Here is a 272,305-nt window from a genome sequence, read left to right as displayed (position 1 = left end):
CTGGTCCAACCTCCCTGCTCAAGCAGGGTCATCCCAGAGCACATGACACAGGATTGTGTCCAGACGGTTGTTGAATTTCTTGAATACCAGCACGTGTGGAGGGAGACTCAACAACCTCCCTGGGCAATCTGTTCCAGATCTGTCGTTATTATTTATAGTATTTATGTTATTTATATTCCACTCATCTTTTGCCGTGTGCAGCTTTTATAAGCTCCGATGCGATTACTTTCATATTCCTGATGGAAGGCTGCTTTGGTGGAAGCGGATGGCCTCTGGTGCGGGGCTCGGGGCAGGAGCCCCCAGCCCCGAGCTGTGCCTGTGGGCTCTCAGGAGCGGAGCTCAGCCGGGCAGAGCCCACGGATGGTGGGGCGCTCCGAGCAGCACACGACCCCCGGGCCCGGCTCTGCGGGGCTTTGCGGCCGGTGTTTGTGGAGCGGGACCTGGGCTCGCTGAGGGGCGGCCCGACCCAGCGGGCGCTGCCCTGTTCTCTCACTCCACGCTCCGGCCCGGCCCGGCCCCGCTCCGCCCCAGCCCGTCCCGCGGGGGGCGGGCGCTGCCGCCGCCCCTCCCGTGAGCTCATCCCGCCGACGCGCCTGCCCAGCCCGGAGGAGCCCGGAGCAGCCCGGGCTGGGCCGCGCCGCGGAGCCCGAGGCGAGGGGTTGGGCCCGCCGCTGGGTGAGACCTCCCTGTCTCTCCCTCTCCTTCCCTCCTCTGCCCCGCGCCCGGCCGGGCCGGGGGCTGCGCGGGGTCGGCGAGCGCGGAACCGCCGGTAAAACTTTCTGACGGAGGAGCGTGTGCGGGCATGTCGGGCAGGCCGGGGCCGGGGCCGGGGCCCGGGCCCGGGGGCGCGGGGCAGGGCAGGGCGCGGAGGGGCGCGGCCCGGGGCCAGCGGGGGCGGCCCACGGCCCGTGAGTGGCCCGGGGTGGCCGGGGCTGGTCCGGTTCGGGGGAGGCGCTGCCGGGGCGAGGCCCGGCCGGGATTTCCGCCTCCCCGCCCTGCACTGTCACATTTCGTTGACTGGTGCGGTTTTCGATCCTTTAACAGTAAAGATTTGGGGGAAAAGAAAAAAAAAATGCTGCTTTCTGGAAAACTTGGTTTCTTGGTGGTGTTTGGTTTTGGTATTAGAAAGTGAGGAAGAGCCGCTGGGAACAGGCACACGCCCGGGCAGAGCCGGGGTGCGGGTTCGGCCGTGCGCGGGCTGAGGCGGGAATGGTGCGCGACACGTGCGTGTCTGTAGCAACGACCTCGTTTTGACGGCTGGAACTGAAAGTCCTGCCCTAGAGGTCATCGGTGTTCCTGCTGTGGTCTCAAGCATAAAAGCATAAAACGATAACTTATTTCGTTTTTAATATGTGAGTTACTAATAGTATATAGTAACAGTATATTTTAAGTCATGCTTTCTAAAGCTTTCAGATTTCTCAGTACTTGTTTGCCATAGCCTCATAATGTCTATTTGTTGGATAGGGGACTGGGTCCTGAATTACTGTTTTCAGAAATAGAGTGTGACTGGAGACATCTTTCTGTGAGGGTGAGCCTCCGGGGGAAGAAGGAGGTTTCGATCCGCTTCAGTGTGATGCAGAATGTGTCCCCTGCCCGTGTTCCCTGTTCTGTAGCCCCGCGGGGCAGGGTGGCAGTGATACTCGCCTGCTCTGCCTCACATGATGATTTCTGACGAAGCCAGTGCTGCTGCACCATTTGGAAAGCCAGCAGCTGAGGATGTGGGAGGTTTACTTTGGGCTTCTGTGACTGCTGGGTGTAAAAACAGTTGGCAAGAGGTTCATTCACTGGTGTGGAGTATTTTAAGTGTTTTACTCACCCAGCCTACTTCAGAGTTTTGCAGGATTATTCAGTACACGCAGAAGTCCTATGTTACCTTGTATTTTTGATAGATGTTGCTTAAAAATAACCTGATACTTACAAAATTGAAAATATCAGGGAATAAGGGAAATAAATGTGATACCTGAGATCCTAGAAAATTTTCTCCCACTGTTGTTTAATATACAGTGGCCAAAAATGAACCTTTCCCATTTGTTCTGATCTGCTGTTTAAGTGCTGTTTAAGTGAAAAATAGTAATACACTATTAAATAATGCCAGTGAGCAAGGTAAACAAAAATACTGTTTCTTTTTGCCACTGCTCACGTAGTGTGTTTAGAGCTTCATTTACATGGATGCTCTAAAGTGCTGGTTGCCTTGCTTTCTCAGTGTAGCTAACCATTGGAATGTCCAAATGGTGATGAATTATTTCTGCTTTAGAGCCAAAACATATTTGGTTCATGGCCAAAGTTGCTCAGCTTCCCGTAAGAGTCTGTAGGAAAAAGACATTTTGTGTGTCTGACCACAGTCCTGAAGTTGATGCCATGGCAACTTCGTGATCTGAATTATATGTTGGAAGGAAGCTGAGCAGTCTTAGCAGAGGTGTTTGTTTTTCTTTAGCTGAACTTCTTCGTCTTATCAAGATTAAACCTTTCTTTGAAGGTGAAAGATTATTTATCAAGACTTCAAACTCTTGTGCGTATGAGAACATCAGCCTGATCTGTTAGTGATTTGTAATGACACCCATAAATATGTAAATTGTAGTTTATATCCATGATTTTAAAAGTAAGGTTTATCTGTAGAGATGCTGTTTTGACTAAAAAGTGGTATTTCAAGCTCTGTCAGGAGCTAGATCTTCATGTGTTCCAGAAAAATAGAGAAAGGTCAGCTTTAGGTTTTGTGTGTAGGAAAGTTTGAGAAAACTGGGTTAGTTCGTGTCTTTTGATTGCTTTCAGCTCCAAAGACTTGATGTGGAGGTTGGTGAGTTTTTTTATCACAAAGCTGTGGTAATGGAAAAAAAATCTCAGCATATGGCCTAACAAATGTGTAAGGCCTTATTTCTTAACAATACATTCGTGTATAGGAAGCACCACTGTTAGAAAAGTGTTTTCTGAATGTATTGAAGGCATAGTGTAACACCAGACTGAAGAAACCCCAGAAGCAACCTCTGAAACATTACGTGCTCCTCACTGCATTTGGTTTTGTGTTTAACTTTAGTTTGATAAGTGCCTCTTTTTTTTTTTTTTTTTTTTTAATAAGTTTGTTTCTGTGGAGCCTTAACCTCTCTGATCTTATCCTGAAGGGAAGTAAATAAAGGGATCAGTTGCTCATTAATGCAGAATATCTACTGTGTGGTCTAATGTTAATGTGTCTGCTTGCTCTACTGTCTCCTACTATCCTTTCCTCTTAAAATTCATTGTTTAGTATGACTGAATTAATCCTTCAGTATTCATTGTACTTGAGAAGTTCTGTAAAGCTATTTCAGCATGCTTAATGGACTAGATTATTTATCTAAGTATAAAACTCTAGAGCTCGTGGGATGATCCCTGTGCTGTATTTGGGCTCTCCACAGACATGTCAGAGTCTCCTGTTGTGTCCGTCTGCTGCTCACAGGGATGCAGGAGAGTCTGAACTGGAGCACAGGTTTTCTTTCACTCAGTTTTGTGCTTCGGTCAGACAGGGTGCTTTTGGTCTCCTTTCATAGCTAAAATGTCCTCTTGCTCCCCCTCGCTGTCTTTCAGCTTCATAAACCTTCAGAGGTTTATCCAGTGTAGTGATTTCAGATTTCTGTGCTGTGTAGGTGATACATCACCGTGTAGGCTTTTTTCGTCCATCACTGTCACTCCTGCTTCTTGAAGTATATGCATTCTAGTTCATGTTCATGGAATTACCTTAACTTTTGAAAGTCCTGTTTCTCTTGCTGTGCTTCAGGAATTCTGTTTTTGCTCTCCCCCTCACCGAGAGGATGCCTGCTAAGCTGTAGGCTTAATCTGTGAAGGTACTTTGTTACTAGAATGTTCAACTGTGCAATATCTTGGCTTCAGTGCTTGGCTTCCTTGTGTAAAGTATGGAGATACTCCTATACCTGAGGGTCATTCATTAGAGTGTGGAAGCAAAGGGCCAGGCAACTGTGCCTGCAGGAGTTATTTTTACACTGTGTGACTGGGAGCATTGCTGGGACATGGACTGAAGTAGTATCACCAATTTAGTATTTCGCACCTTTTCTCCTCTTGATCTGGAATTCTAATTTCTAATGAGGGTGCCGATTTAAAAGCAGAAGTTCCTCTGGCTTTCAGAATGAATAGCTGTGCAGATCAGCCAGCTTGGCAGATGTGAGGTGTTTCATTGGTGTCCTGCCCCACGGGATGTCAGTCCTTGGGTGTTGGCAGAGAACGGGTTGTTCTCAGCCTCACAGACGGTGTAATGCCTCAGCTTGGGATTCTTGCTGGGCTGCAAAAGTGATGTTCAGTGATGGCAGTGGCGAGTTCTGCCACAGCCCTTAGCAGAAATTTAAATGTTTGCAGTCAAATCAAGAGCTGCCTTTACAGTCTTGATGCTGTTGCAGTTGGTGGCAATGCTCACTGAATTATGCCTATCTGACCTTTTTCTGTAAATACTCTGTGTCAACAGGTGCAGGGCTTATGGTTTGCAGTGTTTGTGAGGTGACTGACTTGGTGAGGCACTCTTTGTGAAGCACTTCTCAGGTGCTTTTGCAGTCTAAATGGCCAAAATAATTTTGGGAATGCAGCTGATCGTGAAGTCATCTAGTTCTTCCTCATGTGCGTTAGGGAGTTCAGCTGTATCTAGATGTGTATGAAATTGGAAAACTATATGCAGTTTAGAGGTCTAAAGATCTTAAATCGAGGTCTATTTAGATCTTAAATATTATAACTATGTAATAAATATATACATTATATAAAATATATACAAAGTTACAGATCAGTATTTTGAATATCTGAGGTTTTTTTATCAACTGCCTTTAATTCATGGTGATGTTTTAAAGTTAGAACTTGTGAATTATCATTACATACAGATTACCTCCATGTTTTAGATTTCTATAATATAAGGTGGTGTTAAAAGAGAAAAAAACTCCACAGCCTACAGTAGAATTGTTTGCAGTGTCATTTTGCTCTGCAGCAGAATTTCCCCCTGATTAGTGATCCAAGTGTTACTCGAATTTATCACCTTTTTATTTTTAAGAAAAGATGCCTGGTGGCCCAGCTCTGTCAGAATTAACCCGTGTAGAGGGTGTGCCAGGTGACAGTGGCACGTATCTGGCCTGGCACACAGGGGTCACAGCTGTGCGGAGGCCCAGGGATGTTCCTGAGCGTGACTCAGGACAAGCTGTTGGCACACAGAACGTAGGGCAGTGGTGGAGTGTGGACATGGGAGCTTGTGGCCTTGCAGGCAGGAGCCTGAATGCTGAAGCTCCTTGTCTCTGGGTTGTTTCTTACCCTTCTACCTACATACGCCCCTATCTAGCTCAAACAAATCTGTAATTAAAATATTCAAGAATTAGCATGTTTGCAGCAGAGCCTGAAGACTTTGTAAGGAACGTTTTTGGCTTGATGCAGGCTGTGGTGCGTCCTCTCATTCCGATGGCCAGGCACCCTTGGCCACCGTGAAACCTCTGCCTGCCCTGTGGAGGTCACCTACCGACCAGTGGGAGCTGGTGTCACCTGTGCCTCGGAGCCCTTCAGGTGCAGTTTCTGAAGTGTGTAGGATGAGAGGGTGAGGGGCTGCTGCTTGTTTGCTGCCTATTTCATATATTTGATAGTTAACCGCTTTAAGACCAAAGGGTTCTGTAGAATGTTTGCTGCATTATGCTGAAGTTGTGTAAATGGGTTGGGTTTTTTTTGTGTTGTTTTTGTTTGTTAGTGGGGTTTTTTTGGCTGGCTTGTTTTTTTTAAGACTCGATCTTAGTCTTGGTTAAATTTAGCTCCAGCAGGAGAGAAGCTGGAACTTGTTAGTGCACAGGAAATGCCCTGACCGGAGGTTTTTGATGTGTGTGTTTGTGTGTAAATGTGAACTCCATGATGGAGTTAGGCCTGGGGGCCTTTGGGTAGGTCACAATGGTTTTACATCTTTAAATGTTGTCTTAGTTTCTGGTGGAACTTCGCTACCTTAAGTATTAAATATCTCTTAACTTGTCAAAAGCTGGTAGTTTTAAGTTAAGTCCAAAGCTGTTGCTCTTAAAACAGCAGAGGTGTTTAATTGCTGAAAAGACAGTTCAGATTGAACTGCTTCAGCTCTATGTGGAAAAATACTAGAATTTGTGCAGTCTAAAGATTGTGCTTTTTTCTTCTCAGTCATCTACAATTAAACTAATCCATTTCTATCTTAGCAGACATCTCTTCTTTAGAATCTATATTTCTGACCATACTTTAACAATTAAGTATTTGAACAATATCCAAGTAAGAGTAAACAGAAGCACAATATGACCTTTGCTTTTTGAAGTTTAAATCAGGTGGAAGTTGGTAGACACTTTAATGTGTAGGCTGGGTTTGATTCTTTTTCTGTGTTGTGTGGGGTTTTTTGTTGCTTGTTTGTTTTTGTTGTTGCTTTTGAACAGGAATGACAAAACACAAAATATTCTTAGTGTGAGTTTTAGAGGGAGACTGGTTTTGTGTTTTACACCAGAAATGCCTTTGAGTTCAGTTGATTACTTAGTTAATATGCTTCAAGATCTGTTTTACACTGGGCTGAATACCAATGATGTCACAAAGGGATTTTTTTTTGTGTTAGTAAGGACTGAATTCCTGGATTTTTTTTTACAAAATTTGCCAGCAATTGAAAGTTTGAAGAAGCATATTACTGCCACAAAGTGTGGGCATGGTAAAGTAAAATTTTCAGCGCTTCCCAACTACTGATACAGAATGTTTGTGTTCATGCAAGAATTGCTTTGAAAAGTCAGGAGACAATGTGACAAGACATAAGGGGGGAAAACTTTGCTTTACCCTCAGATAAATTATACTTGGCAAAGGTAGACTGGAGTATAGGAGCATTGTGCCTTCTAGCATCATGTACTAACCTGTTGTGCAGTTTCAGAATTCATTGGTATATTCAAAATTCTACGAATACAGAGCTAGTGTGTATGTTTTTATTTATTCTCTTTCTAGGCCGTTCTTTGTGCCACTGTGGTATGTCACCAGATATTTTCTGCGAGTTTGCAATAAGTCACACAGTGATTGATGGGAGCAGCTTATATAGTGTTTTACGCTCATTTTGAGGTACTGGGTGTAGTTTGAAAGTCTGAGGGAAAAAAGACCTAATTAATATTGGGTGTTTTCCCTGACCAAAAATGCTGCACTTTGTCCTTAAAAGACAATAAGGAAAGGAGAACAAAAGTGACATTAAATTATTTTGTTCTGCTGGAGTTCAAAGCTTTCTAAAAGTCAGCACCAGAGGAGTATGCTGAATGGTTTGTCAGAGAGGACTTTTTTCTCTTTTTGCTTCCCCCATGCCCGTGCAGAAGGTTGCCCCAAGGCTCTCGCACCCTCCATGCAGTGTGTGCCACCAGAACTGCCTTGGGTCACATTGGGGATCTGGGCTTCTCGAGAAAGTTCCTTTTGTGCGTCCCAGGCATCTGCCTAGCTGGCATCTGAGGAATCTCACACTGTCCCTCAATCTGGTAGAAACAAGTTTATTTTCTACCTCTTTTCATCATCTGCTAATAGGAAAAACAAGTGCTTTTCTTCTTACTAAGTCTTGCTTGAGCCTCCTTTCTTCAGTTCTCAGCCTTCCCCAGGAGAAAATCGGAATTTTGTTTCTCTGCAGTTTTTATTCTGTTGGCAGGATTTTGAGCTGAGTGAGTTCTTGTTGGTGTTGCATCTCTTATCTTTGTGTATCAGTGAACTTGACTCATGTGATGTACAGTGGGCTTGTGAGCATCTCAGGAGCAGGTTAAGGGGAGGCAGTATATGCTGCTTTGGCAAACTTGTAAAGATTTGCACAGACTTAAGATTTTAATGAATAATTACTTTTTTTTTTTGAAGTACAAAAGTTTGTATTCCACTAGTAGTCAAATTCTGGTTGTGAGGATTTAAATTTATTTATTTTGGACACTTGCCTGTGGAACGAATGCTTTCTGGCATCTGAGTTAGAAGCTTTAGTGGTGCTTGGCTGTTTAATTACTGAAAACAACAGGACAACTGTAAAATTTTAATAAATATGGGCTTGCTGGGTATTTCATATTTTTGGTAAGAGCATGTAGGATCTTGTCTGCACCAGGGAGTTATTGCAGGATGGGGGAGGGTGTGAATGTGAAGCACTTTCCCCCTTGTATAGACAAACCTTTAGTTTTTCTTGAGTGAACTCTGGGATGTTCTAGGTATTCCATGTTCTTGTACCTGATTTGAGCTCTGCAGTGGCTGACAAGGAATTATACCTAAAGCATGTGTCTAGTTCATGTGAATAATCTCCCTGGTTTGGGGTCTGTGTGTGCAAAGTGTCCACACATGCCAGGTTGGGGCTAGGGGGAGTCCTAGGTGGAGGTGTGTGACCCCACTGGGGCAGGTGCTGCCTGTCAGGAATGTGCAGACAGCTGATACTAATGCTGTAACAAGGTCTCTTGATGGGACTGCATTGTGCGTTAAAATTAAAAGTGCTTCAAGGGAAAACGAATTGGGAGAACATGGGTGTTAGAGTGTTCCCTTGTAGTTTACACTACCAGAAGAATGCCTGAGTCTGGTCCATAAAATAACACAAGCAGGTAATTAAAAATGGAAGGTTTACATTTCACAAGAGACAGAAAAAGGCAGCATCCTAGGATCTGAAGTGGAAAGCAGGGAGAGTAGTGTTTTTGTTTTGCCACATTCCGATGAGTGAGATTTCAGGACATAGCCAAGCTAATCTAACAGTTTGTTGTGATTCAGGGGAGTGGTTTTCCTTCCTTCTGTACCTGCTGTGAGATCCTTCTTTTTTCCTATGTCATCTCCTCTGTAAGCACAGAGGAGATGAATCGCAGCTGGCACAATGCAGCAGGACCACAGGGCTGACCCCACTGGCCATCTTGTAAAGGCTCCACCAGTATGACCTTGAGAAAACTGGGCTTTGCTCTTCCTAAGTGAAGTGGAAATAAGATTGCTCCCCTTCCTGCAGGCTGCTGTGAGCTGGCATATGTTCTGAGATGTGCTGGGGTTGAAGAGGCCATATATATAGATACCCAACATACCTTCTGGAGTATGTGACTTAAATGATTGTTCTCCAGGCGTCCTCAAAAATGTTAATGTTTAATTCCAAAGTTTGCTAATTTATTTTGTCCACAAAGATAATTCTTTTTGTGTGTGTCTGTGTGTGTGCATGTAGTTGTGCAATTGTGCTGATGTGTCCTGGACAGTCCAGTATGTTTGAGCTTTGTGTTCCTTGTGTTCCTGCTCATTCCCACATTTTAGGGTCACTCATCACTTGCATCTTTTATTTTTTTGAGGAGGTTACAGGAAGTTGTCATGTTATATTAACTATCTCATCCAAAACCAGCACATGGATCCATTTAGATAGCTACATTCTCTGAAGGAAATAAATTTGGTTTGTATTTTTAATGGAGGTTTCCAAGATTTTCTTGAGTGACTTGCCCTGACCAGGGGGCTGGACCAGATGACCTCCAGAGGTCCTTTCCAACCTCAGCCGTTCTGTGACTCTGCCCTAATCAAAGATGTCCTAATGAGTGTGTTTCCTTTTAGTCACTTTGGATATCTCAAGTTGTTGTTGCACACATACCACTCTACCTCTAGTAACTAAAGCTAATTATAGTTACTCCAAGGAAGAAAACATCAACATCAGTTTGACATCAGACTAGTATATTTTAAAAGCCACATTAAAGCCTTCAAAAGTGTTTACTTAGTAATAAATACGTTCATCTCTGCCTGTGAAGCAGGAAGTAAGTAACGTGTTCTTTGTACTGATTTTGGATGGAGCTCTGCATTTGATTTCTAGCAAAAGTGAGTGGCTGTGGTTCCCAGCCATTTCAAGATCAGGTATTTTATGATTAGGGTTTATAGAAAACATACCGTGCCAGAGTTTCTAAGGGTAGCTGACATGGGGGAGAAAAGATAGACCAGAACACGCACCTGTATTTGGTGTCAATGTTTAAATAGAGACCTGTAGTTATAGGAGAAAACTGTTAGTAAAATAGGAGGAAAATTCCATGAAAAAGCAGAGAATAAAATCCTGAAAATACCTGATAAGAAGGGTGAAGAATACAGGAGATTTGGAACTAAATATTATAAGGAACTGTAATAGAAATAAGCTTTGAGTTTTATCAGCACCATCTTATATTATCATTCAAGGAAATACAGCTGTCTGTGTTAGTGTGATGTTTCTTTAAAAAAAATAAAAATCTCGGGCATACTAGATTTGTTGGGGTCCCTCCCCTGCCGTGTAGCCCTGGGAGAGGGGCCCTGAGGGCACAGACACGGGGTTTCCCTGCCCCTGCTCAGCCTCGTTCCCATTGGTTGGTTTGTGTTCCCCTGCGCGGGCAGAAGGACCCTTGGTCCCGTGACTGGAACAGTTCCTGAGCAGAGCTCCGGCCATGCGGCTGGAGAAATAAACATCTCTGAAACAGCTATCAAGAATCTGTCTGTCCATATATATTTCCTTTCCACGGGACTCCTGGTTTGATATATGCGTGTTGCAGGATCCCCACTGCAACAAATGGTGGAGAATTGAGAGCAGAACGATCCCCGATCCCTAAGCGACTGATTTGTGTGAGTAAACCCTGGAAACTTGGGATTCCTCTTCTTGGTTTTGCTTTGCTATTCCATATCTAAACTATGGAGGAACCGTGGGAAGACTCTTGGCTCTCAGAGCCGCATATGGACATTTATCTTAAACTTAAAATGATTCTTGAACAACGATTTGTAAATTTTAGCTTGATTCAAGCTCAGAAAGAACTGAAACACTTCCTGGCATGGTTGTTTAAGAACTTTTTCTATGTTTCTTGGGATTTAATTCTTACCAAGGGCTTTTGGAAAACCGTTTGGACACAGTTAATACTGGAGTCAAAATATATGCCGATGGAAGAATATTTTCGTGAATATTATTTAGTTACCGAGACTGTTGAGCAATGTCAGCTGTGTCCTGGCGAAGGGAAGCCTGGCGCAGGGACCGTGCGGCCCAGGCCACGTGCACTGAGTGCTCTGCGAGCAGCAGTGAGGCAGTTCCCGCGCGCGGGCGGAGCCACCCGAGCCGCAGTGTCGGCGGCGGAGCGAGGCGCGGCGGGACCCGGCGGTGCCCGCCCGGCCCCGCACAGCGCGTGGTGGAGCGAGCCCCGTGAACGCCCGGCCGAGAGGGGCGGCGCGCGGGCGGCGGCTGGCGGCGATGGCGGTGGAATGGAGCCGCGCCCAGCCGAAAGGCGCGCTGGAGCAGGACACGGGGGAGTCGTCGCTCGGGGGCCCGGCCGAGATGTGGGTGCAGTGCCCGGCAGCGGCAGCGAAGCTGCGACCAGAGGAGGCGACGCACGGAGAACTGAGCGGCGCGGCCCGGCCCGGCCCGCGCAGCCCCGAACGCGACCCCGGGAAGAGCGCGCAGGCACCAGCAGCCCCGACAATTCCAACACGGGAGCGACCGAAGGAGAGAGCAAAGACGCAGCGAGACAGAAAACAGCAGCCACTCGGAAAAAGGAAAAGATCATAGTAACTAAGACCTTAGGGATAGTAAAATGGCATAATGTTAAGCAAAATTATGGTTTTATAACAAGGTGTGACAACCAGCAAGACATATTCGTGCATAGAACTGCTATTAAAAAGAATAACCCTGAAAAATGCATCCCAAGCTTGGGAGATGGAGAGGTGGTGGAATTCAAAATTGTGCTAGGGAGAAAAGGGTTACAAGCATCGCAGGTCACTGGGCCTGATGGTGTTCCTGTAAAAGGCAGTATATATGCAAAAAATCGTAGTCATGTTAGACAATATCTCCATTGTAAGCCCCCCCTACAGTTTCCCTTTCCTAATCCCACTTTTCCCTTTTACCCTATGTCCTATTACCCCCAGTGTATTCCCAATCCGTTTTCTCATCCATGGTTTCCCTCACAAAACCATGCTTTTGCCAATTGTTTCCCCAAAAATCCCTTTCCAATGCCGAGTGGGGGATGAAAAGGGGGAGGGAAGAAGTTAAACCCTCTCCTGCCTCAGTTTCCCCACAAAGCATGCTCAGAGAGTCCTGTCTCCCTTCTGTCAGCCCTAAGATGTTCCACAGAATCTGACTGGACATTTATAGACTCAGGAGGGCGGCTTGTTTTGTTTTGAAACTGTTCTTGTTATGTTTATCCAGTTGTTTTCATTCTCCTTTTATTAAAATAAAACGGGTGAGGTGTTGGGGTCCCTCCCCCGCCATGTAGCCCTGGGAGAGGGGCCCTGAGGGCACAGACACGGGGCTTCCCTGCCCCTGCTCAGCCTCGTTCCCATTGGTTGGTTTGTGTTCCCTGCGCGGGCAGAAGGACCCTTGGTCCCGTGACTGGAACAGTTCCTGAGCAGAGCTCCGGCCATGCGGCTGGAGAAATAAACATCTCTGAAACAGCTATCAAGAATCTGTCTGTCCATATATATTTCCTTTCCACGGGACTCCTGGTTTGATATATGCGTGTTGCAGGATCCCCACTGCAACAAGATTAATTGAAGACCTGGAAAGTAGCTGTGATGATGAAAAAAGTCACCTCTTCCGTATTCTGGACATAATACTGACCTGGTCTGGGGTTTTGTTTGGTTTAGTTTGTTTTCATTTTGTTTTCTAAGTCATAACTGAAGAAAGGGAAAACTCTGTAGAAAAGGGTAGATGGCTGTGGTCTTGGCATTTTCTCTGGAGGGTCTCAGCAGAATGGGAATAAGAAGGCTAAAACACCTCCGCTGTGGTCAGATATTTTCCATACAAGAAAAAGTCATGAACGGTTATGATTTTCAGGTTGTGTTGACAGCTGCTGCTCTTCTTCCCCAGTGTAGACAGACAGCTGATTCCACTTGTGATTCTCCATCTGCATGATTGCCGAATCCTTTCGGTTGGTTCAAACAGGTGCTTAGGACCCTTGAAGTGAATAGTTCTGGCTTCTGAGTCTTCTCTGTCTGCTTCTGTGAGGATCAGTATCCTCAGTGCTTCAGGGTAGTAACAAGTAGCTGGGGGACAGTAATCTCTGAAATAGTGATAAAGAGTCATTTTTGCAGTGTCTGGCACCTGCCCAAGACTTTTGGACAGCAGTCAAGTGAAGAGAACAGTTTTTCCCCTGTGTTGGCAGTCCTCAGGAACACTGGCTATAATAATCAGCAATTTGGTAAAAGTGTAAAGTAGCAGAAAACTGGGTGATTGCAGGGCAGAATAGTTACATCTGTGGCATCTGGGAAATGAAATCTAGATCCAGACTGGTGGGAAAAAAACTACTGCAAAAGCACATTCTAACAGCTGACATGATAATGAGGTTATTCTCACACTTCCTCATCTTTCGCCTCTTATTGTATTTTAATAGTGCATCAGGGCATAATTCTACTTCAGAAGTTAACAGCAAACTGGGAACCTTGCTGTTCTTTTGCAGTTTCCTGTTAAACTGCTGCATAGCTTTCACGGGGTCAGATAAGAGGGAGAAAATGTGCAGTATCTCATAGGTAATTTTAATAATAATTAGATGATTGAGGAGCAAATGACACAGATGCAATATAGCTTGTCAGTTTTGTATCTGTGTTGATCTTTCTGCATGAGAAACACCTACAAAGGGTAAAGACCATAGTTGCTCAGGGTATTGTATAAAAATATTTCAATGATAACTATATAACTTTAGTGGGTCTGGCTAAATATAGCCTCTTGGAAATATATATGCCACTTGGTTGTAGGGACAAAGGGTCAGGGACAGACCTCTCCAGTGTATGCTTTACCATTTTCTTTCATGCATTTGAATCAGAATAACACAAATATATCTCACTGGAAGTTGTATCTTAAAAAAAAAAGTAAAAACACTGTTCTCTTCAAATGTCTGTTCATTTATGAATTGGTAGTCTCGTATCTGGGGATATGCCCTCTGTTTACTACAAAATGCTGCATACTGATGGCCCAAAGTGTAGTGATTTGAAAGGATTTTTTACTTACTGTCTTGATTTGTTACATCAGTAATACCTTGCTCCTTTAAGTATTGTTTTTTGCTGTATATTCCTCTTGTTTGAAATCTACAGTTCAGCTAAAGGAGTTTGAATTTGCCAGAAAGGGGAAATGTTGAAACATTTCTGTGTGACACATAGAATGACACTCTGAATGCGTTTGAAGAGAGTGAAAGCAGTTCTGACTAAATGAAGTTTTCTTTTGAAGCTTAGGATTTTGAGATTCAAATGTTTGAATCTTTGGATTCAAAAATGCAAAATACACTTTAAAAAATACAGATTATTTGAAGTATGTGTTTAATAAATCCCACACTGAAAGGTGGCAAATCCTTAAGTACTTCTGTGCAGACAGTAGACTAAGATGTTCTACCCTTTATTTCTTTGTGAATAAATGCTAAAGTGGTTTTCAGGATCTAAATATGGAAGCTTGAACACAACTGTGGGTAGTATATAAATGTCAGGAGTTCATGGGCATTAGCTCAGGTGCTTATGTACCATGTGGGATTAGTTTATTTGACCTTTGCAGTAGTGATAAACTCCTGTGGGTAGATCTTTGAAAATAACCCTCTCTGAAAGGTAAGGGAGGTGGAACAAGAGTTGTGAATCATCTTGTTCCTGATGTTGGTGTCTTCAATAGTAGCTTTACGTGGAAAACATGCCCTTGCAAGGAAGTTGCTGGGTTTTAAGGAGAGGCTTGCAGGCTGAGTGGAAAATGTGGAGAGATTTTTCCACCTCTGCTTTTCAGAGGGGATTCCTCAGGTAATGAAGTACTTAACTTGTAAAGGTTGAGAACTTAACTGTTGTGTATGCCTGTGCTCCCAACTCTTTCCATGACCTAAGATTTGTGTTTTATAAAACTGACAATGTTTTGGAGTCACTAATAAAGAAGCTGATCATTATAAATTCTTGATCAAGGGACTTTCTGCCCTTTCCCTTCATGCTCTGAGCAGGAAGCAGTTGTATGGAATGTCTTTTGCATCTGAAGACAAAACAGTTGAACTGATGGGAGAACAGCATCCAGTTGAAAATGCTTTTGGTGTTGTCAGCAGCTGACAGGGTCTTCAACAAGCAGAAGAGTTCTGTTGGGACATTATTATTAGCACTCTGGGATAACAAGTCTGCATCTAATATCCATTTTGAAATGGAAATGATAGTTTTTAAATCTTTAAAAAATGCAACAAACAAGTAAAACCAAACCAAACAACAAACAGTGGTTTCATGGCAGTATTTAAAAGTTGGAATTAAGAAAATGTAAACGGGAGTTATTTGCCAAAGTGAAGCAATTGCAGTAGCTGAAAAGGTTTCTGAAGTCTGAGTCAGGGAGTGATTCTACTTAAGCTTGGCTGTGAGGAGAGAGAAAGTACAATCTGCTTAGAAGGACAATGTGCCAGCATTACTGGAAAATATCCTATTAATATAGATATCATTAAAACAAAACAAGATCTAATATCCTGTGCCTGGTTCAAGGGGTGCGGAGCTATAAATGCACACTCTTGCTGTTCACTTTAATCGGTGTTCCTGAGGTGTGAACAATGTGTATGAAGAAATACATTACCTGAAGTGCTTTTGTCAATAAGTGTCACAGTAGGTGTAAATAACTTTGGTATATCTTTTGGGTTTGTTTTTTTATTTTTTAAATAACACTGTCTGTAGTATTTCTAAGCTGTAGTATTTGGTTTGTTTCTTCAGTGTTCACCTGCACACTCTGGAATGTGAATGATGTTATACTGGATCCAAGGTGGTGGTTTTAGCATTACTTCAGAAGACAGTTTATTTTTTGTACCTTTCAGCTTGCAAACAGAGAGCACTGCTATCGCTTTGCTGTTGCAGCCCCTAGGGTTAGATCTGTCCACTTAACTCCAGAACTCACATAGCAAAGGTGAGTTGCTTTGGAAGTGCTTCTCTTTCATTTTTGCATTTCATTTTATAGGGGAAAAGGAAGGAAGTGGACTTTATTTCCAGGTAGTAGGCACTTTTTATATCTACACTGAATGTGGTCTGAGTAAGAAACCATCTTGCATGCCGGTTCTGTTCTTTGTTGGATTAGATCCTTGAAGAACTGTTTGCACAGTAAGGAAATTGGCCTCAATTCCAAGAAGAGAAAATCTAGGATGGAATTGTCCTTGATTCCTTTTATTTGATCTCTCATTAACCCTTATCTATATTCTAAGAATAGGAATGACATATACTGTAAAGTTTCAGTTCTATATCAAGCCTGTCTGTTCTGGTTAATATAAAATTCATACTTGTCGTATTCACGAAATAAAGAAGTTAAATATAATATGTGGCTTTTCAGGTCTTCCTTTTTTTTTTTTTCTTCCCCCTGCCACTCTATTCTAGCTATGTATGTAAAGTACCTTTCTTAGATTCTGAAATTCATTAACAGCTTCAGATCCTACCATTGCATAATGCAGGCTTTCTAACATGGCAGATGGTTTTTGTATGGAAAAAGAAAAATTATTTATTTAAAAAGCAGTGCATAACAAATACATTGAGACTTCTATTTTGTTTGATGTCTTAGCTTAGGAGGTTATCTGGGGAGGGTGTTTGTACATCTTTAGAAGAGATGCTTGGAGTTGGTTTTCTTTCCTTTTGGAATCTGATAATTAGGATTTTTAGGTCTTGTACTAGGAGGCATATGCTACATAAAGTAAGATGCAGTGAGTTAGAATGCGCTTTCTACTGCAGTACAGTAGGCTTTTGGAATGTCTTTATTCTGGTGTGTGCCAGGATGTTTGCTTCAGAGCAGAAGGTGCCCTGAGCTGGTTGTTGACAGCCCCTGCTTGGGGTTTAGTCCAAGATGGGTTGTACTGGGGAAAGGGAATGTATCTGAACCAACCAAAGAGAGCCACAGTTTAGTTTCCTGCTGTTCCATCGCCTTCTCTCAGGATGTTAGATACATTTCAAGACACTTCTCTGGGTGTGGGTGGGGGTTATCTCTTGAAAGCTGTGCATCCCTACCTGCTGTGCATTGACCTCCCAGATGGACAGACTGCAAGGGAACAGTGTACCTACGTGGTGCCACATGAAACCAGGTGCAAGACATGTGGTCAGTGGCACAAAGGCCAGTGGAAAGTCAGGAACTTGTGGTGTACCCCAGGGACCCATACGAGGGCAGTCCTGCTCAGCCTCTTCCTGAATCACAGAGCGGTTGAGGTTGGAAGGGTCCATGGAAAGTTGCTTTGTCCAGCCCTGCTCAGGAAGGGTTTTCTACAGCCAGTTGGCCAGGACTGTCCAGGTGGCTCTTGAGTACTTCCAAGGAGGGAGGCTCCGGAGCCTGTCTGGGCACCCCATGCCCATGGTAGTCACCCTCACAGTGAGGAAATGTTCCTGATGTTCAGAGGGAACCTCCTGTGTTTGTTGGTGCCTGTGGCCTCTTTGTCCATTGGATTCCTATCTGCACCCATTTTTAACACTGGCTTTTTTAAAGCTCACATTTCTTCTCTCTCTGAGCTGCTGCAGCGGGTTTCTTTTAGCACTGCACCTGTTTGAGGTCCTGTAAATGTTCTTTTATTATTACCATATTTGTCTTAAGAGCCAGTTCTCCTTGCAACAATGTCATTGTCATCACTTGCAGTAAGGCTCCCTGTGAAGATCTGCTCTGCAAAACTAAATTATTTCCTAATTACCCTCTTGTATTTTTTGTTCTGGTTGCACCATTAAGCTGTATCACTTGTGGAGAAAAAAAAAAATTTAAAAATGCATCTGGTGGTCAGATCTCAGGGCAGAGCTTGATGGGACCCACTCTGTGAACATTAACAAGAGTTCAGATAGACTATTTCTTCCATGTTCATGTGGTGATACAAACAGAATTTTAATGAAGTCAATATTGTTCTGCATGACTTAAGAGATTTTTAAAAGGCCTGTAAGTAAAATTTATCATGCAGAATACCAACAATATACAATACTAAGTGTTTTTAGGGGAAACAATGTTCTGAAGCTAGGCAGAAGTTAGGGAATATCACATTAAGAATGTTTCTGCAGCTGTAATTAGACTTCCCATTTTTCTACATATGCATTATGTTTCAGCCTTGAATTATATGATTGAGCACTGTTTTCTTCACTAAATGTGTCTGATTGTCAGGGCTGTTTCTTGATCTCAGAAAATTCTTTGCTGCTGTGGATTATGTCTGTATCTAGCTCGTGCAGACAAGAGAGGAGGGGAGCCTAGCCGGTGAAAGAGGGGAGAGTGTTTCCTCGTGTTGCATTTAGTTGTTTCTTCTCATGATCTTGTGTTTGAATTTTAGGAGACATTTCCTTATTTAAAAAAGCCTTGAGCAGTGTTCAGGGGGCTGTCATTAACCATGTTATTTCAGTCCAGCCTTTTGGACATTGCTGGACGTGTTGAGAACTAGCACGTAGCCTTTGCCTGTCGGACATGGCTGGTACCCAGTCGCTGATATTGTAAACACATAGAGTATATGGGGGTTTTTTTTAAAAAAAAAAGCTTCACCTTCCCCAGCTGGCATTCAACATTCTAGTGTAGTATAGTGATGCTTATTTTGATAAATTTATTTGTGCTTTAATAATCATAATTTGCTTCCTTTCAGTGCATTTCTTTTTTCGGTTAGATGATCCAATTTTGGGGGTGTGTTTGTGAGCTTTTTCAATTTTCTTGATGCTGAAATTGGAGAGGGCTGAGTAATTTATATCCTTTGGGAACCACCTGAAAGTGTTGCAGAACCTGTTTGCTCTGGCAGCGAGCAGGGACAGCAGTAGTGGTGTCTCTCCTGTGTGTGCCGGCAGGAGCCCCAGCGTGCGCTGCCTTGTGCCCGTGTGTGGCACCAGGGAGTGCCACTCCTCAGCGCAGCTTCTGGCCATGTTCCCTGGCTGGGTGGGAGCCAGCCCTTGGTGTGCCTGGCTGTTACCTGCGTGAAGCTGTCAGAGAGCTGCATGTGGAGTATGATCCAGGCTCTGGAAACCTTCCAGTCTTCTGATTAGTGTTAGTTGTATGTGCTTCTCGTTATTCATAGGAGCTGAAGAATTCTGTTGTACTGATTTCTCTTTCTCTGCTTTATTTCATCAAATGAAGACAACTTTCTGAGGAATCCGTAGTTTTTGGATGGAGGACTTTTGCTTTTCCTGTTGATTTCATGTGGGGTTTATAGCAGTCTGTTACGTAAGACAGCATAGTCAAATTGCTTTTTCCCCCCCTTCTTGTTGCATATTCTGTACTGCAAAATTTCCAATGTTAGATACCTTTCGAATTTTTCAGTAGAGAAAGCAAATGAAATTACAATTCATAGATGCTCCCAGAAAGCTTTTTGAAAAAGAAGTGCTCTTCATAATACCTTTCATTCTGTTTTCCTTGCTCTGTAACTGAAGTTACTTACGTGAAACAACTTAACTGTCTTTCAGGTTTATTTGCCCAAATACATTTTTCTTATACTTAATACTGCTCTGAAATCTGCAGCTGGTGCTCACTTGAGGTTGATTGTTAAGTGTGCCATGTGGCAGGCAGAAAACGTTGCAGGGACGCAGGAGTTTGTTCCTCTGTCGCTCTATGTGCTGTGTGCAGGGACAGAACAGGGGTGGTACCATGTCCTGCTGCTATCCGTTTTACAGTCTTGCAGTTGGCATTCCCAACTGACACCAGGCTGCTCCCATTGCTCCCAGTCAGGCTGCTGAACTCCTGTCAGGAGTTAGAGCTTGATTTTAGCTTATTTTTTCTGGAGTGTCTTACAGCAACTTACTCAGGTTTAGCCCTGTAACTGTAATTGGATGTGGAATGTGGAGAATGCTGCCTTATTCTTCTGTACCAGAAGACAGCAAACTCTTAGTTGCTTAGTTCAAGTATTAAAACATTCCTTGCACATCAGTACTTTGCTTAACCAAGTGATATTGTAAGAAATAAATGTGGCTGCCAGAAAGTTTCTGCTAATTACCTCACTGTTTTATTTGTATTGATCCTGTCTGTATTTTGTTTCGACTTGTGGGCATGGACATTGCATTTATTTTTGTTTCTCTCCATTACTCTAGGAGCAACATTTAAAATGTTAAAGGCCGTTCTAAAAAAGAGCCGAGAGGGTGGAAAAGGGACCAAGAAAGACCCAGGTATGAATATTAATGCAATGTTTTATACCCCAGATGAGTTGTGCACAGCAAACCCAGGACTGTCCGTTCTGTGGTGCAGCGATGCCCATCCCCGGGGCAGCTCTCTGCCCACCTCCCCCAGCTGCTGCCTGCGGAGCAGGCGCTGCAGGTCTCAGCCTGCCTGCAAGGCGGATCCAGTGCACTTATTCCTCCATCACCGCCGGGCAGGACGGGTGAGAGCAGTTGTTCCTGGTTGTTGCCCTAGAAATACTGAGAGCAGTCTGTGTGTACTATGCTGCCAGCTCCTACACGGCCCGGGGCCAGGCCTTCCGAACCCTCAGCTACAGAAATGCAGTTTAAACTGCTTATTCATTACAATATGAAAAACCTCAAAACTGGTTATGTATTATGGGCAATAGAATTTTTATTATGTATGTCTTTTGAAAAAAAATAATTGAATTAGTGAGAAGTTATTAAGCTGGTTATCAGGTTTCTACTATGTTCTAGTTTTTGCTTTAACTACAGAGATTTTTTTGAAGGTCAAGTTAATCATTATCAACAAATCTTACTTAAAATAAAACTTATATTACTATTAACCATAAATTTAGTAGGCCACTACTTACCTGCATTACTTTCCAGGAAGAAGGGTAACTAAGAGCTCCCATTGCTATTTTCAAGGGCAGAGCAGGCCCAGCAATGCTTGTTGAGGAGGAGCAGTAGTTGTAGATGTTCCAGGCGTTGGTGAGTGGTGTGAACCTGCCTGCTCTGTGCCAGGCATGCTGAAGTCTTTCCTGCAGTGGATGCAAAGCTCATGGACCTGAGTGAAAGTTACTTGTTTTTCAGAGTTTTATTTTTAACTTCAAACTATTAATGTAGACTAACATTCCTGATTTTCTGATGAGTTTGATCCTGAATTATCCCTAAGAGTAAATTTATGCTCTTTGGCAACGTGAACTTCTTACTCCCAGAGTAAAATATAAGTAAATCCAAATATTTCTTAAATGTATAAAGAACAGAGCATAATAATAAAGCTGCCACATCCTTATTTATTGGAACTTGTAAAACAACACAGTCTTATTTTTTTGGAAAGCAAGTTATATATGTGTCTGGCATTTCAGCTTCTAGAACTACACAGTTACACTGAGCCCTACAAGGGGAGGGTATTTTCACTGTTCTTTTGCAAAAACTGGTTCTGAGTTCATCTGGCAGGTAATGTGTTGTTCTTCGGGAAATTTTTGTGGTATTGTGAAGTTTGCACTCTGCCACAGTTCCTTTCGAAGTGACTGAATGATGGGAGCTATGCTGACTAGAAAAAACATTGACACGCGATCAGAGATGCACAGAAATGATCACAGAGCAAGACGAAAGGCATCCTGTTAATTTTGTGTGTGCTGCTGACTTGAAGTTACCAGCTGGGGTTGTTTAAACAGAGTGGGCTAAAGATTCCTGTGGTGAGGCTTTCACTGGTACATTTTTTCTTAAAATACTAGATGGGAGTTGGTTTAAGCTCAGAAGGAATGGAGCTCTGACCAGGCTTTGATTAAAATCTGAAGCTTGGAAAAGCCTTTTTCCTGTAGGTCAGAAAGCATGTTTTTTTATTTTAGGATCTCATGACATCTGTCTGGATTAATGTGTGCAAAAGAGGATTTTTCTCTCTGTTTTTGCAAATATATTGTTGCTGTATTTCTGAGCAGTGAGGGAAGAGTTAGAGAGTGGGAAGTTTTTTGGTTTAATTTTTGGTTTGGTGCGTTTGTTTGCTTGGGGTTTTTTGTTGTTGTTTTTTAAGCAGAACTCTGGAGTTTCGTGTATTAATTAGATGTTATGGAAACCAAGTATTGAGAAAAATTGGTGGTGAATAATGCCTGACTGGTGAGAGCTAGAGCAAGGAGGAGTTCAGGAGCAGCTTTTTAAAAGAAAGTAAATAATTTTTACTTAGGGTTTCAGAAATTTTGGCTTATTTTGCATTTGAAGATGATGTGAAAAGTTTGGAAAGAGATGAGTGCATTTTGTTCTGTTCTGTGTTACATCCAGGACTTCCTGTGAAGTTATGTCCAGTTTATTAGCTTTCTCTGTTGTTCCAGAGGACATTCCAGTTCTTTCAGCTGTAACACATTTGTCCGCTTTTAGAAAAGATGTGAAGCAAGGCAAAGAACATTGGTCTTTGTAGAGCTTATTTTTGCTCACTTGTCTCCCTGGTCTTTAAACTGAAAACAGTGAGAAATTGAAGGGGTTTTTTGATTGTAGAGTTGTCCCACTTCAGGGCCCTTTGGATATGGAATAGGAACAACAGCTTAAAATTTCCTGCTCTCTAAAGAGAGTTGAAATGCACCCCAGCAATGGGAGCTGACTAGAGAGATAGGACAGATGCAGGTACGGCCATTCTTCAAAGTGCTGTTGGAGAGAGGAACGTGATAGTACATTTAGATGCTTCTCTCAGCTCTGTGGGCACATGGACTTGATTTTTTGCTTATGAAGTTCTGAAAAAGTTTTCAGGTTTTTCAGAGCTTCCGAACGTGGAAGGAAGGGGACAGCGCATCTCAGTAGGGCCACCCTGAACACAACTGGAAAGACTGCCATGGTCTTTTTTCAGTATAGTCATGGTTTAGGAGTGATGCTGAGGAGCTAGAAGGTAGTAAAATCCATGTGGGTCATAGTGGGCAGCCCAGCCAGCATAGGAGGGACACCAGGGTGATGGGTTGCAGCTGTGCCTTGACCACACGTGACAGTTTGGAGTCAAATTGGAAGGGGTTTAGGCTAAACTGCAGCAGCTTACTCTTAAACTGAAGTAACCCCAGTTGTCCCATGGGTTACATGAAAGGAACGCCTGGAAGTGTGCATAATTCAGATCTGAGCGGGATGATTCCTGTTTGACTGAATAGAACTTCCTGTTTGTGTGTTAGCTCTATTTTATGGGTTTTACAGCTGGATAGGCTTGTGGAACTAGTGCAAGTAGGAATGGTGGTGCTTTTTTCTAGATTGAAGGCAGGCGCAGCTGTAATATTTAAAAATGTAAAAGGGTTAAAGGACAAAAAGAAATTAGGACTTTTCTTAACAGTAGCTCGTGTGGATTTTAATGTTAGAATTTCTCATTTGCCCTGACTTAAGAGCTTAAGAGCTGAAGCTGTGCATAACATTTTTGAAATAGCTGCTGGGAATGTTGATTGCAGTTTTTAATAGATTTTTAAATTCAGGGTTATCTTGAAAAAGAGGGTTGCAAGAATTTGTATTGATGCTTTGAGAGAGAGACTGAAGTGCTCTGCTGAAGGGTTGTAGAACATCTTTGTAGAAATAACTTCTGCCTTGATCAGGTGGAAGGCTGTCATGTGGGAACGTCACTTTTGGGAAAATGATGCCTCAGGAAGCACCAAAAGCAGTAATTAGGGGTACATAGTTGGGCTCAGACCCTGCAGGTGCTTCAGTAGAAATTCTTCTACAGTCATTTTGTTGAAAAGGGGTTTATTTAGATGTGGCTGGGAGACGTTGATAGCTAGGTAGTGGCTATTGTAGAATTAGGTAAAATCTAAATGAAGCCAAATTAGTGTGTTTAAACATGCACATATGTAATTATCAGTTTGTGCAAACATACGTGAACACAGGTGAAAAGAGCTGTGTTGGCAGCAAGTTATGTGTAGAATAGCTTTAGAAAGCAAAACTTACGGAATGTATTTCTAAATGTGGATTTGAAGACAAGGTGGTATCCTACTTAGGTAAACAGATGTGCCAAACAAACAAAATTTCAACCAACCCAGACATACAACTTTTTCTGCATACAGATTTTTTCTGGTTTTCTGCAGCATGAAGCAACCTGTCTTTACAGCCCTTCAGACATAGTTATTTCCATACAACAGAGATAACTGTCTGTGAGTTGATTTTTCTTTGCTTTGTCCTTCCTTGCATTAGTGATGTACGTACTTCGTAAAGGACAGAACCTGAGGGGGAAAAACCCACAGTCTGCACCTATAACCTTAAAGAAACAGAAAACTATTTTGGGAATGTTTGAAACCAAGCAGGAAGAGGGTAAACAGGAAGATTAATTTTTGTGTCCCAGAAAGTAATAGGTAGGTTTATGTGTCTCACATACATTGAGCTGGAAATGTACAGCAGTTACTCACACAGTTTCCCCTTGTTTCTCAAGTTTTTTAGTCAGTCCCAGAAACAAAGTAAAAAGTGGTACTTTCTCCTCTTTGTCAGTTTATTGTCGTCAAATAAATATTTTCTCTTTAAACTCTTGCAAAGTTTCCAAGTCCTCTAGAGATTCCCTGGGAGGTGTCTCTCCAGTGGGATTGTGACAGAGATGTCTCATCTTGTGACCTCTGCTGAGGGTGCGTGTTCTCTTTCCTTGCTCTTTGCCTTTTGCTTTGCTTTGTTAATGGACTTTATTTTCTAGATTTAAGGTAATCTCAGCTCTTTGTCTTTTTCTGCTGTGTGTTTCTTTCTACCTACTGTAGAACTGTGTCTTTCTGTGCTCTCTCCTGTGTTTTCATTGTTGAGGTTTACTTGTTGTCTAGTTTATTTCCTTGAGGTTTTTAACTTGGCCTCTGTAACCACAAAGAGATTTTGTGCCTTTGGCCTCAGCTGAAAGGAGCTGGCTGTTTTTATTTTAGTATAGCACAGAAATTGTGTGTGTTAGTGACACAGTTCAAGCAATCACATCCAGAAGACCGTTGTTCAAATTAAAGTTCTACCAGATTACCTGTAAGTCCTATCTATGCCTGCAGTGAGGTGAAAAAGAATATACATAAGAAGCTTCAGAATATAAACAAAAAATACTTCTTAATTATGATATGGTTTAGGAATTCTACAGAGCTACTCATTCTTAAGTGCTTAAAAATACTTCAGAGAGAAATTTGTATTAGTAATTCCTGTTGGGTTTCTGTACTGCCAGCTGCTTTCCAGTATATAATTACAGTTGTTTTCTTTAACTGTCCCAAAGTCAGCAACTTGCTTGCCTTTGAGAATCTGCCTTTTTTTTTTTTTTACTTACTAAGCAAAAGCTCATTCAGTATAAAGTACATGTAATGTATTTTAATTTAAAAAGAAAAGAAAATCCTGTATTTTAAATTTCTGTGGAACATACTCAGTTATTTCAGATGGCTTTCTAGTAGTATGAGCATTGTCATTCTGTTGACCCAATATCAGGCCTGAAGGAACACGAATAATGGCAGTATTGTGCTTAGTTTGCAGTGTCCTTCCTGCGCTAAATCTCATCAGAAGTTGAACTTCAAATGTAGTACATGGTATGCATGAAAACTTCATTGATGTCAGTAGAAATTCAATGTGGTAAGTAGTTGGGACTTTTAGGTTTTCCAGTTTCAAGGCTTATTAGACATTAATAGTAGTGCTCAAATAACAAGGGACAGATTATTATGCCAACAAAAAGGTAATGTTTAGAATGTAGCAACATAGTGCTTTAAAGGCAGAGAATCCGGAGAAACAAGATGGGTGGTTTTGATTTCTGAAATAAAAATTACTGAAGTGCTTATGGATTTGTATGCATCAGACTTTCAGTGATTGCCTGCATATTTGGATTTTTTAAATTTGGTCTGCAAAAAGGGTCCATATTAATAAATCTTTCTTGTGTCTTGTTTGATTGAGATCTGGTAGATCAATACTCTTTAAGACCTAGTTTATATTTGCATTAGTTTTCTTCTTCTTGTATTCAGGTGTCTTTGTGTAAGTATCTTTGACTTAAATACGCGTGTACAGAGTGTTGAATGTTTGTAGAGTGGATGCTTTACTTCTGCATTATATTCCATTGTAGACTGGCATATCGTTAGTTACTTTTGTTTGTCTGCCGTTCCCTTTAGGAATATTGTATACTGATCAAGTTGGACGAAATCTGTGAATTTGGAATTTCCTCTCTTTTATTCACGTCAGATACAATTAAGAAATTGAGATTATACTTAGTATTCTTTTTCATAAGTAAAATGTCTTTCAAAGGCATGAGCTGTGATCCCTCATATGAGGTTCCACCATCCCTGTTTTACTTTCTCTCTTTCATTTCAGCCAAGGCCCCTGTTAAAAGCCTGATGTGCAGCACCGGGGCAGCACTTGGAATGATAAACAGAAATGTGCTGAAATTCACTGTCACTGGGTTTTGAGTTTTGGTTTTTTTGGGTTTTGGTTTTTTGATTTTTGTGGTTTGGGGTTTTTTATTATTTGGTTGTTGTTTTTATTGCTAGTGGCCACTAAATTGCTGCTCTCAAAGAAAAGTGAAGTTGTTATGCAGAAAAGCCTAACCTTTTCTTAAGACCCAGACCCACTATTTAATCCTTATTTTAAAACTGACTGTTTTAAGAATTACTTCCCTGTAGCAGTAAAGGTTTGATTCTCAGCTGACCATGGTCAGCTAAATGCGTGTTTGAACCCCCCTGTCTTGCATAACATCTCACTCAGCATTTCTGACTAATACACTCTGAACCCAGCTGAGAGCATCTAGGTTTCAGGTACCATTCTGGAAAATTGAAAGGCCATTAAATAAAATAAGTTTGCTGTTTAGATTTTAAACATGCAAATTCTGTTGGTTTTTTCTGTCCAAATTAGGCTTTGAATTTTAAGAGCAAAGGGCATTTGTGGTGCATAAAGTACACATCCACTGTCTGGAAAATTGAACTTGGAACGGAATACTTTTAAGTTTCAGTTTGACTTTTTGTTGTTACTCTAAAAATACCTTGCAACAGAAGAAGCATTGTTTCATGCTTAAAATATGGAGCTGTTTTTGATTATCCTGTGTTGCTTTGCCGACTTTCAGCTGCTCTTGTCAGTTATTTAAGAGCTTAAGCTTTTTTGCTGAGCATTGAATATTTAATGTGGTGAATGTCTTTTCAGAAGCTAATTCCAGTGATGTATCCCACGTGCATATAAACACCTCCCCTCAAAAAAAGATCCTGCCCTTGAAACACGTATGCAAATTACTTCAGTGGTCTGAATAGCCTCTATTTTTCACTGTTTTCTTTAAAAATTGATTGGTTTTTTTAAGAGATACAGGAGAACATTAATATTTTGTGGACTGCTGAAGTAATCCAGGGTGCAGAAATAAATGCCAGAAAGTGAGCAAATAATGTCAAGTATGAGCAGAGTTGGCAAAGGTTCACCATTTAAACCATTTATTCTAATTTTACCTGGGTTGTTTCTCACTCAGTGCACTTCACTGCTTCTTTTTACTCAGGCTGTAATGTGTTTTCTTCCCATTCCATGCTAGTTTCTCTCTTTTTCTGGTCTTTCCAGAGTCTCAAGAGCAAAAGAATTAAATGTTGCTCTTCCCTCATGCATGTATTTTCCATGCCAGCAGCCTGTGTCCTGTCCCAGAAGGCTGGCTATGGATGGCTCCACTTGGCAGGAATGGTTCTGCAGCTCCTGGTAGGTGTTGGTAGTGGTGTGACTGGATTGCCTTGTCCTAACTGGACAGACTGGGACACTGGGCTCCCCAGGCCCTCCTGGATTGCCCTCTCCCGAAGCTGGACTGGCTGTGTATGTACAAGCACACACACACACGTAAGCCTTTCAATTTTGAAAGACACAGAATCTTTAAAGGGCAATGGTCAGTGTTTTACAATAAAAATGAAGCACCTTATACTCAGTCACTGAGCCCTGTTACAGAGTTCTGTGTACACTTGCCTGTCAGTTCTGTTGAAAGAGCATTAAACCTACTGGGTTTGGTAATCCTTAAACAGTTTCTTACTACGTAGACATAGAGAAGATGCCTTTTTCTGGAAGGGGCTTTCCAGTTTGGATGTCTTTCCTTGTTCTTACTGTTTTCTTTTTCCCACATATAGTTTCCTTCTGAACTTATCTGTAAGGTCGTATCTTTTCTTAATATTTGTTAGGGTGAAGCACATCTTATGAAGCAGAATGGAGTTTAAGACTGTCAGTAGTAACGTGTGAGCACATTGAAGTGTTGGATTTGGTGGTGCTCTTCACTCTAGGGGACTCACAGGGAGCCTTGGTCAGCAACAGCATCCTGCAGTGTTAGCACTTTTTTTTTCTTTTTAAAACATCTTAAGCAGAACTGCAGAATTTAAGATTTCTGTTGTAGCACAATTTTATATCAGATATTTTTCTTAAGTGGGTTGAGAGTCTTGTTTCACTTCCGTCAAAAGGTTAATGGAGAGAAAGACGAAACAGGCTATCCCGGAAGGGCCTGTTGAGGGAATCCATGGAACAGAGTTTGTTCTGTGGCTGCTCTCAGTATCCAGGATCAAGGAGGCTGCACGTTCATTGTTTCAGCTCTCGTTGTTGCAAAAGTTGTGGTCCTATTCCCTTATGTTAAAATGATCTGAATTCCCACATCCACATCAAACTCAGTTTACACGTTTTTTGGTAACGTAGTTGCCATTCTTCTGGTTTCTAAGCAACTTACATTGAGTGAAGAATTAGATGCATTTTATTATGTTTAATATTGATACAGACACTGTGAAGGTTTCCATTTTAGTTATCCTCCCTATTTGGTAGGACTTTAATCTTAAAAGTTCAAGTTCTCTTTTGGAATATTAAGCTCTGCAAAATCATTGCTGTAGTCAGCCATCCTTGTATCTTTTCATATCTAAAGGAAAAAAAAGTAGTTTGTTAATCAGATTATGCCATTCAGTTGCATCCTTAGGTGCAGCTAAATTGGGATTTGATTTTCGTTCTCCAAGCTTTTCGTGTGTGGTTTTTAAAGCTTTTAAGTTGTTTCTGTGGTTACTTTAACTACTGAGTAAGAACTCCAGCGCTGATTGATGCTTATGAAAGGTTTTTGTCCAGAGGCTGCTTGGCAGTGGAAAATGTACAGCTCGGAGGTTTTAAAAAAATGAAAGTGAGGTTTCACGGCACCTTGCCTTATGTGTTTGTTTGACACTAATGAACTTGTGAGAGGTCATCTTCCACTCCAGAACTGACATAGCCAGCTTTATACTCTGGTAGACACCAGGCAATGTCATGTAATTTTAAAGTATTGTTCTGGTAGCTAAAATATTTTAAATTACTAACCTTTAAGTTAGTAACAAGTAATTTTGGGGTTTTGTGTTTATCAGTGTGTGGCATCTGCTAGTATCTCAGCATTGTAACAAATTGTATTTTGACAGGTATTTCTCATGTATTTTTCTAGTATTGTTTCCCTAATGTTAAATTGCTGTGTGGGAAGCATAATCTATTATCAGGTGGATCCCACAAGCTCGGTAACTTTGGGTCTGTCTTGTCATGTGTAGATCCAGGTATGTTGTGGGAATTTTCTGTTATTTGGATGAAATGTGGAGATTCATGATCAGTCCAATTTACACAAAACAGAAAGTGCAGGATTAGGGTAAATAAAATCTACAGGATAGATTTAGAGACTTAGGAAAGGATGATCTAAGCATGTAAAAAGCTTGCCACTCCTCATTATCCCACATGTAATTGAACTGGAGGCAGCCATAAATGAGGTTCCTCTTGCCGATATGGACGCTGCGCTGCAGGGGCCACACGTTTGTGGGTGCACCCGAGATGCTGCAGGCTTGGTCTGTGCTGCGGAGCCGGGAGCCCTCGCTGAGGCCGCGCTGCCCTGGGCAGGGCCACCGCACTGGGAGCCCCTGGCAGCCTGGCCCGGGCATGGAGCCGGCCCTGCTCCGTGCCCCTGTGTGCTGAGCAAAGGGGAGCCTGGGACAGGGGCTGCACCAGCCTTCCACTGGAGCTGCTCTTGGGCCCCGAGGGGAGTTCTAGTGGAAGAGCTGGTTTGTGCCTATGGCTGGGGCAGCATTCCAGGGACTATGGTGTACATGCTCTGCTGGTTCTCTGCTATTCCTGGTCTGCATGGTTTCTGAGCTCCCAAGTGTGGGGTTGGTCTGTTACCTTGAGTTAACAGCTTTTTAAAAAGGGCCTGGAGAAGCAGGGTTCTGTTCCTCCTTTTTTGGAATGATATTGTCTAGTAGGTGTCTGCTATTCCCTAGTTTCGTAACTGTTTTACATTTATAACAGGAGTTTTCCTGCTTCAGCAGAACACAGTACTGTTCAAACACATTCACCATCACTGAGGATACAACACCCTTAGGCTGAAGCCAGTATGGTTGGGTTTTCTCAAGGTATGGGTTTTGCTCCAAAGAGCTGTTCTGTCTGAACACCATGGGGATATGAGTGGTAATGTGCAAAGGCTCATTGTAAAATTAGGAAATTAAGTGATTGAAAAGGGGAATTTCTGTGGTACACATTTTAGATTTTTGTCTTTTAAGTCATACTGCTCTCAGAATCTTGAGTCATGGGAGCCTGCTCTCCACAGCATCAGAAAAAAGAAAAACCAGAGTACTGCTGGAACAAAAATTGCTAAGATGCAGTAGTGTCTCTGTATATTGACTGTATAATATCTTTGCAGTTGCTGTCATGATCAAATACTCTAAACTTACTGATTAGAACTATTTAGCTCCATCCAGCTCTCTTCCATGTTGTAATGTTTCATATACAATAGAGAAGGATAAATTAATTCAAATTGCAAAAATGTACTAAGAAGGCAATGAATTACACAGATTGTGCCATCATAAAAGGGAAAATAGAAATGAAGGAATTGCAGGTGGATGAGTCAGCAGTCCTCCTGAAATATGTACAAATTCCAAACTACAGCCTGGATATGTATCTAGTAAAAAGACAAGAATTCCAGTATTTTCTAGTTATATTTAGCTGCATTACCATTCTACTCTGTTTTCAACACCTTTTGAAGCTAACTCACATATTCTGTATTGAAAAATAAAGAATAATATCCCCAATGTTAAATCTGTGTTTAAACTGGTTGTTGTTAAAGTTTAATTTTCAGAAGAACAGAGAAAGAAAATCCTTAGCCTCTTTATTCCCACTGAAACTGGAAAAACAAATCTTAAGACTGCCCACCTCTGAGTGTGTCTGTTAGTAATCTACCTTTTCATTGCATGTAAGGGGTAGCCCAACCCTCCTTTAACTAGTTCAGTAAACAATATTTCAGGTGGTCCTGACTTTCAGGCTATTTCAGTGGTGCTAAAACACCTTTTTAGCTTGAAAAATACTTTTATCTTCATAGGAAACTTGATGTTAACCCTAAGGACGAAATCTGAAAAGTACTGACTCTGTTGAAAGTGAGGTTTTTCTTCCCCCTTTTTGTCTTCATTACATTAAATTAAACCGTTGCTTAGTTGTGTATTTACATTTTCCCAGTGGTTATCTGGATTCTGCAGTGGAGGGAGCACAGTAGGGCGAGTCATGCTCAACTGTTACTGTCAAATGTTTTCCTGTGTTAAATACTTCAATTTCAATGCAACTCTAGGCTGTTTATTTTGGCACATCACCTAATGATGACAAAATTTTATTTTTAGCAGGTGACTGCTGCCCAGAGAATGCCTTGCAGGTTACATCAACATCTGGCCACAATGCAGATTTCCCCACTGGTGACCAGCCAGGCTCCCAGGACACTTACAGAACGAACTTGGCCAAAGGAGTCTCAATGTCACTGCCGTCCTCGCCTCTGCTGCCACGCCAGTCCTATCTGATGCAGGCAAGAGCAAACAAGAAGTCTCCAGGTAAGATGAAACAATGAGCACCTAAAATCTTCATAACATGTTAACTCAGTTATTGATAAATGTTGCATAAAATAACATAATAAAATCCTATTAAACTTTTGCAGCAAGAGCAGTGCAGTTTCCAGGCTAAAAAAGTAATTGGTTATTAAATAGAATGTATTATTTCATGTGGCAAAAATTTATTCTAATTGGTGTTGTAAATACTTACACTGAAGTGTCTGAATATGATTACAACTGGTTATTTATGGTTAGTGTATCAGGTAGAGGACTGCTGCAGAAACCTTTGTTTGTGCATGTGTTAGTGACTGTGTAAGAGTGAGTGTTGTTTGCGGCTTTTACAGTTCATTTATTTTACTTGTATCTCCATACACAAATGTATTAATAGATAAATTGCTGTGGAAGTGACAAGAAAGTTGTTCATTTTCAGCAGTTGTGTCCTCAGTGGTGCCTACACACTGGTGTGTGACCCAGGCTAAATATGGGGCTCCATCGGGCTCCTTTTATCAGCATTCTGTGCATAGAAATCATTCCAGCACACTGGCATCACTTGGGTTCCACTTGAGTCAGAGTGGGAGAGGCAAGTGAAACTGTCCATATTCCTATTGCCTGTGGAGACACTCAACAGGTTTGAGTTTTTAAGGTCTGGGAACTGAGTTCAAAAGCTGGGATTTGTCAGTACAGAAAATGCTGAACAGTTGATAAGTCATGACCGAAGAACCATATTCCTGATGACTGCAAAGTCATTCCACTGTGATCCACAGCCAAGGGAAAAGACTTTCCTGAGATGCTACAGTGCTGGGAATGCACTGGCATTTATGTGTCATTATTTTGTACAAAGACCTAACCAGGTGGTAGGAGGTTGACAGAAACATTGTGCTATTCCTTTGACTTTCACCAAACTCTAGCTAATGGAAGATGATTTAATATAAATTAGCTGTCTGGTATCTGGGACAAGGGTAGTAACAAGGATTATACCAATGTCCTGGTTTCAAAGCTCTCTGTTTCAGTAGCATGACAGCAAGTTACAGATCTTTCAGGATATGGTGAGTGAAAGAAGAAAGGATTGCACAGGAAGCTGAAGTAGTGTTCTGAAGTCGAGTTGTAGTGATGAAGTTGTCTAACAATAGTAGAACAAAATTCTAATTTCAGTCCTCTCAGTTTACAGATGAAGACAAAGCAACTACTTAGAGATGTGGTTTTTGGTGTAGATTAATATCGTTAATATTTTTTTGACGTCTTTGAAACTGTAATAGGGCAGAAGAAAAGATTGTCCCTTGCCACATGGTTATTGATTCTGCCTTTGTTCTGTTCATACAACCCTGGCATGTTGATGGTCAGGTATATATCAGGTGATATCCTTGCATAATTTATTTCCCTGAAATAAAATTCTGTTTAGTGGCTGTTAGACTGAAACAATACACTGTATGTATTCTCAATGGTAATGATTAAAGAGTATGCTCACTATGAGATACTCGGATTTTAGTGAAGAGTTCTTCATAGTTTTTTTCTTGAGTCTGAGTTGTTCTAGTTAAAATTTTTGATTAGTAGATTAAAAATGGATTTTTCTGATACTGTTTCACAGTTACAAATTAAAAACTAGAAGTTGTAGTTAATTAATACTAACTTGCACTAATGTTCATGAAAACATTTGTGTTTGAGGGCTTCGTTCTCAGTGCATTCCTGATTTTCCAGGAAATTTGTCTGCTCTGGCTGATGTTTATCTGCTCCTGCATCTCTGTTTGCTGATCTTATGTTTGTATGATGCGTGGATAAAAATTGGTTTTCATGGTTAAATACTGCATGGAAGAACATTCTGCAGTAAAAAATGCACTATTTAGTATTTTATGGTTTTGGGTAACTGGTGTTGACATTCAGACTGTTTCACAGACTTAGACTCAAGTTGGTGATGTCTAGAGCAGAAAAATGCTACATGTAAGGTAATTTAGTTACAAGTTGTTCTTACTGCTCTTCCTTTCATTGCCCTTTCTGCATTTTTCCAAGTGTGTGTTGCTCTGTAGCTTCAGAGGTGTAATTTTGGGTTTGCTTTTTTGTTCTGATGGCACTTCTGCTTGGCTTTGCTCCTGTGTGAGCCACAAGTATTGCTGTCCTTTGTCATTTCTTTAAAATGTGTTAGTATTTTTCTTGGGAGTGGAGTAAATTTATTCCTTCTATTAATGCTTCATTCACTCGCCATCTGGTTATCCATCACATCAAACTGTTGGAAAACCAGCAATCCACCAAAAGTGATCTATCTAATGATGAAAGTATGTTTTAGACTTAATTTTCTTACCTTTTTAGAAAGTTGCACACTCATCGATAGATGGGGCTTAAAATAATCTTAGACTGTGTCTTGTTAAGCAGAAGGTATTGCAAACATTTTGAACAACATAGTAAATTCCAGTAATTTGCCATTTAGCAGTAGGACCATATGAAAAACAGCAACAACAGCAATAGACAAATTGTAAGGCCAGTTTGTAAATTTACATTCAAGCAGTATATAAGTCCAAACAGAAACTGTTCAATTTAAAATAATGGAAAAGTACTTCCCCCCCCTTCCAGTCAGACACATTTTTACTCATATGACCATTTGCTAATTTAGAAGGTTGTTTTACATTCTAGGTTGCTTCAGTTTTTTTTTTAGTTTCTCTTCTTTAATTAAAATTTCAGTGATGGGAAAAGAATGTTATGCTTGGAATGATTTCTTCTGTGAGAGTTGTATACTTGTGTAGTTTTCCACTCCAGATGACTCAGGAGGATGCTTTTGCGGGTGTCGATTAGCTGCAGAAGTGCTGTGGGGAGAGCAGTGTTTTCATTCTGTCCCTTTGGATTAAGAGGATTTTGTTCAATCATAGGCATATTTGTTCTGTGCATAATTATCAGTTCTCAGGTGGCCCATGAGAAAAGCACTCAGGTACCTTAACGCTTAGCAAGTTCTCGGGATCTGTTGGGAACACACAGATTGATTGGGAAGTGCCTGGTCCAGGACAGCACTCTGGGTTTGGTGTCTCTTGAAACTGCTGCTCAGAGCTCTGGTGTCCCATCCTGATCCTCTCGCTCTGGCTTGCTGGCCCCGGGTCATCTCCAGGCTGAAGCCTGAGCTTCTCAGTCCCTCCATGCTGGGAGCACAGCCTGTCCCCACTGGTACCAGCGAGTGTCCCTGGCCTGGTGTGTGGGCTCACCAGGACTGCAGCGTGAGAGCAGGTGTGTGCACAGCTCGTGGGGACAGGGAGAGCTGCACAGTCCTTGGGTCAGGGACAGACAGACAGACATACACTGTGCTTTATCTGTTTGCATAGGAGGTGGGAGCTCTGCTCTGTGAGGAGAGCTCAGCATTTACGAGTGTTTCTGGCCCCAGTTCAGTGCTCAACTCTAGCTATAAAAAAAGCAAGGAGAGAAATTACATCTGAAATTACTAGGGAGCTTGAAATCACTGGCATACTAAACCTGTCAGTTCATTTGGAATCAGAAACTTCCTAAACAAAATAGTTAGTTGAGGAAAAGGTGGATAGAAGAGCAGAAACAAACAGAACTAAGAAAAAGTTGTCAGCAGGACAATCCTGGGCAGGGGAGCGGTACATGAAAAACTGTCACAGTAAGTTGAGTTATCTTCTACTACAAAGCTAGAATGGAACACTGTTTGGATTGGCAATCTTACAGGTGTGCAGCTAAATTGGTATTTGTTGTCTTAAAGGGGTAATAATTGATTATAGTCTGATTTAGGAGGCTGAACGAAAAGAATGAAAATACTGATTTATAAGGGATGTTCCAAAAAAAAACGATTGTGGAGTTTAAGATATGAGTGAAAGATGTTGCTCCTGCACTTGAAAAAAATGTTTGCTGCCTTAGGTTAATGATACAATAATGCTTGAACAGAGAAAGATTTCCTTTGAAATCAGTGAATTTCCATCAGTGAATGCCAGAGGTGACTGCTGGGAGAGTCTTGCATAAACGTACAACAGAACTTTAGTACGTTTTGAAATTAAACTTCAATTAAAACTTCTAATTAATAAGCAAATTAATCCTCATACCTGATTCTTGAGGCTAGACTAGGTCAGAGAACTGGTTTCATCTCAGGCTGCAGTTCTGTGCCCTACCCTTGGGAGCTGTGGGGGGCTGTTCCCCCTGTGTGCACTAAGCTGTCTGAGCTCCAAGGTCCTGCGCCTGCATTGGGCAATCCCCAGGATCAGTACAGCTACAGATCCACTTAGTGCTGATGGGAGGGAAAGGATGGAGGTGCACAAGTTACAACGATCTTCTGAGGAATCAGCTCTTCTGCAGTCAAAAAAGCATTAAGAATTACTAGCAAAGCAATAGATGACTTTAAAAATATATAGTTATGGAGTTGTATAAATTGTAGTTTGTCCTCTTTGGGAGGACACTGGTGTAACTCTGGTGATACCAACTTTAAAAATCTGCAGTAGATTTAGGACAGAGCTAGAACAGGCTGCAGGAGTGACGGTCAGTGTGGAATGGCACTGAAGGAGAAGTCATGGTAATAGACTGGACTGGTATTTGTCCCCCTGGAGAAAAGGCAATTGCATTGAAATGAAGACAATGTAGTTACTGTGTCCAGCAGTGTTGTGTTCACCTGCAGATATTGCAGGTTGTGAAAGAAAGGCTGGGGTTAGCTCTTGGAAGAAAAATCCATCTAGAGCTCTTAAAGAGCAAGTGACCACTTCTGCCTCCGGAAATGATAAGGCACTTAGCAGTAGTGACGAGAGCACAGCAGGGAGTGTGTTTTCCCTTACTTAGATTCCTCTGCAGTTTGCTGCTGATAAAGCCCTGTCCTGGATGAACCTTCCGTCAGACCTGATTCAGCCATCTTACATTTCTGGAAAAGAGCTGCTGTTCTGCAGATGCAGTTCACATTTAAATGGGTCCTTTTCATCCAAGGATTAATTCATGTGTCCTGTTTTAGATTAGTGCATGAAAATAAATTTACCACGAATTCTCCTACTTGTTCCAATGTTGTATATCAGGTTTGTAGGCACTGTAAGTCATTTCCACAGCAGTTTGTGAGGATCAAAATTCAGTAAAGTGCCTCCTCCATAGCTTAAAGCACAAGTGTTAAACATAGATCCTGAAGATATTTCCATGCTGATCTAATTTTACATGTGCTACACGTTTTGGGGTTTTTTTGTTCTTTTAGAATGAGTGCTTTTGTTGTCCAACTTGGATATGTTTGATTATACTTATGCTTACAGATGACAGGTATGGACTATTGTCTCCTTAAGGAACGTGATTTTGTTTCAAGAGAATGTGTTTTTAGCTGCTTTTGCCAGGACCAATGCCCCTTATTTTTGTTAAGACAGTAGCATTGGAAGAGCCCCCTCTGGTGTTGGTGCCGAGCTGTTGGTGTAAAAAGTGAAATCCACTCAAGAATCTCTACTAGAGACGCAAATACGTGTTCGTGTAGGACTGACACTTCCTGCCCAGTATTTCTTAGCTTAGAAATTAGGTTGTCACCATGTTCCCATATTGCACTTCTAGGTGGAAATCTGAAAGAGCAGATGGGTCCACCCAGATTGTTCTGGGCAAATGATGCATGTTACCTGTGATGGGGTGGCCAGGCCTTCCCAGCTCTGTGGCACTGTGACCCTGGGAGCCTGAGATCACAGAGGAGAGATGCAACTTGTCCTTAAAAGCAGTCATGAGTCTTAAAGTGCTCAGGAAAATGAGCAAGAAATCAATGTAGTTTTCAGAGACATAATGTAGCATCCGAGGCTGCTGCCAAAAGGAAAGATAGGATGCTTAATGTGCCACAGCCTACATATAGGGTGAGGTTTTAATAAACAAACTGTGAGAGAGCTTTGGTGTGCCCTTGAATTCTGAGCCAAGGAGAAGGATGCTTTTTGAAGACCCTAACTGCAGAAGGGGAAAGCCCCTTTATCAAGGGCAATGTGGGACAGTTGGAATCAGGCCCACAGTCCCTCTGCTCCCTGAAGGGGTTTTGCTCTGTTAGTGTGGGAAGTGCAGAGCAGGTGGAGAACAGTTGAGAGCCTGAGGTGTAGTCCTGAGTTACACATCAGCACTGAGGAGGGAGACCAGCTACTGGGGTAACATGCAGTATGCAGTTTAGACACCACATACATTGGGTTTGTTTTCTAGCAGACTTTGTGTTCTGAAAAGCCCAGAGCCTGTGTTTCTCACAAGAGTGGAAGTGCAGCAGCTCGCTGATCTTTGTGATACCAGCTGTGTGTGTGAGAAATAATTTCTCTGGTTTTTTTACATCATAGAGGATACAGGACATAGGAAGCTTGTGGTCCATCTGGAAAGGGTTAGATACGCTCAGCTCATTCCCATTGCAGGTCCGGTCAGGAAGCCCAAGTATGTGGAAAGTCCCAGAGTGCCAGGTGAGGCAGCCCTGCCGCTGCGGAAGGGGTCGGAGCCAGGAGAGGCCGGCGGCGAACGGTGAGTGTCTGCTCGGCTGTCCTGCCACGTCAGCGTCGCTGCCGCTTCACACAGTGTGCGCTAATGAGCTATAGGATGAGAAATTCCATTCTGTGTTGGGAGCAGTGTTTTGCAAGGAGGAGGTGCTTGCCGTTACACCTACCTTATCTTTAGAGCTGTCTGAGTTCTTGGGGCTGGTCATGCACTGCAGGCAAAGTGATGTCCTGGTGTTGGTGACTGCCACAGAGCAAAGGCCTTCTGGCATTTTTCTGAACTTGTTTTTAATTATAATTTGACTCAAGTGTGTAGCATTGCATTCCTTGCAGTGCTTCATTTTAGAAGTTTTGTAAAAATTTGCTGACAAAGGCGGTAACAGTTAACTCCTGTGTTGGCAAAGCTGGGAGAAGCCACCTCCCTAGAGTTAACTGGCATTCTTGGAAAGTTTCATGTTGGTTTAATCTGACTAGTGTGTGACAGAGCATGGCTTTTACAGTGAATGTCATGACACGTATGTCAGTATGTGTCACGTATTTTTAGATTAATGTTTCAGTTTAACTAACCACATTAAGGTCAGTGGATATAACTGATGATGTTCCGGGTGAAAATTCTTTCGTTTTCCTTTTGTTTCAGTTTTAAAGGAAACTACGGTTTAAAAAGCCAGTGTTTTCTTTCTAAAATACAGGCACTTTGTAGCAAAAATAGAACTATTTCAAATTTCACCATCCATTTGATATGGTATAGTTACCCTGGTCCCTCTTGTGCCTTCGTCTTCACAGCCATCTTGTGGTGCTGGCATTAAAGTTGTAGGTCCAGCTGGGAAAGCATGTAGTCTTTGTCCCCCTAGTCTGAAGGTGACCATGTTGTGATTTTCCTCCTCTCACGGAGCTGTGCTCTCAGATGGTGAGGCTGCTGGAGATCAGCACCAGGTTCTGGTGTTTAAGGATCAAACAGTGGATGCTGGGTTGAACACCTTAGGCTCTTAGCTTTGATCTTTGTTACTGACTGAATTTGGTACTCTGCCTAACATTTACTCAGACTTGTCAAATATTATAATTTAATAATGATAATAATAACAGTAATAAGGTTTGTAATTTTGAGAGAAGAATGAAGATGTTGATTTCACAAACTGTAGTTTCCACGATTGTGACTTAAAGATTAATTGTAATCTTTAAAATGGCTATTTTTAAGAGGAAATATATTTTCCAGGCAAATATTTGAAGGCCTGTTGATTTGTAAAAATTCTGAGATAAAAAAACTTTTGCTATCTACTTTCATAGACTTCTTTCTTTTGGGATTAAGTGAGAATCTGTCTTGAAGAGTAAAAAACCTCAAGCTGTCCGCAAAATTAAGAAATACATGCATTCAAGTAGGCATTGAGCTGGAGCGAAATAAAGACAGAGGATTGACTAGTAAACTGCTCATGTTTGCAAACATTGGGGTTTATGTCACTCATAAAATTAGGCCATTGTTGAAGTGGTGCTATGGTCAGGCTGTTCAGTTACAGTTGTTACAGTTGTTATTTTCTGTATTTCTTTTCCAGTCTGCAGCTTGGGGAAAGATGTGCTGTTTGCAGGTACCACTGAGTGTCAGCTGTGTCTTACATGGTTAGAGACCCACATGCTCCTCACAGAGAGTAAAGATTGTCCTGACACTGTCTGGCTCAGTGACACTGTGAAGGGAAGGCCAAGGGACAGTTCAGCTGGGATTTTTTGTGGGTTCTCCCCTCACCCCAGCTCCTCTCGGTGGTGGTGCGGAAGGTGCTGCAGCTGAGGGTCTTGTTTCTCCTCTCCTAAAATTCATCTGTAAGTCTGGGCACCTACTTCTCTTGCCCGCTGAGGCGCTCTACAGCAGTTGGGAATCGTTTGTTGCACAACATCTCCAAAAGTTGAAGTGCTAGAGCTGTTTGGGTGTCCTTGCTGACTCCCAGCAGTGTGGGGTGGCACCAGCAGCCCTGGTGTGCTGGCTGGGAAGTGGCCGTGCAGCTGCTCCTCAGTGTCCCCCTTGGCAGTTCTGGGGTAACAGCTCCTGCTGGGAGCTGGTTCTCCAAGTGGTACAATGATGCTCCTTATTTAATTAGCTGTTTATACCTGAGGATGGGACAGGCTATATATTTTCTTTTATAATAACGGACAAAAGAAATAAATGCCCTGTAAATGTTCCTGTCAGAGCAGATGGTCACAGGTTGGTGGATGATGCCAGACATCTGTCATCAAAGAAGGAAAATGGCTGGAAATGCTTGTTTGTGAGATTCCATTAGCAAGAGTATGTGCCAGGGCAGAGCTGTGCTTGGCTGCTTTTTTTTGCAAGTTGCTTCATTTTGAATTGTTTGTTGTTCTGTCTGTTGGATGCCAGAAGACATTTCAAAGCACTGTACTGATAAAATTAAATATCTTTGCACCAGAAGAGCTGGGATGTTCAGAACTGGTGTCACATCTTTTGCATAGCAAGCAAAACAAAAATGTATGGTACTAGTTCTAGTGTTAACTGTGAGATTACAAAACATCTGTGTTATTAACTTCTCTCCAGGTTTTTTATATGACAGAAGTAGAATTTCAGCTTGCCACTAAGCTTTTAGAGCATTGAGCTTAATACTGCTATTAGAAGAATTGTTGTGTTATGTCACTCATCAGTCCAATGATGAACTGATTGCACTTAAACATTTCTGGTTTGACTGGCAGGTGGGTTTTTCCTCCCCTAGATTTGTGCAGTTATGCAGAGGATCCATGACCCACCAGCAATTAAAAGTCAGACGGACAATTTGGTTGTACTTTACTACCTCTTTTAACAGTTTCCAAATATAAGACACTAACCTTCAACTTTTTTCCTCCCAATCCAAAGCAAAGCCTGACAAAGATTCAAGCTGTTCTCCTGCAGCACAAGAATTGATGACAAGACTGGGGTTTTTACTGGGAGAAGGGATCTCGACTTCTGCTCACATGGAAGAGAAAAGCGAAGTTATGGTAGGATAATGGAATATAATATACTTAATGTTCATCCTGTTTCAGAGAAGACTAGTTATTTCCTCTATTTGGTAGTTGCAGTCACCTGATACCTCGATACTAAATACCATCTCTTTTAATAGAGATATAGCTATAGAACTGGACTTTAATTTTAACAAGTGTTTGTTTTCAAGAATGCAAGATAAATTTGCAGTTTCAAAAAACACAAACTGGATAGACTTACCATTTCTGGAGGTTAACTCTAATCTGCTGTGACTGTGAATAGCTTCTAGAATTCTCTCTGCTTTTAGTATCTAGGAGGAAATTTTTGCCTTCTGTTTTCAGTGATTTCCAAGAATGGAGAAGGCCAGTGTTTTGTTAAAATGGGAGCATGCCTGGGGAGAGGGGTGTGTTTGTTTCTTCCTGAGAAGTTCTGTCAGACAGTCCTTCTCTGTCATTTCGGACTGGAGAGAAGCAAGCAGCTACTATCCACATGAAACTCACCTGCTAACTAAAACTTCACAGTAACTACCAACCTCTGCTCCTTCCCCTTACTCTCTCCACTTTTAGTCCCAGCCCTCCTAAACCTTAGTGCATCAGTTTGGGTCTTCACATTGATAGTGAAAAATTAATAAGACTGCAGTTCCAGATTTTTTCAACTCAAAGAGTAAATACAAGAGGTGGAGGGGAGGAGTATCCAGTAAAGTTTTAAATAGAAATCTGCCTGACTGCAGCTCTTTCACTGAACTGTGAAATTCCCTTTTTTCTTCAGCAGTTACTTTTTAAGAGTAATGTGAAAGATTAAGATTCCCAGTCTAGACAGGGCTTTACTTCTTGACATTTTTACTTGAAAAATGGGTTCTTCACTTTGCTCTTATTCTACCTCACCTCAAGGTCTCTAGTTTTCAGCCCAAGTGTCCAGCCTGGTGTGCAGTAAGTGTTTCTTGTTCTTCCTATGGCAGTGTGCAGTTGCCAGCCAAGGAGTGAGTCCCTGTTCCACCCTCACCAGCAGCACGACATCGCCCAGCACCGACAGTCCCTGCTCAACCCTCAACAGCTGCGCTGGCAAAGCAGCAGCCAACAAGGGCAGTCCCTGCGGCACCATCAGCACCCCCAGCTCCACCCTGGAGAGCAAGGACAGTGGGATTATAGGTGAGCATTTTCATTAGCAGTACAGGTAGGAGAAATTACTTTCCTCTTAATTGTACAAGTCTGAACAGCTGCTTTATGTCACTGTGTTCTGTTTACACTGTCTGTGGATCCCATTTTGAAAGATCGAAATCCTGTTCTTGGCTATAACAGCTGCTGTTGTTAGGTGTGCATTTCGCTTCTTTTGTTTTCCTGGTGCAGTTCTAATTTCTCCACTTTTTCCTTTGAAATAATTAATTTCCTCTGGTTTTCTCCATTCCTTGTTTTCTCATTCCTTTTTTCTTTTCCATTCTAGAGGTCTTAACAGTGCTTTTCATAATGGTGAAGCACAGCAGAGCTTGAAGTTGGTTTAATTTCCAGCTTAGGAAACGATAATTGATGTGATTTCTTATGAGAATAGCCTAAATGAAACTGTTTCAAAACACTGCAGACTTTTGAGTAACTGGCATGAAAATGAAGCTAATATGGAACATTGTGGAAGAGATGAAATTGTGTGATCCTCTGTTAAAAGATGGCTGAGTTGAAGGTATATGTGCATCTTGTGTGGGGAGTCACTGACCATTGGAGGCAGCCACCCTCTCAGCCCAACTGTTACAAGCTCCTTGTACCAACCAGCTCAGTATAAATAATTTTTACTGATCAGTTACCCTAAGAGACATTGTTTGTCGTGGGTCAAAAGACTCCTGTATAAAACTTCAGTGTTTCAGTTGAAGAAAATGATTCTGTGTACTCCTTCCATGTCAGATTGGTATGTGGTCAGCTTCGTGTAGGATCTAGTTTTGAGATAGCATGAACACCTTGATGCAAAGGAAAGGATATCGCAGAATTGTTATTTTTGGGAAAAGAGCACAAATGTAGATACTGATATGAACATACTGGCCATGGTTGACAAGCTTGAAATAGTCCAAGAGTATGTCCATGTTCTCAATAAGGTCAGAATGGCCTCATGTTTGTTTAAAATAGTGTACTGGCATGACAACATCATTATTGTATAATCTTGTAAGTACCAGTATTTTAAAGAAGGTATTTTAGAACAGTGATAAAAGTTGCTTATTGACCTACTGAAAAGGAAGGATGAGTGTATGAGTGCAAGAGCAGGGGAAACTCCCTTGTGTTCCTTCAGTCAAGTACGTGCAGTTCATGGCTGTGGGACTGCATGAAAATCATCTGCTGCTCTTCTGCAGAGCTCCTGTTCATGTCTCAAATCCCAGGAAAATTTGAACACCCTCTGTCTCTTGGCTACCCAGGGCAGCATACCTTATATCTCTAAAGGCATGAAACCAAGAAGGGAAGGAAGAAGCACCTTTCTGCTAAGTGACCTGTGCTTTTGGTTTTTATATGCAAGTATGTTTGTGCATTCAAATCTCTTATTAGCACATGCGCATTTTAAATTACACTTAGCAAGTATATGTTTTCTAATGTCTTTGGCAGGGTTCATCCACCCATGAAAATATCTTGCGCTTTCATGCTAGTTATGTGGGCCTCCTTTGTATTTCTACTCCCACTATTTTTTCCAGACCAGCAGACTGATGGGAAATCAGTCTTTTCTCCATTTTCCTCTTTTTTACTTACAGTTCAGGTTTCCTTTAGTTTTCCAGTCTTTTACTGCTGTAACTGAATTCTTCTTTGCTTCTATTGAGTTTGACATAATAGTAGTAAAGGCAGGTTTTAATCCTCAGCAAGGAGCTAAGTAGGAGAAAAGATTGGGCTGCTGGCCAAAATTAATGCTTTGCTGGATCCTTGCTGCTGTGTCAGTATGGAAATCTTGAGCACCCAGGTTTCCTTTTGCTGCGTTTCCCTCCAAGAGGAATCAGAGTTCTAAAGATTTAATGCTTCAGGAGGAACCAGATTTTTTTCGATGCAACAATAAAAATGAAATAAATTTGTCATATTGACGTACAATCTAAGTGTGTGCAGAGATTAATGGAGTGCCCGAAAAGTTGGGTTTTTTTCTTCTACTGCCTCTAAATTGTATGTCCATATTATTAGTATTTCTTAGAATACAAGCTGTTGAATTGAAGCATCCAATCTTATATTTCTTATGAGTGTGAGCCTAAGCTGGAAGAATTCAGAGTTGTACGAGTACCTCACCATCCTGCAAGGCTGAAGCTGCAGACCTATGAACAACACTGAAATTTTGTCATTTATGTTTCACAATGCCATTTGAGAATGAAAATTCTAATGTGTAATATTCTTCTGACTTGGGTTTTTTTCCTCTTTTTCAGCCACTATAACAAGTTCGTCAGAAAATGATGATCGTAGTGGATCCAGTTTAGAATGGAGTAAGGATGGGAGTCTCAGAGCTGGAAAACATCAAGGCATCAGTCGTGACCGAAGAACAGATAATTGTTCACCAGTTGCAGAAGAGGAAGCCATTGGATCTTCTGAGAATTTGCCAAAGGAAGTACCAACAGGAGAGGGTCCCCTTCCTTATGCTCAGAGTTCTGGCTCTTTAATAATGCCTCGTCCAAACTCTGTTGCAGGTAAAGTCCTGAGGTCAAAACCAAGGATTTTCTTAATGATAGGACATTTCTTTTGAATCTTTGTCGTTAGTATAAAAGTATCTCTATAGGATAAAAACAAGCCTATGTTCTGAACTGATGAACATTACCTAAGTTGTTTAACACCTTCATCCAGAGGGCTGTAACTGTGCTTTCTGGTAGGTATTGACTAGGTCAGGACTTTTGAAACACTTCAAAAGTCTACCAGTTATTCCAGGACTCTGCCTGGTGACACATATTGTATTAGCAGGTATTACCTGAACCTGTTCTAACGCTTCTGACGTCGCTGATGTGGTTGTTCCCACAGTAAAAAACGAAACTCTCTCAATGGGAGAACTGAGTGCCATTTAAATGGGGAAAAACCCAATTAAATCTTAGTGAACTTGAGTGAAATGCATTTTGTAAATGTTACAACATGAATGACTTTGTTGCTATTGTCTAGAAAAACTTCTCTGTAAGTAACATGTGGATGAAGAACTGTAGTAAATAATAACACTCTTTGTAACTTGTGTTGAGAGAAAAATAAGCTTCAGTTCTTTAATACTCTAGCAACAAGTTCAACCAAATTGGAAGATTTGAGTTATTTGGATGGACAAAGAAATACTCCTTTACGAACTTCAATTCGCTTGCCTTGGCACAACACCGCTGGTGGAAAAGTGCAGCAGGAAGGTAAAGGCAGAGATATTTACACCTGCATCTGTCTGGCACAGTCATACAGTCCTTCAGTAGTTTGGAATGTGAATGCTCTGTGATCAGGTCAGCCCTGTCCCACAGTGTTACTGTAGAATGCTCCTGACAAGTCACTGCATATCTGCGAATAAGATGCTTACTTACTCTTTCCTGCATTATGCTATGGTTTCAAGACTGAATTTGTGTGCATCTGTTACAAGCAATAACAATAAAACCAGAAAAATTTAAGTAAACTCCTAGTAAAACTGGTCTTGAGGATCGTATGTAGATACTATGCTGCCCTCTTCCATTTATGGCTTTTCACGGTCATAGGTTAATGCTGAAACAGCAGTTGTGTAACAATACATTTGACTAAGGAATCTTTAGAGCATTTTATTGGTGAATATTATTATCCCTGTAAATTTTAATGTATTTTATGGAATCAAACCGGAATTTTTCCCCAAGTCATCAGGTGTTTCCCAGATGTATAGATCAAAGTAATCAAAGGTGTAACTTCTGATCCTGTGACTTGAAAAGTATAGAAAAACAAGGCAGTAGGTTTTTTGGTATTACTTTAAGGGGTTTTTTTAAACAGAAAAATTATGTTATTCTCTGTACCTTTTTCTGTTTCTCTGTAAATGTCTTTACAGATTTGAAGACCTAACACTGAGATGCTCAGCACATAGTTCACTCTAAAAAATGCTTCCCCATTTGTAGAATTATTAATGCATTTTTAAGAAAACTTTTTGGATTCTACAACTTACTATCCAGTTCAATTGTAAAAAAATAATCAGATTATACCTGTACCTTCTTTCCTCTACAATTTAATTCATGCAAAAATTATGGAGATTACCTGAACTGAGGCAATCAGATGTTATTGTTTTCGTGATGAAATGTCTGATTATGACTGATAGTAACAAGGCTTCTAAATGATGTTACCTTCTGAAACCATGCTGCTTGATTGCATGTCAAGTTTCTTCTAATAAACTTTCCTCCCTGACATGTCTTTTCAGCTCGTTTCATCCCTTATAAGCCTCAGGACATTTTGCTGAAGCCGCTGTTGTTTGAGGTGCCAAGCATAACCACAGACTCGGTGTTTGTTGGAAGAGAATGGCTGTTCCACGCCATTGAAGAAAAACTGCAGAATCCTGACCCAGCAGAGAACAAGGGAGCTGTCATTACTGGAAATGTGGGATTTGGGAAGACTGCAATCATTTCACGGCTGGTGGCACTCAGCTGCCATGGAAGTCGCATGAGACAAATAGCTTCCAACAGCCCTAGTTCATCTCCTAAAAGTATGTTCCTTTTCTGAGTAATGGTCTGGGTTACTGCTGACATCAGGAGTCACATGTTTGCTTTTCTGGCTTAAGGTAGTCAGGCCTCATCAAGTCTTTGGCAAACATTTTTTTCTTCCAATGAGCAAAGGAAGGAGTTAAAATTTTGTGTTCTGACAAATACCTTCAACGTGATACGATGTGGGTTCAGCCCATCAGAGAGGTGGTATCACAGAGGCAGTGTGCAGGATCTCTTCCTCTTGTCAGGCAGTGTGTACCCCAGACTCTGAGGATGTGACTGCAGCATCTTTGTCTCTCATGAGTTTGGAAAGGGAGCAGTGAGTGTTTCTTTCCTGCTGTGTATCCGCTTTGTATGCTTTCCATAGAATTTTTGTAGAGGTGAGAATAAAGCTATGGAGAAACCCCTTGTGTCTTCTACTGGGATCCAAAGCATCCTGTCACCAGACCAGTCCAGTGCCTACATTAACTGGACGGATGATGAGACTATTATTACTGCTCCTTTCCCTACTGACACTTCAAATATCATTATTACTAATAATAACAATGATAAATTTCCCAAGAGTTCAGTCATATATTAACTACTAGTTTATATGAGGCATTGTATGTGTAATTTTCTGAAGGAAACTCTGCACATCAGCATGGTTGTGCTTTCAGTAATTCTATAGTTTTGATCTGAAAGTCAGTTGAGTTGTTTTAAAATTGTAAAGTTGCAAATGTGTGCCTGTATTTATCAGACTAGTTGCAGGCTTCCTTTAATGGTATTGCTCAGTTTCAATTTTTACTCCAGCAGTAAGATAAGCTGTGGTGTTTTCCTAAAAAGCAATCTGCTTTCAGCAAATTTGGTCTCTTTTGTATTTGTTGTCTTTTAAAAGCAGGTGGTGACTCCTGTCAGGAGATTCCCTTAAGCCAGTTATCCCCATGTGCCCCTCCGTCAGGTGACACCAATACAATGAAGACTCTGACTTGTCCTGGTACTCCCGAACACAAACCCCAAACAGGGGATTCTGTGAGATGCCTCGCTTCAAAGGTGAGTTTTCACTTCCTAGTAGATGTTCAGTGTGTTAGAACGCTCTAACATGGGGGTCAGTTTGCTTTGCAGAGCACCCCGGGAGGCAGTGGGCAGTGCTGGAAGAGGGGCAGCACCTGGGCACCTCTGCATGATGGCTCTGTTTGGCTGGTGAAACCAGCTACCTGCCTCTTGTACCCATCAGGTGATCACCTGAATCCTGCTTGGTCCTAGGAAGAGTTACCTGAACAATTTCTCATCAGTTTTGTGTGGGTGTGGGAGGTTGGGATCCTTTCCTTACCAAAGGGGCTATATGTTCTCTACAGGGAGCTGCTCAGTGCTCCCAAAGGCAAAATTTGGGGGGGGTGGGGAGGTAAAATGTTTGGGTTTTGTATAATCCATCTATATGCTATGATACAGGTTGAGTCTGAATGTAGTTTTATTTTCCATAGTCTGAGAGTCTGAAGTCTTTTTGTATTAGATTACTATGTTAGGTGTTCTATTTTTTGCCTAAATAGTAAAATCAATGATCATCTGAACTGCATCTTTTATATGAATAATTGTAGGGAAAACATGAGATCTTTATGCAGTATTTAAAGTGATACATATTTGTTTGAAGCAGTGTTATGAAAACCACTGAAGTACAGGCTTCTTATTCACTGTGAACACCATGTTTTCCTTGTGGTTTGTTTTGGGTTTTTTTTTTTCCCCCAAAGAAATATGGGTTATGTCCTGGTTTATTTTTAAGTAATACACAGCTTTGGAATAAAGCCAGTTGTTGTATTTCTCCATTTGCTTATGTAAGCATGTCTTTCTTTAATAGCTGTCTGTCATTTACTTTTGCCTGATGATGATCAAATTAGTCCTTAGGTCGTTACAGTGTGGGACATAGTGTTGTTAAATTACAGCTGCTAGGTTACCCAGTCAAACCCTCAGGTTACTTTTCTTGTGCTCCTCAGTTAATCAGCTGCTTGGCCACTGTATCAAATGTCCCAAACTCAAATTGTTACATTTTCCTGTCAGAATCTGACACTTCCATTTCTTCTCCTCTCTGCGTGTCCTGCAAGGTCAAAAACATAATTCATTGCCTTCCTCCCTGTGTTTGACACGGGCCATCACAGATTGTTACAGCGTGGGATCTAACACTGAAAAGTATTTTGTAGTTGAGAGGGAAATTTAATAGCACTCTATCATAACTGCACTAACTAGTAATCAACCAAAATACTGAAAGGGTAGTGCTTTTTATTTTTCAATTCTGCAGGTCGTTGCTTATCACTACTGCCAGGCTGACAACACGTACACATGTCTTGTCCCTGAATTTGTACACAGTGTGGCAGCTTTGCTTTGCCGCTCGCATCAGTTAACAGCATACAGAGATCTCCTCATCAAAGAGCCTCACCTGCAGAGCATGCTGAGCCTGAGGTCTTGTGTCCAGGATCCAGCAGCAGCTTTTAAAAGGGGAGTGTTGGAACCACTTTCAAACCTCAGGAGAGGTACGTTAAAAAGGAAGTGATTTGGAAATGGAATCTAAACTGCATAAAGAGTGGAGAAAAGTATTAAAAATAAATAAAGCAGAACATTCCTGGAGAAAGGGATTCCTTAATTGTGCTAGTTGTTTGTAACAATAATAGATAGATTTTGAACAGTTGATTCATGTTTTAATTAAAATTCTGTGAAACTTATTAAAGGTCATGGAAACCTTACTTTTTTGCCAGAAAACTGAAAGATAGCTGTTAGCTTGAAGTTAAGGCTGGCACATTCACATTAAAGGATTTTGTTTTAAGATGCATTTAAGTTTTGTCATATACTTTCTCTTTTAATTTTCTGGGCCTGAACATCTGCAAAGTGGATGTGGGTTTTGCTTGCTTTTAAAATGGATGTGGCAGTTTTCCAAGAATCACAGAATCTCCTGAGCTGAAAAAGACCCACCAGGATAATCCGTCCAGCTCCTGGCCCTGCCAAGGATACCCCAACAATCCCACCCTCTGCCTGGCAGCGCTGCCCAAACGCTCCTGGAGCTCTGGCAGCCTCGGGGCCGTGCCCATTCCCTGGGGAGCCTGGGCAGTGCCCAGCAGCCTCGGGGGGAAGAACCTTTTCTGATATCCAACATAACCCTCCCCTGATACAGGTGCAGCTATTCCCTCGATTATGGTGTGTAAAAGAAAGCATGTAGAAACATGATGTTTGTATTTAAAAAAAACCCTGGCAAACTCCTTTTGGAAACAGCTGCTTCCCAGCATATGCCAGCTTGAGCAGATACCTGATCTGTGGCAGAATGGGGGGTTGCCTACATATGAACAGAGCACATCATTCCTGTTAAAACTGTTTTTAATCTCCCAATGTTGTTTTTAATCTTCTAAATAATGCTTAAATGCCATAAGATGTATCGGTGTGCATAAACATACATTTTTGTTTCTTGGCATTCAGAATTTGAGCATAAAGATGTGTCACTTAATAGGAGAATGTGTTTTTATCCTTTCCTTTTTTATTTTCAAATTTCAGAGCAGAAGATTCCTGAGGAAGACTACATAATTTTGGTAGATGGTTTAAATGATGCTGAATTTCATAAACCTGATTATGGTGACACCATTTCTTCATTTATCACAAGTATAATCTGTAAATTTCCTCCCTGGCTGAAGCTCATTGTGACTGTAAGAACTAATTTCCAGGTAAAAACACCTTTCAAATTTTTCTTACCCTCCTAAACCAAATGATCATTTATATTGGTGCAGCTGCATTATTATGAAAAATACTGGGTTTAGAGGAACTTAAAATAAAGTCTCTTGGATTTTTTCCTTCCTTTCTTCCTTCCTTCCTTCCTTCCTTCCTTCCTTCCTTCCTTCCTTCCTTCCTTCCGAATTCCTTCCTTCCTTCCGAATTCCTTCCTTCCGAATTCCTTCCTTCCGAATTCCTTCCTTCCTTCCTTCCGAATTCCTTCCTTCCGAATTCCTTTCTTCCTTCCAAATTCCTTCCTTCCTTCCGAATTCCTTCCTTCCGAATTCCTTCCGAATTCCTTCCTTCCTTCCGAATTCCTTCCTTCCTTCCGAATTCCTTCCTTCCGAATTCCTTCCGAATTCCTTCCTTCCTTCCGAATTCCTTCCTTCCGAATTCCTTCCGAATTCCTTCCTTCCGAATTCCTTCCTTCCGAATTCCTTCCTTCCGAATTCCTTCCGAATTCCTTCCGAATTCCTTCCAAATTCCTTCCGAATTCCTTCCTTCCGAATTCCTTCCTTCCGAATTCCTTCCGAATTCCTTCCGAATTCCTTCCTTCCTTCCGAATTCCTTCCTTCCTTCCTTCCGAATTCCTTCCGAACTCCTTCCTTCCGAATTCCTTCCGAATTCCTTCCTTCCTTCCGAATTCCTTCCTTCCGAATTCCTTCCTTCCGAATTCCTTCCTTCCTTCCTTCCGAATTCCTTCCGAATTCCTTCCTTCCTTCCTTCCTTCCTTCCTTCCTTCCTTCCTTCCTTCCTTCCTTCCTTCCTTCCTTCCTTCCTTCCGAATTCCTTCCGAATTCCTTCCGAATTCCTTCCTTCCTTCCTTCCTATCTATAAAATATTGGAGGCCTTTTCCATTGTGAATCACTTAATTGCATCTATCAGTAGAGTGGTTAATACAAGAAATTAGGAATTTGAGTCTGATCCCTTGTACCTCAGGAGTGCAATGTTAAGGTGCAGGCGTGCTTCAGTACAGCCTCTGAGAGTTTATTTCTTCTCTGCCTGCTTGCCACTAGCACTCATAGTGTTTAACTGGCTTAAAAGTCCATTTCTGAACTAAATTTTTGCATTTAGGAAGGGATTTCTGTAGCAGGGACTATTCCATCTCTGGAGACTGGAGAAGTTTGTCTTTGCTTAAAACATCTCACTAGTCTGAAAGTGCAGGTTTCTGAAATCCATTTAATTACATAAAGTGGAATAGAGTTCCTTTTTGTGTTGTGAAAGTCTGGAGATGTTTGTTAAACCCTTCTAATATATGACTCTATGTAAGAAGTTTCTGGTTCTCAAACTTTAATTTTTGAAAATTTAATGTTAAACTTTAGAAGTTTTACTTTATGAAGTTTAAGTTAGAAGTAGTAAAAGTGTTTCTTTTAAATAAAGGTCTTTTGGATCTTTATTTACATAAATATAAAAGTGTTCTGTGTTACAGAAACATGAAAGTGTGTTCAGGTGAACCTGCTGAAGTGTCTGTGCTGTACTTGGTACTTGCCTTCAGGCACGTGGGGCTGGGGATGTGTGCAAGCCACCTTTCTGGTACATTGTTAGTGGAAGGTGAAATGATAAGGGGAGTCTTTTCCCTCCTGTCATTTGTGATACTTCTTAATAAAACATTCCTGCCTAATAGATCATTCCTTTTGCCTTCCCCTTTCCCTGGCCTGTCTCAGGGTCCAATTCTGGTAACTGTTTTCCATTTCCTTAACTTCAAAGTGGTCATTTCTCATCCCCTTCAATTGTTGCGTTTGGTCAGTGAAATATTTGAGACCTTCCTATGAAAAATGATAAAATGTAGAAATACTGTTCTACCTCTTACGAGGGGGCAATATTTGCAAAACCATCTCAGGGATACTGAATTCCTTTTTAATCTGGCACTCACTACAGAAGGGGAATGTAGCAGAGATGCATCATTGAGTTCTCAGTGCTGGAATACTGTAATGTCTTTGGTTTTTTGTTTTGTTCTTTTCTTTCTTTTTTTCCCCCCCTCTCTCCCTCACAGGAAGTGGTAAGTTCACTACCATTTATCGCAATATCCCTGGACAATTTTCCAGACAACAAAGAAATTCACAATGATTTGAATGCTTATATTCAGTACAGAATTAATAACAGTCAGGAAATTATAAACAACATGTCTTTAAATGGAAAAGCTGATGCAGCTACTATTGGGAAAGTGAGTAACCACCTGATCATGAGAAGCCTGGGATCTTACCTCTATTTGAAACTCACTCTGGATCTTTTCCAAAAAGGTCATTTAGTAATCAAAAGTGCAAGCTACAAAGTTGTTCCTGTGTCTCTGTCAGAGCTGTACTTACTGCAGTGCAATATGAAGTTCATGACAAACTCTGCTTTTGAGCGAGCTCAGCCCATACTGAATGTGGCACTGGCATCCCTGCATCCCATGACAGATGACCAGATTTTCCAGGCTATTAATGCAGGACAAATAAATGGTGAACAACAATGGGAAGACTTCAGCCAGAGGATGGAAGCCCTTTCGTGTTTTCTGATCAAAAGACGTGACAAAACACGCATGTTCTGCCATCCTTCCTTCAGGGAATGGCTTGTCTGGAGAGCAGAAGGTGAAAATACTGACTTCTTATGTGAGCCAAGGTAAATAAAAACTGCAGTAATTCATGTTCAAATAACCAAAGTTAGGTTTTGTATAATTGATTGCAACAATTGGTGAGAGGAAAGAGTAATGTTAAATACAAGTACAAATAATTTTTTCCAAAATGAACACTTTTATATATTTAGGGGTAGATGTGACTCAAGATTCAAAGTTTACAATGCATAATTGACTCTATAGAAGTCAGAAGTTTGCATCTGACTCTGCTACCTTCATGGAGAAATGAGAGTGCTATATTGTTACTAATACAGCAAAATTGTTGAGAATCCCGTGCAGCAGCACCTTGTCTATGTAACGTAGAGTGCAGGAATAGAAGGAGCAGATTGTTTGGGCTTTTTTAAACATAAAAATATTAAGACATTTTGTGCTGTAATTATATCCTGCTGGCATTGTTTCAGCTTATTCCAGCTCACTTTCTGTGACTTGGAGAGCAGGAGTTGGTTGAGTTGGAGACAGTGGCTGTTCCTGTTTGTCATGTCCTCACAGTTGGCTCCCCAGTATTTTTTTTTCATGTTCTTTGGGGTTTACAGTTTTTGGTTTTTACAGAAGAATAAATAATGGTGACATTTAAAATTATTACTAACCCAAGACTTTCCAAGAGCTTTCCAAGTGGCTGTAACAGAACCAGTTCTGTAGGTGGGACTGGGGGGTTGCAGCCTCATGGACCCCTGGTCCCGCCACGCTGGGAACTCCTGGCACTTGCCCCAGCAGCAGTGGGGGCTGCCTGGGCCCAGGCAGAGCTTCTGATTTCGGAAGGTTTTGTTCAGAAATGTCTGACAATGGGGTGAGAAGTCCCTTCCCACAACTTCCCCCCTCAGGTGGAGAGTCCAGCTAGCATATAGCTAATTGCCCGGTTCCAATGTATAGTCTGATTAACAAATAGTATATGGTAACCTTGTTTTCTCAAGGTTATGCCACTCTCACTGTTTCCTAGAACATTGACCACCTATAATGTAGGTGTAGAATTACTAAATACACATTTCATCTCAAATTTTTCAAGTATTCAGATCTTATGCTTCTAAAAGGATTGGCTTTTGTCTGAGATGCCTGCAGTTCCTGGCTCTGAGAATGCAAAAAGGAGCAGTATGTAAACCAGTTCAAAGCTGACACAGGCCCCTTCTGAAGGGACAGCACAGAAATACCAGGAGTGTGTTTCATATTCAAAATTTGCCATTTTTAATTTTGCATTATTTTGTTATGGAAAGAATTCTGTTTAGATGTGATGGTATGTTTCAATAGTCTGACAAAGTTGAGCTGTTAGGAATAAAGATGTGTTAGAATATTTACTGAAATACAGTTATAAAAGTGGTTCTCTCAATCCTTTTTATTAGGAATGGACATGCTCTACTGGCTTTCATGTTTTCTCGACAGGAGGGAAAGTTAAACCGCCAACAAACCATGGAACTTGGCCATCATATACTTAAAGCTCACATTTTTAAGGTAAAGCTTGCAGCTTAGTAGGCTTTATGACCTTTATCATCTGAATGCATTGTAGATATTCTCCTCTGACTTGCTTGAATAATTTGTTTGAAGCTTATGCAAAATACTTGGTAGTGCTATCAATCCAGATTTTACTGCTTTTTAATATTGAGTTGTAGATTAAAATAGGATTTCTAATTCTATAGAGAGATTTCCTGTTATATCATTTCTGTTAGGGTCTCAGTAAAAGGACCGGAATTTCTTCCAGTCATCTCCAAGCCTTGTGGATTGGCTATAGTACTGATGGACTGTCTACAGCCCTGGCTTCTCTAAGAAACATCTACACACCCAACGTGAAGGTAAGAGCATCAGCACGGCTGTAGTCAGCTCTTTGTCTGGCACTGCTGCTGGCACTTGGCTGGTGAATGCTGAAGTCAGTGTAACCCTTCAGCAGAAAAGCATCTGGACCTGAACTCCTTTGTGTACTTTTGTAAGGTGTTGCTAAAGTTGAAATCAGTTTTCCTCGATAGTTTTGATGGAAAGAAGCGTTTTGCCTTTTTTCTGCTGCAGCTGTGCTCTGTAGCACAGGTGAGTGTGTTTGGTGCATTTTTGAGGGTGGATGTCCCACATGGCCTTGCTGGGCAGAGCTCCCTGCTCTTTGCTTCTATGGGAAAGTGTCAGCTGTAAAAGGGGGAATACTGTGAGAGGAAAGGATTTAAAATACCACAACTTTGCGCTATTATTTGAATCCCCAGATGATGGATAGCAAAATCCAAGTCAGTCAGTTGGAATTTGAGCCAACTGCTAAGGCTTTTGATTGGAAATTTGTGTGTACATGAACACACACATCCATGCTCTGGCTGGTTTTTTTTTGAGATTTGCTTTTTATGCAGTCTGGTTCTCTCTTAACAGAGGTAGTTGCAGAGTAGTAGCAAGTTACACGTGATTGTGATGAGAGCAGTGAGTTTCAGGGGAGAGACAAGTCATTTCTTGGGAGTGCAGTGGTCAGTAATACAATATTATATTTACTCAGAGAAGATTTTAAACTGGTATGTTGCTATCTGTGTGTTAACGTTGATGTCTGCCAGTAAAATCTGCATCAAAATTAGGGAGTAACAAATGAGTACCTGATCAAGGTACCAAATTCAGACAAATCTGAGGAAAACATTGTTTTGTTTAAATTAAATTTTAGGTGAGTCGGCTGCTGATTTTGGCAGGAGCAAATGTGAATTACAGGACTGAAGTACTGAATAATGCTCCAGTGCTGTGTGTTCAGTCGCACCTTGGACACGAAGAAGTGGTCACTCTTTTACTAGAGTTTGGAGCTGCTATTGATGGAACTTCAGAAAACGGCATGACAGCCCTTAGTTACGCAGCTGCTGCAGGTCACATGAATATCGTGTCACTGCTGTGCAGAAAAGGTGCAAAGGTAAGCTGGCACACAAAGATTGCAAAGCCTGCAGCCAGAAGAGTGATACAAAGGTGTAAGAAAGCTGTTATTGATTACTTAAGTATATAATTATCAGGCATAGTCTTGAGTCCAGACTTCAGTGAAGCATTTTCCACGCACCACTGATCACAACCCTCTGGCAGAGCCATTCAGCCAGTTTTGAGTGCACCTCACTGTGCACTTCCACAACCTGTTGTCGTCAGTTTGTCAGTGACTGTTACTGAGAGAGTGCTGGAGCCCTCTAAAGTCGAGGTCAAGGGCATCCCCAGCTCTCTTGACCCACCCTCTGGTCCCCTCAGAGCTGCTGGCTGTCCCGCAGGCTAAGCATGATCTCCCCTTGGCAAGCCCATGCTGGCTGGTCTTGCTTACCTTGTCCTTCCTGTGTTTGGCAGTGCTCTCCAGGATTAGTTCTTCCATCACCTTCCCAGCTGCTCAGGTGAGGCTGTTGGGCCTGTGATTCCCCAGATGTTCCTCCTTGCCCTGGAAGTCAGGAGCGAGAGCTGCTCTCCCACAGCACTCTAGAGCGTCTCCTCTCCACAGCCTTTCACTGCACCTTTTAACCTCAGACATTCTTTTTTCCCCCGCTTCAGGCTGACTTTGCAGACAAGAAGGGCCAGTGTGCTTTGGTCCATAGTGCGCTGAGAGGACACTGCAAAATCCTTGAGTTCTTGCTCGGCTTGGTTTGGGTGAGCCCCTCCCGAGAACAGGATTCACTGAGGAAGCGCCAGGCACTACAACAAGCTCTCACAGCAGCTGCCAGCATGGGGCACTGCCAGGTGGGTTGGGAATTCAGGTACTTCCAGATCTGTTTGAAATCATCAGAACTGTACACCAGTGCTTGCAGCTGTTTTTGAAAGAGGCTGGGAAAGAATTGTTGAAACTTCTGATATTTATTGTAGTATGTATTAGCAGCTGGTTGAAATGCTCTAGCTGAGTATCCAGTAATAGTTTGCTTCAGGATTTGTTTATATGTAATTTTCTGTCCACTTTTTCCTCTCTGTTCTTGGAAGTTGTCTCATGAAAGTTCTTGTTTGCTGTCCACTGATTAAATGAAAGCAATCAACTCCTGAATATCAGCATTAAAAATGTTTTTCAGTAACATTCACTTGCCTTCAAGTCATTCTAAAATCCTACTGAACTTGTTGTGAGTGATACCGATTTTCTTTTCTATTGATTATATGCATTGAGAGAGAAGCACTCTTACTTATTTTACATCTTTTATCTCCTGCTGTATCGTATAGTGACAACTGATGCTCTTGTGGCTCAGCACATCTCTGCTCACTGTTTTTGGCAGGTGGTTCATTACATCTTGACAGTTGAAAAGGACCATGACATGGACATCAATGACACTGATGCCTTGTGGGGAGAAACAGGTATTTCCCTTCTCGTATGTTTCCTAATTAGGGTTGCTGATTTAAGGAGTTTTTAATCTTACTTTTTAAATTTAATTTTCTATAATAAAAATAATGGAAAATACCAGTTTTAATAGTAAAATGCAGTTTTATGAGTCTAGAGTTTAAATTTACTGAATCTATTAATCTCAAGTATTGGAGAACTATTTTATATTAAAGTTACTGTAAATTACTGACTTTTTAACTAGATGGAAAATTGTGGAAATACAGTGCTTATGTTTCAGTGTGGGTTTATTCTAATTAGGCAGTGGAAGAAAAGACCTGCCTTTGGACATCTGGCAGAGGCCAAATGTAGTTTTTAAGGCAGACTGTAATCCCTGCACTGGCAGTTCCCTGGTGTGCCTTGTGAGGGGCATCTCCATTCCACGGAAACAGCTGAGGGTGGGGAAGCAGCATTGGGATGATGATCAGTGGCCTCTCACATTCTAGAGAAGCAGACGTGCTTCATTCCTGCACATGTACAAAACCCTTGTTGCAAATCCAGTGAACTCCAAAAGACCTACATCTGTTTCTAAATTATTTTTGTTCTTCAATATTTTTTTGTCAGTGTTTTTAATTGAAATCCTTGCAGAATGAATTGGGAATCTTTACTCATTCAGGAAGCGAACTCCCTGAAAGGGGGATTTTTGAACAAGACTTGACTCTTTTGCTTGTAATACTGATATCCATAACATTTACTTTCCAGTTGTTCAGCTCTAAACAACACAGTGAAGTTTCATTGAGTGAGGAGGGAATGCTAAAAAAAAAAAGAAAAATTTACTTCTTCCTGCAGTGTTTGTGATTTCTTTTACTTCCAGTAGTCATTGAAATTAAAAAAAAAAATACTGGTTGATCATGTTTGAAAATGCTAAAAAATGGGTAAAGGTTCACAATTCACAATTTGACCCACTTCTTACTACTTCTTAGTAGAAAATGCAAGTTATTAGGCTTTAGAAACTGGAGGGGCAAGTCCTTTGCTATTCTTGCATAAGTCACACATGGACTCATTTTCTAAACATTGTTGGCATGACTGGTGAGGCTTCAACACAAAAAACAAAATTTAAATTTCAAGTTCTGTTTAAAACACAATATGAGAAAAATAGAAGAGGGGGGGAAAAATCATGATGGGGAAAGGATTTTCTTTTTTTTGTTCTTTCCGGCTTTCAGTGTCACAATTAAAAGCTGAAAGAATGGGGATTCAGTAACACTCACGTATTGTGCATGTGTCCAAAGGCCAAATAAGCCAAGAGCTGATACTGATGCAAATACTTTCTCTAGCCCTGACAGCTGCTGCAGGAAGAGGGAAGCTGGAAGTGTGCAAGTTACTCCTTGGGCATGGAGCGGCCGTGACAAGAGCCAGCAGGAGGGGCGTTCCCCCGCTACTCTGCGCAGTCCGGCAGGGCCACTGGCAGGTCTGGCACAGCTTTGGGGATCCTTTGGGATGTGGTCCCTAATTCCTCCCATCTCTAGTTTTGAAAATAATTAGTGTCAATTTTCTAATATGTGTTTGCATCAGCTTCAGAGGGATATGCTCAGAAGCTTCATTTCCAAACCCTTTGTATCCCTTGAAATAACTTAAAAAGCACATTGACTTCACAACAGTCTCAGTTATAATATACTTGAAAAATAATGTGAGTTAAAATACTTTATTTCCTAGACGAAGATCAGAGGTGATTTCAGATCTTTTATACTGCTGCTGTGAAGAGAGAGAACCTTGGATTCAGAAGCCTTCCTCATGCTGGCCTCTCCTGTCAGGAGAAGGCCTTGAACTGCAGTCAGGGCTTGAGCTACATACAATTTCTCAGTGGTTGCCATAAATACCACCTTAGTCCTCTTTCTTAAAAGTTCATGATATTATGGCTGAAATCTAAATCTGCCGATTTCATAAAGTCATAGAGTTGGTAAGATGGGAAAAGCCCTCCAAGGCCATCAAGTACAATTGTTCCCCCGTACTGCCAAGGCCAAACTAACCCATGTCCTGAAGTGTTACACCCATGGGGCTTTTGAATCCCTTCAGGGATGTGGCAGATGGGAATTCCACCCCTACCCCTTGTGCCAGGGATGGACAGCACTTTCTGAGAAAAAATTCTCCTAATATCCAATCTAACCCCCCCTGGTGCAAGGAATGTATTTTTAAATTGATATTTTCTGTTTCAGATTGCTAAACTTCTAGTGGAGCATGGGGCTGATGTGAATTTAAGTGACAAGCAAGGCCGGACACCACTGATGGTGGCTTCTTGTGAAGGACATCTGAGCACTGTGGAATTTCTCCTTTCTGAAGGTAGAACATAAATAACGGATTACAGCGGCACAGATGCACCAGGATTGCATCTGGGTGAGTTATGCAATTTTTCCGTTTAAATAGATAATCTTCATAACAAAGTTCATTTTCATTTTTCAGGTGCAACTATTTCATCTCTGGACAAGGAAGGACTGACAGCTCTGAGCTGGGCATGTTTGAAAGGCCACAAGGAAGTGGTTCAGTATTTAGTAGAGAAAGGTGCAACAACTGATCAGACAGACAAAAATGGACGAACACCCCTAGACTTGGCAGCTTTTTATGGAGATGCTGATATTGTAAGTGTAACAAAACAGAAAATTGAAGAAAAAGTTATAAAAATGTAGAAAAACTATTGCCTACCAAAATAGGAAATTTGGGGAAATAGCCAAGATGGTTACACTGCTCTTATCTTGACTTCAGTGCAAATGTTTGCTCAGGAAAGCGTTTTCTAGATTAAATAGAAGCCCAGAATTATGCTGCAAACCCTCAGAAGTCCCTTCTCAGGGTCCTGGTCAGTTGGTGCCCTCAAAGAGCAAAGACCTCAAGAAGAGGAAGGGCGTACACAGGTCTGCGTACACTGTGGACAGATCCAAAAGGTCAGCAAGGAACTAGACAGAACAGCAGCACATGCAGCCTCTCACACTCACAGCTGTGTTTCTGCAGCTTGCATAGACAAGGTCTGTTTCAGGTGCTGCTGTGGCATGGAACTCGCTGTAGCACTTTGTCCCATTCAGCCTTTGTCTGAATTAACTTGAAAATAAGCCATTGGGTTCCTTAGTGACTTCGGTAGTTTTCAGATACTGTGTGTGTTTTTGCAGGTGACACTGGGTACTCAAGACACTGATGGGGAATGAGGGGTGTCCAGGCTCCTTCCTGTCCCTGCATTTGCTGTAGGTCATTGTGCTGCTGTGGTGCCAGCTTCCATTTCCATGGCCAGACTGGTCCCTTCAGTAGGTCTGTGCTCAGCCACTGGCCAGGCTGGGACAGGGGCAGTGCCAGTGAAGAGGTCCTTGAGTATGGCTGTGGGTCGTGGGGCCTGTCCATGGGCAGGACTGTTGGTGCCTCTTCCCTGACAAGATCACTGCTGGTCGCACTTGGGCAAGTAATGGTTACAGGAAAGAACTACTACTTCCCTCCAACCTGCCCATGCTACGGTGCCCTCAGTGGACTTTAGATGGCTGTACTGTACTCTGCACCATATGCTCACTGTGTTTCAAAGAAGATTACATAGTACCTAAAATACTTAATTGGTCTGCCTTTCCTACCAAAAGCCATGTTACACGGCATGTCTTACTTCTTCTCCCAGGTGCAGTATTTGGTGGAGAAAGGAGCAATGATTGAGCACATGGACCACAGTGGCATGAGGCCGCTGGACAGAGCGATTGGCTGCCGCAATACCTCAGTCGTGGTCATGCTGCTGAGAAAAGGAGCTAAGCTAGGTTAGTGAAACTGCCCTGCACCAGGAGAAACAACTGGATTCTGCTCTGCCAGAGTTAGTTATCTCTGTAAAACAGGTTAAGTAACTCAAAACACCAGATTTTTGCAGGCTGTCTGGTTTGCAGATGCCCACTCAAGGGAAACTATCTCCTCCCCTTTAAAGGCAGACACGCAAGACTTGCTTTACAAGTGAGGAAATGCAAGGACTTTTATTCTGCTCCTTCTTTGATGTGTGCTGATGGTGAGGTTTGGAGGAGTCACTGTATATGGTTACCCTGCTTTAATATATTTAAATAAGAAAATTATGATTGTGCTATTACTGATAAATAATTCTGACACTATTAATGATTTAAATAGCATTCTTCTAATAAACTATAGAATTGTGTATTTTTGCACAGGGTAGGCCAAAAAAATTTAAGTCCTGTATTATCAGTAGGCAAGTATATGGTGCAGTTGTGTATGTGATAATTATTGAATATTTAGTACCTTTGAATCACTAGTTCATATTATTTGGGTAGTAAGTATGATCAATACAGGTCTCTACTTAGGCCTGAATTTAATTGTGACTTCTATACATTCCTACACAGGGGTGAAATGTATCAGACCATGTAATACCTGGCTGCTGTCCAGGTGGTGTTGGTGGGGGCATAGATGTATTTTAAATGTGTACACCCTAATTACGACGACAATAGTAATACTGTTTCCATGTAGGTGGAATATGTACTGAAGTAAGACCAGGCTTTCTACTGTGGTAGACAGCAGAAACACACTTTCTTCCCTTTTGTCAGAGACCCTTAAAATTTAACTTGCAGGAAATGCAGCATGGGCAATGGCCACCTCCAAACCTGATATTCTCCTGATTCTTCTGCAGAAACTGATGGACGAAGGAAATACACTGTATAAAGTAGGTAGATTTTTATTTTTTTCTGACAGCAGAACACTGGACTTCTGCCTGAAGGTAGACTGAATGCCTTTATGCCTCCTTTTCAACTATATAATCTGGTATATTACTATTCTGTTCAAAATGAAACAAGATCATACGTGATTATTTTCTGGTACTAGTAGTACATATTAGGGCAAATGTTACCCACATCACATACCATTAAGCATTTGAGTTCAGAAAGAAACACAAATTCTGGTTAACATGCAGGTTCTCTCGCTGTGCTTGTCTGACAGTATAGTTCATACTGTGTATATTTATTAAAAAACCTGTCTCTGTGTTTTCTACTTGAAGAGCACCTCTTGGTAGATGTCAACTATAAATACGCTTTTTTGCAACAGTATTGAAATATTAAAAGTTTGTGAAAAACCTCGTTCCCTAAAATTTGCAGAGGGGCAAGATGAAGGAAGCAGCACAGCGCTATCAGTATGCATTGAGGAAGTTCCCAAGGGAAGGGTTTGGTGAGGAAACGAAAGCCTTCACTGAGCTGAGAGTTTCGTTATACCTGAACTTGTCACGATGTCGCCGCAAAACAAATGTAAGCTCTTGCTATTAGTCTGCTGCCTCTCTGGCATTGGGAATCTGAGACTTACATCCTACTCCATTGTGGGGTTGTACGTGGACATCTATCTGTGCTATTTTAGAATCCTTTTCACTATATCCTGATTTTGGGCTTTATTATGTCAATCAATGGGTGGCTTATAAGATGAGGGCATGTTGCTGTGGGGGATCTATTACAGCTGGTCTCACATCATGCAGTTATTTTGGAATGATGAACTGCTGGACCTCTGTGGTACTTTTAAAAGACTGAATGGAAAACACCGCCACCACCCTTTGTTATCACGCAGCACAAGCAGGTGCCATGGTTGTGCTCGTGTGCTTTGAGAAAATACCTGCTCTTGCTGACTGGGGCAGGAGCCTCTGCCACGTGTGCTGGCTATCCTCCTGGAGCCAGAGCACGACCCCAGAGCTTGCAGCTTGCTTTGACTGTCGCTGTGTAACGAGCATGTTTGATTCCATTATCAGGATTTTGGTATGGCTGAAGAGTTTGCTACCAAAGCCTTGGATCTGAAACCTAAGTGTTACGAAGCCTATTACGCCAGAGCACGAGCCAAGAGGAACAGCAGGTACTGTTTGATTCTGTGCATCTGTCTGAACAGATTTTTTTTTTTTTTAAACTTAGCATTTTTAATAACTTGTTCTTTTCTGCTAGTTATATTTCAAATTTGCAAATAAAATATTATTTTTAGTGCACGTTGCATCTGTACTAGGTCTCTGTATCAGATAAAGCCAACCACATTCAAATAGCAATATTGAATACTCTGTAAGTACTTACAAGGCAGTCCAGAAAGTAACAAATTGACTTGAAGAGGGATTATTTTAACAGTGAGTGGGTCTGCTTCTCCACCTGACACAGCAGAATGTGGCCAGCAGTGTGCCACCCAACTCCAGCATTTCATTATTTATTGCCAAGTTTACAATTTTTTACCCACTGCTATGATAGACAGAATATGATGAATCATTAGCAGTTGAAGATAAAAAACAAGGGGAGAGAGGAGGTCTCTCGTTAGGTTGGAAAAATAACAAACTATAGTGGTGTAGCTGAAGTACAGGAAGAGGTGCCTTTTTGATTCACCATGTTTTTTCTAAACGTGTCAATAAATGGTCACAAAGCAGAGTTCAGCAGGTTCCCTACTCTGGAGGTAACTGTGAAGAGCTTCTGAGACAAAGTGTCAGTTCCTGGTGTTCCCAGCAGAGAGAGTTCTCCTGCCTGCCTTCATGGGGTGTCACGATAGTGGAGAGAAGGGCTCAGCGTTGGGTCTGTACTTCCACCCTAGTTATGAACTTCCTGAGGTAGAGAACTTCTAGTTCTTATTTGTCACCACCTGCAGCAGGAAACAACTAATCAGGATATTTCACTGCAAGGGTGGAGCTGGACTGGGACAAACCTGGCTGGGACTCGGATTTGCCCCAGTTTTCACTGTTTACTTATTTCTTCCTGAACAGAAAACTACTTGCTGCTCTCGCTGATCTACGGGAAGCCACTCAGCTGTGTCCCAGCAATCAGGAGATAAAACGTCTCCTGGCTCGGGTGGAAGAGGAATGCAAACAGTTCCAGAGAACACAGCAACAGAAGCATCACTCTCCACAGCTACTTGAGCAAGCCAATAACTCTGATAATGAGGAGGAGGGCATTGTACCAGGTGTGAATGATAATTTTAATCTTCAAGACAGGGACGATGAGCTGCCACACCCCAATGAATCTGTTTCCCCTCCACAAAGGCTGCAGTGTTCCTCAGCTGCTTCATTATTTAGCAGGACCCTTCAAGAAGACGTTCAGAAAGCTCAGTCTGTGTCCCCTCAAAGCAGAACAAGCAGTAAGTACCTGAGAGAGCCAGGCTTGATCATGCAGCCAACAAAGCAGGCACAGATTGTAAAAACTAATCAGCATTTGAGCTCCATCCAGCCTGGATCGAAACCAGGAAGCAGTCAATGTAGCACCAAGACACAATCGTCTTTGCAGCGTCTTCCCCACAGTCCCTTACCCATCCGGCAATCTAGAAGTCAACATGCGGATGGGACAAGCACGTCGTCATCTGGAAGCATTTCCACAGATCCCACTGCTGAACTGTACAATGAGAAGTTTGTGTCGGGCCAGCATTTGCATCCACAGCATCATGAGACTCTCTCTTCTCGTTCTTTTGCCAGTAAATCTAAACCTGCTGACACATCAACAGCCTCTGCTCCAATGCATTTCAGTGACTCAAGGCAGCAAAGCCCTGTACCCAGTGGTGGCTCTTCTCCATCCAGTAGTGTGATTCTTGCCAGCTCAACAAGCAGTTTCACTTCAGCCAGCAGTTTTTCAGGGAGTGTTAAGGGGCTGGGCCCAGATGTTCGACTCAAGGAGACTAACATCAGTCAAGCTCAGGGTACTGAGCACCGACCTCGCAATACCCCATTTATGGGAATCATGGACAAGACTGCAAGGTTTCAGCAGCAAAACACACAATCTAGTCGCACTTGGCACTCTCAGGCATCCGATGGATTATCCACATACATTGCTTCTGCAGGCATTCAGCCCTCAAACTTCGAGCAGTTCTCAGTTAAACACTACTCAACTAAAGCATCCTCTGCAAGTGCTGCCCTGGGAGACGGCAGCCAGAGCAGCATGCAAGTGAAAGAACGTGAGGAGCTCACATGCCAAATCCCTCCCCACTGTACAGACAGCAGATCATCCAGCCAAGGTTCTCATCTACATCCTGATGCTGTAGCCAAACTGCCATCCCACAGCACTCAGGATGGCCACCTCAGTCACGTCACCAAGGCAAAACCAAAGCGATCATTCATTGAATCAAATGTATAAATACTATTCTGTACATTGACAGGGTAGACCTGGGTCACAACATCACAGGGTCTGACTGCTCTACAAAACACTGACTGGCTGGGCCCCAGGGAGCAGTCTTTAATGGGATACAACCACTTCCAACTGTTCCTACCATCACAGGGCAGTGACAGTAACTGGAATAACGTATTTGTGTAGAAAGACTCAGTTAGGGGTTGTCCTAGGAGCTTGAGCAGAGAAATCCTTTCCATTACCTTTTACCATTAAATAAGCATTTCCTTTCACATAGGGCTTCAGTCTTGGCTTTTGGTTCTGTTGCATCTCACACACAGTACTCGTGCCTCTCAAATGCTTATGTCTCACAGCAGTGCTGAGGGAGATAATCTGCTGCAGAATACCGAGATCTGTACATGCATGCTTTTTTTTTTTAAATCAAAGTATTTTATCACTTTTCTAGCGGGATCTAATTTGGGTTGCATGTTGTACATTTAGGAAGCATAAATAATTTGTGTATGAGTAAACTATAAGCAGCCACGCTTTGACATGTAAATATAACTATTTTTACTAACTAGAAGAAATCAAATAAAGTGAGTGACATTTGCATGTGTATTGAGAGGCTTTGACCATATTGGTTATTGCACTGAAGAACACAATATTATGGCCTATTAACAATAATCGCACTTTATATAGGGTATCTAATCACCTTTGGGTGCTATCTTAAAGCAAAATGATTTATTGTTTATTTGTGAAAAGGTACAACAACTAAATGCTTAGTAAATGTTTTTATGGGAAACCCAAGAAAGGGATGGAGTGAACGTGAAGGTGTGAAGAAAGTGTATGTGCAGTTGCATGACAGGATGAAGTTGAGAAGGGCTTTTTTTGAGGAAATAAGGTTTTTTAATTGGCAAGAACATTCTGAAAATGAACGGCTGCAGTGACATTCCTATGAGTGCAATTCAGTTGGAGTGCTCAGCTTTATACTCTTCCCATCATGCTTGATTACAGTGTTCTGTGTACATTGTAAACAGCTGTACCCAGCTCTACAAATCTTTTTGGAGTTTGCATCATTACACTTTAGCTTATTTATTGTTTACTGTTTCTTTGATATTTTGTACAAGTCCTATATTAGTCTTGTCCTGTAGTTCTATTTTTGCACAGCTACTGTACTCTTTCCATACAAAATAAAGATTATTAATATACCTGTGGGATGAGATGCAGTTCCTGACAGTTACAGGAGAAACACTCTCCCAGCTTTTCCAACTACATGTCCACTAATGGGGAACAGAGAAAGATACATTTTGGTTTGTTAGAGTAGAAAAAGAAATACAGATCCTATACTTCGCTATTTCTTACCTTCTGAAAGACTGACTTGGCAAGGTGAAGACTCAAAAACTCATAAATGTAGTAAAAATTTTAAGAAAACTTTATTTGAAAAACTGAGTTTGAGTACTTCATTCTTTAACAGAAGTACCACAAAGTAGAACTACCAGGAACTTAAAAAAGTTTTCCTAGGAGTTTTGTGAAGGTTGAACCAGCCACAGATCAAAACAGAAACACAACTTTTTCTTTCCATTTGTTTCTGATACAATTAATTCCTTTAGCTGCATGAAATTTCAATTCATTTTAAGAAACAATTTCAAAATTCAGTGGTTTAACTACTTCTGCTGAGTCTCTAGCCAGCGACTAATGGCCATTTTTAGTGTCCTGTTTGGTGTGAGCATAAGAGAGTGGAGAGGAAGGTTCGTCATGGGACTAGATCGTCTATTGCTGATCCAGTTTTCCATTGCTTCCCTTTCATAGGAATAGCCATCTGCAAAGAAACCAACAACAAAAGCTCGTATTACAGAGGCTGTGGCACTGTGCAGATGTTAGCTTTTTAAATGTAAAAGGGAAGAAAGGAAATATGTCCAAACAGGAAAATTGAGATCTAGAGTAAGTACATTGTATGTGAAATCTTTACTGTGGGTATAAACAGTTCAGGCTAGTTTCATGTATCTATCGCTGCCTGCAAAGTACCAAAATATATTATGCACATGTTAAATAAGACTTTTTTTTCAGTTTGAATGATCCATAATGTGAAGTAAAAGCTCATTACCATCAATTGCCAAACACAGCTAAAGTTGCCTGCTGCTCTGCTGAACAGGGGGCTTGCCCACCTGGCTGAGCCAGTGCTGAGCTGCGCCTCTACAGAGCCCTCACAACCTGGCCAGGTTCAGGACTTTGGCTCTGAAGGGTTGGTAGCTGAACAAGCTGTTCCTCAAAGAACAGAAATCAGGCCCCAGCTAAGTGTCAGCTGGCACAGTCACCCAGGAGTATCTCTGGTGGAATATAAACCTGTGCCCTATGCCCCTCCTCTAATGCAGGGCTATACTCTGTCTCCTTACTCTTTATTGAATAAATCCATCACTCCAGCAGTTAGCAAATGTCTTTATATTTTGACCATTTTAATTCTCAGAAGTCTGCCCTAATACCTCAGACCTGGATGAAGTCAGTCACTATTTACAGAGCAACACAAATAATACACTGATCTTCTGATGCTTGTATGCTCCTCCTTCCCTGTCCCCGCCAAGAATAGAGCTACAAAACACTAGTTCTTCATAAAATGTTTTCACTACATAATATCTTACACTCCTGGCATATTACAGTTCTAAGGGTTTGGTGAATTTAAAGGAGTCTCATTCTGTACAAACTTTTAAGTAAGTGCCCTAGAGATAGTGTGCTATGCATAGTAACAAGCCTGGGGTTTTGGTGGGCGGGGTGGGGAAATTGGGTGGGTTGGTTGGTTGGTTTGCTTGCTTTTTGTCCCACTGAATGCAAAATTTCATTTTGCACTTACTGAGCCAACACTGTAATTAGGCTTGTAATTATATTGACAAGGCACATAAAGGGAGGCACATTAAAAAAAGGAAAAAGTTGCTTGATACGGTATTTCTCTCTGTATCAGAGCTGTAATTAGCAAACTAAACATTTACCATAATTCTGGTTTGTTGCAACAGCTATTTAAAGTAGTTTATCTTTCTAAGCCTGATGATAAGATAGGTGTGGGAACACAAAAAGAGGCCTATCTTTACCCTCAAGTAATTAGTTTTAATCCATGTCATGTAAAGACATACCTGTGGCAATGACAGGATCGTTCATAAGCTCTCTTGTTATAGGACATAGGAACTCATCAGGAACAGGAACAGAAACCGAGATCATTGTCATCCTCAGTTCTTCAATTTTCTGGAGAACTTTACTGCGCTGGCCTAGAGACTCTGAAAAATTATTTGTACATGAAGTGAGCAGCACAGACAGGTAAGACAAAGAGGTCAGGTCTTGGAATAGTCAGCAGCTGTGTCACAGGAGACACTGCTCCATCTCACCACTCCCCTAAACCAAAAGCCTGCAGCCAGGCCCGGCCCCCACTCCAGTCAGCTCTGCCATAGGCTGTCTGTGCAACAGAACTTGGAGGAGTAATGAAAGCACCCAGTAAAACCAGTGCAAGTGCAGCAGAGCCATGGCAGAGCAGTGGTCTGACGCACAGTGCAAGTGCAACGCTGCCCTGCAGCCACACCCTGGCACGGGACACTGCAGATCTGGCCCTTGGGATGGGACAAAGCAGTACCAGTGGGAAGGTACGGCTGTGCACAAGTGCTGCCAGCACCTCCAAAGAGACTGGATTTCCCTTCAGCCCCTTCACTTCAGCGTTTGATACACCTGGCAATGTCCACCTCTGTTACACTACACCTGCTGTACAGTACTGCTGTCTAGGGCTTACAAAGGCACAACTGAAAGACACCTGAGCCTGTGTTTTTTAAAAGAACACTGATGTTCTCCAAACTGCAGAGACTGTACTTGTAGAGTTCTTTAGCAAGATCTTAGGTCACATTCTTAGAGCAAAGGAAACAGGTTATCAAGGGGAGAAAGGACATGCTCATTCAAGCATTTGTAGACTCCTAAAATTTAGTTGAACGGGAATTTGAGTAACACTGAAAATCTTGTTCATTTTAGGCAGACAGTATTTTCCTACTTTGTAAATGCTTGAGCTATGGCATATAGAGAGCAATTTTTCAAGTCAGATACATGAGGCCATAATTTCTATACCTTTGTTGATTTCTTTCCCCAGAGAACTCTCTTTGTAGCATGTCATTGGTCACACTACATTCAATTCCCACAGAACTTTCTAGTCAGCATTATCTGATTAGCCTCAGCTGGCAATTGCTGCAACAAAGTTTTAGGCTATTTCAATGCTAAGGAAATGTTTGCATAAACTGAGGAAGCCAAGTGTCTTTCATGGATAACAATTCCTGACAAATTCCCAGCATCTCTGTTATTTCTAGACTTCAACAAAGCCAGCTGGTACACAGAGATAACATGATCCAATATAGACCAATTCCACACACACACAAAACAAAAAAGGGAGCAGTCTTTCTACAATGAATATCCAACTGTACTTTTTAAAAGGCTTCTTACTTCATTCAGCCTTTTCTTATACTTGTCCTCACTTTGACAAACGTATTAGCACCTAATTTACACCTAAATCTGGCCATCAAAATTAATAGAGAACTTGTATTTTGAAAGCTTCAGTGCAGTTCACTATCCCTAAATTTCTTATTTCATAATAACCACTGCGGAACCATTACTAATATGGTGCTTCCTTGTGATTTCTTCTAAAATGTAATCAGTTTTGCAATAAAACAACAGGACAATGTATGAACTTGATGTATTAGAAAGCTTTTCTTGATCCTTACCAAAAGTCATCATCAAATGCACACTTCAGAATTTAACTGTTCAAGGCTGGTGAACACAAGCTATTCTAAATGTGGCACTTTGCAGGCTGACAGGAAAAACTATAGACCACCCGATTTACCAAAGTGAGAAACATGAATTGTAGAGAAAAACTGAAATTCCTTTTCCACAGCTTAATAATACAAGAAAGGAAAATAGAAACAAAATCAGGTAAGACTATTCAACAGCATCATTAGTAGAAGTGCACTGTATGTCTCCAGGGATGAGAGAAAACACACACACACACACACACACACAAAACACAAAAAAAGGAATACTGCGGACAATGTAACACTAGGGGATTTTTAACAGCCCTGGAAATGAAATTAAAAAGGCATTTCAGGGGGAAAAAAACCCCATGTATGGAATTCCTAACCTGCTTTCATTCCAACGTTTCAAAGTGCTCTAGAGATTAAAAACTAGTTGGATTTCAGTACTCTTACCAATTTTTAATTCATTAGCAAGACTTTCCTTAGTAAGATTCAGTAGTTCCTTGCCGTCAATATTATTCATTTTGAAAAGGCCAACGAAGTCTGCTAAATCCTGTGCACAGAGCCAGGCTGAAACATCATCCTCTGACCAGTCCTCAACAGCCACCTTTGATTCATTTTCTATAGTATCTCCTTTGGAAATGGAAAAGAGTTAAAAAACAAAACAAACAAAAAACCAAATTAAAACCAAACAAACAACACCTTCCCCCGCCCCCCCCAAAAAAACCACCTCACCACAACCGCCAAAAAACAACCAATAATGAAATTCTCAGTTCAAAGAAACAATGTCATTAATGGACCCTATTTTTAAGTGTTCTCAGTGCTATACATTCTTCATCTAATGAAAGAAATGTTAGACATTATTTTGGGAGGGAGGGCATTAATTTGGGTTTGCCTTTTACCTTCCAATTTTCAAAGTTTAGAGGAATTTAATCTCTTAGATGCCTATATTTCTGTCAAATTTGAATTGAACAACCAACCAGAGAAGTGTTAGCAGACACCGGAATCAACTCGTACCTCCTTAGAAGGCACACTGAAGTCCGAACCTCCTGTTGTGCTGTGAACAAAGACATGTTCCTTTGTTCCACAAATTTTAGGTGCTTATGCAATTTCTACCATTAGTTATCCTATACTAATGGTACTAACGTCATTTGTACAATTAGTTTTTCACCTGTAACAACTGGTAAGGTGCATTTCTAATTGACAATTACGCTTGCAATTAGCGGATTTTCAACTTGTCACAAATTATAGGTGTTGAAGAAGTCTTTCAGCACTCTGACAATCTCTTAAATACTGTCCAGAGCAATTGCAAATATCAGAAAAACAGATACAGCAAATTAATAAAATTAAGATACATCTAGGATATTTTTCTTTACAAAATAACAAAAAGAGAATACCTCTTTTGGGCATTGATCAGGTCAATTAGAAGATAAAAAACATGCACACAATCCTGAGGTTACACATCAAGTGCAGATCAGAATGTGGGATTTTTGCATCTTCAAACGGTATTTTGAATTTAAACAACAGACTACAAATACTTCACACACTGACCTGCGCAGGGTTGCATAAAGTCAAGCTGCCATATGTGCACAGTTTTATCCATTGAACCTGTGGCAAGTAAGGGACTATGTGGTGCAAAAGCACAAGTTGTAACATATCTACAAATAAAAAAACAGTGTGAAAATTTGAGAAAAGGATTTAATTTATTTTATTTATGAAACAGAATAATCATGCTGATTTCTTACCTGGTATGCTGAGACAAAGTATGAAGGGTATTGCCAGTACTCTGTAAAAGAGATTTTTGTGATTCTAAATCTTAAAGAATAAAAAAAAGTTTCTTCACTTCTATGCTTCCTTTCAAAATAAGGAATATTGCTTCTTGAAAGGTGACAGAAGTTACCTTCAGAAAAGTTACACAACCCTGACAAAGCTGATCAGCACCAGAGTCAGAAATGCAACCTGAATTTCCTGCTTGAACCCCCTGTTCAATTCCCTGGAGCACTGCTACCCTGCACAATCAGCCAGCATGGAACATGAAGGGAGAGCAGTGCCAAAAACACTAACTGAATTAAATCCATATTGGCTGGTTGGTTGTGTAGATAAAGACATTTCTTCCACGAATCTTGTATTAGAGATGACCAAAAGGGTCAATGTGAGGGTCAACCCACAATCATTCAACTGGACCAATAATTAACCACACCTATTCGGCCTATTCTCCTATTTGACTACTAAATACCACTAAAAAACCAAGTTCCTGAATTTTGGCAGTTTCAACTTACTATTGAAAGATCTTCTCTCCAATGAAAAATACCATTTTTTTTGACAGGTACAGACAGGTTGGAAGAATGATGAGCAAAGTTATTCTGAATCACTAATTGATCAATCAGTACTCCAGTATTTTCAACTGTCCAACATGATCAAAATGCCCTAATACTGGTTGAAATCTCTCTCCCTCGCACAAAGGTTTATTGTCACCACTTTTCCCCAGACAATCACAGGATGGTTGAGGACCTCTGGAGATCATCTAGCCCAACCCCCCTGCTAAAGCAGCATCACCTAGAGCAGGTGTCCAGGCAGGTTTTGAGTATCTCCAAAGGAGAATCTTACAACTAGAAAAGTTATTGTCCCATTTGATAAAAACCTAAGGCCACAAAAGCTGATGAACAGTATTAAGAAATACTTAGGCTGTGGTTTCCTTCATCTTTCAATGTTCTGAGGCTCCAAAACTCTAGAGGACTTCTACCTGTCTAAACTTCAAATTACTAAAATAACTGGGCCAAAAACTGTGCAGGTATCATATTAGTGATTTTGGTGAAAAACTTTAATGCAAATTTAAAAATTGTATCAATACAATAGGTATGTGCAGAGCAAGCTGAAGAAGCTTAAAACTTGTTCATCCTTCATTTTCAGCAAAATTATTACTTTTAATACTATAACGTACTAAAGATATATACCACTTAGAGGTGACTCACAAAGGATGTAACAACATTATTACAGAAAATGCTTCAACAATATGTTTTAAAGACATTGTATTACTATAAAAAATTTCTTGAATTCTTTATTATGCTTCTATTTTATGTGCACTTTACATATAACTACAGAATTTCTATGATCACCATTCCTGATTTTATGGTACAGTCCTTCTTGCTTTGGAAGCTAAGCTAAAGTTAGGATAACAAAAAAATCCTTCCGCTTCAATATGAAACTCGTAATACTTTTAAGTATGGAATTAATTGAGCAATACCCTACTGCAGAGAAATCAACTGACAAATCCTCACCATGTAAATAAAAAGTGAGAAAGACTGATCAGCTCTCAGGAGATATTTTTCCTTAGACTCCTTCCCCTCCAACCCCCAAATGCACGTAAATATTCTGGCTTAATATCATTTGTATTCTTTAATATTTTTTCATTTATAAGACCCTGCAGAAGCAGTGCTGATATTTAAAGACAATAACCCAAGATATGGTCTTGTATTATGCTATACTTACAGTTTCATAGATTATGACACACTTGTCCACAGACCTTAAAAAAACCACATTGACATTAAAATGATGCAGAGAGGGAAAAGGAAACTGTTTCATTAAGCTTTTCCACAACCCGAGATTTCAAACTCAATCACCTACTAGATACAGACTGATTGTAAAGACACTTCAACAGCTCTAGAGGTCACAGAACTATTCCTTAATTACTGGTATTAAATATTTAGAAATCTTTTGCAATTTCTGTTTTAAAATACTGAAGTGTGAACCTGGACAGACAGACATTTCAACAAGGTGTTGCTTACCCTGAGACTATCATCTGTCCATCACAGGAAAATGCACAAGCCAGAACTGGGGCAGTGTGTCCATTCAGTGTGCATTTATATTTTAACTCAACACCTAAAAATACAAAAAGTAAATCGTTACATATGGCCATATTTGACAAGGTATAACACGAGCTGCTTTAAGAAGCCCAAAGCTCCACCAAGATGTGACTCTGTGACATACTGTTTACAAAAAACGGGATAAAAAGACCGTGGAGACAACTTCCCTTTTAGTATCTCCAACTGTCTCACTTTGTAGTCCTAGCACGTCTCACAAGATTTTAGATAATTAAATGTGTATCTGTACATACAGTATTAATCCTTACATACTTTTATATAAAAAAGGTTACAGGAAGTACCCACTGAAGATATTTTTGGCAATTTACCTAGTCTCTACATTGCAGTTTTTGCAGGAGCCAACACTGGTTTCTCCAGCTCTTATTCAAGGCCCAGGATATATTGAAATATGAAAGCAAATCTCTCCCTGGCCAGGCAGATTAAGAGGTTTCAACCTATCAACCTGTTGAAAGGCCACAGTATAATTTTTTTTTAATCTTTGCTTTCACTACTTGTTGATAAATAGAACGCTGAATAAAATCTACATGGCACAGCATCACAAGTGCTGAATGCCTTAGCTGTTCTCCAGCTAATAATTAAAAGAAAACTTTCAACTTGTGGTTAGTTTGACTGTGAATCCAGCAGTATAAATTTGATTTTCAATTTAAATTGTCACTGAAGACCTAAGACATTGGTATATTCAAAAAACATTTCTATACAAACCTAAGAAATCTGCAAACAAAATAAGCCAGAGTTTGATCTGATTATCTTGTCCACAAGAAGCCATCTGGAAGTATTTGAATCCATTTTCACTATCTGATAAAATTAAAATACATAAATGGGAGTCAGAAACACTGAAAATAACAGCAGGTCAGTAAACCATATCAGCATAAAAATCATTGCAGAAGTTCTAAAACCGTTTGGACTTAAGAAATAGGTATCATTATACTCTTTCCTGAGTAAGTAGATAAAGACCAGAGCTGTGCTCATATTTTAAGTTTTCTTGATGGTAAATGCTTCATTCCTCTGACTACACCGCTAGAGTCTTTTAACCTAAATTATATGGTTATATCCATTTTTTCTACAGTTCAGTACTTCTCAAAATTAACCACATATGCATGTACAAAATTTGAGAGTATCTGACAGGGAATTTTCATACTTTTACATGTTCAACTTTTCATTTTTATAAATTGACATTTCATGACTGCAGTCCAGCCAAACACTCAGTAAATACTGCATTAAATATTAAATACAACAATAATAGTTCAATAGCTTTCCCCTCTTGATTCAGTGGCTATGAACATTTCTGAATTATCATGTTCCATGAGTGGACTGTTAGATGCGTAAGAAAGTGGTTGGATGATTGCAACCTGAAGGTAGTGGTCAATGGCTCAGAGTGCCAATGGAGCAGTGGCTCCCTCAGGGCTCTATACTGGGACCAGTGCTATTTAGTATCTTCATTAATGACACAGAAGGGAGCAAGTGCACCCTCAGCAAATGTGCAGGTGACACACCAGAAGGACAAGGACCTGGGAGAACCCCAGAGGGGCCTGGACAAGCTCAAGCGCTGGCCCATGGGAACCTCAAGTGCTGGTGCAGCACGTGGATTGGGGCAACGCTCACTAACAATCCGGGCTGGGGGATGAACAGGTGGAGAGCAGCCCTGCCAAAAAGGACTTGGGGGGTGTTAGTGAGTGAGAGGCTGTGAACACTGCACCCCTTGCCAGGTTCAATTCCAGCTTCACCTTGGCCTTCCTCACCCCCTCCCTACACAATCATAATTCATGTCTATACTTTTACCAGGTGACATGTCCTTGTTCCCACTTCCCGTGCATTTGCTTCTTGCCTTTTAGCATGACCAGCAGTTCCTGACTCAGCCATGCCAATCTCTTGCCTTCCTTGCCCAGTTTCTTGCTCCTGGGGATCACTGACTCTTGCGCTCAGTAGAAGACATCCCTAAAGATCTCCCTTGTCCCCGAGGGCAGACTCCCAGGGGATCCCACTGACAACTTCCCTGAAGATCTGGAAGTCTGCCTTCCTAAATTTCAGGAGCCTGACTTTATTCCTTACCTGACCTATATTCCTTAAGATGGCAAACTCTTCCAAGCTCCACCACAACTGCTCTAGATCTCATGAGCTCCTAGGCAACTGTGACTGAATCCACTTCAAAGGCAGAAGAACCACCTGTTACAGCCTGAAGCGCAAAGAACCTATCAGACGCTCTGGATCAAAACTTGCTCTGAATTAAGCAGGTAAAGAGAGTCTCAATTTAAAACTATCTCTAATTTTACTGGATAAGCACTACTTGTATGCATTTCATGATGTGTTAAATCTGCCAAAAATCCCAGAAGGTTCAACCATTGATGATTAAACAGAAACACACGAAAGGAAATACGCTGACATTCAATAATATATGGATTAAAAAAAAAAATCAAGAATGATCATAAATCAGCTGAAACAAATCTCCAGTGTAGGAAATACCTGCTTCATTGCCCGTTTCACTTTATCTTGGCAGAAGGCTGAAGGGTTGGTAATGTAATTTTTAAACCAAGAGAATAATCTCAATATGAAATGGAGTGGTGGAAATTACACTCTGATCTGTTTCAGCTGCAACATGCTTTTTTGCCCTCAGATGCAACTCTTGGTTCACGATGGAGTTATTTGTGTAGTATTTTCACCAAGAAAGGTCCTACACCTTTCAGTGGACACACATTTGTTTGATTTGGTACTGTCAATCACTAATTCTCTGTTCTGAAGTGTATGCTCACATCCTAATTCCTCAGCTTCCTCCTGCTTCTGTCCTGCTTTCTTCCCAACTGCTTCTCCTGTTTTCTTCCTACTCTGCACCACCTCCTTAGACAATGTGGTACACAGACAGCAGTACTTACTGCTGGGTTCAGCACTTGAAGATCCAAGTGGCTGCTCAGCTATAACTTTTGGGGCCTTTGAAAGGGCAGCTTGTGTATTCTGAAAACAAGAGCCTAAATATCTTGATGAAGATCACTCTGTCTCAACAGTAGATCTGGAAAGCATGAAAGTATACACACAAGGTTGTTAAGTTGCTGCATTACTTCCTAAAGCTGATAATGAGGCTTCTGCCCAATTTCCTAACCTTCATTAGAAACAAATGACTGTGTGGTCAAATGCTAAAACAGCTCTAAGATTTCTGAACATCTTCGTGGAATGTAGGAGATTCTGGGCTCATTACTCTCCCAAATTCCTCTAAGTGAGAAAGTCAGGTGCAGGAAAACAGTGTAGCTATTAATATTCCACAGCTCAAGCATTTAGCTGATTAGGTTTACAGCTCTCTGCATTGTTTTAATACAGCCCTGTTCCTTGGGAACCAAAGTGTGAAAGAGTCAAGGGTGAATGGTAATCTAGCACTGCATCTTCTAAAATCCTTGTCTGCCACGGGGTAATTAGCTACTCAAAGTTATCATCTTGTTTGTTGACCTAGTACATTCCTTGCCACCAACCTGACCACAACCTTTACTTAAGAATATTCAGAATATTCTAAAACATCAGCTCTTCACAAGGTCATTTGTATCTTGAGCACCAATGGCAAAAAGAATATGAAAACAAGAGCTAGGGAGAAATCAAGTATCTCTTTTTTTATATGTTCCTCCCCTGAAGAGTTGAGTAACTAACCAGATACTGGATGTGAAGAAATATCACAGCAGGTAACACCAAGATCATGTGCTTTTTCATTATACAGGCATCTCATTTTATCATCCCAAATGGTTAAATCACCACTTGTTGATCCAGTGACAAAGAAATTTCCATTGGGAGAAAACGCACAAGCCACCAAAGAACCACCTTTAACGTTCCCAGATCTGAAAAGCAAGAGTACACAGGATTTGAATTTAGAGTAGGTAAAGTTCTACAGAAGTGACGTCTCAAATGCAGTCTGATGCAATAAGCCAAACTCAGTGCTAAGTTTTGCACTTTGGAACTAGCTAAGAGAGGAAAGAGAAACTCAAACCAACTATGAAAAGAGAGCAAAATAAGCTCTGCAGCAGGGACCAGACCTGCTCTTTGACTGCAGGAGGAAAAACATGAGATGGCAGCCCAAGGCAATAATTTTAACTGAATGATAAAATAATTTTCGAACTAAAGACAATTTGCATGGATTTAACATTTATAAGGCACAATGCACTGTTAAAATTTTATGGCAGGATACAGTTTAAAAGTCAAGGATAAATACACAACTACCATTAACACAGATTTACATGTACACAAACAAGGGGAAAAAAGACTGACAATTCTTCTCTTCTGTTTTTAGAGACAAAAGAGAACACGTACTAACCCATATGATAAGCTGTAGCTGAGTAGAATACTTTGTGATTTATGATGTGGGGTTAATTTTGAATAACTTGTAAACAAGAAAAAGCAATGCAGAAGAGAAATTCTGTATCTTAACTATGCCAGCCAAAGTACTTTGTAAAACTGATCTTTAAAGAAAATTTCTAGCAGATATGGAAGTGTGGCCAACCCTCAGGAAAGAAGTGGGGTCAGCCTGACATCCTTTACATTATCTGATAACCTATTCAAAAGAGTCTCACTCCTTTTAATGGACACCAGATCCAGCCAAGCATGCATAGCTGAGTCTTTAAGTGCAGGGAGAAAATCACAGCTATAAGAAACAGTCACATGGCAAAAAATGTCAGTCCTATTTATGCTGTCATCGTTTTTTGTAGAACAGCTGCTAATTCTCTTTTACTCATAGAAATTTTATTTACTGCCAGGGGTGTCAAACTTAATGTCACAGAAGACAAGTCAATAAATTTTCCTCAGTGTCACACTGATCAGACTGAGGACCTTCTAAAAAGTATGGTCTCTCTTAATTCTATCACTTAGAATACTATAAAATCCACTACAGTGCTTCCGATTTTTAAATGTACAATCCTTTTTCTTTAGTGCAGCTTTTAAAACTTGCCTTCTTTCACACAAAAAGCTGCAGATTCTGCTCTGGAAACAACAGTAAAATAAATAGCATTGTACATGTTCAGAGCATGGCCAAACACCAGCTTTGCAACTTAACTACTGAAAAGGAGATAGAGAACACTAAGAAATATACACAATTTGCTTTCATGTTGTTCACATCCATCATTGAAATTATTTAAATAGCCATCTTACTTCACTATCTGAACAGTCAATTACAACAGCTGAGCAGATAAGGAGCAAATATTATATATTTTATTGTAAATACCATCCATATATTTAGTAAAGTGAGAAAACAGCGTGGTACAATGTTTTCTTCAGCACCAACACAATCAACTGTTTCAAAAGAAACAGAGGACCACACACTGACATTAGACAGTTAACTAACTTCCTCTGACATAATTTTTAAGTACCTTGATGATTTCTATGTGATATTGATCTCAACTTTTGAAAACAGGACATGTGCATTTTTCTGTCTGCAATTACAAATGACAATAAAAAAATTCATCAGCTGAAAATACATACACACATACATATCCCAAAATAGATAAAAAGTTAAGCTGACTACTACTGGCCTGTTAACACTCTGAAATGAACTTTTAATAGTTGAAGGGGACAGGATGGGAATGTTCAAGTTTTTTCTTATGTCTCTACAATGAAAACACCAAAGCAGAATAATTTCCGCTTGTAACAACAGTATACCTTCTACATAGTCATTATACATTCACCATTCAACTAGAAGAAAATCAGGACGTAGGTCTAAAACATGCATCACTGCATGAATTAATGGCATACAGTTGTAAGAAATAATGTTTTCATATTTCTGGGTTTTTCCCTTCAGCAACAAGCATTCTGAATAAAACAAATATAACCTCTTCACTAGCAATATCTCAAAACAGATAAACCCTCAGACTTCAGAATACTAATGACTGAGTTGTCCTATTTTTCTTAAAGGAGGAAAAAAGAGGTTATCAGTATCTCTTTACTGTCTGAAAACAAAACCACCATTTCAGTGTTTTTTTCTGTATTACAAAAAACATGGTGGCAAAAATCTGTAAGATTCTGTTCATGGACAAATTTCCAGATTTCAAGTAACTACAATCAATCATTTTTAAACCTGTACAGTTCTGACATAAATCACTACTGTGGAAGGCAAAAGGCAAAGAGGCCACATAAGGAGGGACATGCTTGACACGGGACTACCAACATCAAACAACTTTGTCTTTCAGAAATAGCTGCTCCCTCAATCCTGAGCACAACATCAGTTCCTCAAATTCTCAACTACTTTTCTAACTTTACAGAGTAATTTAGTTGTGTAATAGAGCCCTAAAACCTAAATAATGTCTTGCTCAAGTACAGATTACAACAACTGGCCTGAAGAATTCACTGAAAGACAGATATGCGGAGGAGGACTTTGAAGATAGCTCTAAGGTTCATGCCTTTAACTGTTCAACACCAATAAATATGCTCATCTGCTTTGTTGCAAATGTTTCTTGGAAACCTATGTGAAATGTTGACTGTCATGCTTAAGTTATTTAGTTAGCTCCAATTCTTTCTGTTGCTTTATGTCTTAAACTATATAGTTTCAGGACAGGTCCACAGTTTCCAAACTGACTGCTGGATTATTATCAAGCTTCCAGGACCTTCCTAGGCTCCAAACTCCCAGTAATAAAACATTTAATTTATACTACTATGTATAATGCAATATAAAGCACACAGTACAGTCAGGCTCCACTAACTATATTATGTATCACAACCTGCTGACTCACCGTTTAGAAACCAGATGCATGCAGTATGCAATGCATCCTCATCTCATGTTAAATCAGTGAAATGAACTTTTAAAAAACCAGGATTTAGATGCAAAATAACTTTGTAAAAATTAAAGCTTCTTGAGTTCGCGTTGTTTAACTTAAAAAACCAAAAAGCTACTCAGCACTTCTCCCTCTCCTACTGATAAATCTCTTGGTCATCTAAAACCTATCCCGTTTCTTTGCGATATCCATCAGCGGTGTAAGTCCGCATATCTTGTATACAGTACAGCATACTACCTGAACTATAATCACTTCAAAACAGAGTATTTGTCAAAAACTTTTTGGCACTCACCGGTAGAGTTTCAACGACTGCACGTTCCAAAGAACCACGCTGCCGTCCGCCGCCCCTGACAGCAGGTAGGTGGCCTGCGGAGAGAAGCGGCAGACCCTGACGGGGCTGGCCCCGGGCTGCTGCAGCACCGCCAGCCTGCGGCCGTCGCGCGCGTCCCACAGCGCCGTGGTGCCGTCGGTGGAGCACGAGGCCAGCGCGCGGCCCGACGGCGAGAAGCAGCAGCAGTGCACAGCGTACGCGTGGCCCTTCAAAGGCGAGTACGGAAGCTCAGTGAAGTTGCTCAAAGAATAAACACGAATTGTTTTGTCGAGGGAACAAGTAGCCAAGCACGATGATGAGAAGGCGCAGTAGTTGACATCATCACTATGATCGGCTAAAGTGCGAATTAATGTCGCCATTTAAAAAAATAAAAATCTGAAAAAGAGTTTAACAGCTAGACTTAATTTCCTATTTCATAAATGCAACATATTGCAAAATTCTGAAGGAAAAAAAAGAAAGAAAAACTCATTTGCAAAGGTGTATTTTTCACCTAGCATTAAGCACAGAATCGCGAAATCACAGACTAGTTTGCGTTGGAAAGGATGTTAAAGTTCATCCAGTCTCACCCTCTGCCATGGGCAGGGACACCTTCCACTATCCCAGGTTGCTCCAAGCCCCGTCCAACCTGGCCTTGGACACTTCCAGGATGGGGCAGCCACAGCTGCTCTGGGCAACCTGTGCCAGGGCCTCACCACCCGCACAGACAAGAACTTCTTCCGAATCTCTAATCTAAACCTACTCTTGGTTTAAATCCATTCCCGTTTTTATCACTGCATGCCCTTGTAAAAAGTCTCTCTCCAGCCTTCTTGTAGCGTGGCTAGAGCACTTTCCAGTGAAGACCGAGACAAAAAAAAGTCATTAAGTACCTCAGCCTTCTCCATGTCTTGGATAACCAGGTCTACTGCTTCCTTTCAGAGAGGGCCCACATTTTTCCTAATCTTCCTTTTATCACCAACATAACTATGGAAGGTTTTCTTATTGCCCCTGACATCCTGTCTGGATTTAATTCCATCAGGACTTTAGCTTTCCCAACCTAATCCCTGACTGCTCAAACAATCTCTCTGTATTCCTCCCAGGCTATCTGTCCTTGCTTGCATCCTCTTCTGTTTTGTTTGAATTTGTCCAAGAGCTCCCTTGTGCTTATTTTCACAGATAGCAACAGTAGTGATGGCAAAACATCAGAGCAATACCATTTACTTGTGTTGCCAATCCAAGGTTTGACCAGACTGACTAAAACATTTAAGTCAAAATGTGAACATTAATTAGGTGATCAGAATCAGAACCTCTCCAGAAATTGCATTTGTTATTACACAGAACAACAAAAGACAATATGAATTTCACATGCATTTTCCCAGGACTTAAAACTACTGGAACCAGTTTAAATTACATCAGACAAGTAATTTATACTGTTGAGGTCCAGCAAATCCCCGAAGAAGTACATTCCAACCAGTTACTCCCCATGCTGCAGATCACAGACAAGTTTCCTGAGAATAAGGAAGCACCGAGCCAAAATAAAGTGCCTACAACTCTTAAAAGCTGTTTATAATGAAAAAAAACTGTAATACTATTTATATTTAGTTAACTTAAATAACAGTCTGCTATTAGGTAAGTGCTTCATTCTGAATAATAATTTCAATGCTGAGGCATCTGTGAACAAAATCACATATACTCACACTTTTTTTAACATATAAACATGCACACACATGTTTGTATGGATGTGGACATGCAAGTATGTATGAATGTATGCACACGTGCATGTATGTAAGCATACATACAGACACAAAGGTGCATAGGTAAGGGCAAAATACTTGTTCTCTTCAGACAAGTGTATGGCACACCGATTCAGTTAAAGACCAGATCACTGAATACTATCTGTTTTAGTCTCAGGATGCTCTGAAGTAGTAGTAGTTTTACTACTACTCTCTTTAAAACCATTAAGCAGATGAAGTAATATCAGTAACACGTCTTAGCTGTAGAAAGAAAATAAACACATTTTCTTCAACTATGAGAAACTGAAGAGTCAGACAAAGCTTGACATCTGGAAAGATGAGCTGAAAAAGGCACCTTGATCTCACTGTCAGGAGACTTTCAGGAGCTCCCTGCAGGAAAGCAAACCTAAGAACAAGACGTTTCCGTATCAATAAACCAACTGAGGGAGCGAGGAGCAGCGGGAGCATTCATCACCAGAGAGATGTTCACCACCACAGCATCACCTCCTCTGGCAATTACGTATTTTTTTCATAATCCATAAACCAGCAGCACCTGCCCACAGAAAGAGCTACAGCAATTCTCGACGCGGCTGGCAGTCCCTTCCCTATCGCTCTTTCCGCCAGCCTAGCTCCACCCAACCCATCGCGCTGGCGGCGCGGCCGGGACACGCTCGGGAGGTCGGCGGAGTCACCTCGAGCTCCAGTGGCAGGTGGCGGGTGAACAACACTCTGTCCCGGCTGCGCGGGGACCCCGCGGCCACGAGGCGCGGCCACGAGGCGCGGCCACGAGGCGCGGCCACCCGTCCGGCCGCGCCCGCACCTTCCGCGCTCCAACCGCGGCGCTTCCGGCCTCGGTCACCTCCGCACGACCCAGGGAGCTGCGCACGCGCGGTACCCCCCCGGCCTCCCGGCATGGTACAGCCCAGGCCGACCCACACCCCGCTCCGGGCCGCGCCACTGCGCGCCGGCCGCGGGGGAGCCGGCGCTGTCTTACCCGCTATCACCGCCGCCATTGGTCCCGGCCCTGAGGCACCCCGGCCGCGGATCGTGCGACTTTCAGCCCTCCGCGCCCTCAGCTCCGGCCCGCAGCCGCACAACATCCGCCGGCGCTATGGCTGCGTTGGCACGGACCCAGCGTGGGTGCGGGCGGGGCCGGACGCTCCCGGCCACTACCGCGCCCTCATAGCCGCGGCACTACCGGACGCCGCCCGTGTCCGAGCGGGCAGCGGGGCCGCGCTCCGCCGCTGAGATCGACACGGTGATCGTCTCACCCCGGCCCCAGCCCTCCACAGGCGCGGGCCTCGAGCAGAGCGAAGGTGAGTTCCAACAAAAAGAGTGCGCCCTTAGTCTCAGCGTCCGTCAGGAAATGTGCACCGTCGCCCTCTTCCCCCTCATCATACACGCTCAGCAACTCATGCAAAATAAGTGGTTTAGCCAGCACCTATGTGTTTTGAGGAAGACAAAGTCACTTTCTCGGAGTCACTGTGCCCAGGAAGCATTCCCTAAATGACTGGCCTTCTGTGTTTAGTCTGTACCATCTCACGCTCTGTTTTATAGCACGTTATTTGATTGCACACTCTTGATCGACGGCTGAAGCCTGGCCTTTCATTGTTCTGAATCCTAGGTGACAGCCAGTATTAAAAAGAAAGCTTTAGACCTCCTTTTGAAGATACATATTTTGTCCAAGACAACTTTTCAGCTGCTTTTGTATCATCCCATTTTTTTCAAAGAGCTGACAAGAGACAAAAGAGAACCCACACTCAACCAAAACACTCTTCATTGAGCACCATTACAGTACTTATAATAAGTTTGAAAGTTTTGGAATAAATTCTCTAAACTAAGACTGGCACACTTAGTTCAGAAAGGATGAGAGCACACCGGAAAACTTCCTCTTAAGAAAACATACAGAATCAACAGGAGAGAAAATTAGCAAAGAAGAAACGTTACAAACATTTTTCTAGTTGTTAAATCCCTGCTCTTTTCTATGGAGATATGAGGGCATATGCATGATTCAAGCTTGCCATTCAAATATAGTATTTCCTGTATATTTGATTTTACTGCAATAGTAATGAAGACACTGGCTGTTAGCAAGCAAAGCAATACATTGGCCATGTCAAGTTAGAGAGGTGATGCTTGTCTCACTGTCATCACTATAGCAGCTGTTGCCACCTTCAACTTCCCAGCTGTTCAGCTGAATTGGGATACAAGCTGAAAACAATGCAACTTTTACTATAGATATTGTATGTAGTGTAGCTGGTAACCTGTCTGACATTTCAGAAAACTAACAAACAGTTCTACTATTACAGACAAAGCATTAACCAGTACAGAATCTGAAAAAAAATTTTTTTTTCATTGAAGAACTAGATTTCTCAATAATCTAAGCATATTTATAATACCTTCTTAGAAGCTTACCATCATACATTCAAAACACTGATTAATATTCACATCTTTGGTACATGTCAGCAAGCCTCTTTACTGAAGTCTTCAGAAAGGTCATGAATAGGAAAGGCGTGGAGCAGTCAGTGTAGGAGCTCACATTAACATGCAAGACTGACACCCAAATGTGATTATTTTATTCAAAGTAATAACAGATTATTCTAACAGGATTTTGGAATAAAGAAAAATATTACTGGACAAGATATTCTGGGGAGGGCAATAGAAACATTAATTTAAAAATAGGCACTAAGACTCAAACATGGCAGACCTGGTTTAAAAGCAAAAACCAATACCCTCCCAAAATTATTTTGTGAGAGAACTACAGGTATTGTGGTTCCACAATATCTGTTTGTAATTCCTGTATTTTCTTCAGTCAAAGCAAGGATTATGACTAATGTCCTCCTACAGGCCAAAAAAGGGACAAAACCTTACATGGACAGTGGTTTTCAGAAACATAATCCACTGTGTGCATTTCCATGTCTGTAAGGACAGCGATCAGCCTGGCAGCACCTCAGTTATTTACAGACAGGGAACTGCTCTTTGACTGCTTGGCAGTTGCTTCCTTTTGAACTGCCATTAAAAGCTCAGGAGAATTAGATGCATCATAAGAAGAACTGAATGTTAAATGCAAGACTTCCAAGATATTATCTAAAAAAAAAAACCCCAAACCAAAAAACCTGTATACACAGGACCTGAAGTATTAAAATTGCCAAGAAAATCTGGTTTGCAAAACAGTCTTTTATTGTATCCGTGCCACACATACTAGTGAAAAATAACACTCCTAAAAAAAGTAAAAGAAAAAGAATCCTACCTTTCCACAACATTTCTTTTAAATAAAACTTCAAGTACTCTTACATTAGTACAAAAAAAATTCCAATCTATCTGCCCCAACAGGCCACCACAACACACAGTAGATAAAACACAGTGGTTACAAATGTCTTCTTTTGTTACTCTGTGGCAAGGCAAATGGAGGGAAATGTTTCTATGAAAAAATACTGTGTGCGTAGGAAATTGTCACGATTTTTTTCCACATGAATACAAATGATTATACTTGAATTTGAGGCCGTGGTGGCTTGAAATTATATAACAAAATAGAAAAATGGAAAACTAATATCCCCTACACCCTGTTGTAAAGGCAGGCACTACCAAGATTAAGGAGACTCCACAGTGTTGGTAGAGGATAATTACTGTACAAGCCATAGATCTCTAATTACCTTAAGACTAAAATAAAATGCTACCGTCCTCCTAAGGCATAAACAATAATGTCTGCAAACAATATGTACACATCATACATATTTAAAACAAGACTTAATATAAACAATAATGAACAGTATATACATGTCTCAATTTTTCTTCACTGTCTTGAAATACAATTTAACTACACAAGTGATGCAGCAACATATATATAAATGTACTTGTAACTCTACAGTAAAGTTTAATTTTTAGTGCCTTCACAGCACATCAGTGTAAACAGTTTTACTTGGCTTTGTTTTATATTTTAAAACATTCCTTGTATTTTCAACATTTAAAGCAATTTTGTAGTTCTTCCTTTTCACAGAAAACGAAGATTCTGAATGCTGTATAATCATAAATAATTCATAAAATTAAATACATTCACTAAAAAATAAACTACAAAGTAAAAAAAAAAGAAAAATAGATATTTATTGAAAGGGAAAAGAGAACCATTTCCCCAAGTAGAGCTCTGGTGGTTGAATATTCAGTGCGTTTTGATAAATTGCTATTGCACTATAACACCCCTTTCTTTGAAATTCTTTGGGTGTGCTTCCCTGTTCTACCTAAATTAGTTTGTTAAAACACACAAACCAATAACCAAGGGGCCATGGTTGCTGTAGGAGTGAAGCCTTTAAAACTAGTATCACAACTCTGTGATATTTTAAAGGAAAAAATTAGTTACGTATGTGCCTTGCACTTCCATGTAAATATAGTTCACATTGCTGGTCTTATCAGTCCTCATTTAATGCAAAAAAAAAAAAAAAAAAAGAAAAGAAAAAATGAGTTCTAGTAGCTTCAGCTCACTTTGAAAATCTCTGTCCATTTTTTTTCAAAATACTTCCTCATGTTGTGGCCAGCCCTGCCTATGTCAGAATCATCTTCATTGAAAGTTTCACAGTTGTCAAAAACAAGCCTGACATCCAACGAAAATGCTTCAAGATTAGGGTACCTGAAAGAAGCAAGAAGTAAATGATTTTTGGAACACAGAGAATCAAAGCAGAAAAATATTTCAACTACATGAGAAAATATTTAAATAAGAATTTAAATTAGAATTTCTAACAAGAAAATGAACATCAATGAAAGGAAATACTCTCTTGTCCCTGTTTTGTTGTTTTCCTCAGAAGTTTTGCAAGGTAGAATTTCATGCCTGTACTGGAAAACAAACTATTAAAAAACTAATTCCTCCTTCTCTTCAACAGCTTTCTAGTTAAAATGCTATGGCTGTTTTCCATTTATGCATCTATTCTTGGGCTCAGTGTCCTTTCTAAGTGTTGAATAGAGCTGAATTTATCTAAAAGAGGAAACAAATGGGTACAGAAAAAGGCTGCCTGTGACACTGTCTTTGCTAATTCTTTTTATTACCCTGAACATACTCCTGAATGGCCCAAAGAGTGTTCCAATATGCCTATGAATTATTAAAAATAAGAATAAAAGAATTACAAGTCTACTGATACGAGCACATGGGGAACATTTAAATTTTATATTCATGGGAGAAAAAGCCTGAAGAGGTTAAAAAGCTCCTTGTGCTGAGGGAAGTTGCTCTGTGTGGAGCTGACAGACACTGCAAGCAGGTCCATCTTTACAGCTTCATTAGAGCACAGGGATATTAACAAGGAGGGAAGGTAAACAGAGGCATATAGAGTGGTCTTCTTTTTAAAAAATCTGTGCAGTCAAATTGTAGGACTATAAAATTATTAACCACCTTTACAAGAGTGTTACCACCACAGAGCTGGCAATTCACTCCACAGCCACATCATTTACAAGGACTCCACTAGCTTAAAGCCTGTAAAACAGTTGGTTCTCTCTAACATGCAGTAACACTAAGATGTCTCCATGAAAAAAGATGAGGAAAAAAACCTTTCCTGTTGATTGTTTTGGTGCATTTGACCTGGCAGTTTTACTGTTTTTCAGCCAGTTCCACACATTCTCCCATACAACATGCTATTGCACTTGGATATGGCAAAGATGAAAGCATACAATTAAGAATTTTTATTTTGACGGTAAAAGTAATCACAGAGGTGTCAGAGCTGAACAATACAGTTTAGCTAATTTTAAAAATGTATTGTATTTCAGTGCTTAAATATTTTTAAAATGTAAAGTAAAATTTACAGTATGTTTACTTACTGTCCACTACTCAGCTTGTCTCTAATGGTAGAAAAGTCCATAGGTTTTTTAATAACTTTCTTATAACCAGGAACAAGTTTCAAGTTTACAGGAAGTAAGAAAGGCCAGGCATCTTCATGAGTTTCCAATTCTGAGAGAATCATGCTGAATAAAATAAGGTTTCAGAAGTATTTTTAAACTGGTCATACATTCACAGAGTGTTTTCACTATTACATAAATTCCTTATGAACTGCCAAACTATTCACTTTACAAAAGGAAAACAGTTTATTCTGCACCCTGTTGAAAGGCTGAGAACAATGTATATAGAGACAGACAACTGAGTAACTAAAATAGCATTAAGTTCCCTCCAGGCAACCTCTGTAAGATGACAATCTAATGATCAACATTCCAAAAGAAAACATGTCCTGCAGCTTTGATCCTCAATGTAAACCGTTTGCAAACCAGGTGCTAACACTGACTTTCCAAAACTGTGACAAGGCTGAACTGCATCTCTTTTGAGGGAGTAGCAGTGCTACCAGAGCAGACGATTTGTGTGCGCCCCTCTGTAATCAACGCCCTCGGACACAGTGGAGAATTGTCTTTGATACACTTGAGAAGGTGTCAGTGCCACTGCCACTGGGGTTCATTCTTCCCAGGCTTGAAAGAAGCACTCTCCCAGCAGACACATGTGTGTGTACATATACACATACACACACACATTATGTGCATATATACATACATATGACAAAGAATAGCATTCCTGTTCCCCAGAACAGAGATGAAAAGGATCAAGTACTATTTGTTTCAACAAGACTTACCCCTAAATTTAGCATCTGACACTTTACCTGCATAAAGCCAGGTCCTTGGAGTCTCCATCTCTCTTAGGTTTCTTAACAGCAGTGCAATTTTCTTGCTTTAACTGGCTTACAGAAACATTTTCATCCATTTTTCTTTTCTTAGGGTCTGTTTTTCCTCTTTTTAAGGCAGCGCTTGTAGTTGCAGAGTCTTCATCCTCTGTTTCTCCTGCTAATTTCCTGCTTCTCTTTTGTTCATTACTTTTTTTACCTTTAATTTGAAGTTTTTTTATCTTTAGAGTTTGACCACTTGCCTACAATAGAGAGAAGTGAAATAAGCAATAACCTAGAAATTACAGAAACCTCTGTTATCATCGACAGCAATGAATATTAGAAACAGAAGCACCGAAACATATTAAATAGTTAATATTAGAGATTATTCACTTTTTGCTCTTCTCGGAGGCAAATTACGACTGCAGAAATTCCTGGTACGAGTGACTTAGGTTCTCAACTTGTGACAATACAAAAGCACCTGACATTCAAATTGGTAAAACAGTACCTCCTAACAAACCAAGCTGGCATAGTTTTGGACAAACATCAGTCCATTCCTAAAGACCGATGTGAACATACTAAAAAACAACCCAAACCAAAACAAAAAAAACACACTAAGTTTTTTCTCTGCTTTTTCTTTTAAAACAGGACCTGAGACATTGGTCTGTCAACACTTAATGATGAAATTTGAAAGACAAATACTGAATAAATTTTAAAAGAGAAATTAAAAATTATGGTATGGAATTAGCATGAAAATTCTGTATCTACTTACATTAAAAAGCCCACAGATTAGAACAAATAAGACCATAGCCCTTACTGCCACTAAAATACAAGTTAAATAAAACTACTAATCTCATCATTTAATGGGAGCCCCCCATAAAACATACAGACCATTATTTTCGTTGAAGAAAGCACTGGTAGACCTGTAAATCTATCACATATAATAAACTAGTCACTTGCTCCAGTCCCTTCATCCTGACAGGAGTGTTACCTTTGCTATGCAGGCAGGACAGAACCAGTCCCCATCTGGGATGGTGCTGATCTTGGGTCTATGGCAGTAGGTGTGACAGCCTTTATCACAGCCATCACAAAGGAGCAGCAGTTCCTCATTATCTCCCTTTCGACAAATTTGGCAGTACTGTAATTCATGAAAAACGTGTTTAATTCCATTTTTTAAAATTTGAAACACATAAATGGTACCTAAACTACCCTTCTCCTTCAAACACACAAATTCACTCTCAAAATTACTTTCATTTTACTCCAATCAGAATCTGCTAATGATCGTATCCATGGAAGAATATATGGAGCATGTAAGGAACTCATTTAAAGGCTACATTTGGGGAACATGTTGGAAAAGCAATTCATTTATTATAAGACAGGTGTCCCTACAGCACACAAAACGATGAGCACTTTTTATAATTTATTAATGTCTGTGAGAAGTAAAAGTATACCTATCAAACCGTCTTGGCCCAAACATACTATCTCAGAAATGTTCTCTTCATTTATGCCAAAACTGCATATGTATATTGCTACTTAATAAAGAAAATTTATATTTTACAAGAGTATTTCCAAATAGTAATTGGTAAGGATCTTATCCAAGGGCCACCATGAACAACTTCAGTAAAGCAAAACAAATGATCCCAGGACTTCGTAAAATTCATACTAACTTAAAAACATCTAAAGGACTGCCATTTTCTTACATACATTGTGTGATTTTGCTAATCCCTTATTTCTAGACATCCAGGAACTTAAAAAATTTCCAAATATTGTCACCAAATACATATGTTTACTGATATCACAGAATATTCTGAGTTGGAAGGGACCCACAAGGATCATCGAGGCCACCTCTTAAGTGAATGGCCCATACAGGGATCAAATCCATGACCCTGGCATTATGAGCACCCTGCTCTAACCAACTGTGTGTAATTAAATGCAGAGAATATTTAAAACAAATTGAGAGTGATATATTTTTTTCTGAATAATAAATTACTTCATCTTGAAATGTTCCAGTGCCTTTTCAGGTGCTCCTACCAAATTCGTAAGCTTTTTGCTCTAAAGATACTGCTTTAAACTAACAGCTATATAAACTCAAAAGTACAGCCTGACATTACAGCTTTTATTTAAATCATCCTTTAATTGTCCAGATACAATCAGAATCTGTATAGGACTGACAGAAATTTAAAAATCAGGAAAAGGACCACAGATGGAAGAGTCAATTTGCCACCCACTACACAACAACACTGGACATACTTGATCACATTATAGTCACTACTGCTGTAGTAATAGGTTTTGTTCTCAGAAATTTGAGGTGCAGAGGTCCATGCAAAGTTTGACATATCCCCTTTACATGCTTTTTTTATATATGTAGTTAACACAGATTGACTTGCTAAGCGTACAAGGAAACGGATATATTTCAGCCTGTCTGCTCACACACTTGCCTAATTTGTATGTTCAGTTGTGAGAACTCTGCATGCAAAGAAGCCACATATTTGGAGCATCTCAACTTTCTGAAAAATGAAATCCTTAATGAAGAATATATGATGTTGAACTTCCATAAAACTTGTGTCACAGATGAGACGCAAGATTTTCCACTAGAAAGTGTATCTTTCATCAGATGGGACCAAGAAATTACTCTCTTTTACCTTGATGTCATCATCAAAGAATAATTACCATCTTTAATAACGTAACCATTTAAAGAGCTTTTTATCGGAGCAAGTTCAGAATGCTGAATTTGGCAAGCAAGGGACAGTCTTTTCCATTAGGCTTACTCATCTGTGCACAATGTACAGTTTAACTGTGTGAGGTTTTATGTGAGGTAGTAAGAAATGCATTATTCACCATGACAATTTAAAACGCCTAAAGTCGGAAAATGGGATATAGCAAAAACAGTTTAGATACTTACAACTTTCATAATGGATTTTTCCCATGCTATTGATTTCTGTAACTGCTGAATGCACAGAGCTACCTGGGCAGCACTGCGCGCTTCTGACAATGCCCTTCTCCACACCCTTAGCCCTGGAGCAATATCCTCTTCAGTTCTGCATTAAAATACAGGGAAATTAAATAGGTCAACACCCATGTTTGCTCATGTTTAAATGTGGAACAATCATTATCACATTGAAAGCCAAGCAATGACAAAACGTACACAGCCAATAAGTATAAGGTTTAAGCAACTAAGTTTCATGTAGTGCACAGACTGTGGCTACGTGCCTCAAAGCTTAGTCACAACCAGTTAAATGTAAGATAACTTTGCAAGATTATTAACAAACATAACAAAAAAAATCTTTACAAAGCACCATGCAGAATAACATGATCCATATGGATCACAGACATACAAGAAAGTACATAGATAACAGGCAATAAGAAAATAGGCTCCAATTAGCAAAGAAGCACAATAATTTTTCAAGTTAATCTCAATAACCTACCCGTCACCATCACCACTAATAGATGGTGCAGGAGCAGGGACAGTAACTGTGCCCACATTATCCAGTTTGATCTGAATGGTGGTACTTAAGGGGCTCTTCAGATACCTTCGCTCTATGTTCCGCTCCAAGTCAGCGAGCCTGGTTACAGCTATATCTAGAGGGTTGTCACTCCTCCGCTCTAGAGAGCTGGCATTGCCTTCTCCGCCTCCAGCACAATCTCCATCGTGCTTCTTGTGCAATCTAGTAATTGACTTATGTTCACGATATACCAAGTCGTCTCTCTCTGATGCAGGTTCAGGACACAGCCAACCCTATGTCAATAGAAAGGTTTGTGCATTTATTGGTTGCTGTTAACTCAGTGTGTAAACAGAGGAACTGTTCTACGGAATCAAACTAAGTAATTGAAGCGCTGTTTCCAGTAGATCTTGGTTACTTGTAATCCATCTGTGAAGACATTTTCCAAAATATCCAGAGAACTAAAATAATTAATCAAGAAACACAAGCATTACCAGACTTTCTGAAGGGACCTTTCTGCAACAATGTGCATTCGTATCCCCTTGTGAATATCCTGTTCTATTGGTCAAAACATCAGAACAGGTCTATCTGTTTAGCAGGCTCAGGAGACAGTATCAGGACACAGGAAAATAACATTCATCTCATGCCAAAAACTAGATCCCAAACAGTGCACCTGTACTATAACCAAACATATGCAATTTGATAACCTTATACCCAACACTGGAAAAATTCCAAAATCCAGAGAATTCTTAACTCTACCACACTCATAACCATTACATCTTCTCCATGTCTGCACAATATTCAAGCAAATTATTCTGATGCACCTGTAGGCATTTCTGAAAGCATTAACAGCAACAACCACACAAACCAGGCAGAACTGTGGCAAACCCCCTGAGAGTTAAGCAGTCTATATGAAATACAATCTTTGCATTCTGAAAAGCTTAACAAAACGTGCACCGAACTGCACTGTAGGAGAACACTCTCCAGGAACTGCCATTCTGAGCATCTTCAGCTGAAGACTGAACTGCAATAAAACGTTTCAGACACAAATCTCCAGGATACTGCACAGTGTATTTGTTTCATTTGTAGGCAATTAAGATGGAGTAAGAAGGCACTTACCAACACACAAGGATTGCTATCTGCTTTAAATTCTTACCACTTGTTTTAAAGAGACATTTTACTGAAAGTTGGTTTTACCTTAACTTGTAAACTAGCTGATGCAACTCTCCTCTCTAGATCTTCCACCTGCTGAAGAATAGCAAGATCCATCTCCATAGCTTGTTCTTCTACTGACCAGTTTTCCACAACATCCCGAGTTACCTGGTTATCTTCATTTTCATTGATATCAATAATTGCAACTGTATTTGAGAATCACATTTTTATTATTTTAATTAGCATTACAACTGCACTGGTAAATTCAAGCTGATTTACCTGTCACTCCATTTAAATGCTGAAGAACTGTTGTAAAAGTATATTATTCTTAAAATACCCAATATGGACAACAAATTCTGTATGCTTTCAAACTTGCAATTTAAAGGCAAGAAGGGGAAGGAGAGGCCGAGTGTTACAAAGATGGAAAGAGCTTCAGAAGGTTACCAGAGCTTAAGAAGGTTACTTATATCACTAGAACTATTTATATTTAATGGCATTTCTCCAATCCAGTAACTTTCCAGAACAAGGCTGGTGAAAAGGCAACTACAGATAAGGAGACATTTACCTTTTTTGTCCAACCATTACTTTAACTCTCCTGCTAAACACATCTCAAAGAGCTCTATGCCAGTTATCTGGTGCCCCAACACCATGTGTAACATAAATATCAACTACATACCATCCTTGTTTTTGATGCAGGCCAGAGTGATATAATCCATGTGTTTCTGTATTTGCTTCTGTAAGGCCTTTTCTCTTATTCCCCTGAGATGCAGCACTTTAAGCAAAGATTTTAGGTCCTCTGGATCAGTAATCCTCCACCACCCATACTGCATTTCTAAATCAAGACAAGCATATAAACACTCTGCAGGTGCTTTTTTTATGTGACCACACATGATCAGATTAGAAAATCAATAGGCAAATCATTTAAAAAAATAATGGTGACATCATAGAGGCACTGCAGAAATTATCATCTTATTGTTGCATTACACTTACCTTCTGGTATAGGCTTTGGGTTAGGATAATCTACAGGTTTGGCTACTTCAGCTGCTGTAGAAGGGGCAGAAGCTATTTTTTCAGCTTGTAGTGCTGGTGATTCACTTTTACTTGCAGGAACACTAGATGCCAAGAATGCGTTACCATTCACTTCTGATAATCCCAACCCTGATCCAAGGGCAGGTAAAGGAGATGGAAATGGAACATTTGAAGTAAGAACTCCTGTAGGCCATCCACAAAACTGAAGTCCCATTATAGGTAGTCCTGTCTTCATCTGCTACAGAGCACAACTACCATTACTATAACCAAGAAACCTGGACTATGATAAGGATGCTATTTGTCAAACAATAATCAAAACACAAAGAAAGCCTTTACTCAGTACTTCAATTAGTTTCAGAAAAACTAATAACACTGACATGTAATACTTCTTATTAGGGCCCAGTTAATGCTAAAAAACAATAGTTTTCAGAAGTAGGGTTTGGTGTGTTACACTTCCAAAAACTAGTTTTTATTTACTTGCTTTTCATTTAATACCAGGAGCCAACACCCTAAAAGCCAAATTAAACTACCGAAATACACATACAAAATATCATACGTTGGCTTACTTGACACATTGTAACCTAGCATTATAAAACTTCTGTAGTCAGTTACAAACATTTAGAAATAGAAAAAAAGATAAAGAAATGCAGATATAATGATCACAGGTCTGTGAAATAATTTGTCTAAAGAGACATCCTGCCCAAGTAAGCTCTGCAAATTCAAGCTATTCAAAAATTAATTTCTTTACCTGCAGTGGTGACAATGCAAAAGGACTTAATCCCATAGGGCTCTGTGCAGAGGTCGAGCCCAGAAGAGGAGACGGAACAGGTGATGGTGACTTTGATGGTGGATGTGACTGAGGAGTGAGCGGAGCTGTACCAGCTGCTGTGTCCACGTGGGTCACCGAGGTGTCATCGCAGGGCACCCGTGGTAACAGGCTGAACCACTGCCTGCTCTTCTCAGTAAGAGTCTTTAACAACTGATCATTTGGAATTAGTGGAGAACTGTAAAACTTTCCTGTCCCACTTGCATTAGGACTGAAAAGACTATTAGAATCAGACTTCTCAATGGAGCTTTGCGATGCAGGGGGCTGCAGACTGCAGAGAGAGTTTTTTGAGTTACTTGGGTAAGATAACGTGCAGCCATTTGCTGCACTGCCATTAGGTTTTGGGGATATAGTGTCAGACTCAGGTGGCATTTTTGCTACCTCTAACAATTTACTTAATTTTGAAAATGATCCAGGCTTTTGTAAAAACAGGTTAGTACTGTCCTTTTCTTTCAAATTTTCCTTTTGCTCATAGTGAGTTGTAGCTAAACAATGTAATTTTTCTTCTGTTTCAAATTCTTCTTTGATATGCATACTTTCTTCCTTTTTTAACTTCTCTTTTTCTTTTGCAATTTCTTCTAGACCTAACAAGGTACAAGAAGCAGAAATATATTTACCTATAACAGATCAACTATTTTACAAAGTTTTTATAATCATAGTTTAAATTAAAAATGACTTCATTTTTGGCTCAACATATGTTAGATTCCCATGTCTTTGCCACTGTTGTTAATGAAATCCCTTCTCACTTTACAGTGCACTGTGCAGAGGGAAACAAGTTTCTAGGGATACACAGTTAAACACTACTAAACACCTCAAGGAAAAATCACCTCGACATGGCTAACAGGCTACCAGATTCACACATCTGAAGCAGTATGCCAGTGCCAAGTCTCTGAAAGGGACAAAATTTTGCCAGCTTTCTTTTTGCAAGACTCCGCATGGCTCATTGAAAAGCCCCTCTGGCGATATCAAGGGAGTCCAGCGTTGACAGCCCTAAGTTTATTTTTGCAACTGATCGTTTCATTAAGCACACATCCAACTACAAAATGGAGAACCAAAATTCCTGTTACAAAATCAAATCTTCCCCAAACACTGAGATAACATTAAACATTTTACTTCTTTTAATACAAATCATTAACAACTTTGACTGGGAAACAATGTTAACAGTCTCTGAAGTTTAAGACTTTCAAGAGCCACCCAACATGATGATTGGACCTCTCCATGCAACTAAGCAGACAGCTAACATCTAAGCAATTTAAAGTACAGCAAGCAGAAGGTGATTAAAAAAAGAAGTTTCTTCAAACACAGGAGGTGCAAAAGATCTGAAGATCTACCTTTTACAAAAAGAAAAACCTTTTTTTTTGTCTTCTTTGGTCTACTAGTCTTTCTTAACCATTTCTCTTCTACCCTTATACTGACTGCTAACTTAGACAAAGACTAAGTATAAAATGCTGATAAATAAAGAACTGTTAGCATAAGGGGAAGGAGATAGAAAATCCAACTCCTTATTTTATGCTCATCAGATACTGCAGTCACAAATAAACACATGGCTTACAGTTCATGGCAGGTACATCTATAAATGTTTACTTGCTCCTGAAAAACCGTCATTTCTACAAAGAAAAGTACATTCCTTCCTATTAAAACTTCAAAATGCGTTTACACATTTTGGTGTAAACACAAAGCCAATGTACAGTTACCGTCTGTATCAAGATATAAATAATTTAAGTATCAGCATAAGCACGAAAACGGCTGCACGAAAGGGATAGAGAAGAATTGTTTAAATGGACAGATCATTCAACACTTTGTGTCTCCTATTTCCAAGGTTTAGGTAAAGGAATTAGAAACAGATAAACTGCAGAATTTACAGAAAGAGGGCAAACTAAGAGCTATGGGGAAGAGGAGGTAGGGGAGAATTTAAGAACACAACTGTTTTCCTTTTCAGGGAGATGAAACTTTCACTAAGACAACATTAAAACAGAGGTTTGCCCTATGGCTCTTGGCTAAAACTTTTGTGGGGGTTTGTTTGTGTGGGGTCTTTTACTATTTTAAGACAGGTAAGTGTATGTCAATTATTTTCTTTGTGTACCACTTCCAAAGCATTTGGGGGATTCATCTGGTTAAAATATAATGAAATACAGCAAACCAAGGAAATGCAAAGAGCACCTTCTGGATGCAGCTACTCATGAGCAAAGTAGTTCCTAACATAGAGCATAAGTTAATGCAGAGCAGGAGACAGAGAAGGAAGTACTTTTTATGCTACCCATTTCAGAAAGATAACTTGATGATCAAGATTACATATGGGGAAGTTCCGTGGCTTATTTTTGGGCCCAAAACCAGGCTCACATTTCCTACTATGCCATACAGTAACAGTTAATTAAACAGCTCTCTAGAATGATGCCATTCTCATGAGATCATGCAATTCTGATGCGCATCAGAATTTTTTTGGTTACTTTTTCAGGGGAAAAATGTGAAAGTAATGATGTTTTGGTTCATCTATATGAAAATTAGAAAAGGTTTTTCTGTGCCCAAAATGAAGGTTTATGTTTAAAAATTCTAATACCAACAAAGAAGTCAGATTAATACACAATTTCTGCATCTATCCAATTTAAAGTGTGTGAAAAAATCAACCACAGTTAATATACAACTGTCACAACCCCAAAATTACATTTTAGTCTTGGCAAAGTAATTTCAGCAAATGCTGGTTAAAGAAAGATCAATTGGTAAAATACAGACACTGAATCATGTGGTTGATTAGAAAACAAGGTACTTCACTTCATGAAAATAATTGTCGTATTTTTGCAGACATCTATCATAACTTCATGCACAGAATAATCTGTGCATTTGCAGAAAATGTAACAACTGAGAATGAAAATTTTTTTCTGCATTCTATGGCCCTCTTAATTTTCATACACAGAGGTCACTGGCATAGGGAAAGCTGAAACAGTTCAGAAAAAGTAAAAAAAACTTTGCAAGTAGGTAAATGTGAAAATGCATAACATGTAGAAGTGTAACAGCTGAAAACTTCCAAAATACCAATCCTCATTTTGAAAGGTATTACCTGCTCTTTCCTAACCAGAAAGAGATATCAGAGAAACACGTGAGTGGAGAGGTCTATTGACAGCAGTCTGTTGAGCATCTGGTTGAGGGTGAAGACCTTGCTGCACAATGCCAGCACCTCTGGAGATGGGCCATTACTTTATGGCTCTTACCTTCACCACTTTCCATGCCTTCTACAAAAATACCACCACACTGGGGCAGAATCCAGTACCGGCGCCTGTAACGATCCTGACCAAACATCATGGAACGCAAACAGTGCGAAGCTTCAAATAATTTCTTTCTGTACTGGCTTTGTTGCTATTTAAAAAAGGGAAAGCATTATAAATCAGTGGGGGAAAAAAAATCTCATTATTACAGAAAACATCTGGCTGCCAGACTGAAAGAAGTTCAAAGGTCAGACAAGGATGTCCTCTCAGAGATTCGGGATAGTGGTGTGTCTGTGTGTTGTGCTGTTCTAATCACAACTGCTGCCTTGATGATTTTACTTAAAAAGCTTCCTTTAAAAAAAAAAAATCATTTAAAGTACTCCATGGCTCAGCCTAAGTTTATCAGTTTTCCTCTAAAAACACACTGCAATGGTGAACCCTGTCTTTTTAACCCTGACTCTCAAAAAGCAGTGGATCAAAGATTTCATTGCATGAGAACAGCTGAAATCCTAACAGTTAAACAGCATCAGCAAATGGTAAACAGAGGCCCAAAGATAGATGATAGTGCAACTGCTGATAGGAGAGTAATGAGATATTTTAGCTGTTCATAAAAGAATGAGAACAACAATTCACAAAAATAAATTCTGTCTTTGAACATAACACAGCTCTTTGAGGGGGGCCAACAAGAACTTCAGTTTGTTTATTCAGTTCTTGCTCTGCTAAATTTGACACTGCTGGGAGTCAGGTGGAATCCTGGACTGCTAATTTACTGCAATTTGGAACATGAGAGAAACCAACACACAAAGTCTTAAATGACAAATTTTCTAATAGGAACAATAAAAACATGGGCCATGAGTACCCCCGATTAGAGCATTACATCTTTCTCATTTACACTTCTCTTCCTATTCTACTGCTGCTTCTTTCAAAATGTGAAGCCCAGACAGCTCTGTATTAGCTTGGAGCACAACTGCAGAAATCACCATGCAAAGGAGGGCATGAGAACCACAATCCATTGTATAACTGAAGCCATTGCTTCTCATATACAGAATTTGTCATCACTTTCTAAGATCAACAAACACGAATATATCAAGCAGATCTGGATAAAGATTACATTACTTTTTAGTCTCAGAAGTGGAAATATATTATCAACTATTATTATTAACTGCCTTTTGAGTGACATCCACTTAGGGCCACCAGACTGAACTCAAAATTCAGGTGTCATGAATTGGAGCATCATTCATACTTTCACAAAACTAGAGTAGATACTTATTTCAATTTATATTAACTTGGAGCACTGAAAATTATGTTTAATATACTAACTCCTGACATCCAGTAACAACATTTGTAGAAGAAAAAAGACTAATGGTCTCTCTCACCTTTGTCAGTTTTTCGATCTGCTTCTCTAGTTCTTCAACACTTGCTGTCTGGTCCCCATCATCCTGTAATCACCAAATCTACTGTCACACCAAATTTATTTCAGGATAAAATCATACTACTATGTCTTATCATTATTACAGGAAAAAGATGTAACAGAAAATGAGAGGAAAATACTAAAGAGAACAAAAAGTTCAAATTGTGTGCTTGTGCAATATATTTCACTAGCAACAACATAACTGAAATGAGGATACACCTTGAATCTTTTCAAACCACCCCAGATGTGGACAAAGGAGAAAGCTCATGGCCAATTGTTTGCCGAAAACTGGAAGTAACTCAGTTTGTGCATGAACACAACACTGTAGAATTTAATCTTCATTTCTATGAAGCTTTTTAGATAGTCCAGATAATTTTAAGTGTTTCTCATGCATTAAATAATGGCATGTCTTAAAATCTTATCAGTAAGTCTTTGGTCAGTCCACATTTGTATTTTATTTCAATGTCTACATGAAATTGTAGAGCCAATTTAAATTACAACTCTGCTATAAAAGTTACAGCATCAATCCTGCTGATTTTTGAAGAGAAATGCACTCATGATGAAGTCCGTGGTTGCCTTCTTCTTGACTGTTTAAAAATGAGATTCTTTTCCATGAGAAGAGTTTTAATTTAGTTGAAGAAAATCTTTGGAGATAACAGTAAATTTCCAAAAGAATACGGCCAAAATCATCTGCACCATAAGATACAACTCTTGTATTACTTGGCTCTGTAAAAGTGTATCAGAATGAAGCCTTCTGAAAAACCACACAGAACACAAATGCAATGGAACTTCTGGTAGATCAGAAAATGAATTTCTGTCCAGTTACTGGAATTTTGTCTATGAAACACCCAGTACACCAATACAGGAGATTATACAAGAGGGAAAAGGATTAAGGGATGGACTTGAGATTAGAAATCTAAATACTACTTATTTTTAATTCTGAATTATTTTTAAGAACTCTGGGCTGCTCCTTTAAGGTATTCTCTTAAATTCATACAAATTCTAGTACTTGAAATAAATCCAGAATAACATCACAAAGGGCTATTCCTACTCTAGAAATTAGCTATGTTTCTAATAAAGGGTGTATGCAAAGATCTGAGTTCACATATGTTGGATATATGCACTGTTCAAGCAGTCTTAAAAATCTTCAAACCTTGCATGAATGGATCATTTTCTGGCAAACAGAAAACACCCAGTGCAACACCAAGTGCACTAAAACGTAGTTCTATTGCTTGTGCCTTGTATCAGGTTCCATCCAGTGGAAGCCTGTGCATTTCCATTAAAAATCACTTCAGCAAGCTAAAAATCATTCAGTGATCCTTCCTGTATTGTATCTGACACTGACTAACAGAATTTACCATCTTGTGATCAAATACAGTCAGGCAGTGACTACCTGGGAGAAGCTGTGAAAAAATACACAGGAAGGTCACTCAAGCTTCACAATAGAGAATGTTAAACATAACTTTACTCTTCTGTTTTTTAGTTAACAAAATAATAAAAACTAATAAAAATTTAAGAACATTGGAGGTAAGTTATTCTTCCCTCCTTTTCATGGCAACATTTTGGGGAAACAGTACCATATTACAGAAAAACAGAAGGAAAACAAGTTTTAGTTTATTGGCAAATAAAATTTCAATATACTAAAAATTCCCTACCTCATCCTCACAAACTTCTGCCTTCTTTCCTTTTTTATCGTCTTTGTCTTCTTCATCCTCATCATCCTCATCTGCCTGATCATCACTGTCATCATCATCATCATCATCATAGTCACTGTCCCCTCCCTTCCGCCGGCGCTTGCGGCCAGGTGCGGGTGTCTCCAAGGAATGGGGTTCCTCGCCTCCATCCCCACTGCCTGCAGCATCTCTTTTACCAGTTTTCTTGGCATGAATGATTCTAAGCCTTAGAACACATGAGAAAGGGAGAAATTATGGATTATGTCTGTAGCATAAACATACCTCTCCTCCTATGAGATTGAAAGAAAATCATAGATGTCAGATTTAAAGTAGAGCTTCTGTTCTATCATGACACTGTATTTTCTCAAGATTCATTGTCACTAGTCAACAAGAAAAACTGAGGTTATAAAACCCCTTACAACTCTTGGTTCCGTTCTGAATAGACTTTGTTTCTCGCAGGTCAATTTTATTGTGTAACTGTCCAGAAGAAATGAAACACCGGAGGGATTTTGAGAAGTCAGGAAAGACGATATAGAAGAAAAAAGATAAAGAAGTTGAAATGGTTCTATTTAATGCATTTAAGAACTTGATGACAAAACACCTGTGTCTGAGGGAGTGGGGGGAAAGGCAAAAATCCTCACTTGGAAGTACGAAATTATATACATTGCATGGCAATGGCAGTATTGGTTTAATTTTCTTTTTTTTTTTTTCAGATTTTTGTGAACTTTAAATATTATTTGACTTTAGGCCTTTAGCTGATCTTTTTATTCTAGATATACTTATTTTCTGGGGAATTTTAGTTACCTTAATTACTAAAGATTAATCAAACTGTCAATTTTCCTTTTATGAAAGAAAAGGGAAACTTACATACCAGTTATTATGGTTGTAGTAGACCTCCTTCTTCTATAAAACCCCTATAAGACAAGATTCCACACAGCAAAAATTACAGTTCCACCTATCAGGGAGCTTGCAGGCAAACATGCTGAACCACAGGAGGTGTAAATAGCCAGGCTGAACCAGTCACTTATCACGCAGACCAAAAACGCAACTGACTTAGAAGAGATTCATAAACGTGTAGAAAAGACAAAGATTTTGTAAGAGATGACTGAAGAAGGTAGGATGGGAAAAGCAGAACGGTAACGACAAACACAATTACCAGGACGTAATTTTTCCTTGTCGTACTCCTCTCTCTTCCCATCCTACAGAACAATATTCCATACAGCAAGTGGCTACAAGTACAATGAGTGCTGTCCAAGTACTGGCTCCAGGGAATACTGACAAATCTATTAGCCTTCTAAAATGCCGATAACCAGAGCCAGTCCTCAACAGCACAGACTGAAATGAAGGTGTCACTGTTCAACTGGGAGCAGCACTTCTTTTAGAAAAAGACTGTTAGCCAAGAAATCATCAAGGGGACTTGAAAACTGCTGGGCTTTGGGTTTGTTGTTTTGGTTTGGGTTGGGTTTTTATGCACTGGTTAATCCACTGGAGAATTTATAAAGTTTTATACATTTATTTTTCCAAATCAAGTGGATGTTTACCTGTTTTAATGATTTAAAATACCTTTTTAAAAAAAAAAAAAAAAATCTCAGGCCTCTCAGTGAATTTAGAAGCAAATAACATTTTCATGTGTGGTGCAAAAACCCTTAGTGTCACTGAGCATCAATACCACTCAGGCGATTGAACTAAGTTTTTTTAGAAAACTAATTTCCTTTTTACCAGGATAACTTCAAGCCATCAAACCCTCTTCGTGTGGACTGGAAATTCCTGCCCATACACAGGAATTAACTACCAAAATCACTAGTCAATGACTGGATTGACTGCTGCAGCACTGGACAAATTTAGAGACAATTTACACTAAGATATAAAGACAATTCAGTAATAAAACTGGCAAGTGAATGTTCAATGACGTACCAACACCTCTTTCATATACCTAAGGGGAGTGAGAAGAAACAAAAAAGGCTACCTGTATTGAAAGCAAAACTAAAGATGTAATGCTGTCAAGCATTAAAGGAAGCTTCCACGATACTGCAAATTATCAAGGATGCAAATGAACCAAAGATACTCTCCTTTGGTAGCACCACAAGCATAAGAAGGCAGCAGTCCGTACCCTAAGCAGAGGCAGAAACCAATGCCAGTGTAACTTTTAAAATGTTTGGTTATTTCAAGAAGCAGCATAATTTTTCTGTTGCTACCTACACATGGTTCACTAAGAGAAGAAAACCCTCACTTAGGAAACTGTTCTGTCTTTCTCACCTTCAGGTATGGACCAAACCTGCATCTGCAACTGCTGAGAGAATTATAAAGTCTACTGTCCTATAATAAGAGTGGGTGGCCCATCAGAGAACCATATGACTGACTTAAGCCTGCTCTAATCTGATCTATAATGTTTACTAAATCACAGAAGGAAAATTCACCTTCTGACTTAGCTTTCATGCCTTCCCCATAATTTCTGCATGTAAGTAATAGGTAGTACCAAGGCAAAGAAATTCTGAACATTTTACTTTTAATATACTTTTAACATATTTCACCTTGCATCTCAAAAAATGGAAGTTTTGCAAATCAGCATTAGCATCTCCTACCCAAACTCAAGGTGTAATTTCTCCCTTTAGTGACGCTGCTTTTCATATACCATCATCATTTACAGTTGAAATGGCTTCATTCAACAGAAATTAACTTAGAGCATACCATAACACTGGCATGTTAAAAGAACATTGCTGCACAAGTGAAAAACTTGTTTCAAGTCTTGTAAAAAACCAAATTATTACCTAATTCTTTAAGAGGATGTATTTAATTTTTCTTCTGTTTTATATTGATCGGGCTACAAAAGAGATGCCAAAGAGAAGACATGTAATGGAAAAGGAGATGCTGAGACTTTGATTATCTAGTTTAAAAAAAAAAAAATCACAGAATTATCTCAGGTGAGACAGTCTTCTGACCACAGCTGCCACACAGAAAGCACAAAGAAAGATCAATTGACTGTATGAGACAGGTGCCTTTACAAAGAAAGAGATTAGTAGCAAGATTCACATCTAAATGTGATAAAGAAGGAATTAGATGCAACCTCTCATTAACCATCAGCTAAGCAGAAACAGTCCAGGCAATTCAGAATTCAATTTCTAACCACATATATTACACTTATTAAGATCCTTGAGGGAAGGAGGAGAAGGGAAGAGTGGGGAGAGGGAAAGCATCCCTTAAAACAAAATACAGTGATTCCCTTTTCCAACCTGGGATTTTATTGTTGCTTATTTGTATCCATCAAGCACAGGCTTTTGTATTTATTTTTGCCCTCCTCCCCAGCTGAGAAGCTTATGTCATTAAAAAGTGAGAACATAAGCACAAAAAATATCCCTAATCAAACATATCTGATGCAGATAGAATCTTTTCTCATCCTACTTGAATATACTTCCAGGCAGCCTGGACACAGAGGTTTGAAGATTAACATCTGCAAACACTGGCAAGCCAGGCTGAGATCAAATAAACCCATTCCTCAGCCTCCATTATTCATCCCCTACAAGAGGGGCATGTGCTGAGGGGCACATAAAGGTCTGTAGGCATGTGAAAAGAGGCCACAGCTGCTGATCACACAGTGAGTACTTGACTAACCAGGTATTCCCATGCAAAACTGTTCGGGACCATGATGCTTAAAAATTAGACCAAGATGTGAATGGATGGGGAAGGTAATGTGCTAGAATGAAGTGTGGAAGTAGAAAAAAATAGCAAAAAGAAGACTGAGGTTTAGGGATTTCTTTTCAGAGAAGCCCCAGAACAGCTGTAGGGGTTTATGGAAAACACAATTGACATAATAAAGAAGAAAACATTGTTTAAAACTGATAAAAGAAGGGTCTTCTAAAACCTTCTTGGAATTCATCAGAAAAACAGTGGAAAACTCAAAAATTTTGAATCAAAGATGAAGGAGATTAATCACGCCCAGTGAATTCAAAGAAGCAAAAGAGCAACACTTCTGAGCTTTGCTGCAATACTTGCACTCGAAAATAGGGAGAGCACTACTGGAACCTGAAATCCACACATGATGGAAAAAAACCAAGAAATGATTGTAGCAAGCAGGAGGAGCTTGGAACTTCCGGGTATTATGCTCACTATTTGAAAGGAAAGAAATTAGAGATTATAAGGAAAAGAGAAGATCCTACATCTACAAGTACTTACAGTTTGATGGAGGGAGAGAAAGACTAAGCAGGCCCTAAGAAGACAAGGACAGGGAAGGGTCCCATTTTGCTAATGGTAACTTGTGGCTACATCAGAACTTAAAAAAAACTTTTTAAACTATATCCCATCAAGAGGATACAGATGAAGACAGAAAAAAAGTATCTGGGTTATCCTAAAGGATAAAATACATTAACTCTGTGCAGACTGGGATTTGCAGTATTAGTAGAGAATTTCTTTTTATTGGTCTAATTTTTTCCTCTACCTCCCTCTTGTCCTTCTTCTTTACTTCTCTCCTTCTTCCTTCTGAGATACATTAAAGGGAAAAAATGGAGACATAAGATTAGAAACACAAGTACCTAAAGCAAGGACTAAGAAAGGATTTACCATTCCTAGCAAGAGGTAAAGATGACAAAGAAAAAAAAAAAGCAGAGTCTGGCTATGCATTTTTACCGCCTGTGATTCATTAACTTTATGCCATCCAGCTTCCTGATGGTTGGAGCCAGTATGCTTGCTGTATGGAATTTTGTCTTGTAGGATGGGAGAACAGTGAATATGAAACTGACAACCCTTAAGAAATTCCAATTTTACCTTAAATAGAAATATAAAAAATATCTCAAAGTTTGCATTCTACATATGATCCCTAGCTACAGGGAACAACGTGACACTGACAGATGAGAAACACTAAGATAACATAAATTAGCAAAATTCGATTGGCAATTGCTGTATGAAAAATCACGTTGTCTTAAAATGCCTTTCAGAACGAACACTGGGAATTATGGTAGGCTCAAATAAACTTCGATTGTCAATAGCAATTTTATGGCTCCTTTAATATTCCTCTTAAAAAGTTTTTACTTTCCTCCAAAGAGTACAAAATAGACTTTACTTTGCTCCAATTCTGAGGGACACTAACCCTCTGAATCTCATGCATCTTTAACAGACGTAAAAGACTGGTGTTGCAACATTCTGAATCCACATCTGCCTTATAAGATTAAGCAGTTTGATTACTAATTTCTTGGTAAACCTGTAACTTCATCAACTGATTTTGTGCTTAGAGCCAATTCCCTATACAGCAGCGTACATGAACAAAGGCAAAAAAGCAATATATTGTAATATTTAAGGAAATGAAACTTACTTCCGAAGTTTGCCTTCAACCATCCATTTATCTCTCCTTAAGTTTGACATATAATCAATGTTTTTATCAATTTCACTGTCAAAGATGAAAATAATCCATTAACTGTGAACTTATGTATCTTTTTCTGACAGACATTTATATATAAACACTTTCCCCCTCAAATAACTGTCTTGGAGAAATCATTAAAATTCAAAATAAATCATTTCAAGGGAAATCACAATACTAGGAATGCCAATGCAGCACAACTGCTGTACGTATGTCAGTCTTTATCCACAGTATCACCTCAGCTTTCTTCCCACAAGAAGCACGGCATTCAACATTTCTTTTTGTAGCTCTAGTTCAGTGTCAAGCTTCCAAATGTCTTTGCCACAAAGCATGTAGCCCTGTGCTGAAAAAACAGTTACCACTGGTACATCTGAGGTATTCTGCCTAGGATCCCTGGGATCTACAATCCAACATTGACTTTTCACTGAAGAACCAAAAAAAGGGCTTTGGTACAGTCACCATCTGCGAGCCCACTTCCGAGACATCATGACCTCAACAATTCAGCAGATTATAGTTGTTTCTATGATCAAAATATAGAAACTCAAGTTCTGACTGATCATTTCTACAAATAAGACTTCACAGTCATCTGCAACAAGAGGAAGTTTCTATGATGAATTTGATTGATATGCATGAACTTTCTTGCACAGCTGACGCACAGCACTTGCACTGCCCACTTCTGCTGTTTTTCAACTTTGGAAAACTTGAAGCATCTCTCCCACTCCTGCCTTACACAACCCCAATTAACTTTTGCAGCACAGTGTCCCAAACCCAGCAGAATACACCAGGAAACAAAGCAGCACTCAATCAGGCGATGAAAGACTTTACCACAGGAAGTCAGTCTGTGGAAGAACAGGCACCCTAGAAACTGGCATTTCCTAACTTTTTATTGCACGTTGGTGGGTTTTGACAAGTTGTTGAACATAGGGGGGATTTAAAATTATGAAATGCTATACACTACTGACCACAAATGCAATATACACTTCCTTGAATTATTATGATGATACATCAAGCTTGCCACTCACCTTATGATCCTACTTAAAGTATTTGGACAACAAACATCTTCAAAAACAAAAGGGAAAAAGGGAAAACAGTGTACTGCAGAACCCTCGAATAACTCTTCTAAATTATTCCCTAGAATACCTAGTAAATTTCTTTGTAATCAACCTCATCTTTTATTCCAAAAATTGTTAGAGAAATTTTGGTTCAAGCTTTGAAAACAAAATTACAGACCAAACATGGAAAAGTTCTATTCTTCCATCATATCAACAGTACATAAAGGTAAAAAGCATTAACTCAACCAATTTCAGCTTTCATTTTAAGAAGAACATCAGTAGTCCTCCTGTAACAGAACACAGTGAATACAGAGCATTTCTGAACTACAACATTTTTATAATTTTATTTTTACACACCTGTTTGGGAAAAATCTTACCTTACTACACTTTTGCTGCATGCTAACTCATTGACCAGAAAAGCAAGTACTGATGCTTTCTGAGCTGGAGAATGTGCCTGAAAAGCTTTTGTCTTCAAGCTCTCTGTCAGCTCTGTTTGCCCACAGTGAGCCTCCATGAAAATCTGCAGAATCTCAGACACATTATCTCGATTGATACCAACATTCAGTAAGTGCTCCCCAAGAATAGTTTTAGCCTAGAAAGAACAAAGACATTTCAAACAATCATGTTTAAAAAATACTGGTTTCCTTTGTAGGCTGTATTATTGTTTATAGAAGATGGTATGGGTTTGTTTGCATTTTTACATAAGGACTTAAACATGATTATTCTTTGAAACTATGCAAGCAAATGTAAATCTTAAATGCAGTAACAAATCAGAATGTCTTCATCTCTACATTTTTAAAAACAGAGATAACATTAATAATAATTAAATGGATTACGTGTAAAAAGGCATGGTCCAACTGAAACTTGATGAATGCTGCTTTGTTCAATGATGCTATGTAGAGCTCTAGAGTAGAAGAAAGCTGTATTGGCTTGAAAAAGAAGGCCAGTAAGAACGAGAGCCATGAATGAATTAGGGTTTTGATTAAGTGACCTAGACACCAGACCTTAGGGAAAGAAATGGCAAAATTCACTGAGAATATAACATGAGGGTAAGAATGCAATGGAATGGATGGAAAGGAGTTAAAATACATGGCCACAAATGTGACAGTGCCCTACAAAAGGTCCAAATAAAAATGGGATGTGTGTTTGTGTGTAGAGAAAATGCACAGAAGTACATCACTTCTGGAAAATGGAAGGCTGATGGGACACAAAGTTTTGGAGTAACATTAGAACTGTGACACTGAAGAAATGAATTAAGAAAGAGAATGGAAATCCATAAGAGAGAGGTGCCAGAGATGCATTTTAGGATACATTCATACATACAGAGTGTTTAATATGGATTTTTTTCTTTTTTTTTTACCTTGTATCCTGTACCAAGTCCTGGATCACACACAGCTGCGGAGACAAGTTTCACAAGCAAGTCCTGTACTTCTCCCATGCTGTCCCCTATGTTGAGCAAACCCTCTTGAAGAACACTCAGGGAGGGAACATCTGCGGTCACATCAAAGCCAAGAACTTTACCAAAGTTACGCAGGAACTGCACTACCATGAGACAATCCGAAAACGTGCTTCCATCAAGAACGAGGCCTGGGATGCGAGGCAACTCTGGGAAAGGCTGGAAAGTAAAGAAAAAATGTAAAAGATTCAGCAGCAAATTTCAAAAGAAAACTTTTTTGATACCAGCTGGGAAAACTGATCAACACTTCCTTCTGACCCACAGCACGACAATGCTGAAAGGTACAGGCGATAGGGAAACTGCACCCCTCATCCATTCAATGCTGAAACATGTTTAACTTTTCACAAATTATAGGAGGGAAGAGATTAAGAAATACTTCCCTTTTTGGACAGGAGACACTGTTAGGATCTATTCTGAGCCAAACTACTGTAAAAGGTGGTGTAAAATTATTTAGGGGAAAAAAGGAAGGGATTTCTCTGGAACAGAGACTTTGAACTCGACTTTTGTCAAGTCCTTAAGGAAAAGAACTAAGAACCTGGAAGACTGGGAGAGTAATTTTTTTTGAGCAACAGCTTGTAAGAGTTCTCTAGATGACTATCTAGTTAGTGCCTGTGTACTGAGACATGATGCATTTTCCTGACGTAAAAATAACTTGAATAAAGATTTTTTTTGAAGCAATTGTGCTCTTTGGGAAGCAGGCCTCTTTTAAACAAAAGGCTTTTTATTAACTAAACATATGCTACTGTGTAGTGTCCTAGTATCTTGTATTTGTATATATTTTAAATAGTTCTCTAATTACCTCGATTAAAACTTGAATGCTTTGAGTGTGGCTGCAAGAAAAAAGTTATTGGCAGAATTATAAAATATACAAACAAGAAGCAAGAAAAGTAAGTTTATGTTGCTGTGATTACCTTCTGGTCTGCTAAGCACATATCTTCATTAGGCTTCTTTAGCTCCTTTGCCATTTCTAATTCCAATCGTCGCTGTTCCAGTTTACGTTCTTTATTTAATCTTTTTTCATCACGTTTCTCTTGCTTTAGCCGCTCTTTTTCCTTAAGACAATTAAAAGGGAAAAAAATAAACCCCACAATTTAAGCTTACAAAGGAACAATCTAAGAACTTGAAAAGCACTATTTCTGTAACCTCAATAATCACCACATCAATCAAAGAATCTGCATTAAAGCAAAGGGGAGGGGAAAATGAGAACAAAATCACTGAATTTGTAGAATTATGTAAGATTCACTTTTTTTTCTCCTGTCCATGCAGACACAGGTTTTAAGTATGTTTGCACTCTTTGAAGAATCCATTTCAGAAAGATGACTGAGTGAAAATATGGCAAAGAATTGCCATGCAAGGCATCTGATTTTAAAGGCTCTGCTTACACACCAATATCATTAATCTGCACCTGCTACAGCAGAGACCACTCAAGAAACGTCTCCAAACAATACATGGTTTAAAAAGTCCCATAATACATAAACTAGATATGAATACCTTATAAAACACAACTCATCTGTTCAAACACAGGTAGCTTCTGGCCTTGAATTATCATGCACTTTGCATGCAACCTGAAACTGAACAGTCCTTTATGTGTTATCTGCACAACCAGAACATAGGGATCATCAAGTGAGAAGCCAAGCACCTATTATTTGTCTCTTAAACACCCTCCACAGTGGAGTCACACCAATACTACACTAACTCTGTCTGTAACACACCAAGACTGACTCTGAACCTGGAGCTCCCATGGCCTTTCCCATCTCCGGTGCCAGGAGTTCTGCTGCCACATGTTCAACACCAATCCATTGTCCTGATGCCACAATTCCCTACACACCACTGTGCAACCAATATCGAGTGCAAAATGTATGGAATCTGCCACATTCAATGCCATCTCTTCAGGGTACAGAACTGTGCATTTAAACAAACACACGTATGTGTGTGTGAGCCACTACTTAAGAACTTTATACAATACAAAATTGGAGACACTGTATGTGCTTTTCACCTGTGGACACCAAAGGGCTAAAGAACCGAGTCAAGCTGCTTCCCATTGCTCAGAACTACTCCCTACTATTTTGTTAATTTAAGAGGTCATTCTAGTCTCGTCCATTTACTATCACCATATTTTGCAATGAGAGTATGGGCAATACTAAGTCAGGGCTCAGATGCATTTGTAGGTCAGTCTTAAGCACTAACTTCTCTGGAGAGTTCTGGCAGGCCCCCTGACTTTTTATTCTTCCTTTTCATTCTATAGGAATATAGAATGTATCGTATACCAGACCACTGGTGACACCTGGGGATAACCACTGTGAGTGCACAGAGATCATGACTTCTACTACTACAGTCTTTAGTGGATTTTATGCAAGATCAAGTTTCACATTGGACACAAAGAACATGTTTGGATCAATAAATTTACACTGGCAGAAAAAAAAGCAGTGACATTCAGAACTACCCAGCTGCTTGCTGCTCTACAACTGTGTAAGCATCCTCCGTACTGCCAACACAGGCTCTCTTTATGCTGAGTTCATAAGGGACATCTTGTATGGAAAAATCACAATACACTAAAGCAGCACAAAATCCCCAACTTCATTTTAAAATGGAAAATACTCTCTGATTGGTTTTTTGAAAATGTTTTATTGCTTTTTATCTTAGCCTATGTCAACGTCTCAAGGCCAACTGGCATCTCCTACAACTTGTTTTTGCCAATTTGAAACACTGTGACAGAAGAAACAAAAGTAGTATATATGGATATTTACATGGCAACACAGTAATTTACAGTTATTATTAAAACTGTAAACTTTAACTGCAGTAAGTTTCATAATCTATTGTAAGTTTACTTTTATTGGTTGAAATAAACACTGTTCTATTTCTATTAGAGTAAGAATATAATTACAGCACTGGATCAGACTAAGTGACCACTTAGCCAGTGGAATGGGTGCTTAGGGTATCATCTTCCTCTATTTCCTTGCACTGAAGTATTATTCAGTTTTTCTAGGTTTTGGTCAGTCACTTTTATCTAAATTTGTAAATACATTATAGAGAAAATTTTAACAATTTCCTTAACAACTACTTGCTATAATGATGCTTATCTTATTTCAGTATCTTAGTTATCTGTACTTTGTTTACAAAAGTCTCAGGATACAGACATAAGAAGAGTCTCAGGATATAGAGAAATAAATACATAAAAAGTAAAACAAAAAGTAAGTTAGTAATTATGGGGTTTTTGCATTTTACTTATGTTTCCTCTCAAAAACATCCAAAACTCTCAAAACTGGGCAATTTGTGCCAGTGTTCAACCATCTCCCTCCAAGTAAACCAGTTTTTTTAACTTTGAATGGAATTTCCTGTATTTCAATTTGTGCCTAATGGCTCTTGTCCTACTGCTGCAACGTACACATATTAAATTATACATAATGTACAAAGACACAGCTCTTCTACAGATGACTGCAGAATGAAACAATGAAAACTTCAAACTTTTAGAGGTTAATACTCACTTCTGCTTTTTTCCGTGCTTCCATGGCTTTCATAAGCATCATATGTTGTCTTCTCCGTTCTCGTTCCTATTGAAGCAGGTAATATTAGAACAAAACTAAACCACATTTTCAAATCAGTAAAAAAGCAAAGTAACAAACTTAGCATTAATAGACAAGTCACAGTAAATACTAAATATAGGACAAGAATGGCCAAGTCTGTGCATGTTTTAGTTCAGGTTTAGAAAGCAAATACAAGAACAATCAAAAGCAAAAAGGTAAAGCAATGAACATGGAGACAGTGTAAAAAAGAAGCATACAGATTTACTTATGGTCAGTTGTGATGCTCCTTCATAAGCTGGCAGAACAAAAAGCATAATGGTTGGCTGGAACAGGTCAGTTACCTTACATCTGCTATGACGGAACTTGCAATTTACTTCTTCAATAGCCAATTCAGCATAAATTTTAAACTGGTCTTTTTCAAACATTGCAAATCTTAACATTTTTGTAACCAAGCAACAAATTATCATGATTAATTTTATCAGCTCTAGATCAGTTTTAATCAAGCCAGTGGTGGTTCATATATGTACGCAACAACACTTGCATTTACTGATGCCTGTCCCTCAGTAAATTATGTCAGTAGCTTCAAACACATTAAGGAGCACTGTTCTAGGGCACCAAGTACAGGGGTTTTGCCTTAACAGCTGTACAGCAACTCTTGGCCCCCTTAAAGGCTATAGGAATTTTATCATCTAATTTGGTGAGGCTAGGATTACATTGTAATGTTTCATTGTATACTTATAACATTATGTATTTACCACCAACTGAAAGCTAATTTCCTCAGTATCTTACAATGGGAAGACATCATCCTGATTTCTAAAACAGGTTAAATCAAATTGTATTTAAAATGTCTAGATTCATTCCCAGTGAATGGGACAAGGCTTGCAAAAATCAACCAAGTGACTACCTGTTAATTTTGCATCAATCCCTGATTTTATATACTAGTCCATTTTTTACTGGGACATCAGTAACATAGATCCCTGGCTAAAAACCACATTTAGTTACTGCCACATTCAATTTATACACATGTTCAAGACATGTCTTTTTTTCCTTAACAGACAAGACAAGCAGATGTATGCAATGCACTGTGCTGTAAAGCCATGCAGCAGTATGTAATATGACAGCAGCCAGTGCTACATTTTATGCATTGCTATGACAACCATATCACAACCAAATCACAATGCGGTGTTAGATGTACAAAAATAAACATACCCATACCATATCTAGTCTATGCCTCTCCAACTCCTGGTAGAAAGAGTTGGCACAACATTATGAAACAGAAATCACAAAGTCATAAAACCACTTTATAATCCCCCAAAAGACCCCAATACCAAAGCAAAGCAAAAAAATCATAAGGCGAAAGAAAATCTGTGCAGGAGTCAAACCCAGAAGTTTAAAAAGGGCGTATTTTGAGGATTCCACCCCCCCATATAACTTAAAGTAGTAGCTCACAATTGGCATTGTCTGTTTGGTCAACCAAACATACCAACCTGGTGCTTCAGAAGAACAGCCTGCTGCCTTCTCATCTCTTTCTCCTTCAACAGAAGAACAAAAGTGTATTTAAAACATCAGTCAAAATTTACTTACCAAATTGCACCGTTCTGCCACACTAAAACAGCACATCTGAGTTAAATTCTAACTTCCCTGACCTCCATGAACAGAGCACAGGGAAGTACACAGAGTATACAATGACAGTAAGTCTGGTGAGTTGGGAGTTCCATGTTAGAACATACCTAGAATGCCAAAGCAGCAACAGAAGTACATCTATACACACACACACACACACACACACACACACACACACACTGTTTTCCAGTATTTGTAAGAGAGTTCTGTGGTCTTGTATGCATTACAGCCTAGAAAAGACTATGCTTGCTGAAAACAACGTATCTTTTTGATACAGTATGCTTAAAAGAATATTGTAAATAATGTTACTGCAGGAACATTTTGTTATGCATACCAGGTGTCACATAAGCAAAACTCATGGTAATGCCACATAAAAAAGTACTGTCTCTATGTATTTGTGTGTGTGTGTCACACATACACAAACTCTTCTGCATATGCTTCATGCCTTTTTATAACCATAAGTACATGTTATTATACGCTGTCTCTATGTACAGCTTCATCATCGATGAACAGCATCCCAAATTTACTGCTTTCATACATCAACATACATTATGTACAATAACACAGCTCTTGTTTTTGGAGGTCCTCCAAACTAACCTTTATTCGTTTTTCCGCTTCCAATAATTTGGCATTTGCTGCTTCTTCCTTCTTTTTCTTTTTTGCCTGTGCATGCAAAACAGGTCACACAACAGCACCATCACAACTTGAAAATAATCTGACTAGAAACAAAGTTATGTACCTTTAAAAGTTAAGAACATCATCACTTACTCTGTACATTGCAAGGAATCTCTGATGCAGCTTTCATGATCAATCAATTTACATTTCAGTTACTTTATAAAAATTAAACCAGAATTTCAAGTCCCACTCAAAATTGCTTCACCTGGCTAATTTAAGAAATCAAGTATACATAGAAACAATATCAATGGCAAAGAGATTACTATTAATTTTTCTGTCAGTGGAGACTTGAAAACTAGCAATCTATCTTTGCTAGTACACTAGCAAACCTGTAGAGTATACTCTAATATAGACATAGTATTTTTAAACCCACTGCACTTCATACAGAGCAGAGCATTATACTGTTTTAACATCCTGTTACTGCAAACTTGTTCTCTAGCACAAGAATTGCTCTGGTGTTATCTTAAGTACACACAAGACTATTCTGGTAGAAAATTGTGCCGAAAAGCCCGAGTGAATACTTGTAAGATTAGGGATTACAGTTAATGCTGATCTTTAAAGAAAAATATTTTAAGACACATTTTTGAACTGGCCTTTGGAAGTCCAGGTTGTTAGAGCTGTTATATTTAGTTACATTCCCAACTACATGTGTGACTATTAAAATACAACATTCTTTAAAATGGCAACAGAAAAATTACATTTCAGCCATTATTTTTACCTCTAAAATTTGCTGAGCTCGAAGTTCTTTCTCCATTCTAATTTGCTGGATTCGCTTAATTTTTTCCTACAAGGGTAACAAAGTTATCTCTTTTAAAAATATATATTAAGGAAATTTATTTTTACATTTGAAAAATGACAAAGTTTATACATACTTCTTTGTTATTGAGTTTCACCCATTTTAGTCACTGTTCCCATAGAACAAGATACGGTTAAAATTTTTACTGATATTAGATGATGTCTGGTATAACCCTGAAGGAAGCCACACCTTGTTATGTACAGGTGTTCATGTTTAAGCTGTCAAAGTTTGTTTGGTTTTTTTTATCAGCTTCAAGAGGACCAGATTAATGACCAAGTAAGCAACCTAGAGCATTCAAATTCCAGCTCACAATGGTGGAGCTAGTTAGGAATGAACAGAAGACTGAGCTATGCCATGAAATACACAATGTTTTGACGTGATCTCCCTGAACAAGAAATAGCGAGATCTGTCAAAGCACTGTTTGTGCCTAAGTTCTTGCAGCCTCTCTCAGGCCATTACGGTCCCAAGGGCAGCATGGAGAGCTGAGCTCAGCAAAACCAAAAGCACATGCTCTGTCAGCCAGTAACACTCACCCACATGCCACCTGGGTAACATGTTCAGTTAAGTACCCTTCAGTTTCTCCAGATTTTTAAAGCACTCAGGTAATTGATGCTATTTTTGGAAGCCTTAATATGTAGATTAGGGGAGGGAATTGTATACATGCTGTAACAAAACAAGTAATTGGAACAGGAACAATGGGTAGTACAACACATTTAAGCATGTTTCATATCATGGTGAGAAGAAAATGATCAAGTTATGCACTCCACAGATGGATGCTGGGCAACCATATTCTAATTTTTTCTTTCTCGTGAATTAGTTCCTAAAATCTGAACGCTTATTACATTGATTGAGAAATGTAACCCTTGCAAACACTGGGATTATTTCACATTACCTGAGCTGCATAGGTTTGTCTGTTAAATTAGCATTAAAAATTTGCTAGCACATTATTTAAGATTTTATTATCTCAAAAGAGCTGGTTAAGCCACAGTGACTAGGAAGGACCATTGTGAAGAAAATGCATACATCCAGCCGGACTTGCTGTAAAGTTTTAATAGCAAAACCCAGACCATGGAAAAGCCCTGCAAGCTGGGAGGCCTAGATCAGAAGCTTGAAAAGGAGCTCAATGATCTTCTCTGGAATAGCAGATGTTTTCCCAACAGTGAGGATAAATCCCATCTGTACAGAATACATTGTTTTCTTGTGAGCTGGCCTGAGATTCTAGAACATGGACCACTCTAAAATTTTACTCTTTGGGGAACACATAGTGATGCATTACTGATACTTTATCAAAAAATAACTAAAACCAAAACCAAGTCCCTAAGAAAAGATAATCTAAAATATTTAACAGCAAAGGAGCAATCACAGATGAGAAAGACATGCAAAATTTTCTGACAAATAGAGCTCCAATACATGAAGCCTTATAAACTCCAGGCAAATCCTACCAGCTCCTTAAACTGTTCAGAAGTCCAACATAATACAACCTTATCAAGCAGAGGCCTTGTTCAGACAGTGCTGAACATTTTTCACCATGTAAAGCTCACAGCATGGACCTTAAATCTCTATTATCACCCATTATACTTTAAAACAAAACAAAAACAAAAGTTGAAAGCATGTACTACACCCTCCCAACTCCACAAAGGTTAGAGTTAATGCAGAACAAACTTTTCAGCAGAGATCACTATCTCAGAGAAGAAGTACTCTGCATATTGAAATCATAAAAATGTTATCAGGTTACACATCAAAAAGGAATATGATGATGACAAACAAGGTGTGGATTTGAAGCATTTGACAATTAAAAAATTCTTGCTTCCTGGACCCTTCTACATTACATGGATAATGTAAGGACCATTTGAAAATCATAGTGTGCTCCTTGTCTTTAACAAGTATGGGTTGTCTTGAGAAGTGGACACATTGAAACTGTCACGATCTACAGAAGTTCAGACTAGCTGAGGTTGGGAGGGAAATCTGGAAGTCACCTTGTCCACACACCCCTGCCCTCGAAGGGTCACCTAGAACCAGTTACCCAGGATGACGTCCAGACTGCTATTGAAAATCTATGTGGGAGGCTCCACAGCCTCCCTGGGCCACCTGCTCCAATTCTCAGTTGCCATTTTGGTGACAAAGTGTTTCCCAACATTCAGAAGGAACCTCCTATCACTGGGCACTTCTGAGAGGAGTCACCTCTTTGCAGCCTCCCTTCAGGTATTTAGCTATATTAGCAAGATCCTCCTGAGCCTCCTCTTCTGCAGGCTGAACAGTCCCAGCTCTCTCAGCCTTTTCTACTCTAACTCATAGATGGTAGAGTGACAACTCCTAGCTCACTCTCTACTACACTGAGCACTTTCCTAATGGAAAAATTTAAACAGTTACCAACAAGAATTAATTGTTATCTCTTACGGAGATATTTAAGGTAGTCTGCAGTAACACCAATTTTGGTTTACTACTTAAAAAAAAAAAAAGTATGTCAGGATTTCGTATCTGGATTTCAAAGGTGTGGAAGGGTTTTATATTTTTATTGGCTTGTTTAACACCTCAAGATATCACAAAATCGTAGAGTATGCTGAGTTGGAAGGGACCCATCAGGATCATCAATCCAGTACCTGGCCCTGCACAGGACACCCCAAAAATCCCACCCTGTGCCTGAGAGCATTGTCCAAATGTTCCTGGAGCTCTGGCAGCCTTGGGGCTGTGACCATTCCCTGGGGAGCCTGTCAATGCCCAACCACCCCTCGGGGTTTGGTCCATCTTTTCTTGATATCCAGCCTAAACCTCCTGACTCAGCTCCAGTCATTCTCCCAAGTCCTGTCACCGGTCACAGAGAGCAGAGATCAGAGCTGCCCCTCCTGAGTATGTTGAAGGCCACAGTGAGTCTCCCCTCAGTCTCTTCTTTTCCAAGCTGAACAAACCAAGTGCCCCCAGCCGCTCCTCTTAAGACTTCCCCTCCAGTCCTTTCCCCACCCTCATGGCCTTCTTTGGATAGCCTCTAATAGTTTAATGTCCTTTTTATATTGTGGTGCCCAAAACTGTCCCCAGGACTCAAGGTGAGGCCACCCCAGTGCAGAGCAGAGTGGGACAATCCCCATCTTGCCTGGCCATCGATGCTGGGCCTAATGCCCTCCAGGGCAAAGATATCCCTCCTGGGTGCCAGGGCACTGCTGACAGATACCCAACTTGCCATGAACCAGGACCCCCAGGCCCCTTCCCACCGCTGCTCTTCAGCCCCTCATTTCCTAATTTATACACACAACCAGGGTTGCCATTAATATATTTGAAAAAACTCTTTTCCATTGTCCCCCACATTTCTGGCAGCTCCAACTTCAACTGAGCTTTGGCCGCATGAACTCTCTCCCTACACTGGCAAGCAGCATATCTGTCTTCTTCCCATATCACCGATGTCACTTACAGGCAAACTAATACTAGTACTTTAAGTGTTGGGATGCCTGAGATCATATACAGACATTGAGATGCTGGAGCGTGTCTGGAGAAGAAGGGCAATAGAGCTGGGGAAGAGGCTGGAGCACCAGGAACAGCTGAGGGAGCTGGGAAAGGGGCTCAGCTCAGAAAAAAGGAAGCTCAGGGGAGCCTTCTCAGTTTCTTAAACTCCCTGAACAGGAGGGTGATGCCAGGTGGGGGTCAGGCGCTGCTCCCAGGGAACAACAAACGGGACAAGAGGAAACTGCCTCAAATTGTACCAAGGGAGGTTTAACTTGGATATTAGGTAACATTTCTTCATGGAAAGGGTTGTCTAGCCCTGGCACAGGCTGCCCAGGGCAGCGGTGGAGTCACTGTCCCTGGTGGGATTTGAAAGCCATGTTGATGTGGCACCTGGGAACATGGGTTAGTGGTAGATTTAATAGAGTTTAGAATTTTAAGTAACACACACAGTGTGCTCTTTAAAATCAGATTTAAAACATACACTTTGTAATCAGCATACTTAGTAATTTACTAAATATTAGAAATACACCAAACTGAATTATTTAAAACAATTTAAAGAGGTATTTAGCAATTGCATAGTTTACCTGTTGCTTCATTATCTTTATCTGCTCCTTTTGCTTTCGCTTTTCTTCAGCTGCCATAATAGCTAACAAACAAAAGCAAACAATATCAGCAGAACATGGCAAGAGACACGTAACTTTTCATTAACACTTTTCAAAATAATCTACTAACATGCACAAACTTCAACAAGTAATATTTACCTTGCTGTTTTTTTGCTTCTTTGGCAGCTCGCGCTTGCTCCTGCTTCTGAAGCTTTCTCAGTAATTTTATTTGTGCTGCTTGCCTAGCTATTTCTGTTACAAAAAGAAAATATTATGTTCATAAAAACAGTGCTGTCCAACACTAAAGATATAGTTTGTGTTCCAGACATTTGCATGTCGTAAAGACAGAGCAAACAGATTTGTTTTGCACACACAGATTTTTACAAAATTTTTCTATCAACTATCATTAATGGCATGCCATGTATCAGTAACTACATCAACAGTGCAAATGAACATGGATACTTTATCTCATTCCATGCCCTACCATGGGCAGGGACACCTTCCACTAGACCAGGCCGCTCCAAGCCCCATCCAACCTGACATGGAATACTTACAGGGATGAGGAGTCCACAACCTCTCTGAGCCACCTTTACCAGGGCCTCAAGACCCTTGAAGTAAAGAATTTTTTCCTAATCTCTAATATAAACCTGCCCTCCTTCAACCTAAGGCCATTCCCCTTTGTCGTATCACTCCAGGTCTTGTGAAAAGTCCATCTCCAGCTTTCTTGGAAGGGGCTCTAAGGCCTCCTCAGAGCATTCTCTTCTCCAGGCTGAACTACACCAGCTCTCTCAGCCTGTCTTCATAGGAGAGGTGTTTCACACACGTTATTAATAAAACTGAGCTGTTAGGTCAGTGAAGAAAAGCTCCAAACTAAAAGCTCTTTAAATGACACCAGGCAAAAGAGTGATCAGCAGTCAGCTTTAGTGAAGGGTTAGTAGAAGATTTCTTTACAAATCAGTATTAGAACCTGTAAAGGCAACTGCAAAGTTAAATCTCAAAATGTGAAGATGATATTAAGCATTCCGGAAAATCCAAGGTTTTGCTAACAGCAAGGAACTCTGGAAGAGCCCTGCAAAACCCTGGGATTGGCTCGGTTTGTTAGAGCAGTGTGCTAGTAACACCAAGGTCATTGAGTTCAATCCCCACACAGGCCATTCACGTGAGAGCTGGACTTGACAATCCTTGTGGGTCCCTTCCAACTCAGAATATTCTGTGACACTGTGAAAACAGTGGGCAAAGATAGCAGAGGACCTTCCTCATATAGTAAATGTAAGCTAATACACCCAGAAAAGAAATACTAAAATTAAAGGACACAGAAGAGGATCAAAGGGATGGAACTACTACTTTCTGAGAAAAAACTGAAAACACCTGTGCTGTTCAGTCTGGAGAGAAGGCTAAGGACAGAGAGAATCAAGGTGTGCAAAATCATCAAAGAGGTGGATAACATAAATTGGAGAACTGTTATTCTCCAACCCCTGGAATAATGGAATTAAGGAACAACCACTGACAGTAATAGAACATCATTTGTTAAAAATGACAATGTTCCAGTAGTTAGCAGACTTCTGGAACTTGTTGCCACATGAGGCCGGTAGAAAAAACACTGTGAAGAGGTTAAAAACCAAAGAACAGGCTAATTCATGGGCAACAGTTTAATAAACAGAAAATAAAGGAATAAGAAAAAAATGTGCTCTACAACATCACTCATTAAATATCTCAGCATGCCAGGGTTCATATATGAGGAAAAACTGATCAAGAAGGGATAAGGTTCACACAGTTTCTCCAAGCAGCATCTCCTCTGGCCACTACGGCAGATAGAGCTCTGCTCTAGATGAGCCCCTGGCCTGAGCCACTGAGGTATTTCTTATGTTTTCACAAGGACAAAAAAAGCAGCAAGGAAGATATGAACATATGTAATATCAAAAATTACACGTTCTAAATATTTTGTATATACAGACCAGAGGTTTTGTTCTATTTAATAAGTACTACAGTATGTAGAGGGAAAAAAGACATTTGGGAGTCCTCCTAAGTATTTCTCCTCCACCCCTTGAAGTGCCCAATATGGGGAAAGGAAGGACACAAAATGAAGCAAAATGGCGCAGTGAGAGGGCTTATCTTTTCCCACTGATGGGACTTCCAGAATTAGTTACTGTGTCTCAGCAATAACTACAAAGCCTCTCAGCAAATGCTAGACGCTTCATTACACTATGTAAAAATGCTACATTATGCAAAATACAAAGCTGTTACCCAAACACATCCATGCTTGGCACATGAAAGAACACTTAAGTTAAATGTCCTGACTTACGGGCTGTAAAATTTTTTTCATATTGAATTGGATGCATCCCAAAAACATGATACAGCTATGGACTACAGAACTGATATTCACAAGGATGTACCTGATAGTTATTTAAAAGCAGCTTTTGATACACGGTAGTACTTGATACCATGGAAGTTCTACTGTCAATGTTGGTACTAATTATTCAAATTAACAGGCATTTAAATCTTGTGACTATCAGGGATTTCATACGAAAAAGCGTTTTCCCTGGAACAGCCAAGCACTTTACAGAAATGCTAATTTCAGTGGGTTTTAATTTCAGTTTCTAGATCCACTGCTGTTTGAGCAGATACAAAGGAAAACGAAGATCTGTTGATTTTGGCTATTAAAGACTTCAGTGATCACCAGATTTCTGGATGTCTGGTTTTTTAGGTTTTATACATTGAAATAAAGTAACTATAGAGTAAGCTTTTAGACATGTCTTTAAACATGCACATCCTTCTTTAAAACCTATATACGTGTAGTGATTTTCAAAAAGTCTTCAATAAGAGCATGTAAAAAAAATCCAAAATAAAATGCTGTATACTAGTATCCTAGTGAGACAAATCACTCTCTCCTATAGGAAAAACATTAACTCTTTATATACTGATACCCTCTCTCTGTGAAAATATTAACACAGTTCTTACCTTGAGCCTGGAGCTTTCTCAAAAGCTTCGTGTCGGCATTGTCCAGAAATTCACTGCTTCCAACATTCGGAGGTCGGCCTTTGCGGCGTCTCGTTCTTGACTCCTCTCTTGAGTGCTGTCTATCTGGATTTGGTGGTCGTCCTCTACGCCCTTCCATAGCTCTGATACGGGGAATGACTTCCTCTTCCTTCAGAAGACACCACTGCACACCCTTTTAATTGACACATTTCACAGAGAGGTATTACAAACAGATTTAAAAAAAAAAAAGAAATCTAAGATGAGAACATGAACAGCAAGAGATTCTTTCCCTCCCCAGATAAGTTGTAGATATAAAATATGCAAGTGTTGTGATGTACTATTTGAGCAGGACAATTTCTTGATGATGCGCAGAAGCTATATATTGAGAGGCTATCACTAAGAATTTTTGTAAATGTACCACTAGGAAAGATTTTGAAGACTATTAAATCATATACAAAGTTTTTACCTAGTAGATATGCCATTACCATGTTATTTTTTATTATTTTTCATCAAATTAAATTGTTCAACCCTTTCTAAAAGGCAAAACATATCCTTTCATACTATGTAAACTCAACAACAACTATGCTGCTTTCACATAATCCACTGCTTGACATGAATGAAAAAGTGTGTCAAGCTATGAGATGCTGTGCTCCAACACAGAGTGTTTACAGAAATTCTAGCATACATAACAAGCAAAGGCAGCAATGTATTTTCAAATACTGCTTTCGAGTGCTGTAGAGCTCAACAACTGAGCTGAAAAAACACAGATGCATTTTAATCTTCAAGTTTTAGTCAGTACAATTGAGTTCTCCCCCAACCACTGCAAAACAATTTCTGTGCCAACTTGAACCAATCAAAAGTAACTTCTAAGCATCCATGAATCTAAACTAAAGTTATGTTAACTATATTCTCTAACCAAACAAAGCATGCACTATAGTATTTTGTGGCATCACAAAAGCAGATTCTGAAATACTTTGTTAATAAAAACACCCAAATTATTCCTCATGAAGAAATAGCTTTACTTTAACTGGCTACTGAAAAGCAGAGTTTATTGCATCTACTGAGCAGAAAAGGAGCACAGTCTAGGTGGTCCTGTTTAATTAAACGCCAGTATTTCAAAATTTTAACATCTTTCACCATTCCCCCAAGTTTTTGAGAAATGCAGGGAAAAATCTGCAAGCTAAGTATCCTTCAGGACTTCTTCATAACTTGCCTTAAAAAGGTTTGTAAAAAATTTTGAAAATGTCTGCTAAAGCAAGAAAGAAAGTTGGTAAGTTAAAAACGTCATTAAATATCAGTTCAGCAAAACTTTATTTAGAATGCTTTAGTTTTCACATTTATATGTACATAAACCCTAAAATCAAATTTACTGTACCAAAACATAAATGGTTTTTGCTTATTCTGGTAATTTGTCTTTTAATTATTTCTGCTCGTTCTTCACCATTACAAAGGTTTTTACAAAGGTTTTCTTCAGCAAAAGAAATGGCAGTTTGCTAATGAGACATTCAGATTTCAAGGGAGTTACCAGTATCTGCAAAGATAGTTTCCTGAAGTCTGAATCCTTCCCAGTTAAGACCACCCCCAGAGTACAAGTCACACTTGGTTTGCATACATTCCAAAGGGCTCTTTTATTAGCGATGTTCTGAAAATGCACTGTTCAGAACCATGACCCTATCATTAATGTGTACCACACCATCATGCATCACTCCTAAGGATTTTTTAATCTAAATCCAAATATTTAACCCAAAATATTTACCTCTACCACTTGACTAGAAGTTAATTCTCTTACTATCTTTAAGAGTATTACTTAGGTGTAAGCTTTGTTTCTCTGCCTAGTACTTGAATTGCAGTTTATCACAGGTTCAGTTAGTTGAGGTAGATTTAATACTTGCACTTGCTACCTACACCAACTTCCAACCTAGAAAATCTCATCTCATAAAATGTACGTGCCAGGGGAGGCAAAACAGAAATTAAAGAAAAGGAGAAGAAGCAGCCATAGTTCAAAAATCAGCTTAGAACAGCAATGGAGATTGCTCTTGCTCTGTATTTGTACTTTCTGCAGTTAATGATACTAACGATAATAAACACGCATCAAAGAAAAGTAGAGATCTACGAGATCATTAGTACCAGCGACCATGTTGGATATTACACTTCCCTAATGCTGCCTAAAAAAGAAACTAGAGGCCATCAAATGAAGTGAATAATGGTTCAATAAGCAAAAGGACCAGGTGCTTCAAGGGATGGGAGAAGACTGTATAATGTCCTGTCAAAGGACATTGTGGATGCACAAGTTTCCACAAGTTTAAGAGCGGACAAGACAAAAATAGTCCAGAACAAAGCCATTAAGGGTTAAGCAAGAGTTGATTGACCATCTGTATTTTGTGCTCAAACATCTTTTAAAATCTCACCCAAAATACATTTCTATTAAAGAAATGTACAGTCTGGGGTTTTGATATTCCAAGGACAAAAGACAGGGGTTGCACCCTAACACAGGAGAATCGTGGGCTTCCATAAAACGGAAGCTTTGCTACTCAAACACTAGAGAAAAAATGGGAAGAACACTGTGAAATGTTGTGGTTTGTTGTTCAAACTAATCAAAATAATAACTTTATTCAATTTCTCACCTTTAAGTATCTACCATGTACTGCAATACTGTGATGTAATCAGGACATTTGCCAAAAAGACACCAGACAACTATGCATGAAAGCAGCATCAAGCTCAAATCCTGTTAATCAAGCTAATGAACAAAACCATAGGCACTTTGCAAGAAGCAAAAATCCACTTTAATTTCAGATTAGATTTGTGGGGAAAAGTTAACAACATAGCTTTCCAAATTGAATTGCAGAGCTCGGAATAGGACAAAGACTCCTGTACATATTACTTAAACTCATGAGGACACATGTCCATTCCATCACCCTAAATCACATTCGCACAAATCTTTCTAAATCACAGCAGTTTAAAGCTTCCAGGTCCAGTCACTGAATTTTCACATTTGCCAAACTTCAAACATTCTTCTAATCCTACTCCTTCATGGCCCACTTCTGCCAGATATGCTTCTGTTACAGCATTCAAATGCCGCTTTGAATAACCCATAATATTTGGTAGTTTGCATACCACAAGAGAGAAACGCAGGCACTATCAGAAGCAGGTAATCCATGTACTTTTGGCTTGCTACAGGTAAACCTTTAATATAACTGATTTAGCCTTAAGATAATTTTCTTTGCATCTTGTTCCATCTCAGAGCTTTGTGAAACTTACCCCAGCACATGCTGCATGTCTCAAAAGATGACAGAAAGATATAACGAAGGAACAGAAGAATAACCACAAAAGGCTACACAGAATAATCGAAATTACCACAAAAGCAGAAATAAAATTTCTCGAATTACCTCCAGACACCCATGAAGATATGATTATCACACATTATTTTGAATCTGAATGATTCAAAAAACTTAAGTAAAAAGGGTGCCAACTCTTATAAAGTATCAGTACCACATACTGTTTTACTAGGTATATATTATCAGCCTGCGTGTAGCTCCACTGTTTTGTAACTTCTCATTTACACATAAAATGTAAACACATCTTAGCACATCTGATACAACTGCCCTCAGTCTCTTTTCCTAATAAGAAAACTTACTTTGTCTACCCAAGTCTCACTGGAACCTATCAAAAACCACATCAGTACAAAGTACAGTGATGATACGTACATCAAACTAATGTTCACATCGCCAGTCTTGTCTGTAGCAATCTGTCCCTCACACTGCCTTCATTCTCAAGTTTTATAGATCAGAGGGCAAACTGAAAACCAGCTAAAGGGAGAAGACAGATACAACTAAAGGGGACAAGACTAATGAAGTAATACGGGCAACAGACACAAAAAAGGGAACAGGGCAAGAAGAGAGCAGGTACCCTGCCATTACATTACATGACAGTAAAATTAATTATTTCAGTCAAGACATGCAGGTACGTAAGGAAGTTCATAACTACAGGAACTTTTAACTGTTGTTTTCTGAAGGCCAAACACGAATCAAGTTTAGCAATATTTTACCCTGTAAGCCAGGAAGCACCACCTAGAAGTAGCTGCTTACCAGGAATTCAGTCTTTAATGCTTTCAAATTTATACCACGCAAACATTACACATTTCTATAAGGTATCACAAGAACACAAGGCTTAACTCGAGCCTGAACTCAAGACTGTTGAGAGCTAGTAACATATTCAGAACACTTATCTTTTAAAGAAGCAAATACCTTCACTGACAAAAGTCCAAAAATTTTCGTGCACATCCTGTAGAAATAGCAACATGGCCAAAATACAGTAACACAGCATGGCACAAACATAGTAACAATTTCCTTAAAATTTTGGGTTTACTTATCCTTGTGTGGTTTATCTACACACCGTCTAACAATTTCACCACTGTAAAGCACAACTGGTATAGGTCGGCATGCCCCTCCGTAGAAGTGTCACGCTTCAGGATGCTCAGACAGTATTCTTGATACAGGAGACACTTGTATATAAACATGCAATTTACATATACACACAAACGCACACATACATACATACATATATTATGCACAGGAACACATGAACAGAGTGGGATTTAACATGTACACATAAATTACTTTTGATATGAGGTTGTATACAATAAAAGAAGAAACAGAGTTTTAAGTCAGAAATACCTGAATGCTAAGATAAAACACGTAGCTCCGAGTTTTCAAACTAAACGAACCCAGGCTCAGAGCTGATCATTAAAGCATGCTGAACTCCTGCACCCTCTGAGCAAAGCCACTGAAGGGAGTGGTTTTCAACACAGCCCAAGATCAAGCTCTCCACATCTCAATCTAACTACTGTTAAGAACATGTGCAGCTTTTAGAAATGATTAGCTAAAAACAGATAATGCTTCAGATCGTACCAAAAATTACTTCACCTAAACTTAAGTTAATGCTCCTTGGATCAGAAACTTTACTTTTTAAAAAGTGGATACCTGCGGTCCATCTCTGGCTTCATAGAAGTCACCCACTCCTATTTTTGCACTGAAGCTGAAATTGTCCCTTGAGATATCCATTATTCCATTTCTGCTGAGATACTGAAAAAATCACATATTTTTCCACTTCAGCTTGTAAATAATTACAACCCAGCTTTGATGTACAGCTAACTTTGTGAGTGTAATGTTTTGCACATTCTGTCAAAGGGATATACATTTTAAGACATCAAATCAGTAACAGACCAAGATACATTACACCTCACATCACAGAAAATAAGTATCTCTATTGGAGAGAAAAAAATTATGTATTTTAACTGCAAGCATGCTTACTAGCATTAGAACACAGAAGTTAAAAAATGAATGTACCTTTACTACTTCAGGATACTGTCTCAGCTTCTTTCCACAAGGTGCAAAATATGCTACTTCTCCTTGAACACGACCACCAAAGTTTCTTATTCGGGTTTCTCTTTGCCAGCTAGAGTAATATGAAATAGTTGCATACAACAATACACTTTTTAAAAAACAAGTAATTTGTGTCAATTTAATAATTCTACAAAAAAAAGGGAAGAGGAAAATGTGACTAGACCATCATAAATCAAACAGATCACATCAGAAAAGTGTATCATGTAGATTGTCCAAACTGACTAAATATATTAATTTATTTACATTAAGTGACTAACATATTACCAGATTTTAAATGGCTTAGAACTATACTTCAGGGAGTTATCTGGAGTCTATACTGGCTCAGCTCTAGCCATCAGGATTAATTTCTGAAGTAAAACAGCTAAGAGATGGGTCATGTTGCAAAAGAGCAAATTTAATGCACAAAAATTAACACATGAAATATGATGACACTTTTTAAAGAGATCCACAGTCACTCGGACTGGGAGTCAGAAATCCAAATTGTTGAAGCCCTTTCCTTATTATGCAGCCTCAAAAGTTTTAAACTCATTTAAAGTTTTAAACTCATTTTACCAACTGATTTTTGAAGGCATAATCTCTCTTTAAGGAAAGTCAAGTATATACATAACGTACCCATAATCGAGAGGAACACGCAGCTCCCGTTCATCTGCTACTCTTCGTCTTTTTGAAATACCTAGAACAGAATTTCTGATTAATACCTAACAGAACTTACAAAAGAAAACATGTTCCTAAAATGTACTTTTTATGTTTTATCCCCAAAAGCGAACTGTTGTTTCATTCTCACCATTAAGTATCTCAATTACCAAGAAAATTCATGTAAGTGTTCTCCTTCTGAAATACATTTTCCTCTAAGTTTCCTGTAACCTCTTCCTCTGAAATTGTAAATGGAAAACCTAACTATCCCATACCTAGCTGCTTGTTGTGTTTAATGCTCTCAAATATTGCTAATTTAATTCCTTGCAAGCCTGTTTTTCTAGACAAGACCGTATATTAATTTTCTTCAGTAAAGAAGGCGCAAATGAAAACACACTTTAAAGATCCACACAATTCTAATAGGCTGCATCTTCCTAGAGCTCTGTGTATGTTATGCAGCCAAATGCCAAATGCAGAAAATTTTCAGAACTACTTCAGCTTTTCCAAGTTCAAACAGATGTTGTGTTTGGTGCTTGTCAAGCAACTGAATCAACAGTATTCCAGAGACAACTGCCAAATGTGGGGGTTTTTAGTGTGACAGATCCTTTCCTCAGGCCTCTCAGACAGCCACAGGACATGAACTATGTATGCAGACCAACTTTTGGAAGATGCACTTCTCAAAAAGTTAGTTTGGACCTTCTGTCAAGAAAGTGACACATCTCTTCCCTGGAAAGTGAGTACCATTATCAGACTGACCCCCTGGCACTTGCTCCAGCTTCTTACAGCCAGGAGTGTCACACAGCACCACAGCACAGCTGCCAAGCAAGGTGCCAGCAGTTCCTTCCAGATGATGTGAAGAGTCCCCTAGAAAAAGCACCAAGGAAATGCCTGTACACAGATGCCAAACTTTAGACACAGGGCTGCACTCTTAACCTAACATGACTAACTATGGCATTATTTTGAATGGTCACAGTGCAGGAAGGGAGGCTGCTTTTCCAAATATAAGTAAAGTGAAAAGTCCAGTGCAAAATAGAGAAGAGACCACAAGACCCCTTCAGTGACTGACCAATTCTAGGTAAACGGTTCACAGTATCTTATTAGGTGATTCTTAGGTGTAATATTATTACACCTAAAGCAAAGACATAAAACTTATTCTACCTCCTACTCCTGTAAACAGAAAAATCTGCTAGCACACTTTTCAAAGCATCACAAATCAATACAGATTCCTGAGGAAAAAAATTAACTTTTTAATTTACCCATTTGGATTACTCTTAATCCATATGAAATCTTTTATAAACCATACAATTAACAAGCCTGTTTCTGGGATAAATGTTGGGTAGATCACATTATACCGCTTCAATGCTAATGCCCTTGTATGACATGGAATGAAGCTCCTATTCCACTGAAACCAAATATAAAAAACCTATTTACAAGCAGATGTCCCCATTTAAAAATCTGCTTACATGCATGCTAATAAACATCAAGTCTCTAGTTCCAAGTAGAAAACATGTGATTTCATTTCATTGTTACCATGCAAATTAAGAAATGTGACTTTCAAAAATGCATTCTTTACTGTATCCATAGTAATTACTAAATTTTACAGATTAAGTCACCAAATGAAGGATTATATGCACTATATAGTATCAGGCAAATGCTAAATGCCCTTCCCATGAACTTTTTAAAAATAAATTCTTGCGCATAATGCATAAATTCTACTGAGAATTTTGAAAGAATGACTAGAAAATTGTATTCTAACAAAATATGGTTACAAAGTTTCTTGAGGAAGGAGCAAAAAACTGAAGATTCAGAAAGCAAACTACAATGTAGAGAAACAAGAAGCAAGAATAACTAGTTTAGAATAAAATGGAAAATTCCAAAGACAAAATAATGAAGAGTTTTAATGTAATAAGTATCAACTCTGGATATTTAATTCTATCTTCTCTCAAATAATTACATGAGTTAAAATGTCCTGGTCTAAGTGTAATGTTCTAGTCTGGAGAACCTGCAATTTGGCTGACAGATCTTAACGACTGCTGCAAATACCCATGAAAAGATCACAGAGTCACCTAACAGCCAAAGCCAAAATGGACGTCAAAAGTCACCGGATCCAACCTTCCTTGGGAAAGGCAGCTTTGCCAAGATTGTCTCGCACCCTGACCAACTGGCATCTGAAAACCTCAGGGGGACTCTGCCACATCCCTGGGGCAACTGTTCAGTGAATCACTGTTCTTATGGTAAAAAATTTCTTGAGCTGTCACTTGATACCAGCACCTGGACTATTTTTGTAACTACTTTTACAACACATGGATCTTAGATATCACATGGTAGTATAACAGAAGACTTTGAGATACCACAGTGTGTACTTGGTGTGAGGGTGGAGGGTCCTGTCCCAAGGAACACCGCAGGCTGGGACTCAGGACATAAGGCAGCTGGTGCCGAGCTGGGCGTCTTTGCTACTTGGAGATTAAGCGGGGTGGAATGAGCTGTAAGACCAATGGAAGAGCTCTTCACAGAGGATGACGTTTTATTCAGTTTCAGCGCAGTTTTTTCTCCCTCAGTGTCGGTATCTGATTCATCTTGGTCTTTATCATCCTCATCATCTTCCTCCTCAGACCCTTCAGTATCTGACTCAGAATTACTGTCAGACTCTGTTTAAACAAAGTGTGGCAAAAGACACATTATGACTTGGAAACTACTGGCAAGTACATTAAAGTTCTAACACTTGCAAAGTCTTTTATCTTATTATATATGCTTTTTAATAACATCTCTTGAGTATAAATAGGAGGTTCTAATTAAATAACTAAACTTTTAAATTACTACAAATATGACAGCATTGAGTAATTCCACATGATAATATGCTGTTCCTTTGAATGAAAAGAGATGAGTGACAGAAACTGCAGTATTTCAAGACTGTTTACCCCAGAAATGAGCTACAGCTACATCATCCCCTGTTAGCCAGGCAGTGGCTGGACACTACCCCGGGAAGGGCTTTTCACAGGGTGTGAAATCCATCATGAACAGGAAGAAAACAACAGAACTGGATACGGGCTGAAAGGTGTCAGAATCGAAAGTATGGCGATCCGTGCAAAGGAAGAGCTAGAATAGAGGACAGCCAGGGTAAGGAACAAGGAGGGTGAGATACAATCCTGAGATAAAAAGATTAGTACAGGGTGTGTGGATGAGAGGGGGAAGAGAATGATGAAGGTGGAAGCTGGACATTAGGGATATCAGCACATGGGAGAAAGAAGTGACTGTGAATACAGCCAACTCTTTAAAACAGGCCTTGCCACTCCAAATTGCATAGCCTGGTCTGCAGCTCTTAAAACAGTCCAATTACTTACTCATGGACTACTCTGCGCCTGAATGAGGCATAGAAACATGCTTTTCTTGCCACTCTTGACAAATTGAAGGCCCTTGTGTCCCTCTCTGGCTAGAAAACCTGTTTTGCAGCTGGGCTCTGTCTGCCAGAATCATTAACCATCAATCAGCGTTAATGTCAATCCCTTCCTGAGCACTTGTCACAAGCTACAGGCTGGGTGACTAATGTGGAAGGTAGGTCTCTGACAGCCTTTCGAAAAGGCTATGGAGCCACCTTACCAGGACAGCTGACCAAGTATCAGAACACACCAAACATGATTTTGGATATGATACAATGGAGAATGGGGACACGTGCTCATTTCAAGGATATGTGTAGAACACTGTGTGGGCCATGCTGGCCCAGTATTTCTTGCCCCTATTTATAATACGGTGGGAAATGCATGTTTTCAAAATGCAAAAAATTAAGTTTCTGCTTTTCCTATTAAAAAGGTTAAACCACCTGATTGGCTATCATCAGAATCATCATCTTCATCGTCCTCATCTTCATCTTCATCATCGTCGTCATCATCATTTGAGTCGTCAGAGTCTTTACTGCTGAGGGCATCTGAGTCTACCCCTCTGAACTGCTCCACCACCAGTTTTGCAGAATGAAGGCGGTGTTGTGGTTTTACTGCATTTACTGCATTATTGCTGACTGTTTTATCCTTTCCTGAACCAGGTAACACAGGAGAGGTAGAGGGCATAACAGCTGTCCGGTTACCGGTTGTCTTTTTCCCACACGCACTCAAGTTTATTGGCAAAGAAAAGGGGGCGTTACTAGGAATGGCTACACTTTCATTGATCTTGGTCTGGGGTTTCGGTTTCGTAGTGAGTGCAAGAGGAGCCTCCTGGATGACGCTCTGAATAACTCCATTGGGTTGGTGATTACCTAAAAGTGCATTTGTCAGGAATGGGTTAGAATGGTTGTTTTCCAAGGATGTGAGTTTTTGATGAGCTGGTGAACTAGATGTCGGTTTGGGGCTTGACAAAGCTGCAATAACCTTCTTCAGATTCTTAGACGACTCCTGTTTCTTTAGCTGTGCTGCTGGGAATGTCTGTTTATATTGTTCCTAAAGAAATAAGAAGACAGGAATAAAATGTGGAGGTGTTTGTTTTGGCTTTCTTTGGTACTCAGGAAGGTGAACTCTAGGAAATTTTAAACATCTGCTAACCTATTTTCAGAAAGTCAAAAGCAGATACTAGCTACAACAGAAGAGATTAGTAACTACTAGTTATGCAAGTCTTGCATGATTTTCACTGTAAATCAAGTAGGGAAAGACAAATTGAACTCAAGATGAAGTTGATCCAAACTATGCAGGGAAGCTTTCCCACCTGCTACAATGCTCTAGACAGAAACTTTCACAAAGGTATTAATCATTCTGAAAAAGCCATTCTTAGAAAGATACTACTCTTGTGTACCAGCACAGGAAAACCTCTCCTTGACACAAAAATCCCATTAGTGAATGTACAGCTACTTTTAATTATTTGTTCACTTTAAAGCACAAGGTAAATACAACACACTCATGACCGCAATACAAAAAAACCAATAGAGGACTCCTGGTGTAGAGAAATTTTATTACAAAAAAAAATAAGGGAAAAGGTACTACTCAGAAATGCCGTGATATGTTAATTGTTTAACTGAAAAAGTAGTACTTGAAAGTTCTTCACTTGAAACTCAGTCAGTAATGGCTAAGAAATGCATGTAAAGCTTACAGTGTCTTTAGCCTAAAGGTTGTTCCAAAGAAAAGAACCCCACATCATCTTCAACAGAAAATATAATAAAATGGATAAAGACGGTACAGTTTAAAATAAGTTTTTAAAAAATGAGTCAAACACAATACATTTTTGGAAGTTACTAACATTTAAATCTGAATATAAAATTATGAAGACCTCTAAAATAAATACTCACACAGTGCATACCTCCAGTAAAAGTTTTAGAGAAATCAAACTACTAAATGTGTGATCTATCACCAGCTAAAGACTCGTAACCTAAATTTGAAAGCAGAAGCCTCTTTCAATAGCAAAGATGTATGTTTTCACAATTATAATTTAGTTAGCTACTCCCGGTAAGTGAGAAGCTTATTTGAATTTTACCACGTAACAGGAAATTGGAAAGGAAAAACAGTTTATATCTTCTAGTCTAGCAATAAAAATGAAGTATTTTTCAGTCCTCACTGAGGGCCTGTGAGTTATCTGTGAATCAGAATTCAGTTTACTACTCCCAAATACTACTTAGTTTAAAACAAAATTTGAAAATAGTAAAATGAGAGTTGCCTTTGTAAATATATCTTCTATATATTTTTTTTTGTATACCCTAAGCCTCAGTGTTTGTAAAATGCTAGATTTTTATTATCTTCTAATCCCCATTCAAATCTCACTGAATAAAAAACTCACCAGCAGTCACTGTAATCACTATAAACAAAATAAATAAACTGAGGATCTAAACATTTTAGAAACCGCAGAACTGTTAAGACAGACATATAAGCTTATTGTACAGTCCTGACCAGTAAAAAAGGAGATAAATTGAGGGAGGATGCTGAGGCCCTGGCACAGGTTGCCCAGAGCAGCTGCGGCTGCCCCACTCCTGGAAGTGTCCCAGGCCAGGTTGGACGGGGCTTGGAGCACCCTGGGATAGTGGAAGGTGCCCCAGCCCATTTCAGGGGGTGGGATGGGATAGAGCTTTAAGGTTCCTTCCAACACAGGCCATTCTTTGATTCTAAAAAAACTATTGAAATGGCTACACTGAGTTTTTACAGCTATCAGTGCATGAATACATCTCTTTAAAGAGCAAACAAAACTCAACATTACATTGACCATTTTTTTAAAAAAATGGCTTTCATCTTCTTTGTTTAAAATCATGGTTATAATAGGTGATTTCAATTACTTTGACTTAAAACTATCCAACTTGAAAGAAAGTGAAGCCATGCTTACATACTAGGTATGTGAAGTATTAAATCACCATTTTGACTGAAACTAGAAGCATAAGAAAAATATCCAGGCCACACAATTTACCTATGAGTACTTTTCTTATTTTGATTTTGATTTTAAATGCACACTGTCCTTAAGAGATGCATGACCCACACAGTCTTGTTCATTTACACCATTCAGAAATCCAGATCAACTCTAAGAACACATAAACCCCCATGATTATGAAAATATATACTTATTATATATATATGTATATATATATGAAAATATATACTTATAATTTTAATACACTATATTTAAAAAAGCTTGATGGCACAATGTTACATCTTTTTAAGCAGAAGACACAGGTTATAAATAATCAAAAACTTCACTCACCCGTTTTGATCTAACATCGCTGGTCAAACTGATAGATTCTTCAGAGGTATTTTTATTCCCTGCTTTGAGTAGATCAGGGGAAGGAACTATGAGTTTTAAATAGGTCTCCTTTTTGGCTTGATGTACCAAAGACAAAGGTTTCACATTAGGAACCAATCCCGTAGACTGTATTACACTTGTGTGTTTGTTCACAGATTCCTCCTTTGCCTGAGAGCTTTGAAAAATAAACGGAAGCTGCTGTGACAAAACCTGAGGCTGCTTCTGCTGGGACTGGAATGATGAGTGAGTCTGGGAATCAGACACAAGAGGTATCTGCTGGTGTGTTCTTTTTTCTTGAGACTTTTCCTGTGATTTCTGTCCATCGGTTTTCATATCTGTTATACCACTATGCATTAGCACCTGCAAAATATTTATTTTTGACTGTTCATTATGTAAGTCAAAAATCCTTTTAAAAAGACTAAGCATATATGATCAGTCTCCATGAAACAATTACACTAGTCTTGGCAGAGGATGAACAATAATAATTTTCAAATCAGTCTTGTAATATATTTATTGTTCACTTTGGGTTTTTCCCCCCGATAGTTTCAGCATGTGAAGACAACGTTTACTAGAGAAGGAGTATTAAACCATGGTTGTTCTTAAATGTATTTCTGACTGTAAACCTAACAGGATACTGAAGATTCCAATCTTGTTCTACTACTAGGGAAAGTAACCACTCTGCTAGGAAAAAAGCAACTGCCAAAGCAATATCCATAATGATATCTTTTCAATTCATCACCTGCACACAGTACTTAATTTCTTTGTATTTCCTACTTTACAACAAAAATAACAGTCTACCAACTGTAAACTCCTAGCCTGTGAAGAACAGCAATACAGACATGCACGCACACAAAAGAACCAACAAATCCCCTCCCAAAGACCTCACAAACAGAAAACCCTGAAGCAAACCTAAAAAGAGTATTCTTAGCTTTTATTAATGTGCAGTTAAGTAATTGTTGATTATTTGTTCACAGACATGAGTAGGTCAATTTGTCACAAACAGCTTGCAGCATCAAGACTGTGAGCAGCACAGCGAGGTGTTATACCTTGTTCTTGCTTTTGTGATGTGCTTCATTTTCAGAATCAGATTCATCATCTTCACTCTCTTCAGCACTCTGGTCCTCCTCCTCTTCATCCTCCTCTAGGTCATCAGAGTCACTACTACTTATACCTTCACTTGAGGTGTCTGAAGAGGAGCCTGAGTCGCTGTCGCTGTTACTAGAGCTTTCCACTGCTTTTTTTCTGGGCTTCTACCGGGAAGATAAATTCTCTGTTAATGCTTCAGTTTTAATCTGTTATATAATCTTTTTATTAAACATAACCTTTGAAACAAAGAAGATTAAGACTTTGGAGTAAAGTGATCCGCAATTCTTAAAGAGAAAGTGCTTCACAAGATGATGAAAATTAAAAACTGGTCACAAAGTTCCACTGAAATATTTTTCTGACCACTGCGGACATCACTACATCACAAAGCAAAATGCCAGATTTAGGCCTAGAACATTGACCTAGAATTTGGGTCTAGTAAACCTCCGCTGAATGTGCTGATTCCAAAAAAATTCATACCCAAAGCTTGTACTGCAAATTAGCACAGAAAGAACAACAAATATTAAGTTTATCAAAGTTTCAGTGGCACATTCATTTAACTACATTTCTTAACCTTCAATTTCACAGTATGAGCTCTACAGCAACGTACAGTTTTGAGAACAGAAGAGTATGCTCATCAAATTGCTTCTGGGATTTGCTTCTGAAAAATGGACCAAAATCTGCTGAAATACTCTGACAACTATATTATATTGAAATTTTTGTAAAGCACACATTTGCAGACCAGAATGAGAAAACAAAAGAAGCAACAAACAAGAATGTAGGAAAAAAGGAAAGGTGTCAAAAATTGCAGGAACCCTAAAATGCTGACAGTCCAAGACTACATTTTTAATGTGCAGTGGATGAAGAAAGTTAGGTTTTTGGGGAGCTAAGTAAACCAAATGCATATTTACAAACCCATCTGAAGGATGTACGTGTGGACTCAAGTGCTATAATAGAGACCGTGTAAAAGAGATGTGAAAGTACATATTACTGCACTGAAGTATATTGAATCATTAAAGGGAGTTTGCAGAATTATGTTGGGAGGTAGAGAAACATGTGAAACCAAGATTACGGATATCAAGCAGCAACAACAAGAGTTATGTACCATCTAAACAGGGCATGTAAAACCACTGAGGGGACTGTAAGGTTAAAACTAGTCCCAAGGAAGACAGATGCACAGCAAACGAGGTGACTGGAGGGCAAAATAATGCTGCAGCAATTTGAAATAACAAGGCAGACAGGAACATGAGAGAGAGCGCCTTAAAAATACTCTACTTCTAAACATAACTTTCTCTGAAAGGTTACCTTTTGTATGTAAGAAGTAAGCCACTGACAGTGTACCAAATTAGCACAAGGACATCTATCTTCAACACTGTTATGCTCAACAGACATAACATGATACAAATATTTGGTACAGTTTTGAAGACCAGCCTTTGAACAGGTTTTGGTTTATCATTGTTATGTAAGCCCTTTGAATGATCAACTACACACTCCAGACAAAAGAAACCAGATGACAACTCAGGACTACAGCTCTGAGGATCAGATGCTTCTATCAACTCAGAAGTTTTTCCAACACTACAGGCAAAAAAAATCATAGCATACGAGTTACCATTAGACTGCACTCTGCACTTCAGGATTCCCTAAAATGGTAGGACAACAGGACTAGAATTCAACCAGAAAGAAAACACTGCACCAAAAGTAGCTCTTTAGATTTTCATCAACTGTAAAAACAGTTTGATACCAGCTTTGCCTTTTTCTTTTTTTCCTAAAAATAAACAAATATTTTAACAATTTTTTTAGATACCATCCTCAAAAAGAAATTACAACTAAGGAGATGACTGAAGAAATCAGAAGATGAACACTAAAAAAACCAAAACCCTAAAGAAAACAACCTTTAGAAAAGTATATTAAAATGTTTTAAAATAAGACATGCTTTTAAGAAGAGGCAAGTGTTACACTTTGAAATTTAAAAACATAACATCACTTGTACAAAGCCCAGCACAAAATACTCCTATCTGCCCACATACTTATTCCTCAGACTTCAGTTCCTACTGTGGCTTCATTTTAACATACTGAAATATGGGGGGAGGGAGGGAATTATCATCCTCATGTTGGGAGTTCTCATTTAGAGTAATTTCGATGTTTTGATACAAAAGGTTGTTCAAATAATTACATTGACAAATACCAATTACCTCAAAAAAAGTTTCAAAGGAAAGGAAGTTATGAACATCAGCATATCAAGTAAGATTAGGAAAAACAAACTTCATTTCAGTATTAAAAAATTTACTACAGGAACTTAGGAAACAAATAACCCGAAATTTATCTGCATGAGACAGAGGACTTAAAAGTTAAGATACAGAACACAACATTCTTAAGAAAGGTACTTGTACATCAAATCCATGCTTTTACAGCAACTCAGTATTTAGTCAAGTGAACCTGGAGTTTGAAATCAGTGCCCACATCAAAAAACCTATCAACAGTACCAAATTTATATCTAAAGACAAATGTTAACACAAAGGAAAAAGATAACAATGCTGATAAACATCCTGAGAGAAACTGGGGGAGGGAGAAAAAAACCCCAACAGGCAAAAAGAGGTAAAATTTTTCAGGGATATTCAAACTAGCAGGTTACTAGCTTAACCAGCTCAATTTTCTGAATAAAGCAAAGAGCCAAAAAGTACCTTTTGGGAAGGCATTTAGAGATATTAAAAGAGAAATTTATTTGGTATTCTGCCTAAATAAAGTAATAGTTAGAAATACAGAAACACCATGTGGAAAAGCCTTTACCTCTGCACCACAGAAAGAAAGCTAAATTTCGCACTTAGATACCCAGGATAAAAGCAGAATTTTGGAAAGAGCCATTTTTGGTATTTAAGCCTGAAGAAAGTCAAAGGCTTCCCGAATACCTTTAACTAGCTTAGTACTTTCAAAAGCTGTCAACTGTTGAACCCATGAGGAATGTTTTGAGGAAAAATATTCTTTCTTAATAATTTCCTTACTGTCCATATACTAAACATTGTATTTCACTGCACAATTACAAGTAACCGTTTCAGTGTTAACTCCTGCTTTTCTGCAGATACATCAAGCACCAGCTGTCCCTTGAAAATGCCAACCTCTCACCTAAGAACATTCAGATTTGGTAGCTGAATGTAGTTCAGTAACAGAAAGAAAAAGAGACCCAATTCACTCACAAAACAAAAATATAAATAGATATAAAGAAAAAAATATATTTTAGCCTAGATGGCTGTCAGTAGAGAATTACTCTCTTTAGCTTCTACTCTGACAGTAACCACCTACCCAGTATACCATTTTCTGTGTTTTGCTTCAATAGTTTTGATTCCAAGAGTAGCAGAGTTCTTAGAGTGCTTAGGTCAGTATATAAGGTTTACTAACTCACTGAGACTACTTATGTCTTTCATATTAGATGGCTAAGATTATTGCTGAAACAAAGCAGTTAATAGTAGTTCTTTCTTCTAATAAATAGGAAATTACTTCCAGAAAAGCATTTTTCTTTTAACATCTAAAAATTTCATTTTGTTTTCATAAGATACATGAAAACATAATTAAATTCACAGAAATAATCTAGAATGTTGTAACTGTAATACCAGTGTATATATATATATATATATATATATGCACACTGTCACATAATAATATCAAATTTTGGTGTTAAATATATATATTTTTAAAAATTAGATAAATTAAATAAAACAAGGTGTTGGATGCAACTATTAACTTATTAACTAGTGAAATTAGTACTAATAGTAACTTTTAGTTCATAAGTATATCAAAGAAACCCCAAACAATTACAAAAATTCCAAAAGCCAATGCACACAAAAAATCCCTACAGAAACAAGTGTACAGATCTTGCTCTAATAAATCAGAAGAACCCCAAACATTCTGTACTCAGAAAAACACTTTAAAATGCTCCCATGTGCAGAATCCTTATCATGTCAATTTTTTTGTCCAAATCTTCCATTTCTTTTTGTGTAATTACCTTATCTTTGATTTTATCAGCCCTGGTGTCCAAAAGCTGAACTTTGCTTTGCTCCTGGTTGTATCTGCGTCCTCCTGCTCCTGAGGTTACAGTTTTCACTGGTCCTGCCGATGTTGCAACACTAGTGGAGAGCACGGATGCGCTGAGAGCTGACACTGCAGTAGTACTGTTGCCATTCAGTGATCCATTTACACCTAAAGACAACAGATTTACAAAGTGACATTTAAAATAAATCTGAAGTAACTGATATTTCCTTTGAGATGCCCCAGTCACACTAACATTCCATAGACAAGATACTAGACTACTTACAGGTTACTCGCCACATATACTAAAATTTGTCATCGAAGTGTCACTCTGATTTGCAGTTATTTTAGTTTAAACATACAGAGCACACATGATTTAAAGGCCAAACACATACTTGGTATGCATCATCCTTACCTAACAAAACTATTTTTTATAGAACTGTTTCAGAATGGGAAGAATGACAAAAGTAAAGCTCAAATTCCACATCTTTCTGCACGCGCAGAAGTTCAATATGATTATTTCCAAACAACTTCAGCCATTACCTTTTTCTGTATTGCTCCGACTACTTTTTCCTGTAGCTCTTGAGTGGAATGAAGCAGAATCATGATTCTGTGCAGGAGGAGCAAATAGTGTGGGAATTCCCAAGAGTGGTGGGAAAAAAGCTGCCCCAGGACGAGAGTGCGTGTCTGCTGTTCGCCACCATTCTGAACCGCAAAGGAAATAAAAACAAACTTCAGTTGTTCTAATACTATATTTAAGTATTTCAGTAAGCATATTGCTGTGCATAATCCAGAGCAGATTTACTAAATCTAGAAGTAAGAACAAAAGGTTTAGAAACTTCTGCACGACACACATTTCCTGCAGCAACTCTGGTCTTAAGTCATTAAAGCCATTCTGATAAAGATTGCAATGCAGTTTTATTTAAATGCACTCTGAAAATAAATATTTAATAGAAAGCGATGTGACACTGATCACCCCAAAATGAAACTGCTAGTCTTAAAAACTGAATCAGGATTCACAGATCACCCTTTAACATTTATTATTATCATCTCAGCAGTCTTCCTACATCAGAACTACAAAGTAACACAATAGCTTTCGGTCACCTCTACAATCTCAGTCTTTGAATACTCCAAGGCCTCCACCACAAAACCACATCTGAAGCTGTTCTGCATGAAAAGACCTATTACATAGAGGAATTGCTAGTTACCCAATGGTAACTCTACAGCCACTGCAAGATGTTTCTATCCTTGAGTTTGACACTCCATCACAAAAAAAGCAGCCTCTATTTTATATCCTGTAACAACTCTATTCAAATGCCCTAGTTTCAACTGGTGACCCTGCTTCTAACTTCAATATCAGTGTCTTGGGGTGACTTTATGATGTGTATCCCCTATCCCCCAATGCTATCTCTCAGACTGGGAGGTTGGCAGACAAGATAACGATGAGACACGATGAAGAGGTGTCCTGGTTCCAGCCAGGACAGGGTTAATTTTTGCAGTAGTTGGGAGGGGGCATGGCCAGGACCCAGAGGTTATTCAAATAAATCTCACACCACTGGCAGGGGAAAGGGACTCTCTTCCAGGGAGAAGGGCTCTCTTCCCAGTTGGCACACTGTGGCAGAGGTCAGGAACTGTCTATCATCGGCGGGGGGGGGGGGGGGGGGGGGGGGGGGGAGGGAAGGGTGTCTGTTTGAATAGTTTGTTCTTCTACCCTCTGTCAGTATTGCTGCTGTTAATATTTGTTTTCTTATCTCATCTCTGTTTCCAGTAAATTGTTCTTATCTCGACCTGTGACTTCTGCCTTTTGCGCCTTCAATTCTCCTCTCCAGCCCTCTGTGAGGGTGGTGAGGGGTAGGGGAGAAGTGAGTGGCAGTATGGTCTCAGTGGGAGCACTAAATTGGAGAGTACCATTCCTGAACCATGACAAGTGGGGGAAAAGAAACAACACAGCTAGATGAACCAGACTGCAAAAATTATAGGTAAAATGTAAGCATAGCTGGAGCTGTGCTTACCTTAAACAATAAGGAGACTGAATCTAATACAGAAAGGAAAATATTTGAAAAGGAAAATAAACAGGGGAAGTGACCAGAAAAAAGTAAATAAAGAAGTTATTTGAGCCACTACACACATGTAAGGTTGGGGAAGGGCAGCACGGAAGAGAGCAGGCACAGTACAGCAAGCCAGCAGGTATTCCTATGGTAGGATAAGGTAAGAATTTATAAATAGCAAAGATGAGAGACAAAAATCAAAGGACCAGTAATTCTGTAATCGTAGAAGAAATCTCATAGGCATTTCAGAGCTAAACTTCAGCTTTAGAGATAGCCTGAACGCAAGGATCGGTAACAAATCAATGAATTCTGAGACTGTAAAAGCATCCATAACCAGAAGAACAATGTAGTCCCTAATGGAGAGAAAAAGCAGGAAAAGACTGACATCAAAGAACATTAAATTCATTTGTGCCATGCTTTAATATAAAGAGCATCACATCAAAAAGGACAGTATGAGAAAGACCAAGCATTCCCTGTTTTCCAGGAGACTCACATTATCAGCAAAGGCCTCTGCACACTGACCAGGCTTCTGGTGGGACTTCTACACAGAAACCATTAACTTGTCTGTTAATCCTACTTCTCCCTCTACAGGTTTTAAACACTATTACTGTGTCTGCGTATATAAGGAATAATTCTGGAACAAGTTCTTGACTGCAATAACTCATCCTATTAGGTGTTAGGAACACAAGGGCATTCACTAGGATTTTTCATTTATTAGCAACTACAGGGCAACATAATGGGAATATTACATACACAGTGCAGGGAAATTCCTCTTACTGATTTCAGAATTCTGCGTCAGGTATCTTTTTCTCCTTCCTCCAAGACAAGAAGGGATTTGCACATCATCAATGCTAACTACTGCAGGTGATGGGCAGAGTATTTCTCTAAACTTCTGACATGAGTTTAAAAGCATCATGTTCCAGGTTTGATATTTGCTGAACTTAGTTCAAATGTCTTTAACATCACTTTGTAAATTATCACAAAAAAGACCCAAAAAACAACCATAACCAACTCAAACCCAATTTGTGTATTTTCTTCCACAATGCCTCTCTCTCACAGACCACAGTGGTGATTCTTAATGATGCTGATGAGCAACACTGCACTGCAAGGTTTCATAATAACTTGAAGACATTCTAAGCTGAAAGAACTTTTGAGATTGTTCATCAACTTTCTTCATCATATAGAAAGAGTAGGTAACTGTACACTATATACACAGTATTATGGCCTTGAAAAAAGACATACTAAGCGTGTTATCTAAGCCATTACCTAACATACCTAGAAAAGAGAAGCCATCCATTTTTAAATATGCATTTAAACACATGGAAGAAATAAAACACAGACAAAAAATGGTAGAAGTCTTGTAATAATAAACTTAACTGTAATGACATTTCCCCTCTTTCTTATCTGATGAAAATACTAACAGTCTGCTTAGCAATTAATTCTAGTATTCCCTTAATTTTCCTATTTTAGTGTTCGCTCTTCAAGTTACTAACTTACCTTAAACATGCTCCACATAGCTAAATTTCATATTAAATCTCACTCCTTAACATTCTTGGCTTACTTTCAAATAGGTTAAATATTTCTGAGCACAGTTTTTGAAATTCTATTAACCACTGCACAGATAAATGATTGAAAGCATTATTCCAAAGGGCAACATACATTTCAACAATGCTGGTCTCTTAGTAACAAAGAATGATAACTATGAGTGCCTTTCTTAATATTAATGAACTTCATGGTAAAACACAAGCTTTTCAAAAGAGCTAGAAAGGAATAAATACTTAAATAATACTTTAAAACACAAAGCATCAATGTGCCAACCAGCAGAAATACAAACATAACATGGCATTTAAGGACATTCACCTTACACACCAAATCTGAGAACCGCTTGGGGTGACAGAAATTACAATATATTTTCCTCCTTTCTCTGTTGTCCTTTAATCATTACAGTGGTAGCAAAGTTTGCCTTCTACATGCCTCCCAACACCAGCAGGTCTTCCTAATTTCTTGCACGTGTGATTCCAAACTACTTACATGTGGGATTTCCTAATACTGGTCTTTCAGTACAAAAAGCTGGAAAGCATGGAAACGGCTGGAAATGGTTTATAAACACATAACGAACATCACCCATTCCTATCATTGGTTGGAAAAACAAAAGTCCTCATATGAACAGAGAAACATCAAAATCATCTGTTCATTTAAATGAAAAGCACTGCCTATTTCATTCAAGCACTTGAAAAAAAGGCATTTTAATAACTCTGAACATGCTCTGAACATGGACGCATTCTTTAACTTTCCTTCATAAATCATAGGTTAAAAAAACCTAGACTTAGAATAATTTTATTTTAAAAAAAGAGAAAAGAAATTTTAAAAAGGGATTGTCAAAAGGCAATTTTTTTTTAAAATTCAAATTTTAAAAAGGGATTGCTGAGAAAGTTGATACGTAATTGAGGCACAAACATATGATTAAATCTGAAGAGTAAGAATATAATGAACATACACAGAGCACAGACCTACCAAGCTGTATTTTAAAAAGTATCAACCTCATAATAACTCTGAATGAGGCTTCCTTTAATGCAAGAACTACCAGGCGCTTGATAGTCTTTGAAATAAAAATATTTAGGTGCTCAAATACAACAGTTTCCTGTAATGTCTAATATCCAAAATCAATGCACTTGAAACTGTCTCTCCTTCAATGTTGTTTCTACTAAGTCTATTCCTTAAAAATAAAGGTAAAATTTCCTTATCCAAACAATACTCAAAATTATTCACTCATCTGTGTAATTCCTGTAAGACATACTGAAGGAAACAGAATTTTGAAACATGAAAGTACTCAAGTTATGCTTAATAAAATATCCCACTCCCCTTTTTTCCTCCATATTCTTGCTTTTACATTCTTCAATAACCTTGAAAAATAGATGGTGGGTTGTTTTGGGGTTTTTTTTAGTTCTATTTCTGGCTTATTATCACACTTTTGTCTTTAAAAAATAGTTTAGCTAGTGCCTGGACTAGTTTGCACTGTGCAGTCCAAACACTGAGAAAGAAATCAGGTAATAATTTGAAGCAGGAAATCTAAACGAAGTTGGTATCATGTTTAAAGAATGAGCTTAAAGACTGTTTCTTAATGATAGGTATAAAAAGAGATTAAAATTAAGATGTAATGCAAATCTTAACACTGATTTCCAAAACTCGAGAAACTGATCTAGATTGTATAACAACATGGCCACTCCATTATTATCAGAGTTGGCAATTAATTGTACTGTACTATTGTTCATATACTTAATCAAAGCATCTGCATCTCTTTTAATACTACCATCCCATTCTCCCTCAGCATTTCATTGTACATTCCACAAAGTGGAATCACCACTTTGTTTTTATACATCCATTTCAATTTTGCTATTGTCACTCAGCATCTAGAATATTTAAAATCTCCAGAAGTCAACAACTATCTACAAGCCTAAGATGAAAAATTTGACAAACCAAGGACTATGTAACAGACTTACCAAAAAAAGGAAACTATTCATGCAGTTTTACGTTTTAGGCATTAAACCTGATCTTTCCAACATTTATTTGAGAAGCCACAGTGTCATTTTTATATAAATACTGAGGCCCCAAAAAATAGCCAGCATTTCAAAAAAAATCTTTGCTACTGTAAATCAGAACACCAAATGCAGAATTACAGATTTTTCAATTTTAAAAATCCTGTCACTTTGTGCATTTACGTACACAATTTCAAAATTGTTCTGGATCTCGTTTAAGGAGAAATAGGGAGCTCCAAAAAGACTAAAAGATTTTTGTTTTGACAAAAACAGCTTCTGGTTTGAGAAAAAAAAAATTGGTAGCGTTTTGTTTGTTGTGTTTTGTTATTTAATAAAAAGTTAATGAACTTTCTTTTTTTTGAAAATTAAAAATAAAGAACTTTCCAGATCTGATAACATCAAAACAACACAACTCTGTTGTTCAGCTTAAAATGGTTTCACACACTAATATTATTGCCCTCCGAAAAGACAAAACACTGAATTATGGTTTTATTTAGAGAAAAAGCTATGGATTTATATTCATGTAAGTTGCTAACATTCTCATGAGGGTGAATGTAAACCTCTTTCCAGAGGCAATTGACTTTTCCAATGCACCTTCTTATTTTCAGCAATGGGTGAATAAGAAGAAAGCAAATAAAATACCTGTTTACTTGATTAGAATGCTTTAATTATTCAGGAACTACTGCCATATTAACCAATTAAACTAACAGTATGTGATATATTCCATAATGGTTTCATACAGGGGCTTTGTCATTTTGACCTGGGAATATGCCAAAATAATTTACTTGTAGTTTAATCTTCCTGGAAAAGCATAAAGATTCCCAGTCCTAACTTGCTATGTATTGTGGGTGTGGGCACCTGACAGAGTACGCAATCAAGTTTATTGTGGAGACTATTTAATAGACTATTGATTGCTGCAAAGAAAATGAAGAGATTAATTGGAATAAAAAGGACTCTCTCTAATCTCAGGCATGCATTAAGATGCATTACCTTCTCTTAGTAAGAATAATTGCTCATTCTTCAAAAATTATTTTATTAGATACTAGGAAAATGCATTTTTAAATTTGAAGATAATTCAATTATCTGTTTGACAGACATTGTTGGGTTTTTTTAAATATCGCAGGAGTGAAGAACATCTCAGTTCAGAACTGGCTAGTATACTAGTCTATCTTGGCTACAGAGTATCTTGTAAATTCAGGACACGCCAGAGGTCATTCAAAGGAGAAGAGTCTTCAGCTGGCTAACAGCATAAACACTTCCGTGGAATTTCTCTAGGACAGTGTACACCTTTTCAGAGTGGATACAGCAGTAACCACAGTGCACTGTCATCAGCAGAGAAACAGACATACTCATAAATAAAACTGATGGGACAGTAGTGATAGTAAACTACACTTCAGCTTGGTTTTGGGAAGACAAAGTGTCCTTGAAAAAATATGTACGTTCCTTAACATCAGATGCAACCAGGCAAATGATCTGACCATCAAAAAACATGAATACTGGTAATTACTCTCAGTCTTTTTAACTATTAGCTATCAGACAGAAATGAAACTTTTTTTTTAAATAAAAGATGAGAATAGAATTTTTAAAAGGCCTTTAGTAAAGAACTACCTGTGTTTTCTAATGAAGAACAAAATTGACAGTTTAGTATCTTTATTATATTATTCATCTACTTCAGTCTTACTGTATTTTGGTAGACCAAATATATAGCCTATAAATGCACAGAACATTTAACAGGAGTTACAGTTAACAGGAGACACAGAATTACATGATGTAATATGTACACAGCAAAAGCAGCAAGGAGAGGTAAATGGGTCACAGAAATCCTCAAGTTAATAGCCATACAGAAATTAACTCCTACTACATTCTGGGAACCACCACTGAAAACCATTTCAAGTGGCATGGACTAATGAACATAGACAAAAAATTCTTTTGGAGATTAATTTTTAGTGGGGTACTGAAAAATGAAATGCTTTGTTATTTACTCCAGAAGAGTTTTAGTTTAGAATTTTCTGGCTGATTTTAGAGAAATTAAAATAAATAGAGACATAACTCTAGGTCTGCAGACATTCTCGTTTCAGCTTCTTGCAGCAGCTGCAAACAAACAAATGCAGGACGAAGTCACAGACTTGGAATCTACTCATTATGTATTATCAGGGCTGTAAAGTTTTTCAGTTTGGAGAATATACTTTTGCTCACTCTGCTGCAAGAACAGAGTTTGTTCCGAAAACAGGGGATTACCATGGATTTAAGATAAAAAAACTTCCTATTTACAGGCTAACAGAAACAATGTTCTCCAAAAAAAGATCTGTTTTCCTAAAGTTAAGTGAGAAATAGCAGGGAAGAGTTTACCATTTCTTGTTCTGTGGATGCCATATGCACCATTCAGCTGAAATAGGAGTTTCATTCACAAAAATTAGATTCTTGCATGGAGAAATCTTCCATTTATGTTTCTGATTCAAGGTAAAGTATTTCACTCTAGTCAAGATTATCCAAGACTGTGACGTTGTGAAATTCATCTTTTCAGTTTCAAGCTCTATTGGAAAAAAATATTTCTCCAAATGTAAAACTACAGTATGGGCTGGGCTTAAATGCTGAGAACATGATGTACGTTCAAGACGCTGATTATTACAACTTAATCTGAAAGTGGCACAGAGTTTGCTAGATGAACCCTTTATTTGATCCTCGCTTTCAAGGCAGCCTTGCAAACTGAATTTTTTTTCCCACATTTTAAACAGGCAATTCTTAATTAATTTCATTCCTTCAACAAGTAAGTACTATGTAAAATGTATTCACAGCAAATGAATGTCACTTGGCAAATACAAAAACCCTCAAATATTTTTCCCGGATGTATCTATGCAACCTTATTACATTTGACTTGTAGTAGTAATTACAAGTGCTGACAAACACTAAAATTACATTGCTATATAGAATTGAGTCATTTTTACCACATGTGTTGATCGTGGAGCTCAGCGTTGCAGCTCCAGTGGAAAGGCCACCTTTCGATACTTCTGAAGCTACCGACGGTGTCGAAGATGCTGGAGTGGAAGCAGCTGCAGTAGAAGAGACTGATGATGACGTTAACCGCTCTCCAGACTCCATATCTGGAAGAGAGAAAATAAATGTCTGTCTTCTATGGCAGCAAAGGAAATTGCAAGGGACTACGGGACTGTCTGTGCTGACTGTGTCTCAGGATCTGCTCTAAATTCTCAAGAGGTTCCTATGAGACCTTCACATGTGAGGTACATCCCATTAACAGCACCCATTCATCAGAGAACTCAGCAGAGCTGCAGCACTATGGGAATATGGTACTGCTGTTCAGAGTTCACTACATTTCAACTTGAACACCTCTACCACACCCTGTGGTCAGGAGCTCCATTTCAGCTCAGGCTGGAGCCTTCAGCCCTTGCCAGAACCAGCCCATTGCTCTTGCAGCCCGCCTGTGCCCCTGCCTCTTGGCTACATTCCATGTTCTAGCTTCCCTCTAGGATGGCATCAGCTCCCATCTTCTGCTACTTCTGATCAGACAAGCAGATGGATGCTGGGCCTGACAGATTCCACTATTTTGTCTAACGCTGTGACCAGCACTGTTCAGACTGCACGGGACTGTGCCGGAGTTGGGAAAAGCCCTGCCTGCATAACCCTCAACTACCAGCTTATCCCTCCTTGCAGAGCAACCCTGCTCTTTGTTGCTCCCTGACAGACAACTTTAAAGAACCTGTGGTGCATGCCAAAACATCCGTATCTAGACTCTTAATTTAAGGAAAGACCCAGCAATTATGGTGAGATAGTATAAATACAAGAACTCCTGTTAAGTTGCTAGGGGCTTTTTGTTGTTGTCGGTGTTATTTCCGGGAGAGCTTTTCATACAAAATAAGACATTTTTATATGTGCCATGAATGGTCTAAATCAAAACTCACCAGTCTTACTTCACTGAACAAGCATATGTATTTTAAGGAAAACAGACAGTAATATTATTAAAAACACTAGAAGAAGTTTGGACAATACTCTCAGGCACACGGTGTGGCTCTTGGGGATGGTCTGATCACTGAGTTAGACTCAGTGATCTTTGTGGGTCCCTTCCAACTCAGCATATTCTGTGTTTCTGTGAAGTAGTTTCTCAAATACTTCAGAAATGCAGCCAAGACGATGTCTTTGCAGAGTGGTAAGCAGCATCAACAGACTGTCTGACTCAATCTGCCAGAGCAGCAGTTGATAGTGAGTCAGGATCACAGTATAGGTAAGGTGAGGAAAATTTCAAAATCCCTGTACTATTAAAAATGCCATGAGACTAAGCACATTGAACTCCTAACAGGGAAACTTCTAAGAAACCCATTCCTGTTGTGAAGTCTCTCTCATGGACAGAGGCAACACGCTTTCTCAGATTTACTCCTGAAATCTGAGGGGGATAAGTACTGAACCTAAATCAAACCACTGTTATAAAATCTCACTCCCAGTACTTGTAAAGCAGAATGCCAAGTACACAAGAAAGACCCACTTTTCCAAATCCTATTTTAGACAATTTAGAAAACTGGTATGTTAAACAGCACTTCTGATCCAAAGTTGTATTAAACAGTTACTTCCCAAATGCACACTTGGAAAGACAGCATAAAACCTGTTATCTGCTTCTCCAGAAAGTAGATCCTTGGTTTGCCTCAGCCAGTAAAAATGAAATTAAAAAAGCTACAGCAAATACAAAAAAATACAAATACAAATACAGAAAAAACCACAGAAAAATCAGCTACTTACACTGATACGGCAATAAAAAAAGTATCTGCTACTATACTGAATATAGGGGGTATGACCTTTTCCTTCAGAACAATAGTAGAAATAACAAAGCTACTTCCTTCAGAAAATTTATGAAGGAAAAATATTACTCAACATTTTAATTTTTTCATTCAGGACTCTTGAATACATACTCCAGCTAAACATTTTCCATCCACAGTTAAAGAATACCTCATTCATTTTTAGCAATCTGTGACTATAATCAATCTAATGTGCTAATCAGTGGAGAATACTGTATACAGTGTTTATTACATATATATGTCCACTATATTTTACAACTACTCTGAAGGATAATAATTAATAAAAATCCCATTCATAAGAGATTACGGTTTTAGTTTGCATCTACAGGCTTAAGTCCACAGCATTCACAAACACACAGTAAAAAGATTTACTATCTTTAGTATACAGACATCGATAGACACAAATTATTACAATGAAGTACTTTTTTAGTCACTATGAATGACTGAACTTACTTGAGGCCAACAAGTATTCCTTGTACAAATAAAAATTTGTTGTATTTTGGCATTCATTGTTTTCATTATGGCTACAGCGAAGTCACTATATTTACAGAGAGCATAAGGGAAGTTAGAAACAAATCAAAATGGTATTATTACAGTATTTCCTTGTAAAAGAAAAGGTACTTCTAAACTTTAACACACTCCATTCGAAACTCAGGATTAAAATTTCATATTTTATGTTCCCTCACAAAAACTCTCAAATTTCTAAAGAAAAAGAAACTGTAATAAAAAGAAGCTGTGTGTGTAATAACAAAACACTAAAATAAGTCTTTACCACAGAATCATGAAATCCAACCTACATATGTGGAAAAGACCTTCAAAATCATCAAGTCCAACCTGTGCCCGATCCCCACCTTGTCATCGAGCCCAGAGCACTGAGTGCCATGTCCAGTCGTTCCTGGAACACCTCCAGGGATGGGGACTCCACCACCTCCCCTGGCAGCCCCTGCCAACGCCTGACCACCCTTTCCATGAAGAAATTCCTCTGAGGTCCAACCTGACCCTCCCCTGGCACAGCTTGAGGCCATTCCCTCTTGTCCTGTCCCTGTTCCCTGGGAGCAGAGCCTGACTCCCTCCCCTCCCATCAGGGAGTAGGAAACAGGGAGAAGGTCCCCAGGAACCTCCTTTTCTCCAGGCTGAGCCCTCCCTCAGCTGCTCCTGCTGCTCCAGCCCCTTCTCCAGCTCTGTTCCAGTCTCTGGACTTGCTCCAGCCCCTCAGTGTCCGTCCTCCTCTTCCTGATGGACCCAGAACTGGGCACAGCACCCCAGTTGCCTCAGCAGTGCCAGCTACATGTCATTGCCCTGGTCCTGCTGCCACACTAGGGCTGATACAAGCCAGGTGCCCTTGGCCCTCTTGCCCACCTGGGCACACCCAGGCTCACGTACAGCCACTTTCACCAGCACCCCCATGGCCTTTTCCATCTTTCCAGCCGCTCTGTCCCCAGCCTGGAGCACTGCAGGGAGTTGTTGTCATCCAAATGCAGGACCCAGCACTTCCCATTATTGAACCTCATTTACTTGTCCTTGGCCCATCAATCCAGCCTGTCCAGAGCCCTCTGCACAGCCTTCCTAACCTTCCTACCCGCAAGCAGATCAACAATCCCGCCCAACTTGGTGTCATCCACAAATTTACTGAGGGTGCACTCAATCCCCTCATCCCAATCACTGATAAAGATATTGAACAGGACTGGCCCCAATACTGAGCCCTGGGGACACCACTGGTGGCCAACCCTAGCTGGAAGGAATTCCATTCATCACCACACCCTCTGGGCCTGGCCACGCAGCCAGTTCTGAACCCAGCAAAGAGTGCACCTGTCCAAGCCATGGGCTGCCTCTTGCTCCGGGAGAATGGTGTGGGAGACAGTATCAAAGGCTCTGCTGGACTCCAGGCAGACACATCCACAGCCTTCCCCTCATCTGCTGAGTGGGTTCACCTTGCCATAGCAGGAAATCAGGTTGCTCAAGCAGGACCTGCTCTTCCTAAACCCATTCTGGCTATGCCCCATCCCCTGGCTGTCCTGTATGTGCCGTGTGACCGCACTCAAGACGATCTGCTCTATGACCTACCTTGGCATCAAAGTCAGATTGACAGGCCCAGAGTTCCTCAGATGTGAGCATCTAACGTATTTTATAAATAAGCATAGTTAAGAACCACCTACAAGCAATCCATGTTTGAATCATAAATAAGAATATATCCTTAGCAAATCAATACATTTTTAAAACAGAAAAGTAAATTTAGCTACACTTGCAAGCTTTTAACCAACATAAGCCATCTGTTTGATCAAATAAGAACTGGGAGAACAGTAATAAGCTGCCCTTTTAAGGTTCCCCTCTCTTTCCCACCCCCACCCTGCTCCTTTTATTTCAGTTTCCAGGGGTCTGGGAAGTGTTTTTGAGAGGGTGCTTTTTCAGCCTTTAATTTAGCTGCTTGTTTAATGTCTTTAATAGAGAACTGGAATATTGGTATTTCCGAATTATTCTGAATGTAAGAAATTATATTCTTTTCCTAGAGACCTACATAGTTTTGATTTCAAACTAAGTCAACCCTTAATTATATTTAGTTAATTACTCTAACCACAACAGATGGCTAACTCCAAAAGAGATAATCCCCAAAACAGTCATTAGACAGGATCAGCAATAATTACACTGTATATCTAATGTGTTCTGTGACTAAAAAAGTCCGTACCAGTTACAGATCCATATTCTTTTTAACCTCAAGTATAAGTGAGATATTTGTTCCATTGGAGTTATTTTGTCCGTCAATACTTATAAACTTTCATGACTGTTTTTTAGTCTCTCAAATTTGTAAAACAGAAAAATCAGTAAGTAAAACTAGGAAAAAAACCTGATTTTTAAAATTTTCCAGGTGTAGTGATTTATGTAGTTCCTCTCAATGGTTTGCCCAGAACTCCAGCTATTTTCCAAGAATTTCCCATGGTGAATAATAATCCTTAATGCAACTGAACTCAGTGAAAACAGAAAGTAAGCTGTCAGTAAAAAGGAACAAAGAAGGGAAGTATGTGAGGCTTTACGCAAGAAATTGTTGTCTTTTTGGGAAAAAAAATTGCTAATGTTTAATAAAAATAGAAACACTAAAAAAAGATAAAGGTTTGCTAAAGGAAACAGCAATCAAATCATTTTCAAATACATCAAGTTAAAATTTCTTTACAGTCAATCACCTACCTATTCTATGCTCAAAATCTTCACTGAAATGTACCCTAATGCAGAAGAAAAACCCCTTTCTTAAACAGGTACAAATGAGTAATTCCCTTCACAGGATAGTGTCATGGATACAGTATCCTATCAGTGTTAGCTAGGATGTGTGAATACAATTAAGTATGTTTTGAAGTCATCTAAACACTAGACAAACTCATCTTAAAATTCCAGTTTAACTTCTACACTCCCATGTGCTGCTTCATTATTTCAGGTATTACCTCTAACACAGCGAAAAAGAAGTTGGGTCAAAATATGCTTCAGTCTTTTTCAATGGCCAAGTGAAATTTGTAACAACTTTATGACCGCAAACTATAGAACTAGAGTCCCATAATATTGTGCTCTTGCCTTTCAGCAATATTTCATTGTATCATATCATAATATTGTCAGTCTGCCACTGGTTCTTGTGTCAATGAGTGCTCTGATGCCAGAAATCTTGCAGCTGATGAAGAGAAGTACATCAGAGTCTCTCAGAACACGCAGTCCAGCACATCACAAATACAAAATGCGTTCTCCAAAGAGGTCATGCTCAGAAGGTAAATGCAGAGCATGGGTGCTAGCTCAGAGGTGACTCAGCAGGCCAAGCTGTACCTGTGGGTTCTACACCTTCCGCAGAGGCCACAGAACCAGGGAGGGAGGAGTGGGTTTAAAACCAGTGGTGTGACAAAAAAACCCACAAAACAAGCAAGCACACTGACCAAACCTCAGGTGAGAAGGAAGTGAGGTACCCACAGGAATGGATGCAGTTCCCTATAGACAAACTATGGACACCAGAGGCTCCCAGTGATGCTCCCTGCTCTGGAAACAAGGTCTGGTCACAGGCCTTCCAACACACGGTCTACTACTGCTGTGATGTTTTACACACTGAGATTTTTAAACTCACATACAAGTGCCCATATAATTAATGAGATTCACTTTACTTGTCTGAAATACTGTACAAATCATGAAAGCCAAGTTAGCTGCTAAATATTGCGGATTTTGCAGAATGTCACTGTAATTATGGCACTTCCGATAATTTATTCTAAGTACTTTATGTAAAGCTCTCTAGGAAAAAAAGTCATCACAACAAAACTTTTACTAAATCAACCACCACAATAAAACCTCTTTTTGTGAGTCAACAGCAAGACTGGCTTGTGTTTCAAAGATATCATACAAAGACACTTCAATGCACCAGTACGCATAGTACGTTACTGCCAGTTGTACTGTGTGAGGCAGACTGTATGTTCCTGCATGACATTCTAAATGGGCTTTATAGCCTTCCCCTGACTCATATCAGGCCACATTCAATTAGTGACACAACAACTCACTGTTTATGGCATCAGAATCCACAGCAGTGAAAACATTCATAAAATCACAAATATATCACAATTCCATAAATATTTGTTTTAACAGTCTTTACCCACATATGGTGACTTACTAAAAGCCACTTCAAAGCAGATCTAACTCTTAAATTCGGTATAACTGAGTCATAACTGGGCTGCCAAAAACAGAAACAGAGAGAGGAATCAGTTGCCATTCCACTGTTTAGTAATACGTAGTGGCCATTTTAAATAGACTTAGGATAAAATGACATTTTAAACAATGCATCTATTTTGACTCTATCCAACAGGATAAACTCATCATTGAATATGCAATATACAAAATAAGTTGCAACTCAAAAACTTATTTTCTCCTATTTTACAAGTAACTGTGTTGCTTTCCATTAGAAATAAGCATCACTTTGAATATTTCTGCATTCACACATTTCATGATCTTCATGATTATGGTAAAGAAAGAATACTTACAAATGACAGAGGGCATTATAATTCACTTACGTTACATGCCATGGAGGGAGGAGGGGCACGCAGGTCAGGCTAAACTACAATCCTCCATAAGCCTCGCTTCTGGACAAAACTCAGAATACATCTCTGAAAGCTCCATAATGCTGGGCACGAAATCTAATCTATCCAATTTGTACCACAAAAAGTGCACGGCCACACTAAGAGGCAACACAGCACTGCAGAGAGGCACTTAATGTTGAAGTGACCCAAGTCTACTCAAATGTTTCAAACCCAGAATAACAACACTAAGAGTCTGGTTTAAACAAATATATAAACAGAATCATAGAATGGTTTGGGCTGGAAGGGACCTTGAAAGCTCATTTCATTACACACACACCCCACCATGGGCAGGGACACCTTTCACTGGATGAGGCTGCCCACAGACCCATCCAACCCGGCCTTGAACAGTGCCAGGGATGGGGAGTCCACAATCTCTCTGGCCAACCTGTGCCAGTGTCTTACCACTCTTAATTTCTTCCTAACATCTAATCTAAACCTACCCTCCTAAAATCAAATCTATCTGCATTATCTGTTATTCTGTATGAGGTTATCAACTTTATACATCTATGTTTAGCAGTTACTACTTTTATTAAGAACACACATCCCTTCACCTTATTTTCACTTCTATGATAGGTTAGGAAAAGTTGACACAACTACCCTCAAAACACAGAAGCAGATGGGTGGGGATAGCCTCTTACACGGATGTACACACTTTCAGTCAGGAATGTTCACCCTACAGAAGCAGCTGCCCAACCCACTTCTTGCAGCACAGCGAATTCCACGTGACAATTTCCTATAAGCTGCTTTTACCAATGGAAAAGCTATGCAATTCATCCAGCTCAAGAAGAGGAGCAGTCATGATTTAGATACCAGGGTGGCAATGGTACAGTGCAACTCTGCGCAGACATTAAGGCTTTATGGAGACTTCGCTCATGCAGTGGAGATGACAGCATGACATGCCTGTATTCCAATGCTTCTAAGCAGATTCTAAACAGCAAATAAATAGTGGTGCCACATAAAATTGATGCAAACCCTGAACTCTCGTCATAACTGCAGAGGCTGAAATAATAGCATCTGAAGAACATTCAAATGCAAAAATTCTCTGGCATCAGTTTGGTAAATGCCCCAAAGAGGCACGTTCACCAGATTTTGTCATCAAACCAAAACAAAGGATTTATCATTTCAGAACGGAGGTTTTACAGAGCTTTCTGTTCCTAAAAAAACCCCAAACCAACAAATAAACGGATCACTGCAATATTTTATACTATCTTGGGATGAATACCAGTTTTTAACTTCATGCCTAACAGTTCAGCTTAAAGACATGTTTCCAATTTCTATGTAAAAGCCCAATCTTTCATTCCCGACATACCTTTTGGGGTTTTTTTAACATTCTGCTTATGAAACTTCAGTAACTTTGGGTTCATTTGCACTAGATTCTAGTACTGCTATATTTTGTTCTACAGAAGCAAGACTTAGCATTTTATACTATTACTTCAGTTTGTGAGGGCACTGAGCAAACTTTCTACAACTACCTCTATAATTTTAAAATTATGAAGTATTATTAAATCTTTGCATATTGATAATCAATACAACATTTTTTAAATATACAGCAAAAATTCTTGCTTAGGATGGCTCTGAACCACCCTAAAACCACTAGAAATCCTATGCAACAGTAGTTCAAAAATCAGTAAAAAACACTGGGACAGCTGAAGTCAATGCCTTTTTTTTTCTTTTTTTTTCTTTTTCCTGTACTGTTCAAAAACCTGAATTTCAATCTGTCAGAGGCAAATTTTCTGCTTCTCTGCTGGTATTCCACCACTCAGAAACTTAGCTCCTCGTTTAGCCATCCTATCGTACACCTCTTCCCATGGTTCAAAAGCCAGATTTGATCTCAAGCTCAAAATTGAGGCTTAGCTCCAATTACAGAGCTGGAGAAAACACCTACAGAGGAAGTGCCCTGCTGAACCTCTGATGGCAAAAGCTGCCACAGGCTTGTCTAGGAATTGTTAACATTCAACAGCGCTTGCGCCAAACATGCTTTTTAGTATTTCCGTAACTGAGTCTTGCCTAATTTTGCCAAATAATAATAGAAGGCATTAAACCAACAGCTAACTTTGTGAAGCCTAAAGTATCTGCTTTAAAAAATATATATACAAAAACTCTCAAAAGGACTCAGTACAAACAATGTGGTTTGCCCACTTGGTATTATTTTGCTTCATGCTGGGAAAAAAAGACACAAAGAAATGACTGCATAGAGAAAACTTCAGATAAATCTTTAAAAGCATAAGCTAAAGTAATTTGGGGAAGAAATAACTACAAACCAAATATCTTTTTGGGTGTATGAACTCCACATGCGTCAAAATAACAAGCTCAGAACTAGTCCATGGGCACTGCCCTGCAAGAAGAAAAGACACTGAGAAAAGGGTTCTTTTACCCTGGAGTCCTTAACTTACAGACCACCTATATCTAACAAGTAACAAGGGGGAAGGATGGTAGTCAAAGTCCTCCTTAACAATGACCTAAAGATTTTTTGGGGGGTTTTTGTTTGTTGGGAGTTTTTTGAGTTTTTCATCCTAACAATTTAAGTTCTATTCTAGTCCTTCAAATATTGCTAAAAACTATAACCACCAGCATATTCTGATGAGAAATGAATTATAGATACCAAGAGTTCCAGAAAAGCATTCAGGAGAAACAAATCTTTTCAATGTGCTCCTGTACCAGCCTCAGGCTTTGCAAAGGGTGTTGAGTTTGATTCAGAATAGCACCAAACTTCAGTCTCATTATTCTAACATTAATATCATTTTATGTTAAAACAAAAAGAGAAAAAGTCAAACATCTAAATTGTACATTAGGTTCTCCAAAGCTAGCGAAAACTAGTTTTAGCCCACAGGAGAGCAAAGAAGTCTATCAGCCTCTCATGTCACTGACTGAGTTTTGGCACCTTGACTAAAAAACTTATCATTGAGGAATGCTAATTCCTCAGGTTTGAACTCTTAAAAGCACCTTGCAGTGTCATCTAGCAGGAATGTAGTAGTTCCCACTAACAGGCTGAGACACAGATAAATGGTTTCCACATTTTCATGCAGTTGCACTCTCACGGTTCTTTGGAAACCCAGAACCAGTTCTTGAAGGAAGTGTTACGTGCCATAACAGCCATTGTTTTGAGTCAGCTTCATCATTGGCATCCACCCCCTTTTGCAAAACATCTTTCTTAGCTTATTTGTTCACTGTTCCTTCCAATTTTAAAGGTATCATGATCTTTTTAAAAACTGAGACATTTAAGCAAAACAAAACCCCCACAAAACAAACTAGAAGGAAAAATAATGGGGGTCTTAAGATACAAAGAAATAAAATTAAGCCTCAACAGAAGCTGCAGCAGGTATTACCATGTCAGAAGACTATTCTGGCTGACTCCATTCACAACTTTATTTTTACAAAACAAGCAGATGCAAATCTGACATCTTGATGTTATTTACAAACTAAAGAAGTGGTTAGACACAAAAAACCCCTGCCAAAATTGCACTTTTATTTCCACAAACCGGAAAGAAAGAAGATAATAAACCATCCATACTTCCATCTTCAAAACAAAAGTACTGTATCTAGATTTCAGGCTCTAACAAAGCCACATGCTAAACATTACATCTTCCTACATGATTAAAGAACATTGGTTAAAACACAGGAGGCCATTTTTTACTGTACCAGATGTTGTTTGCTTGCAAAGCTTGAAAACTTTTTAAAGATTAACAGTGATACACATTGCAATAAACCATTCTTTCAAAATTTAAAGGCACTCTGCAAAGCCAAGCAGTCAATGATGGTCGAATCTCACAGATAAAACTGGGGCTCTCTTGTGGGGTGTTGAAGCAGGAAGCCTAAGCAGTCCCAACTCCAGCCACCCAGCATTCAATTCAAGAGGTCCATGAGGGCCTATGGCTGGGCCCAGGGTTAGGATCTGCCCTTCCCTGCACAGCAAAAACAGCCGTATCCCTCGGCCACTGCTGCCTCACACACTTCCCCCAGGCAGCCCAGGTAATGCAGCTCCTACAGCTCCCATCAGGGCTGTTCTGCCTGTTCTGCAGGAACCAGGTTCTGTAAATTAGGCTGAAGCTTGAGCCAACAAGGTCAGCTGTGAGGCACCCAGCTTTAAGAGTCCCTATAGAGGCAGAATATGAAAAAAGATTACAAATAGCAAGGGCTCCAAGGACATCAGAAAGAACGGAGCAGGGGTACAAGAAGATGGCTGGACAGCAAGGAAGTCTGCTGGAAGACAACACACACATTTTGCTGGTACCCAAACGAGGACATTTCATAGACAGAGTCAATATTAAACACTACTGTAACTTATCTGGAATATCAGACTATATGAAGCTTATCAGTTTATCTGTTAACAGCAGCAATTCAGTATTTTGTTAAAAAAAAAAATCAACGTGCTCTTGTTTTGTAAGAGACATCAGTATAGAATAGTGCTCCAGGTCACTGGGCTTCCAAATTAAATACCAACATTAAAGGGCTTGTAAGGGAGGCAGCATGTGTATAAAACCTGCAGCTATCATGTGAAACCTTTATCTTTCAGTCAATGTTCCCAAGATGAAAAAGTCAGAGTTTCATAGAGAATGGCACTCATTCCTCAGTAATCCTCAGAATACAGCATAAGTATTTTGGGGAAAGAAGAATTCAAATCAATAACTTCCAAATAACAGGTCTTTGCCAATTCGTAAAAAGAAAACCCTTTAAAAAAGTAATATACCTTGACTCCCTCTTCCTTTCTTCCCCATGGCATTTTCCCTGCCTTGTTCTCCTTAAAATAGGCCTGTATCTACATGCTCTAGCCACTCCATTGTCCACACCCTTTTCTCCATAGCTAACAACTCGTGTGAACTAATAGATCAAACATGTCCAAAAACATTTTTATACCCCAAGCTGGAGGAACACTGTTCCTCACCTACTTATTTTTCTCACAGTGCAAACAAAACAGATTTCTCATATATGCTGTCTACTTCGCAAGTTTTTTAGTAACAGCTATTTAATTCAATATCTATTTTTTAACCATCTATTATAAAAACATCTCTTTCTTTTAACTGAATCATACTTTTTCTCCATGTTTCACTTTTGGTTCCAGTTTCTGTTAACATAGTGGATATGTCCTGTTGCTAAATGAAATTGTACATCATTTTATTTCCATGTAAGATACGATAATAGAAAAAGCGCGCCTTTGAAAAGCAACAATGATTTTGGCTAGGAATTCACTACAAGGTTTTTTATGCTCTAGTTTACAAAGGGAAAAAATAAAGTCTTTGGTACCAAGAACACAATATTATTTTATTATTAATTTATATTAGAACTGCAAAATTTAATTCAGCACTTTTCTAAACTTCCACAAAATAACCATGAACACGCACTGGTATTATATACTATAGAACTTCAGTAACACTTATCGTGATAGGTACAGCACTACTCCAAATGCTATGCTATTTTTACCAGCACAACAGAAGACCAACCTTAAGAAAAATAAAATCATTGTAGACCCATTTAACAAGCCGTGTAAGACCAAAAACACACTGTAACCATTGTTTTACAATATGAAATCTGTTAGAATGATACTCTTGAGAAAAATAAAACCACACCTGTGCACTGGGTGATAGCTCACACTCACCTGGTCCTCACCACAAAGAGCCAAGAAATTACTTGAAGGAAAAATAACACATCAACTGAAATAAAGACAGAAACAGCACTTACACGGTCATATAAAAAAAGGTGACCAAAACGCTGTTTTGTTTTATTTGAAGACTATGTTTGTTAGACAGGAAACAGTTCTGGAAGTGATAAAAATATTATGAAAATACCAATACTTCAGAATTTGCATGACACAAATTCACATTCTATGTCACTGTATTTGTCCAGTGAATATGCATCAGAATTTTTCATAAAGTTAGTACCAGTTGTCTAAAACCTAAATAGACTTCAATAGTTTGGGGTTTTTCAATCTCATGAAAATCAGATTTTTTGCTCATCACTACTGTCAGATAAACATTACAAGAAGCCGTAGTTGTCCTAGAATTAAAAAAAAAAAAAAATGCTACTCTACATACTCTTTTTGTATTCTTCTTTAATCTATAAACATTTCAAACTATTAACCCAGGGAAGGCTGGGGGGAGGGTGGGCAGGCAGGGGGAAAAGGAGGGGGAAGGAGGCACAGAAGAAAAGCACTGAACACTTGGCATCACAGGAGAATAGATAGAGAACATGAACAGCTTACTGTGGAGAGGGGTTTAATCAGGAAGTAGCCATTATCCTGTCGCTACAGAGCAGTGACAGCACTCCAAAACAAGCCGAGGGTTTGGTCTTGGAGGTTTTTGTTGTTTGCTTTCTTTTTCAGTCAAGTAGGAAGAAAGCACACATGCTATCATGTCCGAGTTTGCTGAGCCCAAAGGTCGCTAGATGCTTATTGTCAAAAGCTATCCTGAAAATGAAATCCAAGCAAGCGCTGACAAAGCTGTACTTAAGGAAGCATCTAAAATCTACCACAAGCTCCCTCTGTGTTACACATAAAACATGGCTGTCTTATTCAGAGATTAGCAATTATTGTAATGAGATACTGTCGGAGAGGGTCAAACAGTGCTTCCTGCAGTTTACACATCTTGATTTCCTGGTAAACAAACCGAAAGGCAGGCGGAGCACTTGGATCACCAGTAACACAGCTGCTCGCTGAAAAACCAGCTCAAGTGAAGTATGCAGCTTCATCTTAATTACACGAGGGGAAAAGGTAGCAGAAAAACATAAAACCAACTGAACTATGAGGAAATTTTTCCCACAATGTTACATAAGCATCAGTGCCAGGCTGCATTGTTTTCTTTTTTTATGCCAAGCCCAAAAAAAAAAAATCTTTATTTTCTTGTAAATTATGCTTATGTACACACACACACACCCCCCCTCTCTCTCTCTCTCTCTCCAGAACAAACTGCTCCCCAAGTTGTTCTGGAATGGAAAAGTGCTATGAAACCATAACCTGAAACAACCCTGGAAAAATCTGGAACTGAGAAAACAAACTCTAATTACTGCATGTGAATTTAGGCATCAACCTCAAAAAAAAACCACAATTAAAGAAATCTACTCACAATATTCAGAAATCATAATAATTATTTAATTAACACAATTTTAAAAGAAAAAAAAAAATCAACCGCCAAACACCTTTCCTCTACAAAAAGAAATAACCGCATATGGACTGAACGCATGGCACTGATTCAATGAGAAGAGATTACAGGTTGTTCCCTACCTATAACCATTCCAAAAATTAATTTCTGCAAGTTCCAGTTTAAAAATCGTGTTTTCATGGTGGAACTGAAGAGGGTCCTAGGTTACCACAAAAGTTAAAAGGGAAAAAAAAGAAAAAGCAACCCCCAACAAATAAACAAGAACACTCCCCCCAAAATAAAAACCTTGATTAACAGAACAAAAAGCTCAGTTCCCCTAAGCAACTAGAATAAAGTATTTGGTCCAAAAACAGAATACAGAATTTCTGCAAGTTAACTTATTAGACAACCTGTTGATACAAGTGAAACTGTTTCAGTGACCTAAAATAACAGCACAAGGGCTTGAACCATAACATGCAATCCAAGAAAAATTATTTGTATAGCAGGAGAAATATGCAAGGGCACTTGATCCAACTTCAAAATTGTTGCAAGAAACACATATTACTTCATAGCCGAAATACTTGCTCAAAATAGCAAACATTTATGAATACAGACCCAATACCTAAATCCAGCATCACCTGTGAACACAACCTGCATTAATGGTGTTGGAGAGCATAAATTTCCTGCAGTTTATTAAATCAATATATTTATTTATAAAAGTTTCCAATGCAGTATTAGTCTGTCTTTCGCTTGTAGCAATTTTAGCTGGAATCCTCTGACACTAACTGCATGGACCCATAAGGAGGAGACAAAAGGGACAATTCATTACTTAAGGAGTAACAGATACATTTTCTTTTTATTCAAGAAAAACTAACAAGTTAAGAGAAATGACCTCCAGCTAAAATACAAAAGATTGGAAGGAGGAGGGGTGTGTCCACAAAGGATGGACCCAACAACCAACTTTCTTCCCCACATTCAGCCTGTGACAAAAGTCTCAACCACCTTTTACTCCTCAGAGACCTTCACGCAATGGCACACCAAACCAAGTCCTACTTGTGTCCCTATAAATTCAGGCTCTCTGACAACATTTACAAGCCTCAGTACCATTTTTTCCCTACATATGCTACTGTACAGAGCCCACTCTTGAGTTCCACTGTTACACTGGATTGGTCTAAAGTGGTTTCCACAACTGAAAACAAAGTTGCATCACAAGATAGATTACCTTATTTCAAATAGTTTCTCACCACCAAGAACAACTACATCAACCAATCTTTAAAACCCATCAGCTGACAGTAAGTCATCCGCATCCTTACACTGGTTTTAGCCTACCAAAGCCAAGAGAAAGAGAGGCAACAATCTTCTCTTTGTTCTACGTCCCACATATCCTGGTCACATTTATGGGTCATATTGCTCATGATTTAGCTTTATTCTCAAGGCCTTTTGGTCCTCACTGAATTGTTTACAAAATGCATGAACACTGCATCTGTCGATTTGATCCTTAAAATGGTATCTTGGATTTGGAATAAACACAGTAGACACAGTAGCTACCAGTGAACCATCACTCAGAAAGAGCCAGATTCTACTCTTATTAAATACATCTCTACCAAAAGCCTAGTAACTACAGAATTGTTTCAGGGCACATAGAAGTCACACAAAAACCCAGAAAACCAGCTTATTCTTTACATTACTTCTGTGCCCAAAATCATTATTCATGCAGGCTCATTACCTAAAACTAATCACAGAACTACTAAAAATCCCAAACCATAGCTTATTTAGCAGCATTTCAAACATTTGCCACTACAACCCTATGAAGTATATATACATGGAATAAATACTCAAAGAGCATAGAAAAATAACTGAATTAAATAATTTCAGTACATTTTAATTTTCCTGCATCAAAACCTTCTTGTATGTTCCTTTTCATTTTTCGCATTTTGATTATCAAAATGTCTTAGTATTACTGAATGGTTTTAACTAGCAACTTGGAAACAAAACAAACTAAAGCATATCAGGATCTCAAGGAACACACTGTCCTATGTACTAAAACATGCCATTTCATAATAAAGTTGATATATCTTACCATAAAGTTTTGCTAATATTTTTCAATACAACCTATCAACATATAGTCATTTGAGTTTTATGAGATTTGACACCAAGATGACATTTATTTACATGTTCTGCATATACTACTATCATCCATTTTAAAAAGCATTAAAGAAACCAATATTCTTAATTTTCTTTACATGTATGTATGGGGTGGCAGGGGATAAACTCAGTATTAACTGCTATTTGGTCAAACAAGATTTTGGAGAAAAGATTACATAGGTAGCAAGCACAGCAGAGAAATGCACATAGAAGGAGGGTTAAACTGCTATTTTCCACAAAAATAACCATTAATTTACCACATTACTTGAAAGTTAAAATTAAATTATTTTGAAACGATAAAGATATTTCAGAAGTTTTAAAAGCTTGGAACAACAATAAATATATTCTTTATCTATCATCAAAGTACACATACACAGACCCTCTGAGAATACAATATTCATTTTGCTGCAGAAGAACAGACATTGCATAACAATGAGATTTGCTAATGAAATCAGCCATCAACCTGGAATACATTTGTATTAAACCAAGACCTCAGTGTCATTTTCTTTTTGCATCATTTGTTCTTTCTCTCATTTTCCGACCTTTCAAGTATCCTGTCCTCCTGGTTTCACTGCTTCAAGTACAGCGATACCACAAAATATTTTAACACTGTAGGTACAGCACTTTTTATGTTACAAAATTTCTTTCTCTGCTTACTGCTAAATGTCAATTCTAATTGCATAGCTTCTATCAGCACTGTTAACACAGCCTTGAAAGAAAAATCAATAGGTACTACTATAGAAACAAAGGAGTTTTATTTCCTCTGTAAAACTGCAGGAACATCTAATAAAAACTGGCTGTTGCTTGGAACAAACTACAGTTTCACAGCTCAAGTTGCATGCCCCTTAATACAAGAATTTACCAGAACACCACATTTTAGAAAAATACCCTCTCTGTTTATCTAATGATTAAACAGGACAGAATTTAGCATCATTAAATGAATACAAGTGTATTTTCTTTGCCTGAACATGCAAGATCATCACGAAAAAAAGTTAAACAATCCAGCAAGTTCAGTGACAGTATGTTAAAGTTCGCACTATACATAACAGGTACATAAAACACTTTACTGAAGAAGAGATGAATACAGAATGGAATTATTTATTCTACTACTCCAAGCTGACCATAAAAATTTTTAAATTACAAAGGTATTTTAAAAGACATTTTTCTCTCATTATACTAATACCATATTTTAGTTTTGCAGGTTATATGCTGTCTTATAGTTCATAGATAAAAAGCAACTTGTTTGCAACCCTAGCTCCAAAAGTATCAAACCTATGTTTTGAAATCACCCCAAAACTATTAAAACAAGAATACAGCACACCATTTTTTTCTACTGTTCTCATTTTACAGATTTTTTTTTCAATTGAATTAATTGAAATAACACATGGTTACTATAAGGTACTATCAAGTTAGCATTTTTGTTGATGAGCTCCAAAGTCATACCAAAACGTAATACAAAACAAGAGAGAATAAATGTTTGCTGACTTGTTTGGTAGGGTTGGCTTTTTTTAGCAGAAGCAGGGGAGAGGGGGGGGGTCACATGTGTGACATGGTGTTCACTTGTTTTTCTCCTTTTTTTTTTCCACTGGCACTACAAAACCCTAACTTCATGAAAAGGAAAGGAAAAACAGTTACTTACTCCAGTATACAAAAATTGCACACAGAACTCTCACAGAATAAATGGAAGTAATTTGTAATTTATTTTTTCTGGGGGATGTAAGGAAGCCATTCAGTCATTCTATAGTTACAACAGCCACCACAACATCAAAAAAAAAAAAAAAAAAAAGGCATAAAAGACCACTGAAAAAACAAAAAACTGAGGAGAAAAAAAAATACATAAATACATGTCAGAATATGGAGTTAAGCATCCCTGAAGCCAGTTGTATCAAATGGTGTCCACACAATCCAGGAAGAATACCATCAAGATACTGGACATCATGAACTAGTTAAGCAACTGAAAGCATAAAAATTTCCATAAACTGTCTTCGTATGTGCTCCACTGCTACGTTAACAAGCACCTATGTCATTAAGAGCCTTTGAAAGCTAAAAGCATAAAACATCACCTTATTTTTTCTTCCATTTCTCTCACTTTTAAAGACATGTGGCTACAGGATACAAACATCCAGGCATATGCCGTATGAAGAGGTCTTACTCTCATTCATGCATTACCACGTCCTAATGAAAAGATGTATGAAGACTATCACACACTATCAAAAATGCTTCTTTCAATTATGAAGCATTTGTCTTTCCGCAACAAAGCCATCCACATTACATCTCAAAACAACTGAAGCTGAAGAGATAGAGGAGGCATGATTAATATAAAAGCAAGAACTATACGACCTCCAGGCTCTGGAATAAAGAAGCTCTAATGCAACAACCTTGACCCTTGAAAGTGATAGGTCATTTTCTTCTGTGACAAACAGTAATTGCTTTCTGTAACTCCAACAATTGTCAAGTAGGCTAAAGAGTATGGCTGGCAGATGATAGTTGTGAAAAGCTCACACTTTTAACAATGACTTACTGCCATGTAGTATAGATCAACAGTCCAATTGAGCATCTTCTCTAAGATATTACAGGCTCTTGAAGCCATAAACTACAGCAACTGATATCCCTAGTTTTACTAGGGATCAATCTAGTGGATATGGAACCTAAGAATACAGAAGACTGTTAAATGATACAGCTTTAATGCAGATGATTAAATGAGAAAGACTAACATAGGCAAATTTACTGTACATATGAAATATGTGATTCTGGTACATTGCTGTTCACACTAGGCAATCATGCATATCCCTTAGGCACACAACATAAAACTTCACAACTCACACAACCTGGCATAAATTTCATAGGCATGAGAATACAGAAACCAGTTACCCTAGTAATAAAAGTGAACCCTTATTGTAAAAATATAGACAAGAATACAGATGAAACCACATCAACATCCCACAGAATAAGATAATGCCAGGTGCTAAAACATATTTGAATTTTTGTTAGTAAGAAAAAGCATGAACTCAGAAATTATTCTGAATTAATCAACTGTATTTATTCTCTCTGAACTAACCAGAAATAGCTACTTCAGTATATAGTCTAAAATTCTGTATTTTACTGCAATAAATCAGAGATTTATTACAGATGCTTGCAGTACAAACGTATTTCAAAAATTAACACTGTCCATTTTATAGTGTTTCAAATATTCCAGAGACTATTCATAAACATATACACATGTTTACATACAGAATATACACATATGCATATCCAGTTTGCATATACAGATTTTGTATTGTGCTGTACTACATACACTAACACCTTTACTTTCAGTATTACACAACGCTTAGTAAAACGCTATTACTGGCACTTCAATGGAGAAATTGTAAGCATCCTTCAAAGCTTACTTTTAATACCTAGCAATAAAACAGGCTTATGTTTTTTTCACCATGAAATACCACAAATTGTACTGAATTATAATGACTACTATTTATCTACTTTTAGGGAGTAAAAACGGAGGACAATTTATTAAAGCACAAAAGGAACTCCTGAACACTGGAAGGTCACAGGCTATGTGCTGAGCTGCTAAGCAGAAGCATCTATGATGCTGCAGAGCTGCCATTTTTCTTCCTTGACAAAGCCTCCATCTGCCACAGAGCCATTTACAGCCTCAGAGTCAGAATATCAATGATTTCCAACCATTCTGCAAGTCTGCTTTCACCTTGACATCACCTCTGTAAAATATCTAACACAGATGATACATATAGCCCTCAACTAGCTCTAAGCCTATGCTTTATTCAACTGATATGCATTTAAGCTGTACTCTAAAACACCATTTCTTTACTTCTTCTGAATTGTGCAAGAATACTAAAACTCCAAGTTGTACATCCTTTTCACTGTTGTGTTTGCCTTAAAGAAATTACCTTTGGAAAACCTAAAAAGAAAACCTTTGAATATTGAGAAAACATGTAAAAAGAATTAGAAAGCATCTGTATTTACATAATCTACATGCACACCATCACAATTTACTTTATTCTTTTCCAAATAAACAAACCATGCCTGGTATGACACTTACTACACAGTATAAACTATCACAGCCTGACTGAAACCAGCAAAACTACTTTCAGCTCTTGATGTATATGCAAACTGATTTTTAAAAAAATATCCAGATTACAGATAGGTCAGAAGAGGAAAGAAAATCTTGACTTACTGAAAGAGAGCCTAAAGAACTAGGTCCTCAGACAAACAGATTATACCTGGACTGATAAAACCTATCATATATACATACACACACACACACATATATAGAGATAAACAATATATATACACACACACGTATATGCACACATGTTCTCTCTCAAGTATGAGAATATACTCTCCATCATCAAGCTCATTACAATATGACTTTAATGAAGGCATTCATAGATAGCAACTTTCAGAGTCTCAAAATGCAGATTAATGTTGGTACTCTAGACTAATTTTAAAACATGCAAAGGTGCAGCTTGATTTTATACTGAAACCGAGCCACAGAAGAAACAATTCTGTATTACAAATATGTATGTAATCACATACGATCACATCGCCAGAACTTCAACTACTGCCATACAAGCCCTCATGATGTTAAGTACAGAGGAGCAAAATATTTGAACACTAGATGAAGCTTGCAAGCACCTTTATGAAAAAATTACTTCATAACACCTGTGAAGTACATCTTTTACAATCTCAACTGTACCTCCCACCCTTTCTTTCCATTGCTTAGGTCTTTACTTCTTCCTGTTACAAAACTTAGTGTCAGCAACTTGATAAATTGAATCTGTTCTATTTCTATTTGCCCTCTGCCCACTATTCACCTTGTTCAGGCTGCTTTTAACTTTCCAAAAATAAGCAGAATTTAAACCTAGAATACTTTTCTAAATCTGTACGGGAAAAAACATCTCTTCATCATGCAAAAAACATTGCCCTTAGAATTTCTCTGGCTCAATCACACAAGGGCTTAGGTAAACTGTAATATAAGGTTGAACTAATTCAGGTGTTATCTTTGTGCCCACCTTAGAAAGGGTCAGATCATACACACACGGATACATACCCAACGTGTTTATTTTATGAGCTGTAGGCATTCACCTCACACTCTCATATCCCACCTCTCACCCAAAAAAACACAAAACCAACCAACCAAAAAAACCCCCACCTAATTTGTTCAATTTTCCACCTGCTATGAATATACATTTCACTACTTATCTAATTTGCAATGCAACTACCCCTGCCAACCTTCCACTAGCTAACGCTTTGGTTGTTTAACAGTGGCAAAGTGGATTGGCAAACTATAGAACACAAGGGAGCACCTGCATGAAACACGCTTGTTCCAAGATCAATAGAGACCAGCACTTCAGTGCTCACTGTATTTTGTACCTAAAGAAGGACACGATGCTGCATCCAAATTTAAGACAACTGTTCCCAAACTGAGGAAAAACAGCCCAACACAAAAGCAGAGTAACACATCTTTGAGAGGATATACAACAAGGCAGTAGAGCTAAGGAGGAGAACAAGATAAGGTATTCAGGCATAGCCAGATCGGGGCATCAGCATTACACTAAGAAAGATCCCACTGAAGACATGGAAGGACAGCAGTACAAACAAGAATCAATCACTCTTAGAAATCCAATACCTCTAAGCCCTACACAACGGCAGCTCCCTACCACCACATACTCCTTGCAATGAAGCACTGGTCAGACTCATCAATTTTTTATATACTGCCTCTTTAATTCTCCCTTCCTCCTTTGAAAATCCTAGGACAAAAGAGACAAAGGGGAAGAAAAGGATTACAGTTAGGAATTCTGTAGTTCTGTATGATAGAAGCATAAAGTTGTGTAGATTGGAAAGATCTTACAGGGGTCACCTGGTCCCATCAACTGCTCAAAGCCCAATTAACTTTGAAGTTACATCAACTTGTTCAGAGCCCTGTCAATAAAGAAGATACATCTTTTGCAAGCTCTCTGAGCACCCATTTCAGTGTTTCATTGAACCACAGACTGGTTTGGATTGAAAGGGACCTTCAAAGACCATTTATTCCAACCCCCTGCCATGGGCAGGGACATTTTTTACTAGGCCAGGTTGTTCAAAGTCCCATCCAGACTCTGACCACTTCCAAGGGATTGGGCATTCTGCTACTGCTTCAACCTGTCCTTTGCTTGGCAAAAATTTTGGGGCAGGGGGCAGAAATCTTCTTATTTAGCCAGAATTAAGATAAATTAGTTTAAGGACTACTGATGCTACAAAGCAGTGGAAAAATAGAGATAAAACCACAACTCAAGAACAAGGTAAGGCCTTGTACCTACCTTTCACACATGGCTGAAGAGAGGTTCTGATCAGCACAAGACTGCCACTTACCAACCTCTTCTGTTTCCACATCAGTTTCCTCACAAAACATACATTTAAGCTCTTCCAGTTGTCAAGTTAAAAGAACTCTGTTTAATCAGTTGCATTCTAAGCTTTCAATCTTTTGATTCCACTATTTAAATTTTTCTTTATTATCACAACATTTTCTACCTACCTTAAAATAACAAAAGACATAAAGTAATGCTAATTTAGCTCTACATAATTTTACATTTGAATAACCAAATGTAAAATTATCGATGGTAGTATTACGAATTTTGGTATATAGCAAAAAAAAAAAAAACAAACCCATACAATATACCTCCCTCCTTGAACTCATAGCCCTAACAAAGACCAGACTTTTTGGAGCTTCCCTGTGGTGAATTGGACAAGTCCTATAAAAAGAGGCTTTCTAGATGAAACAGGGACACAATACTCAAGAAATGTTACCAGCAGAAAAGTTCCTGAAGACTTAGATTCAAAATATAAGGTGGCGACAATTTACATGTGAAAAATTACCTTTTCAATAGTCGACTAGAAATGCCTTCTTAACCCGAACATCTAAATTTCAGAGCTACTGTATACTAAGACTCTGAAATTTAATTAGAAAAAAATATTTCTCATTTCCTGTAAGTGGGAAAAGCTTTATATTTAAATGCTAAGAACACTCCTTCTGTAAGAAAGCCAAAGCAAACAAAGTGAAAACTCTAATCTAATCACGTGTACTTGGAAAGATTTCTGAACTTTTAAACTTTTGAAGGAACTGTAAACAACAAAAACACTTTCTTGTGCAAATGGAATGTTGCTATTGCAAAGAGAAATCAGCTGGTCTAAACAACACAGTGATGCTACCAAAAACTGAATTTACATCTGAGCTCCTCCAGTTGTCATCTGTAAAGTTTAACAAACCACTTATTCCTCCTAGCGGTGGATTTACAGTACTAAATCAGAATCTGCCATTCAACACTCTCAGCAAACAATCGTTACTAAATCTGGTTTGCAGCAGAAGCATTAACACAGTTGGGAGTATGTCTTACAGAAGTTGTGTCAGTAAAGGGGTTTTATGTTTTGTTTTGGTTTTTTAACTGCCTTCCTACTATAACTTACAACACATCAAATGTAGACTATTAGTTTTAAAGAAAACTATAAAAAAAATAGGTATTCCACAGAGAAATATACAGTTCATTAATTCTTTCCTTGAAACTTTCAGTCCTCTTGTAACTTTACTTTGTAATTTTAGTTGTTAGATCTAGCATGCTGTTTTCCTCAACAAAGGCATCTAAATACACACAAGCAAGGATATACAAGTACATATACACTAACCATATTTGCAGACAACACACAGCAATAAACTACTTCCCATTTTTTAATAACACGATTTTCTAAAAACTACACAGAAACAAGGAGAAAAAAAGGCACAATTGCCCTCTGTTTCATTTACACTCTCTATAATTACTGCAAGCACATAAAATTGTTACAATCATACTATCTTTAGTTTCTTAGTCAATGTTAATTGCTAGTATACTAAAGTGAAGATGTAATTAAATCTGCAGGTGTTACACGTGTATGAAGAAAGTAAATTCTCATGTTTTTTGGGGGGGATGGCCTGTTTTGGAAGCTTTTAAATTCCTTCTGAGCTTGCTAAGTGTATATCCACCTACACTGTCAAAAAAACCCCAAACAGCTACTTTTCAAACATTATTACTACAAACCATGAACAGCCTCCTTTTATAGTCACAGAATGATTCTGTTTAGAAGGGACCATAAAGTTCATTTATCCCACCCCATGACATGGGTGCTCACCCTTCCACTATCCCAGGGTGCTCCAAGCCCCCTCCAACCTGGCCTTGGGCACTGCCAGGGATCCAGGGGCAGCCACAGCTGCCCTGGGCAACATCTGCCAGGGCCTCCCCACCCTCACAGGGAACAATTCCTTCCCAATATCCCATCCATCCCTGCCCTCTGGCACTGGGAGGCCATTCCCCTTGTCCTGTCCCTCCATCCCTTGTCCCCAGTCCCTCTCCAGCTCTCCTGGAGCCCCCTTAGGCTCTAAGGTCCCCCCTGGAACCTTCTCTTCTCCAGGTGAAAACCCACAGATTTCCCAGCCTGGCTCCAGAGCAGAGGGGCTCTAGCCCTCAGATCACTGTTGTGGCCTCCTCTGGACCTACTTTAGCAGCTCCACATCCTCCTTGTACTGTAGGCACCAGAATTGTTTTGGGGGGAATATAGAAATAGCGACACCTTTTCCATAACCAAATGCATCCTTCTAGGAATTCTCTGCATCCTTTTGAGTAGTTACATGATATAAAAAGGCAAATACAGCTGTGTATCTAGATGCTTAAGCTAACTTTGACGAGAAGGGGAACAGTTGTGGAGAGCGAGCTACCGATACACTCAAATTGCCATAAAAGCATAGAACTACTTCTGTTAGCCCGAGTTCAACAATTTTTCCTTTTTTCTTTCCCCCTTACTTCTCCATAATATGTGTTCCAACTCATTATCAATAGTTTCTCATTAGCTGCCAGTTTCCAGATTTATCAAATTTCACTTCCGGTTCAACAATCCCATTTTTTGTTAATTTTCTTTTGTTCTGATATAGAAGCTGCAAGAGATAAAGCAGATGGTTTTATAAAAATAAAATAAAAACTGTTTGCCTAATTCGCTTGCTTCTGCAAGTCTTCTGTGTTTTTATTTAGCTGCAAACAGGCTATTATTTATCTATGTTTAAATGTCAAGTAAGAAAAGGGGTTTTCTTGGCAGGCAATTTGCTTCCATATTTTAGAACCAGTAACTGAAATACACAAAATCTTTCATGGGTCTGACTCGCACTCATTTTTTGTTGCCATTTGCTTTCACACTCCTAGATGCCAATTCCAAGTAGGCCACTGAATACTCTGTTACTGTGAAAAGAAATTGGGTAGTTTTCAAAACCTGTTAAAATCCCTACTTAAACTTTCTGTAGAATGCTTGATTTCTGAATCTTCTAACATCTTGCTCTTATTTGCTTTTTTTATTCCCCTCCTCCCTCCCCTCCAAAAAAAATGGAAAAAAAATCCTTATGTGTCGATTTCACCTATGAAGATGCTTCTGCTCATTGCCATACTCACCCAACACTAGTATTCCTGTAATGGCAACATCTCTCACAAATGTGCCTCGTCATCACAGTTTTTGTGAAAGAGACCTCTCTTCTTAATTTCCTAACTTTACTCCAGAAAATTTTGTTCAGCCTTCTGCTGAGCTAATCTTCTACTTTTAACTCATTTCTTTTACTATAGCCATTAAGAACGTGTTTAGTTACAACCATACAGAAAATTTTTAGGACGTATTACCTGCATCACTTTCAAGTACTGTGTCAACATTCTAAATTAGCCGTTTCCACAAATAAATTGGGACTGTTAGAATTCACCATTGTCGCCTTTTGTAACAAATAAAAAGAGCCATGACTAGGAATTAAAATAATTTTGTATTTGGGGAGTAGAAATTAGTATCCACAAGAACTTCGTATCTAAAATGGCATCGTTTTAACATGAAAAATAAAAAAAAATCCCACCAAACAGACAGGCAGACCATCAACACCACAACTGACAACACAGAAGGAATTATTACTTGCCATGTTTCCTAATCTTTTCAAGCTCTCCCTTCATCAACCTATTTGTTACAACCAAAGGCACACTGAAGTTCCGTTTCTTTGTTTGGATGCAAGGGTTATTATTGCTTCATAGCGAAGAATGTCCTGTAGGCTAAAAAAATTGACTGTACTCACAAAAATGTTAGATATGATTAGGGATACATTTTTGATTATTATTCAGAGATTCGATATTTTTCATCTCTCAGAAAAGAATTAAATATGGTTGGACAAACACACAAAGAAACTGGCACACTGAGTTAGTACTGACAGCCAGCATTAAAATTAAGTTTGTTGAAAGAAAGAAATCTACACCTGGCTATTGTTTCTCTTGTATTTTTTATTGCCTACAAGATAACTCATCAAAAAGCATAAATCTTACTATAAATTCCTTCTATTCTCCTCCAGTTGCACACTTAAGGGGAGGAAATTCATGCATGTCAACTAGAGCATTTATGGACCATTTTTCCCATTTTCCTGAGTAAGGCACTTTTTTCTTCAGCATTCATCCTGATGGTTCCACAGAGGAACAGCGGTCAGCGGCCGCCAGCAGCAGTTCTCATTCCACGCTTGCAGGTCTAGGAAAAACTGCCCCACAGAGTAGGACTTGTTTGCAGATAATAACTCCCAAAGCATTAAGGAGGAAGTAGCCCTTGTAACACTTGAGTGTTCAGAAGTCAGGACAAATTTTTAACTCAAGCAATGCACCTGTATTCTTAGCGGAACTGTATCTCCTTCCTAAGGTAAAGGGCTTTTTTTCAAAAAAGGTTCCACAACTGGAAGCAAAACTGCAAAACGGGAAGCTTCTTCTAGCAAGTTTCTACATCCTTCTTCAGTCACTGGAGGCTGGGAAAGTAGCAGTCTCAGTACATCCCAGAAAAAAATGTTACCTCATTACCAAAAAAAACAACAGGGTTAAAGCTTTTACGAAATGAAGGCTTTTTCATTAAAGCCAGCTCACACTACAGAAGCTGGCAGTATACTACAGCATTACAGGAAGTTTCACAATATGATTCTGCAGTAAATATTAAATACTAGATAAAGCCTTCCTATTTCTGTCCGTTACTGCAAATTACTTAATGACTTGCCTAGTTCTGCTTTTTGATTTTTTTAATGGTTCAGAATACTGCTCATGACTTCAGAATAGCAAGCTATCATACCTCCCACCCTTACCTGCTCTCCTATCACTGCCTGAGCAATATGTTCACTAGAAAACTGCTCTTTTGAACTTTAATACACTTGATCCCTCCTATTTAATACATCTGCTCTTTTCTCTTAACCTATTCATTCTTTGAATTTAGCAGCTGCTGGTGGTGCTCTTGCCACTCTCATAAACACTGTATTAAGTCACATGTAGTGGCTGTAACAGCTTCTCCTTCCACATTGTACAGAAAGCACTTCTGAAACCTGAGCCTTTTAACTTTAATCTTATAAATTATTTTAACCAGCATGCAAAAAATGATTGATTTAGGCTTTTCTTTCCTACTGTAAGTGCAAATTTCACCTCTACTGACTGTGAAGTTACATCTGGGATGAGGGCCACAAGGTTGCTATTGAGACCTAAGACTCCACTGTATCACCCAGCCTAGTAAAACAAGAAAACTCACGCTCAACATCTAGCAAAATAGCAAGTATTCTCTGACTGCGCAAAATGCCTTCCAAAGTTGCTAAAACCGATTTTGGAATTAAACTCCCAGCACAAACTCTCAACTAGTTTTAAATACTCTGTAAACTGTACAATAGACATCAAAACTACCAAAGGTATACGCTAAAATTACATGCTATCAAATTCATATTTCAAGCCTACATACAAAGTAATCCCGAAAGAATGGTAACAGTATGATGGATGTTAATTGTTAAAGACCATCTCAACAGCTAAACCTGAAGTCACAAAAATAACTGCACGCATGGACTAAGAATCTGTAAGTTTTAGCTAAGGCTGTACTTAATGCCTGGCTGAAATCAGGACCTGGACGCAGAATTTAGCACGAAGCCATTCAGTATGTAATATTTTCCTTTTCCCTGCATGAGTCGTGCTTCTCAGAGAACTATCAGAACGCTTACTGCTACAGCTTACTTACTGTGACCAACGTGGTCAGTTCTGTGACATTGCTGTTCTGCAACCTGAAAACAGAAAACTGATGATGAACTGAGTCATCAAGTAACTTTTACAAGGACAAAGAAAGACACATCAAACAGAACAGCAAAATTTATCAAAAAAAAGTACGTGAGGTATTTCCAGCACAGTGAAAGCACCTTGTTTCCCACTGCCAGATATGAAGCCATTACAAGAGGAACAGCTGAAGATAAATGTTATATAATAACACTTGATTTGTTTGCAACCGTCTGTTTAAATACACATAGCCCTTTTACCGTAAGTAAATTGTGAATGATACAGTACAATGTGCACCCCTTTGATAAACACAGTAAGCCAAAGGAATCTGTCAAAATGCAAAAAAAATTCCCAAAAATGAAAGGAAAATCGCAATTTTTTTATAATGAAACTAGAGCTTCATTCCATTAGTGATGCTCTCTAAAGCACACAGATTTCAAATTCTCTTCACACTATGAGAATTCAGAAGCATCTGTGCATCAGTACACAATCCACACATAATTCACTGAAAATTTAAAACTCAAAGTAATTTTGAACACTTGTTTGCATTGTTTACTTCCCAGATTTTTTCTTCCCTGGGTAGATCAAATTTTTCTAAACACCTAGTTCACACACACTGTATAGGACACCAAAAACAGCACAACAGATGCAACATTTCCATTTCAGAAAAATGTTACTTGCTATAGCAGTAGAAATCCAATACTGTTGGACTTTTCTAATGTATATTTTTTCTCTGAAGACATGTAAAGATTCAGTGAAATTTTACAGCTTGGTACTTTAAAAATACTGTCTGTAGCATTAAACATGGACTTGCTTTACAAAGCTTAGAGGTGCTCTCTTCAGCTACACTGATAGACAATTTTAACTAAGCAAATGGGCAAAATTGCCTACATATCAAAAATGCTAGACTAAAATAGCATTTCAGGATTTTTCTTTGGGTTTGCCTTGATTGGGACTTTTACACTGAATACTTTTTAGAAAACAAATGTGTAGAAAAACAGGTATTTTTGCTCTAGATCCTTTTCTACAGCATCACACGGCTGCGTGACCATAAAGCTCACCTATCTCACAGTGGCACAGACAAGAAAGCACACTAACAAGTTTACACAAACAAAACTTCAATCATCTACATGAGCAAGAACTTCTTTTAGAGTTAGGCAAGCTAGATAATTTAAAACTAGGTAGGCAGTTGCATCAACAGCAGCCGGAGTTTTTCTTTAATTCAATCTTAAATTACAACCTCTAAATTAATTCAAACTGCTTTTTTTGTTTGTTATGGCCACCAATATCAAGCTACACTCCCAGGCCTGCCAGGAAAGCAAGAGATATTTTTCTCCCTTGACAAAGGACAGCCAGGAACAAACATTCCTCACAACAGTCAGTGGCAACATCATCAGCCTACAAAGGAAGGGTATCATCTTTATTCTCCCAAGGGGAAATCTAAACATTGATCATCTCCTTCTGTACCCTACTGCCATACTTTGACACCACCAAAAAACCCCAACCTACTGGAACCAAAACAAGAGAGGAGACAGAAGATACCACACAGTAATTACACTATTTAAACAGTGGGAGCAAAACACTTGAGAGAGGGGAAGCTTAAAAATTATGTACTTTGCTACACCCCCAATCATCCTGCTGGCTGACCAGAGCCCTGACTTTTCTTCCAGAAAGCAGAAAACAAAGTCATACTTCTTTTCTTAAGTTGGAAACGTGGCATTTCCTGCACTAACTGAAGCTCAAAGCTCAAGTACTTGCTTCTCAGCTAAGATTCTACACAAATGTTGTACTTCTGACTACATATATTCCTATGGCACTGCTAAGTTTGGGGTGTGGGATCAGTCCTGAAGGCACTGAACAGTCCCCCAAAACCTGAACTTTGGGACAAAGGTTAGACGTTCAGCAGAGGGCAGTGAAAAGAGCTCTTCAGGTGCTTGCTTGCCTCTTGCCAAGACTGATAACCAGCTACTTAAGAACCTGGCAGGCAGGGATACTACACAGTCACACCTTCCTCAGCCTTGAATCAAGTCACGAAGTATTTTTAAAAACAGGCTTTACTATGGCTCCCTGATTAAACACACATAGACTGGTTGTAGCCCCAGTGTCCAATGCACAGAGTCAACAGGTGCCCCAAATGGAAAACCAAGGTAAAACTCAATAGCAAAGGCATGATTTGGCATGAACAGAAGGAAATTACACAACACCAACTTCTCCGAACAATAAAAAAAAAAAATACTTTAAAGGACCAAAGAACATTGTTTCAGACTAAATATTCTCTTTCTTGATATAACTGCACACACACAAACATGAAAAGCTCAGGATTTGCCATTTCACTGTTCAATACTGGAAGTCCTTGAAACTAGTTTATTCTTCCTTTCAGTACTCCCAGTTATTCCATTAAAGCCCTGCAGAGAAGCATTTTTTGTGGTTTATTCTTTAGATTTGTTTTTAGAACAAATTATTAGAAAGTGTAAAACAAAGTATCCTCAGACACAAACAAAACCCTAATGCAACTTAAGAATAAAAGGCCAGAAATAGCCAACATTCCACACTCAATGGAGAGAGGTGGAAGTTGAATATTTAAAACAAAAGAAAGAACAGAAAAACAGACATAGTCAATGGAGAACGGGACAGTAAACGTGGAGAAGAGTGATTTTATTGTTTCTTTTCAAATCTCATTATGGACTGTGCAACATTAATGTAACCTAATCAGGCTTCCCTGCACTATTTCCTTACTGTGTAAAAAGTAAAAGACAAAGGAAGCTTCATGTGCTTAATATTAGCATATAAATGGAGCTAGTTAAGGTTTGACTTCAGTGGGAAGACAGGGTGAGGTGAATTCCCACCTTTGTTACTCTTATCACTTTGCAAGCTGGGTTTTTAAGCAAGACTAGAATAACTGGTTTACATTCTGGCAATGGCATCTTCTCAGTTAAATCAAAACTTAGTATCTGAAAGCACTGCAGAATGCAGCAAAATGTGCAACGTTTTCATAAAACTGTGAGGGAAGACATTTTCTATCTTGATGGCAATTTGCTTATTTCTCCAATGCAAACACACTACAAAAGATATGCCTGTATTTTAAAAACTTTGTGCCCTTTTTAATTATATTGCAAACAAAGACTGAAAGAACATTGTTTTCAGGTTACATTCTTCCTGTTTTTCCTTAGTAATTCGGGACTTGTCTGCTCCGAAAGTTGACTCTGACGGCAAAGCTAACAGAGTTGTAGCATTTATAAAAGACTGAGAAGGTGAGATTAGGGAGCTTTATCAATCTGTTTCATACTTCTATTAATATTTGTAACCAGTAGTTCTTGAAAACCCTATAGAAAGAACACTTGATAAAATGGGGGGCCCTTATTCCTTTAAACTTACCTGAACATTTGAAAAAAACTGAAGCAAGTTTCTCTATGCATAAAGACAAGATATGCCAGTTTTGGTAGTTTTAAAAGGCTTAGCAGAAAAGTCATCAATACCTAATAAAGACTAGCACATGACAATGCATTTACTGAAAACCCTTTCTACTGGAAAAGTCAGAAGGAAAAGAGAAGTCATGGGCTTAAAATACAGTTTAAGTTAAGTACTCTGATTTAAAAAACCCCACACACATATTTTTATAGTTTTTTTAAAGACTTCTCTCCTGTGATGAACTAATATTGGAGAACCGATCATCCAAAAAAATGGATTTAGAACAAAAGATCAACCAAAAAAAAAATCTCAGAAAATGTTTAATCTGCCAAAGCAAAATTAGCCCTTATGATTCTGAAAACTGATAATTCAACAGGAGTTCAGTATTTCATTGTCATATTTATGCATCAGTTGCTATGAAGAACATAAAAGTAACAGAAATCAATTGTTTTCTCTAAGAGTTTGGGTTCTCGGTTTTATTTCATTTACAAGATTTATGTAGTTGAGTTTTACCTGCTTGAAATTCTCCCCCTGCCCCCTTCTACAAATCAGTGAACTAATATGGAAAGAGCACACAACTGAAAATGACTTCTGGATCAAATCTACTTCCTTCCTATCCCACATCAGGCAATTCTTCTCAAAATGGAGCAAGCACCACCTTCAAATTTGGTTTTCTTCTCCAATCTTCAGGTTTTCAGCCTAAAATTGTTCTTCATCAGCTTGACCCCATTTGCTTGAATCCTGCAATTTCTATGCTCTTTACACTGTTTTTCTTGGGAGCTTGTGGACCATGGGGCCGGAGTGTGCACGGAGTATATAAGGTTTTAATTTGGCTAAACTAAAGCAGCCTAAATTCATTCAAATCCTTCTGTAAGTCTCCAGATTACCCTCAGAATCCCAGTGTACGTACCCTTCACCCATTAAAAATATGCTTCTTGAATATGAATAATCCTTCTGGAACAAAACAGAAATCAACTGTATTCCAGATGAGGACTTACCAGGACATTCCCAATGTAACAATCACGTCAGAGAATCACTAAAGTCACTGCACAAAAAGGCTCCCATCTAGAGACATATTTACCTCAGCTACTCACTCAAATATTGTTCCATGAAGACTCAGTGGTCACATGCTTCCCTGCTGTGCAGAATCCTTCACTGGATAAGCTCTTTACAGCTCTTGCTGCACCTTCTAAACAGAAACAATGCAACTGAGGGGGCGGGAAGCGGGGATCCACCAAAAAAACCCCCGCACTAAACCATCTTCGATATGATCTAGTTACACTAGGTCTCATTTCTTTAAGATTTTCTCATTTTTTCCAGTCATTTGCAATTGGACATTCCTCAGGTTAAGTATTTGAAAGGAGAAATACAAGCATAACTTCTTCTGCTCCCAAATGCCCAGTTTTCTCACGCTATTATTTTATCAGTCCTCAAAAAACTACCCACATTAGACAAAATTCTAGAAGTGGCAGGAAAACCAAGGCCTCTACCTACATTTTAACTTCATACAAACAGAATGAAGATAAGAAATGTTAATTCAGTTTCACTGTACTAAGAAATCATCTTTTCAGCAGCAAAAAATGGGAGTTATCCATTTTTAGGACGCATGTCCTAAGCGCAAGAAGCCGGATTCTTCCAGTGAGCATGGTAGCACTGCTTTATGGAAGTAGAAGCCACACAAAGTAATGTAAGCCACACAAAGCCTTAGGTAAGTACCTGCTTCTGGAAATACAGAAGTTAGTTAGCTGCTAGAACACTGCACACAGGACCTATGAATTGGCCCCAAAATGCCTGAGGCTCGCACATAGTTCCACTGTGGTTTTTTGTCCAAGCAATTTGATCTATGCAGCTGGAGACTTCTCTCATATTCAATTCCTGTGTACAGAGATCCACTTACACAGAATTGCTTAGGTTGGAACAGCCTTTCAAGACTGTTGAGGCCAACTGTTCCCCCAACACTGCCAAGGCCACTGCTAATCCATGTCCCCAGGTGCCACACCCACATGGCTTTTAAACGCCCCTAGGGATAGCGACTCCACTACTGCCCTGAGCAGCCTGTGCCAGGGTTTAACAACCCCCTCCAGGGAAGAAATTGCTCCTAATATCCAATATCTAAGCCTTCCCTGGCACAAAACTGTACGATCACACCAAATACCTTCTAGACAGAGTCCTTACTATCCTCTGAATTGTCATATTTCTTTAAGTCTCCATTAATTTAAACTTGTTTGTTTGACCATTTTCAAATACTTTAAAAATATTACTAATTCTCATATTAAAGCAATTATTCATTATTTGACCTCCAAATGCCGAAAATCACTATATACACTGTGTGAAGAACAAAGAATCTTCCTTTGTGCTTATTTCTGTTTCAATGCAACAGACCACAAAAGCATAACAATCGATCAGAGGCTTCATTTAGTTCAGTAGTACTAAAAAACAAATTCAACTTCTAAGTCCTTTTTGCATTTTTCAGGTAAAGCATGTCTGCAAAACATGCCACTTTTTTGCATCACTATCCTCTCCCTAAAATAGATCAAGCTAAAGAGCAGTAAAGTTCAGAATGCTGAGCTATGGGGGTTTATTCACATTGTTGACCATTTTGTGCAGCTGGACAAGGTGAGATTCTGACACTTGGCTACTCAGAAAAAAAAATCACCGCAGAAGAAACAAAAGCTGCATGGACTGTCAAAGCTCTGTCAGCACACTGGACACACTTATGCCATGAACCTTTCCACATCAGGACCTTTCACTGTTATGACGGCTGAAAGCAATGATGTCAGCTATGACATGATCTACATCATAATTAGGTATTTAGATCAAGATTCAAGACCTGTGAAAAAATGATCTTTTAGCAAAGCTTGCCCAAAAGTGCTGAAAGGCTTTTGCATCGCTTTAATTAGTTTTAATCGACTCCCACATTCTACAGACATGACAGAATTTTTCTCTGACTCAGCACTTACAGGGATCAGCAAGCACACTTTAGGACTAAAAAGCGTGGCCATTCTACATAACCTCCCTAAGTGCCACTTCCGTACATTTGAGAAATAAGAATTGCGTCAAGGCTATTCTCTAACAAGTGAGGACATGTTGGTTAACAACTCTATCATGCCAGTGAAAGAAAAGGAAAGTGAAGAAAGAAACACTGTCGGTAAAAATTCAAAACTGCTCCTCTTCCTGTCATCACCTTCAGTGGAAGATAAAAAAATGTGAAAAGAATTTTTTCTTCTAGCGAAGTGCCATTTCAGCCTTTAACATCCATTTTGAGCTAAAGAGTAAGAGAAAGCCTGAGAATTACTGCACCAGGAGGACTTGATCCTCTCTTTGAAGACTGCATATCTGCTCTGCAATGTTGTAAGCTCTTGCAAACAAGAGGGGAGCAGCAAGACAGCTTCAGCATTCACACAGCTGCTCCAGTCTGCCAAAAAGACACAATTATTGTTTTGCATAGTGCCCCAGTCACAAACCAAAAAACTTCACTACCTTGTACATCATTCAGAGAATCCTAGACAGTATTATAAAAGCAATAGCCACACAGACACAAACATAGCTGAGGAAAAGACAGAGAAAGCAAGAATGAAAAAATCAGCCAAAGGAAGAAAATAAGAATAAAACAAAGCTCTTAGGAAGTTTAAAAAGCCTTTTTTTTTTTCCCCATTAATACTATAGCTTACTTAAGAACAAAAATGCAATGCAACCGTAAAGCCTCACAAGAATTAAGTGAGACTATTAGGATGATGATGAAAAGTACAAATAATTTTAAGTTCTTTGATATTTCAGAAATTCTCACCTCTATTAGGAACGTGTTTAGTCACACAGGCAGCACATAGTTGAGACATATCTAAAATGTCAGTAAGTCACTTTTAATTAAGTCTCCCAGCACTGAAGTCTGGTAACACATGGTTAGAAGAGGTGTGAAATATAGGTTTGATTCACAATTAGATCATATTGAGTACACAAGATAAGAGTTCTACTCTGAAAACTGTAACAAGAAGATAACTCTTTCCATGTAAAGATATTATTAACCCAGGTCCTTAAAAAAAAAGTTTGATCTCCAAAACTTTGACACGCTCTGATGTGACAAATAGTAAACAGCTTGTATCCTCTCCAATAAAAGCAATTACTAGCTGCAAGCTAAAGCATTTCAACCAAATGAAATTGGAAATTAATTGGTTACCAAGCACAGCTACATTTAAACATCCTTTATATCAGATTCCGTCTTTATATGTCTACATCAATCACAGAAACATCACCCTACCTGACTACAAAACCAATTAATCCAACTTTTAAAAATAAATTTTTTAAAAATGTATGTGTATACATATGTGTGTATATACAGGAACACCTTCCACTAGCCCAGGTTGCTTCAAGCTCTGTCCAACCTGGCCTTGGACACTTCCAGGGATGGGGCAGCCGCAGCTTCTGCAGGCAACCTGTGCCAGGGCCTCAGCACCCTCATGGGGAAGAATTCCTTTCCAATATCCTGTCTAAACCTCCCCTACCAATCACCTGGCATTTAGAGCCCGAGATACCATGAGAGAAAAAAACCCCCCATGTTGTGTGACACTGAAGAGTTAATTTAAACATAATGTAGAAGCAGCATTTTTGAGGCAGAAACACAGGTACTGTTTACAGTTACTTGTAATTATTCTCTTGATGGGCTATACATACAAAAAAGAATTTTTCGAAGTATACAAGAAACCACATAACCTGAAGCAGGTAGGATATAACATATTTTCATAAAGCAGAACTCAGAAATTAAAATCTGGGGAAAAATAATCCTAAGTAATGTATTGGAAGGTTTATTTGGCAGAGAAGTACCGGAAGCCAAGAACAAAACCATTTCCAGAAAAAATGACTTAGATAATGCCAGGATCAAATCATTTACTACATATCATTACTTATATTTTATAGGCACATCAGATAAAACTGGAACAGATTTAACAAATAAGAGCATTTTAGCAATGAAGACAGCTTTTACCTATAAATGCATATTATGGAAAAACAATGATCTACTGCAATTCTAATTCGCTCTTGCCCAAGATACCAGCACCTTCCTTATGCACATGTGTAACACTTTTAGGCACTGGAATATTCTCACAGGGACGTACAGTTTCCATCTATCCACAAACCAAGGCAACGTAATACAATATTCAAACACACACACCACTTCATTTCAGTAGGGCAAACCCCTACAATTTTAGGCTCTCACTCTTTCTTCTAAGACAACAATCACAGGCTCCTACACGGGCAGCTGTCATACAAAACAATCAGAGTAACACTCCACATATCACACAGTCCTTAGACAGTAATACCACATTCCCTCTTCTGTATTTCCCAATGCATACTCCTCCATTCTGCTCTTGAGAACCACAGCCTGCTGATTTTATGCTCCTACAGAAGAGGCACACATTCAAATCTGACTCACACAGCCTTGTATTGAAAGATGCCAATAACAAATATCTAGCAATATAACTAGCACAATACGTAAGGAAAATATATCAGGATTCAAAGAAGCTGTGATAATAAAATACCTCATATCTCATTCGAGTATTGTATCTTCATTTTACAGTATTTAGTAAAATATTTTATTTACATTAAAAATCCTGTAGTCATCTTTATCAGTTTACATTACTACTACATTTAGATCAGAACACTGATCTTATTAATCACAACAAAAATTACAAGCTAATGAATCATACAGTATGTTTCCTAGTTACATGTCTAGTACTAGGCAGCATTACTTTTCAAAACAACTACTAAAAATAAAAAAACTAGGGGGTTTTATTAAAAATAGGGGGGGGGGGTGTTTGTTTTTTAACATTTGTTAAACTTCTGAATTTTACTGCCTTACCAAAAAAAGGCACTGCAGCTGGTAAACTAACTTTAGCACTGCAAAGACCAAAGGGAAACAGAGGTTTTCTAAATTTTAAAAATCACAATATATCTATATATATACAGATACATACACACACACCCCTTTTATGTCTTCATATTTGCAGAAATGTTATTAAAAGGCAGAAGTTACAACCATTAAAAAAATAAACTAGTGAACGGATTTTATCAAATTAATACAGTAACTTTAATCTATTACTCCTCTGGAACAACCAAAGGCTTTAAATTGGTCCATGTGCAAATAATCGTATCAAAGGTGATAAAAAAGCCTGTATCACAAAAAAACCCAACAGTACTCTTGCTAGTCCAGTTGACAATTTACAGGATGGCAGTGAATCTACTAGATCACTGAAATCCAGTCCACAACACATGGCAGGAGCGGAGGAGAGGGGATGGGGGAGGGTGAAGGAGGGCAGACACTTCACTTGCATTAAAAAATAGCTATGACTGTATCTTCTAAATTCTTGTATTTTTCACTTACATTTGACTACATAAAATAGCAAGTCCTGATTTTATTAATGAAAACAGCAATCAGCTGTCTGCAAGCCATCCACGTCACACATCCACACAATCCATTCCACAGGGCACCGGTAAGCACACAGACTTCGGTTCTGAAAAACGCTCGACTAAAATGAAAGCTCTGGAAAACTGTGTATTATTATGTGCATGCATTTCAGAAAGGCAAGTTTTCATTTCACGTATCAATGCAAATGTTTGTTCTCTCACATAATACTGGAATGGAAAGATAACAAGTCAGCATGACTTGTGTTAGACTATCTGTGTGCCCTCAATAAGAAATAATGCGCACATGGAAATGATTTTAAGGTATTTTCACCAATAGAAATTATTGAATTACGTACTGCTTGTAGTTACAGATGTAAACATCATTCTAGTCATGTTACTTAAAAGTGACCAACGTTTTTTAATTGAAATCATACTGAATTTATTCTGAAAACAAAATTTTCATCCAAGAAAGTAAAATTTAGTATCCACTATCCACATTCCACTGTGCACAAAACCCATGTAGATGGTACTATGCAGAAGCTTTTTACTACAGGTTTCCTCATGTGCTACTTTTGAGGTGACTGAAAAAATGCTCCTGTGAGTGGTGTTCCTAGGATTCCTGCATTTTCCTACTGCCATAAACCAGACCCCATGAGGAAATACAAGTCCACTTCAACAACCCACTTGACAAGGACAGTGCTGACAGCATATATACTTGTTGGACAGCAGGCACACACTGAGGAATCAGAGAACTGCTTGGGGCAGTGGTGAAGTAACACTAATACTGGCCTACCACTTCCTCAGCAGGCGGGCCTGATCTGTCCATCTTCTTCAATACAGTGATTAATTTTCAGAAAACTGTAGAACTTTACTGTTGAATGCCTAGCCTACTTTCAGTTATGGCTGAAATGAAATGACAAACAAAAGTTATGGCATCGAATGGACAGGCATATGGACAAACAGGTGAGCAGAAAGCACAGTCATAAAATTTTACATGTTGACAACAGCTACTTAAAGGGAAAGAGGCACAAAGGAACCTCCTGCTTAATTAGGAGTATTCAGAAGCATTATGGTACCAGTTGCGTTTCATCAGAAATTGCTTGTTCCATTCTATAAACAGCATTTGAGTTCAATCTCTATTCATAATAAAGTCGCAAATAAAAGTAAATCTGCAGCTCCATGGCTAACAAGCTCTGGATCCATGACAATAACTACTTTAGCATTATCAAAAATCTACATTATATAGAATCTGTATTCAAAAGTGTTTCATTTTTTAACTAATGTCATTCTATGCACCATAGGCAGCTTCTTCACTGGAATGGCATGTCACCTGATTAAAAACCACACGTTAATAGTGTACATGCATCAAAGCCAAACTTTCAAGTACAAAAAAGTATTATATTCACCAGATTAGCAGTCACATGTATTAGTTCCCTTATTTCTCTGACGATTGTGTCTAGACAAGGCATTTATCTTCAAAAAACAAAACCAAAACCGGCCAAGTTAGCAATCTGCCCAGAGAAAAACACCCTGAATTTTTACAGCCTACATTCTTCTGACTACTGTGATTTAGTCCAAGAGGGCTAAACATTTTTCATAGTAGAGAAGGTATCAGTTAATGAAATGAGAAGGTTGTTGAAACATGGTAAATAAGTTTGATGAGAAAAAGTCTATATTGCTACGTTTTAAAGAAAAAATTATATAAAGGTATTAAAATACCATTAAGGTTACTACCGAAATCATGAAAAGAGACCAGTCACTAATTTAAGGTTAAGATTCTGCAAAACAGTTTTACATGCTTAGCTCCTCTAAGTGTCAGTAGGTCAATGTCTGTTTATGAAGGCACACACGTAAAACTACTCAGGATTAAGATGTGTTGACCTAATCTAACTGCATCTGAGTCACGATACATGCCCTACATGTAGTGGCAAACTTGTGCACTGGCAAACCCTGAGATCTACTTCAGTCTCCTTCTGAGCAGACGGAGGCAGATGCAGGCTCCGACTCAACTAAACAACTACAACTTTATGATATGATGACATGAGACGACAACTAAACAAGCACATTTATAGAATCATCTAGATTGGAAAAGTCCTTTGAGATCATAGACTTCATCCACTAACCTACCACTGCCAAGTTCACAACTAAACCATGTCCCCAAATATCACCAATACACTTTTATCTGAATTCCTCCACCACTGTGAACACTCCCCCATTGCCCTGCGCAGCCTGGGCCAGGGCTTGACAGGTAGGAAATTTCTCCTCAGGTAAGGAATTTTCCCTAACATCCAATCTAAACCTGCCCTGGCACAGCTTGAGGCCACTTCCTCTGGCTCCCTGGGAGCAGAGCCTGACCCCCCACAGGGCTCCACCCTCCCATCAGGGAGTTGGAGACAGGGAGAAGGTCCCCAGGAACCTCCTTTTCTCCAGGCTGAGCCCTCCCTCAGCTGCTCCTGCTGCTCCAGCCCCTTCTCCAGCTCTGTTCCAGTCTCTGGACTTGCTCCAGCCCCTCAGTGTCCGTCCTCCTCTTCCTGATGGACCCAGAACTGGGCACAGCACCCCAGTTGCCTCAGCAGTGCCAGCTACATGTCATTGCCCTGGTCCTGCTGCCACACTAGGGCTGATACAAGCCAGGTGCCCTTGGCCCTCTTGCCCACCTGGGCACACCCAGGCTCACGTACAGCCACTTTCACCAGCACCCCCATGGCCTTTTCCATCTTTCCAGCCGCTCTGTCCCCAGCCTGGAGCACTGCAGGGAGTTGTTGTCATCCAAATGCAGGACCCAGCACTTCCCATTATTGAACCTCATTTACTTGTCCTTGGCCCATCAATCCAGCCTGTCCAGAGCCCTCTGCACAGCCTTCCTAACCTTCCTACCCGCAAGCAGATCAACAATCCCGCCCAACTTGGTGTCATCCACAAATTTACTGAGGGTGCACTCAATCCCCTCATCCCAATCACTGATAAAGATATTGAACAGGACTGGCCCCAATACTGAGCCCTGGGGACACCACTGGTGGCCAACCCTAGCTGGAAGGAATTCCATTCATCACCACACCCTCTGGGCCTGGCCACGCAGCCAGTTCTGAACCCAGCAAAGAGTGCACCTGTCCAAGCCATGGGCTGCCTCTTGCTCCGGGAGAATGGTGTGGGAGACAGTATCAAAGGCTCTGCTGGACTCCAGGCAGACACATCCACAGCCTTCCCCTCATCTGCTGAGTGGGTTCACCTTGCCATAGCAGGAGATCAGGTTGCTCAAGCAGGACCTGCTCTTCCTAAACCCATTCTGGCTATGCCCCATCCCCTGGCTGTCCTGTATGTGCCGTGTGACCGCACTCAAGATGATCTGCTCTATGACCTACCTTGGCATCAAAGTCAGATTGACAGGCCTGTAGTTTCCCAAATCTTCCTTCTGGCTGTTCACAAGATAGCAGAACATTTGCAACCTTTCAGTCCACCCTAACCGTAACCCTCCCTAGTTAGTCAGAAGTGCTGTTAAATGATGAAAGGGGCTCAATGAGCACTTCTGCCAGCTCCCTCAGTGCCTTCGGTTGAATCCAAAACCCATAGACTTGTGCATCTTTAAGTGGCATAGCAGGTTGCTGACCATTTTTCCTGGACTATGGGGATTTCATTCTGTTCCCTGCCTGTGTCTTCCACCTCAGGTATGCCGAGAACAACGGATCTTACTATTAACAGCCTATGCAAAGAAGTCACTAAGTAACTGAGACTCTTCCTCATCCTTTGTCACTATGTTTCTTCCCCCCTCCTACCCCCCATCCAATAAAAGTTGGACATTCTCCCTGGCCCTCCTTTTGTTGCTAATGTATTTATTGTCTTTTATGGCACTAGCTGGATTAAGTTCTAGCTGGGTTGTGGCCCTAATTTTCTCCCTGCATAACCTCATAACATTCTCAAGTCCTCCTGAGTTGCCTGCTCCTTCTTCAAAAAGGTCATGGGACTTTCCTTTTTCCCTTGAACTCCAGCCAAAGCTCTCAGCTCAGCCAGACCACTGCTCTTCCCTGCCAGCTCATCTTTGGGCACACGTGAACAGCCTGCTTCTGTTCCTGTGTGTTGGAGACTGACTCTGTCATCCAGTCTCCTAAACAGTCCAGTCTGCCCTCCAGCAGACCAGGGCAGCCATTCTGCTGACCCACCTCCTTATTTCTCCAAAAATCAAAAACTCTTCTCGTGATTGCTATGCCCAAGCCAGCCTCTATCACATCACCCACAAGTCCTTCTCTGCTTGCAAATAGTAAGTCCAGGGGAGCACCTTCCCTTGTTTATCTCTGCTACTGACACAGACTTTGGGAATAAATGCATACCTTCTTGTTGAACCAAGATTCACAACTGATGTTAACCCAGTGCAGTAGTCTTAATGAGCACACTGGATCAGGCCACTTCGACTTCATAGTCTTCTGCATTAGATCAGTTTTGTTTCAACTGCATGAATTCCACTCAGAAAATAAGCATATCTGACCAACTGGAGGCCTTAATTTTCACAATACATATGAATTACAGATAAACTCATGAGCAGACTTCTTTAATTCAGCCTCACAGAATCCTTTAAAATATCACCGTGATACTAAAGCCACCAACCAGTCTTTAAAAAAGCATTAAAAAAACCACCATAACTAAAAGCTTTGCTGCACTAGAATGAAATGTATTTTGGTACTTTAGAAGTAGCTACCCATCTATCACATACAGTTTTTCAAATTCTTAGTACTACTATTTCTCTAATTCTTGTAATGAAAATCAAACACAATATATCCATGTGGAGAATGGCCAACCTAATAGTTACACCTGTTTGTGACAATTAATACAGTCAGGCTTCTATGTTTAAAAGTAATGTTGTTTGCTATTAGGGGCAATACTATAACAAGTATAATTTCAAGATGTTCTTAATTTAAAAGCTGTATTTCAGAGAGCTGATGCTCTGCTTATTAGTACTATGCTGTTCACATTGACAGCACTGATCAGTTACCTGTTGCACTCAAAAAAAGACCAAACCAACAAAAAGAGAAACGTATTTACACTAGTTTATGATATGGTCCTAATCTTCTCTTTTCACAGGTGATCCTGAGGAAAACAGTCCAAGAACTGTATGTAGCAGGATGCCCTTTTTACCCTTCTTTTACATATATGTTACAAGTAAACCAAATGTGAACTCTATGCCTCGGAGTACCACTATAAACCCCACAGGACAGATGTAGTTTCAACTTTTTTATTGACTATTCCAACGAAACACATTAACCCAAATTTAACTGCAACTTACTTGCAATATTGAGCAAAGTCTTTAGGAAAGGTCATTTTAACTTCCATTTAATATAATGTCAATAACACCTATAATGACTGAATTTACGAATATCCCATGTTACATACCTGAAGACTAAAATTCCCACACAGAAACAGGGAAAGAAAGCGATATGGGAAAAATCCCTAGGGTTGAAGTTAGAGTACATAGAACTATTCTCTATTACATTATGTTAATAGAGTAATGCACATTAACAAACTCAGTGCAAAAAGAGTCCACTAAGGAACTAAGAACAAAGGACAGGATAATCAGTGAAGACTGGAAAAACGAACACATAACAAAGATGATTACTTTCCAATCCTGCATAAAAATCACAAAGAAACCACTGTATTCGTTGAAATCTTACCCAAAAAAAAAAATTATTTTTGCATCCGTTATTATTCCATCCACACAAATTACCAAAGACACAAAACATCAAATATTAACAAAACTCAAATTAACAAAACCATAATTAACAGGAACTTATTCAGAACAAAGGTCCATCTACACAAGTAATAAACATTTCAAGAAAGAATAAAGGTATATACTCTTCTTCCAAAATCAGAAATAGGAAGATTTAACAAACCTAACACTGCAACTCAATCACCACGTTCAGCAGCACGTGATAAACACATCTTCCACTCATCACTCTAAGTGTAATTTTCTCTCCATGGCAGCCAAGGATGATTCCACAACCTAACGCAGCATCACTGGGTTTTGTTTCACTGGGTTATTTTAGTTCTACTACTACATGACCCAAAAATGTTTTCTATTTACTTTACTACTTCAGGCATGACTTTCTAGCTGAAGACTTCTATGTACTCTCATCTCATATGGAAAGTGTTCCAAAACTGATGACCCCTTTCATTTTTATTTGCTTTTTATTCTACTTGACAGGGTGACCTGAATTAATACACCGTTCCAGATGTTTTCTGGTTTGTCCTTTGTTTTCTCCTCCCAGTAAGATGTCAAACTGATGTTTTTGACAGAAGTATGTGTTATGACTCCAGTATCTCTACCTGATAACATGTAATTAATCTACAACCTATCACTATTTAGTTCATGTTATACTCCCTGCTTCCCTCTGCTCCATGTGCATTATTCCAATTTACAGAATCAAGGCTGGCAGTCCAACCATCAACCCATGACCACCATAACCACCCCTAAACCATATCCCCAAGTGCCACAGCCAGACGTCTCTTAAACACTTCCAGAGATGGTGACTCCACCACTTCCCTGGGCAACTTCTTCCAGTGCCTGACCACTCTTTCAGTGAAAAGGGTTTTTTTTCTAGTAACTACTCTGTAACTCCCCGGTGCAACTCTTGGTTTCTTCAGCCTAGAGAAGAGGAGACTGAAGGGAAACCTCACTGCAGTCTTGAACATCCTCCAGAGGGGAAGCCGGGGGGCAGGTAACCCATGCCTTGTGACCAGCGACAAGACCGGAGGGAATGGCTGGAGCTGTGTCAGGGGTGCGTTTAGGTGAATATCAGGAAAAGGTTCTTCCCCCAGAGGGCGGTGGGGCACTGGACAGGCTCCCCAGGGAACGGTCACGGGCCCAGGGCTGCCAGAGCTCCAGACTGTTTGGACAATGCTCTCAGGGACAGGGTGGAATTGTTGGGGTATCCTGGGCAGGGCCAGGGGTTGAATTCCATGATCCTTGTGGGTCCCTTCCAACTCAGCATATTCCATGATTCTATGAACTGAAGACCATTTCCTCTTGTTCTTTCACTAGAGACGTGGCAGAAGAGACTGACACACATCTCACTGCACCCACCTTTCAGGTGATTGTAGACAGCAATGAGGTCCCCCCCAAGCCTCTTTTTCCCCAGGCTAAACATCCCCAGTTCCCTCAGCCACTCTTTCCGGAGCAAACAATAAGACTCTTCCAATTCAGTTTGACTTTGTGGTTTTTCACCATGGTAAAATCAGATCAGCTTTTATCAGATAAACTCAGCCTGTACTCTACAAGATCCTCTCAAATCATATCCTATTAAAAAAAAAAAATCCTGCAACATAACCAAGCCATCAAAAATCTGACATCACTCATTATAAAGACAAGCTACCCAGGAGCAGAAATCAATATGGGACTCAAGAATTTGAAGCACATTGTTTGTAAACATCGTCTGAAAGGGTTTAGCTATTGTGAGGTCTTAACTTACTCTTAGTCTGCATGCGGCTGCTGTTTTTTCAGAATAAAACTTAATAAATAAGTCTGAATTTCAGAAAACAAAAATCTATAAACTATCTGCTGAATTCATCCTGAAAGTGACATTTTCTTACAAAATTGGGTACATACATGAAGTACATCTGCTGCCCTTTTGCCTATATAATGCAATATTTTAGAATCAGTTTTGCATTTTTTCTTTCTGTAAATACTAACAAGGATGTTCAATAAACAAGTAGTATCTTCACTCATTATATATTGCAACAGGATAGGCAACAGTGAGCTTGGGGCTACATAGACCCTATCACCACACCAGTGGCAAAGGAAGCAACTGCCTTTTTAAGAATTGAAGACACCAAAATGAAAGGCCAATTATATCCTTTTTCAGGGCAACAGTTTAGGTTTGAATAGTTTTGACATGCCGAATGTGCATTAACCGATGCTGTCAATGTCTTTCTATGGCTAGTAAGCCAGGCAAACAGCTCCCAAGTACCCAGTCATGTACTCATCATCCTTCTTTTTTCTCCAAGTAAACCATCACAGACTTTAGAATTAAAAAATACGAATGAAAAAAGAGTGACAATTAGTCATACCAGCAACTATCACTTCTCACCAAGCCAGAGAAACCTTTCAACACAGTATTGGATCACTGTATATCCCAAACCAGTACATGAATCTTTGTTTCTACCCTTGACATTCTGAGATTGTAAGCAACGTAAGTAACTCAGGTAACTTCTCTAAACTCTTCCTGTACTTCTGTTAGTTCTCATCAGCCTATCTACCAATCTGTCTAATGCTACACTTAAAATGGGGTCACTGTACATTTTCTGTAGGCTAAATCCTAACATAAAAAATGCAACTTTTCCTTCCAAGAACCAGATACTACATACCTAAAACATTATTCCAAAATATCTCTTAAAAAAAAAAAAAAAGAGTATTTAAGTGTTTGTCACTGCGTTCCACAACCAGCAGTTTTCACTTAACGTATTACAACTTGCAGCGCTATTTTTGGCCAACAATTCCGATTTACTGTTTCTGGATTGCCTTCTCTGTCATGGGTCTCTCCCACAAGGTAGCATATGACATTTTTCTAAAAAATCTAAAATTACTATTATAAGGAATCAGACTGAAAATCTGACACTCAAATAGCTCATTAAAATGAAAGCTAACTTTTACAGAAAACTGCAAATTATATATTGATTTATAAATCGCTAAATTTATATATTTTGAAATCAACATTTGTAATGGACTGCTAAGTAAAGAATACGATTCTGTGTTTACGTTAAATAGAATGTAATTAACATGAAGAATTATACACGTCACCTACCTATCTCCTAGCACTCAAACCGTCTATATTATTGTCTATGCTGCTGGAAGCAACAGAGACAACAAATATTGAAGAATGAACCCTTCCCTCAGTCCAAATTTTCTCAAAATTAATAGAATGCAGGCCAGTTCTGTTGAGGTCAATGTATGAAGCAAAAAAAGTAACTCAGCTTTACCAAGAGATCCCACTAATCTGCATTTCAAATGTCCCCTAGAACACATAATACAAATTATTCCTTAAGATGATTGCTTGTCTATTTATTTTAAACACATTGCAAGATACAAAAATGACCACAATTACAAAAATTAAGCATTTAGATGCCGAGAAATCTTTAAAAAGTGACTGTCCCTGCTACATGCCTGTTATAACATAAAGTCTTTACACTATTTACGGATGTCTCAGAACACGCAATTCATTTCCATGACCACAAAAAGAGTGCAGGCTACATTTAAACACTGCTCTGTATAAACCACTTACATCAACACAATAAACTTTGCAATATGCTGTATATCTATAACACCTTAACTGCTAACACCGAAAATTTACTGGCATCTGCAAGAGTCAAAAGACTATAAATTTACCTCAGTGATAATCAGAAACAGGTTGACATAGAAAAAGATCTCCCAAAAAACAGGCCAAGTGTTTCAAGCTGCTCTGTATCTTTCTCACATACAAAAAAAAAAAAGGAAAATGACCTAGCATAATCTGTTCCTTTCAGTTCCTAACACCAGGTGAAAAAGGGCATTTTACAACTGACTGCACTTACTGGTGCACTTAACATTAGTTTTAACCTAAAGTGAGAGCGAGCTCCTTCCCCGCATGCACTTTGACTGTTTCCTTGTACAATGAACACACTTCTTTTTGCAAATCATAAAAAAACTAGTTCAAAACTAACCCTCTGGATAAGGCTCAACTATGGAATCAATACATCCCACTCTTGTTCAAAAATACATTTAGTTCCATGAAGACAACTTGCTATACCTCTTAAGCCTTAAAGGGGGAAAATCAGGCCTGAAAAGCACTTCTAGAAAAGAAGAGAACTGCAGAAAAATATAGTGCTAATATCGCAGTTAAATGCCAAACAATAAAGGACCCTTACTAAGTTTGTTGTCATTTTAGTAATATATTCTTTCCATATGCATTTTTTCTCTTTTCTGAAATTTACTCCTCCGAACACTCTTACATGCAAACTGTACAAACTCTTCAATATATTTTTTATTTGGCAAGTCGTTGGCAAGTTAAAACAAACAAAAAAGACATGAAAAACACCAAACAGAAGGACTCCAGTATGTCATCAAAATGGGGCATACCTGTTTTGTGTTCAAATATACACCCATTCTAAAATCCTGTCCTCCAAATCCCTCTCCACTACACTTAAGGTATGACTAAATCCAAGTGCACTCTCTACTAAGCGGTCAGAAAGATAGTAATTGTTGGAATGTATTGCTGTGATTTTTTTCAGTAATCCACAGTATTTCACTGCCTTTAGTCAAGACTTGGGATCTCAACTTTCTTCCCATTTCTCACACTTTCTTTGGGACAGTAGCTTTTTAACATGGTCTCTTTCGACAATGCAGTGAAAAAAATTCAATCACTGTCTGCTGTTAACCATGTGTCAGTGATTACTAAGAGGAGGGTGGATGTGTAATCACCTAAAATCAGAATATCCTGCACTGAAAGAGACCCACAAGGATCATGGAATTCAACCCCTGGCCCTGCCCAGGATACCCCAACAATCCCACCATTGTCCAAACAGTCCTGGAGCTCTGGCAGCCTTGGGGCCATGACCATTCCCTGGGGAGCCTGTCCAGTGCCCCACCGCCCTCTGGGGGAAGAACCTTTTCCTGATACTCACCTAAACGCACCCCTGACACAGCTCCAGCCATTCCCTCGGGTCCTGTCCCTGATCACAGAGAGCAGAAAACAGAGCTGCCCCTTCGCTTCCCTACATGAGGAAGCTGTAGACCCCAATGAGGTCTCCCCTCAGTCTACTTCTCTCCAGCCAGAACAAACCAAGTGACCTCAGCCATTCTTCACACGACTTCCCCTCCAGACCCTTAACAATTTACTTCTTTAGACTCCTGTCTAAGGTAGTTTCACTGAAAGAGCCAAAATGGGAGTGTCTATTGTTTCTAATATTAGACTTCCTAACTAAAACAACCCAAACAGGAATTCTCCTTGCTGCTTCGAAAGCTTCTACAATCGTGCTATAAAGAAATTGTTTCTGGCACTACAACTGTTGTAGAGGTTGGGTCTCCCAGGGACCTACTGAGCACTCTTCCACCTCACTTTTCTCCTAAACCACACATCTGTAGTCTCAATGGTTCTCTCTGATCTAGCTCTTTCTTCAATATTGAAAAGAAGCAGTGAGGTGCATGGGTAACTCTAAGGAAAAAAAATTATCAGAGACGCAATGGAAAAATACTAGTTTGTGTTTCTCACAGTTTATCCTTTTTTCAATTGCTATAACTACTCAGACAAGACCAGAGCTGTAAAGAGTGATAACATCTTCTATTAAATCAACTGATACATCTTGAAAAACTAGACTCTTTCAGGCATGTATGTTTGATATTTCTATCTCGCTAACATAGTAAGAAAACCCCCTTACGGCTTCCCATTCTCCTGGATCCATACACATGAAGTAAGAATTTATTTACAACTTTCCTCAGCAATACTTTCTATTTACATGCCAGGTTACAAGTTAGTAACTTACAACATACTGGATCAAAAGATGTATGGAGGGCAGAAATTTTGGGCTCCCTTTAATTCCCGCAAGAACTAAGGATGTTAGGAAAACTGACTTTTGTAGTGAAAAATACATTACTCCTTATAAAAGTTCCAGTCACTAGGGCAAACAAAAATACAGAAAAGTTATCAAACTTTTCTATTTAAGCTTGAGTTCTAACTGAACAGCAAAACTGAAGGGGGGCAGATCAACCTTACATCACAGCTTATCTATGTTAATAACTAACATTTCTAAGTATGTACTGTTCACATTATAATGATAGAAACACATACCTTTGTAAGAGTACAGTCATTCCTAATACATCCATTATTTTCCTCCATGGGCTACTCAACAAGGCTACTCACTTCTGTTTTACTACACCTTCATTTTGTGTAATACAATCACATTTTATACTCCTTGGTGTCCCTCCAAAAGCATTGAATATACAATGGATGAAAAGCACAAACTTCAGCAACTGCAATGTTAGCAAGGCAACACCGGGTAAATCTAACAAGGATTTCTTCTTCAGAACAACAAATGTTACAAAAGGACTACAAAGCTTGGCTGATGTCGCTTTTTTAGTCTTTACATAACAAGATTTCGTATTTCAGATGTATGTCACTGCTCACCCTTACACCGTGTTTCTTAGAAGCTCAGAGTTTAACATTTTATTCAGCATTTAGTTAAAAATAAGTATTTAATACTGAGGTTGTTCTATGATGCAAGCACAGCTAAAATGAAGGGCCTCTGTGGCTGCAGCGACCAGATTTCAAATGCAGGTAGATCAATAAAAAAAGAGCTCAAGCACGAGCTCAAGTCTCCATGTGTGAGTAGAATGGTTTATAATAGCTTGCAAATGACTACACACTTGCTGTAACCAGCTGTTCTTAAATTATGAATATGCAGCCAATGCATGTTAAAGCCAAATCACAGCACCTTTTTTACAGGGAAATCCTAGCAGTTTATTTTGCTTGTTCCACATGTTAGTTCCGTTAAGGATACAAACAGCAATAACTTTGGAACAAATAGGACCAAACTATGGGCATTTCATCACTAAGTCCATTAGCACAGAAAGGGTTGTCAGTCTTTAGAACTCTCCTACAACAGCTCAGGCAATACAACAATGATCTCCAAGCCAAAAGCATACACGCAAAAGCCCTTTTGCCAGGCTTTTGCTTCAGCCAATCAGCCAGTCCGCTCTGACCTGCTTGAAGACTCGCATCAAGCTTCAAACATTTAAAAACATCAATCATAAAAACAAAGACAGGACACTGAATTATACAGTATTAACCTCCAGGGTTTGCATACAAAGACCTACGATTTATTTATGTCCTAGCACGTTAAGAGCTTCAGCACGCTGTTCTTTACACCAAACTAGCTGCCAGTTTGATGAACCTCTCTGCCCTCAGCAGTACAGTGTCTTTGATTAATGAGTGCATGCTCGTGGAAAAGTGCAAGAACAAAAAACAGGGCAAAATCCACACCATTATGTCCCTGTGCACTGACAGACCACAGCAATAATTTTTGTCCAACTGGCTTCCTGCTGTAGAAAGACTGTGGGCTGAGGAGGGTGTTCTGGGATTATTTTGCTAATTATACTTGGATACTACACACCACTCTTCTAAAATAGGTACCTGGTAAATGCACTGAATTGCTTATTAAAGAAACTTTCAGCATTCGAAAAACATTAATTCATTAACACAAATCAATTAATAAATAGGGTCACAATCCAAAAACATTATCTATGTACTCAGTGAAGAAAAAATACTCTCTAGAAGATTTCAAGGTTTTAGCTTCTCATCCAACAGACTTAGGACTGAGGTTCAAGCTCAAGAACAGCTAGGCAGATTATTTTCTGCTTTTAAATCACTGTATTAAATACTCTAAAGAAAATCTACCCTATACTTCTTGTAATTTACAGGAATAAGAATACACTGGTAGGGTTCACCATTATTTAAAAAATGAAAAGTCATTATTCTTTCCAACAATTCCAGAGCAGAACTAAGTTCTGTGTGAAGCTCCAAAAAGTCAACAGCATTTTCTGATGGTCACTGTATTATTTTTAAGTTTACCTTCTTTCCCAGGGCTTTATACTGCAAACATTACCCGTGACAAATACTTAAACTTAGCAGTCCCACTGATTTCAGTGGGACCATTACTAATGTAAAGAGTCCATCAGGTAGAATAATTTTTCAGGTAGTTTTTCTACACATTTTTAGTAGTTTGAATTTTAAGGTTTTGAGTGATTCCTCCTTCAGCAGCTAGAAAAATCTATGCAATCTCCTTTTGCAAACTACCAAGGCTTAACCCATTCAGCTCTTTACAATGCCTGACCTACATCAAGTGAAAGGGGTCTTACATCCTTTACATACAGAAAACAAGACACTCAGGAGGCCCTAAAGGGTGTGAGTAGCAAGGTAAAGGGAGAGAATTCACATTAAAGGCAACATGCATCATACAGACACTGAAAAGCCTAGCACACCTTTTCTTAAGGCCATACTTTCAGAGACTAAGTTTGAAAGATCATCTGTCACTAAGCAAGGTTTCAAAATGCATACTTGTTTTGATATATCAGTCTTTTTTCCAGTGATCTGAAAGATATTCACATAAGAGAAGGAACTGGTATTAGGAATTCAGTCAAGTTCATAAATTAATTCTGTTAAACTAAGCCGGGAAAACCCTTGTATCCTTTGTTCCTTGTTGCTACATTAAAAGAAATTGAAACAAGCATTAAGACTTCCTCGCTCCAAGAGTGTTTCTTTCACCTAGTGTCTCATGAAATGCTAGTATCGCAATAAAATAAATCACAGTTTCTCCTCCCCCAAAAAAGAAATAAAAATCTAATTGATACCATAAAATTACTACTTTTATTTTTATTACTTATTTCCATTTAAATCTCAAAGGAAGTTCTGTCTTGGACTTTAATAAAGTATATTTGTTTTTTTCTATTTAAGGAATGGCTCAAGACCATGGCACTACATAATGGTAAATTTAGGACAGTAAAGAGCTTAAACACTAAAGAACTTGGATAAGAACTTAACACAGCTAATAGGTGAAACTGTGTGCTAACTGTATTATATGTTCTACATACCTTTTTTCCACTTAAAATTGTACGATTAAGAAATAAAATAATGGCAAAATACTGCATCTTGCCTGGCCCTTCTGAAGAGGCTGAATGAATACATGGTCCCAGTTTTGTTTAATGACTACGTGCACTCTGCTTACCTACCCTACCTACCCATAGCAATTACTCTGCGGAATAACAAACCACACATTTCCGTTTTCAAGGAAACAACTACACAGCACACTACAGATTAAAGTCAGTGAAGACAGCTCTTTTTTCATCCTCTACCAGCAACTACTTGTGATGTCGGTAAAAGTCAAAACCCTTTCGGAGTCCTTATCTCTGTAACAGTGAAACTAATACTGTCTCGCCTTTACATAAAGTCCTAAGAAAGACAAACTAAAAAATTAATGTGAACCTACTATTTTCCTAACACAAATCTTTTGGTGGTTTCTTGTTGATTTGTTTGTTGCTATTTACAATAAAAATGGTTTTAAAGTAAAAATGCAGTAGTATAACAAAAAAAATTTTTGAAGCATAGATGTCAGTTAAAAAAGGATGTTTCATTTCCTTCTGTGATGCAGTGGGGAAGATCACCTGTACCTAAATTCCAAATACTGCATAATGTTCTTCAATACAAACTTCTTGTTTCTATAAAATACATTGACCAACATATACTTACTACATTTTGTCTACATTCCGAATGTTGTAAACTATCAAAGAATCACAAAAATCACTGCTAACCTCGACAACTGTTTCAGTGTTTCTTGTGGTGGCAATTAACAATCACAAACCAGTCTATAATCTGGTATGACACAATTTACTGAATATATTGTAGTAAAACTAAATTAACTCAAAGGTTGAGCCACACTTGGGAGAAAACCAGTAGACTGTGGGAATCTTCCTTGGACCAAATTATCTAAGTGATGAGAACACTAAGTACCACTCTTATGTACTCTATTAGAATAGTCTGTTTATTTAAAAAAAAAAAAAATCCACCATTAGTTACACTACTTAGTTTTATTTAAAGATACCTATACATTAGAGTCTGGGAGACAGATCACAGTGAAGGGATGTGAACACAGAGTGTTCATACAGTGAAACTCTTAATGTACCGGAGGGAGAGAGGGGAGGAAGGGTGTAGGAAACTGCATTGCTGGTTGTACCTCCCAACAGTCAAGATCTCCTACTCCCAAATACGCCATTATAAGAAAATTATAGAACTAACAGCAGTTAGGTATTCCTTTCTCTCATTCTGGGATGTGAGACCGGGTGCACAAGCTTCTTTTTATTTGCAACTCTGATATTCCAAGTCTTGCGCAAGAATAGAAAAGTAGCAACAAAGACCTTAACAATTGCAGTTCAAGCTGGGAGGGACTGTTCTACTTGAATTCAATGACACCACTAACGGCTTCTTAGCAGTTTCATGAAATCAACCGGCTGTCAAATCGATGCATCAGAAGGAACAGTTATGCACTCCCATAAGAAAAAGCAACACATCAGGATGTTTTGCAAAACATCTGCTCCTTTACACTGCAATTCTACAATAAACATGCAAACAAAGAAAACATGAAAAAGGGCAACAGGACCTATAAGGAAAGGCTTCTATTACCTTCTTATTTGCATTTTAAGTGTCTCTCAAAAAAGACAAAAAAAAGTCAGTCTTGTAGAACTTTCTTCTTAACATAAGGTCAATATAAAGGTTAAAGAAACATACAGAAGTCATCAAGCAGTGCTTTTTCCCTCCATGATATAAAGATATTGGTAGTTTATCTTTTGAAAATGCAAAACATTTTATTACACGTTCAAGAAAATCAAGTATTTTTCACCAAAAGGTATGAAGTATGTATTTAGTTACCATTCCTCTCACACTACTCAAAAAATTTTATAATGGTATTGACCACCTACAATAATCTTAAAAACAATAACCTTTTTGTGGGAACACAAACCTGTAAGGAACCAAGCACATTGGAATTTAGTTTAAGAAAATAATTTGTATGAGAAATACCAGTATGTCATGGTTTAGGGATGATATTCCCCAGTTCAGTGCTCCCACTGAAACCATGTGCTGATCATTCACTCCCACCCCTTCTTCAGGATGGAGAGGAGAATTGGAGGCACAAAAGGTAAAGGTCACGGGCTGAGACAGGGAGCATTTACCGGAAACAGCAATGAGATAAGAACATGAATAGTAATAGCAACAATACCAATGACAGAGAGTACAAAAAAGAGTCCAAAGATTCACACGGAAACAACAATACCCTAGGTTCACTTGGAAGAGAGCCCTTCTCTCCTCAAAAAGAAGAGTGCCTTGCCTGCCTTTCCCACCCCCAACGGACAGGGGCAAGGTGGCCAGAACTACTGGGTCCTGGCCATGCCCCTCCTGGCTACTGCAAAAATTAACCCTGTCCTGGGTGGAACTAGAACAAGGTATCACAATTCCAGTTTATTTTCAACACATAATAGTCACAAAACCTTATACTGTGCCATCCAGAACAGACTTTGGATCAGGAATGAAAAGGAAACAATACCTGAACCTCTGAAGAAATACTTTTTACCCTCCAAAGAGTTCTGTTTATCAACAACTTCATCATAACCTGATTTGAATACTACCCTTGCTTACAGGAATTGGTACGATCTATGATTACACAAGCATCACCTGCTTGAAGTGAACATAGAATTTCTTGAATACTGAAGATTCCTGAACAATTCCTAGTGCCTTCTCTACATACACTTTACAAAAATTACCTTGGCTACCATTTTCTTAACATTATGAAGTTTATTGATTTCACAGCACTTTGACAAAAATACATATGTAGTTTGAGATGTCAAAGCTATATATACCGCCATTTTTGGAAACTACTTATCCTCTGTTGCTCACCATTTATAACCTACCCAATCTTCTACACCTTCACTGCATTTATAATTTAGAATCACCTGTTGTATGTGCTTTCAACTATTTAAATGTTTTCATTTACTCAGCATTCACACAGATAGCAAATAGCAAATCCAACCACATTTTCTGATGCGTTTAGGAAAGAAAAATAAAGTAAGCATCTGACTTTTGTTCTAACATAACCTTAAGGCTGCTTTAAGTACAGCATTCAATACTGACTTGGATAGAAAGAAAGTCGTCATGCACAAACAGCTATTCCTATTAGTTTCTATGTTAACTGTTGTCAATATTTTTCCCAATCCTGGAGACAAAGAAAATGCAAATTAAATACAAGTAGTTTCATGTTTTCCATAGTGCAACTTTAAATATGCAGCAAGTCAAACAAGCATAGAAAGAAGAATGGAAAAACAGAACTCTACCTACAAGTACTCCTTATCAAGTACACCATGTTTCACTAAGTTATGCAACCAGAAAAACTTTCATGAGACTAAAAAAAAAAAAATCAATTGAGAACCAAATTAACAGAACAGTACCTTTTATTGTTCTCCCTTTCACAACAGCTGATACAAAACTTGTAGTCAGAGGAAAAGCGATTTGTTGTTGGGTTTTGGGTAAGGAGTTGTTGTGGGGTTGGTTCTTTCAATGAGTTTAGTATAGTTACTACGTTTAGCCACACACATTATACAGCACCTGGAACATAACCCAAACGACATGCAATATTTATAGGTACTTTCCAGAAGGAGCTTTTAATAATGCAGCTTAATAAGTTTGTTGCTTCCAAACATACCTCCAAGTTTGTCATTTAAAAATGGAGGTCTGTATTGCCATGTTCCTCATGCCAAAAAGAAACTATTTATTTCTCAGGGAAGATCCTGTACCCAGTGTTTCATGTAAACTTCACATCAGATTACTACTTGCCATAAACAAAAACAATGCCGATCTCCAGATAATTTGTTATTTAACATAGTAACTTCAGAACGTTTTTTTAAATAAGCGAACAGTTAAGCATTACATATTGAATACTAAGGCCAGGGCAGAAAAAAAAAAAAGGAGGGGGGGGAGGAATAACCCAAAAGCACGATTGTTTTCCTGTTATGAAACCAGACACCAATAAAGAAGCATATTCACAATGTCCCCTGTACGTGCACGCTCAACTAGGAACCTCTCTTTTAAAGTGCGGTTTACAACACGTTAGACCAGGAATTCTACGGGAAAGCACAGAGTCTTGGAGAAAAATCCCCTTAAACTTTACATGACGTCACTATCTGTCCCTGTAACATCTCCTAAACTTTGATGCTCATCCAGAAGCGCTTTCAGGTTTTCTACTCATTCCCTCCTAGAAGAGACGGTCAGACTTTGGAATAAAAATTTGCCCAAGATGGCGAAAGGCTTGTTGTTTGGAGGGCAGAAAAATGGAGGATATTGTAATATACACAAAGGGATAAATTTCAACAACTCGGCCCAGCGCTGCAGCTGCTTGTTTCTCTTTACAAGGACGGGACACGCATAAAGCCGCGGACAGAGGGACCCGCAGCGAGCCGGGTGTGCGGAGCGGCGCCCGCTCCCGGCCCGCGCCGCGCCCCGCACCGCGCGGAAGGGAAGGAGGGAGAGAGGGAGCGCCTACTCACCCGCGCACGGGAGCGGGGGCTGCGCGGGGCCGGGGGCCGCCCGCGGAGGGGCTGCGCCTGCTCCGGCCGCTGCTCCGCAGCCGCTCCGCGCGGCCCCGCCTCGCGCGCCCGCCCTGACAGCCCCGACTGAGGGGAGCGGGGCAGCGCCCGCCGCCAAGAGGGGAACCGGGCGGGAGGGCCGCCGGGAGCGGAGCTTACACAGCGCCACACAAAAGAGCCGCCCGGTGGCCACTAGCAGCCGCCGCGCCGCCCCGGAGGCTGCGGGCGTCCGTCGGCAGAGACGTGACCGGCGCCGCCCGGCCAAGGCAGGGGCGTGCGGCCATGAGTAAAGTTTAAAATCTCTCGGAACACGGCCGTCCCGTCTGCAGGCACACCGGCCCCGGCCCTTCCACGGGACTCACCTCTACGCAGCCACTCTGCCTCCCGCCCGCAGCCCTGTCCGGGCAGGGCCCCGCAGCGGGACTCGCGCTCGGCCCACACAACAAAGGGGCGATACGCACCGGCGGGGACGCGGCCGGCGAGGCGGGCGCTACCCGGGCTCGGGAGCTCCGGCGCGGCAGAACGCCATCCCACCCCAGCCACTCACCTGGGAGAAGCTCCGCCGCTCGGTGCGCGGGGTGCGCGGCTCTCACTCTCCCGCTCTCTCCCCTCCGCGGAGCGGTGCGGGCGGCGCGCGCCGGGCCGGCCCTTCCCGGCGCTCCCCGGAGCCGCGCGCAGCGCGCGGAGGGGGCGGGGGCGCGCGCGGGCGGCGGCGCGCACGGCGGCCACCCCCAGCCGGCGGGACCCTGGAGGGGGTCGTGGACCCCGCGCCCCCGGTGACGTCACCGCCGGCGCTCCCCACAGTGCTGGCGGCGGAATTGTGGATTTCGATGCAGGAACGGTGCCCGCGCCTCACGTCCACCCTCGGCTTAGGAAAAGTTCTGAACAGCCCACGTTCTTTAGACAGCCACAGAAAGTTCCAGTCGGCGCTGGGTCATTTTTTAGTGATGACTTTATCGGTCGAGGGAGAAGCAAAGGTGCCCACTTTAAGAACCTACAGATTAAGTTCAGGTTAAAAAAAAAATTAATAAAGCAACAATAGAATCTGTAGTATAAACAACTGCCGTCTACGAAAAAAAAAAAAGGCCATCCACTTCTAAAAGAGGAGACATTTTAAAGAAGCAACGGCCAACTTTTACGTTCTTGAAGTACTAGATAAATTCAAGTAAAGCAGGCAACAAGGGTGGCGGAATTAAATTAAAATCAAGGGGAAGTATTAACATTCACCAGCTATTGACACAAGAATTAGAATAAAAAATACATCTTTTAAATACCAATGTTCTCGCCTTTCCTGAAACAACCCATAGAGATTATTTGTAGAAAACGAAAAGCTGTGCTTCCCTATACCAACCCTTCACACTACACACATGGTATCCTCCTTTTTTTTTTTTTTTTTCTTCTTTCTTTGGCATAGTCTCAAACTCAAGCAGGGTTAAAGTACACTGCAAAAGCCAAAGGACTGCTCCCTACAAACCATAACACTGAAGTCACACCACAGTGCAACGAAGAAAATCTAAAGTGATTTCAGTATGAGTTGGTAAAAACATACTCGCAGAATTCAAGAATATGTACAGCTTGTTAACCTTGTTAAATACTACATATAAGCATTTTAAAAATCAACAATATTTCTAAATAAAGTCGATCTACGCATAAGGAAATATGCACATGTAGAAAGATGCCATTGTTTTCTGATTCCTCTTCAGCCACTGGCTGCGATTTTAATTGTGCTGGAGGATCTTCATTAGTATTAACACATGGGGAGATTTCACAAAGCTGCTTCATTAGGGAAAAAAAAAAAAAAGGCCTGGCAGACTAGCTCTTTTTGCATGCAACGAGAATGTCAGCCTTACCTCGGTCATTTGTAACATAATAAGTGCAAGCACAATGATTGCAATGCAGGAACATTGGGGGAAGGGCAAAAACACTGCCTAATACGGATATGAGAAAAGAAAGCTTCTCATTACACAGTAAAATTTATGCTAAAAATTAGTGAAGATGATGTCTCGTGAGACTCATGCTAAATACATTAATGTGCTGATATGTTTTTAAGTATTATTTTTGTACCAGGCTATTTCATCCCAAGGATTCACATCCAGCAGCAAAGGTTTCCTAGCATTTATTGATTTTTTTTTGTCCACCACATTCCCGGAATACAGATTTTAATCATTTCACTACACCACACTCAGTAATTTCATTAAAAAATGGAAGCTTCCATCCCCAGAAAGGCATTTAATTTCAATGACACACAATTTCTTTTAGCAGCAAACTGCCTCAACAGTAAAAGCTGGCCTAAGGTTCAAATGCATAATTTAGTCCCAAATTCTCCATGCTCTGCATTCCTTTGAAGCTATAATTTGACTAACTACCTAATAACTGTAATAAGGACAATGATTTCCTTATAATATGTTATTAACCCACATTTAATTAACTCAGAGGCTGAGCTCTGTACATGTTTGATTGGGTCAGTACCTCTCTAACCTCAAAATTTACTAATAATGGTCTTAAAAAAAGAGTGTGGGGTAAGAACGAGTATAGATACAATAAACAGCTGCTTTGCTCAGAATGTTATCCATCAAAAGCTCACACATTTTGCAATACAACAGCTCTGTCACTCATGAGATAACAGAATTTTGTAAGGGGAAACAAACAATGGATTTAGATAATTCACTATAAAATTTACTGGCTGTTTGGTGCATGCTTAATATTGCTGCTTGTAATAATTGCTTTAAAAGAAATTCTAGTAGGCATTATTATTACAACCTCTCTAAATAACCTTTCTAAATATATTTTTTTGTTGTTAGTAAGAGGAACTATAGTATCTTGTGACAAATAAAAGTGTGTGTGTTTGGACAATGTTATGTAATCTTTGTTTTCTGTAATGCTCAGCAGGACAGAATTTAATCAATGTGAGCACAGAACCACAGGTCCCAACACATATTTCTCTTCTCAAAGTTCAGTCAACCATCCAAATTTACACCACTGGGTTATATTTGTCCTCAAAATATGAACAATATCTTTCTCACTGTACTGAATATTAATTTGGCTTTCAGTCACTAATGTAGTTTTAGGTAGCTATATAGTATTTTATAGTCTACACCAAAATATGTTTTAAAAGTTACAGTTTTTCCACTAGTCACAAACAAATCAGTTTTACTACTGCAAAACTTACTAAGGTTTTAAAAACATATTTACAATTCCTTTGTTTTAATATGCTTATTCAACAGAAGCTGTTGTTAGTGGATCCTATTGATGCATTTAAAGTGATTAACTATTACATCAGAAAGGTCCCTAGCTTTCAAATTTGGCTGTTCTCCCTCAGGCAATATGAAAGCCGTAATTTTCAATTTTAAAAAATGCAAATTCAAACTGCAGCACATATACTACAAAAACAGGATTCTTTTTTCTTTTGCTTCCTATTCATGATGAATTAATTACACATACAGTTAGCCTTCTCATTCTTTTCAGGCTTCCAGCATAAATACCATTTTAAAAAATATACCATGCCAGAGTTTTGTAGTTCCCTTAGTATTTTCTGCTATGTTTTTGACCCTATCATTATATATATTTTTAACTAGCTGCACGCACCAATGCATTCATAGTCTTAACTGCTGAATTGGGAGAAAACAGAATAAAGTAAGCACCGTATTTACAGACGTGTAACCTAACATTTGAACAATTACACTGATGTTACTAGGGCCATTCACATACCATACATAAATGTCTGGAAGGTCAAATCCTAAATTCTTGTGGGACTACAGAGGTAGAGTTCACTGTAATGATCTCTCCAAAGGCATAGCCAGTTTAAAAGGTTTCTCTGTTCTGCACCTCCACTCACAGGCTATCAGCACAGGTTTACAGCCCTTCATTTGTAGCAATCCAGCTGTCTGTGGGGCAACACTAAAGTTAAAACTCACACAGCATTTCCAAACTCTGATCTTGTAACATGATCTGTTCTAGACAGACCTTCTTATACAACTAAACAAACAAAAAGTCTTTGAAAGTATTTTAAAAGGCTATGCGGTATTCACTAGGGACTAGAAACTATATTATATACTTCTGTTAACAGGTGTCCTGTGCAATATTTGCAAAGCATGCATTTTATTATCATAAAACATATTAAAACGGATTGGTCACAGTGTAAGGACCAGCAGGAAGTTACCAACAATCAAAAATAACAAAATTTTTACAAGGCTAGTAGGGCTAGTCCTTCCCCTGAGGAAGGGTAGAAATAGTTAGCATTTAATGAATCCTATTAATTAAAAAAATTAAAAGATTCTTTTTCATAAGAACTTGAATATATCACTCATCTGAGATGTGCAATTTGTTTTTTAAAACACTACATTCAAAAACATTGCAAAACCTTTTTGCTGAATTTGCTCTGTGTTTAGGAGGTTTATTGTCATCACAGATACTTGTCAGCATTTTCAGAAGGTATGCTACCACTCTCTGACAGCTATTTAAAAAATTTAACATGTCTAAGTACTCCTGGCTTTACGCTCTTATATACGTGGTTTTATTATGCCATCCTGGAGTGGCCAAATGAGTATCTACTTCTCTTCACTACAATGAATGAGGGTCAAGGTACAAAAGGCCTAGGAATGCTTAAAAGCATAAATAAGTTTATAAAAAGTATAAAATTAATAAAATAGTTTTGCAGCTGGATCAATGTGTTCACCACTAAGTTGCTTTCATTAAGAAATGCTGTGCAATTATTGAAAATCGGTATGTAGGTAAATTTTCTTTTAAAGTTTTGCGAAGGTGCTGAACTAAATTAATCCCCAGAGCAGCCATAACTGGTTTGCAGAAAACTCAGATTTGAAGAACCAAAATAAGAACTTCTGAAGGATGGGAAAGAATCTAGACTGCAAGAATCTAGACTTCACACGTTCTATAAAAGCCTAGAAATCTTTCCTAAGGAGTTTCTGCATCAGCTCATATTACAGACAACTTACCAAATACATCTCATAGAAAGTGCACTCTTCTTACAACAGATCTCACTGTGAAAGAGGTGAAAGCAGCTATGCATTATTTCCCTTCACTCCTAAATTGTTAAAGGATACTCTATTCATCATAAAAGATAGAGAAATCTATTATTTGTTTTGCCAATCCCATTTTAGCAGTATCTCATACCCCAACCTTGCCTTCCATAGCTCCTCCAGCATTTCTTTCATGTCTATGATGAAGAAGTCTTTTTATTAACCAATTAAATCTCTGAAGGTGAGAAATGCCAGTTCAACCTAAACAATTAAAATATTAACCCTTTGCAAGTAGAGACATAAAAGAATGTTCTTTACTAGGTCCCTTCTGTACTGGTACTCCTGTTAAATTTTACGGTTAAAATATCTGGCTCTCTCTTCTACTCAGAACCAATGTTGCATTTTAAGTATGAGGGTGCTTTCAACTGCAAGTTGTTTGGGACATATATCCAGGATGTTATATTTACCCTTGGAATGAATGAAAAACAAGGTCATTTTACATGCTACAGTCAGGCAGTAAATTACCTCTACATTAAAAAAGACTTAGATTACATTTTTTTTATTTGACTGGAAAAGCACCAACCTCACTGATAGCAGTATTAGCAGATAAGGTACTGAAAATCTTTGATTACCATGACAGCTCACATTGGTCTATCAAAACCTTTGCAAATTAAAGTGACCAAAAGACATACAATACATAAAACCAAAAGAATCAAGGATTACTTTTGTATCATTTTTCCCCTAAGTGTTTTAGAAGAACTAATGCAAGGAAATACTAACTTGCAAATTCAGTTAATTTTTATCTTCTTCCAAAAAATGGATGCTTTTTGCTATTTAGGCATATTTGGCATTTTGCTATTTAGGCATATTTGGCATTTTCCCTTCCCTATATAAGTCTACAAAATACCTTACGTAATAACTTGGTTAATTTTCTTATGCCTACAAAGCTCTCTTTTCTTCTCGACCAAAACTAAAGTTAGTTCTCCCTGATCAAAGGATGTAGTGTGGGTTTTTTTTCCTGTTGCTTCTTTAACCACAAGGATGCAAAAAGGCCTACCTCAAAATTTAGTGTAGATCTGTAGTAATTACACCTACAAGTGAAAAGAAGCTCTTTCAGGATGGAACACAACAGCTGTTACACAGCAGACAAGACTACACAATAGTTTAGGACAGGAAGTGATGGCATCTCTTATTAAACTATATTTAAGCAGGAAATAATCTAATGTAATTAGCCAACTTGGAACCTGGCCAGGTCACACGGATTAAGAACTCTTGCAAAAATTTCAGCACAGTCTTAGTTAATTGTCCATGAACTTAATTTAAAAGCACAGCATATTAGTACTGCATATATAGTGCTGTACGCACCAAAAAGAGCTGTGGCAAATTATTTTGTCAGTAGATACATTTTCAAGTTGCACTTAAGCTATTAATGATGTTGCCTTTAGTGTACTCTTAATATTTTTATCCATAAAGCACCATCCAGTTGGCTACCTTTAAAGCTACATCAAATGTATACATATTGTCTAGTTAATTTTTATATATTAACACAGAATAATGAAGAACACCAACACTGTAACACAACAAAGATTTTTTTAGTGGTTGGGTTTCTGGCTTTTTCTTTTCTTTTTTTTTTTTTTTTAAGAGACACATCCTGTTCAAGTTTTATTTAATTAAGATCTCTCATGCTTGCAAAACCTATAGTTTCAAGGCAGAAACTGGCCTTGCTTAGACAGTTCAGATTCTTCAGCTTCTAGTTCTTCTCTTAGTCTATCCTTATTGTGTTTGCAATGTTGCAAAAGACATTACAAACCCATTTCTATATTTTAAGACCTTGGTGATGCATCCATAAACCAGAAAATAAGTAAAACAGAATAAGGATTACTGCAAAAATGCTAAGCTGGAGGATAAATGCGCTGACACTTCTCTTCAGCCATTAAGATAATGACTCTCACAACAATACCACTAATTGAAAGAAATGCAGAGGACACGGGTCTAATGTCCAAGAATGTCCTTAGCACAACAGAACCAACCCATTAGTATACTTAATTTCCCCCCTAACATCATAAATGCTATTCTATATGAGAGCTATATTGAAAGGTAAAATATACAAAGGCCATTAGAAGTTACATCTACTTGCTCTTTCTTCATTGCCTTACAAACAGTAACTCTTAAATTTAAAAAGTAGTAATGATTATGTCCTTTTTATAGACAAGGATTGAGGTAGACAGAACTAGGAGCTGCAATCATAAGCTTGTGATTCTAAATCCTATGAATTTCCACCTTCCAAACATTAGAAAAAAGCTTTTTAGGAATAGTTTTGTACTGAGATTAGTTGCATATGTTGGTAAAGAAATACATATTCCATAAACTGCTAGTTTTCTAGGAATTTATAATAATACAATTTGTCAGAAAGTTCAGAAGTAATATTCCTGAATGCAATCCTATAGCCATTAAAAAAACCCAAACGTTTTCCTATCTCCATGTCTACAGAAGCTCTTGCTAATCCATTATTTCTTAATCTGAGCACATTTTCTGCATCATCTGTTTGATGTCACATCTATTTTCATTATCTTAGAACCCTCAGAACATTATCGCCACACGTCACAACATAACCCAAATAAAGATCAGGCTTCTTTCAGGACTACAGAATGCTGAACTACGGATCTAGAGATTATTATTCCAACTATCAGAACCTGATTATTTTTAAAAAGTGTTTCTGAAAAGACTGCAACATGTAGTATGGAAATTTTATACCTTTTTTTACCTAAGTAACTAACATTTCTTTGCAGGAAAGCAAGCGTGAAAAGGACTTTTTCCATACTACTGAAAATTCTAAACACTCTATACTTATTGTTATATATTTGGGGATATCTTAGGCAAAAAAAACATGTAAGAAAAAGCTATTTGATGTAACTAGAATAGTAGAAAGCTGCCATACGTGTATTGATAACTCTAAACTTCCAGAGTCTTGGCCTTTCTTGTACCTTTTCCCTTCCTCTCTTCCTGCGGATTATATTAACTTCCTGTGTTGAAAGTTAAAAATGCATAAATTCATTACTATCCACTACAGAGATCTCTATGACAAAGCCTTACTTAAATCGCTGGTATGGTAAAACAACTAACTTGTGCTTCTGTGAAAGCTCATAAGAATTATAATAAGTGGGAAAGGTGTATCATGTTTGAACTTTTTATGACTATAGTAGATAGTATTCTCAAACTAAGCATGTCACTCCCAATTTTATCTTCTAAAAATTCAGTTTTCTGATCACATTTTGATCATAGAAATCAATAAAGGTTGCTTTGATGCTTCTTGTGTCATTATGTTTTAACATAAACAGAGAAATTAAAAAAAAAGAAGTCCAAAACATTCCGAGTGTCTAGTCTTGAATGTCTACATTAACTCATACTCAGCAGATATAAATACAGCTGCATTTATGCATCTCATAAAAGATTGCATATGTTCATGAAGTGTAAGAGTTAAAAATAACCTCGATGCTTTTCCCAGTATTTTTAGCAGGCTATAAATACTTAATTCAATCTCATTTTCTGTAGTACTTTAGCAGTTTAGGAAAGACTTTAAACAGCTATTTAAAAAAAAAAAAAAGGCAACTAGTGGAATACCTCTAGAGTTAATGACAAGACCCTGCATCTTTTCTCTGGCTTTACCATATTAATGGCCCTTGGCCCACATTCAGCTGTGGCTGTAATTTCCATCTGTTAAAGACAGTGCACACATTGGAGCCGACCTGGGTGTTCACAGTGTTACACCGTCAGAGGTGAAGCAGCAAGCCAGAGAGCGCCTCAGAGCCTCCATCCCGCCGAGCCCAAGGCCGGCTCCCAGCTGCGCGCTCCCGCCTTGCCCTCACGGCTCTGCGGACCGGGCCCGCCGGCAGCGCGGCGGGAGCGTCACGGCCCGGCGCCATCAGGGCACAGGCAGCCGGCCCAGCCCTCACTGCGCCTCGGGTCCCCGGCGCCGTTCCGCAGGCCCTCGGGCCTCCGTGGGCCACCTAGGCGGCCGTGGGCGGCAGGGGTCCCGTGAGGGAAGCGACGATGGCCTGTAGTGGTGGCCTGCACTGGGGCCCGGCTACCAGGGCAGCCGTGGCCTCACAGCCCAGTTGCCCAGCAAGGCAGCGTGGACAGGTGGCCCCAGACTGAGCAGACACTGCCTTATGGAGTTTGTGCTCCCACTCCCAGACTAGCTGCAGAGTGACTGAAGCAGTTGGGTCCAAGTCCCATCTTGGTTATTAAACTATAGCTCTGCTTGAAGTTGGGTTTTGCTCCTGTAAGTTTGACTGGAGGTGACCTCATGCTCAACTGGAGTGGTTTATTGCACAATTAAATTTTCTCACCTACTTCACTGGCAAGGATTCTTCTTCTTCAAAGGTGAGACTTACAGGCAATTTGGTGTACTTGCTTCTTAAAAGGCTGTGTTTTGTGAAAGCACTATGGAAAAGTTGGAGTAATGGCAAAGAATTATTAAAAAGGCTTGATCTCTACTAGATGTACTATCTGCTGTCAAAAATCAGTGTTGGTAGAGGCAGTTCATCAAGATTGTCCAGTGTTGAACATTGTTTAAGAGTAAGAACAAACTGGCAGCAGCAGGCAATTTTCCATTGCAGACTAACCTGAAATGATCTCATTCTGTATACTTCAGTGCATGTAGAAGGCAGAGAGGAAATCTATAGATGCTGATGACTGCAAGAAGGAAGATCAAGGTAAGTCTCAGACAATTTTAAGAGGTAACTAAATAGTATCCTTATAGTTCTTCAGTCAAGAGATCTAGAGGACGTCAAGGGAACCGCTAGCAAAGAATTCCCGTAGTTGTATTTGAAACCTAGCATTAAGCAAATCCTCAATAGTCTGACTTTTCCTTTGTGGGCATTTATTAAGAAAAGGTGTTTACTAAGGGTAAACAAGTTCACTGAACTTGTGAACCTATTCTTACCAAGCATTAATTTTCTGTCATAGAAAGTACAAAAGTGTATGCTTCTGCTGTTAGACCTTGAGCTATGCATTATTTTTGACTAGTATTTTTCCATTTACTCTACCAAAGAGTTCAGTTAAGAATACGGGGTTTTATTTTCCCCAGCATCAAATATATTAGTTCCATTCTCTGAGCCATCCTAACTTACACCGATTTGTCTCAAGTCAAATGAATTGACAAAAGTAATCTGAGTTTTAATTTCTCTGCCCTACTTCTGCTGAATAGTATTAATTTTACTGACCGATACAAGGTCCTTTCATAAAAGTGTGAGTTCTATAAGCACACCAGAGGTATTTACTATTAGCTGTTAAGTTACTTCTTACAGTTGTCTGAGACTTACTTCGATCTCCTCTCTTGAGGTCACCAGCATGTACAGATTTCTTGGCTGTCTTCTATGTGCGCTGAAGTATATGGAACCAAAATAAGTTGATGAGGGTGGGGGTGGAGTGTGCAGGTTCCTTGGCCTAGGCAGCCTAAGCTTCACACACAATTTGAGGAAGTTGAGAAATAAGGCTTTTTGTTCTCAAGTCCAAATATTAGTTGTATTTCCACTAGGACTAAGTTGAAAGCCCAGCATAAATGGTGCACTAACAGCTTAGGTCTTGAAAGTCTGGCTTGGTGCAGTCAGCCCTGGAAATGAAAACTTCCACACCTGTCCATGTGTTCTTAATTTGAGTGGGCATGAATTGGTGTTCATGAGATCCCCTTTAATCTGATCTGTTTGAACTGCCATCACATTCTGTAGTTTCATTTATATGAAATCACAGAATGGTTTGAGTGAAAGATCATCTCATTCCTATGAATATTAAGATGTATGCAGAATAGTAAGTGCAGCCACTCAAAGTTCCAAATATACCTCTTTTGTGAATTTTTGAAAATCCACAGCAGAGGACAGTACTGGGGTTGCTTATATGTACCAGACCTTCCTCACAAAAGACAGCTACATATTGATGCATACGTGTAATAACACTGGGGCACTAGAGATTTGGATGGGCAAGGAAGAGGTATCTGACTTCCTAAACTCTGGGTGGCAGCTATAAAACAGAAAGAAAGAACAGACTTTTGGAGGGGAGCAGTGAAAATTGACAACTTTGATTCATATTCTATCAGTTTAAGTTTTTTGGAAAACTGAATAGACAAAAATCTAGGATTCATCCTTCTGAAAGGGACTACAAAGTTGACAGCTAATTAAATGTCAGTCATCCATGGAGCTGAGCAGGCCTAAGGACTGAAAATTAACATATGTTATAGAAATAATCCTGTACTACTTTATGGGCCTTACATTTTACTATTATAGCAACAAATATTTTCAAGACTGCACGGACAAGCTCTCTGAGCTAAGAATAAACAGGACTAAAGCTGCATGCATGACATCAGTTTGGCCTCTTTGTTCTCATGAGCTTATTATTCTAGTGTAGTTTGGTGGGGTGTTAGGGCAGTAGACAAAGGAGGCAGTTGTCTATTCAGTTCCTGAGCCAGTTGCTGCAGAAGTTGGACCACAGAATGAATGAAATACTGAGTTGCTGGTCTTTAGTTAAGGAAACGAAAGTTAAGGAAAACAAAAACCACACAGGAGAGCAGGCTTTTTGTCTCAACCTCTGACATGAAATGTTTTTTATTAAACTGAATGGTCAGTAATTAATCTATTACCTAAGCATGCAATTTGACCACCTGTTTTCTAAAAGTATAGGGTATTCACCAACTTCAATTCACAGAAATTTTGAGCTGTTTTTTGTGCAAAGATCTTCACCAAACGCAGGAGCTTGACCTGAGCATCCAAACATGTCAAGCAAAGTTAGCAAATACATACTTTAATATGCCACATATGAAAACTGATTAAATCACTCATAATACATATTAACTAGCAAATCAGGACTACTTTATTCCAGAATCAACTGTCACATAAACATGGTCTCATACATGGCCTAATGGCCATATTATAAATAATTGGTTTAAATTCATGTCTGCTCTTTTTCCAGATTAATTTTCACCTGTAAAAAAAAATCATTACTTATAGCCTACTTCTTGTCGCTGAATTGATAAATTCCTCATGTGCCTTAGTAGTGTGTACATTACTACCATACAAGAAATAGAAGCTTGATGTCCTTCTTCATTTTGCACCCACAAACAACTATGACAATCTGGCTTTGTATTTGACTTCAGCTGCTTTCCAACAGAGCAATTCATTTACAGTCAATGCAATAACAAACACATGAAGATTTATTTAAAATATCTCCTTGTAATCTGATCTGTATTGCCATTGCTACAAGTACACAGCAGCAATTTGAGACCCATGAATAGAGAGGTGTTTCATTAAAGATTCCTTCCTGTTCTCAGAGTGCTGGCTTTTTTGACAGAATGATTTTACCTATGCATCTCAATCCAAAGGTGATTTTCATTACTGTTGCTTTGTAAGCGTGGCAAATTAAATCAAAATATTTTCTCTAAGTCCTCATTCTGTGAAAAGGTAGTGAATTTATTCTATTTTGTCACTAATTTCAGGAGTATTTTTGTCTCTATAAATTAAACATTTGGTCTTTCATAAGCTTAGTTCTTATTTAAAAATCCAACTTGTTCAAGGAAATTGAATTAAAAAATTGACATTTTAGTCTAAAAACTGTGTAACAACCCATGCATTGATTCTATGTCCTATCTCCTACTAACCTTTTAACTATAGAAAAAGCTGTAATGTGACCTTCTGGAGAGGGAAAAGAAACTAGGCTTTGCTAGTTCCACTAGCCATGGAGCTATTTTAATTTGTGTTTATTGATTGTTATTATTGATATTGATATGTTTATTAAAAGAAATTTGAATAATTATGTTTGCACAAAATGCAAGTTTTCAGTGAAAAGAACAATCAGGAAGGCATTATTTCCATGGGATTTTGTCCTTTGACTCCTCTCTTATCACAGTAGTCCTGTTTATCCCATGATCCCTTTGGTATGCTTTCCAGGATTGGAGACAACATATGTTATGCTAATGTAAATCCATGAGAGTTGGCCAGGAGGTTTGTTCCAACCAGAATATACAGCATATGCATCCTGCATTCTTTTCTTCTCTCCAAGTATTAATTCGTATTAGTCTCCTTCGTGCCTGTAAAGATCCAGCCACCAAATGTTACCTCCAATAGGTTTTCCTGCTGTCTGCTTTTACTGCTCACTCAGGATCTCTGGTTAGCATCTCTGTCGCAACAGGCAACTTCTCTCTCTGTCTGTTTAGGCTCAGATCTAATAATTTCCACTCCTACACACCCTGGATTTATCACTCAAATGGCTGCTATTATTTTGGCATTTGCCTTTGCACAGTCACTGATTTTCAGAAAACTTGCAGGGACACAGATTTCCATCCATCTTTCGAACAGGTTGAAATTGGTCAAGACAGTAAACAATGGGACTGGCAAAGCATTTGTATGAGCCTCATTTCCTTGTGAAAGCACAATAGAATTATGTCTCTCAACCATGCTGGTGCAAGTACTGTCACTTCTGCAGGGGTCAGTGGCTCCAGATACAGGCTAACCAGAGATAAACGGTTGCTCCCTTTCAGAACACGCCTCCATCATAGTCTGTCTGTCCATCAGACCTGGGCACATCCACTGCTGGGATTTTACAAGAAGTCTGTAACAAAACACTGGAATTTATGTATGCTAAATGTTAATATTAGAAATGTAAGTGTGAAAGAAAAAGTAACTGGTGAATGGCTAACATAATTATTCCTGTCTTTTTCAAGTCAGAAAAAAAAAGTGGCAACCAGGAATGGCAGAGGTTGAAAGTAAGCCTTACTGGAAAGGCAGCAGGAGGCAGATGTGTGCAAGGAGAAAGGAAGAAAGCAGGCAAAAACACGCAGGTATTTTTGAGAGCTATGAGTTTCTGCTATGTGCAAAAGATCGTTACCAATATAAACAGAGGCATGTTGCTGGGGGAAAAATTACTTAGGGCTATGAAAAGAAATATCTTACCAGAATTTGTTTCAAGTAACTTTTTAAAGTTTTACTCTGATCTTCGCTTGAAGTTAATTTCCTTGATAGGAGCAGAAGCTTGTCAAGGTGTACTTTAACACAGTGCACTTAAACTAACAGACTGGCTTACTACTTAAAACTAAGCAGGTAAATTGACTTTATACAAGACTAAGGTGTAGAACTCTTTTAGCCATCATCTAGACAAAGGAAACAATTGCCACGCACGGTGAATAGTTTCGAAAAGGTTTCATTTTGAGTAGGTAATTGGTAAGAAGATGGGCTGTTGACTCCTGGTATTTGCATGTTTTTCAGCAGCATGGTACTACCTGCTTTGCTGGGTCCTTAGTGGATGCATACAGATGACTGCATGTTCCTCCAAGAATGTGTATATATTGCTATTTTTTATTGCAGATCATTGGATAAGATGCTGAGATAGATATAATTTTTAATGCAGTATTTTTAGTACAAAATGGAGGCAATTTCCTCAAAATAATGAGACTCTTTTTTCCAATTTTTTTCATTATTCCTATGCTTTCTTCCATTAGCTTTGTTTCCATGTGATAAAGACAAGTTTCTCATGTTTATTCTTTTTACTTTGACAATTCTGGTGGTTTCTCCTGAGTCTTGATTTGTTGGCTCTAACAGGATACTCCTTTTCCTCGTTGTAAAGTACCAGTGGAAAGAAGCATTTATTTGGCAAAAGTAGGAAAAAAGTAAAATAAATAATTGGTCTAGTATAGTGTTAAACAAGCTACCCTACTTTGTCTTTGGAGGACTTCCAAATCAATCAATATGTATATACAACATAGAGGAAGCAAAGAACACAGAAAACAATTTAACTAACTTCAGAAAGAGACATGCAACAGAAGTTGGATGGAATAACCAGAGTGTGATGAAGTGAATTACTGTATTATTGGTTATTTTTTCCCCTTGTCATAATGTCACTTTTTCTAGAGGCAATGGACTTAGCTGATAGTGCAGGACATTTTTCCAAGTGCTGGATCAACAATACTGCCATGTCTTAGTGCGTGAGTGAAGGTGAGCACAGAAAGCCTCACCAATGGTTTTAGGGATCATTGTCACCAATATCTCAGGCCAGGATAGTAACTACCCATCTGATGAAAAGTCACTGCAAAAAGCAGCAAACTTATTAGTAAACAAATCTTTGGGGAGGCATAATTTAACCTTTATTTTAGTCTGAGGCCAAACCCAGCAATTTGGATCCTTATAAAGTACTTAATATTATGCCAGTTAAATAGGCACCAGTGAGCCCAAAGCTTTGAACATCAATTTTATCTGGACTTTAAAAATCCTGTGTGAATCTTCAGGTGGCTCCAGGCTTTTAAGAGTCCGGAACTGTTGCCTAAATGAGCTCTGACAGAAATTCTGAGAAGATGTAATGTGCAGATTCAGTTCTAATTTGGTCATCTGTGGCCGGCCTTCTCGGTCACTATTTGGATTCAGGGACATAATCAATGTTAATTGCATATATTTGTTTTGGATAATTGTTTGAATGACTCTTTATCATAAAATAAGCATTAACAGCTTGTCCATCAACTATGTTTCAACCTACTACACCTGTAACTGGTTATGTTAGAACTGGCAATGGGGAATGCAGACTGATGATTTTAAAGGAGTACACTGTATTTGTTTTCACCTCTCACTTGCAACTCATAGAACTTGGTGATGGAACTGAAATTATGTGTTTGTTTTTCTCTTCATTATTTCCTCATATGAAACTGGCAGTCATGCTTATTTACTAAAGCAAACAAAAGAACCTATAGTTTTGATACCTAGGATACTAAGTTATTTAACTAATTTCATGAATGTGCCTTAAATTATGAGAAATTTTGAGTATTTCTTACTATATTTGTTCTTTGTCTTATTAAGTGACAATAATGCAGAGGCTATATGTATGTATGACACCTTCCAAACAAAACACGTTCTAAATTTAATTGTGCAAAGTGTAATCACAGGAATCTAAATATATTAGCATAAGAATATTTTAATTCTGCACAATTAGTAGAAGCAGGCTGGGTTATGTTACAAAAAATGTAAGATATAAACTTTTCTTTTTGTGAGACCTTTATTTTGCTCTCCAGAGCTAGATTCAAATTCTGGGATTTTAACTTCACAGATAAACAATAATCCATAATTCAATCCACTTTTTCTCATATGTAAATATTTTTCTTACTGAATCTACATTATTTAAATTCCAGACAATATTACTTGTTCATCAATATGCTAAATTCTTGTTATAGTCTGAGATTAGAAGAGAGATATCTTGAAGAAGAAGCAGGAGACAGTTAAAAAATCCATGGCTGATTTCAAAACCGACCAATTCTTATTTGTTTGAGACTCAGAAGGCATAAAGTGACATCAACCTTTAGGATTGCAACTGAATAGAAAGGCTTTAATATTTTATGAAAAGGATCATTGATAATGACACATAAACAAGACCAATCTGATGGTTTTGCTTGCATTTATATGGATGCAAGTCTTATTAGCAAGGGATACAAAGAAAAGTAGTAAATTTATTAGAAGATGCAAATGCAATGGATATTTTCAAAATTTAGAGGTTAACTTATCCCCAGTATATACACTCAGCTGTTTCAGTGATGTAATAAGTGACCTTGTCCTTCTCATATAACTACCAAAAAGTACGCACAAATTACGTAATAAAGCAGCAAAATGGCTTGCAACAAAGCAATTTCTCAAAGGGTATTTAAAAGCAGTTTGAGAGTATTAGGATTGGGGTGATAGAGTTTGTCTCGCAGTGTGGTCTTTCCCCTCTTTGTACATCACTGGGAATCAGTTAATCAATAATAATTCAATTATAAAATTGCTTCAATGTGTAACTTTCCAGAGCAAGAATTACTCATGTGAACAGTTTTCCTCGCAGGAGAATGGAGAAATGGTGTCGTGGGATATATCAAAATCAGTTGTTACTGCATCACAAGGTTTCTGATTCTGATTTCACCAGTCAGTGTTACTGTGTCAAGTGGTGCTAATAAAAAGTTACAACAAAGGGAAAAGATACCGTGCTCCTTCGGTGAGGAAAATGGGTACTGAGACAGAAAAAGGGGAAAAAACTCACATAATGTTATGTGCTTACACAAAAGAGGAATTGAGCCTGGGGTAAGTTTCAGAAACCTATTTCTACCTACATATAGGTATTTTAAAGTAAATAAAATATTGTGAAAGCCTTTTTTCTGTTTTGTTAGTGTACTATTGCTTTCTTTAGTTTTTGTACATGGTATCTTGGCAGTGTATAGTTTCAGTGGTTAACTGATAAATGCCACCCCCACAGGATTGTTTCCAGCCCCACCTGCCGGTCTGAAACTCACTATTTCCATCGAGTTCTGGGAGTTGGCTCTGTATTTCGTTCTGGCTAAATTCTTCTTATTTTTGTGCTTGAAAATTCGGGTAAAGGCTAAATGCATTTTATTTACCCAGGCTTTTCAGTATTTCTATTAAAGCAGTAGATATTTTACAGATATTTAGCAATTTTCGTCCTGAAGAGTCGAAGTATTTTATAACTGCGACATACGGGCCTGGTCCCTGGGCGAGGGGGGCGCCACCGAGTGGATTGCCGAGGTACAGCCGCGATTTGCCTCCTACCGTAACCTGAGTCTCGCACTGAATCACTGAATCACAGAATCACAGAATATTCTGAGTTGGAAGCGACCCGCAAGGATCACCGAGTCCTTACACACTTGCGTCTTAACAGTCTTTACATTGGTCTCCTGTACATAAGGATTAGGATTCAGCCTTTAAATACATGATGACGTTTTGCTGAGACCACTGTCCATCCAATGGAGAAATATGCTCTCATTGTCTCCTGTGCTGTTTCCTCATTACTTTGCCTGATATTGGGATTAAGACCATCTTTGATTTTCCTTCTATATCAGAGCAGCAGTTATCTCAAAAATATCCAATGGGTCATTATAGTTTATGTGTGCTTCATGCTACATATGAAGGAAATTATCATGAAGGCATTGGCTAAAACATGATGGATCACATAGGAAGCGTCAATAAGGCAAGAGAAATATGTTCGACGGAAAACTCTAAGCCTTAGGGAAGAAAATATAAGAGATCAGCGAAAGAAAAGTGTGATTTCAAACAGTTTTTCTATCTTGATTTTGGGTGAGGCCTTCATTTACACTCATTAACATTCCAGATAAACCCTTACTTTTTAAATAATGTCTTGGATGTGAAAATCTATATGTAAAAGTTATCTTTTTGTCCACAAGAACAATTTGTTTCTCTTAAAACAAACTAATTTTTCATATGTGATTATGTCTGATTATGAATAGTGAAGGCAATAGTGTTTTAAAAGCAATAATCTTATTTCCTGGTTTCATGAATACTGAATTAGTTTTAACTTTTTTCTGCATAACAGCTTGCAATGACAGGGCTCGCCCTCCTTATTTTCTCATATGCGTAGCCTAGCCAATAGTGTAGTGTAAGGACATTTCATAAAAGATAGGGAGAGTTTTCCTAGAAGGAGACTGAACTTGATTTTTACCTCTCCTAGGCAAGGGTCACTTGACCACAAAGAGACGCAGTTCTTGTATCACGTAGCAAACTCCTCTTACAGATCCAGTTATTTAAGAATGATCTGGCAGTCCTGTGTTTAGCCTCAAGGATCTGTTTCCTGAGTTTCCATCTCTGAGTATTTGCATTTGTTTTCTTCATTTACTTCTTGTACTGCAGCATCAATGGCTGTTATACTTTCAGTTCCCAACCCAGGGGTGCTGGCTGGCAGCAGCTCAGCAGGAGCCAGATGATCATGAAAGGAGATGGTCCCACTGAACTCAGCATCAATGTGGCCTCACCGTGAGCCCCATGTGCAGTACTGGGCCCCAGCATCAGAGAATGACACGAAGGTCCTCAGATGCCACTGGAGGAGGCGGCTGAGATGGTGAGGTGTTGGGGTCCCTCCCCCGCCGTGTAGCCCTGGGAGAGGGGCCCTGAGGGCACAGACACGGGGCTTCCCTGCCCCTGCTCAGCCTCGTTCCCATTGGTTGGTTTGTGTTCCCTGCGCGGGCAGAAGGACCCTTGGTCCCGTGACTGGGACAGTTCCTGAGCAGAGCTCCGGCCATGCGGCTGGAGAAATAAACATCTCTGAAACAGCTATCAAGAATCTGTCTGTCCGTATATATTTCCTTTCCACGGGACTCCTGGTTTGATATATGCGTGTTGCAGGATCCCCACTGCAACAAATGGTGGAGAATTGAGAGCAGAACGATCCCCGATCCCTAAGCGACTGATTTGTGTGAGTAAACCCTGGAAACTTTGGATTCCTCTTCTTGGTTTTGCTTTGCTATTCCATATCTAAACTATGGAGGAACCGTGGGAAGACTCTTGGCTCTCAGAGCCGCATATGGACATTTATCTTAAACTTAAAATGATTCTTGAACAACGATTTGTAAATTTTAGCTTGATTCAAGCTCAAAAAGAACTGAAACACTTCCTGGCATGGTTGTTTAAGAACTTTTTCTATGTTTCTTGGGATTTAATTCTTACCAAGGGCTTTTGGAAAACCGTTTGGACACAGTTAATACTGGAGTCAAAATATATGCCGATGGAAGAATATTTTCGTTAATATTATTTAGTTACCGAGACTGTTGAGCAATGTCAGCTGTGTCCTGGCGAAGGGAAGCCTGGCGCAGGGACCGTGCGGCCCAGGCCACGTGCACTGAGTGCTCTGCGAGCAGCAGTGAGGCAGTTCCCGCGTGCGGGCGGAGCCAAGCGAGCCGCAGCGTCGGCGGCGGAGCGAGGCGTGGCAGGAGCGGCGGGACCCGGCGGTGCCCGCCCGGTCCCGCACAGCGCGTGGTGGAGCGAGCCCCGTGAACGCCCGGCTGAGAGGGGCGGCGCGCAGGCGGCGGCTGGCGGCGATGGCGGTGGAGCGGAGCCGCGCCCAGCCAAAACGCGCGCTGGAGCAGGACACGGGGGAGTCGTCGCTCGGGGGCCCGGCCGAGATGTGGGTGCAGTGCCCGGCAGCGGCAGCGAAGCTGCGACCAGAGGAGGCGACGCACGGAGAACTGAGCGGCGCGGCCCGGCCCGGCCCGCGCAGCCCCGAACGCGACCCCGGGAAGAGCGCGCAGGCACCAGCAGCCCCGACAATTCCAACACGGGAGCGACCGAAGGAGAGAGCAAAGACGCAGCGAGACAGAAAACAGCAGCCACTCGGAAAAAGGAAAAGATCATAGTAACTAAGACCTTAGGGATAGTAAAATGGTATAATGTTAAGCAAAATTATGGTTTTATAACAAGGTGTGACAACCAGCAAGACATATTCGTGCATAGAACTGCTATTAAAAAGAATAACCCTGAAAAATGCATCCCAAGCTTGGGAGATGGAGAGGTGGTGGAATTCAAAATTGTGCTAGGGAGAAAAGGGTTACAAGCATCGCAGGTCACTGGGCCTGATGGTGTTCCTGTAAAAGGCAGTATATATGCAAAAAATCGTAGTCATGTTAGACAATATCTCCATTGTAAGCCCCCCCTACAGTTTCCCTTTCCTAATCCCACTTTTCCCTTTTACCCTATGTCCTATTACCCCCAGTGTATTCCCAATCCGTTTTTTCATCCATGGTTTCCCTCACAAAACCATGCTTTTGCCAATTGTTTCCCCAAAAATCCCTTTCCAATGCCGAGTGGGGGATGAAAAGGGGGAGGGAAGAAGTTAAACCCTCTCCTGCCTCAGTTTCCCCACAAAGCATGCTCAGAGAGTCCTGTCTCCCTTCTGTCAGCCCTAAGATGTTCCACAGAATCTGATTGGACATTTAAAGACTCAGGAGGGTGGCTTGTTTTGTTTTGAAACTGTTCTTGTTACGTTTATCCAGTTGTTTTCATTCTCCTTTTATTAAAATAAAACGGGTGAGGTGTTGGGGTCCCTCCCCTGCCGTGTAGCCCTGGGAGAGGGGCCCTGAGGGCACAGACACGGGGCTTCCCTGCCCCTGCTCAGCCTCGTTCCCATTGGTTGGTTTGTGTTCCCTGCGCGGGCAGAAGGACCCTTGGTCCCGTGACTGGGACAGTTCCTGAGCAGAGCTCCGGCCATGCGGCTGGAGAAATAAACATCTCTGAAACAGCTATCAAGAATCTGTCTGTCCGTATATATTTCCTTTCCACGGGACTCCTGGTTTGATATATGCGTGTTGCAGGATCCCCACTGCAACAGTGAGGGGCTGGGAGGCACGTCCTGCGAAGACCAGCTGAGGGCTCTGGGCCTGTCTGGTTAGGAGAAAAGGCAGCTGAGGGGCGACCTCTGGGCTTTTTACCAATTCCTGAGCAGTGGATATGGAGAGGCAGGTGCTGCACTCTTCTTGGGATCCATGGACAGGACATGTGGGAATGGCTCAAAGCTGCACCAGGAGAGATTCAGACTAGACATGAGGGAACATTTCTTTACCAGGAGGGTGGTCGAATATGGGAACACGTCTCCTGGAGAGGGAGTTGATGTCCCAGGTATTTAAGAGACATTTGGGCAGTGACCATAATAACAAACTTTGACTTTTGGTCAGCCCTTGAGAAGTCAGGCTGTTGTACTAGATGATTGTTGTAGGTCTCTTCCAACTGAAATAGTCCATTCTATTTGAAACGTTTTGGCTGAGTACAATACCCTTGTTTTAAAATGTCCATCCATTCTTTTTGGTTTTCATAAGTAAATTAGATGGCTGTTAATTAGAACTGAGATTTGGTGTATTTATACAAAAACAGTAGGACTATGTACACTTAAATAAAGGAAATTAAATTCCTTTCTAGTTTCTCACAGGCCTCACTGGAAACAAGAAATGCAGTATACATTATACAAGCAACCTGACTGTAGGCAAAATAAAAAAAATTACTGTAGTTAGTCCAGAAGAGTGGCACATCTCAAGGTAATCAGTGAGTAAAAACAAAGCTGCATTTCCAAACCAGTGAAAACAGATATCCCCAAATTGTTTCCAGAGAAAACTGTATGTTTTCAATAAACTATAAAGCATACATTTAATATGTGTCAGTGGTGTCCAAGCCCAAGTTCCTATTGCAAACTTGGAAACACAGTGCTGGTGCAGCCAGTATCTTCATATCAATTTTATTTTTTGCTTCTTTTAACACCTTGTATTACAAAGATTTATGAGTATGCTAACCATTATGGTTTGTGAGATCCATAAGTTCTGTAGCATATGAGGGCTGTTGCTTGATAATCAGTCTAGAGATCTAAGAAAGAATGTCACAGGCTGTCTTATAGAGGATGTCAGTAATATTTATAAGTTTAATATTAGTCAGTTACATATACAAAGCTTATTTACTTGAGTGAAGTGTGCAGAACCACTTCCAAGATACCAGTAATCACACCACTAGCAGATACTAGATGCAGTAGTAGTTTTCACTAGAATCTGAAGAGATGTCAGTGTTTGCAGAGATCTCCTGGTTTAACCTGGACAGAGTTCATTTTCTTCTCAGTAGCTGGTCCAGTGAGTGCTGTGTTTTGGATTCAGTATGAGAATGATGTTGATATTGTGATCCTTTTGGTTGTTGCTCAGCAATGCTCATCCTAAATCAAGGACTTTTCCATTTCTCATGCTCTGTCAGCAAGGAGGTGCGCAAGAAGCTGGGGAGAAGTACATCCAGGACAGCTGATCTGAACTGGCCAAACGGATACTCCATACCATAGAGCGTCACAGGACATGGTATGCCATGTTGATATGTATGAGCTACAGGTTCTGTAAATGCTTATAACTAAAAATTAAATTTGCAGATTCTAAGTGTGAACTCATATGAAAGTACTCCAGTGACAAAGGGGAGACTTCCTAGAAAAAAAGACACAATATCCTTTTCCTATCGGCCAGCTGATGCAAGACAAATGCTAATCTTCAGTTCTTTTCCAACAGTTGTCTGTGTCTGAATTTCAAACCCGTTTGTATGCTGGTCTTTGTTAGGAGCAGTAAATTCTTCTCAGTTGCCAAGAAAACCTTATTTTGCAGTGATTTGTCTACTTTCTTGCATTGCACATGCCTCCTGTACATAAAACAAGTTGGAAATACTGCAAACAATTGTCTCTGGAGATCATGATCTCTGACCTTTATCTGCATTTAACAACAGTGTAAATTCCACATTTCGTTCAGCCTAGGATTCACACAAAAGTCTTCTAAATAGGCTCTACCAGCTGCTATTCAGAGCTGTTCCCATTGTAAAAGCCTTTTCTCCCACATTTCATTGTTTTAGAAGTAAAATGTTACTGGTTGTATTTTTAGAATTTTTTTATTCTTTACATCTTTAATGAGAAGTGAACATGCTAATAGTCTGCCATGCATTTTTTTTCTATGACTTTCTGCCAAACACAGCTAAATCATCAGTCAAAACACTAAAGGTTTTTATGTTAATAATAGTTTGAATAGCAGTTTGAAAACTGCAGTTATTTCACTAACGTTTTAGTTCACATCTACTCAACAAACATATATAAAGAAAGCAGATACTTCTAGCTGCAATAATTTCTTGTTTTGACAGCTTGTGGCCAAATTCTTCTTTGGCTACTTTTGGAAGCAATAGATTTGTTAGTAGTCTCAAGCTCTAATAATGAAAAGGTTAAGAAGTGCTACTTAACTGTACTAAGAATCTGATTTAAAATGTAAGATCTAAGTTTTCTTATTCTATCTTATGGATGTGATGTTACATATTTGTTATTTAGGCTGTACAGTTTGGATAAAACCAATTTAGTATTTACAGAATTGTACAAAGCATCAAAATGAAAGCCTTTTATATTGCACTTGATATTTAAAATGAAGAGAAGAAGAAAAAAAACCCAAAGCAGAAATAAACTAATTGAAGCTCTGGAAGACAAAGCCATTCTTGTTTCCCTAAAACGACCCACTCAAAATTATAAAGTTAAGATGCATGTGAAACAGGAGAAGTCTGCATTTAATTATTCCTGAATCTTAGATCATGATTTCCACGATGAAGAACAGAGCCCTCTGAGTCACTGGGGTATGACCTCTAAATGGAACACAAAAAAGCAATAGGCCCTTTGTTCTGTAAGGACTGTGTATTTCTCCTAAGGCTCTGACCAAAAAACCTCAAGCAAATGGTATCTGAAGGGTGGAACATGCTACCTCACTTGCAACACTCACAACTCACAATCCCATCCTGGGTAACCTTCCCATCCTTTTCCCCTGTGCACAACTTCTCAGGCACTGGGTCAAAGCTTTTAGAACCTTTCTGGATCGCACACCCATTCTGGCATGCAGGAGAGGACAAAAAGTGATCTTTGAGACTACAGATAAAAAGAAAGAAGTGCAGGTTATTAACAGCTGTCACTTCCTTTATGCATCTCAAGAAGGGCTAGATGTACTTCAATAGCAGGAACACAAAGTAACACATAAAAATTCCCTCTTTTCCAGATCAAGGTAATATGATCAAAAACTAATCCCTTTTTATGTAAGGCAGTGCATATGAGACACCCAGTGGGTTTGGGCACAGTATTAGAAAGGAAATTATCTAATTAATTTGTTTCAGACTTGCCAAATTTCACACAAGCTTGCCTCAAATGAAAAAGCAGTATGTCACTAACCATAGACTGAGATTTCAGGTTCAGTCCTTCCAGGCAGGAAGATTCAAATTTATTTAGGGGTATGTGCATAGCAGGAATAAATGAGAGCCATCTTCCCAGTAGAGCTATCAAACTCACACGTGTGAGAGAGAAACAAGTCAGTAGTTGACAGAGATTTTAGTTTGACACATTTCCTACTTATGGAACATTCAAGGAATGTGAATAAACAGTCTGCCTATACAAGATCAGAAAATGAGCATCCAAGACAGTATCTTGTTTCCAGCAGCGCCTATGTGGTGGGTTAACCTTGGCTGGCTGCTGGACGCCCACTAAACCACTCTGCCACTCCACCTCTTCAAGAGCTCAGGGGGAGAAAATAAGATGAAAAATTATATGGCTTGAGATAAAGACAGAGACATCACCTATTAATTACCATCAGGGGCAAAATAGAACTGACTGGGGGAAGATTTATTTAATTTATTGCCAATTTAAAATTGAGCAGGATGGTGAGAAACAAAGCCAAAATGAAAATCAATCTCTCTCCCCTTCCCCTTTTTCCCAGGCTCAACTTTACTGCTTTGTTCTGACTCTTCTACCTCCTCTCCCATGAGCGGCGCAGTGGGAATGGGGAATGGGGATTGCACTATGCAGCAATAAAGCATTCCTGTTATCAACACTGTTTTCATCACAAATCCAAAACAGGACCATATAAGCTACCATGAAGAAAATTATCTCCATGAACACCAGCACACACTTCTCTACTACACCTTCCTCTTCATGCTGTTTCCCTTCTCCAGCATGGGATCCCTTCCACAGGGTACAGTTCTTCACAAACTGCTCCAGCATAGGTCCTTCCCATGAGCTGCAGTTATTTAAGAACTGCTCCAGCATGGGCCCTTTCCATGGGGTACAGTCCTCCAGGAAGAGACTGTTCCAGTGTGGATCCCCCCCAGGCCACAGATCCTGCTAGAAAACCAGCTCGGGTCACCTCTCCCTGGACCACAGTTTCTGCCGGTAGACTGTCCTGGTGTGGAGTCCTCCATAGGCCACAGGGCCTCAACACACATCACCCTGGTCTTCCTCATGGGCTGCAGGGGAATCTCTCCTCTGGTGCCTGGAGCACCTCCTCTCCCTCCTTCACTGACCTTGGTTGTCTGCAGGATTATTTCACGTTTTTCTCACTCCACTTTCACCCAGCTGCTCCATAGTGTTGTTACACTTTCTTGCATGTTATCACAGAGGCACCACCAAGATCGCTGATGGGCTCAGCTTTGGTCAACAGTGGGTCTGTCTTGGATATGGCTGGAACTGGCTCTGTCGGACAAGGGGGGAACTCCCATGTTTTTTCACAGAAGCCACCCCTGCAGCCTTCCCACTACCAAATCCTTGCCACGTAAACCCAATACAAGCTAATAGCAGATGTCTAGGGAGATTATGGGAATAACACAAGGTACAATGAAGGCAGCTTCTCTGGCTTGCTTTAGAATCCAACATACAGAGGAGGCACTGTTCAACCCTCCTTCTGGGAAGCAGCATGAATTTCATTCCAGAATGAATCCTTTGGCACCTGTATTTCTTCACAGCCTGTAGTGATCAAAACCCCAAGTACAGTGTTACAAGTGCTTAGAAAGGGAATACAGTATAAAAATGAAGTCACCACTAAACCACTATTAATCCGTGGTGTGCCTACACCCTGATAATCAGTTCTGTTATGGCTACTTCTGACAGAAATTATCTAGTAGGACCAAAAAACTGACATAAAGGCTGTTCAAAGTCACAGAAGAACTCGTGGACTGAAAAATGGACTAGAATCCTGTAACTCAGAAAAGGCAAAACTCAAAGTCAAGATGATAGGTATCTATAAAGTCAGAACTTGAAAAGGAAACAATTATTTGCTCTTTCTCTTATTTCAGAAATTAGGAAGTATCAAATTAAATTTTCAGATAGTGAGTTCTAAGCAAACAACAAGATAATCCTTATTTCTCATGTCACAAAGCTAAATTCTGGAATTACTACTACAGGATGTGTCTGTGAGGATAAAATAATCAGTCGTCATAAAGATGTGTGTCACTACCTGTTTTCGATCTATAGCTCTGAAATGCAAGTCTGGTATTTGGTGTTCCTTCCCACAAACTCTGCACGTGTCCCGTATCACAGTCTGTGTAACACCAACAGCACCTATCATCACATCAGTAAAAGAGGTTAAGGTGACAAAAATGCCTCTGTTGTTCAATATCCCGTGAAGTCAAAGAGCATTTTCACTTTTTGATCTGTTTCCAGCATTGGCTATGTTGTCTTCTTGTTATTTCCTCTCTGTGTGAGGCAAAGGTGAAGATACGCTGCCTCAGTCCCATGTGAGCCTCCCTGATATAAACCTCCAAGAATATCTTATGCCAAATGCAGAGGTGTAACCTCATCTCCTTTCTTCTCCCTTCCCATCTCTGCCGACTGGTTGTTCCATATCCTTGGTCAAAACAAAATCCTTTTCTTTTCTCCTTCAGTTTCTTTATCTTAAGCTGGTTTAAAATGGACACAGTGGAACATATAGGGCCTTTTTCATGTAAATCACTTCTCAGGTAAACTCTAACTAGGCCTTTGTAATATTTATGTACACACCATTCATTTTAAATTAATGATGATACATATTTTTAAATGCACCACTGTATCTACCACATCTGCACTGTAAAAAAAAAAAAAAAAAAAAAAAAATCAGGCAGATGGGGAGTTGAGCAGCTTTTCCACAGCTGAAATACACTTGTAGTACATATAACAGTAGAAACAACATCTATATTCCTAGTCCTACACATTATTTATTTATTAGGGTCAAATCTACTTGATTTTTATTTTCTCATTTGTGTAAGGCCGAAGAGGAAGATATTTACTCTGGTCCTATTAAGTGCACAGAAAATGCAGTTGTTCATTTTCATTTTTTCCCAGTTGAACCTTAAGAAAGGGTTATTAATCTGTTCACTCAGAAAGCAAGAGCAAGAGAAAGGTATAGTTTCACCAACAGTTGCAAATGCTTTCTGGTTTTAATTATGTTTTAATCAGAGTCATTTGTTCCTACCCATAAAATTACTTGACATAATTAAAATTAAGATAAATAAATAAATAAATTCAAGTAGTTTTTTTGAGACAACTCCATTGCCTGTCTTTCAATTACGAGAAAAGCAGAATGAACTCCTTGTTGCATGTACATGTAACTAGTAATTCCTGATGTTTTGCTCCTCCTACTTCCTTCTCTACTTTAACCCTGAATTAGTCACCATGTGACAGTAAGAATAATTATGTTGTATCTGGATTCCAATCCATTCTTATCAACACAGAAGTAAAACATATTGCATTCCCCACCCTACCTACATACTATCCTCAGTAGCAGAGCTCAGATAGATTTCAGTAAAACCTTACACCGCTACTATTTTTGTTCAAAAGCTTTTTTAATCCCACATGTTTATGTGCATATATATATGTATGTGTGTGTGTGTGTGTGTTGGTTTTGTGCAACTATTAGATTCTTATAATAGGTATATAGAAAGATAGTTTAAGGCTATCCAAGTTTTTACTAGCTAAATTTCCTGTATCAAAAAAATTTAAATGCAGTTATTTTTTACCTTGCATTTAAAAAACTACTATGTTCAAAGTACCTGCATTGTAAAGCCTATATATATTGTGATAAATTATTTATTTCTATGAGAGTTATGCAGTGTTTCTCGCTGTCAGTATTACAGCAGTTTCTTTAGGGCTTAATCTGTTCTAAATTCTCTTGTCTCTGCAGTGGTTCTTTTTCTTCTTTTTTTTTATATCAATGCTGTTTATCTTACAGTTTGGATAGGGACAAAGAGACTTTTACAGACACCACACTTACAAGATTTGTTTAAGCTGTGAATTGTGATTTGGATTTATTTTCTGAGGACATCTTTCTAGTTCACTGTCCACTTTCAGAAATCTTTCCTGTGTAATGTTTACCACAGACAGCTGAACATGAACTCTGCTTTTCTTCACATCCCGGTTTTCCCTCCTCTGTAAAACTTACATGGTACAGACCTACCGTTTAGCAAGTCAGCCAGGAGCAACCCCACAACCCCTCCTGGCAGGCTGGAAACCAGGGAGCCTCTAATACATGTAGTGTCATGCTTAGTAGCTCTAGTGCACACAGAATCACAAAATCGCCTGAGTTGGGAGGGACCCACCAGGATCATCAGTCCAACTCCTGGACCTGCATAGGACACCCCAGCAATTGCACCCTCTGCCTGAGAGTGTTGACCAAATGCTCCTGGAGCTCTGGCAGCTTTGGGGCCATGACCGCTGCTCTGGGGAGTCGGTTCAGTGCCCGACACAACAGCCTGCTGGTGATGTATAACAGAAAGAAGAAAATGCCAGGGTTAAATTAATTAAAGACAGCACCAGGAATGTATATAGTGTCAACCATTGGGACTATCTTCTTAGTACTTATTCTAGCTAATACAGTAAAAAGAACAAGTCCACATTTAACACTTCAGTGCAGAAAAAAACACATTAAAAGATGATTTGAGATCGCCTTGGTTTTTGTCTCGTCTGCAAGTTCTTCAACCTATTCCTTTTCTGCTGTCATAACACACACCCATGGCAGGTAGTGTATTTCAAAAACTGTGTTTCATAGTGAATATTGAATAAATGGACTTTTGTCTCAAGGATGCATTTTCCTTTTTCTAGGACACAATGGCTGCTATCCATGGAGGTCTTCCTGCCTCTGCCCAGCTTCAGAAACATGGATGGTTACTGTAATATTTGGGATCATCTGTGTGATAACATGCCATATCAAAAACCATTTTCTAGATTTGGGAACTTTTTGCTGCCATTTCTCTCTGAAAGAAGACGGTTAATCTTCTTAGAATATTGCCTGAAATCCTTCATAACAAATGAATATTCAAGATGCAGTCTAAATTGCATTTTAAAAAATGTGCTCTCTATTAAGATTCTTGCAGTTTTGTCGGAAATTTAACAAAAAGTCTTTGTAAACTGTCCATCTCCAGATGGTTATTAAAAGTGAATTTTACTGAAGAATGACTTACTAATAGGGATAAGTAAAAACCATTCAACTAGACATCACCAATTTCTGATAATCTTAAAATTTCAGACTACGACCTATTGAAGTTAAGGACAGACGCTACAAAAAAGTTCAGCCATTTGTGGAAAAACAGCTTTTGTGAACCTCTTTCTGTGAAAGAATGTAAGACTGGACAGTTAAGGATAGTAACTCTGTTAATAATTATGTGATTTAAATCTCCCTATTTCCATATCATTGATATGGTTAAAGAACATGGTAAAGCAGATGTACTCTAAACCTACTGCCTTGCCATTTTCGAGCACACTGTTACACAGGATTGTGCCTTCAGCCATTAACACCCAGTATTAGACATTTTCCTTGAGACAAAACCCAAATCGTATCCAGGTTCATTAGATGGTGCCATTCTAGCAATGATTCAGAATGTAGAGAAGTCTTCGTGCAACATGGTGTTATTGAACACTATGTCTTAACCTTTCCCGATTTTGTATATTTGTAATTAAACTAGTTGTTACAGAGTAGATCTTTGATCCATTATGCAAATTAAAAAAAAAAAGCAAGCTCATGAACTCAGGTGATAGTCCAATTTCTTTTTTCTATGAGCCAACAAATGGGTCACAGAGCTCATAGATTGTTCATGAAAGGTTATTGCATCAACCCCCAAGTAATACAATCTGTGCATTGCATTGAACAGGGTTAATGTAGTGAATGGTATAACACCTTAGCATTCCCAGTAAGTCCTCTTCTGATGATAGCAAGACTGAGTTGAAGACCTCTGAAGTTTAGTATAGGATAGAGCTGTCCTTGCTTACCTTCTAACCTGCTTTTAAAAGGACAAGCATAATGCCCTTGATTAGTGGTGGCCGTGATCTATTCTGGCTGCAGGGAAGGCCGTATGCTTCATCCTCCACATTTACACAGGCATTTCACTAGATCTGTGAATAGCACTTGATTTGTGCATGACTAAAACACAGAATGACTCCTTTAAGGATTGAATTTATTGTAGATCTAACTCTTTCTATCAGTGCTCTTGTTTGCTAGCCAGGAAAAGGAGCAGCTGCTACTGCTGGAATCATTCATGAATCCATTCTAGCTGTCCTCTTTCCCTGGAGATGGTTATGCCAAATAAATGGTATTGTCTTGGCCAGTAGGCCTGCTTCTGAGTGCTATAGAGAAGATTTTCCCAAGCTGAATAAGCATTACTCTTGGCATGATGGTGAAAGGCAACATGCCCATCAGCAAAAAAAACAAAACCCAACAGCCTTTCTCTCCCTATCAGTTTTTGTTCAGTTGTTCCACTCTCTGTTTACAGCTCTTCCCAGCTCTTCATCTTTGTCTCTGATTAAATAGAACTTTGCCCACTATTTCTCTGTGGGAGTAAATGAATAAAATGCAACACAATCCAAACATATGGAAAAACATATTTAAAAGCATGAATGGAAACAGAATCAAGAGTATTGCTAAACATAGCAATAGGACTATCTACAATTTAGGTGCCACCTGGCTAGTTTCTAACTAGCCTGGCTGGACTTACATGTGTCCCAGATCTGTCAGACCTATTAGGCATGGACACATTGAATTTGTATGTGTCGTAGCCTCGTGCCAGAGTGGCTGGTTGTGTTTTCTTCCCTTTTAAAAATTTTCTTTTTCTTTTTCTTTTTCTTTTTGTTATTTCCCCCTCCCCCCGCCCCCCCCGTTTTTTCCTCCCTTAAAGAATAGCCAGCCTGCTACTGTTGCAGACCCCTTTATCTGACTTGCAACAGTGTGATATCCCAGTATCTCACTGTGATACTGGGATTCAGGAAAGCCCTGCTGCAGACTGATGACAGATGGATATTGGATCAGTAAAGTACTGAGGCTCATTACTGCTGTGATACAAGTCTAGACTGCTTAGTAATAACATAACCTGTCTTCTTCAGGGCCTGGCTCAGAAACATAGTGTGAAGTCTCTGCTGTGTTCTGTAGTGGGCAGGGACACTAGAAATCATAATTTGTTTAGGATTGCTAATCTAAAATATCTCCGATTATGTGAAGACTTGGCATTTTAAGAATTTGGGAAGATTAACTCCTGATTTCCTTCATCATGTAACATCTTCCCCTCAAGTAAAAATGCCTGCCAATGTCTGTTACTTTCAAGAGGACAAAACTGAGGCCTCAACACAATTAAAATGAATGGCAATTCTGTTGCTTTGCCGTTGAGGGCGCTGTGTCCAGAATCCCCATCCCTCCGTGTCCTTCAGGGGCAGCCTGCTGTACCTGGTCACGAGAGACGGGGGAATTCATTTACAGTACAGGGTTCAGGCAAAGAAGAGGATGTGACACAGACAGAAAACTCAAAGACCGTGTTGCAGTTTTCAGGCTGAACATGGAAGTCGATTCCGATGCCTCTGGGGATGCTGCTCCGCGGACAAAACTGAATCCCATCACTACCAGGAGGGTTTTTCAGCTCTCGCCCGCGCTCCGCGCGTGCCGCAGCTCTGCCCGCCCCACAGCGCTCGGACTTCGCTCGGGGCTCCGCCCCTGCGCGCGGTCCCGCCTCCACCCCCGCCCCCGCCGCGCCTCTTCCGCGGGGCGGCCGCGGGGCGGCCACAGTCCTCGCGAGAGCTGGGAGTGGCCGTGCCTGGCAGGCGGGCGGTCTCGCGCCGCCGCCATTGTGCTGTGGGAGCGGTGCGAGCGGGAGGTGCGGCCCGGCCCGGCCTGGCCTGGCCTGGCCTGCGCGGCGGCCCGGCCGCCACGGTGAGTACGGACCACCCGCGGCGGCCGGTGCGGCCCGGGTCGCGCCTGCAACGGGGCCCGGGCCGCGCCTGCAACGGGACCCGGCCCGCCCCGGCGGTCTCACGCCAGGGTTGGGTGAACCATTTTGGGACCGGCCGACCCGCCCTTCTCTCCGCCATCGCCCCCAACGGCCGCTCGGCTCCTCGCCCGCTCTCGGAGCGAGGCCGTGTGACACCTGGTGCCCCCCGTTCCTCTCCGTCCCCCTCGCGGCCTCTGCTCGGCGGTTGGGGTCGGACGCTGCTTGGGCAGCAGGATCGGGTGCGGCCGCGGGCTCCGGCCGGGCCGGAGCCGTGCAGACCGCTTCCCGGGGCCTGGCGGGGGAGGTGCGGTGCCCTCGGCGGCTCTGCGGAGCCCCCGGTGGCTCCGGACTGCGGGAACAGCCCGGCGTTAGGGCACCAGCCGCTGCAGCGTGGGCAGCTATCGACATTTGTAAATATTCTTGCTCCTCACTGGACTCCTGGGAGGCTCCTGAGTTATTTGTCAATTTCACTACATTGAAGGTTGAGAAAATAACTGGAATGAAGAATTGCACCATCTGAGAGAAAGACTCGTGGGCTCCGTCTTGTTTGTCGTAAAAACGTGATTGTGAGTAAGCCCCGAGGAAGACACGCGAGCACAAGTTGCTCGGGAGAAAATCTTACGAATAGTTTTGTGTTAAACCACACAAAAACATGTAGACATGAGAGCTCGAGTCTTAGGTAGAAGTGTCAGTGCATAGTTCCAAGATAGAAGATTTGAATTTAGGAGCAGGCGGTGATGTGTATGCTTCCTTCTTATGGAGGGTACAAGATTGCTTAGAACTGGTAGAAATCATGGAAGCTGGCAAAGGCTTTACTTACTCGTAGACATGACTATCTGAATTTGCTCCTCTTTTATCAGTAGAGAGGGTCAAGGCGGAAGCAAAATATTTACTCTCTGTGTTATTTTTGTCTTTTGAGATTGCATTGCTTTCCCGCAAAAACCTCTTTGATCTTCTATCTTTTTGTTATCTCTATCCATGCTCTGTTAGGTCTAGTTGATCTTTTATAATGCTGTTAGAGGGATGACAGATCAAGAAAGGCAGGACATTTGATCTTTGTGCTCAAAATAGGCTGTGCAGCTCCACCTCCTGTTTCAAGTTGGTCATGTTTCCCAGGTATGACTTGAAAGTTTTATTTCAGAACTTGGTTTCTGACCAAGCTTGAGAGGCATTGCATATATATCCCTTATTTCAGGAGTCTCTAGAGTTGTTTCCAGATTTTTTCATGAGGTTTTGGTTGCTAAGTAGTGCAACATGGCATAAGCTGATGAAATATGTTGCTTTGGTAAGAAGAGTGCTGCTCATCCTGCTGTACACGTTCTTGTTTCTCCATTGTTGGGTACAAGTGGGAGTAGTGCCAAAATAATGGAGAAGCCAGCAGTGTGTTTTCCCAGGTATTGAGGGTTCTCAATGAAGGACACATCAGGTGTGATATTTGAGGAAGGTGTTCCTTTTCTTTCTGGCAACAACAGGCTTTTTAATCAGTTCAGACTGCAACCCAGTTTCTGTTACTATGATTATTGTTATTATCTCCTCAGAGAAGTAATTGAAGTATTTTGTGGTCTCACTACCTTCTGTGTAAATTGAGGTGTCTACTTTGTCATTATAGAACTCACTACCTCATGTTCATTACCACTTGGGGTTTGTTGAATTCCTGCGTGTGTAAACAAAATTCTTGAGGTTTTGAGCATCTTTCTTCAGGAAAGATGCTGATACTGTAAAAGGGAACCATTCTCATTCTGAAATATTGTATACAAGCACAATATTCTCCTTGCAGACAAGTAGTATTGTGGCTTTAATAATGTGCTTGTTTTGTTAGCATGAGACCGTTGTGTGGCTCTGTCCTGTGCTGTGTGATAGCTTAGCATGTTCACCTTATTTATGACCACCTCATTATGTTACTGGGATCAGCGTAAGCCTTGCATGTGTTTTGCTTGTATTCAAGCCACCTGTGAAGACAGTTGCGTCTCAGGCTTTCAAGGTACAGTGCTTAAAATGGTTTTCAGAGAACTCTGGGGAAAAAAAAAACTCCAAACACTTCTTACTAGTGTTGATCACCAGAACTGAAATGCCTAGATCTAGTTTTGTCTATCTAGTCAATGGACATCATGGCTCCATTGACTTCAGCTGTATCTCTTTCCGTCTGGGTAAGACTACGAGGAAAGGCTGAAGTAATTGGGGTTGTTTGGCCTGGAGAAGAGAAGCCTCTGGGGAAACCTCATTGTAGCCTTTCAGACCCTTAAAAAGGGTCTATAAGAAAGACGGGGACAGACATTTAGTAGAGCTTGTCGTGATAAAACAAGGAGTAAATTTAAGGCATTTTTTATGGTGAGCATGGTGAAACCTGGGCACAGATTGCCCAGAGAGATGGTGAGTGCTCTGTTCCTGGAAACATGCAAGGTCGGGTGAGATCAGACTCTGAGCCATCTGATCTGGTTGAAGATGCCCCTGCTCATTGCAGGGCAGTTGCACTAGATGGCCTTTAAAGATCCCTTCCAGTTCAAACTACTGTATGATTTCTGCTAGTTGGATTGCGAGTGTATTTTATAATGGATCCCCAGAAATTGAAGAGCTCTTAGGCAGCATATTTTAAAAAATGATTCATCTTAGTGACGTGCTTTATGTCACTGAATCTTTGTTGAAAGGTAAAGGTAAAATCCAGTTTCCTTGATCAGAAGTTCTTTGCCGAGACCATAAAGCCTTTTATTCAGCATCTTTTCACCTCTGCATCAGACATGGCCAATGTCAGATGCCTATTCTTACACAACTCTGATTGATGTTTATAGCAGATCTTTCTCATTTCCTGGCTGAAGCCAAGACTGCAAAAGAAATGTGAGGTTGTATGCAAGAAGTAAATCGTAGTGTGTGTACGTAAACTGACACATTAAATTTTGCCTTTTCTATTGTGCTGCCTTAACTTCACCTTTTTTTGGGTATAGTTGCTGCAAGATTTCTTCACTTTGAAAAAGAAAATATTCTATAGATCGTATTATCCTGACATACTTGAGTTGAAATCACAACCTGTGCTAATTTACAAGATTAGGCTGATGGATAGCATTGTCCTCTTGGGGCTACCACTGAAGGACAAAATTAGTCTTGTGCCTATTTATGTATATCTGTAGAAGCAATTTGCTAATTTTGGACTCCATTTCAGCTGCTGCAGGTAGTTGGCTCTGGTGTCCAGTCTTCCACCCTGTCTTATCTGAATGCTCTTATTTTTTTCTGTTCTGTGGATGGTGCATAAGCAATTTTATTAGTATTAGATGGTTTCTAATTTAGTCTCTGAAGTTGTCTTACACTTCTGTCTCCTCTGCTGATTCATCTGGACATTAATTCCTACTAGTAGGAGCTTCCATCCCTTCTTGAACCTTCGCATTTTCTATGTACGTCCGTGTCTGACTTCTGTCTATGTTATTTAATTCATCTTGTTCCACACCTGTCTGAAACAAAGTGATTCAGAAACAGAATGATCCATAATAAAGGAGATAATGCCGGCACTCTTTGTCGAGTACTTAATAGTACAGAATTGTATCCGTTATTCTGTGTGTTTGTTCCTTGTATTTTATATCAGGGTAAAACATAGACAAACAGTGCTTTGAGTATCAGATCTTGTCAAGATATATGGCTGTCCTGTCTAGCCTACACTCTAGTGTATATTATTGTGATATTATTTTAGCTTCACAGTTTGCAACTTTGATGGTTACTTTTTTACACTGATTGCAGCTTCATACAAGGACTAAACTTGTAGAGCACATTATGGCAGATTACTCTGAAGGTTAAATTAACTATCATTACAGTTTAGGAATAAATACGATTGTTATGTTTTATTGAACTAATGATCCACTTGAAGTGGTGTAGTTTAGATAGTTAGGCAGTTTATTAATGCAAAGTTGGGCAAGTGAGCATTTCAGATTCCTGACCAGATCTTGTTTAACTGGTGATGGCTCTGGCAAACACGAACGGGTTACTAGTGTTGGAAGCGTGGTCTAGAAGAAGGTGTCCTCTGTAATACAAGCCAGTAGCTCTTTTGTACACAAAGGTAGACAGTCACTTAAACTTGGTATACTTTAGAGTCCTTCTTGCAAGATGAAGCATTTTGGCTACTTGATAGGATTAGGCTACGTTTTGGCTGCTGTTGTATAGCTAACAACTCAATATGCATGAGAACAGTGGTTAAGGAAACTAACCTCAGCTGTCCCAACTGTTTGGTCAGTGGAGTTCTGTACAAACTAACTGGCTTTTACCAGGTAGAATATTTAATTCAGTGTGACTTGAGCAAAGATTAAAAGTCCTGAGTGTGTGGACTCGCCTTGAAACTGCGGCCAGACGTGAGGTGTGTCAGGATTGATGTAGCAGCATTTTGCAGAATGTGATACTGATGAGCATAGCTGAATTGTGGAAAAAATGTACTTTATCAATGGATAGGGTTTCTCTTTATCAATATAGCTTACTCCTACTCTCAGAAAGTTAGGCCAAAATTAAAAGTGGTTAAATAGACTGTACCACTTCTGCAAATCACCTTCTATCAGTGGGATTCTCGGCCATCTGTTTGAGCTGAGAGGTGTCATGCTACTCTTCATGTACCCGCACCATTGAGGACACTGCAGTTCCCTTGAATTTTTTTTTTATTTAAGAGCTACCATTTGTGGTCTGCTTCTGTCTCTACAATCCTGAGGAGGAAGAATCTAGCTGTCTGGAGTTTTAGATAAAAGTTAAGTCAGATACCACTTCAAGGACAGGGATGAGTACAGGAACACTTCTCATGTGGAAAAGGCACCAGCATTTCTTTTGAAATGCCTAGAAATAGCGAAAGGCAAATAAACACTCAGCAAGTGAGAAGTAAATTTATAAATACACTTGTGAGATAGCCTGTGCTCCTTTGTGCATGTTAACTTCCATGGGAGTTGTCTTTGGAGAAGTTGAAGGCATAGACTGCAGATGTATTTTTTCACAGGAGGGTGAAGTTTCACAATTTCAACCCTGAGAAATAAGTCTGAATATAAATTCTGCAAGTGTTGAGATGCAGTTCATTAGCAAAAATGGTAATATATGAATGTAAAAAATCTGAGTAGTCTGTTCCTGACTCATTTGGTGTTAATACGACTACTGTGTGGTTCTTAAGGGACCACCCTCTTATAATTGCAAGAATACATTGTTGCAAAATGATAAAAGGGACTGTAGTTTTCTAATGAGGCATGGGAGGAGATGTAAAGAAGAGGTTACAAAAACTAGGATAAGAACTTGTTTCCCCATTTTACTGATGCACAGTCATACCAAAGCACTGTGTAAATATTTGTATGTGTGACTCATATTTATGTTACACCCGGAAAGGCCTGTGCATGTTTTGCATGAGTTCCCTGCTTCTGTGAGAAAAAATGATCAGTATGTCCTTGTACAGGATACAAAGAATGGAGTCAAAACCCTCAAGAATTCCTCGCAGGATAAGTGTTCAAGCTTCCAGCTCTCCTCTAGGATCTAGGAGTGGAAACAGTTTATCTGGTGCATATAGCACAAGAGAATCTTCATGGAGATTAGAATCTGGATACCAGGTAATGTATTTTTTTTCTTTTTATAAAGTATAAATAATTTTAAAGGTGTCTTTTTTACCAAGAAAAGCCCTAAAACTTGGACAAACAAAATTTCTAAAATGCAAGAATTTACTAACCAGGCCAATGACAGTATTTATTGAACTGGTAGTTCTAGATTTTCTGGTTTTACCTGCTCTTGTTTGTAGCTGCACCTGTAGAAATCAACTGTTTGATGAATGAGAGGGCATCCTGATAATACGGATCTATTTTCGTATGAGTCACGGCCATCTTAAACCTGGGTAAATGGAGTTTTCTGTTGAGGGAGAGGTGAGGGTTGTGTTTGAACTTTGCTGCGTGTAGGGCATTACACTTGATGTCTTGGTGATGCAAAAAGTACAGGACTCTGTTGTCAGTTAAGGTCGTGCCATTCTGCAGCACCTCCTGTGTTTGTATTTTGGAAAGGTAAGCATAAGAGCTTTAGACTCTGTTGTGGTTTGACATTGTCCAAATGCCAGGCACTCACGACAGCCGCTCACTCGGCCTCCCTTGCCACAGCTGGGCAGAGGAGGGAAAAACTTAACAAAGGCTTCATGAGTTGAGATAAGGATGGGGAGAAAACAGTCCAAGGGCAAAACAGGCTTAACTTTGAGGTACAAAGTGAATTTATTACTAACAGAGTCAGAGGAGGATAATGAGAAGTAAAATAAGCCCTTAAAAACACCTTTTCTTCCCCCAACCACTCCCTCCTTCCCACCGACAGTGCAGGGGGACAGGGCGTGGGGATTTGGTCAGTTCATCACCCAAGGTTTTCTTCCACTGCTCAGGGAGAGGAGTCCTTCCCAAGGGAGACAGTTCGCCATGAACTTCTCCAGCGTGGATCCAATCTCACGAGCAGCAGTTGTCCCAAAATGGCTGCAACGTGGGTCCTTCTCACAGACAAACAGTCCTCCCAAAACTGCTGTGGCGTGGGTCACTCTTCCACGGGATACATACAGTCCTCCAAGGACAGGCTGCTCCACTCTGGAAGCCGGGGCACCTCTCTCCACTGGCTCTCCCACTGGATCACAGCCTCCTCCAGGCATCCACCCGCTCCAGCGTGAGCACTTCCCTCGTGGGCTGTGGGCGGATCTCTGCATCCCCCGTGGATCCCCAGGGGCTGCAAGGGTGCAGCTGCTTCACCATGGTCCTCACCACAGCCTGCAGAGGAGTCTCAACTCTGGCGCTTGGAGCACTTCCTCCCCCTCCTTCTTCCACTGACCTTGGTGTCTCCATGCTGTTTCCCTCACATGTTCTCACCTGCTACTCTGCTATGGCTGGAATTAAACCCGCATCCCTACTTTTGTTTTGGTTTCTTCTTAAATCTGTTATCACAGAGGTGTTACCACCATCTCTGATTGGCCCAACCTTGGCCAGCGGCCATCTTCAGAGCTGTCAGGGATCGGCTCTGCCAAACGTGGTGGAAACTTTCAGCAGCTTCTCACAGAAGCCACCTCTGTGGCCCCCCCCGCTACCAAAAACCAGGCCGACTTCACATCACTGTGCTGCAAAACCAGCACAGACTTCACATCAGCCTGTCATGTCAGTATGTTAGTACAGCTGGACTTCATGTGCAATACATGGGACTGAAGAAAGGCCTTTTGCTGTTTCACAAGCAGCATTTTACACTAACCAATCTACTTTTGTGGAGGGGGGGAGCTGTGCTTAAGAGGAAGTATTCACACTGTGCAGGTGCTTGCAGTTTGGGAGACTATTATGGGAAGCAGAGATTAAACTACTTTAGAAATTATTTTGGACACTTGGAAGCAACAGAGAGCAGTTTGGCTCAATTATCTTAGTACTTTTTTTCTGCTCCTGTCGGCAATTCTCACCTCGATTTTGGGCCCAGAAATGTAAGCCCATTTTGGTCTTTGTAGTTGCAGAAACTTAACTCCATGATTAAATGTTCATATTTGAAAAAAAACCTGGTTAGTAGTTTGGTCCCCGCTGACCAGCTATCTGGGACATTGCATTATATAATGCCTTTTTGAGAAAGAATTTTACAAGTAATAGAACATTATTTTTAGCAATTAAATGTATGCGTGTTACATTTTGGTTATCTCTAGCACGCAAGTGCTTGTTATTATGTAGGCTATAGGGGATGCAGTTGTCAGTCGTTTTTGCATTTTGGAGTCCTACATGCTTTTCAGTGGCTGGCTGCTCAACAAAAGCAGATCAAACAATCTTACTCTTTTGTAGAGATTTATGGACACAGTCCATAAATCATGCACGTATACTGAAAGCCATTGATCAGAAGAGGAGTCTTCAGCTGAAGTGGTGCTGTGGAGTTCGATGTGTTACCACCGTTAAAAGATTTTGACACAATGTACCTTACATTATTTAATTTATTACATGAACTGCAATATGTTCACTGCACTGTGTGTTCTTTTGACTATTTCCTGTTGAGCAAAGTGATTCTGAGCCGAGGAATGATCTTTTAACACTTGCCAGTTAAAACAGAAGGGAAAATATTTGTGTAGAAGATTATGTTGTACCCCTTTTTCCACTCCCAGTTTGTATAAGGTAGTCTGAGAGCTCATTATGCAAGACTGGTGCTTACTGATAAAACCGTAGGGAAACTCCCTCTCTTGACTAACCTTTGGTAGTTACAGAGCTGGTAGGAACAAATTGCATTGTTGCTTGTAGGTTAAGATTACAGAGACTGGATGGAGCAAGAAGGTTTAAGTCCAGTCAGATAGGAATGCAAAGGACAGGCATTTTCACTTCATTAATCCATTCAGAAACCTACCTTAAAGTATTTAAGATCTAGTTCAGTTACAAGTAATTTAAAATATGTCATTTAGAAGAAAAAAAATTATGGTTCTCGGTAATGCTTTAGTTATAAAGAGGACTTGGATTTTTAATACAGAATTTCCATGGAGAGAACACTTGATTATAGGTTAACTCAAAAACTTCTGGGACAGAGCAGTCAAATTTGTATTTGGTTTTGATTAGGGCTAATGAATAAGAAAGGTTTCTATTGGGTGGGGTTTTTGGTTTTTTTTTTTTGTTTTGTTTTTTTTTCATATAGGTATGAAATTCTTGTGTGTCATGCACTTTTGAGATCGATCCAGGGACTAACCCCTGCTTATCTGAGGAGGCATAACAAAGAAGTTAACGGTAAACTAATCAGATGTATGGGATATAGTGTTGTTTCTAGATGACTTTAAAATACAAAAATTGAACTGGTGTCATGGTATGAGAAAAATATTCCTATCCTTTATGATACAACATAGTAAACATTTTATGATAAATGAATTATAAGTTTTGGGGTTTTTTTCAGTGGAGGGATAGGATCAAGTGTAGTTTATAAAATTGTTTTGAATGTTTTCCTGATCACATTTTTCAGCTACTGAAAATAGACACCAAAACCAGAATACCTTATGTAGGGCTTTAATTGTTACGTTCTGATAAATGTCAGATGTTAAATAGTCTTAAGCTGAACTGAAGGAAGAAAACAAGCTGAGATTTTCATATTGCTTGGTTTGGTTTTGAGTACTTTGTTGTCACTTTTAAGAAATGGTGATGGGAGCTACTGTGTCGGTGGTACTAATAGTTCATAGAAAGAGAATGGACAAATAATCACTTGAAAGTGCTGCTTAGTGTTAATAAAATGGTTGCATTTCTGTTATTTCTATTAATTTTGCCAATCTCAATGATTATTCTATGGAGCAAATTAAATTGCAGTCTCTTTCCTCAGTTGTAATCTATTCATTGAAATTCAGCTTGTTTTAGTGGCCAGAGGTGCTTTTGTTGTCATGGAGACCCTTTCTACACCTGTGGGGCTTTTTGCATAACACTTGAAAGTGAGGCCTTTACTTCTGATCTCTTGCTGCAGTATCTAAGTTAGGGTAATGCCTCAAAAGCCTTAGACTTCACCTTTTTTTTGTCCTAGGTCAAATGAGAGGACAGATGAGGGAGCTGCTATAAAGTACTTTAAAAAGCCCAAAACAACAAAACTTTCCTTTTACAGTGGTTCTCTCTAAGCCTGTTTCACTTCTTGGCTATCTCTTGAGGTTTCTTATGAAAGGTTTCCAGATTTGTTACTGCCTCCACTTCCCTATATTTTCAATATTCAGATCAGATACTGCGTTATTTTTGAGTTACAAGATGCATATGATAAGCCTGTTGTTCTTCAGGAATCCAGTGTATTGAATAGTTCCAGTAGAGACTGGAGAATTGGAGAAAGAGACACCCGTGAAACTCCTTGGAAGCTTACAGCGTCGTCTCCAACTCGCTACTCAGGGACACTTGATCATCCACATTCTGGAACATTTTTGGGAAGCAGAAGCAGATTGGTGAGAACTGTTAATGTGTGATAATTGGAAAAAAATATTGAAACCCCAGGGTTTTACTTTAGCTTTCCCAATCTGAAAAGCTGCCAGCAGGTGCTCGCTGTAGAGTTTCTAGAGAAGTAGATCTTGCTAATTCAAGGTGGAGCAAAAGCTAGAAGATAGCAGTGTAAAAAAACAGAGGATGAAAGTAGTGATGTATATTAGTTTTACTAAGAGTTAAGAAATACATTTGAAGTCAGTAGCTCTGTAAAAGTTCATTTTAAAAGGGAAAAGGAGGGGGTGGTTAGAATCTCATACATGTTATAGTTCTGTGGATGGCAAAGTTGATAATATTTATACTTGTTCCATCAGGTATTTCCAGAGGGGATGTTTTTGGGATGGCACTACCTTTGTGAGTTAACACAAAGTTCATGAGTTTGGAGACCTGCTTTAGGAAATTTAATTGTGAGGTGTACTTCATAGTCTGCTTGTTCTTACTGTGAAAGAATGGTTACCTGAGTTTCAAAACTCAGGCCCTAATAGCTTGTCTTAACTGGATTCTAGAATGTGCCTTTGTAACTCCGGGAATAAAGTAGTTCGCTTGTGACGTGCTCATGCATTCTAGAATGACAGTAAAACACTTCGAAGCGCAGTAGAAATACTAAGATAGGAAAAGCAGAAAACTGAACAGGTTTGGTGGGACAACGGTGAAGTAAAAATTCTGCTCACTTTGAAAGGGAAAGATGTTTGGGTTCATAAGAGTGCTCTCATTGTTAAAGAGGTGTTGGTTTTCTTAGGTGACTTGAAAGTGAAGACAACTGAGATATTGGGGGGTGAGGAGGCAGGAACTAGTGTGCATATGTTGGCCTTCAGAGGAAGTTATGGTAGATGTCTACATATAGTTGAAATGCAAATAGAATCTGTGGTTCTAAGTGGTCTACATATCTAGTTAAATTGGTGCTGTAAAGTTTTCAAGATGAAAACCCTTTTTTTCCCCATTAAGGTTAATTATTCTCTTAAAGTAAATTCTAATTCAAGTGAACCTTGCAGAAGACACTGAAAATTCCGCATGTCAAATAGTAAATGATTAACAGACAAGTGATATGTTAAATAGAAGATTAGTGACGGAAAGTAACCTGGCTTCATACTTGGTTTCTGATGTTAGTTTCTGTCTCCCTATCTGGTTTTTTTTATGATGGGATGAGGGAAATACTTAGAGACTTCTTAGTTTGAAAGAGTCTGAAGTTGTGCCTTAAACTTAGTAAATGCAGTAACTAAGTAGAAATAAAATGCAGATATAACATACTCTAATTTGGTTGATCTTTAAAGGATCTTGGTTGTAGATAGTTTCTGGGAAGGCAAATAATTCAGCTTTTTGATTGAGCTCAACTGTTTCTTTTTTATATGAAAAAATAAACACAAAGCATTTCAAATAGAAAATAAATGGCTTGACTGTAAGTAACCAGACAAACAGCTTTGTAGGCTAAGTCCTATAGTACTAGTTTCTGAAAACTGTTTTGTTTCAGTGCTGTACACTGCAAAAATTGTTTTGTACCTGTTCTGTACTCTGAACTCCTTCAGTTGCATTTGAGCTTATTGTAACCAAAATATATTTGTTTCAAAGAGTTTTCCTGAAGCTCACTCCTTAGCTAATTATATTTTAGGTTGATGAAAAATTATTTTATTTAACAGTTTAACTAATCCAACTTATGTAGCTCTTCAGTTTTGGCCATTTCTGGACAACAAAATATGTTCCTGTGGGGATCTGTAAAGCTATATTTGATTGTGCTTATAGCATCTTACAAGCCAGGAATATAATTTTTTCCCCCCTTTTTACAACAATTTTTTGTTGTAAGCCACATCTATCTGTAAAGGAAATATAATGTTGAATGTTATAGAAACTGACTTTGGTTGGTAGGGCTGTATTGAATAAACATGGAAATACTAATCAAGAGCACAAGCCTAATTCCTACGTTATTTTTAAAGAAAAGGTCTTGTATCTAAAGTTATTCTTTACAATTTATGTGAGTTTTACAGTATGCATGCTTTTGTGCCGTGTAAGTGCATCTGGTATACTATGTAATTTATTTTTTAATGTTATTTCAGTCTACATCTTCTTCCTCTCATTTTACATCTGGGCGTTACGGTGAGTCTGAGAGAACTCAGGGAGCATATTCAAGACTGCATAGCCAGCAGCAAGATAGCGATTCAAAGAGACCTAAGCTATCTTGTACATCTACCTCTTCTGTGAGAAGTAATGGCTTGACTGCCTTTTCAGGTGAGAGGTTGATTACTTGAGCTGAGTTACATCATAATTGTCTGAGTAGTAAGATCAGGTTTTACCAAGTTTTAAAAGACTCGCTTCAAATATTATGCTTATATCTTTCCTAAATAATAAAAATTTATGCCTGTCTGAAGAGTGTGTTCACAATGATAGCAGTATCCAAAGTTCTGAGTATGCTGTTAACATGGTCTTTTGAAAATCCAATTGTGCTTGTTTGTTTCAGAATTATTACCTGTACCTATTCCATTTGTGGTCAAGCTGAACTTGATGGCTCAAACACACCTTAATTGGTTAAGATTTCAAGAAAAGAATGAGTGCAGCTGCTCTTATTTCATGAGTCAAATTGTGTTGATACATCAGTGTGTACCAGGGACAGCAGAAGGGAAATCTTTACCATACTTAGCAATATGTTCAAGCACAGTGTCATGGCTGGTTAGAGCCCTGTTGTTAGGGGTCGGGGAAGAAAGCACTCCTTTTTTAGCAGGGCCTGAACTCATTCTTTAGGTCCCATTGTAAAGAAATACTCTGCACTAAGAGCTCTTTCATGAAAACCTGAGATTTTCGTTAAAGCTGCGAGTAAGTTCATGGAAGTTGGATAGACAGAATTTATGCAATGTGCCAACAAAAGTCTAAAACTCAGGAAGTAACGGTCAAAACCTTACACTGAAAATTTTTCTAAACTGTTTTGATACAGATCATTGGATTAATTTAGATTACCCTTACGAGTATGGATTAATGGGGTTTTTTATATCCCCTTATGGAATTGCACAGCCGTCCAAATAAAAATAAGTTCTTGCTCAAACCTCAGTATTATTGATACTTTCTTACTCCATTAATAAAACGACAACCATTAACATTTCTCACTATGGTGTAGGACTGTTTATCTTTCCATTTCTACTCTGGTTGGTCGTCACACTGCCGACCAATGAGTGCTTAAATTTGGTTTGGTAAGTTAGCAAATAATATAAAGGTGAATTTTCCAGGGCCGTTGAAGAAGATTCTTTTGGAACAAGAGTTTTGTCCACAGCTGATGTATGTACAGTTTGCTATGCAGCTGTTAGAGCTGTTAACAAAAAACAAGATCTCTTTTTTACACTGAAGCATTTTGCTCTGTAATATGAACAAACAGTATTAGTCATTGTTCTTAAAGTTGTGTCTAAACTGCATTTAAGCTTCATCATCTGTTTTTATGAGAAATGAAACTTCATTTTAAGTCGTGTCAAGTGGAATGGCAGCATTTGCTAAGTCTCAAGCTGCTGTTTTGCTATAATGTGAAACCTTTTTAAAAACTAGCTACCATTAGGAAGCAAGATGCTACCTCTCTTCCTCTTCTGTCCTGTAAGAGTGTCTGACTCTTCCCAAAAGTATTACTACTTTTTGTTAGATTTAGCTTTCAGAACTAACTTGCTGCAAGATGAAGTAAGTGCCAGCATCAGCAGAGTGCCCTTAGCTTTATGTTGGCAGCTGGGTCCTTGGTCAGCTTAGTGGTAATGTTAAACTTGCCCTTGATAGGAATAACAAAAATGCCTGTGTAAGTGCCAGCTTTAATGGATTTTTAGATGATTACTAAAACGGGGGATTTATTTACTTTTGCTTTCCAGATTCCTCATGGAGATGCAGTAGGATTCCTAGATCTTCATCAGTAATGCTTGGCTCCCTTGGAACTGATCTGGTGAGAGAGCGAACACAGTTAGAAAGAACAGATCTATCTGTTAATAACCTGGTGGATCCCAGCTACAGAAACAGTGACTTTTCACCTTCAACATGTACGTTTTGTGTAACCAAAAGCTCGTAAACCTACAGTTTGTATGGCTTTTCATTTCTTAACATGTTCGTAGAATCACAGAATGATTTGGTTTGGAAGGGACCTTTTGTTCCACCCCCTGCCATGGGCAGGGACACCTTCCACTATCTCAGGTTGTTCCAAGCCCCATCCAACCTGGCCTTGAACACTTCCAGGGATGGGATGTCTGAAACTTCTCTGGGCATGTTCTTTTAATATTTTATTCAAAACACGAAATATATTTTAAAGTATCCTTTTAAATAAAGTTGGTTGGCCGCTTTCCATGCGTTGAACAAACCATCAAAGGATATGTGAATGGTCTAGCTTGTAGATGCATTCAGTCATGTGAAAGTGGTGTCGGTGGTCGCCACTGTAACTCCGTGATTAGTCTGTAAAGCCCTTTTCTTGTTTGTATTAAAATCTCTTGGGGTTTAGGTATGGGAAAAGAAATAACGTTGATTTGGCCCAGGAAAGTTTTTTCTTAAAGGTGCATATTATCTCTTTTTATTTGGGTTCTCAAATGGTTATTAGGGAAAACTGCTAGACCACTGAAAATAAAAATGGATAAACACACACTTTACATGAGGTGAGAGTAGAGTGTCATAGCAACTGCTAGGACTAGTAAGGACTTCTGCATTGTAATTTTCACTTTCTGTTCAGAGTGCTGTGGCCTTCTAGAGCTGTCTCAGGGGAAGCTCATCATTAGTCTTGATCTGCAAACTTTTGCAGATGCATTGGTGGTATTCTGTAATGCAGAAGTTAAAAAAAAGTACCGCGTTAATAAGTATAGAAGATGAGCAGAAAAGATAAAATCAACTTTGAGAATTTGTCCTGTAGTCTTACCTCGACAGGAGGGTGTATTTTAATGTCATCATACTCTTAACACTTTTTAATAAGTGGACAGTTTGACTACTCTGCCTGGTAGAGCCTAGTGGGAGAAGTGGATTGGTGAGCAACCTTGCTTTGTACTGTCCATGCTGCATTTCTAGCAGTAGTGCTGTTACTATGTGCTATAAAAAGAACTCCCAACTGTGTTCCCTGATGTGTTATCAAAAGCATATGATAGATGCTTGGCATCTGTGCAGATGTTTTGTTAGCTGGAATCTGCCAGATAAATAGCGCTTATCTTCAGCGGTAAATGGTGATTGCAACGCAGAACCCATTAAAGGAAAGTCACCAAAACTACAAAGATGAAAGTTTTTAATTCCAGAATACATAGAGAGCTTCTGTTTCCTACCTTCATCTATCCATGCTTGTTCTTCCTTCCCCCTTTTCCCACCCACAACCCCCCAGTGCAGCCATTTGAGGAAGGAGACTAGCCACCTCAGCGGCTTCATGTGAGCTACAGTTCATATACAGTGGAATTCTCAGTGTGTTGAGATACTCAGGCAGCATTTACAGAAGATACACTTTTAAGAATGATAGAGTGGATTGGGTTGGTAGAGACCTTTAAAGTCTTCTAGTCCAACCCCCCTGCAATAAGCAGGGACATCTTCAGCTAGGACAGGTTGCTTAGAGCTCTGTTGAACCTGACCTTGAATGTTTTCTGATGTGTTTGAGCGCATCTTGTCATGGTATTTTCCTCTGCTTTTCTGCAACAGATCTTCGAGACAGGCCTGCCTCTTCATATGCAGAGGGAGCAAGACCAAAAGAGAACTCGTTAAGCACTTTGAGGCTGAATGCACCCATGAACCACCAGTTGCCTTCTGATCATCAGCCATCTTTTTTCAGCAGAGACTCTAACATGAGCTCTTCAAGATCCAGCTATTCTTCAAGACAAAGGAGAAATGAATTGGAATCTCCCCAGAGGAGTGTACAGCCAGCATTTTCTCTTACTGCCATTAGAGATGAAACCCCTTCCTCCAGTGGTTCCGACAGGGTTTTATCTTCTCAGAGGTCATTGAATGAGTCTGCAGCTGATAGTGAAGGGAGGCGCACGACCAGACAGCTGCTGTCTCGTTTAGCATCTAGTATGTCATCTACATTTTTCTCTCGAAGGTCTAGCCAAGACCCATTGCATACGAGATCATTAGGCTCTGAAGAGTCAACGGTGGTCCCAAGAGTTCAAGCTACTACTCTGTCAAGTAGTAATGGAGCTGCAACTCCGGAAGTTACAGGGCTTCAGTCATCCGAAGCTTCTCAGGGGTTTAGCTTTCTTGGACGAAGATGGGGTTTATCAGGAGTTTCACAGAATCGCAGCTCTGATTCTGATGGGGAAAGTTACAGACCAGACACTGAAAGTAGGAGCACAGGATCCTGGCTGTCGTCCTCTTTGAGGAACAGATGTACACCTCTCTTTTCCAGAAGAAGAAGAGAAGGAAGAGATGAATCCGCAAGGATCTCTACCTCTGATACAACTGCTAGATCACAGCATGTCTTTAGAAGGAGAGAGTCAGGTGAGGAGACTTCTCTCGAAGCATCAGATAGCCCTCCTCGGGCTTCTGTCAGTGGACCACCCACACCTGCAGTATCTGTTATTTCTACAGCTACTGCCTCCCCACCAGATTCAGCCCGCAGTGGAAGAAGTTCGGGAATTCTGCCTGGTTCTCTCTTTCGCTTTGCAGTGCCTCCAACATTAGGAAGCAGTCTGTCTGACAATCTTATGATAACTGTAGATATTATTCCCTCTGGCTGGAATCAGTCTGATGGACAAGAAAGTGGCAAGTCTAAAATACCACCTTCAAGAGATCCAGAAAGACTCCAGAAAATTAAAGAAAGGTAAGTTAGTATGTTCTTTGGTGATAGTGAAATGTACCTGTTTTAACATGAAAGGGCTTTCTGCAATCATGATTTTAAAAGAAAACCCTCCCTTAGAGGAGGCGGCAACTGAGTCCCCTGTCACCTGTGTTCTCACTTTTGTCTTTAAAGAAACTTGTTTTAATTCTCATAGGTTTGAGAATAGTTTGATACGTGTAATTTTCATTATAAACAGTCCTGCATGAAATGTCATAGCATTTGTTGGTATTCCGTCCTATTCAGCCTGCTTTTAGAAGATTCTGAAGATGAAGAGGGTGACTTATGTAGAATCTGTCAGATGTCCTCTGCAAGTTCTGACAACCTTTTAATAGAGCCATGCAAATGCACTGGAAGTCTGCAGTATGTTCACCAGGAGTGCATGAAAAAATGGCTGAAGTCGAAGATAAATTCAGGTAAAGCAGACTCTAGACCAAGGTAGACTTCCCGTTATATAGGGATGCTTATCAGAAGAAGGATTGCACTGAGGTCTTTAAATACTGAGGTATTTAGTTGAAAAGCGAGCAGTGGGGACAAACAGTAGTATGGCACTTCCCAGGCTTTTTGTGTGTCTGTGCAGCTTCTCATGTGAGTAGTTCCAAGAACTGTATTTCTTGTTCAGAGACCTACATTTTTTGGGATTGTCTACAAAGATATTAGACAAAGTATAACACTGTAGAAGTGTAGCTTTAGAATTACTCTCCCACTTCAGTGGCATTTGGGTGGCATTTTGTTCCCTATTCTTCCTTACGGAAGTGGTTGTGCTTTTTTTCAAGACTTTTATAGCTGAGCTAACTGTTAGCAGTGATAGGAACTTGAAAATCCAAACCTGATTTTGAATTGCAACTAGACTTAAGTATGTTTTTTAAAGATACTAACTCCTGTTCATGGCACTTTAAAACTCCTTGTTCAAAAATTACTTCTAAGTGCATATATAATTCTTCAAGAAACGCTTCAGATAGTGCATCCTGTAGAAATATTTTTGTAACAACTTGATTGACCGTTTTGTAACTATCTGCAGTATTCTTAAGACTTGAAAGTAGCTTGATAGAAGACATTAAATACTTTGTACCAAAGGAGGGTGCTAGTATCTGTTGACTTTTTTACTCAGCGCTAGAGGGTATGTATCAGAGTAGGGATGCATTAGAAGCCTCACCCTTTAGAAGAAATTAATTTGAAGTATTTAACTGTAGATAAAGACATAAGTCCACTATCAGCTTGCTATGTTCATCTTGTTTTAAAACTGGTACTTAAGACAAAATGTTACTTAACAATAACTTTGTTCTGGTATATTTAGTCTTACTTTTGTGTGTATTTGGATTACACAGTAAAATTCAGAAAGCCCAAGAAGCAATTTTATGCCAGACTTGCAGGAAGAGGCATATTATGTCCAGAGTGAATGGGAGGCAAAATAGGTGCAGCTGGACAGAGAATAAACATTCTACATTATTTAACTTAGGACAGTAGCAGATGTCGCTACATTCCTATTAGAGGCTTTCTTTTCTTCTAACCTTGCTCTGCAAAATAAAGCCAAAAATTACGTAGAGTTTTTAATGTTTATATGGGTGTGTCGTATGTTACAGATTGTTGAAACTTGACACTGAGTTTTCCCCTTGCCTGCCTCCCCACCAGGTTCTTCTTTGGAAGCAGTGACAACTTGTGAATTGTGCAAGGAGAAGTTGCATCTTAATCTGGAAGGCTTTGACGTTCATGAACTCTATAGGGCACATGCAAATGAACAAGTTAGTATGTTTTACCTAATTTGGTAAGTAAGTGTTGGTTTAGTGCTGGGAGGGCAGCCTTCTTTAGAGAAGGCAGATGCATCTCCGTTTCGGAAGGACTGTTAGGCATATAAAGTAATGTTAATGCGGAACAGATTTTCCTCCTCAATATTCCGATTGTCTCTACCTTCCTGCTATGCTTCCTAGAGCTGAGCTTTCAGTAAGTGTAATACATCTCTTTTCTTAGTCGTACATCTGTCATCTGGCTTTGTAATCCAGTGTCTCCACCACATAGGTGCAGTGTGAATTCTGGCATGATTAGATTGAATTTCACATTAAGTCAGGAGTTGTCATAGCTTTTAGCTGGTTTTGAACACAGTTTAGCAGTTGTTTTAAACATGCAATTACAAACTTTTGTTTCATTAGAAACTAACCTCTAACTAGGTAGAAACTAACCTCTGTTCTAGCAGTTTGTAACTGCTCCTTCAAATAATTTCCCAAACTAAAAAGAATCAAAGGCCCATTGGTATTGCTCTTGTTCTTGAAAATACATTATCTTAGAACTACTGGATTGGGTACTATTTAAAAATGAGTAAATAACACAAAGCTGTTGGTTTTTATTAACTTTATTCAGGGGGTTTTTCCGTCTTCTCTGGGTTGTATTCTGATGATGTACAAAGACTAATGATACTGGCCTACCTCAGATGTTTAAAGAAAATACCGAGTGACATCAGTTTTTTGGGGCAAAACATCAGCCTCTAATTTTTTTTATTATTTAAACTAATTTCTTACCTTAGTACTCTAATTCATATCAATTGGGGCGGTCTCTGAAAAGTCTTTCTCGAGAGTGCCATCATCTTGTTTTAGTACTAGTGCTTATTGGTTGCTGTCACAGCACTTTATTTGAAATAAGAACTTTGAAATTTTTTTCTAAAGAGTTGACTAAATTATCTGTTCAGCAGTAGCATTTTTAAAGTTTTTCCTTTATCTTAGCAGGTAAAGGAATTTCTCAAATATTTATGACATCATAACATTCTTAAAATATATTCCTTTATTTTGGCTTTCTGTAAAGCCTTAGGACCACAGAGAAGAAACCAGCAATATTGGTTTTATTTTCCCAAGTGATATAATACTCTGATTTGCACATTCTTTCCTCTGAACTAATCATGCTGACTGAGATTTAATTTGTAGAACTCTGTTTATCTTCAAGGATAACATGTTAGATTTGGGGTAGATGGGAAGGACCAGAAGTATAAGTAGCTTTTCAGTAACTTAAATTTTTTAGCATTGCATTTCCCTAATTCTTTTGGAACAACTAGAGATAGATCTGTAATGATTCCCTTAAAATCTAATTCTTGTTCTGCTTGAATCATATATGCAGGTGTATTACTGACATTCTGAATGTTTCTTCTGATCTCCTTTAAGGCAGACTATGAATTTATCAGCTCTGGTCTCTACCTTGTAGTGTTGTTACACTTATGCGAGCAGCGCTTTTCTGATATGTTAGGAACTGCAAATGAGGCCAGCACACGTGTCAGAGTAAGTATGAAGTGATTTTCTGACAGGAATTGCTCATACAGAACTTAAAAGCAGATTGTTACCTCAAGTGACCTGGGACCTAGATACCCAGGAAACACCCTTTTTTAAACAAATTTTGGTCCAAAATGGGCTGGGCTTGTCAGTGTACCATGTTTGATTGGAAACTGAAGGTACTACATAATTGCAGGTACTGTGCTACAGAATGCTTTTCGTCAAGGTTGTTGGTAATTCATTAGTTAGCGTATATGTTGTCATGATTATTGGGAATATATGCAAAACTGGAAGGTTAACCTCCCTCTGTGCCAAACATGCGGTTAACAATGCTGGACTACCCGATTTCTTTAATATTTCTCGTTATGCAAGTCTATATTCCAAAGGTCAAGAACTTGCAATGCTTGTCTGCTGGAGTACACCTGAATGTGTACTTGAATATTAACGTTCTGCAACAGCCTATAGCTATAGTACGATTTCTCTGGTGTTAGTCAGAGAAATAATTTCTTATCAGTTCAATTTGGCTGCATTTTCATCACTTGAAAGGCCTGGCTTAGAAACGTGGTAAGTACACCTTTAACCAGTAAGAGATTAGCCTACAAAATTCTTTCTGCACAGTGATTCATTCATGAATCCAGTATTCCACATGTTTATTTGATACTAGATAATCAATCAGTGCTCTTAGTCAACTGGTCTCCTGAAAACCTGATTATTTTTAGGTTTTTTACTTACATATAAAGAGGTGACAGTATTAAGCTTATCCAATGCGCATTGGAACGGTTGACTGCTAGCAGGTACTGGGTCTTTGGAAGAGGCAGGACTATGTTCTGTCTAATCTCTTAAATGTATTAGAACAGTGCTCCTCTTTTCTGTACACATCTAATTTAGGGCTTGTATTCCATGGTCCAGTTTCTGTGCTACAAGTGTAGAGATACAGAAGACACATAATCTGATAGTGGCCAGCATCCGGCACAGGTTATTAGCTTGAGTGTATTGCAGAAGATGTTTTAACTGGTTTTCCATCAGAGGAGACGTTACATACTTCTGTGTGTGACACTGCATTTTAAACCAGTGGGAGCACCAATGCTGGTGTTTGATATCAAGCCTATAAGTAAGCTATGGAAACTCATTTTATCTGCTGTATCTCAGTATCTGGACTTTAAACTGAAGCAATGGTGCAGCGTCAAGCAATGGCAGTGACAAAAGAAAACCACTTGTCTGAGACTTTTTATTCCCAGGAATTTTGGCTTTGGGTTTCGATACCATGTGCTTCCGACATTAAACCGCTACCGTTGCCTAATAGTAATCCTGGTCTTAAGATTTTAATTGTAAACAAAAACTTTAAGTGTATTTATGCATTTTTCGTGAGCCATATTCAGTCAGAGCATTCTGTGTTGTCATATTAGTTGTGAATTAAATGAAATGAATTTAACTAATGCAAGTCCTTACTGTGATTATGTTTTCCTGCATTACAGTTTTTAGGAATGGTTTTCGTTAAACTGACACTTGTTTATGTTTGCTGCTTTCAAAATCAATGTCTTTTACAGACTGTAGAACAGGAAAGTCATGCCGCAAGCTGCTACCACAAACATTTTACAGCTGAAATAACCATGCAATAGCAATTTGAAGTCTAATGTGTGGGGATTTATATTAAATTTTGCATTGTTTTTTGTAATTTGGGCACATGGGTTAGGATAACCAAGATCTGGTGTGAAGCTTTGGGATGTAAAAAGTGAAGAAAACTTTGCTAACTTGTTGCAAATTTCTGCAGGTAACTTTGCAACTTTTAAACTACTTTCTCTCTGCCTTGTTTCTAGTTTATTAACCTTGCAAGAACTCTTCAGGCACATATGGAAGATATTGAAAGTAGGTGCTTCCCCTCTTTCCCTCCCCTCCCATTAGATCAAGTCAAAGCTAAATGAGTACAATCCTCCTTGCCAAGATTCATAATACTGAACATAATTACTGAAAACCTTACCCAGCAGTGCATTTTCCATCATCAGCAGAATTATTCTGAGGGGGAACTGAGTTTAATTCTCCATGATTAATTTCCCAACAGCACAGAGTTGTTTAGACCACAGAAGTGTTATCTGCAGTCAATAACAAAATGCCTTACTAGGTACAGGTTGGTTATTGCAGTTCTGGTAATTCATAATTATAGCCTAAACGGTGACCTTCAGGTTGTTGCCTTTTACAAGAGTCTCAGTAGGAAAGAAACATGTAGAATTGAATTTTACTGCATTTAAATTAGACACTTGTATTGCCATTTTTCTTCCCTTTCTTTTTCTTGCCCTCTTCTCCTCTTTGTTTTTTCCATTCACACCCACTTTTTGGTTGTGTGAGTTCCTTGATCAGTCCTATCAGACCTCGTGAATGAAGTCTAAAGGTCGCCAATTTTGGTGAAGGATAAGCCTGCTTTTCATCTAATGGCTTTTTTTAGTGTGTTTTAATTCAAAGCTATATACTGATACAGTTGCATTTCTGTATCAGTAATACAGTATTACTGTAATTACAGTAATCAGTAAATATACCCTGGATCTATTTCTGGGCATGTTGAATAGGCAGTAGAAGGGTAGTTGATCTACCCTTTTTTTTTTTCCCTAGTGTGCATGTGAGTGTCTGTCAACTGTATATGGATTTTCAGTACACAGGGTGCATTTGGAGTACTATAAGGAATGGGAGTGTGTGTGTGTGTGTGTGAAAGAGAGAGTTCTGGTTCAAGATGATTGTTTCCGCATTCAGAGCGGTCAAAGGTGGACTCGAGTTCTGAATTCATTACTAAGTTATGCGCATCCTTACTAGAGTAAAAAGTAATGAGTACCATTTTACACCTTAATTCAATCTGTATTTGATTCAGCCTTTAAGTTGCAGGTGAGGAATACGGAGTTCTAGATTTATTATTGATGCACTTCAGTTACACTTCTCTTCTAAGAACTGAAGAAGCAAGGAGTCAGACTTCTTCTTTCTATGTTCAGGGATGGAACAAGTTACTCCAGTATAAATACTTCCTTGCCTGCAGACCTTGCTTAAGAGGACATATTAAATTCCTGTTACAGACAAGCTAACATTTTACAAACCTAATGTAGATGTGTGTACCGACTTTTCTATCGTAGTTGACAAGTGTGTATTTGTCTTTTAACTCACGCTGCAACAACAAAATCCTGTGCATATGTGGGCTTTGTGTTCATCTTGCATATGCTGAAAAGGACAGGAGTGGAGAGAGGAGCTGCTTCCAAGTAGGCACAGGTTGCATTAAGCAACATATATGTATATGTATATATATAAAAATTTAAGGGTCTTCTTTTAGACTGCTGAATATTTATAGGTATTTTAGTATCCAAATTGTTAACCTAGTGAGTAATTTCTTTCCTGTATGTTGGGTGCTGCTGTCATGGATTGAGTATATCCTCCTCTGACTACTGCTGGAAAGAGCCACTCTTAAGCACTACATAGAAGTTGAATCTCTGGCGTAATTAAGTTTTCTTCCTCTTATTTTGAGGAAGAAGAGTAGGAGGACACTGCATATTGTATGTTCTGTCGAGTTTTGATTTGAAAACGCTGTATTTTTCCGACATGAGATGCATTTAAGAATTAAGCTATGTGATTACACAAGGTTTGGGTGGGTATTACAGTCTGCTATGTAACATTATAAAATCACCTTTATTTCCTCTAGTCATCCTAAAGTGCTTTAATTTCACAGATTTTTGTCAAGGCTTCTGATTACACTGTGTCGTTCCAACAGCTTCTGAAGATGATTCTGAAGACTGATGCTGGTAGAACTTTCATACTGCAAGAAACAAACAGAATTGCTGCAGAAATGCTGAACTGGCAAGAACATCAACATGCATTTGTTTTATTCCTCTCCTTAGTAAAAAGCGCATTGAATATTACTGTAGTTTTTGAAGCATTGTTGAATTCAAAATCAACTGCTGCACAGTGGAGCTCAGTGAGAACTTGAGAACTACTCGGCATGTGTGAGGATTAGATACACAGAAAGCAACTTCCCTTTGTAAATTATGAGGATGTTGTGCTTTGTTTTGGAAGACATCAGATTCGGAATATTCAAGGAAGCTCTATCTCCCTTTGTGTTTCCTTCTTACTGTAGTCAGACTTCTGGTTTTATCTTACTGAGTTTTGCTCCTGTGCTGGCACTAAGTGGTTATAGTGGGTTTCAGGGGGAGGGTGGGGATGCCTGTATACTTAAATAGGTTTTTTTTGCGTGTTCTTAAATGCCTCTTTTGCCGTATCATGTAACCAATTGCTTCCATTGTTAATGAATGAACAGGAGGATAAGTAAGATACTGTGGAGATTGTTTGGGATTTGGCTTATTTGAAGATTATTATTTAACTCAAAAAGCAATAAGAACTTGCAGTGGTCTTTTAATACTTGGTGATGGCTTTTTTATGTACCAGTTTGGAAATTTGAGATTATATTTGATATCATGTGGCTGTTCCATTATGGAATATTGCAGGTGTAAACTCTTGCATTTCAGCATTCCTAGCAGGTATGCAACTTGATAAAGACCTAAGGTTGTTTAGTTTAATCAGAGTTTTTTTAGATCCCACCCTCACTGTTCAAAGCACTGGTTATCAATGTGTTTTCTAGTGTTGTCACTTCTTTATAAATAAAAATGAAAGAGGTATGCATCTCTGCTGGTATTGTCCATTTTATTTAAAGGTGGGTATCTACCAGAATTTACACTTGAAAACATAGAAAGCTGTAGTCTGTGGTATATTTTTACTAATGTTTATAAATTCTTACGCAGATATTTAAGATTGTTCTGACCATTTTGGATTGAAATGCTTTCTAGAAATGGTGGTACAATAATTCTTCTACATGTATTGGAATTGTATTTACTACAGATACGTGTTAGTTTTGTAATTATCACAGTAACTGTGTATCTGCAAAGAGTGTGCAGTATGTTGAAATGCCTTGAGTTTAGTTTGTTACAGTATGTAAAACTAACTTGTGCAGATGAAAGGATGTGCCTTACCAGCTGAAATGAACTCGTGACTTTTAGAGTTAACTTTGCTAGCATTACATGAATTGGCCTGTTGTCCGTAAGACTTGAAAGAAAATGGAATGCTAAGGAAATGGCGTGTCCCTATGCTCATTCTGGTAACTTAGACATTAGGCATTTGGTGCCAACAGTTACAAGTAGTATTCCAGTAATTAGTTGAAATACAGCTCTGGGACATTCATCTTAAAAGGGAAGGTCCAGGCATATGTGAAGATGTTTCCAACTCATTTCTGAAGAAGGTGAATTAAAGTTTTATTGTAATGTTTAATCCTTGCCGAGTTAGACAGTGTAGCTTAATAAAATGTCATACAGTGAAGCAGTTGGTATTTCATATGCACTCAGTACATTTAGGGTTACAAGCATGGGTTCTGATACCCTAATAAATGGATGACTTTAAGAATATTAAAAAACTTTTTTTTTCAGTCTTTGTTGCAAACACCATTCCATGAAGGTGAGCAATGCAAACAGCCCCATGTACAAATGCAGTTAAAATGATACGTCCGTTCAGTGTCCTACAGCCTTGTTGAGCTTCAGTGCGAACGAAAGAGCGACATGGGGGAATACCACGGTGGCATTGCTGAAGAGTCAAGGGTCTGAATGCACCGGTTGGGAAGAACGCTGCCACCAGACCCAGTTGCCTCCTCAGAGGAGACCTGCCTTGCAACCCTGATGCCCCACAGCTTTAGAAGGGTAAGGGCTGGGAGCAGCCAGATTAGTCTTCTATATGTACCTGTGCTGTGAGATCTCCATCCATGGGAGCACCTATCTGTGCAAGCTCTTGTGGGTCCACACAAGTGGATTTTTGTTAGCACAATGCACATGTGTGTCCATACAGGTGTCTGTCCAAACCTGCATTTTGTCTCATCCGCACGTGCCCTGTTTGTTCTTGGGTTTCAAGACATAAGGAGTTACTGGGGTTCTAGCAATTCACAGGCATACCTGATCCTCAGTGGTGGGCCCAGATCTCACTAATGAGGCCAGTGATGACAGATGCAGGTGGGACTGGAAGCAAGCTACAGAACCGAGTGCCTCATCCCACCCTGGGGCCAGTTAAGAGCTGTGAGGTTGACAGGATGCAAAGTTGTTCAGTGCCATCATGAGTCTTTAGGGCCATGGCTCCTGCAGAGGTCCTTGATGCTTTGCTGGACGTGCTTCAAGTGTCCTTCCTGGGCTCCTGTGTTGGGGGTGAGAAGGAGAGCACAATGGTCTAAGAAATACTGTAAAGGTACTGCAGCAGGAATGGCTGCTGCCCCGTGTCACTCAAAGAGCTGCACCAAGGGACTGTCGGGGCAGCGCTGCTGGTAAAAAAGAGCAGCACGGGAAAGGCTGGGAAGTGTGAGCGGAATAAAATATTGAGAGTGGTCTAAGAAATATTCAAAAGGTACTGCAGCAGGTGTGGCCACTGCCCCGTGTCACTAAACCAGCTGCACCGAGGCACCTTTGGGGTGGTGTTGATGGTAAACGTGGTAAACGTGCGGAAGGAAAAGGACTGGAGGTGTGAGGGAAATAAACTATAGAGAAAGGTCTGAGAAATAATAACAGCACCGCAGCAGGAGTAGCCGCTTCCTCAGGATAAAATGAGCTGCACCGAGGCGCAGCTGGGCCAGGGGTGCTGCTTCAAAGGTGTCACGGCAAAGGTCGCATCTGTGAAGGGAATAAAATTGCGAAAAAGGTCGAAAATGCTTTAAAAGTACTGCAGCAGTGGCGGCCGCTTACGGCTGCGCGGACCGGGGGACCCCGGCGGGGGCGGCTGCGGCGCGGGGATGGGGGCCCGGCGGGGGCGGCGATGGCACGGCCGATCTCCCTGGTGGCGGGCGAGGAGGCGGCGGTCAAGCCAAATGATCTGTAAAGAAAGGAAAAGGGAGGTATTGTTATAAATGTACTGTGTATTGGCTTTTCGCGTGTTCCATAATTGTTAGGAACGGATTGTGATGTTGGCTTTTTTCATGTTCCTTAATGTGAGAAAAGCTTTGCCTAGGTTCTGTAATGTAATGCTATAGAATGTCTGGAGTTTGGGTGGTCAGTTTGGGAAGGATGCGGGGGGTCTTCACATTCCTGGAAAATCTTACCAGAAGAAAAAAAAAAACCGAAACCAGAGCCAAGGAAAAAGGTAAGACTGATGATACTCAGCAACTCCAAAGAATTAATGAATTATGCATGGTGGTGATTGTTACAGCGGGGATTACTGTTAACACGCATATATCAAACCAGGAGTCCCGTGGAAAGGAAATATATATGGACGGATTGTTGGTAGATGTTTCAGAGATGTTTATTTCCCCAGCCCATGGCCGGGATCTGCCGAGGAACCCTCACAGTCCGGGCTCAGGGCCTTGCCCGCGCAGCAAACACAAACCAACCAATGGGGAACGAGGCTGCCCAGGGGCGGGGAATCCCCGTGCCTCCCCTCAGGGCTCCATGGCGGGGGGAGGAGATCCCGACAGGTGATCAATACGAAATAAGCGATGTACTTTTAAAGCCGATCTTTTGGATGTAGAGTTGTGCCTTTGGATCTCTGCCGAAGCACCCGGCCGTAACGCCCTTTTTGCTGTTGTCTCCTAATTGTCTCCTGCAAATACCCGATTTTTCACCCCAAAATCCCCTTTTTCCACCTCAGATTCTCGTTTTTTCAACCCAAATTCCTGAACTTCACCCCAAATTTCCCCTTTTTAACCCCAAATTCCCGATTTTTCACCCCAAATGTGAAAAACAGAGGGAGCCGCCGGAGGGACCCGCGGTAATGCGGCCCCGCCGCGGAGTGATCCGCCAGGAGGGACTATTTGTGATGCGGCCCGCCCGCGGAGGGATCAGCGGTGATACGTCCCCGCCCGCGCATGCGCACTGATCCGCGCACCCCCGGCCATCTGCGCACGCGCAAGGATCCGCGCACGCGCAGCTGCCAAAACGAGCTTCACTCTAGACTTTGAAGGAAAGTTGAAGAAAAGGGGCCGTTTAATAAAAGCTTAGGGAAATCAGGAGACAGCAGCACAAAGGGCGCTACGGCCGGGTGCTTCGCACAGAGACAAAGGCGCACCTTTACACCCAAAAGATCGCCTTTAACAGCGAGCTCCCGCAGCCAGCTCACAATCCCAGCCCGCCTTCCCGGGCAGGGTTTCTTTCGGACCAGGGCTGCGTTTCCATCCCCCGCTCTGGGAGTCACCAGGTGCGTTAGGAAGCGAGCCGATCCCGCTCCCTGAGACACAAGGGCTTGCTCGAGGAGACCGTTCCTGTTCCTCTGTTCCAGCCACTCTGCTCTCCCCAAAACACCATTTCCTCGGAGCTCCTCTGAAACTGCATTTCCATGGACCCAGGGCTCCAGAAGCTGCAGAGTCCTGCAATGGGGTTTTTTTGGGAAGGGACCTTAAGCTCTTGCAGTTCCACCTCTGTCATGAGAATTTCAGGGCTCTAAGACTCACAGAACGATTTGGGCTTGGAAGGACCTTAAAGCTCATCCAGTGCCAGCCTGCCAGGGGCAGGGACACCTCCCACTGTCCCGGCTGCTCCCAGCCCCAGTGTCCAGCCTGGCCTGGAACATTCCAGGGGATCCAGGAGCAGATCCCCCTTCTCTGGGCAGACAGAATGAGCTAAACCTGGCTATTCCTGAGGGAGTGATGGCAGCACAGCCGAGTCCTGCATCCCTGATTCCCACTGGGACTCTCCATGTCCTTCCTGCTGTGGGATCCAGGAGTTGCAGTAGGATTTTTGTGTTTGGTGCTGCATTCCCAGCACAGCAGAACCTGTCACCCTCGGAAACACGGCCAGCGTGACAAGTTTTTGCTCCCTTTCTGCTTTGTTTTTGCTGTGTTTTGTTTCTCTCGACAGCTGGCTTAGAACTTCTGTGTTGCTGTTTAGACATCAAGCTTTGGGGCTGAGGTTTTTTTATTCCCAAGTGCTTGCTGGCAGTAAAAATACACTTCACATCTGCAGTGTGTGCACGTGGCTTGGGCTGTGGATTCTGGGGCAAAAAAAATTCAGGAATCAGGGGAAAAGAAAGAGATGGAAAAGAGAAAGAGAAAGGGAATGTGAAGGGAAAGGGAAAGAAAGAGGTGGAAGAGAGAAAGGGAAAGAAAAAAGTGAGGAAGAGGAAAAGGGAAGAGCAGGTGGTAAAAAGTGAGCTTTGAATGTTATAGAATCTCATTTAAATTAAATCGAAGTTTCTGTTTGCTCTAGAATGGAACCAAGGATAACAAATGGTTGCCAGGGTGCCATGAGGGGAACAGGATTTCTGAGTGATCCCAAATGAACTGGATCAAATAATGGAGCAGGGAGGCAGTTTAGGGGGACCCTTGATACCCCAGAAACTCCTCCAGAAGGAGGAAAAAAATCCAGACTAAATCAGCCCTGGGATGTTCCGAGGCGTTCCTGCCTCAGCTCTGTCCCACTGCTCTGCTCTGGCTGTGGGATTGGACACAACCAGCGCTGCAGCACCTGGGACGCACTGAAAAAGGGTTTTTTTCACTAAAAACCAGTGAACCAGCAGTGAACGGCAAAAATGGGACAATTTTCCGTTCCTGTCTCCGGGAAAAAACAGCAGGGATCAGGCCGGGGAGGAGGTCGCTGGCTCCGGGGAAGGGATTTTCCAAGCCGGGGAATGAAGCGCCGGGCAGCAGAAGGAAGAAGCTCTGCAGGAGCTGCCGCGCCGCCTCAGACACGAGGGGCTGCGCAGCCCGAGCGGAAGCGGCGGGAGCAGCGGAACACCGCGGGCACGGGGCAGCGGGAGCGGCGGGAACACCCGGGCACGGGAGCACCGGGAGCGGCGGGAGCAGCGGGAACACCGTGGGCACGGGAGCACCGGGAGCGGCGGGAGCAGCGGGAACACCGCGGGCACGGGGAGCACCGGGAGCGGCGGGAGCGGCGGGAGCAGCGGGAATACACGCGGGCACGGGGAGCACGGGAGCGGCGGGAGCAGCGGGAACACCGCGGGCACGGGGAGCACCGGGAGCGGCGGGAGCAGCGGGAACACCGCGGGCACGGGGAGCACCGGGAGCGGCAGGGACAGCGGGAACACGCGGGCACGGGGAGCACCGGGAGCAGCGGGAACACCGCGGGCACGGGAGCACCGGGAGCGGCGGGAGCAGCGGGAACACCGCGGGCACGGGGAGCAGCGGGAGCAGCGGGAACACCGCGGGCACGGGGAGCAGCGGGAGCGGCGGGAACACCGCGGGCACGGGGAGCACCGGGAGCGGCGGGAGCAGCGGGAACACCGCGGGCACGGGGAGCAGCGGGAGCAGCGCTGCTCCGGGCGCGCAGTGCGCAGGCGCGGGGCCAGAAGCGACCAAGGGCAGGCGGCGGCGCGGCGGTGACGTCCCAGGGGCTGTGAGGGGGCCTCGGTCCGGGCAGAGGAGCCGCGGGAACCGGGAGCGCTTTTGGGGTCGGGACTTGGGCCGGGGGGGTCCCGGGGGCCACGCGGTGTCTTTGGTGGCCTTTAGGAGGGTCAAAGGAAAGAGTCTCCGGTTGTGGGTGAAAAATCTCCGTTGAGGGACACCCCGTGGAAGAGGCTGGCGCTGTGCTCGTGCCGGGTGAGTGTTCCAGGCTGGATCTGGTTGAGGGATGTGGGAGAGGCGGCCGCGATCCTGTCCGTGTCCTGGAGCTGGAGGTCCGGCCGCGGAGGTGTGAAAAACACTTACGGAGTTCTATTGGACTCAAGCTCCTGCCTTTCCGTGGCCATTCCTCTGTCATCAGAGGCCCTCCACAGACCCAGCAGTTGGTTACATTCGGCTCCTTACCTATCCTTTCCCCTAATTCCACAAACAGATTTTTTTTCTCAATTTTGAGATTTCATTTTTTAAATTGTTGTTTGAGTTTCAACTACATGTCTTGAACTGGGGTCGATACAGAGTTAGATTGTTGTGCTGGCTTTGCCTCTTTATTTACTAGTTGTTCTTTTACTAAGCTTGAGACTTTATTCCCAACAATAGATGCGAAACAAACCCACCTCTCCCCTTTTGGACATTTACTTCCCAACCTGCTCCCACTCATTCCTAGGTTTTCTACAGTCCAGTGCTTTTTCCCATTTTGCATCCAGTTTTCTACTTTGGCTGGGTTGTAACAGAGACTGTTGACATGGGTACGTGCAATGAAAAAGGAACCTGGGTGTTTTCCATGTACAGCTTTCGGTAACACCCATGGCGTGGCTGTGTCGGTATCCCCAGAGGGCAGAGACAAAAGAGGAGTGACAGATAAAGGAATAACAGAGGTCCCATATGGCCGATACCTCCACCCCCCATGCCTATGGGGCTGCTACCCACAGCAGGGGTATGTGATCTTCTTGGTGGCAGCTACAGTGGTCATCGGGCCTTGCCCTCTATTTCCTCGTCACTTCCTTTTCGCTGATTTCCAGGCAAATTGCTTTTGACACTTCTTAATTGCAGCTTCCCGCCGTTCCTCAGGTATCTCCCGTTCAACAGGCACGAGTAATTCCCATCCCCAAAGCAGGGTTACTGTTTCAGCTGTTCTTTGCTCTGCCTGGATTGGGGAATAGATTTGGCGTTCGACACTTCGTGCAGTGAGAGTGTCGTTTCTGTGAACTACAATAGCAATATTTTATCAGTCTAGACATTTACATTTAACCCAGCTAGCATGTCCAGTAATGGGATGAATTAGACAGGGTATGTGGTATGGCACTGTTGGAGGTAGCAATTCCTCCTCCTTTTTGAATAAATCACAGGCTAAGGGCAAAATATGAGAACCCTCAGCCCAAAATAGTCCTGATCCTCCTGTTTGGAGTGGAAGGATTCCTCCTCAAGGAGGGTATTGGAGGTGTCTCAGGACTTGTCCAGGCAACACTTGAAACCACTGCTATAAGCTTGGCCTTATTTCCCAGTCAGGTGTGATTCTTGGTGTATCTCTTGAATCATTTGGGTTTTCCCAGCGCATTAACCCCCAGTTCCCTCTTAAGAGTTACCTTGGTATCCCCAGGCTTAGATGTTCTAGTCCACTCCTTAGGTTCCTGCACGGGTCCTTTGATTCTGCTGCCGTGGATCCACCCTCGCTCCTTGGCCCGGATCGCTGCCTCAGTTGTCAGTAGCACCTGAAAAGGACCTTTCCCTTGTGCAGCTAAAGATTGCTCCTTCCATGTTTTTACTAACACCCACTCCCCTGGATGGATGTTACGGATTTTAAAGTCTAAAGGAGTGGTTTGAGGGATTATCCCTTTGAACCGCAAATCTTCAAGGGTCCTTGCAATTGTGTTGACATATTCTTTAACACTCATTCCCCTAATTCATAGGTAGCAGTTTCATGTTGGGTGTTCAAAAAGGGTAACCCAAACTATAGGAAAAGGGTTCAGGAAGGATGTCTGGACTTCAGGCAGCTCTCTTGAAAGCTGTTTATTGCATAGGAAAAGTCACAAAAGCATTTCAGGGAGTGGGTATCCAGAGCCAGCCCCACAGCTGTCAGCCACAGCTTGTAGGCATAACTGAAGCCGCTTTCTGTTCAAGAGAGCATTGTACACCTTTCTTGCTGAGTATCCCAAGACGTAACAACCAACAAGCACCAGACACAACACCTTTACATTTGCCTATAGCCTATCTTAGGTACTACCACCACCGTACTGTACATATCCTATAGAACCCTAGAGTCACCACCATCCAATCACAAGAGCAAGCAAGCTACAATTCAAGCTCACAATGGAACACTCTCAGACCTCTCTTCTTCCTGCCACATCAACATTCCTTGTCTGCCTGCCATAGCTCTCTTCCTGGCAAAAACATGTTTTCTATGTACTTCTGCTCTTCCTGGGACCCACACACCCGGTGAAAAACATGTCCTTGTTTGCAGTCACATACCTCTGTCCTAAGCACAAAAATCTCCTTCCAGCTCATCTCCAACCTTTGTCCTCTCACCCATTCAGTGATCAATGTTTCAGCAAACATCTTCCACTCTACATCAAAACCTGCTTCCATTTCTGTCCCATCCTCAGGCTCCACACTCAGAGATCTCTCGGCTGAGCCCACATATCTGCAAAACTTTCTTACCAAACTTTCATCTTCAACACCAACCATCATTTCATAAGGTGACACTCTCACGTCTGACCTGGTTGTGTCTGAACTCTCAATAAAGCCAGAGGTTGGCATTTTACCCATGACATTTGAGTTTCAATTATTAATTCAGTTGTTAAGGTTCTCTTTAAAGTTTGTTTCATCCTCTCTACCTGTCCTGAACTCTCTGGGTGCCATGGGCTATGTAGTTCTCATTTTATTCTTAAGGCTTGAGTTAGTTGCTGTAAAACTTTTGATGTAAAGTGTGTCTATCTTAGTAATCATTCCATACCTGGGAATAATTTGTTCTAAGAGGGTTTTACATTCTACATTGGCTGTGGCTCTGACACTGGGAACAGCTTCCACCCAA

The 272,305-nt window shown here is 39.8% G+C and overlaps 4 protein-coding genes and 2 long non-coding RNA genes across 37 annotated transcripts; 4 read left to right on the top strand and 2 right to left on the bottom strand.

Moving 5' to 3' along the window:
- The first annotated feature begins 596 nt into the window (after positions 1-596).
- On the top strand, positions 597-66,153 carry TANC1 (tetratricopeptide repeat, ankyrin repeat and coiled-coil containing 1). The gene is given in 27 exon segments (XM_039555373.1): positions 597-675; positions 19,867-19,941; positions 31,209-31,412; positions 37,721-37,797; positions 37,799-37,823; positions 40,641-40,762; positions 41,704-41,893; positions 44,116-44,373; positions 44,941-45,060; positions 46,074-46,355; positions 47,228-47,382; positions 48,623-48,854; positions 49,864-50,030; positions 52,070-52,677; positions 54,025-54,133; positions 54,349-54,471; positions 55,305-55,541; positions 56,153-56,338; positions 56,857-56,935; positions 58,232-58,365; positions 59,111-59,234; positions 59,355-59,530; positions 60,541-60,673; positions 61,484-61,575; positions 62,003-62,149; positions 62,638-62,738; positions 63,619-66,153. Coding segments are annotated over 26 exon segments (5,499 nt in total). The 5' UTR covers positions 597-675; positions 19,867-19,880; the 3' UTR covers positions 64,976-66,153.
- Positions 61,572-83,436, bottom strand: WDSUB1 (WD repeat, sterile alpha motif and U-box domain containing 1). Of its 8 annotated transcripts, XM_039555376.1 has the most exons (12): positions 82,719-83,148; positions 80,616-80,689; positions 78,926-78,988; positions 77,220-77,404; positions 74,295-74,387; positions 73,497-73,590; positions 73,201-73,234; positions 71,457-71,497; positions 71,263-71,369; positions 70,165-70,344; positions 68,068-68,208; positions 66,355-66,764 (listed from the first exon to the last, which is right to left on the bottom strand). In XM_039555376.1, the coding sequence occupies exons 4-12, from the start codon at positions 77,293-77,295 to the stop codon at positions 66,610-66,612; spliced, it is 921 nt and encodes a 306-aa protein (XP_039411310.1). In that variant the 5' UTR covers positions 77,296-77,404; positions 78,926-78,988; positions 80,616-80,689; positions 82,719-83,148; the 3' UTR covers positions 66,355-66,609. The 8 variants fall into 8 exon arrangements, with proteins under 8 accessions (XP_019145867.1, XP_039411310.1, XP_039411309.1 ...); XM_019290322.2 differs by lacking the exons at positions 66,355-66,764; positions 78,926-78,988 and adding an exon at positions 61,572-63,497 and having other exon boundaries at positions 80,616-81,029; XM_039555375.1 differs by lacking the exons at positions 78,926-78,988; positions 82,719-83,148 and adding an exon at positions 83,358-83,436 and having other exon boundaries at positions 80,616-81,029.
- Positions 83,437-85,517: 2,081 nt separating this feature from the next.
- BAZ2B (bromodomain adjacent to zinc finger domain 2B) lies at positions 85,518-207,428 on the bottom strand. 17 transcript variants are annotated; one of them, XM_039555358.1, is made up of 38 exons: positions 207,307-207,428; positions 205,626-205,782; positions 149,564-149,719; positions 141,578-141,739; positions 141,012-141,205; positions 136,978-137,181; positions 135,893-136,291; positions 133,050-133,659; positions 131,584-131,880; positions 129,989-130,096; positions 129,212-129,272; positions 128,543-128,651; positions 128,177-128,278; positions 123,180-123,390; positions 120,381-120,473; positions 120,204-120,265; positions 116,107-116,172; positions 115,311-115,376; positions 114,578-114,622; positions 114,300-114,332; positions 113,052-113,117; positions 110,478-110,618; positions 109,471-109,725; positions 108,488-108,702; positions 107,014-107,088; positions 101,694-101,937; positions 100,004-100,066; positions 98,634-98,778; positions 95,350-96,011; positions 94,563-94,839; positions 94,249-94,404; positions 93,618-93,778; positions 92,406-92,716; positions 91,883-92,018; positions 89,972-90,118; positions 88,981-89,243; positions 88,157-88,300; positions 85,518-86,981 (listed from the first exon to the last, which is right to left on the bottom strand). In XM_039555358.1, the coding sequence occupies exons 3-38, from the start codon at positions 149,715-149,717 to the stop codon at positions 86,828-86,830; spliced, it is 6,591 nt and encodes a 2,196-aa protein (XP_039411292.1). In that variant the 5' UTR covers positions 149,718-149,719; positions 205,626-205,782; positions 207,307-207,428; the 3' UTR covers positions 85,518-86,827. The 17 variants fall into 17 exon arrangements, with proteins under 17 accessions (XP_039411292.1, XP_039411291.1, XP_039411298.1 ...); XM_039555357.1 differs by lacking the exon at positions 205,626-205,782; XM_039555364.1 differs by lacking the exon at positions 205,626-205,782 and having other exon boundaries at positions 92,511-92,716.
- Positions 94,762-105,765, top strand: LOC120410297. The gene is made up of 2 exons (XR_005602383.1): positions 94,762-95,563; positions 102,171-105,765. It is a non-coding gene; the product is annotated as an uncharacterized LOC120410297 (long non-coding RNA).
- LOC109145670 lies at positions 109,719-112,432 on the top strand. The gene is made up of 2 exons (XR_002047226.2): positions 109,719-109,847; positions 111,812-112,432. It is a non-coding gene; the product is annotated as an uncharacterized LOC109145670 (long non-coding RNA).
- Positions 207,429-238,883: 31,455 nt separating the features above from the next.
- On the top strand, positions 238,884-263,587 carry MARCHF7 (membrane associated ring-CH-type finger 7). Of its 9 annotated transcripts, none has more exons than XM_039554709.1 (11): positions 238,884-238,991; positions 244,448-244,598; positions 248,753-248,911; positions 250,994-251,165; positions 252,773-252,937; positions 254,556-255,350; positions 255,519-255,672; positions 255,934-256,103; positions 257,320-257,429; positions 258,834-258,947; positions 262,639-263,587. In XM_039554709.1, exons 2-11 carry the CDS (start codon positions 244,458-244,460, stop codon positions 262,894-262,896), a joined length of 2,238 nt encoding a protein of 745 aa, XP_039410643.1. In that variant the 5' UTR covers positions 238,884-238,991; positions 244,448-244,457; the 3' UTR covers positions 262,897-263,587. The 9 variants fall into 9 exon arrangements, 6 of the variants coding, with proteins under 6 accessions (XP_039410643.1, XP_039410642.1, XP_039410644.1 ...); XM_039554708.1 differs by having other exon boundaries at positions 255,441-255,672; XM_039554710.1 differs by adding an exon at positions 260,756-260,804 and having other exon boundaries at positions 254,556-255,672; positions 262,681-263,587.
- Positions 263,588-272,305: the final 8,718 nt, after the last annotated feature.

Source organism: Corvus cornix, chromosome 7 (genome assembly GCF_000738735.6).
Source record: "Corvus cornix cornix isolate S_Up_H32 chromosome 7, ASM73873v5, whole genome shotgun sequence".
NCBI classification, from domain to species: Eukaryota; Metazoa; Chordata; class Aves; order Passeriformes; family Corvidae; genus Corvus; species Corvus cornix.
This window is presented reverse-complemented; position numbering and strand designations above follow the sequence as displayed.

Excerpts from the sequence above, each read along its gene's own strand:
- WDSUB1 (XM_039555375.1), bottom strand. The coding sequence starts at position 81,013 with ATGGCGACATTAATTCGCACTTTAGCCGATCATAGTGATGATGTCAAC. Across the intron at positions 73,591-74,294 it reads TTTGTTTGCAGATTTCTTAG|GTGTTGAGTTAAAATATAAA; the intron begins GTTTGTATAGAA and ends TTGTATTTTTAG. Across the intron at positions 68,209-70,164 it reads TGCTAATGAATTAAAAATTG|AGTCTCTAGGCCAGCGCAGT; the intron begins GTAAGAGTACTG and ends ATAATTTTTCAG.
- BAZ2B (XM_039555358.1), bottom strand. The coding sequence starts at position 149,717 with ATGGAGTCTGGAGAGCGGTTAACGTCATCATCAGTCTCTTCTACTGCA. Across the intron at positions 141,740-149,563 it reads CTCCACGATCAACACATGTG|AATGGTGGCGAACAGCAGAC; the intron begins GTAAAAATGACT and ends TTTGCGGTTCAG. Across the intron at positions 100,067-101,693 it reads CAGAAGTTTGTGAGGATGAG|GATGATGGGGACCAGACAGC; the intron begins GTAGGGAATTTT and ends TGGTGATTACAG.
- MARCHF7 (XM_039554706.1), top strand. The coding sequence starts at position 244,458 with ATGGAGTCAAAACCCTCAAGAATTCCTCGCAGGATAAGTGTTCAAGCT. Across the intron at positions 248,912-250,993 it reads TGGGAAGCAGAAGCAGATTG|TCTACATCTTCTTCCTCTCA; the intron begins GTGAGAACTGTT and ends ATGTTATTTCAG. Across the intron at positions 256,104-257,319 it reads GAAGTCGAAGATAAATTCAG|GTTCTTCTTTGGAAGCAGTG; the intron begins GTAAAGCAGACT and ends CCTCCCCACCAG.